The 239,461-nt window shown below is 41.4% G+C and overlaps 2 protein-coding genes across 8 annotated transcripts; one reads left to right on the top strand and one right to left on the bottom strand.

Moving 5' to 3' along the window:
• The first annotated feature begins 25,563 nt into the window (after positions 1 to 25,563).
• DZIP1 (DAZ interacting zinc finger protein 1) lies at positions 25,564 to 92,769 on the top strand. Of its 6 annotated transcripts, XR_012092605.1 has the most exons (24): positions 25,564 to 25,837; positions 26,520 to 26,617; positions 26,982 to 27,196; positions 28,002 to 28,948; positions 37,199 to 37,286; positions 40,357 to 40,481; positions 45,521 to 45,682; positions 47,981 to 48,118; positions 50,647 to 50,709; positions 57,957 to 58,097; positions 58,642 to 58,690; positions 60,640 to 60,696; positions 64,080 to 64,136; positions 70,742 to 70,801; positions 76,093 to 76,235; positions 79,731 to 79,893; positions 80,236 to 80,365; positions 80,956 to 81,009; positions 82,442 to 82,632; positions 84,038 to 84,168; positions 85,288 to 85,462; positions 87,895 to 88,617; positions 90,375 to 90,416; positions 92,346 to 92,769. XR_012092605.1 is itself a non-coding variant. In XM_007960703.3 (23 exons), the coding sequence occupies exons 4-23, from the start codon at positions 28,217 to 28,219 to the stop codon at positions 87,972 to 87,974; spliced, it is 2,601 nt and encodes an 866-aa protein (XP_007958894.2). In that variant the 5' UTR covers positions 25,564 to 25,837; positions 26,520 to 26,617; positions 26,982 to 27,196; positions 28,002 to 28,216; the 3' UTR covers positions 87,975 to 89,091. The 6 variants fall into 6 exon arrangements, 5 of the variants coding, with proteins under 5 accessions (XP_007958894.2, XP_037863745.2, XP_072870541.1 ...); XM_007960703.3 differs by lacking the exons at positions 90,375 to 90,416; positions 92,346 to 92,769 and having other exon boundaries at positions 28,002 to 28,252; positions 28,391 to 28,948; positions 87,895 to 89,091; XM_038007817.2 differs by lacking the exons at positions 90,375 to 90,416; positions 92,346 to 92,769 and having other exon boundaries at positions 87,895 to 89,091.
• On the bottom strand, positions 91,894 to 232,202 carry CLDN10 (claudin 10). 2 transcript variants are annotated; one of them, XM_007960700.3, is made up of 5 exons: positions 231,881 to 232,202; positions 109,905 to 110,066; positions 109,735 to 109,816; positions 92,793 to 92,900; positions 91,894 to 92,226 (listed from the first exon to the last, which is right to left on the bottom strand). In XM_007960700.3, the coding sequence occupies exons 1-5, from the start codon at positions 232,092 to 232,094 to the stop codon at positions 92,112 to 92,114; spliced, it is 681 nt and encodes a 226-aa protein (XP_007958891.1). In that variant the 5' UTR covers positions 232,095 to 232,202; the 3' UTR covers positions 91,894 to 92,111. The 2 variants fall into 2 exon arrangements, with proteins under 2 accessions (XP_007958891.1, XP_007958890.1); XM_007960699.3 differs by lacking the exon at positions 231,881 to 232,202 and adding an exon at positions 117,265 to 117,572.
• Positions 232,203 to 239,461: the final 7,259 nt, after the last annotated feature.

The raw sequence follows: 239,461 nt of genomic DNA, 5'->3' as shown, positions 1-239,461 counted from the left end.
ACATTACAATTCTGGACTACAAAGTATAAAAATTGTATTTTAAAAGGTTCATGTACTGTTTCTGATAAATAGACGAACCTTTGATCACTGGAATGTGTTAATACTAATTTAAAGGCAGCTATATATTTTCTGATTTTATAAGAAATTAACCAAGTACAATATTATATTTTATATACAATGGGTAAACTCTTCAAAATTTAAGATTTCTTAATTTCTAAATTAAGTGACATAATGACATGTCTTTAGGTTTGATCTTATAAAATTTTTGTAATAACACAAATATAAGGACTTATTATTTTCCAGATTCTCACGTCTAAATCCAAACATATAAACACAATTGTATTAAATATAAATGTTATAAACACAATAATTAAACAACAGATAATCAAAATGGATTTTGAAAATAACATGAGGAAGACAGAGCAAGATAGCCAAATAGAAGCCTCCACCAATCTTCATCCCCACAGGAACACCAACTTTGACAACTATTTACACAAAAAAAGCACCTTCATAAGAACCAAAAGTCAGGCCAGCAATCACAGTACCTGGTTTTAACTGCATATTGCTGACAGAGGCGTTGAAGAGAGTAGTAGAGGCAGTCTTGAATTACCAACATCACCCCTCCCCTATCCCCTGGCAGTGACTGTGTGGCACTGAGAGAGAATTTGTACATTTGTGCAAGAGGAAAGGACAGTAATTATGGGCCTTTGCATTGGAATTTAGTGCTGGGAGCATTTAGATCAACTTTAGCCAGAAGGGAATCATCCATTCCAGCAGTCAGAACTTGAGTTTTGGCAAACCTCACCACCGTGGGCTAAAGAGCTCTAAGGTTTAAAATAAACTTGAAAGAACCTAGGCCACAAGCACTGCAACTCCTAGGCAAGTCCTCATGCTGTGCTGGGCTTAGAGCCAATGGACTTGGGGGCCATGTGACCTAGTGAGACACTAGCCAGGGTGGCCAAGGCAGTGTGCTTGTATCACCCCTCCCCCAACTTCAGTCAGTACAGCTAGCAGCTCCAGAATAGACATCACCACACGCACCTTCCACTTGAGGAAAGGAGAGGGAAGAGAAAAGACTCGTTTTGCAACTTGGATACCAGCTCAGCCACAATAGGATAGGGCACTGGGCAGGGTGGTGAGGCCCCCATTCCAGGCCCTAGCTGCCAGACAACAACATATCTAGACATACCCTGGGCCAGAGGGGAACCCACTATCTTGAAGAGAAGTACCCAGTCCTGGAAGGATTCATCACCTGCTGATTAAAGGGCCCTTGGGTCCTGAATAATCAGCAGCAGTAACCAGCTAATATGTGCTGTGGGCCTTGGGTGAGACTCTGAGGTATACTGGCTACAGGCATGATGCAGCATATTCACAGCTATGGGTGGCTATGAGGAAAGACTCCATCTGTTTGAGAAAAGGAGAGGAAAGAATAAAGAAGACTTTCGTATAGCTGAGGTGCCAGCTCAGCTACAGTAGGGAAGTGAATCAAGTGGGCTCTTGGATGGCATTTCTGGCCCTGGGCCAAAGGGGAGTCCACTGCCCTGAAAGGTGAGTTCCAGCCATGGCAGCATGGCCCACAAGCTGACTACAAAGCCCTTAGGTCTTAAGTGAACATCAGCAGAATCATGGCAATACTCCCAGTGGCTTGTGGTGTTGATGGACATGGGGAGAGACTCCTCTGCATGGTGAAAGGGGAGGGAAGACTAGAAACGACTTCGTCTTATGGTTTCAATGCTAGCTTACCCTCAGTAGACTAGAGCACCAGGTAGATTTCTAAGGTTTCTGACTTCAGGTTCTGAAGTTACAGCTCCTGACTCCCAAACAGCATCTCTGAACCCACCCAGGGCTCTGGGGAACTTGCCATCCTGAAGAGAAAGACAGAAAACTAGCTGGCTTCACTGCCTGCTAATTGTAGAGCCCTAGGACCTTCAGCTAACATAGGTAGTAGTGGGTAGTGGTTACAGTGGGCCTTTGGCATAACCCATAGCTGTGCTGGCTTTAGGTCTAACCATCCACAGTCCCAGTGATGGTGGCCACAGGGGTATTTGTGTCACCCTTCCCCCAGCTACAGGTAGTGTTGCAGGAAGTCAGGGACCCCGAATGGAGGGACCAGCTGGCGCTGCGGCAGAGGAACATAAATTGTGAAGATTTCATGGACATTTATCAGTTCCCAAATAATACTTTTATAATTTCTTATGCCTGTCTTTAATCTCTTAATCCTGTTAACTTCATAAACTGAGGATGTACATCACCTCAGGACCACTGTGATAATTGTGTTAACTGTACAAATTGATTGTAAAACATGTGTTTGAACAATATGAAATTAGTGCACCTTGAAAAAGAACAGAATAACAGCGATTTTTAGGGAACAAGGGAAGACAACCGTAAGGTCGGACTGCCTGCAGGGTCGGGCAAAAACAGCCATATTTTTCTTCTTGCAGAGAGCCTATAAATGGATGTGCAGGTAGGAGAGATGTCACTAAATTCTTTTCTTAGGAAGGAATATTACTATTAATACCCTGAGAAAGGAATGCATTCCTGGGGGGAGGTCTATAAATGGCCACTCTGGGAATGTCTGTCCTATATAATTGAGATAAGGACTGAGATATGCCCTGGTCTCCTGCAGTACCCTCAGGCTTACTAGGATGGGGAAAACCCCAGCCCTGGTAAAGTTGTGGTCAGACTGGTTCTCTGCTCTCGAACCCTGTTTTCTGTTGTTTAAGATGTTTATCAAGACAATACATGCACCGCTGAACATAGACCCTTATCAGTAGTTCTCCTTTTTGCCTTTTGAAGCATGTGATCTACTCCCTGTTCTTACACCCCCTCCCCTTTTAAAACCCTTAATAAGAAAACTTGCTGCTTTGAGGCTCAGGGAGGCATCACGGTCCTACCGATATGTGATGTCACCCCCAGTGGCCCAGCTGTAAAATTCCTCTCTTTATACTCTTTCTCTTTATTTCTCAGCTGGCTGACACTTACGGAAAATAGAAAGAACCTACATTGAAATATTGGGGGCAGGTTCCCCCGATAAGGTAGCTCAACAGAGAGAGAGAGAGAGAGAGAGACAGGCTGATTCTGTTTGGGTGAAAATAAGGAAAAAGAACAAGAGTCTTTGCCTCATAATCCAGAGAATTCTTTCAGGTATTATCCAAGATCACCAAAGCAGTACCTCTATGTGTGTGCAAGAACTACAATGTTACTGCATTTAGGGGCCCACTAGTGCAGATATGACTGCAGTGACCAAAAACTTAGATCACAACATCCAAGTCCATTTAAATACCTGGAATGTCTTCCCAAGAAGGATGAATACAAACAAGCCCCACTGTGAAGACTACAATAAATACCTAACTCTTCAATGCCCAGACACCAACAAACATCCACAAGCACCAATATCATCCAGGAAAACATGACCTCAGCAAACAAACTAAACAAGGTATCAGGGGCAAATCCCAGAGAAAAAGAGATATGTTACCTTTCAGACAGATAATTGAAAATAGCTGTTTGGAGGAAACTCAAAGAAATTCAAGATAATGGAGAGAAGGAACTTAACATCCTATCACATACATTTAACAACAAAATTGAAATAAGTAAAAAGAAGCAGAAATTCTGGAGTTGAAAAATGCAATCGACATACTGAAGGCATCAGCCTCTTAATAACAGAATTGATCAAGCAGAAGAAAATAATAGGTTGAAGACAGGCTGTTTGAAAATACACACTCAGAAGAGACAAAAGAAAAAAGAATAAAAAAGAATGAAGCACACCTACAGGATCTAGATAATAGTTTCAAGGGGGGAATCTAAGAGTTATTGGCCCTAAAGAGATGGTGGCGGGGGTGGGTAGAAAGTTTGTTCTGAGGGATAAAAACAGAGAACTTCCCAAAACCTCCCAAACCTAGACAAAAATATCAATACTGAGGTACAAAAAGATTATAGATCACCAAGCAGATTTAACCCAAAGAAGACTACCTCAAAGCATTTAACAGTGAAACTCCCAATGGTCAAGGATAAACAAAGGATCCCAAAAACAGCAAGGGAAAATAAACAAATAACATACAATTGAGCTTTAATATGTCTACCAGCAGACTTCTCAGTGGAAACCTTACAGGAAAGGAGAGAGTGACATGACACATTTAAAGTGCTAAAGGAAAAAAAAAATTACCCTAGAATAATATATCCAGTGAAAATATCCTTCAACCATAAGGAGAAATAAAGACTTTCCTGGACAAACAAAATCCAAGGGATTTCATGAACACCATACCAGTCCTACATGAAATGCCAAAGGAAGTACTTTAATCAGAAAGAAAAGGATGTTGATGAGCAAAATAAATCATCTGAAGGTACAAAACTCACTGGTAAGAGTAAGTACACAGAAAAACACAGACTGTTATAATACTGTAACTGGCAAGTGTAAACTGCTGTTCAGTCAAAAGATTAAATGGTGAAGCAATAAAACTAATGACTACGACAACTTTTCAAGACATAGTACAGTAAGATACAAATAGAAACAAAAAGTTTAAAAGCTGGGGGATGAAGTTAAGGTGTAGAGTTCTTATTTGTTTTTGCTTAAATGTTTGTTTATGTAAACAGTGTTATTATTAGCTTAAAATAATGGGTTAAAGATAGTAGTTACAAGCCTCATAGTAACCTCAAATGAAAAAACATATAACAGAGATACAAAAAGTAAAAAGCAAGAAATTAAATCATACCACCAGAGGAAATTACCTTCACTGAAAGAAAGACAGGAAGAAAGAAAGGAGGAAGAAAAGACCACAAAACAACCAGGAAACATAAAATGGCAGGAGTAAGTTCTTGCATATCAGTAATAACATTGAATGTGAATGGACTAAACTCTTCAATCAAAACATATTGAGTGACTGAATGGATTAAAAAAGAAAAAAGACACAATGATCTGTTGCCTACAAGAAAAACACTTCACCTGTAAAGTCACACATAGACTGAAAATAAAGGGATGGAAAAAGATATTTCATGCAAATAAAAACCAAAAAAGAGCAGGAATTGCATTACTTATATCAGACAAAATAGATCTCAAGACAAAAGCCATAAGAGACAAAGAAAGTCACTATATAATGATAAAGGAGTCAATTCAACAAGAAGATATAACAATTATAAATATACATGCACCTCACACTGGAAGACCCAGATATATAAAGCAAATATTATTAGAGCTAACGAGAGAGACAGACCCCAATACAATAATAGCTGGAGACTTAAACACCTCACTTTCAGCACTGGATAGATCTTCCAGACAGAAAATCAACAAAGATATGTCAGACTTAATCTGCATCATAGACCAAATAAATGGTCCTAATAGGTATTTACAGAACATGTCATCCAATGGCTGCAGAATACACATTCTATTCCTCAGCACATGGATCGTTCCCAAGGATAGACCTAAATTTGGTATAAAACAAGTCTTAAAACATTCAAAAAATTGAAATAATATCAAGCATTTTCTCTGACCACAATGGAATAAAATTGGAAATCAATAACAAGAGGAATTTTGGAAACTATACAAACACATGGAAATTAAACAATATGCTCCCAAATGACAAGTGGGTCAATGAAGAGATTAAGAAGAACATTGAAAATTTTCTTGAAACAAACAATAATGAAAACACGACATATCAAAACCTATGGGGTACAGTGATACTAAGAAGGAAGCATATAGCTATAAGTGCCTATATCAAAAAAGAAGAAAAACTTCAAATAAACCAACCTAACAATGCATCTTCAAGAACTGGAGAAGCAAGAGCAAACTGAACCCAAAGTTAGTAGAAGAAATGTAAATATTAGAGCAGAAATAAATGAAATTGAAATGAAGAAAGCAACACAAAATATCAACAAAACGAAAAGTTAGTTTTTTTGAAAAGATAAAATTGACAAACCTTTAGCCAGACTAGGAAAAAAGGAGCAAAGACCCAAATAAATAAAACCAGAGATGAAAAATGAGATGTTATAACCAATACTGGGGAAATTCAAAGGATCATTAGAGGGTACCATGAGCAACTATGTGCCAACAAATTAGAAAACGTAAAAGAAATGAAGAAATTTCTACATACATACAACCTACCAAGATTGAACCATGAAGAAAGCTAAAACCTGAACAGACCAATAATAAGTTACAAGATTAAAGCCACAAGAAAAAGCCTCCCAGCAAAGAAAAGCCTGGGGCCTGATGACTTGACTGCTGAATTCTATCAAACATGAAAAGAAGAACTAATACCAATCCTAGTCAAACTGTTCCAAAAAATAGAACAGGAGGGAATATTTTCAAACTTATTCTGCAAGGATAGTATTACCCTGATACCAAAGCCAGACAAAAACACATTAAAAGAAGAAAACTACAGGCCAATATCTCTGATTAGTTTCAATGCAAAAATCCTCCACAAAATACTGGAAAACTGAATTCAACAATACATTATAAAGATCATCATGACCAAGTGGCATTTATCCCAGGGATGCAAGGATGGTTCAACATATGCAAATCAATGGGTGTGATACAGCATATCAACAGAATAAAGGACAAAAACTGTATGATCATTTCAATTGATGCTGAAAAAGTATTTTATAAAGTTTGACATCCCTTCATGATAAAAACCCTCAAAATACTAAGTATAGAAGGAACATAGCTCAAAATAATAAAAGTCATATATGACAGACCCAAACTAGTATCATCCTGAATGTGGAAATACTGAAAGCCTTTCCTCTAAGATCTGGAACACAAGGATGCCCACTGTTGTTCAACATACTACTGAAAATTCTAGCTACAGTAATCAGACAAGAGAAAGAAATAAAGGGCATCCAAATTGGAAAAGAAGTGAAATTATCCTTGTTTTCAGATGATATCCTATATTTTAAAAAACCTAAGGACTCCACAAAAAAACTATTAGAACTGATAAATTCAGTAAAGTAGCAGAATAAAAAATCAACATTCAAAAATAAGTAACATTTCTAAATGCCAATAGCAAACTGAAAAAGAAAATTTAAAAAATCTTATTTACAATAGCCACAAATAAATACCTAGGAATTTGAAGTCAAAGATCTCTACAATAAAAACTATAAAACACTGATGAAATAAATTGAAGAGGAGACACAAAAAATGAAAAGATATTTCATGTTCATGGATTGGAAAAATCAATATTATAAAAATGTCCATACTACCCAAAGCAGTCTGCAGATTCAATGCAATCCCTATCAAATTACCAATGACATCCTTCACATAAATAGAAGAAAAAAATCTAAAATTTATATGGAATCACAAAATATCAGAATAGCCAAAGCTATCCTAAGCAAAAACAATGACACTGGAGGAATCACATTACCTGACTTCAAATTATACTACAGAGCTATAGGAACCAGCATGGCATTGGCATAAAAACAGACACCTAGACCAATGGAACAGAATAGAGAGGCCAGAAACAAATCCATGCATGTATAGTGAACTCGTTTTTGACAAAAGTGCCAAGAACATACACTGGGGAAAAGACAGTCTCTTCAATAAATGATGCTGAGAAAACCGGATATCCTTATGCAGAAGAATGAAACTTGACTATTATCACTTGCCTTATACAAAAATCAAATCAAAATGGATTAAAGACTTAAATGTAAGACCTTAAACTGTGAAACTACTATAAGAAAACACAGGGGAAACTCTTCAGGACACTGATCTGGGCAAAATTTATTGAGTAATACCCCACAAGCACAGGCAACCAAAGCAACAATGGACAAATTGGATCATATCAGGTTTAAAAAACTTATACAGAGGAAACAATTAACAAAGTGAAGATACAACCACAGAATGGAAGAAAATATTTACAAACTATTCATCTGACAAGGAATTAAAAAGCAGAATATATAAGGAACTCAAACTACTCAATAGGGAAAAATCTAATAATCCAATATAAAAATGGGCAAAAGATTTGAATAGACATTTCTGAAAAGAAGACATACAAATGGCAAGCAGGCATATGAAAATGTGCTCAACAGCACTGAATATCAGAGAAATGCAAATCAAAACTACAATGATATATCATCTCATCCCAGTTAAAATGGCTTTTACCCAAAAGTCAGGCAATAATAAATACTGGCAAGGATGTAAAGAAAAGGGAACCCTCATACACTGTTGGTGGGAATGTAAATTAGTGCAATCACTACTGACAACAGTGCATATGATGGATCTAGGTTGTACACTCCTTATGAGAATCTAATTAATGCTTGATAATCTGAGGTGGAACAGTTTCATCCCCAAACCATGCCCTCCCCTTGGAAAAATTGTCTTCCACGATACTGATTCCTGGTGCCAAAAAGTTTGGGGACCCAAATCACAAATGCAAAGTTTTTGAAATAGAAACAAACTTAAATGTTTTTTAGGAATAGAGTATTACAGTGTAATCTGGGGGACAGTTGTGTAACATGATGTCAGGAGGTAGGCAGCAACTAGATCGCGTAGTGCCTCTAAAGCTGTTAAAAGGGGGTTTTAATCTTATTCTGTTGAAAACGGGAATCCACCAGAGAGTTTTAAGCAAAGGGCTAACAGATTTAGGGTTTTTTATTTTCAATTTTTCCTAACAAAGAAAACTGCAGACCCAGTTTATTGCAACGGAAAATTCTAACATTTTTATTTAGGAAGAATTAATACAAATCCAACATAAACTTTTAAGGAAGAATGGATACAAATCCTACATAAACTTTTCCAGAAGCAGAAGATAAATTGTTTGCCAACTTATTTTATGAGTTCAGCATTACCTTGATACTAAAACCAGTCAAGGACATTACAAGAAAACTACAGATCACTATACCTCATGAACCTATATTCAAAAATCCTTAACAAATATTATCAAATCAAACCCAGCAATACATTAAAATGATAACACCTCATGATCAAGTGGGGTTTATCATAGGAATATAAGGCCAGGTTTTTTTATTTTTAAATTTTTGGGTATATCAGATTTAGTTTTAAAGGCATCATTCTGGCTGCTTTGTGAAAAATGGATGGTAGAAGGATAAGCAGTGTGCCCAGATAGGAGTTAGAGTGCTATTGCAGTAGTCCCGATAAAAGATGATGATGTCTCAAATTGTGTGGGGTAACAGCAGAGATGGAAGTGGAGAGAAGCAAGCAGATTTGACAGGTATTATGGTGGTAATAAATGGGATAGATGGGGATGGGAACAAGTGAGGAATCAGAAATAATTCCTAGATTTGGTTCAAGTAACTAACTGGTGTCATTTCCTGACATGAGGAGGTGTAAAGAAGGACAGAGGAGCTATTTCGGAGAATGAAAATCAAGTTCCTTTTTAGTCATGTTATACTTGAAATGCCTCTTGGATATCAAAGCAGATATGTCAAAAAGACAACTGGATTTTTTTGTTTCCTTCCTTCCTTCCTTCCTTCCTTCCTTCCTTCCCTTCTCTCTCTTTCTTTTTCTTTCTTTCTTTCCTTCTCCTCTTTCTCTTTCTTTCTTTCTCTTTCTTTCTTTCTTTCTTTCTTTCTTTCTTTCTTTCTTTCTTTCTTTCTTTCTTTCTCTTTCTTTCTCTCTTTCTCTTTCTTTCTTCTTTTTTTTTTTTTTGTAATGGAGACGAGTCTTGCTCTGTTGCCCAGGCTGGAGTGCAGGGGTGCAATCTCAGCTCACTGCAACCTCCTCCAGGGCTAAAGCAATACTCCTACCTCAGCCTCCTGAGTAGCTGGGATTACAGGTGCATGCCACCACACCCAGCTAATTTTTTTGTATTTTAGTAAAGACAGGATTTCACTATGTTGCCCAGGTTGGTGTCAAACTTCTGAGTTCAGGCAATCCACCCACCTCGGCCTCCCAAAGTGCTAGGATTATTGGTGTGAGACACCTCACCCAGCTGACAACTGCATTTTTGAGTGTGGATTTCAGAGAACAGAATGGGCTGGAACTCAATGAAGTTGGGAGTCATGTGATTGGATGAGATTACTGGAAGAGAATGTGTGAAGAATGCCCAGGACAGAGCCCTGAGACATCACACATTTGAAAGTATACTGAGGGAGGAGGAGACTGCAGACTTGGCCAAAATGTAGCAGGGAAACCAGGAGAGTGCAGTACCATAGAATGTAAGAAGAAAGCAGTTCAAGAAGGAGAAGTGAATGAGTGAGTGTATTAGTCCATTCTTGCATAGCTATAAAGAAATACCTGAGACTGGCTAATTTATGTACAAAACAGGTTTAATTGACTCATGCTGTATTAGTCCATTTTCACGCTGCTGATAAAGACATACTCGAGACTGGGTAATTTACACAAAAGAAGACTTACAGTTCCACGTGGCTGGGGAGGCCTCACAATCATGGCAGAAAGTGAAAGGCAAGGAGGAGCAAGTCACATCTCATGTGGATGGTGGCAGGCAAGAAGAGAGCTTGTGCTGAGAAACTCCCATTTTTAAAACCATCAGATCTCGTGAGACCCATTCACTATCACAAGAATAGCACCAAAAAGACCTGCCTCCATGATTTAGTCATCTCCCACTGGGTCCCTCCCACAACATGTGGGAATTATGGGAGCTATAAGATGAGATTTGGTTGGGGTACAGAGCCAAACCATATCACATGGCTTCCCAGGCTGTACGGGAAGCATGATGCTGGCATCTTCTCGGCTTCCGGGGAGGTCTCAGGAAACTTGCAATCATGGTGGAAGGCAAAGGGGGAGCCAGCACTTCACATGGTCAGAGCAGGAGGAATAGGGAGAGGGGGAAAGTGCTACACACTTTTAAACAACCAGATCTTGTGAGAACTCTATCATGAGAACAGCGCTAGGAGGATGGTGCTAAACTACCTCCTATGGGAGAAACCCACTCCCATGATCCAATCACCTCCCAACAGGCCCCACTTCCAACACTGGGGATTACAATTCGGCATGAGATTTGGGTGGGGACACAGATCCAAAGCATATCACTGAGTAAGATGAGAATTAAGCATTGACCTCTGGGTCGGTGACCTTGATAGAGCAGTTTTAGGGGAGGACTGAGAGGAAAAGTCAAATAAGAGTTGATGGAAGGCTAAATGAGAGGTGATAAAGTACACACAGCAAATACAGACAACCCAAGAAGTATTTTTAACAACTGTACATTCAAAATTGGTTAGGATAGTAAATTTTTTGTATTTTTATCATAAATTTTTTAAAATTATAGTACAAATAGCAAAATAGTGATAACTGTGTGTTGGAAAATTTTCATAATAAAGTAATAAAGTTGTATTGTTGTTGTTGTTTGTTGTTTGTTGTTTAAAAGAGTATTGCCTAAAAGGCAGCAAGGGAATGGGGCTCTACTCAGGGAAGGGTGAGGGTCAAGAAAAGGTGGTTTTTAAAAAAATCTTTTAATGGTAAGAGATTAGATAGTCTATTTGACAATGGCAATGATCTAATAGGGAACCTTAGTGTTGCAAGATGAAGACAGCAACTTTGAGAGACAGTTCTTGAGAAGTGGAGATGCAATATAATCCAGAGAATATTGGAACTCACTTTTAAGGGTTATCCATCTAGTCCCAGCCAGAGCAATGACTCCAGACCTTTTGTTCAAGCTATTTCTACAGCTATAGCACAGACGGAAAAAAAAAAAAAAAAAAAAAAAAAACATTGAAAATGCAAAATGCATACCTATAACCACCAGGGGTCACTGAAGGCTAATTCTGCTTTTGGATTAGGCGAAACCTAAACAGTTTTAAAAATAGGAACGTTTAATTTCATGAAATTACTGAATCATGTAATTCAAATGCTATAGATTTTGTTTCCTTGTTCTTAAAATAATAATGCCATAATGAAATGTATAGTTTTGAGAACATAGAAAATATATAAAAATAAATTTTAATAGAAAAAAACCACTTTGTTGTAAATTGCTAAACAGCTAAAAGCTAATCTAGACATCGTCAAACAAAGTTTATTTCACTACCATACCACTAAACCGAACTCTAGCATGTAAGTTTTCTTTTAAATTGGTGACTCCGTTTCTTCATGTTTTAAGTATAACAAACCATACTGAAAACAGATACTAAAACTAGAGGAAAATATAATTAAAGTTTTATATTCTGTTATGGAAAAAAAGAAAGAAAGGATACTGATATATCAGATTTCTCCAGGGATTATGCTACTTTTCCTAGTGGAATAAATAATGCTTTATTTTATCAGATTATCTTCAGTTAATTATAAAAGTGTAGCCTAAAATGTTTTTGATAGCTATTTAGGCTCTGAAAGGATCAACTGGCAAGAGGGCACAAAAGGTTCACTTGTTGGACCTCTGTTACAAATTCATAGCAATATGTAAAGTAAAATGAAAAAAACAAACAAAAGGACCTAGCTAGAGTCTAAGCCAAGATAAATATTTCTATAGGCTAGAAACAGAAACAAACAAACAAACAACAAACAAACAAAAAAACACACTAGTCATGTGCAAGCAGAAGCCACGGGAAAGCTGGTGTATGACTTGGATCCAGAAAAGCACCAAAAGTAATCATGTTCTCCTTTCTGCTTGACACCTTCACCAGCACAGCCCTATTATGGCTGCTTGTTTACTTGGAATTGTAGAAACCTAGGAAGGGGGAATCAACCTGCTCTTGACTGGTTCTTCAGTATCAGCCTGGAAGCACCATTATAAGATAGGAGAGAGTGAGTATAGAGAGAAAGAAAAGTGGGAAAACAAAAATGAAAATAAACAGAAACATACCTTTCAACTCAAAATGATACTGCAAAATAACATTTCAAAACATATCAAGAACTCTAATGCTAGGAAAGACAAGCAGCAAACCAATTGAACCTGAACTAAGATGAAATTAATTATATAGACTAAGGATGCTGACAGATATAGATAAAGAAATGATATCTGTAAATACAAGAAAGAAGTATGGAACAAAGCCTATATAAACACAGTAAGAACAAGTAGATGTAAAAAATAATTAACATCCTAGGGCTGCCATAGTAAATTACCACAAACAGAGTTTAAATACATTTATTGTCTCATAGTTCTGGAAACTAGAAGTCCAAAATCAAGATACTGATAGGCTCTGGAAAAAAAACCCTTCATTGTCTCTTCCTAGTTTCAGGTGGTTCCTGACAATCCTTGGCGTTCTTTAGCTTGTAGCTGCATCACTCTAATCTCTTCTTCCATCTTTGCATGATGTTCTTCCTAATGTGTCTGTCTGTGTGTCCTCTCTTTTTCTGATAAGAACACCAGTCATTAGATTTAGGGGCTACCTAACACAGTATGATCTCCTCACAGTCCTTAACTAAGTACATCTACAAAGGTCCTATTTCCAAATAAAGTCACACACTGATGTTCTCTGATGTTCTGGGTGGACATGAATGAGAGAAGGGGAAAATACTATTCTACCCACCGCAATAATTAATAAATAATCTTGGAAATTTAAAAAGTTAGTACCTAAATTTCAGAAAAATTATTTAAAAGAACCTAATAGTTGGGATAAATGCTAAAACACAAAGTGAGAGAAGTAATAATTGGAAGAAAAAAATTTGTTTTTAACATATCACTATTAAAAACTCTTTAGACCAAATTCATACAAAAATTTTAGTAAGAATTAGAATATCCTTAGAGAGTCCTGGAAAATTTGAACCCAAATTTAATAAGCTTTCTCTAATGCTTTATCCAACAGTTATATGTGTAGATAAGGAAAGAGAGATGATAATCATCTGCCTAGGAAATAGGAAACATTTTTTTTCCAGTACTTATGGAACACTTACAAAATCTACCAAATACTAGTTCACAGAGGATTTTTACAAAATTCTAAGAATGGTTATTATATGTTCTATGTTCTTTGACCATAACACATAAATTGGAAGTCAACAATAATCAAATTCTTCCAATACAAGGTATGGAAAGTAATAATGTATTTCTGGCCGGGTATGGGGGCTCAAGCCTGATCCCAGTGCTTTGGGAGGCTGAGGCGGGTGGATCACCTGAGGTCAGGAGTTTGAGACCAGCCTGGTCAAGATGATGAAATCCCGTCTCTACTAAAAATACAAAAATTAGCTGGGCATGGTGGCACATGCCCATAATTCCAGCTACTCGGGAGACTGAGGCAGGAGAATCACTTGAACCTGGGAGGCGGAGGTTGTGGTGAGCCAATATCACGCCATTGCACTCCAGCCTGGGTGACAGAGTGAGACTCTGTCTCAAATAAATAATGTATTTCTAAATTACTCATAACAAAGACTTAATCCTCCCAAAAATCCTAAATTATGCAAAACTAGATGATAATGAAGATGCTGCATTATCATAATTTGTAGAATGCATCTAAAGCAGTACTTAGGGGAAAACTCAGAGCCTTAAATGCTTTCATTTAAAAACCAAAATAAGGAAGAAGGAGGAAAACAAACAAATTATGAATTTATCTCAAGATGCTAGAAACACTACAGAGCAAGAGTAAAAAAGAAGTGAATAAATAATAAAAAATGAGCAGAAATTACTGATTGGGGGTAGGAAGATATGAAGCATCTAAGCCATGAAAGCTAGATATGAAGCAACTAAACGAAAAAGCTAGTTACTGGTAGAAATTATAACATAGACAAAAATGGCCAGGTGCAGCGATTCACACCTGTAAACCCAGCACTTTGGGAGGCCGAAGCAGGCAGATCACCCGAGGCCAGGAGTTCTAGACCAGCCTGGCCAACGTGGTGAGACCCCGTCTTTACTAAAAACAAAAAAAATTAGCAGGGTGTGATGGCACACGCTTGTAGTCCCAGCTACTTGGGAGACTGAGGCAGGAGAATCCCTTGAACCCGGGAGGTGGACGTTGCAGTGAGCCGAGATATTGCCACTGCACTCCAGCCTGGACGGCAGAACAAGACTATTGCCACTGCACTCCAACCTGGATGACAGAACGAGACTCTGTCTCAAAAAAATAAAATAAAATAGACAAAAATGTAGCCAGCTTAAAAAAGAGTAAAGGCATATATTAGAATTTTAAAGAGGTATACAACTACAAATATGGTAGAGATGTTTTTATGTATAAGACATTCAATGTTTTCATGCCAATAATTTTTTTTTTTTTTTTTTTTTTGAGACGGAGTCTTGCTCTGTCGCCCGGGCTGGAGTGCAGTGGCCGGATCTCAGCTCACTGCAAGCTCCGCCTCCCGGGTTTATGCCATTCTCCTGCCTCAGCCTCCCGAGTAGCGGGGACTACAGGCGCCCGCCACTTCGCCCGGCTAGTTTTTTGTGTTTTTAGTAGAGACGGGGTTTCACCGTGTTAGCCAGGATGGTCTCGATCTCCTGACCTCGTGATCCGCCCATCTCGGCCTCCCAAAGTGCTGGGATTACAGGCTTGAGCCACCGCGCCCGGCCGCCAATAAATTTTTAAATGGAGAGGAAAAGAAAAACAGAGTGCCTGGATAAGCCAATAGCTATTAAAAAAAATAAATGAGTAATTATACAAATTCTTTAAAAAACCACTTGACCCAGATGGATTTGTCAGCCCTGTATTATATAATGTATTTCAGAGAATTTTTAAAAAGAAGAAAATCTCTCCAACTCATGTTAGAAAGTTTGATGCTACAACTGAAACGAAAGAAAAATTTTCACCAAATCATGTGAATAAAGTAACCTTAAATAGAATATTTCCAAATCAAACTCAGCAGTGAAAAAGAAGATGAAGATAACAAAGAAGACGTTATCCAGGAATACAAGGATAGATTGATATCAAAACACCTTTTAATTAACCATATCAAATTAACAAGTAGATAAAAAAATCATCATTCCAACAGATTCGATACAGCCTTAGATCAAATACAGCACTCATTCATGTTTAAAAGAAAGAAATCTCAGCAAAAGATGGAAGGAAACTACTTTAACTTGGTAAGTGATATTTATCCAATTTCTATTTTGAGGATGGCAGTATCAAGTTGTCACTGACCACAGGTTCATAAACTGTCATTTAATAGAAACTAGCATGAGGCTGAGAAAGTTTCCCTGAAAAGGCTTTATTGGGGTTTATACTCCAGCACAAGAGATACAGTACAGGAAGAAGAAATTATCCGGGGGGCTCCCCGAGGGCGGGTCTTTTTGGTACTTTAAGAAGGGTGACGTGAATAAGCATGAGGTATGTGAACATCATTGCATATGCAGGGTTGAGCATGCAGGGTGTGCAGGTGCAGTGAGAAATCATGTTAGTACATACATTGCATGATCAAAAAAATGGTGGATAAGCCCCACCTTGGGCAGAGATTTTAGCATTATAATGAGGTGAGGGGTCAGGATCAGTCATTTTTCTGGTCTTGTGTGCATGCCACGGATAGGGTTAAGTGTCTTGAGTAAGATTTGTTGTGGAATGCTGCTTCTCTTAGTTTCTTCAACATCTCCCAGTCAGAGGATATAATGCCAGTGGAGGTAGTGGTGCAAAGTCTGGTAGTCAGCAGACATGGAAAAAAAATGTGTTCGTGGGGATAGGGGCTGGGTCTCATCCTATTCTGTCTCAAAGTCAGCATTTCTTGTTTTCTTTCTTGGAAATTACCCAAAGCAACAATATAATGCAAAGGGGGAAAGCAAATTACAAAATATAGGAAACTGTTGAAACTCAAATCCCAAAGTAAGTGGGAGGGATGACAAACAGTACAGGAATCAGAAAAGAATGCCTGCTAGTGCACACCTCAAAAAAAATGTGGCAAGATACTCCTCCAAGATTAGAGACATAGCCTGTGGCATAAAACCCAAATACCACGTTTGCAGCAAGAACAATGAGATGTGCTGGTTGGTGACAGAAGCTACTCACTTTGGTTCCAAGAGGCAAAAGATATGGGCCTGTGATAAAGTTTGGCTGTGTCCCCACCCAAATCTCACCTCGAATTGTAATCCCCATAATCAAGGGAGGGACCTGGTGAGAGGTGATTGGATCATGTGTCCAGTTTCCCCTGTGATGTTCTCATGATAGTGAGTGAATGAATTCTCAAGAGATCTGGCTGTTTGATGAGTGTGGGGCTCTTCCGCCTTCTTGCACTCCTTCTCTCTCCTGCCGCCTTGGGAAAAAGATCCTTGCTTCCTCTTTGCCTTCCACCATGATTGTAAGTTTCCTGAGGCCTCCCCAGCCATATGGAACTGTGAGTCAACTAAACCTCTTTCCTGTATAAATTACCCAGTCTCATGGAAGTTCTTAATAACAGTGTGAGAGCGGACTAATACAGCCTGAAAGGCAATACATTTATTATTTCCAGGAAGCAATTTATCCCTTTGGCAGAGGGAAGATAAACTTTACATGGGGAGCAGTCTTACAGCTACTTGTCCCCTTTTGTACAGAAGAAATAAAAACAAAAGAATTAATTAAAAAATACGGGCCGTAAGAAAAGTTATAGCTAGTGCGGAACACAGGAACACAGCCCCAATCTCTTCCACTATACTGTTAAAATCATTAACTGGGGCTGGGCTTGGTGGCTCACGCCTGTAATCCCAGGACTTTCAGAGGCCAAGGCGGGTGGATCATTTGAGGTCAGGAGTTCAACGCCAGCTTGGCCAACATGGTGAGACCCTGTCTCTACTAAAAATACAAAAATTAGCCGGGCATGGTGGCGCGCATCTGTAATCCCAGATGCTTGAAAGGCTGAGGTAGGAGAATTGCTTGAACCTGGGAGGCAGGAGGCAGAGGTTGCAGTTAGCCAAGATCGTGCCACTGAACAAAGTAAGACTCTGTCTCAAAAAAAAAAAAAAAAAAAATCATTAATTGGAAGGCCATTAGAAGGAGGAGACTCCAGCACTACCTACAGAAACTGAAACCCAACTCAGTGGAAGCAGTAAAATGAAGTAAGTTTAACCAATCAGAAACCACCAACTAACCTCTAATTTGGGACTTCCTGCTGGAATGATCCAAATAAGGCTACTACTCCCTTTAAACCAACTGAATATTTTCTTTGCCTTACTTCTACTTTCCCCTTATAAAATCCTTCTCCACCTACCCTTCTTTGGAGCACCCCCAAACTACTTGCCTCTGGAGCTCCCCAATTCATGAATCACTATTCAAATAAACACTTTAAAATTATAATTTGCCTATTTTTATCTTTAAACAATGCAAACTTCCTGCAAAAGCCCTGCTTATGTTGCATTGTACAAATTTTGATAAGTTGTATTTTCATTTAGTTCAAAATGTTTGTAAAGTCTTTCTGAGATTTCTTCTTTGATCTATGTATTATATAGAATTATATTGTTTAATCTCCAAATATTTGGGGATTTACCACTTTTCTGCTATTAATTTCTAGTTTAATTCCATTGTAGTCTGACAACCTACTTTGTATGAGTTCTATTATTTTACCTTTGTTAAGGTGTGTTCGAAGGCTCATAATATCTATCATGGTGAACATTCCATGTGAACTTGCAAAGAATATGTGATCTGCTGTTATTAGATGGAATATCCTATAAAATCAATTAGATCAAGTTGGTCGATAGTGCCTTTCAGGTCAATTATGACATTACTGATTTTCTTCCTGCTTGATTTATCAGTTGTTAAAAGGAAGGTGTTGAAGTCTCCAACTATAATAGTGATTTTTGTCTATTTCTCTTGCAATTCTATCCATCCTCAGGTATTTGACATTCTGTTCTCATGTACATAGATGTTAAGATTGTTATGTCTTTTGCAAATATTGATCCCTTTATTATTATGTGGTACCCCTCTTTATCCCTGATAATTTTTCTTGTTCTGAAGTCTGCTTTCTCTGAAATTAATATATCCACTCCAGATTTCTTTTGATTAGTGTTAGCACAGTATATCTGTTTCCATCCCTTAGCTTTTAATCTATCTGAGTCTTCATATATAAAGTGGATTTCTTATACATAACATCTTGTTGGATCTTGTATTTTAATCCACTCTTAAAATCTGTCTTTTAATTGGTTTATTTATGTATTGAACCATTCATATTTAAAGTGATTATTGATATAGCTGTGTTAATATTTTCCATATTTGTAACTGTTTCTTAATCCTCAAATTGGATTAAACAATAAAGTAGTGTATTATCTCACTTAACTGGAAGTCCAAATGTAGGACAGACTTCAGACACAATATGATCTTCTACTCAATGTCATTAATCACCTAGGTTCTTTCCATTTTTCTTCTCTGTCATTGTTGTCCATTTCATAATTTAATATACATCCATGAGGAATACCATCCCCTTAGATGTGGTGATTTTATGCAATGCATTATCTGAATATATGCAGGACCCTCTTCTATGGCCATCTGAATTACTGCAACTACCTTGATTTCTTAATGGGCCATGAAATGTAAAAAATTTTTTTTCCATCTTTTCCTTTTTCCTTTTCTGTTGTTTGTAGGGTGTGTTAATGTGGCTAAATTTACCACTGAGGCTATAGATTTAAGAAACAAGACATAATTAAAAAGGAACTAGAGGTAATCCAGACATAATCCAGAAATTGCCATTTCACGAGTCTTCCTGGCATTGTGTCATTGTGTCATGATAGTGGGAGGTGCTGTTGGGTAACCTCTCAGTGTGGCATAGGGCAAGTCTGCATAAGGTATTTACTTTTTACTAACAGGATATTTTTTGAATTGTTACTATGATTTGAATATGCTACCTCCAAAATTCAGGTGTTACCATTGTAATAGTATTAAGAGATGGGGCCTGTAAGAGGTGATTTGGCCATAAGGGTTCCTCCTTTTATGGATGGGATTAAGGCCCTTATAAAGAGGCTTCACAAAGCATTTGGTTCTCTTGTCCTTCCAGCTTTTCTACCATGGGAAGATGCAGTGTTTTTCCCCTCCACGGATTCCGCCTCAAGGCTTCACCTTGGAAGCAGAGATTAGACCTTCACCAGAAAATGGAACATGCCAGCACCTTGATCTTGAACTTCCCAGCCTCCAGAACTGAGAGAAAATAAATTTTACATCATAGCAGCAGAAACAAACTAAGACAGCCTCCTTCAGCAGCTTCACAGAACCTTGGATGCCTCCTGGCCCAGGAGCCAGTGGGGACACCTGGCCATTCCTGGGATGGGGAGAAAGGATGCATGGAGGAAGAGGAGGCAGCCACCTGGCTCAGAGAACACTAAGCAGCAAAATATTGAAAGAGTTGTAGCGCTTCTCTTAACTGCTTCTATTAAAATGCAAGAGGAGAGAAATGATTTCAAGACAAAATTTGTGATTTAAAGATAAAATTTATAATTAAAAGTGAAGCAGAACGTGAAGATTTGGAAAATTCACAGCCTGAGCATATAAAGATTTGAAAAATGTGTAGGAGAGAAAACCAAGAGAATGGCCAAGTGACTGTTGATAGGGAGATTAGTATGGATACAAGGAAGCCAGGTGCTTTTCATCAAGACAATGGGAGAGTGACCCCAAAGGCAATTCAGAGATCTTTGAGGCTGTCATGCCCATCTCAGGCCTAGAGTGCCAGGGCTTTGAGAGAAGAATAGTTTTGTAGGGCTCAGGGGTTCATGGAAACTTGGGGCTCACTGCCCAGGGCTGCCTTGGGTCTCTGCACTCTGCATTCTGGGGCAGCACTCCTCAGCTTTCCCAGCTGTGGCTCAGGCAGGCCCAGGTGTGGCTCAGGCCACCATCTTGGAAGGCATAGCCATATACACCTTGGCTGCATCCAGGTGGTGCTAATTCTGCAGACTTGCAGAGTGCAAGAGCTGTGGAAGCATTAGTGGCCTCCACCTAGAATTCAAAGGATAACCGTTGGGGCCCAGGCAGAGACTTGCTCTAGGGGCAGGGACACTGCAGAGAATCCCCACTAGAGCAGGCCTTAGTGAAGCCATGGGGACAGGGTCTCTGCCTCAGAGACCCCAGACCTATAGAAATGCCAGCATGCAATGCCAACCTGTGAGAGCCACAGGTACCCAACATCAACCTGTGACAACTGCTCCATGGGCTGTGCCCAGCAAAGCTGTAGGGGTGGGGTACCTTGGGGTCTTGGGGACCTTAACCTCTGCCCCGCTGTGTTCAGAAGGCAGGACATGAAGTAAGGGAAGGTTGTTCTTAGGCCTCAAGATTTGGTGGTGTTTGCCTTGTCGAGTTTTGGAGTCGCTTGGAATCTGTTACTCCTTTCTGCTTCCCTATTTCTCTCTTTTGAAATGGGAATGTTCATCCCATGCCTAAATACACCATTGTACTTTGAAAGCCCTTAGCTTGTTTGATTTCATAGATTCACAGCTGGAGGGAATTTGTCTCAGGATGAATCATACCCTGACTCTTACCCACATCTGATTTAAAAGAGACTCTGGATTTTAGACTGTTGAGCTGATGCTGGAATAAGTTAAGACTTTTGGGGCTACTGGGAGAGAAGACATGTATTTTGTATGTGAGAAGGATATGAAATTTGGGGGCCACAGCAGAATGCTATGGTTCAAATGTGTCCCTTCCAAAATTCAGGTGTTGGCAATGTGATGGTATTAAGAGGCAGGGCCTTTAAGAGGTAATTAGGCCATCAAGATGCCTCCCTCATTAATGGGATTAGGCCCTTATAAAAGAGGCTTCACAAAGCATTCCGCTCACTTGCTCTTTCACTCTCTCTTGCCCTTCAGCTTTCTGCCATGTGAGGACACTACAAGAAGGCCCTCATCAGTAACTCAAACCTGCGAGAGCCTTGATCTCGGACTTCCCAGCCCCCAGAAGTATGAGAAAATAAATTTCTATTCTTATAAATTACCCAGTCTCAAGTATTTTGTTGTAGTGGCACAAAACAGACTAAGACATATCAACGGAAAGAAGAATATGAGGGTGTGTAGGTGCTAAGCAGCCAAGGAAGTGGATTTAATGGACATTGCATTTGTCTTGTTTTCATATTTCTCTATATAGGTGCCTTCCTTTGAGGATTGCTACAGTGTTTTTCATGTAATTATGGTGGAGTTGTAATTTACACCCTGCCTTTAGCCAAACCACTTGGTTGGGCATGTGACTAAGTCAACTAGAATCTTTCTCACAGGAATTTATTTACTTACCTATTTATTTTTGAGATGGAGTCTCACTCTGTCACCCAGGCTGGAATGCAGTGATGTAATCTTGGTTCACTGCAGTCTCTGTCTCCTGGGTCCAAGTGATTGTCCTCCCTCAGCCTCCTGAGTAGCTGTGACTACAGGCATGGGACACTATGCCTGGCTAATTTTTGTGTTTCTAGTACAGACGAGGTTTTGCCATGTTGACCAGGCTGGTCTCGAACTCCAGACCTCAGGTGATCCACCTATCTCGACCTCCCAAAGTGCTGGAATTACAGGCATGAATCACTGTGCCTGACATTCTCAGGAATTTAATTGTTAGAGTGGCAATGGACGCAACTGAAGTTGAATTATCACAAGAACAGTGTCCTGTAATCCACAGAACAATCATGAGATGTGGGAGGTTCTAATGGCAGTTAAAATTTGATTTTTCTGCATAAAACAGAACATTCAGATAAATGTCTTGAAAAGGTTTCTCACCTGGAAGAGATGTCTAGATGCAGGCAGTTCAAGACTGATATGACCCCTTTACAACATCATTCTGCCTTCCCATCCTTAGCATGTGAGTCTGACTTTCTGGTTCCAAGCGTGAAATAAAATAAAATCTTGGGACCCCAAACTCACTATGCCAAAGGAGAGTTGAGCTTGACAACTGAGTTGGGGCAATACTGCCTACCATTTTGTTTCCAAACAGATGTTGTAATTTCACAATTCCATGCCAGAGCCTTATACATAAGTCAGGTTCCCACAATAATAGAAGGCCATACACCTTCCCAGATGGCTTCCCTCACAAATTACAAAGAAATTCCCTGCAAGCCCCTAGATCTTTCAGGATACATTTCTCCCTACAAACCAGCCCTAAAATCTGTTAAATCTCACAGTGACTGGTGTGAGATGGTATCTCATTGTTTTGATTTGCATTTCTTTGATGATTTGTGATATTGAGCATTTTTTCACATATATGTTGGCCACTTCTCTGTGTTCCTTTGAGAAGTGTCTGTTCCTGTCCTTTTCCATGAGTCAGAATGGCAATTATTAAAAAGTCAAAAAACAACAGATGTTGGCGAGGCTTCAGAGAAACGGGAACGCTCATACACTGTTGGTGGAAATACAAACTAGTTCAGCCACTGTGGAAAGCAGTTTGGAGAGTTCTCAAAGAACTTAAAATAGAACTACCATTCAACCCAGCATTCCCACTACCTGGTATATACCGAAATGAAAATAATTCATTCTATCAAATAGACACATATACCCGTATGTTCATCACAGCACTATTCACTATGGCAAAGGCATGGAATCAAACAAAGTGGATTGAATTTTAAAAATGTGGTATAGGCTGTTCTGCCTATGGAGTAGCCTTTTTTTAAATTCCTTCACCTTCTTAATAAACTTGGTTCCTTTCTTTTTTCTTTTTTCTTTTTTTTGGAGACAGAGTCTCTCTCTCTTATCCAAGCTGGAGTATAGTGGTATGCTCTCAGCTCACTGCAGCCTCCGCCTCCCAGGTTCAAGTGATTAACCTGCCTCAGCCTCCTAAGTAGCTGTAATTACAGGTGTGCACCACCATGCCTGGCTAATTTTTGTATTTTTAGTAGAGACGGGGTTTCACCACGTTGCCCAGGCTGGTCTCAAACTGTTGATCTAAGGTGATCCGCCCACCTTGGCCTCCCAAAGTGCTGGGATTACAGGTTTGAGCCACCGCGCCTGGCCTATTATTCTTTAAACCATATATATAATACCAAGGTTAGGTATCTGAACTGGGAATATGAGGCAAAATAATATGTATTGAATCAGACAACACATGTGATTTCTGCCCTTCTTCATTTATCACCTTCATACTAAAGGACATTAGCCAGGTAATATCAATAACTATTTTCAAATGAGAGAAACAGAAACAACCATTTGAAATAAATTCAGTTACAATGCTTTTGTTTACTTACTGTACAAAATGATTAATGCTCACCAATATTATTATTTCATTCTTTAGGATCATTTCTGCCTTCAAAAAGCAAATATTTATTTGAGGACTTACTAAATGCTCAAAATACTGGAATACTTGAGGCTTTTATAGTCTGATGGACGAGATAGATACCTTAATTATTAAAAAACATGTTTGATGTGACAATTGGTGTAAGTGGTTTGTGCATAGATCAAGAACGCATCATGGCTGCTAAGTCATGCCAAAGTCAGTTAGTTCTTCTTATTCCAGTTCTACACCTGTAGGGTAATATACTGATAGTGGGGATGAGTTACATGTAACTCAAATGCTATATCAACAAATAATATTAATTAAGCAATCATCACACACACACACACACACACACACACACAGCTACGGAGTTTACAAAAACCAGATTTTTCAGAGCAATATCCCTATCTGCCTCATATTGTCTGAAATTTCCTTTCTTTTCTTTTCTTTTTCTGGAGTGCAGTGGTGCGATCCTGGCTCAGTGTTGCGATCCTGGCTCACTGCAAGCTCCGCCTCCCGGGTTAACGCCATTCTCCTGCCTCAGCCTCCCGAGTAGCCCGGACTACAGGCGCCCGCCACCACCCCCTGCTAATGTTTTGTATTTTTAATAGAAACGGGGTTTCACCGTGTTAGTCAGGATGGTCTCCATCTCCTGACCTCGTGATCCACCCGCCTTGGCTTCCCAAAGTGCGGGGATTACAGGCGTGAGCCACCGCGCCCGGCCTATTGTCTGAAATTTCTATCTAGAAATCTTTCCCCATAGTACTTAGAGGATTTTTATAGAGATCTTGAATTTTCTATCAAAATAGTTATGGCTTCAAATAAAACTAAAGCAAGGAATTCAACATAAATACATATTTAGCTGTTGCTATGTTTGAAGCCTTGTATGGTTCAAACTTGATTCTGTCAGGGAGAAGCACAAGGAAAAGCACTTTTACAACGGCATGTTGGTCCAGTAAAAGTTCTGCAACTACTCCTAATTTAAATATATATATATATATAAAATATATATATATCTGCAGTAGACACTCAGGTTTTGCTAAAGGGGCCCTCATATTTCTCCAGATGGTATATACATACCTTCTGGGTTGCTTGTTTCTTAAAAATACTGACTTTTGTCCCACGTGTTCCAATTTTAGGTTAAATAAATAAGCACACTACTCCGGACCCACATCTCCTGTAATTTGCAGTGCCTGACTTTCTACCAACAAAGATCTGTGCCTTTCATCCTGAAATGGGCATAACGGAAAGAGACGCAGAAATCTACGTGGATTTAAATCCTAGAGTGCTTTGGAGAAAAGTCCCTAATCTCAGTTTTCCACGTCACTCAAATGCAGGGCCACACTAGATGGCCTTTGCAAGGTCTTTTGCATCTGCAGACTTCCGCGGTTAAAACGCATCTCTTCTTGGAAGATAATTCACCTGAAGCTCCTCCGGGAAATTAGCTTGCTGAGGGCCAGGCGAACCACGGGGTAGGAGCGAATCTGGTTTCTCTTTGAAAAGCCTTCCTAGGGTGAGCATCCAGCGCCAGCAACAGGGCGCGCCCCCGCACCACGTGTCTGCGCCAGCTGCCGGATTGGCTGAGCGCATTTTAGCGCTGCAGTCTAGACGCGCGCAGTCCCGCCCAGCTGCCAGAAGAGCCGGGACACCGAGGGAAGAGGCCGGAGGGAGATAGCGGAGGGGAGGGGGCGGGAGGGGGGTGGGGGATCCCGAGTCGTCAGTGGTCTCGAGTCTGGAAGGCCCTGGAGCAGCGCCAGGCGACCCGCCTCGCCACAACTTGCCCAGACGAGACACGTTTCATCCTGCGCCCTGCAAGAAGGAGCGGGCCCGTCTCTCTCCGCTCTGCTGTTCCTCGGCCTCCGCGGGCCCTGCCCGCGTCAGCAGCGACCCTGGGGTCTGGGTCCCCTGTGTCGCCCCCGCCTGCCTGCAGCGCCCGGCACCCGCCCTGGAGCGCGCAGCTGGGGTGAGCCGAGACCGGGGATGCTCCAGACGCACGCAGGAGCCGGTGGCGGACGGGGTATCCCGATAACCGCGAAGCCGGCCCTCCTGCCTCTCCCGGCTGCGAACCGAGCTGCTGCAGATCCAGCTGGCGTAGCCGCCGCAGCCCCCACTGCCTGTTTGCCTTCCAAGGAAGGGCGCCGAGGTCCCCCCCGGAACCCGCGTCTCTCGGCCTTTGCCTACCCGTTCGGCTGCCCGGCGGTGCCATGCGCCTGGGACCTGAGGCGCCGCGCGAGGCTGGGGGCCCTGCCCGGGATGGGGGAGGGAGGGAACGGGAAAGCGTGCCCCCTTCTTTCCTGTTCCGGCCATCTTGTGACCGAGATCCACGCAAGGGGGAAGGGGTGGCCAACCGCACGGCTCCCCACGATGGAATGTGGCGGCCAACGGAGGTAGGCGCCTCGGGCCCGCGGATCTCTGCGCCCAGATCTCATCCGGGGTGCGTGGGCCACCCCCACGTTCATCTCCGAAGCCCTTGGCCCAAATCATGGGTTAATCCTTCTAACAGGCCAGGGGCAGCAAAAATAAAAGGGATAAGGGGCCAGGAGCTGATGTTTCCTTAACTAAGTGCCCAAGTCATTCGATCGTTCTTCATTCGCGTGTCCATTCAGCAAATTCTGAATGCCTTCTCCGTGCCTGTCCTCTGCTAGGTGCTAGGGATATATACTTGAGCAAGAGAGACCACAGCTCTTGTTCCCGCTGATCCTGCAGCCCAGTGAATGGAGCCTAGAGTCTACAGATCTGCCAGGTCGGTGTCTTGATGCTCTTAAACAGATGGGGGCAGCTGAGTCTTAGGGCTGACGATTTGTTCTAGATCAGGCAGCAAGTAAATGACGGAATCAAACTTTGAAACTAATTATGTCTTTAGCACTTTTTATGCCTCGTTGCAGGAAATCGTTCTTTTTTTTCTAAAGGCCAATTAAAAAATACTTGGACGTATGGTTTATTTGAAACCATATGAAGTTCGTGTTTTATTTTCTGGATGTTTTTGCATGGGTTTATTTCTAGTTAACAATATCTTGAAAGTGCTAAATATATTTGGTATTACAACTTTGCTTCCAGTTACTCAGAATTGTATTTTCCTTTCTTCTGTTCACATATTTGGATGTTAGGAAAGAAAAAAAATTTCCTGATGTCTGGTCCAAGCAGGAATTCCCCGGTGGATTGGGGAATGTCTGGCTTTTCCTCAGCTTATTGATCTCTGTGGTAACCACTGGAGGCCCCCAGAAGACCTGCACAAATGAGAGGCCTGAAGTCTACAAGTTGCTGCTAGAAATATTTTAGCCTCTCCAAAACCCAGAATGCAGCCCCGATCCAAGTTTGTCAGGTAAATACAACGGCCCTGTAAAACTTGTTGGTAAAGCCGAGGGCTAAAATCCCCCTCCATCTGTTTCTACCTTCAGCATTTTGAGAATGTATCCTTTTGGAAAGGCGGGTGTATTACATATTTTGGGGAGTTCTTTGGTATGTACTTTTTATCAGAATGTTATATTTAGGCTGCTGACCTACAAAGAAAGAAAGATTCCGTTTAAAAAGCAACTTGGGTGTCAGAAATCTAGAATGCCTGCCATCAAATATGATTAACTACAAATTTCATTTAAAAAACAACTTTACTGAGATATAATAAAAACCCACCCTTAATTTTAAGGATACAATTCGGTGAATTTGGTCAAGTGTATATTGCTGGGTAATCAACACCTCAATCAAAATGAAAAACATTTCTGTTATGCCAGAAGCTTCCTCATGCCCTTTTGCAACGAGTGCCTCCTCTATCACGTTTAATTATATATATTTTTATTGCTTAGTGTTTTCTAAATCGTGTGTAAAAGATGAAGATGAATAGATACTTCTTTTTTTTTTTTTTTCCCCCTATTAATGATGGAATGATTAGGTATGTCTAATATCAAAGCCTAAGGCCAGGGCTACAGTAAATAAATAACCAGGGGATGGCAGTTAAGACCAAAGGTTCCCAGGGATGTGGTTCCCCACGCCTGCCTTAGGGACATGGAGTGTCCAGCCCCAAAGGCCAGGGAGGGTGGCGCCCTGGGGAGCCGGCACCCAGGAGGTACCCTCTTCGGGTGAACGGCTGTGTCCACTTGGGCTCGTCCAAGAGGTCTTCTCTGGTCCGGCAGGGTTCTGGGTGCACGCTGAGCGCGCGCGGGCGGACGCGCCCTTTGCTCCAGGTCCGGACCTGGGGGCTGCCATAGCAACGTCCTGGACACCCGGACCTTAGGCCGCCGCCGCCGCCGCCAAAGCAAGGAACCCGGCCTTCTCCCGCTCCTGAGGGCTGTGGCGGCGGCGGCCGGGGAGGCGGCGCAGGCTGGGTAGAGACCGCCCAGCTCCTCCTATGCAAGCTGAGGCAGCGGATTGGCTTTCAAGTATGGTAAGAGGCGGGAGGCCGGGGCTCCCCCGACGGGAACACGGGGCTGGGGAGGACCGGAGCTTCCCCGGACCCCCAGCTCCCCAGCCTGCCCGCCCCCCATCCCCGCCTCCCGCCGCGCTCTCTTTGTGCCCCACGCAGCCCTTCCAGAAGCATGTCTACTACCCGCTCACCAGCGGCCCAGAGGGGCCTGACGTCGCTGTGGCCGCCGCCGCGGGTGCGGCCTCCATGGCCTGTGCGCCCCCCAGCGCGGCTTCGGGGCCCCAGCCCTTCTTCCAGTTCAGGCCGCGGCTGGAGAGTGTGGACTGGCGGCGCCTGAGCGCCATCGACGTGGACAAGGTGGCAGGGGCCGTGGACGTGCTGACCCTGCAGGAGAACATCATGAACATCACCTTCTGCAAGCTGGAGGACGAGAAGTGCCCACACTGTCAGTCGGGGGTGGACCCGGTGCTGCTGAAGCTCATCCGTCTGGCGCAGTTCACCATCGAGTACTTGCTGCACTCACAAGAGTTCCTCACCTCGCAGCTGCACACCCTGGAGGAGCGGCTGCGCCTGAGCCACTGCGACGGCGAGCAGAGCAAGAAGCTGCTCACCAAGCAGGCGGGGGAGATCAAGATGCTCAAGGAAGAGTGCAAACGCAGGAAGAAGATGATCTCCACCCAGCAGCTGATGATCGAGGCCAAAGCCAACTATTACCAGGTGGGCAGCTGTGTGTGAGCACAGTTCATAATCCGGTAAACAACTCAGTTCCCATTTGATAGGCCTGTCCTGTATCATCACTCTTTCTTCTTAAAGATTTATATTGTATATCAGAAGACACAGTCTGTTTAAGCAAAAACAGTAATTTTAACCAGCAAATGTCATGGTTCGTTACCTTCTGCAGACGACCAGAGGATTAATCATTAAACAACAAATGTCGTCTGTGGTGCTTTATGGAAGTTATCTAAATGCTGGTGGTTAAAACACTTTACGGCCGGGCGCGGTGGCTCAAGCCTGTAATCCCAGCACTTTGGGAGGCCGAGACGGGCGGATCACGAGGTCAGGAGATCGAGACCATCCTGGCGAACACGGTGAAACCCCGCCTCTACTAAAAATACAAAAAACTAGCCGGGCGAGGTGGCGGGCGCCTGTAGTCCCAGCTACTCCGGAGGCTGAGGCAGGAGAATGGCGTAAACCCGGGAGGCGGGGCTTGTAGTGAGCTGAGATCTGGCCACTGCACTCCAGCCTGGGCGACAGAGCCAGACTCCGTCTCAAAACAAAACAAAACAAAACAAAAAAAAACCAAAAAAAAAACACTTTCCTCCTCTGAATCAATCTAATCATGAAAAAACAATATACAAATTGCTGTTGAAGTCAGTCCCCAAACAATGCAGAATGTTTAAATTTGTAGGGTCTTTTTCTCATTTTTATAAATTTTAAAATGTTTTCAAACTGACAGAAAAGTTGCCAGGAGACTGTAAAGAATTTTCATATATATGCCCTTCACCCAGATTCCCCCATTATTAACATTTGCCACAGTTCCTCTATTTCTGTATACGTATTGATATTACTTTTGAACCATTTCACAGTGAGTTGCAGATCCTAAATATTTTGATGTGTATATTGTCTAAGAACAAGGACATTCACTTACATAACATTATTTAAAGAATAAAGTATTTTTATCTTCTGGTCTTAATCTTCTACTGTTTTGGGTTAGACATTGAGTCCAAGATAAATATTGCAATTTTTGAGTATAACATAAGCTAATGTATTTTTTTTATTGACTAGTTGGAGGAAGTGCAGAAGGTATAAACAATGATTGAGAAAGATATCAAAGTAAGCAACAGATTAACAAGATTGATGTCATGCCTTTACTTTCTAGTCCTTTTGGCTAACTATGGCTTAAAAGGCCTCATTGGATTTAGTAATAGTGGAGCCAATGCATGAATGCTGGAGAGAACTGGGTGTAGGGCAGAGAAAATGGTGCAGTTAGTATTGCTCAGAACTGACCCAGCAGGAGCGTTGAGTGTTCTTAAGATAGGGGAACAGTGGCGGGGTGTGGTGGCTCAGGCCTGTAATCCCAGCACTTTGGGAGGCTGAGGCGGGCGGATCATGAGGTCAGGAGATTGAGACCCGAGACCATCCTGGCCAACGTGGTGAAACCCCATGTCTACTAAAAATACAAAAATTAGCTGGGCGTGGTGGTGCGTGCCTGTAGTCCCAGCTACTTGGGTGGCTGAGGCAGGAGAATCGCTTAAACCCAGGAGGTGGAGGTTGCAGTGAGCTGAGATTGTGCCACTGCACTCCAGCCTGGCAACAGATTGAGACTCCATATCAAACAAACAAACAAACAAAAGGGAACAGTTAATATTATTAGAAGGACTTAGTGCTTGGTCTTGGGTAGACAACCCTGAGGTATAATCTTCGAATGACACTGGGCGTTGCTAATTGCTTATTTCATAAATGCTGCTTAAAAAGTAAATATTTTCAAATAGTGCTAAGATGATCTTTTTCTTGTGCAACAGATGGAATGGATTATATTTAAACATTTTTTAAAGGTTTATTATACTCCAGCTTTAGCAGCTATCTAGTGAAATCTTAAAACCTCTAACATACAGAAATTGTATGTTTATAAACTTTTTTTTCTTTTTAGGGGGTTACTATAGAAATAGCTGTTATAAGAGAAGATTTTCTTTCTTTCTCTCTTTTGAGATGGAGTCTCACTCTGTCGCCCAGGCTGGAGTGCAGGGGCGCGATCTCGGTTCACTGCAGCCTCTGTCTCCCAGGTTCAAACGATTCTCCTACCTCAGCTTCCCAAGTAGCTGGGGCTATAGGTGTGCACCACCACGCCTGGCTGATTTTTGTATTTTTCGTAGAGACAAGGTTTCACCGTGTTGGCCAGGCTGGTCTCAAACTCCTGACCTCAAGTGATCCACCCACCTCAGCCTCCCAAAGTGCTGGGATTACAGACCTGAGCCACCACACCCAGCCTAAGAGAAGATTTTCAAATGTGAATGATAAGTAACAATTAAAAGGTAATGACTCAATTTATCAAATGAGTGACACCTACTACTTTTTCAGCTACCAGACCTTGGCAAGTTGCTCAACCTCCCTGTGCCTCAGTTTCTACTCTGTGAAATGGGAATATTAATTGTACCTACCATATAGCAGTTGTTAATGGGGGTTGAATGACTTAGTGCATGGACTGTGCTTAGAGCAGTGCTTGGCATGTAGTTACTGTTTTAGCTAATACCTGGTAATGAGGGAAAAATGTTTTATGACATGACAAATACCAAAGCTGACTTATTATAAAATGTGAACAATCATATGACTGCTATCATGTGAGTTTTTCTTTCTTCCCTTATACAGAAAATCCAAAGGCTGGACTCCTTGTTCTGACACAATGATTGGGTCCACTGCATTATCAGTTTTACCTTTGAGAAATTGTGGTCTCATTCTCATTCTCATACCACTTCGCTTTGTCTCCATTCCCTTTGCTTTAAGAAATCGTAAGAACTGAGTAGCTGAGACAAAAAAAATTAAAGATGCCTGTTCTTGGACACTTGAACACACAGACACACAGACAGACAAACACACATGCATGCACCCTAATGGGTTTTTTCCCCCATGGGGTGTGTGTGTGTGTGTGTGTGTGTTGTGTATAAGTGGGGTAGTGATGGCAATGTGTAAGGTCTTTTTCCTCAAAATTTTATTTTAAAAAATCAAAACACGGAAAAATTAAAATGACAATATAGTGAATACCCATATATGGGAGATTTTAAAAGAAAAACCTCATCGATTTTCAAATAAAAATTAGTATTGAAATATTATAAACATACAAAAAGTGCATAGACTAATGTAAGACACACCATATACCCACCTCTTAGATTTAACTCAGGTTAGGCCAGGTGCAGTGGCTCACGCCTGTAATCCCAGCACTTTGGGACAAATACCGGGCAGATCACCTGAGGTCAGGAGTTTGAGACAAGCCTGGCCAACATGGTGAAACTCTGTCTCTACTAAAAATACAAAAATTAGCCAGGCGTGGTGGTGTGCACCTGTAATCCCAGCTACTTGGGAGACTGAAGCTGGAGAATCACTTAAACCTGGGAGGTGGAGGTTGCAGTGAGCTGGGATCGCGCCATTGCACTCCAGCCTGGTGACAAAAGCGAAACTCCATCTCAAAAAAAAAAAAGAGATTTAACTCAAGTTAGCATTTTGCTATATTTCCAAGATAGCAAACGTTTAAAGAGTTTTAAACATCTTAGAAATAAATAATTTTCCCTTCCTCCGTTCCCAGAGGAAATCTTTGTTTGACTATATCCTTCCTATTTATGTTTATGAATGTGTAAAATATTTTTATGAACATAGGTTTTCATAAGACAGTGTTTTTAAGTTTGAAAATTTTCTATAAATGATATTATACTTATAGATCTGTACTAATCTGCCAAGGCTGCCATAAAAATCACACAGGTTAGATGGTTTAAACAACAGAAATGTATATTTTCCCACAGTTCTGGAGGCTGGAAGTCGAAGATCAAGGTGTCAACAGGGATGGTTCCTGGTGAGGCCTCTCTTCCTGGCTTGTAAACAGCCACCTTCTTGCTATGTCCTCATCACATGGCCTTTTCTGTGTTTGGAGAGAGAGAGAGAGATAGTTGACGTCTCTCTCTCTTTTTCTTTTTTTAACGTGAAGGGGTCTTGCTATGTGCCCAGGCTGGCCTTGAACTCCTAGGCTCAACTGTTCCCTCCGCCTCAGCCTTGCGAGTAGCTGGGACTACAGGTGTGAGCCACTGTGCTGTATTTACCCTAAAAAGATTTGCCCCTTCTCCACCTCAAGCCCCCCCACAATCCCGCCTTATGACCTCACGTAACCTTAACCTTAATTATCTCATTAAAGGCCGCATCTCCAAACACAGTCACAGTGAGAATCAGGGCTTCTCTCCCGTTTCTAGAGTTACACTATCCAGGTTGGTAACATTCACATTCTCTTACTCAACCATAATATCTTAACTTGTTTTTTTTCATTGGTTTTGTATTTATGTGCTCATTCAAAGTCCTTTCACCCCAACATTTCCATTCTTGAGTTTCTCATTTTGAATTGTTTCTTAATTCATAAGATTGTCAAAATGATTTTTCTTACCCAGAAAGCCGAAGAGTGCTGCATTTCTTCAACTCTGTCAACTTTGAAAGACATATTGGATGAAGAATATTCTTAGTTACACTTTCCCTCTGAACTTTTTAGATGTGATTCCTTTGTCTTCTGGCAGTCAATGTTGCTGTGAGAAGTATGAGGGTGGCTTACAGCTTTTCTTCTTGTGAGTGACTTGCTTTTTCTGCCTGCATGACTGAAGAGTCCTTTCTTTCTGCTTGAAGCCTAGTAGCTTTCTAGGGTATGTCTTGGTGTTGAGTGTTCTGTATCAGTTTTCCCTACAACCTGGTGAACTCTTAATCTGCAGATTCAGCTTTCACTGCACTTCAGGGAAACTCTCTTGTATTCAGTCTTTAAATTTTTTTTCATTTTTGGCTTCTCTACTTCTAGGAAACCAGTTACCTGTATGTAGTATTGGTTTTGTCCATCAGTGCTCCATACCATTTGGTTTCTTTCTCATTGCTTTAATCCTTTCCTTCTAATCTGCATTCACTATGGTAAATTATCTCAGCCTTTCTTTTAGTGAGCAATTCAGTTTTCAACAGTGTCTCTTTTATTCCTTGCTTTTTCTTTTTCTTTTCTTTTTTTTTTTTTTTTTTTTTTTGAGTCAAGGTCTCATTTTGTCACCCTGGCCCGAGTGCAGTGGCGCAATCTTGTCTTACTGCAACTTCTGCCTCCCAGGTTCAAGCAATTCTCTGGCCTCAGTCTCCCGAGTGGCTGGGATCACAGGCGTGTGCTACCATGCCTGGCTAATTTCTGTATTTTTAGTAGAGACAGGGTTTCGCCATGTTGGCCAGGCTGGTCTCGAACTCCTGACCTCAGGTGATCCACCCGCCTTGGCCTCCCAAAGTGCTGGCATTACAGGCGTGAGCCACTGCACCTGGCCCTATTCCTTGCTTTTTCTTATTTATTTGTTCTGCAATGATGTTTCAACTCTTTTTTTGTTTTGTTTTGTATTTTATCTTTCTTTTTCAACTCATTCTGGTTTTTTAAAAAATCATATCATTTTTATAGAATGTATGTTACTCTTATGTTCTGTGGTGTGAATAGATTGTGAAGAGCATCTTTAGATTCCTTCCTTAATTTATAGATCCCCACAGTAAGCTTTATCTTTGCATGCCATGTTTTTCCCTCCATCCCTCCCTCCCTCCCTCCCTCCCTCCCTCCTTTTTTCCCCTCCTCCCTTTGACACGGTGGTGTGTTTGCATCCTCTCCATCATCACTGTGCATTTCTCTCATCTTACACTTACATGGGCAGCCCTGCTGAAGCATTCTACTTGTCCGGATAGAATGGCCGTATTGCAGTTTGAAGGCTGGATGGTCTCTGTCTCTGTTAGGAACAGGATCGTTAGAACACCTTCTGGCAATATGTGAACACTGGGGTGGGGTGGGGTGGGGAGAGAGGGAGGCATGGCTTCCTGTTCCTTTCCTTTCTCCAGTGCTGTACACAGTCCGAGAGCCTATATGACTTACATCAGAGCCGATGTGAGGGGTCCCTAAAGTCCTATAGGTGAACCAAAGCTGTCATGAGCCCAGGAGTTTGAAGAGATGTTTTAGGGGTTCTCTGAGATGCAATACCAAGAAATATACCAGAATATGACTGGGCACCGTGGCTCACGCTTGTAATTCCAGCACTTTGGGAGGCCAAGGTGGGTGGATCATTTGAGGTTGAGAGTTCGTGACCAGCCTGGCCAACATGGTGAAACTCCATCTCTACTAAAAATACAAAGATTAGCTGGGAGTGGTGACAGGCACCTGTAATCTCAGCTACTCAGGAGGCTGTGGCAGGAGAATCTTTTGAACTTGGGAAGTTAAAGCTGCAGTGAGCCATGATTGTGCCACTGCACTCCAGCCTGGGTGACAGAGGGAGACACTTAAAAAAAAAAAGAAAAGGAAATATACAGAATGTTAGTTTTAGAAACCAAAGCCTGAAGTCTGGATGCAGTTACACTGATTAAGAGTAAGGCAGCATGGTGAACAAAAGAACATGTTCAGTGACGCAACGGGCATGAAAACAGCAAAATCCAAATGGAGAGAAACTCTGCAGGACAAGCTTCAGCCTCTTCAGCAAAAGGATAGCAAGGAAAAAAAGAGGTAGAGGAGAAACCTATAGACTAAGAGAGTGTTAAGAGACATAACCATCAGTTACAGGATAGGGATAGGGCCTTATTTGGATCCAGTTGTTAATAATTATTCCAAAACAAACCGAGTATTTTTTCTATGACACTATGTGAAGTATTAGTATTAATACTAATAAGTATTAATGAAAATTAAAAATTATCCAAATAGTTGAATATTTGTTTTTTTTAAAGGATTTAATGTTTATACTTTATAAGGTGGAATAATGGCGTTATGATTTGTGTTAAAGTCCTATCTTCCTTTTAGAGATACATTCTGAAATATTTACAAATGAAATATATAATGTCCAGGATTTACTTCAGAGTAATCCAGGAGTGAGGATATAGATGAAATAAATGGGCTTAAAATTTGAATCAGTGTTAAAGTAGAAAAACAGAGGTATATAAGGAATTGACTTCTTTTTTCTCAGAAAATTTATTTTAATAGGTTATACTTCCAAGCTTTTGTTCGTTCATGTATTAAGGCTGTGCTCTGGGGATAAAGCTATAGATAAATTAGAGGCTCTGCCCTCAGAAGGCTACATTCTAGAACCTAGAGGGACTGAGCTGGAGACAATAAACAAGTGAAGTATATAAACACGAAAATATTAGCCAGTGAGATGTATGAGGATGAAAATAAGAGTATGTGATGTGACAGAGACTGTGACAGGCAGGAGGATCTTGAAGGAGGACCTTGTTGAGGATATGCCATCATCCCCAGCGTGGAAGATGCTTGGTGAATGACATCTTGAATGTCAGGAGAAGGTGCCAGCCATGGAAGGAGGGTCTGGATAAGATCAGGCAGGGGCAACAGTGAATGCAAAGGCTCTGAGATTGGCGTGCCTGCAGGACAGAAAGAAGGCTGGTGTGGCTGGAGTGGCAGGGGTAGGTTGTTGTTGATAGAGTAGATGCTGTCAGTCTAACAAGAGCGGCATCAGAGGCTCCAGAAAGCAGCAGCAGGACTCCTTTAACTGTCAAGAGGTGGTTTTCACTGTCTTCTGTTCAGTTTGGGATGAATGCCCTGGTTTTGTGTTCAGTTTAGGAGGAATGCCCTGGTTTTATTTTTATTTATTTACTTATATTTTTACTTTTCATAGAGATGGGCTCTTGCCATGTTGCCCAGGCTGATCTTGAACTCCTGGCTCAAGTGACCCCCCCAACTGCCTTCAGTCTCCTAAGTGCTGGGATTATATGCATGAGCCACTGCACCCAGCCTGGTTTCATTTCTCTCTTTTTAGTCATGCTTTCAGTATCTCTTGCCAGGATGGTATCTTTCAGCAAGAAAGCGCCCAAGAGGTAGTGCTTCAGGTACCTGAATTTTTTTTTTTTTTTTTTTTTTTTTTTTGAGATGGAGTCTCACTCTGTTGCCCAGGCTGGAGTGCAGTGGTGCAATCTCAGCTCACTGCAGCCTCTGCCTCTCGGGTTCAAGTGATTCTCTTCCCTCAGTCTCTCTAGTAGCTGGGACTACAGGCACACGCCACTATACCTAATCTTGTATTTTTTTGTGGAGATGGGGTTTCACCATGTTAGCCAGCTGGTCTCAAACTCCTAACCTCAGGTGATCTGCCTGCCTTGGCCTCCCAAAGTGCTGGGGTTACAGGTGTAAGCCACCGCGCCTGGCCAGGTACCTGAATTTTAATTACAATTAAGTGGGACGACAGTCGTTACAGACACTTGGATTTGTTGCTCTCTTCTTTTCAGTGTCATTTTTGTGACAAGGCCTTTATGAACCAAGCTTTTCTACAAAGTCACATTCAACGCCGCCACACTGAAGAAAATTCTCGTTTTGGTGAGTAATGAGTTCTGTTTCAAAGCTCTTTTCTTCCTGCTCCCTTTTTCTTTTGGCAATGAGACTTGGTCCAGTGCATTTCCCATCATAGTCCCTGTCAGTTCAGTAAGTAAATATGAAGCCCTCAGGAGGTGCATACAGTGCACTAGGTGCTGGAGATACAGCCACAAGCTGAGCGGAAAAGCCCCACTCTCTCTCGAGTTTTACATTCTAAAGGGGGTTGAGGAGACACATTTAAACAGATAAATGAGTAATTCTCCAATGGTGGCAAAAGATCATAGCGCAGTACAGTGGGGTAGAGAGTGACTCCAGGCGGGGTGAAAGTCTGGGAAAAGTGTTCACAGGCCAAGGGAACACTGACTGTAAGGGCATGAGGTGTGCCGGGATGATGTGTTTAAGGAACAGAAGGGCTGGTGGAGTGGAGTAGAATAGGTGAGGAGATGGTGTGTGGTGAGGCTGGAGTGCTGGGGGCCTGATCACAGGAGGCTGTGAAGGTGTGGGCTGGAATGTGGAGTTTTTATATGCACAAGGCAGAACCACTGGAGGATTTTATGCAGGGGAGGGGCATGATCTAATTAATGTGTACCTTAGTATGACCCTTCTAGCTGTCGATAGAGACTAGACTCTTGGGGCGACAGTGGAAGCAGTGGATGAGTGAGGGGAGGAGGCTGCAATCACAGCCCAGGTGAGAGAGACGGGGGCCTGGACCAGCTTTGTTCCCAGGCAGGTGGGCAGGTGAAGATGTAACAGATGAGCTGTGGACCCAGAAGCCACCGAGGACCCTGGGTTTCTGTCCTCCATGTTTGGGTGAATGGTGGTGATGTTCCCTGTGATGGAGGGCCAGGGCCGGGAGGTAGTTTCAAGGAGGAAGAGGGATGAGACTTTGTACTTGCCATGGGTGCATTTACATCACATGTGCAACAGACATGCAGGTGGGGGTGCTGGAGGGCTACAGCTTGAGGTGGAGTCCCAGGCTGGAGATTTAAATCTGGAAATCCCTGGAGTAGAGCTGGTCTGGCTGAGGTCACCTAGATAGAGAAGAGAAGGCGGTGAGGCCAGCCCCAAGGTCTTCCCAATGCTAGGAGCTCAGAAAGAGCATCAACAGAGAGTGAGGAATAGTCTCTATCAAAGCTGGAGGGAAACCTGGGGAGTGTGTTGCCATGGAAACCAAGGGAAAAATATTTCACAGAGGAGGCAGCGGTCAGTCCTATCAAGCGCTCCTGAGGTGCAGAGTAAGATGAAGACTGACAATGGACTGCTGTTGTCAAGACGGTTGTCGGTGACCCTGGCACAGCAGCTTCAGTAGACAGGTGGGGACAAAAGTCTGATTCCCCTGAGCTGAGCTGAGAATCGTGAGGGAGTGGTCCTACTGTATCCAGACATTGGTTTCAATAACACATACTGGGAAGGAAAGCAGAGACATGAGGCTTCATCTGGACAGAAATGTGAGACCCAGGGACAATTTTTGGTTCATTTGATGTGGGAGATACTAAGATGGGTTTGGACGTGTACCACCGACAATATAGATGGTACGAAAAATGAAGACGCAAGAGAGGGGAGGGGACTCTGGGGCTTACCAAGGAGCCAGGTTTTCTACCGCTGAAGTATTCTCAAAAGCAAAGAATGTAAGGGCTCTTTCTCCATGGGCAGATCAAAGCTTCCTGCGGATTGCCACAGTAACCCACAGACATTCTTATTTTGATCTGTTTTTTGTTTTTGTTCTTTTTTTTTTAAGATGTAATCTCCCCCTGTTGCCCAGGCTGGAGTGCAGTGGTGCCATCTTGGTTTACTGCAACTTCTTCCTCTTGGGTTCAAGTGACTCTCTTGCCTCAGCCTCCCAAGTAGCTGGGACTACAGGCACCCACCACCACGCCTGGCTAGTTTTTGTATTTTTTTTTTTTTTCTTAGTAGAGATGGGGTTTTGCTATGTTGCCCAGGCTGGTCTCGAACTCCTGGCCTCAAGTAATCTATCCCCCTTGGCCTACCAAAGGGCTGGGATTATAGCGTGAGCCACCGTGCCCGACCTCATTCTGATCTTAAATGTTCTCAGTATCTAGACATCGGTACTGGCTTACATACTCAATAGCTGCCTTTCTCTCCATTGTGGGCCAGGCTATTTCCATTCCTGCCCATTTCAGTTAAATAGATTACTTAGGAAATAGCTAAGCTTTGTAGAAACAAAAATAACAGCATAATACTCTCATTAATAAGTCCTGAATCACTGATAAAATTTAGCAATATTTTGGAAAGACGAAATATTTTAATTTACCATTCTTCAGTGTGAAACTGACCTTCTTTCTCTTCTGTTTCAGTATCTTATTCTAACTCATACTCGTTTCAGAGAGGGTTTCAGACTCTGAAACGAGTATTATTTCTTCAGGTCATCTTTGAGATTCTGACTTTCTACTTTGGTTTCCATACCTTTCATGTCTACACTCACAGACACATGTACATCCATTCAGTCATGTGTACATCTGCATGTAAGTACATGTACATAAGTATTCTTCCTTTCACTTGTTGCTTCCTTTTACAACTTTTCAGTACCTCACTTCTACCCCAGTTGATAGGCTATGGCCCAAGTTTGCATTTTGAATATCTCCCTAGTCCTCTGCTTGTATTAGCACTGATGGGGTCCTCAGAAGAGTTGGTGGATGGTGACCACAGAGATTTCAGTATGGTGGTGCCTGCAGAGGAAGCTGTTGCTTGCCTTCTGTGATTGAGACAGGCACCTCTAAGAAAAGCCCAGAGTGCCACTGGGTCAAAGCACCCTGTATTATTCCTTGTTACCATTATTGCTCCCTGAACAGGGCTCTCACGTGTCTCTGTAGGATAATCCAACCTCAACACAGTGGCTGAAAGAATCTGCTAAAAAATAATTCAATGCCCCAAAATACACTGGGCTTCAAATAAACTCTAAAGAGCAAAAATTGGCTCATGTGGCATGAAACAAATAATCATATCCCAAATAAGGGAACAGTTTCCTTTGTGTTATCAACAGGACTGTACCCCATAAGTTTCCAGGTACATTTGGTAGGAGATGGTGTTTTAACACAATTTTCTGTTGCAACAGAGTATCAGAAAAATGCACAGATTGAGAAGCTCCGGAGTGAGATCGTCGTATTGAAGGAAGAGCTACAGCTCACCAGGTCTGAGCTAGAGGCTGCACACCATGCCAGTGCGGTCAGATTCTCCAAGGTACCAGGCAGAATTCTGTGGTATTTTAATTACAATTAACTGTATGTAATTCAATTATTCCATAGACTCTAATAAACAGAGGACACTTAAGAGTTTGTAGAACTTGACAAGATGATTGCATTTTTTATTGCCCTAGTAGTATCTTACTACAAAGCACATCACTGGAAATATATTTCTTTATTTTTCAAAAGCCTTTTAGAAAATTGAGGTGGAATTCATATAACACACAATTAACTTTCTAAAATTTTGCTTAAAACAGAAGTCTGACACTTCTCATATCTCACTGGGCTAAAGTCAAGGTGTCAGGAGGACCATGTGCCTTGGTAGAAGCTGTAGAACAGAATATTTCTTGCTTATTTGGTTGCTGGCAGAGTTCGGTTCCTGGCAGGTGTAGGCCAGAGGTCTACACTTTCTTCCAGGCTGTCCACTGAGGGAGGGCTGCTCTTAATTTCCTTGTGAGGCTACCCATACTTCTGGGCTCCTGACCCTCTTCCTTCATACTCAAGGCCACCAACAGAGGGTTGAGTCTTCCTCATGCTTCTGATCTGTTTCCTTTTCTCTTTTTTCTCATCTGTGTTACCCATGTGTCAGGCCGTTTGGTGCTTGGAATTACTTGTTCAGAGATACTTGGGTTGATGAAGGGCCCAAGAGGAAAGAGGCCCATGATTCATTGAGTTCTGACTTCTGTGGGTCACTGTGGGTACACCGTGGGTACCACGCATGCCATTATTGATCCAACAGAGGGTTGACCTTGATGTACCTAATGGAGAGAGTAAGGCCATCAAAGAGCGTTTACTTCCTTGTCACTGTTGGAGTGACAGTGTACTCAGTTCTTCCTTGTTTCCCCCATGGGGACAGGAAGTGTGACTTTCTAGAGAAAACAGCAGTCATTTCACAGAATCATTGACAGAGCCCTCTGTCTTCCACATGGGCTCACTCTTTTTAAACTGTAATATACCTGTAATGTAAAATTTATCATTTTAACTATTTTTTAAGTGTACAGTTCAGTAGTGTTGAGTGTATTCACATTGTTATGGCCAATCTCCAGAACTGTTTTATACTGAAAAACTGAAACTACCCATTAAACAACAGTGCTCCCCTCCCACCTCCTTCCAGCTACTTTCCCTCTCTGTGATTTTGCCTGCTCTAGATACCTCATATGAATAGAAGTGTAGAGTATTTGTCTTTTTGTCATCATGGGCTTATTTTACTGATAATATCCTCAAGGTTTATCTATGTTGCAGTGTGTGTCAGCATTTCCTTCCTTTTTCAGGCTGAATAATAGTTGATGGTATATGTCTATATACCGCATTTTGCTTATTTGTTCATCTGTTGTCGGACACTTGGGTTGCTTCCACTTCTTATCTATTATGACTGATGCTGCTATGAACAAGGGGGTACCAACATCTCTTTTAGGCAATCATTTTACAGTGTACAATCCAGTAGCATTTAGTGTATTCACAATATTGTGCAACCACCATTTCTCTAGTTTCAAAACTCTCAATACCCCAGAAAAATAACCCATACCCATTAAATAATCACTCGTACTACCCTCATCCCCTGGTAACCACGAATCTTTTTATGTCTATGAATTTTCCTATTCAGTACATATCTTTTAAAAAAATCTGTAGACCAGGTATAGTGGCTCACCACTGTAATCCCAGTATTTTGGGAGGCCAAGACGGGAGGATTGCTCGAGTCCAAGAGTTCAAGATCAGTCTGTGCAACATGGTGAGACCCTGTCTCTACAAAAAATTAAAAAATTAGTTGAGTATGGTGGCATGTGCTTGTTGTCCCAGCTACTCAGGAGGCTGAGGAGGGAGGAAGATGGCTTGAGTCCAGGAAGTCAAGGCTGCAGTGAGCTGTGTTCACACCACTGCACCCCATTTGGCTACAGAATGAGACCCTATCTGGAAAAAAAATAAGTAATGTGTGACCTTTTGTGTCTGGCTTTTTGCAGTTAGCATAATGTTTTAAGGTTCATCTAAGTTGTAACATGTATCAGTACTTTTTGTCTTGCTGACTAGTATTCCATTGTATGTATGTATGTATACGTAATTTGTTTATCCAGTCATCCATTGGAGGACATTTGGTTCATTTTCACCTTTTGGCTCCAATGAATAATGCTACTATAAACATTCATGTGGCAGTTTCTATGTGGGCATATGTTTTCATTTTTCTTGATTATATACTTAGGAGTGGAATTGCTGAGTCATATAGTAGTTTTATGTTTAACTTTCTCAGGAACCACCAAACTGTCTTCCATAGTAGCTGTACCATTTTACATTTTCACCAGTAATGTTCATATTTCTCCACATCCTCACTAATACTTGTTATACTTTTCTGTTTTCTTAATTAAAGCCATCCTATTGGGTGGGTGGGAAGTGGTATCTCATCAGGTTTTGATTTGTATTTCCTTAACAACCATTATATTGAACATCTCTTCATGTTTATTGTCCATTTGTATATATCTTATTTGGAGAAATGTCTATTCAAGTCCTTTGCCCATTTGTTTAAATTGAATTGTTTGCCTTTTTTGTTGAGCTGTATGAGTTCTTTATATACTCTAATAGTTTCATCACTTTAGCTCTTATATTTAGGTCATTGATCCATTTTGAGTTAATTTTTGCATATAGATTGAGAGAGGGGCCCAACTTTATACTTTTGCATGTGATTTATCCAGTTGTCCCAGTGCCAATTATTCAGGAGACTATTCTTTTTTCATTGAATGTTCTTAACACCCTTGTTGAAAATCAGTTGACCCTAGATGTTTGGGTTTATCTCTGGATTCTCAATTCCATTCCACTAGTCTATATATCTGTCTTTATGCCAATATCACACAACTTTGATTACTGTAGCTTTGTAGTAGACTTTGAAATTGATAAGTGTGCATCTTCCAACTTTGTTTTTCTTTTTCAATATTGTTTTGGTTATTTGTGGCCTCTTACAGTTTCATGTGAAATTGAGGATTGGCTTTTCCATTTCTGCAAATAAGGTTATTGAAATGGGATTACACTGAATCTCTTGATTGCTTAGGAGAGTATTGCCATTTTAACCATATTAAATCTACCTATCCATGAACATGGGATGTCTTTCCATTTATTTAGGTGTTCTTCAATTTTTACCACAAACTTTGACAATTTTCGGTGTGCAAGTCTTTCACTTTTTAGGTTACATTTATTTCTAGGTATTTTATTCTTTGGGATGCTATTATAAATGGAATTGTTTTCTTAATTTCTTTCTTGGATTGTTCATTGCTGGTATGTAGAAATATAACTGCTTTCTGCATGTCGACCTTGTACTCTGCAACTTTGCTGAATTTGTTTATTACTTTAGTAGTTTCTTGTGTATTCTATTTTCTTTAAATAGCTGGTAGAATTCACCAGTAAAACCATCTGGTCCTGGACGTTTCCTTTTTAGGAGGTTGTTGATTACTAACTCTATCTGTTTATTTATTGAAAGTCTATTGAAATTTCCTTTGTCTTGGGTCAGTCTGGTAATTTATGTAGGAATTTGTCCATTTCACCTAGATTATCCAATTTATTGGTGTACAACTGTTCATTATATTCTCTTACAATCCTTTTAATTTCTCTAAGATTGGTAGTCATGTCCTCACTTTCATTTCTTAGTCAGGGTAGCTAAAAATTTGTCAGTTTTGTTGATCTTTGCAAAGAACCAAATTTTGGCTTCATCTATTCTCTCTATTACTTTCCTGTTCTTTGCTTTATCTTTGCTCTCATTTTCATAATTTTTTTCTTTCTGTTGCCTTTGAGTTTGGTTTGCTCATCTTTTTCTAGCTAGGTTATTTATTTAATATTTTTCTTCTTCTTCTATATTTGTTTTTTGGAGATAGAATCTCTCTGTTGCCCAGGCTGGAGTACAGTGGCACAATCACAGCTCAATGCAGCCTTGACCTCCCCATTCCAAGTGTCCTCCTACCTCAGCTTCCTAAGTAGCTGGGGTTACAGGCACATACCACCGTACCTGGCTAATTTTTTTTTTTTTTAATTTTTGGTAGAGATGAGGTCTCACAATGTTTCCCAGGATGGTCTCAAACTCTTGAGATCAAGTGATCCTCCCACCATGGCCTCCCAAAGTGTTGGGATTACGGGCGTAGTCATCACACCTGGCCCTTTCTTCTTTTTAAATGTAGGCTCTTACAGCTATAAATTTCTTTCTGAGCACTGATTTGGCTGCATCTCATGAATTTTGGTATGTTATGTTTTCATTTTCATTAACCTCACAGTATCTTCCAATTTCCCTAGTGAGTTTTTCTTTAACCCATTGGTTGTTTAAGAGCGTGTTTTTTAATTTCCACATATTTTCTAATTTTCCAGTTCCCTTCTGTTACTGATCTCTGGCTTCTATTGTGATCAGAGAAGATTCTTTACATGATTTTGATCTTTTTAAATCTGAGAAGCACTTTATGGACTAAAAAAAGGTCTTCCTGGTGAATATTCCATGTGCACTGAAGAAGAATGCATATTCTGCTGTCGTTGGGTACAGAGTTCTATATATGTGTGTTGGGGCTAGTTGGCATATAGTGTTGTTCAAGTTCTCAATTTAGATTTGAAAAACCCTGAAGGTCATTGAGAAATCAAGTGCTAACCTTGAATCTAGCTCCTATAAATCTGAATTTGTATTTTCTGGTGGTGGGATGGAGTTATGCTACCCAAATTGTTATGGTGTCAAGAAATGTTCTTTTATTGCTCAATATATGTTTTCTTTAAAGTATATTTACATTTTATAGATTATGGTATGACTTTTATACAAGTTCACAGAACACAAAAAGCTGGAGGCCTCGGGCCTCTCTATTGTTATTTTAAGGGATGTAAGGACAAGAGGATTCTGTGTGCTGCCTTTAGTTTAGAAAAATCTTTGTGCACAGACCTGCCATGATAGGAAATGTTATTACAAGCCCAACTGAAATAAGCAATACTAGCTAACATTTTTGAAGTGATGCTATGAACTTTTATTTTAAATATTGCTTATTTTCTTCAGACCAGAACTTTTAAAGCTGTGTATTAAAATAATTTCAGGAATATGAAATGCAAAAAACAAAAGAGGAAGACTTTTTGAAGTTATTTGATAGGTGGAAAGAAGAAGAAAAGGAGAAACTAGTTGATGAAATGGAAAAAGTCAAGGAAATGTTTATGAAGGAATTTAAAGAATTAACTTCAAAGAATTCAGCATTAGAATATGTAAGTATTAAACCTAGAAGTTCTTATGGTATTGATTGCCCTGAGAGGTGGTGTTAGGATGGCATTAAGGCCAGGGGATCCAGCAGTTACTTTATGGTACCCTGGTGCAGACATTCTTCTCCCCAAGAGTCTCGAGGGAGGCAAAGAGGTGACAGAGTGAGTCAGAGGTGTTTTGCTGAGAATGGGAGCTTTGGCCTTAAACTCCAGTGCAGAACACTCGTGGTGAGATATAGAAGACCCTCTTCTATGAAAGTCCCTCTTTTCTTATCTGGTTAGGTTAGCCTTGAACTGTAAACTCCTCCCTGAGTTTTGGAACTTTCCACTGTCCAGTGGGAATGGAAGAAAGCAGACCCAGAAAGACTAAGAACCCTTGCCAGGCCCCCTCCTCAACCCAGGCCCGGATAGGATCTCTAAAGCAAGCAAGTTATGGCTAAATGAGCCCCTCTCCCTTATGGGAACAACCCTGGTCCATACAGCCCTGGCCTCATGTATAGATGATACCTGAGGTGCTTCTTTAGAAAGAAGCAGCCAATCCATCAGTGTCCTCCTGCTAAGAATTCTAAGCTCCCTGGTTAGATTTGACGTGACTCTTCTTTGGGGAAAAGGTAGAAAGGAAGGGAGCTGAGCAAAGGTCTTTGAGCTCCCTCTAGGGGCCAACAAGTTTTATAAACAAAAATAGATTTTTGGAATTCACCTGAGGGCTTTCCTAAAACTCTTTAAACTCTAGCATGAGGTTTGGTGAACAATGGCCCATGAACCAAGGCCAGCATACCACCTGATTTTGAATGGCCTGTGACATAGGAATAGTTTTTACATTTTTACTTTTTATTTTTTTCGAGACAGAGTCTCTGTCACCCAGTCTGGAGGGTAGCGGCACAATCTTGGCTCACTGCAACCTCTGCCTCCTGGGTTCAAGTGAGTCTCGTGCCTCAGCCTCCTGAGTAGCTGGGGTTACAGGCACATGCCACCACACCCAGCTAATTTTTGTATTTTTGGTAGAGACGATTTCACCATGTTGGCCAGGATGGTCTCAAACTCCTGGCCTCAAGTGATCCTCCCACTTGGGCCTCCCAAAGTGCTGGGATTACATGTATGAGCCACTGTGCCCAGCCAGTTTTTACATTTTTAAAATGTTGGAAAAAAAAAAAAGACTATTTTGTGACACAGGAAAATTTCATTAAAGTTCACATTTCAGTGTCATGAGTGAAGTTTTATTGAAACACAGCCATGTTTGGTAATTTACGTGCTGTCGGTGGCATTTTTGTGCAGGAGCGGTATAGTTGAATGTTTTGTCTGAGACCTTGTGTTATGAATCTACATGATTTATAACTGTTGCTATTGAGCTTGGCTACCTGGCTGAGGTAGTGTGTGTCAGGTTTGTCCACCAAAGAATTCCTCTTTTTTCCTCCTTTCCCTGCTGTCCTTTCTGAAATGAAGTCACTATGAGCAGCCTACACTGAGGAGAGGAGAAGTGCGCTCCCCTATCCTTTTGTTTTTGAAGTTAACATGTTACCTTCTGTGGTTTTCTGAGGGTTTTTGCCATGAGTAACATTAGGAACAACATCAAAAGAAAAGGGTAAAATTAAAACGTTATGTCCCTAATGGATTTACTGATGTGGTCCCTGGACAGTGTTGGCCTCTCACTAAACTAGCTTAAGAACCAGGTGTATTCAGTTCTTCTGTTTCTGGCGCCTATTAAGTGCCCATAAAAAATTTTAGGCCTCAGCTGGGCCTGATGGCTCACACCTGTAATCCCAGCACCTTGGGAGGCTGAGGTAGGCAGATTGTTTTGTGAGCCCAGGAGTTTGAGATCAGCCTGGGCAACATGGCAAAACCCCGTCTCTACAAAAAAATACAAAAACTAGCCAGGTGTGATGGTGTACGCCTGTAGTCCCAGCTACCTGCGGGGGGCTGAGGTGGAAGGATTGCTTGAACCCAGGGGTTGAGGCTGCAGTGAGCCATGATCAATCACTGCACTCTAGCCTGGGCAACAGAATGAGACCCTGTCTCAAAAAAAAAAAAAAAAAAAAAAAAAATAGACTCATTTAAGATTAGAAAGTTAGATTTTCCTTCCCCTTTTTTCACCCTGTACATATTCTGATAGGAAGACCAGCAAGCGGTAGACACAAACCAGTAAAACCACAGGGAAGCAGAAGTGGGAGAAGCTTCCAAGAGCATCCAGGAGCATCCAAGAGGGCAGTCAGATTTAAAACACAGCTACGTGCTTCCTGATTTTATTCTCCGTTTCAGTCTTATAAAAGTCTAACTGTAGTACTGAGCTTGAATTTTATCTTATAGCAACTGTCAGAAATCCAGAAGTCCAATATGCAGATCAAGTCCAACATAGGCACATTAAAAGATGCACACGAGTTTAAAGAAGACCGTTCTCCATATCCCCAGGATTTCCATAATGTCATGCAGCTTCTTGATAGTCAGGTACGTGCAAGTGGGTGACAGCTGCAGTGGATGCCTTTCTTTTTCTTAGCGAAGTAATTTACAGTGAGTGTCATCTGCAGAAAAAGTGTATGTCTTTTTCAGTAACCATGAAAGTGACTAGCTCTTATTTTTCTCCTGCAACATGCCTAAGTCATAAGAGGTGTTTGTTACACGCTTGCTGTTGACAAATAGCATACACAACAGTTGGCAAAACTGTTTTGTTTCTTCTCTCCATAAAATCAATTTGAATTGGTTAGTATAACCTAGCTATTCATTTTTCATCTTTCAGATGTAGCTCTCAATTTCAAAAGGCGTAGAAGGTCATATTGAAGCATCTGATTTAGTTTTAGAGCTTAAATATACTGCTAATTGTATTTTTAGTAGAAATGGAGTTTCACCATATTGGCCAGGCTGGTTTCCTGACCTCAGGTGATCCACCACCTTGGCTTAATTAGCTGGACGTGGTGGCAGATGCCTGTAATCCCAGCTACTTGGAGGGCTGAGGCAGGAGAATTGCTTGAACCCAGGAGGCAGAGGTTGCAGTGAGCTGAGATCACAGCATTGCACTCCAGCCTGGGCAACAAGAGTGACACTCAGTCTCAAACAAAATATATATATATGTGTGTGTGTGTGTGTACGTATATGTGTGTGTGTATATATATACGTGTGTATATATATACACATGCACACACACGTATATATACATACACATGTATAAATACACACACATATATATGTATACACACACACACACACACACACACAGCTAACTGGCCAACTGATGATCTCTTACATTTATGAGACAATCACTTTTATTTGGAAGTGAACTTCTGTAATCAGCACAATCTTCATCATGGCTATTTTGGTCACAGCGGTTTAGGGGAACAATTTTTTTTAAACTAGGAAGAAAATAGAGATGAGAGTTTATGAATTCAGGATTTTTTTTAAAAGGCCTGGGTCATTCTAAAAAAGGTAAGTGGACTTTGGAAGTTGGGATCACTGCTTCTTGCTTCAGTGCTCACGTCTTTCCTCCCCTACCCAAATCTACCTGCTCCACTGCAGTCAGGCTGACCATGTCCCTGTCCTGTCTGAAGTCCTTCACTGACCCTTATTCTGGACTTTCCACCAGCACGCAGGGTCCTTTGGGTTCTGGTCCCTGGGACATCTTTCTCTGTTCTTTGCTTTCCTGGCACTCCAGCGGCCCAGCAGCCCATGCCTCTGAGAACATGGCCCTCTGTCTTCTTCCTCGGTTCTGGCTGCCTTCCTGCCTGTCTTGCAGCAACTAGTTTTCGGGACCTGTCTTTTACTCATTCTTTAGTATTCAGCCAGGGGGGCAGGTACCACTTTCAGAAAGTTCTCCTGAGCCTCTAGGCTATAGCATTTCTGTAGTCCCTAAGTGGGACCTGATCACATACACATTGTATGTGGATTCTCCATGGCTGTGTCTACTCACCTCCCATGCAGGGCAGGGCCTGTCTCTTAATCTTCTTTTAGCCTGCCAGTGGCCATCCAGCGAGGTGCCTGGTATATGGTAGGAAACCAGGAGCTGTGTCCTGAACCGAACTGTTGAATCTGCTTCCAGCAGGCTGGAAACTACAGCTGGTCACTCATGAACTGAAGGACATGGTTCTAAAATCCTAAGGTCCCACCTAAATTTCTTCTATTTCTGTCCTGTGAGTTGTGTTGTCAGTTCAGAACCCATGGCCTCAGAAACCTTGGTGTTTCCTTTTGGCCTCTTAGGTTGGCAAACTAGCACCTACTTTTGTAAATAAAGTGTTACTGGCTATGTCCCAGTAACATTTTATGAGTGCTAGTTCATTTACATCTTATCCATGGCTGTTGTCCCAATACAGTTGTGGGATGACACAGCTGTATTGTGTTGTGTTGTGACCAAGTTGTTTGGCCCCCAGAGCCTATGATATTTACTATTAGCTCCTTACTCAAAAATTTTTGCTGACCCCTGTCTTATGATATAAGATTAAAACCAGATGCAAATGTATTTAAGCATTTTTGACTGTGTATATTCTAAAAAATACCAGCTGTATTAGTCTGTTCTCACACTGCTACAAAGAACCACCTAAGACTGGGTAATTTATAAAGAAAAGAGGTTTAATTGACTCACAGTTCCATAGGCTGTACAGGAGGCATGGCTGGGGAGGCCTTAGGAAACTTACAATCATGGCAGAAGGACAAAGGGGAAGCAAGCATGTCTTAAGATGGTAGAGCCAGGAGAGAGAGAGCGAAGAGGGAAGTGCTACACACTTTTAAACAACCAGATCTTGTGAGAACTCACTCACTATCATGAGAACAGCAAGGGGGACATCCACCCCCATGATTCAGTCATCTCCCACCAGGCCCCTCCTCCAACACATGAGATTTGAGTGGGGACAGAGAGCCAAACTATTTCACTAGCTAAAATTTTACCAGATAGATAGTTGGGTTTCATAGGTATTCACTAAAAAGGAAGCTTCCATATTGCATAGATCTCATTGTTACAGTTGTACATAAATTATTCTTTTATTTTGTAGGAAAGCAAATGGACAGCTCGAGTTCAAGCTATTCATCAAGAACACAAGAAAGAGAAGGGTCGGGTAAGGTTAAGAAACCAATGGCTTAAAGTGGGCCATGTTTTAAAGGAATATTTGCTTTTCTTTTTCATAAACATAATATATGTCCACTTAATAACATTTGAGGAGAAATGTGTAGCAAAATTAAAATTACCTATAATCCTAACACGAACGATAACCACTGCTACTACTTTCTTATAATTTGTTTCAGTTTTATGCATTTCTGTAAGTGTAGAACCTCATATATACATAGCTTTACAACATTCGAATTATGTTTTATAGGTTTGTACACTTTTCACTTTATATATCATAGACCTTTCCTAAGTTTTAAAGTATTCTTCAAAATCATGACTTTTAATGATGTCATGATGATCTTATTGGATGTATCATAAGTTACGTAATCATTTCTTCATTGTCAAATACATATTTCTGATTTTTTTGCATCACAGAACTGCAATGTAAGTAATTTTTTAAAAAGGCAAGAACTGTTTACATTAAAATCACTTTAATGAAAACAAGCTTTTAATTATGACACTGATTCTCTTTCACCTGAGTACATCAGAAATTTAAGTGTTAAAATGTGTTTACACTAGAGCAAAACATCTAAAGTAGATGTATTTGAGAAGATCTTAAAATAGGAAAACCTCTGTTTATTTTTTCACTTGAAATTATATTTTGTACCTTAGTATTTCTTGTAGATCTTTTCTGAATGGAAAAAATGTTTCCTCTTTTGCACATTTTCTAATATTACCTTTCTTAGTAGAATATTAAACAACAAAAGATCATATAATATATATGTGTGTAATTGCTAGGATGAAGTGTGTTCAGATGATCAAAAAATTTATCAGCTTATATTTCTCCAAAGTGGAACAAATACTGAGGAAGATGGGGGTAAAAAAGAAACTGTGAACAGTACTAGAGCCAAACTAAAGCAAAGCAAACAAAAACTAAAAATATTTCACAAAACATCTGCAGTTCTTGAGGAACTTCGATGGGAAAGTTAGACACTAATCTACCTTTAAGATTGTATCATTTCCAGAAAATGAAATAGGAACCACTATTTTTCCTCTATTCCATTTATAATATTGTTTCATCATGCAAATTTATAGTGATAATACACAGACATACAACCAATATACATATCTATATACATACACATATACAGTATATTGAAAATTGTATCACTGATGTGGCAGTTCGATTTATGAGATATTTACTGAGCATCTGCTATGTACTACACTTTATAAGGCTAAAAAGAGGTGTGGAACAATGCCTGCCCTCAGACTGCTTACAGTACAAAAGGAGAGTAGGAGTGAGGGTACAGATACGGGAATCAGGATGGGATAAATGCAGAGTACCCTAGGGACTGAACGGAGAGAGTTTCTTGAAGTGAGGTTAGGGCTGTGTGTGGATCATGCCTATGTTTACTGCTTCAGCCTAAACAACTCTTCTGAGTTCCAGATTAGGTAGCCAGCTTTGTACTTGACATCTCCATGGGCTTCTCAAGTGCAACATGCCTAAGATGAAGTTCTTGGTTTGTTCCCCAGACGTGGCAAATGGCACCCTCGTTCCTCCAGATGCTCATCTTGATTCCACCTTTCTCTCTCCCCGCGTCCAGGCTGTCTGCAGGGCTCGCTGTATGGAACCAGTTCTTCTGTTTCCTGTTGCCTCTACCACTAACTAAGCCTCCATTTCTGAGTGGGCCCCAGGGTGGGTCTTCTCAATTCCAGCCTTCCCCTTCCTTAGTTTGCTCTCCATAGAGCCAGAAAAGTAACCTGGCTGCTGGCCACCATTCTAGCCTCAGCCTGACCACCCTCCCCCGTCCCAGAACCTCCTCTTTCCAGCTATGATTCTAATTCTTATTCTGCTAATTTCTAGAACATTCTGGCCTTTTCCTTTTTTATACCTGGTTGTCATTGTTTGGAAGCCCTTCCGCTTTCTCTTCACATGGCTACCTCCTTGCCCTCGGTATGAGTTTTCTATTCTGTGTAGCAAATGACCACAAATTGAGTGGGTGAAAATGGCCTGTATTTCTCTTCTCAATGTCTAGGAGTCCAGGCAGGGCTTGGCCGGGCTCAGGGACTCACAGGCTGCATTGAGAGTGTTAGCTGGGCTGTGTTCTTGTCTGGGGTTCCTTGTGGTTATTTGAAGGACTGAGACTATTAGGTCCCAGAGGCTACTCCTTCTCCATAGCAGTACACAGCACGACGACTTCAAGGCCAGTGAGAGTGTGTCTCTCTTGCTTACATTCTCCCCCTTCAGGAAGGGCCTGGGACTTCTTACTTTTTGTTTTTTTTTTCTTTTTGGTGGCACAGAGTCTTACTCTGTTGCCCAGGCTGGAGTGCAGTGATGCCATTCTGGCTCACTGTAACATCCGCTTCCCAGGTTCAAGTGATTCTCCTGCCTCAGCCTCCTGAATAGCTGGGATTACGCACCACCATGCCGAGCTAATTTTTGTATTTTTAGTAGAGACAGGGTTTCATCTTGTTGGCTTGGCTGGTCTCGAGCTTCTGACCTCAGGTGATCCACCTGCCTTGGCCTCCCAAAGTATAGGGATTATAGGCGTGAGCCACCATGCCCGGCCTGGAACTTCTTTTAGGGGGCTCACCTGAATAAGACAGGCCAACACAGGATAATCTTCGTTTTCATAACCTCAAAGTCTGCAGATTTGGGACTGCAATTGCATCTCCAAAGTCCCTTCACCTTCGCCATATTCTGTGGTTGAGAAGCACAATGTTCTCTTCAGACCAAGGGACAGCATCACACAGGGGTATACACCAGGAGTGCAACCTTGAGAGCCCCCTGAGAACCCTGCCTACCCCACTGCCTCTGGCCTCTGGGCCCTGGTCACCTGATGTCACTCTATCCAAGTAGGTAGTCCCTTTTTTTATTATTCCCATCACATCTCAAGCAGAGCTCTGAGCACTATTTTAAATAGTTTACTTGCTTATTTGTTTCCTTGTTTATGATCTGTCTCTCCAATCATATCCTTGGCCCTCTGAGTAAAGGGCTCTATCTGTTTCACTCTCCATTGTCTTCCCAGCATCCACTCATGTGCCTGAAATGTGGTTGGCACTCGCTACACACTTGCAGAGTGAAAGTGGAAGGTAGCTAGACGTCTAGCCAGGGCATCATTCAGCCTCGTTTTCATAGTTGGAGAAAGGCTGATTGTAGGGTTCAGAAGAGCAGGGTTACCAGAGTTGTCTGGAGGTCTAAGCACCATCTTCTGTAGGGAGGACACTAGTCCAGGTTTCCACCCTGCACCTAGGGAGCTGCCCCTGTGGCAATGACTGTGTAGTTAGGACGATGGCGTTCACCTCCCAGCATATTTTATCTACGGCAGCTAAGATGCAGGATCCCAGGAGCAGTGGACGGTAGTTTCTCCGCACCACAAGTGGCTCCACTATGCAAGGAGTGTTCTCCTTTGTCCCCCTGCATTACACGGAAGCAAAAGTGGCCCGTTCTTTCCGTTCATGTCCTAGTGTCCTGGTGCTGACTCATACTGGCTCTCAGCTGTGCACATTTCTCCTCATCAGGGTGTTTTGTTTTGTTTTGAAAGCTGATTAACCAGCATACCATTGGTTTCATGGGAACATTTAGAAATAAATGGATATTTGTAGTTGCCATATACTTAATCCTTCTAAGAGTTCTATGAGGTAGGTGCTGTCACCCATTTTACAGGTGAGGAAACAGGGGCTTAGACAGATGCTGTCTTGCTCACAGTCGCTGGTATTTGAATGCAGGCCCTGTATACTCCAGGGCCTACTACACTGGCTGGCCTGTCTAGCTCCAGGCACTCACCTGTGAAGCTCCCAGCTGGGAAGGAAAACAGGCAGTGACAGCTTCGAGTGGTTGCTTTTCTGTAAGAACGCAGGATCTTTTCTTTGTTTGCTCTAACATGGTAATCCCTAACCAGGGATGCACTTCGGAATTATCTGAGACTGTTTTCCAAAGTACACGTGACCAGCTCCACTCCCTGAGATCTTGATTTAGTAGGTAAGTCTGGGACACATGGATTTTGGAAATGAACAAACCAAAAACCACCCAGGCTATTCTGTTTTGGATCTATGGTTTGAACCACTGCTCTTAGATCATTAAAATCCCTACTCTTATTCTTCAAGCCATCTTTCTAGCATTGGTATTTAGGGACAGAATTCAGGTTTCTTTCTTAATCGGTGGGCCGAGGTTGGGGGCGGAGCTTTTAAATCCTGGCCCCTTTAAAGCCATCTGTATTTGAAGCAGTTGTGGGAATTTCAGTGGCCTCTGGCTGGAATAGAAAGCGAGTTACAGTTTTTACACTTTGTCATTGTGAGTCGTGATAGAGAGAAAGACTGACAGTTGTCACCGAGGAAGAAGATGAGGCCTTTCCTGGTTTTGAGTGGGGCGCACATCTCATGTACTGGGTATGTGAGGGGGATTTGTGCCACCGCTAGGCTGCACTCCTTCCTTGTCTGTTGGTTTGGCTTGTTTAGAAGCTGCTTACCTCTCCCTTCTTTTCTCTTAAACCCTAACAGAGGGGTGAATTCAATCAGGTTTAGTAATCTCTGCCTGAGACCTAACTATTAATTATTCCACATGATTGGTGCCTGCTATTCCCACAATGCACATATTGTATTTTTCTGTTTAGGGGAAGTTGCATTTGCCAACTTTCTATTGATTTACCTAGATTCTTGGCAATTTTTTTTTGTTTTAAATAACATTGGTAAGAGTTCAGAGGCAGTCACAGATAAGCAATGGCATGCCCTTTTTACCCAACAGAAGACCCTTGAGAGCTTGGGAGGTTGTCAAATGGTCACATAATGAAGGAAGGGAGGATGGGGTGATGTGGACCGGTAGGGAAAAATGCGTAGTGCTTGAAATGGGATAATAGAAAATGGGCTCATGAGCTGCAAACTTCAAAATAATTTCTGGCTATGTTTGCCTAGACCCTCTCCATTCCTCTCTCCATGAACTTAGATTTTCCCACATCTCCTTTCTTCCTGGGGCCTGGAGCAACTCCCCATGTAGTTGATCAAGGCCAAGATCCTAAACCTCCATCCGGCAGCCTGGACATTTTTACTGGCTTTTCCTTCTATTTTCCAGCTCAGCGTTCCCCAGACTGCTTTGGAGGCCACTTTTCCAGGGGACTGTAAGGATGAAAGCTCTTGGCAATGCCCTCCTTGGGGGAGGTTCTTAGTATCCACTAGGATAGGAAAGATTCTTTTTAGGTTTCACTCGGAAAATCTTTCTAGATTTGTTCCACCCAGTGTTTGTCCAGCCTCATAGGATCACGGAGATTTCAGAGGCAAAGCCATGCAGGATGCTAAGACACTGCTTTTTTTTTTTTTTTTGAGACAGGGTCTTACTCTCTCGCCCAGGCTGGAGTGCAGTGGCATGAGCATAGCTCACTGCAGCCCCAACCTCCTGGGGTCAAGCAACCCTTCCACGTCAGCCTCCCGAGGAACTAGAACTACAGGCTCACCCCACCACACCTAGCTTAAGTTTTAAAACTTTTTGTAGAGACAGGTCTTACTGTGTTGCCCACGCTGATCTCCAACTCCTGGACTCCAGCGATTCTCCCTCCATAGCCTCCCAAAAAAGCACCGACCTTGAAACGTGCATGTGAAAGTTTAAGTCTGGGCTCTGCCCCCCTCAGCTGTTTCAATTAGGGCCAGTGACTTTACCTTTCTAGACTTGAGTTTTCCTATCTGTACAATGGGGCCAAAACATGTGTCCGTAAAATTGTGGCATGGACTTAACAAAATGAAGTGCATCTAGTACACAGTGAGTGTTAATTTTCTAAAAGCAAGCAAATGAGGAAATGCTGGTCTAGGTGCCCTTATATGCTTATCTCAGGCATGGATACTTCCTGCTCCTTTATTTGATCAGCATCCCCTGTCACCACTTCCAGGCCATAGACTTGGAATGTCCTTCACCCCAATTATCAAGGCTTTTTTTTTAAAATTTTTTATTTTTTTGAGATAGAATCTCACTCTGTCGCCCAGGCTGGAGTGCAATGACATGATCTCAGCTCACTGCAGCCTCTGCATCCTGGATTCAAAAATTCTCCTGCCTCAGCCTCCCGAGTAGCTGGGATTACAGGCGCCCGCCACCACACCTGGCTGATTTTTGTATTTTTATTAGAGATGGGGTTTTGCCATTTTGGTCAGGCTGATCTCAAACTCCTGACCTCAAGTGATCTGCCTGCCTCGGCCTCCCAAAATGTTGGAATTACAGGCATGAGCCATGGTGCCTGACCTCAAGCGCCCCCCACCCTTTTTTTTTTTAAACCTTCTCTGTTTAAACAACTACTGAAATTGCTTTAAGCACCTTTCCTTCAATTATTGAAAACAAATTCTTCTTGAATTCTTTTGTCCAGTCTATGATCTTCCATGACATTATCTCTAAAGATGAATATATCTGCGTGTCTCTGTCCTCTGCTTCTCTCCCTTACTTTCCCTCCCTCCCTCTTTCCCTCTAATCTCCATTGTCCCCACTCTTTTTCTCAGTAAACATTTATCAGTAAACATTTCTCAGAGAACCTGCTAAGGGCCAGGGATTGGGCTAGTTTCTGGGAATATAAAATAATTAAGATGTGGCTGGGCATGGTGGCTCACACCTATAATCCCAACACTTTGGGAGGCCAAGGCGGGTGGATCGCCTGAGGTCAGGAGTTCGAGACCAGCCTGGTTAACATGGTGAAACCCCGTCTCTACTAAAAATACAACATTTAGCCAGGTGTGGTTGTGTGGGCCTGTAATCCCAGCTGCTCAGGAGGCTGAGGCAGGAAAATTGCTTGATCCCAGGAGGCAGAGGCAGCAGTGAGCCAAGATTGCTCCACTGCACTCCAGCCTGGGTGACAGAGCGAGACTCCATGTCAAAAAAAAAAAAAAAAAATTAAGATGTGCTCTCTGGCCTAGGATGGGCCAGGTGGCATGTGAAGGACAGGACTGCAGGAAAAATTTAGTACTGTGGGTTAGAGCCACTCTGCAGGAGAAGCCTCAATCCTTTATCATTGTTCATCATGTGTTATTTCATGTTATGTGCTCTAGTTGGCTTAGCTGCTCCCAGTATCAGCATTGTCTGGGGTCATGAGCTCCCTTGGGAACACAGATGAAGCACCTAGAGCAGCCAGGGTCAGGATCTACCATGATCAAAGATTTATTCAATGACTTGATGTGCATGGATAGCATCAGGCCAGCAAAACAGGCAGGGCACGTACCTGAAATCTGGAGAATGAAGACATTTGACATGCAGCTTACAGACAGATGCCTTTCTTAACTTTTTTTCAGCTCCTGTCACATATAGAGAAACTTCGAACCTCAATGATAGATGATCTAAATGCAAGCAATGTTTTCTACAAGAAAAGGATAGAAGAGCTAGGGCAGAGACTTCAGGAGCAGAACGAGCTGATTATAACTCAGAGACAGCAGGTATGTCTGGCGACAGTGTGGCACCGTGCTTCTTTAAGCAACGCAGTCTATCTAAGAACATGTGTTTTTTACTTTAGAGCATTTGTAAGTGGTATAAGGTGAGGAAGATGGAATATTTTTCCCCTTGTGATTGCTTGTAAAAGCTAGTGCAATAAAATACATTTTTAAAAGGTATTTAAAAGTAATATGTTGAAGATTTATACAGTTAAAGTTCAAAATTAATTTGATTTGAAGGTAAATAAGAATTTCATTCAGTAATTACCCTGAGAAGCAGCCAAATCCAAATGCAACTTAAAAAACTTTTTTTGTTATTTTATTTTAGACTCAAGGTGTACATGGACAGGTTTTTTACATGAATATATTGTGTAATGGTGAGGTTTGGGTAATAACTTTTGCCTCTATGCTTTTAAAGTCCACATGCCCTGTGTCCCCGGATGATTTAGTGAAAAGGTTAATTTACTAACAACAGTATCTGTCCATTATCCCATGTGTGTGTCCCTGTCTAACTTCAGACATATCACTAGAAGACTGTATTTCTTTGCAGATTAAAGACTTTACCTGTAATCCAGTAAACAGTATCAGTGAACCCAAAGGTAAGTGGATGGGATCCCAGTGCTGGCGGTGAGGGGACCTCCCCAGCTGCGCTGGGCTTCAGAAGAATGTGGGCCCAACTTGTTTATGTGTGCTAAGATGGCATTCTTCTTGTTGTATTAATTTGGTAGGTTTGTCCTCTATTATTCTAATTTGAGAGATTTGTTACCACAACCCAGAAAGGTGAAGAATTTAAAAAATCTAAACTATCACGTAGTTGTTTCATTTTTTTAATCAGAGTACTATTAGGCACATAATACCTACTTGGGAACCATTTACCTCTTAACTTATACACTGTAGAACAGAGTTATGTGTATAAAAGCACAGGGTCTGTTGACAGATTGGGTTCACCTGCCATCTCTAGCACTTCATAGCTTTGTGAATCTCTGCCTCAGTTTCCTCAGCTTTATAGTAGGAATATGAATAGTGTTTCAGTCTGTTTTCTCGCTCTAATAGCATACCACAGACTGGTATTTATAAAGAAACAAAGTTTCTGGAGGCTGGGAAATCCAAGAGCATGGTGCTGACATCTGGTGAGGGTCAACCTATGGTGCAAGGCATCACCTGGCCAACTAATGCGTGGACAGAGAAAGGAAATTGGGGCAAACTCATCTTTTAAAATCAGGAGCCCACTCTCAATAACCAACCCATTCCTGCCACTACTGCCATGTAACATTGTTGCAATGGCAGTTAAATTTCAACTTGCATTTTTGAGGGGACATTCAAGTCATAGCAAATAGTAACTACATCATAGGCTTGTTATGAGGATTAAATGGGATAATATACCTATTAAGCCCTCATTAAGTTAGCCATTATTATTGATATTAAGCTCTTGGTAGGCCAGGCACAGTAGCTCCTGTTTGTATGGAGGCCAAGGCAGGAAGATCACTTGAGGCCAGGAGTTCGAGACTAGCCTGGACAACATAGCGAGTCCCCCTTCTCTAAAAACAAAAAAATAAAAAATGAGCTGTGCATGGTGGCAGGTACCTGTAGTCAACAGCTACTCAGGAGGCTGGGGTGGAAGAATCACTCGAGCCCAGAAATTCAAGGCTGCAGTGAGTTGTGATTCCACCACTGCACTCAAGCCTGGGTGACGGTTTGAGACACACATCTCTAAAAAAACAAAAACCAAAGAACTCTTAATTATTCTAAAGTGCTATAAAGACTTGCTGCGTTTTTCTCAACTGTGGCTGTTTTGGGGTTATAGGTTTGTTCTATGCTTAGCGGGAATATGCACAACCTACTGACTGCACCAGTGATAGCCTGCCTACCTCCGTATCATTCAAGAACGAACTCTCTCTTTCTCTCTCTCTCCCCCTCCCTTCCTCCCTCCCCCTCTCTCCCTCCCTCTCCCTCCCTCTCTCTCTCTCTCTCTCTCCTTCTCTCTCTGTCACACATACACACACTAAACCAGTCAAGACTAGGGCAACAGCTGACTTTGCAAAAGAAAAAAAAATAAAAAAGAGACCAGAAGGGAGACTGGAAGCCACAAGTTCAGGGTCTCACTTCTGCCTAGTTTTCTTCCCGGTGATTCCAGTCCTGGTTCCTGCAAGTCTCAGGTTGTTGAGGCATCTTTGTCTATTTGAGGGATGCCACCTGGGGGTGGTGCTGGGGTGTATGAGCTGGGTTTCCTCCCTCTTGTTTTGAGATAGAGTTGAGGAAAGAGGGTTGTAGTTCCCTTTAACTCCTTTCAAAATAACAAGAGCTCAGGTAGGGAGGAATACTTGCAAAATTAACTAGATATCATAAATATTTGACTGAAAAATAATTCTGGGAAAAATTTAGCTTCAGAAAGATTTATATTACACATATTTATTCTCCTGGTGATGTGCTATATATTGGTACATTTCATTTATTGTTTTTCATGGGGGCACAAATTAGGATAAGGGCTACAAAAATGTAATCCATAGCTTGTGATTTTTTTTGTTCATTTATTTTTCTGTCATTTCAGGAAATCCTTTAGCCTGGCAGGCTTTTGAATCTCAGCCAGCTGCTCCAGCTGTGCCTAGTAAGTTCCTATAATAGATGCAGGGCTCCAAGGGTATCTTTAAAATGCTAAACCAAAACATAACTTTTACTTACTATTTTTCGAGACTTTTCTTTGAAAACCAGTGTATTTAGAGATTGCATAATGATTTATTTTGATTCGTGGTTTTGACCTCATTCTAAAACTCAAGACTATGAATATCCACGTGATGTTGTGGTGATTTTGATTAGCCATAGCTATTATTTCACAATTTGTCTAAAAAGGGATGACTAAAAATTCCTTGGCATCACTTTAGTTCGTACTTGTAGACTTCTCAAAGTGACACACTGGGTGACTGGGTGACTGTGTGTGGTGTCACCACACTTTGAAACTGCTGACACTCTTACTGCTGCAGGCTTTGACAGGTGTCCTGTCTGTCCCCACTTGTGGTCAGCCTGGCCATCTGCTCTATCTCCCGGAGCTGTCAAGATTCTGCAGTAAACCAAAAGGACATAATCTTTACAGTTTAGAAACTGACAGGTCGTTGTTTAAAAATATTAGCTAAATAGTTGAGATAGTTTTGCTTCCATTCAGGAAGGAGTAAGGGCAGATAGCAGTGCCATGTGCACAGCGATATAACCACAAGAGGAGTATGGGCTGAGGCTGAGCGCAGGGAGATGGCACCACACACATGGGCCCAGGGATCGCAAGAGCACTGTGTAGTGACCAAAGGACATTCTTGACCATGTTTTGGAATTCGGCACTATTGGCCAGAAAATGCTGATGGTTTTAACCTCTCAGTCTTCTCGGAGGCTTCTTGAAGCCTCTCGTTGCTTCTTGGAGCTGAAGAAGTTAAGTGGTAGTCAAGGAGAGGAGCAGAGTTTAAGTGCCAAGAGCAGGGCTGAGAGAGGAAGAGATGCTGAACTTACAGCTTATGAAATGAAGGAAAAAACACATTTCAGAGAAGGATGGAAAGGTCAAATACTAAATTATTCAAACGAACCATCTTCGGCAGCTGACCAAACTCAAATATATATGCAGAAAAAAAAAAAAAACAAACCTAAGGCTATATTTAGTTAGAGTGGTTTTCTCCAAATGGAGTATGCAAAATTATCTATTGGAATGTGGGAAAAAATTATTAGAGATTATTTTTATGTATTAATAAATCTCATCCTTTTACTTTTTTCAAATTTTTTTGTTTTAAAATGTACATATTTGTATTATAGTACATATAATATTCATTTAAATAAATATGTGTATTTCTGGGGGAACTTTTACTGATTGGGGAATGTTGTCAAAAACTACGGATGCCACTGGCTCTAGAAAATTCCAAAAATAATTTAAAAAAATAGGCCCATAGCCCCATAGGTAGGGGTCCCTTCCAAGTGAGGCCCTGGCTCATCCCATTCCTCTTCCCAGCATACAAAAAGATCTAAAAGCCAAGGTTCTAATGATGGCAGGGAAGTTTTCATCACTTAAAAGAAAACATACACTCTAAGATCAGAAAATCTAAATCACAAAGTGAAAGTCAGCTTAGGAGATATGCAATAAATAAATCAGACCTATACCCAGTAAAATGAAGATTTGTAATGTCTAATATAAGGCAGATATGGTCAAACCTGTTGATTCTACCTGTCTATACCCTTGGTGATTTAGACACTAGTCGGTCATTTACTGATTTTCTACCCTTTCATAATAAGGGAATGAATTCTGTAGTTTAGAGAAAAGACCAAATTGTGATCAATTTTAACAGCATCAGATCTTTTGATTCTGTAAGCTGGAATAATATCTAGATCAGGAATAGTTAGTATTCTGTATTTTTTTTTTTTCCTGTGAAAGGCCAGATAGTGATTTACATTAGGCATCACAGGCTAGATGGTCTGTTTTGCAACTACTCAGCTCTGCCATTGTAGTGCAAAATCAGCCATAGACAATACTTAAGTGAAGGAGCTGTGTTCCAATAAAAACAGGCAGTGGACTGGGTATGTCTCATGGGCTATAGTTTGCCAGAACTTGATCTAGATTATGCAAGTTGCAAATGGGTACAAAGGCAGTATTTCCAGAGTTTGTTAGCAATTTACAAATAGGAATTGAACACTTTCACTAGAAGCCATTGTGAAGATAAAAAGTGTATACCCACAGAAGTAGCTGATGGCCGGGCATGGTGGCTCATGCCTGTAATCCTAGCACTTTGGGAGGCCGAGGCAGGTGGATCACTTGAGGTCACCAGTTTGAGACCAGCCTAGCCAACATGGTGAAACCCCGTCTCTACTAAAAATACAAAAATTAGCTGGGCATGGTGCTGCATGCCTGTAGTCCCAGTTACTCAGGAGGCTGAGGCAGGAGAGTCGCTTGAGTCCAGGAGGCGAAGGTTGTAGTGAGCCGAGATCATGCCACTGCACTCCAGCCTGGGCAATGGGAGTGAAACTCTGTTTCAAAAAAAGTAGCTGAGGTTTGTGGCCAGTACTTTTTAGGGTAAGATTAGAATTAAAATTCTGTGTTGATAAAATAAAGAAGCAGTAAACTAATAGACCAATACCGTTTAGTGAAAACAAACTGGACAAATAAATAGTCCAGAGAGGACTCTCAGATAAGAATTGTCAAATATTTGAAGAAGGCAGTGGAATCTAATTTTCTGGAGAAATTTAAATTGGAGAGCATTTAGTCTTAGTTAAGTTGGGCAAACCTCTTTCCACAGGCAGTGACTAAATTAATACCGTCACATAATGTCTTCCAGCCCAGTGATTAGAGTACTTTTCAAAACTGGTTTATTGTGCATGAATGTTCATTGCAGTGTTATTCATAATAGCTAAACAGTGGAAACAACTTATATGTCCATCAACTAATGAAAAGGTAAATAAAATGTGGTCAGTTTATAAAACAGAACATTATTTGCCCATAAAAATCCATACTGATATTTATACGCATGCTACAGCATGGATGAACTTTGATAACATTGTGTTAAGTGAGCAAATCCAGATGCAAAGGACCACATATTGTATGGCTTCATTTACTATATGAAATGTCAATCATAGGCAAATTCATAGAGATGGATAGTAGATTAATTGTTGCCTGGGGATGGGGAAGGGGCAAAAATGAGGTGTGATGGGTATTGCGCATGGGTATTTTGAGGGAGGTGATGAACAAAATGTTCTAAAAGTGGACAGTGGTTGTGGTTGCACAGCCCTGTGAATATGCTAAAAAACCACTGAATTGTATATTTTTAAAAGGTGAACATATCTCCATAAAGCTGTTATAAATATAAGTTTATGTTAGTTGTGTCATATCTTTGTCACTTGAAATATTTGTCCCTTATGGTCTGTATGTATCTTGACCAATTTGAGGCAAATTTGGCTATCATCATGTTCGGATGCTTATGCTTTAATTATGGAACCTCTGAGTTTTTCCTTTTTATGCTGTTTCAGTGAATGCCCCAGCCCTGCACACTGCAGAAACTAAATCTAGTCTGCCAATGGCACAAGGTAAGTTTCAGTAATAGTCTCAGCGTTTTATGTGCAGTTGCCACCCGGAGTTAGATAACTTATTAACCAAAAGTGATTCTGTGGAGGTAATTTATAATAAAACAGGAAACATTTTAGTGATTGCAAAAACAGTTATTAAAACTGCAGTCTTCGTGTGTAATACTGTTGTAAACTGGACATATCCTCCAAAGTCTGAAAGTATAAAAGGTGTAGATAGGTATAAAAGGTTGCCAGACTCACAAGTAGAGATTTTAACTTGAGTAGTGTCTTGATTATTTATGATTTTTGTGGAAAGTAGTAGGTGTTGGGTAAGAATGGTCTGCTACCAGACCAGCCAACCAGCACATGCCACAGGGCGTATGTGGCTGTTTTTATAACTTTCAATGTGGCAGCAAGTCACCTTTTCTAAACAAACGGTTTGAATGACTGGTTGGGAAAATCTAGAAAAGACATGTAATGGAAACTAAAGGAAACAGGTAGGAACCACTGGGTGAAATCATTGCCAGGGTTCAGTTCTTGGACCAGATCAAAAGGGTGATAATTGTTATTCACATGATCCAATAGACGGGCTGAATATTTGTAGCTGTATTTCACTTTTTATACAGTTAAAGTGATTACAGTTTTTATAGTATGTACTTTCACATGATGTTTTCCTGTGGTCTGTTGGATATTACAAATGCATTAAGATGGGAGAAGGGCCATCTTTTTCCTGTCTCACATACAGTTGCTGTGGAATCCAATGATTATTTCAGTCTTCTTTCATTTTTGGTCTTTTAAAAAGGTTACACTTAAATGCATGATCTAACTGGTCAGTATGGTGGCACTTTTTGTCTTCATAAATATTGTGGTCTGTATACCATGAACTTTAGTAATAATCCTTTTTACTCATGACTGACTCATGAAGTGTTTATTGCACCTTATTTTTTTTCCCGAAGATCATTTCAGGTGGATCAGTTGTCTTGAGTGTGTGATCACAATATGTGATGTATAAATTCTCCACATATTGATCTTCTTATTTACAAGTGTTTAGAGCATGCAGTTTTTTCCTTTAGACCAGTAACAGATAAAAGCATATTAAAAGCACATTGGACATAAATAAATTTGCTTTAATATTGAATGTATAAGAAAAGTATCTAGCAATCATTCAGTATTCATATTATTTTATGTCAGGTCTAAAATCTCTCTGTTGCATCCTTTTGTAAAGCACTACTGGCCACTTCTCTTTTGTACTTCAACAGTGTATTTTAGTTTCTTTTACCTCCCCGCCCCTCTACTTTGTTACTGTTAGCTTTCTGTATGACATTACACAAGGTCCCAGTTTCTTTGTCATATATTTTTGTTGCTAACTAAAGGACACCCCGGTAGGTACATTAAGCTGTCTGGGGTTAATTCAAGGGTTTGGACAAATCGATCATTTCTAAAGCATGTGTTCTTGGAGACCCTACCCTCACTGGCCCAGAGCTGCATGAATCAGTCATGCCCCCTTCCTGGCATCTGCTGGGATTGAAATGCTAGTTTTAAATGCCAACCAGACCTGGCACAGGGCCTACAGCCCTTGGATGGGGATCAAAGCTGATTTGTGAGCATCTCAGTGGGCAGGAACTAGGAAGAGACTTGGCCAGGGCCCGCCAACGTCCTCCACCCCATCAGGCCAGCTTCCCCAGGGCGGCAGGGGCAGGGCAGGTTAGTCATGGATTGCATAATGTTTATTCGCCCGTTCACTCTCTGTCCTTTGTTCCATCTCAAAGCTTGATGAGGTTCTTTACCATGAAAAATCTCACGATTCCTTACCATTGTGGGTTGGGTCCCCTGGGAAATAGACTGATACAGAAGTTTACAGGTGGGACGGGGGTGCCCTCGGACAGCACCTGTGAGAGAAGCAGTGTTGGGCGAAGGGGACGTTAAACCCAGGTGCAGCTGCAGTGGAGGCCTCAGCCAGCCCTGCTTCAGAGCTGCAGAGCTGGGATGAGTGCTCCGGCTTGTCCTCCACTGAGGCAGGGGTGGGGGCCATTGCCCCTTGCATTGATTTGTCATCTGATGGGGGCTGCCCCCAGGAGAGAGTGAGCTAAAGCAGCCTGGAAGGAATTCCACTGTTAGCTGCTAGGAGCCAGCCTTGCCAGTGCTTCTGTCCTGATAGGATCTAGGTAAAGTGGGAACCCTGATGGCTCCCTGCTTTCAACTCTGCTACACAAGCTGAACAGTACAGGCAGTAGGTTCTGATTCAAAGGCAGTTGATAGGATGAAACATGGGTTCTGGAGTAGATAAACAATCAGGTTCTGATTCGAAGGCAGTTGATAGGATGAAACACGGGTTCCGGAGAAGATAAACAATCATGCTTGATTCCCATCCCCTAGTATGTGTTTTTACTGGACAAACCTCAAATAACTTTTTGTAGTATTTTCACCACTGGAGACCACTTTGCTCTTTGCTCATGGGGTTGTGACTAAATGGTGGTATTAGGATGCCCAGAAAATAAAGTAGACTTTGTTGCTGTTAAACTGACCCATACACCAATTGCTTAGGTTGCCTGACCTGATAATATGGCCCACTTTTAGAGCGACGAGTGCAGTGAGGATGCAAAATAACCACTTTCCCCAAAGTCTATGGGCACCTGCTAGGTTCCACCTACATGTGAAGCCTTCCTTTAATTTGGCCTATAAATTGTGAGGGGCTTGTGTATACATGATTTTAATTGTATATAGCTACAATGATGACCACAAAAACTGGAAACTTTTTTTTTTTTTTTTTTTTTTTTTTGAGACTGGGCATTTCTCTCTTGCCCAGGCTGGAATGTGCTGGTATGATCATAGCTCACTGCAACCTCAACCTTCCGGGCTCAAGTGATCCTCCCACATAGTTCAGACTGCAGGGGTGCACCACCATACCTGACTAATTTTTAAATTTATTGTGTAGACAGCATCTCATTATGTTGCCGAGGCTGGTTTCAAACACCTGGACTCAAGTGATCCTCCCACCTCAGCCTTCCAAAGTGCTAGGACCACAGGTGTGAGCCACTGCACCCAACTTAGAAACATTTTTATTAGACTTTACAATTATTATGTTTTGCTCTCACAGCAAGTATTCTACATCTTGAAATACTGAAACTTAACACAAGCAATAGTTGATTGTCCAATACATGACAGGTGGTGTGCTCCAGACTTCTGGCGTATTGTGTCTCTTGATGGAAAGAAAGATGGCTTCCCCCGCCCCGGACACCACTGGCCCAAACAGTGTTACAGAAGTGGGATGGAGACTGTTGAAAGGAAGTCTCAGTTCAGTGGAATTCCACCCTCTAAAGGAGAATGGGCCTGTTCCCTGTCAGGTGACCATGCTTACGTGCAGTCACAAGGGGAAATGTTTGGATATGCCAGTAGGATCTCCTAGACATATATCCTGGAAAAGCTCAGAAGAGTCTTCAGTGAACATGTCTTTGATAGGAGTTAACATGCCACGTGTAGTTATGTTTCTCTAGTGGTGTTCCGCCACTCCTGCTTTCCTTCCTTCACCGACCATTGGGTAATGACAACTGTGGGCCACTCCTGAGGGTAACGCCAAGGCGGGCATGACAGAGATACAGAAATGAATCAGAAGGTAACTTCTCAATCAAATGTAACTTCCCCAAGGAACTTATAGCTTATAAAGGAGACCACATGTTTATAATTGTGGTGCAAGGTGAGAGCCACTGAGAAATGAAATGGGTATCCAGGCAGGGGAGAGATTTTCTCCATTTGGGAGACTCTGGGAAGACTTCCTGGCGTAGCTGATATTTGGCCATTTGAGCCGAGTAGGAGGTGACTATGTTGGGATGGCATCCTAGGCAAAGCCAACAGTAAGAAGGAAAAGGTGGCAGGAAAGCACTAGATGTGTATTAGCAGTGCAGAGTAATTACTTGGCCACGCATAGAGAAGAGGAGGAGATGCGAGGGAAGTGAGGTTGGTTGAGGGCGTTCATGGCAGCTGTTGAGTGCCAGGCGGCAGCTGTCCAGGGTCGTTCTTGGGGCAGTGTGTAGCCGCTGAGTGTTCTTGAGGCTGGGCATGCAGAATTAGAGAGCTGGGTTATGGGAGGCTTGGCCTGACCAGAGCGTCTCCAAAGAATCTGAGCTGGGGAGACCAGTTGTGGGTGTGGGTGATCCTGCATTTGAGATTCCTCCCCAGGAGTCTGGGTTGTGGTGACGAGAGTGGAGAAGGAGTGGACAGACCAGCGATTTGGTGGAGTTGGCAGAAAGGCTGAGCACCTGATTGGGGACCAGGGCCAAGGCCAAGGAAGGTCAGAGCACAGTGAACTCTGATAACGGGTAGACAGCGGTGGCATTTGAAGAAGTCAGGAAGACAAGCCTAGTGAGCGCCAGTGGGCAGGCATCATTGCTTTGTGGCCAAGTGCCCAGACTTTGGAAGCAGGCAATCCAGATTCACAGCCCAGCCCTAAGCTGTGGGATTAGGGACTTTTCCTACCAAGTGCAGAGAGCAGCCATGGCTACCGTAGTGGCCATTGTGATGGGCCAGCAAGGCACAAGCCACTGAGTAAGCTCTGGCCAGTGTTAGCTTCTAAGGTGGGCACAATGAAGTCCCGCTGATGTCAGCCAGGGACAAAAGGGCAGGGCTAGTTAGAGGACCAAGATCCTTTCTTCTGGAGACAATGGCAGGAAACTGACAAGGATTTTTTTGAAAGCTTTTGGCAAGTTCACGGGAGACTCAGACCTCTGAGTGTTTTGACTCTCACCCTGGATCTCAGCTCAGGACAGGTTCTGGGACGTTTGAAGGCTAGACTGGTGGCTTACAAAGCACGAGCAGGGCAGGTCCTTCCCTCCTGATATAGGACATCAGCCTGCTTGTTTTGGGAGCTGGGATTTGGCCAGTCTCACTTTCCCAAGCCCTTGTGATGGGATCCTGTTCGGGAATCTCCCCTTCTAACAGAACTCTTCCTCTCTACACAGAGGGAAACACGTCAGAACCTGGCAGTTATCCTGACTCTAGAGAAATAAGTTATAGGAGTATCCCTGCAATGAAATGATAAATATGTGTGAGATGATTTCATGAAAATTTTAGTAAAAGTTTCCTTGTGACCTTGTTTTGATCACAAGTACAATAAAATACAAATGGTGTGACTTTTTAAAATCTGAAATTAGTTATCCTCCTTAAATCTCTGTTTTCAACTGTTCAAACTAGTAATATAACCTATTTTGTATAATTTTGCAAAATCTTAATTCTCTATAACAAATTTGAAAAGCACATTTTTGGTGGTCACCAGTTGTGGTACCTGGTGGACTTAAACGCTTCTTCATGGCTATGTCCACACTTCAGCATTAAGGTGGTCTTAGTCATAGGCTGCATTCCAGAAGTTCACTTGAAAGTAGTTTCAGATGCATTTCTCCCATACAGCCAATGTTATATACATTGACTAGGTTGCTGGCTAAGCTGTAAGAACCTATTTATATATACCTAAATCTGTCTGTCTGTCTCTCTTTCTGTCTATCATCTCTCTATCATTTATCTATCTGAAATAGAGTTCTAGAAATACCCTTTAATGAATAAAAAACAGACCCTTTAAAGTGGGAAGCATTAAATTTGAGATACCACACATGTGGATCCCTGCCCGGCCACCTGATGAGCACTCAGTAACTGTTGGCCGTTTTTACGCTGGCTCGTCACCCACTGCCAGGTCTGGTGGTAGAATGCAATGACCTGCCACTTGGAGGTAAAAGTGGAGAGCTGGTGGGGGGAAGTGCACTGTATCAGTCTCCAAGCTGAAGGTGAGTGAACCATGCACCAACTTTGCTAGTTGCATTTCATTCCATGTCTAATGCCTGACCACCATCATTAAACCTTCACCCAAAACCTGACCTTCCCCATGAAGGAAATTACCTTCAGTTGATGGGGTAGGGTTTGGTTTTATGCCTGCTGCTGGCAGGTTTCCTTGTGTATACATATAACATTTCTCTGGGAATAGTCATCCTCATCTCCCCTGAGTGCAGTTGACGTTCTGGGGTGAGACTGTGAAGAGTCCTTCCTTATCTGCCCAGCTGTGGGGCCAGGGCATTCTCCAGCCCCGGAACTAGGTCTTGAAATGTATCCATGCAGGTGTCGAAGAATGACTCTCAGTCTTGCTGCTGACTTCTCTCTTGTCATTCCTCTTTTATCTTGTTGGTTTTACCACTTGAGAACCATGGGGTTAGCACCGGGAACAAGTGGGAATCCCAGGGCCTTGGGAATTATTTATTTTTTTGTAGTTGAAATATTTTCATTAATTTTCTGTTTAGCCACTTGATCGAAATACTTTATAAGTAATGAAGATCTTTTGCAGTTGTGCCCTTGTGTTGTAAAAGGCTATTGCGTACTAGGTTGATGAATAAGAAACTCTAACTTAATTATTTAAAACTATACTTTCTGTAGAGTTTAGTTAATGGAAAGTACATAGAAATTGAAGATACCATGAAAAGGTGACCATCTTTGACTGATTGCCTCAACATTTTTTCCTCAGTAAATATTTGCTATTTAGGCATGATTAAAATACCATGGAATTATATCTTTCTAAATCATTTGAAAGGAAACTAATGTTACTTTGCTGTTGTCCTGTTTGTACTGTTCTTATTTTTCCTTGTTAATAGAACAGGCATTCTCGTCGCACATACTGGAACCAATAGAAGAACTTTCAGAGGAAGAAAAAGGTAACAAAGGGCTTAATCAGGTTTACCTGCACATATTATATTTATATACCAAAACCCAGGCCTGGAAAATATGAGCCGGTGGTTTTTATTCCACTACATCAAAATTAGGAAAGACATTTAGATTTGGATTTTACTTCCAACCCACATGGAGTATTCTGTTATCCTATTCCCCTAATATTCTGTTCTGCTTTCCCCTGCTTCACACTATTCTTGCGCAAGCAGATAAGAAATTTTCTGTGTCAGGGAACTTGAAAAAATATTTAAGTCTTTATTTTAATGCAGATTTTTCTGATGAGATGACATGTTGACACATACATGTATACCAGATGATCTGAAAAGATTTGTGTCATAGTGGTGATTTATCATACCGTTAATCTGAAATGAATTGGTGAAATGCTTATTTCCAAATTATTTTTAATAGCAAGAAAAGCATAATGTCTAAGTTCTGGATGTGGAATATTTATATGCAAAACAATATCTTTATGGTGGAATTTGGGAGCTGTTACGGGTGTTGGGAGATAATTATTACTGCTTACTCATTTTATTTGATAGTCCTAAAAATTATTTTCTGGTGATGAGTTTTTAAAATTTATGAAGAAAGCTTTAATTATGAGGAACATTTTCTAATGCTAGATTTGTAGATTTTGAAAACAATTATATTTGAATCAATTTATCGTAACTTTTTCTTATTAATTATAATAATGCACCATATATCACTTCTTTAGGAGAATTGTCATACATCACCATATATCACTTCTTTAGGAGAATTTAAGCAAATTGTCAATACTTATATGGATTCTGGTTTTGTCAGTTTTGTCAGGAAGAGAAGTCAAATGATATGTATTCTAATATGTAAATTCAATATTATAACTCTTCCCTTGTTCTCTAGACATTTACCAGTTTTTTTTTTTTTATTTTTATAAGGCTACAAATTGAGAATTCACTAGATCAAGCATATTCATAATACCTACATGAGGTCTACTTTCAAGTCTAATCTTGTTATGCTAGTGATCAGTCACTTGTTGATGTTTTTATGGGGTTTGTTTCTTTTGCTTCCATGTATCTTTGTAATTTGTCTTGACTTTGTATATCTTAGACAGACCATTTAGCTTAGGATTGCATATCTTCCTGTCCCAATAGTTGTTCATGTTTGGCACTGATTTTGAAGAGTTTGGTTTTAGTTGCTTCATTTCCTGCTTATTTCTTTGTAATTGCTGTTCCAATGTTTAGAAACTTGCTTCTTTCAGAAACAAGAGTGACTATAGGTGCATTAAAGTACAAAAAGCCATAAAAACTTGTTGAGGGAAATTTTGGGGTACTGTGATGAGCATAACTTTAAAAGATATTGTCACCTTCTCATGGGGTCCTCAGCCTTGTTCCATTGTTAAGCAAATAAATTGGGGTGGGTCATTCCCAGATACTTCCAGCACCTTAAAGATGGCCACAACCCAGGCATCAAACAAGATCCTGCAGGCTAAATCAATTCCACAGACGCTGATTTATTCAAGCTGCACTGTTGGCAAATGTTTTACGATCGGTTGCCAATATTTAATTGTAGTGCAATCTACACAATTTAATTATCTATCACTACGTGATAAAGTCCCTTCCAACTCAGAAATTCTGGTGGTTGTTGTTTTTTTTAAAATTATTGGCTTCATGCCGCAATACAATGCCTTGGAAACCCGGGGTCATGGTCTACTGAGCAACATTTAGCAGGGCTGAGCCGCCATTGCCGGCTGTGGAAGCAACCTCCGGTTTGCCATAATCCCCCTCAACTCTTTTGCCCCATGTTGCCTTCTTTGCTTTATGTAGGCATTTGAGCTTCTGAGCCCTATAAAGTTGAAGAGAAACAGTGCTTTAAAAATACTGTCTTCAAGTGATTTTTCGGTTTCCCAGAAACGGGATGAACAAATCTTACCCTATTTGAGTTTTGAATAATGACACATCATTTTGCTTGCAAGTAACATGCTTCCTCTCTCCTACATACATATCGTTTACTGATGTCCAAGACATAAAATCCTGTATTCTTTGAAGAATCTGTGAAACATGTCAGGAGGTTCATAGAAAAGGTCTCGTAATTTCAAAACTGGAACTTCAGGTCATGTAGTTCACACTCATTTAAAAAATGACTAGTGAGGGTTCCTATAGGAATCATGATTGTCCACCATCACCCAGAGTGGTCTTCTAACTTCCAGTTCCAGGTTTCAGTCACTGCATCCCTCTGCCTGTGCTTTTAGAGTTCTTCCAGTCAATGTAAGACGGTAGCTTGGAATCACTGACAGCAAACACCACCATCGGTTGCTGCCACATTTAGGGGGCTGGAATGGAAAAGAAAATAACCCTTGCCATGCTCCATGTGTACAGCTCTGGCAGTAGATGGGAGAGTGCTGGGGACCATGGAAAATACCTCAGGGTCCACGTGCACCGCTGCAGAAACCAGTGACTGCCTCCTTCTAGCACCTCTGTGGAGTTAACATGCTGACAGCAGATTAACTGCCATCAATAAATTCCTCAGCTTGTGCTAACATTTTGCAGATAAGTGCTTGTGAAGCTCAATTTTGGCAGTGGTTTGCAAAAACACCATGGCCTTTACTAAAAAGTAACTCACACACGCATATTTCTGTGTACCTGCTTTTTGAGCAGAGGCATATTTGATCTTGCTGTTTTATAGATGCTAGAATGTGAGGGCCAGAAGGGATCTTAGAGGCCATTTTATTTTCCAGAAAGAAAACATAGGGGGGTTAAGAGCCTGCTTCAGGTTGTTGAGTTTAATTAGTGACAACATCCAGGTTTTCCACTGTCCATAGTTTACTGCAGAGAGCAAATGGAGAAAGGGAAGCTGATGTGGCCTCTACAGGACCATCTGGATGGCCTTTGGGGAAGTTACTGTACTGCTGTTTCTAGTATCCTCATGTGAAAAATCTGTCATTACTAGGTGGTAGATAAAGTCCTTTCCAACTCAGAAATTCAAGGATTTTAAAAAATCATTTGCTTCGTGCTACAATTATTTGTTTACCATAAATGGGATGTTGTATGTCTGATAAAACTGATCCCATGTATGGACTGTTGTGCATTAGCCTGGCCATCTGCTTGCTTGTGTTCGAAAATTTGTATTTGAAGGAAATGCTAGTCTTTAGAAAGTTTTGCCTTGGTCTTGGTGAGCAATATGTGCTTTAACTAAAATCTTCAGCTGTGGTTGATTTTCAAGTGATGAATTCCACTTCTACTTAAAAACTTTATTTTTCCCTGCCTACTCTACGTTCTTTCTCTTGCTTCCATTGGCCAGTCCCAGCCTCGTAAGAATCTTTACCAAGGGTGCTGTAATTATTCATAAATGATTTCCCAAAGCAAGCACCAGTATATAAGGTGAATTTGAGGATAGAGGGAAATGCTTAATCTGCAGTAGTTTGGGGAAACTCAGTCATCAACATGAACCTGTCATCAGAGTTGAGGGTGATCAGAGACACATCGGCAAATGAATTCAACAACTAACAGCAAAGGCTTTACAGCTCTTCTAACTGCGGCCAAGTCATTCCAGGCATTGCTTGCCCCTGTATGTGGCCCCAAGTCCCAGAGGAAACAGGGCCCAGAGCCTCTTTTTAGGCGATGCTTCTGTGTATGTACGTCCTTCATTATCTGAGATATTGGCCAAAAGATTCTTTGCATAATTGGGGTAGGGGGTATGTCTATTTCAATGGTGGCACCAAGACTTCCAGGCTCTCTCTTGGTGCCTCTTTTTATTTTTGGCCCTAGACAGTTGCACACTTGATGGCCACCTAAAAGCTAAAGCCAGCGACATAGTGGCTACAGCTATGATTTTGTAGAAGTGCTTTTTTTGGTGGTTTCAGAATATTTGTAAACATTGGTGGTTAAACAGCAGCATGATTGCTGAGACTATACAATTTAAGATTAGTTCTGACTTTAATATATAATTATATGCAGTTTTATCACTTCAGCTTAGCAAGCTGCAGTAGCAAAACATAGAATAGTATTTTTGTGCAGGGTTTTTTTCTTCTATTTAATGTACAAAAAAGCAATCTAATTTTGCTTTCAGTAAAACCATCTATTTATGTAATAGAAATATTTGTTAATGTGGGAATTGAACTGGTGTTTAGAAAACATCTTAAACAAAAAGACATTTTGTTCAAGATCTCCTGCAAATCCAAGTACTATGGGTATTAAGAATCCCGTCTGCTGAGATGGGTGAGGCAGCAGTGAAGGGAGAGTCTCAGGCGGCCTGGAGCCCTACACCTAGGAAATGGCATTTGATGCCATCCTTTGGTGGGCAAAATGCCCCTGCTAGGAGATTAGGCTCCAAAATGGTAGTATAGTTGTCACATTTCTCCCAGATCAGGCTTTGGACAGTCAGTAAGGGTCTGAACTGCCAAACATCGCATCTCTTTAATCAAGTCTTTAGTTCCTTTGTACATAAGGACTCAGATTTTTAAAGGTCATGCCATCATTCTTCTCCAAACTCTTTTGAACTTGACATTTGTTTTTAGTGGGGAATAAAAAAGGGGTAGGGATGGAAGTGAGGAGAGTATGTCCTGTTGGTTTTGGTTTCTTTGTTTTTAATTACAGGTTGTTTTAAACAAAATACATTTTTGCTAATACTTTTGTTATCCTTTTTCATTTTGGTAAATATTTTGAGGGGGATAATGATTTTCACATCTTGAAGTTTTATATGTACTTAGCTTCTAGTAAACTAAAAAACTTTGAAAAAGTGTTTTTTTTTTTAATTTAAAATAAATTGAAATGGGGCCTCACTATGTTGCTCAGGCTAATCTCAAACTCCTGGGTCCAAGTGAGCCACTCACTTTAGCCTCCGAAAGTGCTGGGATTACAGGTGTGAGCCACTGAGATGGCCAAAAATTTTTAATTATTTAAAGTAAATTGGGCTTTTTCTTCATAAGATGATACGTAAATTCTAACAGAGTGAGCTTAGAGATGAATTTTTCAGGAGATAGTGATATAATTCTAGTGATAAAACATTAAACTCCTAAATAATTTTTTTCATCATGCTTCTGTAGATACATATATATCTATAGTTGTCATCTGATTAAGTGATCCAGAGTCTTTAAAAATATTGAAGTTTTAAAGTAGACATAAAATAGTTTTAAAAGTTACGTAACTTAAGCATTCTGTATTGTGCTGAGTGACTAAAATATCCAAAAGTTTTAAAACATCACAAATACTTGCTGCTTAAAAGCTGTACTTTGTCATTTTCTGCTTAGAGATTTGATGTATTTGCTTAATTCATTTTTTAACACATTTTTAAAACCTTATTTCAGGAAGAGAAAATGAACAGAAATTAAATAACAACAAAATGCATTTAAGGAAAGCTTTGAAGAGTAACTCCTCCCTCACTAAGGGACTAAGAACAATGGTGGAGCAGAACTTGATGGAGAAACTGGAAACCTTGGGGATTAATGCAGTATGTTCATTCATTTCTGGAATATTTGTTAGTTTTGCTATATTTTGTTTTCTAAATTAGAAATGATCAGAGAAGAGAAGAAAGCACATCAATTCTGTCCGTGTTTGGAGACCAGAGGCTGATGTGACCTACCTTATTTATCAAACACTTGAATAGCATTCACTGTGTGCCTGGCACACTTCTAAGAACTTAACAAATATCAACTCATTTAAACATAGAAACAAATCTCTGAAATAAATGACATTAGTATCTTGACATTTTACAGAAAAGGTAAGTAACTTGATTAACGTCATACAGCTAGTAATGAAGGAGCCAGGGTTTGTATCTAGGCAGTCACAGTACTGCTTACATTCTGATATTAACCTCAAATCATTGCCTATTACAAAACCAGCACTTCATTAATACATGTTGAATGAATGGATGAATGGATACGGTTTCATATTGTTGCCAGATTGAATAATTTTGGTATATCCTATCATATAGATTCTTCTTGCTTTTTCTATTTTTATTGACATACATAAAAGACACAAACCTTAATTGAACTTCATTAGTTTATATGTATATAAAAAAGTGCATCTAAATATGCATATATACATACATATGCAAAGCTTCTGAGCACATATGCATGCATGGGCACACACGTGGATGTGTATAGTGTGTATGTGTGTATGTAGATATGTATATATACATGTATGTATCCGTGTATATGCAGATATTTGTGTATGTGTATACACATTTGTGTATATTATATGTGTATATACATTTGTGTATATGTATGTATATAGATGATTATGTTTTCATATGTATGTGTATGTGGCTATATTTGTGGATATACATGTTTGTATACTTTTATGTATATAGGCGGATTTGTATTTACATGGATGTGTGTGTACGATCTATAACCAGCACCCAAATGATGAGATCGAACATTTCCAACACTCTGGAAGACTCTCTTTACCTTCTCCTGTCAATATCATCCCCTACTTCCCAGTTGGAGAGAAAGGGTATTCTGACTTAGTTTTGCTTATTCTTGAACCTCATAAAAGTGGAGTCATACACTGTGTAATATTTTATATCTTCTTTTGCTTATGATTTTATGTATATGATTCATACCTGTTCTTTCATGTAGTAGTAGTTTGTTCTTTATTTATTATTGCCTTATAGCATTCTATTGTGTGACTATACTGCAGTTTATCTCTTCCCTGCTGATGGACATTTGTGTTTTTATTTTGGGGCTCTTCTTGGCTGTTAATTCTTGTACGTGTCTTTTGGTGAACATGGGCATTTGTTTTTCTTGAATATATATCTAGGGATGAAATTGCTGGGTCAAAGGGTAGGCATATGTTTAGTATAGTAGGTGTTGTCAAATAGTTTTCCAAAGTCTTTGTACCAACTCACACTGCCCCTAACAGTGTTTGAGAGTTTAGTTGCTCCACATCTTTCATCAACTCAGTCTTTTTAAATCTGCACATAGACCCTTTTTAGGTGGGTTTTGACCACCCTTTGGGCAGTGGAAATCAAAGACATTCATCCTACACAGATTGTTTCTTGAAACTGTAGTTTTCCATATTGATTGTTTGCAAGTGGCTTTTTGGGTTTTAATTTTAATTGGGACATTTTCTTTTATCCTAAGATTATTAAAACTTTCTTTTTTTTTCCTAGTGCTTGGAGAGGTTTTCCTAGTTTTTTGTTTGTTTTGTTTTGCCTTATTTTGTTTTTGTCTATCTGGGCTTTAAGAATTGGGTTTTGAAACAGTGATTTGGAAAAGCTAACTTAATTTCCAGTTGGATCAGGTGCCCCAATATCATTTGTTGTATAATCCCTTGTTTCTCCATTTATTTAAAAGGACACTTTTGTCATATAGGAAATCCCTATATATATTTGGATTTGTTTTTGGACTTTCAACTGTTTTACCTTGGTTTTTGTGTGTTCCTTTGCCCACACCATACTAATTTAGTTGTAGTGGCTTTGTCCTGTGTTTTAGTATCTTTTATAGGCCATGCCTTCTTCAGTAGTCTTCTTATTTCAAAAATTTACTGGTAGTTCTTCCATGTTTTGTTTTCCAGTGAACTTTAGGAATAACTTTTCAACTCCCAGAATAATGCTTGTTGGGATTCTGATTGAAATGGTTTCCAGTTTTGTATATTAAGTGGGAAGGATTGACATTTGTACAGTATTAGGCCTTATCCTCCAGCTACATGGTATAGGAAGATAGGCATAAAACAAATGATTGTCCAGACAAATGGGAGATCTCTAATTTAGATTATATGAAGTGAAATAAAGGAAAAGTAGAGGAGGGGGTTGATTGAATAACTGAGGTCAGAGAAAACTTCTTCTTGGAGGTGGTACTTAATCTGATGATGCAGATTTCTGTCCTGGGCAACTGGGTGGGTGGTAGGGCCAGTACCTGGGACTGGGAAGGCTGAGGGAAGCAAGGGGTATGGGGACAAAGATGATAGGTAGCTGTGTGTGTGTGAGACACTGTTATTCAACAAATATCCCTTTAACTAGTTTTCTTCTGTCTAGATTCTCATCAAATCCAGATGACTTTTCTCATATTGTCTCTTTAATTATGCTATTTGCATAGTTAAAAGTCACCTCTAGCCAGGTGCGGTGGCTCACGCCTGTAATCCCAGCACTTTGGGAGGCCAAGGCAGGTGGATCACAAGGTCTGGAGTTTGAGACCAGCCTGGCCAACACGGTGAAACCCCATCTCTACTAAAAATACAAAAATTAGCTGAGTGTGGTGGTGGGTGACTGTAATCCCAGCTACTAGGGAGGCTGAGGCAGGAGAATCATTTGAATCCGGGAGGCGGAGGTTGCAATGAGCCAAGATCGTGCCGTTGCACTCCAGCCTGGGTGATAGGGCCAGACTCTGTCTCAAAAAAAAAAAAAAAAAAAAGAGAAAGTAAGTCACCTCTGATGCTCTGATGACCTATTGTTCCTTGTAGAATAACCTTTCAGCCTTTTGGGTTGGCATTTAGTCTCTTCTGCTGGTTTCATCACCCAGGTCTTTGTAAGCATTAACCTGTGGGATGTGCCTTGCCTGTTTCTGCCTCAACACCTTCCTTTCTCACAGGTGTCCGTACCCCATGCCTACCCATCTGGAAATTTCTCCTTGTTTTTACTTGTTTGACTCCACCTGTCTTTCAGGCCACAGCTCAGCCTTCCCTTTCAGGCTTCTCTGGCCACTGGGGCCTTCAATGGCCTCTCTCCCTGGAATTCTTCTAGCCTTTGTAGACTCATTGGGTTCTTATGACACATAGCCTCGTTGGTCAGCCAGTCATAAACATATGCATGCCTTATGTGCCCAACTGAACTCATGGCCTCTTTGGGGCCAGGACAGTGTGTTACTTGTTGGGGCACCCTCACCCTCTACACACAGCTGGAGTCCTGTAAGGATGGACTGAAATGTTGGCATAGTTAATGCTGATATATCCCCATGAAATGAAACCTCCCAGGATAATTGGCCAACTTAACATCTTATTCTTTCAGGATGTACATGGCATTTCAAGTGATCAATTGCATAAAGTACTAAAAAGTGTAGAATCAGAAAGACATAAACAAGAAAGAGAAATACCTAACTTTCATCAAATTCGAGAATTCCTTGAACATCAAGTCAGCTGTAAAATTGAGGAGAAAGCACTACTATCTTCAGGTAAGCTTGTTACCTACTGCAAATGGGAGCTTAATTTAACAACTTTTTCTTTTTTCTTCTTTTTTTCACCACAAGATATCATTAAATTATTATAATTTTAAATGGTTAACAAACTTTGCCACTTCATTGACAACTCTCTTACTGTTTGTACTATTAAATGCTGGGTCTTGGGTTTTGCTTTTACAGTAAAAACAAAACAACAACCCTAGACTCTGGCTTTAAACCCTAGAGATGGGACTGTTCATTTCCACAGCAGCATAGGGTGTATTACACTGTTTACCTTTGCTTTTCACTTACTGACCATAAAGGCAATGGAGACTCATGAATGACACTATATTCCAGATAAGTACAGTGTTTCTCAAATGGATACCCTTTCAACTGGAGAAGTACCCAAAATGATACAACTTCCTCCCAAAAACAGACAACTGATTAGACAAAAAGCTGTTTCTACTGATAGGACATCTGTTTCAAAGTGAGTATTTCAGCCTTCAGATTTATTTTATCAATGTTTGTCTTAGCTCAGGCTGCTTTAACAAAATACCATAGAGTGGGTGGCTTCACAGAAATGTCTTATATTCCCATTTTGGAGGCTGAAAGTCCAAGATCAGGATACCAGTATAGTCAGGTTCTGGTGAAGGCTCTCTGCCTTGCAGATGACTGCCTTCTTGCCATGCCTTCAGATGGTGGAGATACAGCAAGCTTTGGCCTCACTTCCTCTTACAAGGCACCAATCCCATCATGGGGGCCCCCATCTTCAATGACCTCATCTAAACTTAATCACCTCCCAAAGGCCCACCAGATACCATCATACTGTGGGTTAGGTCTTCAACATATGTATTTGGGGCAGGGGGGACACAGACATTGAGTCCATAACAGTGTTTGGTCCAACAGAGAATCACACTTGTAATTCCTACCAGTCTCTTGTTGACAGTTGGTGACTTTTGTTGCTGCTCTTCCTCGTTAGTATATGTCAAAAGCAAAACTCACCAGTTCCATAGAAATGTATCTGAAATCATATTATTAACTTCTGCAATTTAAAAATATTTTTCTGTTGTTTTTTAGAATTAAGAAAAATATCATGGAAGATCATTTTCCCAGAAAGTCTTCAAGTATTACGTGAGTACTGATGGGGATGGGAGGGTCATTTTAAAAATTATTTTCACTGAACATTCCTTTCATTTTAAAGTAGTATGCTCATTATGGTTGAATGAAGCCATAATTATTTACTATCATAATTTGTCCCTTTGTGATATGTTATTTGTGACATGTCTTTGTGTCTTTATCAGTTAGTACATAAGTCAATAGCCCTTAACCACATTGTGGACTCCATTAAGAAGAGAGACACCTGAGTCATTCTTATATCCACCCCCTGACAATGTTGAGTAATTTCTCAATAAGTACATTTAAATTAAATGGCTGATGTTGAGTTTTTATGCCTAGACCTGTGACAGTATAAGTTTGTTTTAAATGTAATTTCGTGTTCCAGTTTTTTGTGGAAGTTAATAATGACCCTAGTAGCTCTTCCTCTCTTAGATTCTCTTAGGATACTAAAAACCCTAGCTCAGTTGCTCATCACCTGTGTGCTACTGATTTAGTTGATTACTGTTTTAAGCTTGTTTTCTTATCTGTAATATGGGATGTTTTAAGTCCCAATTTCTTTATCTGCAATATGGAATAATACTGCCTTTTTCACAAGAGAGTTCTACAAATTAAATGGGAGTGTATGAAGAGGGCTTGGCTCAGTGCTTGGCACTTGTGGGTACTCAATAAATTGTAGGTATATTGTTACTAATTATGAGTAAGACTAATTTGATCATGAATAATTTAATCATCATTGCCTTATTCTGGAGATATTGATGACATAAATCTCTCTTCATTGAGGCACTGTGTATTAGAGACAATAAACAATGATTCACCCTTCAAAAGCACTTTTCTTATACATAATCTCATGGGAATAGCATTATTTCTTGGGATGTGGTGTGAATGAATCAACATGTACAAGACTGACACATTGTCTGGAAGTTAGGTGCCCAATAAATATTATTTAAATGAACGAACACTGCTTTGAACTTCTATTTCACTTTAAAATGGGGGTAATAATTCATGTGATGATACAAATGAGATTGTGTATGTAAAAGCTCTTTGCAATAAAGTGCAGTATAAAGAAACTGTAAGTAATGATACAATTTTAAAAGATGAGTGGTTATACTGAGGAAATGTTTTTCTCTGAGAAATGTTTTTCTTAGGTGTATGAAAACCAAAATTATTAAGAATATGCACATTTGAGTTTAGAGGAGACAGGCCCCAGCTTCAGCCCATTTTGATAAACATGCCCTGTGGCTGGCAGAGATCTGGGCGTGGGAGGATGCTTCAGTCACGGGTATAACCTCTGGCCTTGCCGCCATCTTGGTCATAGCCCCAAAGGCACTTGTGCCCACTGGGAATTACCTGAGAAAGGTGCCACCACTTTAAGAAGCATATCTTTTAATATCATAAATCCTGAAGCGTTACGAAAACAGCGCCCCTGTCTCGGTGTTGATTTGTGTAGGACCCCTCCCTTTAGTTCAGAGGAGGAGCAGGAGGACGACGACCTCATCCGGGCATACACATCCCCAGGCCCACTTCCTGTGCCGCCATCACAAAACAAAGGCAGCTTCGGGAAGAACGCAGTGAAAAGTGACGCGGACGGGACCGAGGGAAGCGAGATCGAGAACACTGATGATTCTCCCAAGCCCACAGGTGAGCTGTTACCTTGGAAAACTCTCTGGAAACTTTATTTAGGACGGTGGCCCTCACCCAGGTGTACCGACCATTGGGAGTCTGAACTCTGGGAGGGTGCGCAAGAAACGGATGCAGCGGATCCCAAAGGTGCCCACGGAAAATGGGGAGGGCTTAGCACTTTCCAGTTGAAGGAGAGGAAGGAGTTGGGAATGATACCTGGTATATTAGTTTGCTAGGGCTGCTATAACAGTAGCATAAACTGGGTGGCTTAAGGAACACAACCTTATTGCCTCACAGTTCTGGAGGCTGGAAGTACAACCGCAAGGTGTAGGCACTGTTGGTTCCTGTGAGGGCTGCCAGGGAGGGTCTGTTCCGCGTCTCTGTCCTTGACTTGTCTTCTCCCTGTGCATCCTCACATCATCTTCCCTCTGTGTGCATCTCTGTCCAGATGTCTCGTTTGTATAAGGACATTGGATTAGGGCCCATCCTAATGACCTCACTTTACCTTGATTTCCTTTGCAAAGACACTGCCTCCAAATAAGGTCATGTTCTAAGGAATGGGGGCTAGAAATTCAACATGTGAATTTAGAGGGACACAATTCAACTGAGGACACTGGGTGACTATGAGAATGGCTGTTCTAATACACTGTGCTGCCTCTTGGAGCTGGAGTAATACTAAAGGAAGAAAGATCTTAGCCTGTCACTGCAAATATTTGCTGAAGAGAAGTAGAGCTGATGGGTCATTATTTTTTTAAAAAATTCTACTTAATGCAATTTTAAAATTATATATTTTAAACATATCAGATGTAATTTATTATATTTAATATATTGTATGTAATTTGTTATATTTAACATATTTTGGATGTAATTTGTATTGTATATAATGTGTATATACCATGTATTTGTGTAATGAGATAAAATATAATGAATTCTTTTAAAAATTCATATTGTTTTTGTAAATACCCTTATGAATATTCCATTCATGCAGGTTATCTCACTGAAATTAATTTCTGACCACACACTTGAATGAGATCCATCTTTCTTTGATTTAAAATGAAAACTTTAGGCCAGGCACAGTCACTATCACCTGTAATCCCAGCACTTTGGGAGGTCGAGGCAGGAGGATTCCTTGAACCCGGGAGTTCAAGACCAGCCTAGGCAACATAGCAAGACCTCGTCTCTATTTTTTTTAATTAATTAAATAAAATGAAAACTTTATAGCTCATAGTCTCAAGGATTATGATTATTTTAAGGATTATGTGTTTAATTTTTTAACCCCAAAGTACATCAACTGACTTGGAAGTAATACATAATTATTTCCAAAGCTTAGACTCTTTCAAAGTTTCCTGTAAGGTTATTTTGGAATTGAAGATAGGTGAAATTTTTAAATACTTCACTTGCCTAATTTTTATTGATCTTATAGGAGCCACCATTAAAACACCTACTGAAAAAGTTGAAAAGATGTTTTCACATCGCAAAAATGTGAATAAACCAGTTGGTGGAACTAATGTTCCTGAGATGTTTATCAAAAAAGAAGAATTACAAGAACTAAAGGTGAAATCACTTTTACTTTCTAGATATACATTTATTTGTCTTTTGACAACACCTTAATGGTCACACTTTTTGTAGTGAAATATAAAACAGATAGTTAGCTGGTATAGTAGAGGTTGAGATTTTCACCTTTCTTGTTCTCAGTATTGCATTTCTTTCCATTCCATAGACAGTCAAAGATATTGGTGTGATAACTGCAACAATACATAATAAGCATCACACTTTACAGGTTTTCAAAATCCTGTCACATGTATTATTTGATACTTGCAGATATCAAATGATTTGTACAAAGAAATTTGTGACTGACCAGAATCAGGGCCCTTCAGATCTTCTCCACTACCCTCACATGAGATCTTAGGGACTTTTAAGGGTTTAGCCCCACTTGGGAGCTGAAGTGAGGGTGGAGCTCAAGCTCCTCTGTCTGCATTAGAGAAGAAGCCCAAACATTTTCCCAGCGGTTCTAACAGCCAAGATGCCAGAAGTGTTTCTGTGGATGGAGCTCTTCCATTGTATTTCTGGGCACAGCAATGCATCATCTGTGTTAACTGGTCTTCCAGTCCAGGGCATTTTGTCAGATTACTTTTATTAGTTAATTCTATTTGTGTTACACAAGCCAAAAATGACAGAAAGTCCTGTGTCATTCAAGAGAGTGCAAAAGCATCTTTCTTTAGGAAGGACATGCTAGAACTGTGTGCACCTTCCGGTTGGGGGCTATTTGTCCAGGCCTTGGTGTGATGTGCCCGTAGTTAGATGTCATTATTATCACAGAGGTAAGATGCGAGAGCAGACCTCACTCCTACTCGAGAGCACCCTGCCTTTTAGAGTTTCATACCCCTACAGTGTAGTATTTCTGGAATTTTCTACATTCATGATTGGTAGAGTAGGAAACATATATTTCCATGGCAGAAATGAAAAATAGATGATTTAGATTTCAGAATACCAACTTCCAAATCCACTTCATTGCCCTGCAGAAACGACTAGATTTGGAAGTATTAATAGTTCCCCACTTCTTTCCTTATGGTTCAATGTTAGATGCTCAGTCTAACCAATAAAATGATTGAGGGGCACCGGTTTTTGGTTTTTTTAAAGAAACATTAATTATTCTCCATTCCTTTCTTTTAGTGTGCAGATGTGGAGGATGAAGACTGGGACATATCATCCCTAGAGGAGGAGATATCTTTGGGAAAAAAATCTGGAAAAGAACAGAAGGAACCTCCACCTGTGAAAAATGAGCCACATTTTGCTCATGTGCTAAATGCCTGGGGCGCATTTAATCCTAAGGGGCCAAAGGGAGAAGGTTCGCTGCTTTCCCCTCTAATACCAGCTCAGTCCATTTTCTTATTAGTTGTGTTTCATCTTTATAAATATCTAATTAACTTATGCTAGTATATCATCAGACAAGAAAGAAAGCTGTCAGTGCTTTATGTTATTTAAATAAGGAGTGGATATGTATAACTTACTGATTCATATATATTGTTATTTTTATTTAATTATAGGACTAATCTTTAGTCTTTAAATTTTTAAATTTATTTTTATTTTTATTTTTTGAAACAGGGTGTTACTGTCACCCAGGCTGGAGTACAATGGTGCTGTCATGGCTTACTGCAGCCTTAACCTTCTAGGCTCAAGCAGCCCTCCCTCCTCAGCCTCCCTAGTAACTGAGGCAGTCCTCCCACTTCGGCCTCCCAGAGTGCTGGGATTACAGGCATGGGCCACCACTCGTAGCCCCCAAATTGTTTGTATTCTTTACATTTTTTGTTTGTTTGTTTGGGTGCAGTGGCTCACGCCTGTAATCCCAGCACTTTGGGAGGCCGAGGCGGGCAGATCACGAGGTCAAGAGATCGAGACCATCCTGGCCAACATGGTGAAACCCCGTCTCTACAAAAATTACAAAAATTAGTTGGGCGTGGTGGTGGGCACCTGTAGTCCCAGCTACTCGGGAGGCTGAGGCAGGTGAATCACTTGAACCTGGGAAGCGGAGGTTGCAGTGAGCTGAGATCACGCCACTGCACTGCAACCTAGCAAAAGAGTGGGACTCAGTCTCAAAAAAAAATTTTTTTTTTTTTTTTTTTAGGCTATGGGGTCTCAGTATGTTGCCTAGGCTGGATTCAAACTCCTGGGCTCAAGCAATCCTCCTGCCTCAGCCTCCTGAGTAGCTGTGACTACAGATGTTCTCCACAATGCCTGGCTTTTATATTATTTTTGAAAATGTCTATACCCATATTCTTTTCATGAAGATGCCTTTTAGGAATTAAAATTTCTGACCATATACCTGAATGAGACCACTTTTCTGGCAATCTTTCTATATTAATCTGTTTCCCTATTAAATATTTTTCTTCATTTTCTCCCAAGGGAGGTTTCTCTTGTAGCATTGTAGTCAGTGGGATGAAATACTATGAGATAATTACTTGAAATGATTTTCACATCCCCCAATCTAGAGCCTAGATAAGCCTAATAACTCAGTAAATTTTTTTAAATTAGAAAATTTTAATTTTTTTGTCAAAGTAATTCTTGCACATGTTGAAAGCTGAGTAGTTCAGAAGGCTTCTCTATGCCATCACACCACCTTCATTAGTGGTACCTCTGTGCCTGTCAGTAACGGCCTTAAACCACTCTGTTGATTCATCGACTTTAGATATTAACTATTGATGTCCTGCAAAGACAGATGGGGGCTTGGCTCATTTTCACCACCCACTGTACCTCTCATGCCTTCTTCACTGTTTTTGTACTCCTACTTATAATTTTATTACTTTTTTTGTTTTTAATTAGAGATGGGGTCTCACCAGGTTGCCCAGGCTGGTCTCAAACTCCTGGGCTCAAATGATCCTCCCGCTCCAGCCTCCCAAACTGTTGGGATTACAGATGTGAGCCACTGCACCCAGTCTGTAATTTTAAATTAATACCTGCACATCTCCACCCTTGCTCTTTTCATTTTCAGCAGCCTCTCGCCCCTTTGTAAGATAAGCTGTTGCTGCCTCTGTCCTTCACACTACCTTTTCTGTCACATTGTCCGGTTATAACATAGCTGTTGCATAACTGGCATCAGTTATCTGTGCTAAGCGTCAACTCTAATTATTGAAAACCAGGAGACCCTGTTTGCATTACAGTGACTCTTTACACAGCCAAGAGGATGCCCTAAGGAAATCTCCTGTCTCTTTACTCCAACATCATAAACCTGTGCCCCTGGAGGAACACATTTCTACAGTCAAACTTGAGTGGAATTCTCTGCACTCTATTTCAGTGGCTCAAAATCATGGCATTTTAAAATTGACTTCATTGTTAAGCCTATCTACCCTAGAAAATCTCTTTTCTAACACTTAATCCCTACTTGGCTTGCTAATTTCATCCTTCTTTCTTTACCATCTATTCACTCAGAGTCAGTAACTACAGCACAAATGTACTGAGCACCTTCAACATCCAGGTGCTGAGCTGAATGCTGGGGAAAGAGTGGGAAGCAGGATGTGGCCCCTGCTGTTTGTAGGCTGCAGGGTGGAAGCTTGCATCCAAGGGTCCTGTGAGTGTATCCTAGAGATGCGACCAATTCATGGTTGGATTTTAAAGTGGCATCCTATACATAGCTCATGGGGGTTGGGAGATGAGGATTCATGAACACATTTAGACACTGAGTGATTAATGACAATATGAAATTATGGATTTTTATAGACTTGACAATGTGCTTGTTTAACCATTGAGGCCTTCTCTTCTCCTGCCTTTCCCCACCACTTACAGGACTTCAAGAAAATGAATCAAGCACATTAAAAAGCAGCTTAGTAACTGTGACTGATTGGAGCGATTCTTCAGATGTCTAATTCCACATGTCAGAAGATTCTTCCAGAAGCCAGCAGTATTTCAGTATCACAGTGTTTCAGTAACTTGCCTCCATGATTCCAGTGCTTCTGCCTTACTGTGTTTCCAACAGCAACACAGAGACTGATTCAAAGAACAATGGTCTCTTTAATGGCACCTATTACAGTATTGAAAATCAGATCATCAACAGTATTTCGAAGCATATAAAGGTGTTTAAGACTTCTGCTGCTGCTTAAAAATAACATGTCATTGAAGTCATAAAAAGTTTTTTCTTCAGAACAGTACTGTAGTGTTAAGTGTATTTTTTCCCAACTAATTTTTAAGTGAATTTTTTTTTTTTTAACATACAGCAGGTTTTGGTTTGAATTACTAAAACTTTAAAAAATATTTTTCTTACGTATGCTGTAACATCATAGGTGTTTATAAAATTCTCTTAGTAGTCTTAAAATTGAATTGGTGGAACCACTAGTCCCTAAAAGTTAGTCTGGTTATTTTTCATATAGAAGTAAGTTTAATCCGAGTGTGGTGTTGTTCACCTTTAATCCCAGCTACTTGGGAGGCTGAGGTGGGCGGATCGCTTGAGCCCAGGAGTTCAAGACCAGCGTGGGCAATATAGAAGACTCCACCCCTCCACACCCCAAAAAAGTAAGTTTAGAATTAGAATATAGCTAAGTCCAATGTTAAATACATTTTCCTGAAGTACGTTTGTCACATTCAGCTTTGAGAAACTGTAAGCATGTTACTATTAAATGGTTATTTTATATAGTATATTCTTTATCTTGGATATTTTATGAATAAAGTGTAGTTATTTTAATTGCCAATTTATCAGACTAAATAGAAAATATTTGAGTCATTACGGAATTCATGTATGTATTTTTTTTTTACTTTTTAAATACCCAACATGTATTATGAAATACCTCAAAAGTAATTTAGTTACATTCTTAAACAATGACATTGTCGAAAGTCAGAAAGTTCATATAAACTGTTTTTTGCATTTTTATAACTTGGTGGTACTATATTCTGTTTCCAAGAAAAAGTAACCTTTTAACTAAAAGATTTGTTGGGTTTTAGATCTCTTTTCATTTGTCAACCTTTTCAGTAAAGCACTCCGTTATGTCATTGTGACTGTGGCTGTGTTATTAGAGATGAATTCTGAGTTAAATTTATACTTATTAGAGGTCTTACAGAGGGAGAATCTGGCCTTGACAGCTATGCCATATCACATCCTGTCCTAATGGTTAGAACAAATCTTTATCTGTTTCCACCCACCCTGGGATCCTTTTTACTTGTAAGCCATACTTGCCCTCTAAAAAAATTTTTCCAACTTCCTAAAGGGGCTATTTCATGCAGATATACTCACTTTATATGTATGTTTCTAAAAGCTTTAGTGAAGGCTGAATCCAGGTTTCATGTAGCAGGACAGAGAATGGCAATCTACAAAAACACACCATCCCGAAGATGACCCATGTGTCACTTTGTTCACTCAGTTATTTGTTCAACAGATATTTATAGAACCACTTGGTCTGGTTTGGTTTTGAACATGCACTAATTCATTTAGTGACAACTTTATGATGTCGTTATTGTTATAATCCTCATCCTAAAGGTGTGAGAAACTGAGAGTGATGAAGTAACTTGCCAGAAGCCATGCAGGTGCAAAGTGTCAAGGGGAGCCTGTAAGCCAGGCCTCTGTTCCGTGTTTGTGTCTGCCATGTTTTCATTCCTGAGCGGAAGGGCTTGGGGAAATCAACTTTTGCTAAGTAAACCCAGTATTTAAATAAAGTCACTACATCTGTGTCTTAAAAGCCCCTCTTTTAACTTACCTGGTGAGTTGTATCTTTTTTTTTTTTTTTTTTTTTTTTTTGAGACAGAGTCTCACTCTGTTGCCCAGGCTTGAGTGCAGTGGTGCCATCTCAGCTCACTACAACCTCCGCCTCCCAGATTCAAGTGCTTCTCGTGCCTCAGCCTCCCGAGTAGCTGGGATTACAGGTGCCCACCACCATGCCTGGTTCAATTTTTTTGTATTTTTAGTAGAGACGGGGTTTCACCATGTTGGCCAGGCTGGTCTTGAACTCCCAACCTCAAATGATCCACCCACCTTATCCTCCCAAAGTGCTGGGATTCTAGGCGTGAGCCACCGCGCCCGGCTGCATCTCATTTTTTGTATAAAATTTGGTTTGTTCGTTTTTGAGGGGAACCATTCCTTTATGTTGCCCCTTACTGATGCCCAACTAATGTGTTTCTGGTTTCTAACGGACCTTCATCCCCCACCCTCCCTAAATTCTTCAGTATAATCTAAGCGTTATCTTCACCAGTTTTGAATAACAAATTTGTTTGAAATGCAAACCCATACAACCCTGTCCCACACTGGCCTGTAGGACCTAATCTACCTTTATGTCTTTCAGTTAATTTGTATTTCTGCAAAAGATATTTCAAGGATTATCAAGGTATGGAATTTTTTATTTTTATTTTTAACAAACTTGTTCATTTCCTTTTCTTTCCATTGAGCACCTCGGAACAATGTGATTTTTCTTTTAAGTCTTTCACACTTCAGGAAAATACTACATTCATCCATGTTGTGATTCATATCAGACAGTTTCTAACTCAAAGATAACACAGATACCAATTCTTATTCATATTTTGAAACTATATTTTACCCTAGACTGTCTTGGTTCAAAGGCCTAGTTTTGACATCACTGTGGCAAATTACTTAAGCTCTCTGCTTTCATTTCTGTTTCTGTAAATGCAGGATGAAAACAGTATGTATCTCCTAGGATGGCTGTGAGGAGTGAGTGAGACAGGACATGAAAGGCATGTATTAACTGTGATAAATGTTGCCCTTGTGGGCATGTTATATAGGGTTGGCTCTAGGAGGAAGGCTGTGTCTTTGTTCAGAAATCCCTGGAATGACAAGTGTCTCAGTTATCCAGTTAGTTAGTTCCATAAACAGGTTCTGGAAGACACACTAGATAGAACTCAGCCCGTCAGTTCTGAGTGAGGCACATACCACGTGGGCTTGGGATGTCCTTAACCCATTTATGCCTAAGGTTGCAATTTTTTGAATTTTTCCAATCAGACCTTGGCGATGACCTTGAGCAGTAGGATATAAATAACTCCCACATGCTTAGCGTTCCAATAATGGAACACTAGGCATAAACAGGTTTTAATTGGCTCCACAGTCAACCACGACCAATATCTCTATCTCAGCTTCTGCTGATGCCCTAGTTCAGGGCTCTGCATTCTGTGCCAGGGACGCTCAGCCCCTTCACATGGATGTGCCACATGACAGGCAATAATATATTGGCCCCATTAGCCCTTCCTGGAGCAGTCATAATGAATTACAGTCATGACAGACACATGTAAGAAACTAACATTTGCTAAATATGTACATGAGTCTTCATCACAGCATCATGTATGAAAACAACTAAACATTCACGAATGGTGCCAGTGGAATAATCAGAGAATATCCCCTGCTGCGTAACTCTCTACATACATCAAAGAGAATGGTGTGGCTTTGCTTTTTCAACAATCTACTGAGCGGCCATGGGCATGTGGATATGGCCATGAATGAGCAAGATTCTCTGATCCTGTAGAAGTTAAGTTATGCCAGATAACTTGCTGCTTCCACAAAAATATTTAGCTTTTTAAATACATGTTGTAGAATACTAAAAACAACAACAACAAAAACCTAGAATTTGCCTGTATGCAGCCAGTAACATGTCTATTTAACCTGGACACCTTTTGAGGAATATTCTCAGATTGCCGCCATGCTGTTTATAAGACATTATTCCTTATATACCTGTTTATGAATGAAAAGAAACATAAGGAGTGGGTACGAAGACTTGTATCTATGAATGATGAAAAAGGCTAGAGTACGAATACGTCCTGAACTTTTGGTAGTAAATGTAGAAAACATTTTACAAATCCTGTAAATAACCTGTTTATTTTTTATAGAAAGCCACAACAGAAAATGATTAGTATATAACTGTGTAAGAACACTTACATCCATTGCAATCAACAAATGCTTCAAATGCCTATTTTAAAAATAGTTTTGAGTGTTAATTATGGGAGGGCCTTGGGATCATTTTGTGAACAGTTCGCTTTTATAACAAACTCAAGATGCAGCTTGCCAGTGAGCTCTTTTAGACATAAGCATTTTTATCAAACTGTTTTGAAGGGTTTGTTGTTTTAAAATCTTCTCCACCATGATACTTTGTCCGAGAAGACATGACAGATGTGGCCCCGTTGTATGCGTATCTGAAAGGTAAAACATAGTTTGGTAGGTTCTATTCTACGCATAGGGCAAACAAAAATGGGAAGAAACTGTTTCAGCCCGTCTTTGCCAATATCTAAATGTAAGTCTTCCTCTTTCTTAGATCGCTTTCTTCTCTCTTGCCCCAAGAAGTATTTTCAGTGTCATTTCTGAATAACTGGTGGGATGGAGAATCTCTGCAGAAGAAACTCATGACTTGGTCATTTGTTCAGTTATCCTCTCACAAAACCATGTTTTAAAACTCGTCTTCCTGGAACCTAGGAGACTTAGTGGAGGCCATCAACATCCCTGCCTACCTACAGGAAAATTATGATGAGGCCCAAGTGAAGAACATGTCCTCATATTCAGACCCTTATTTCTACTTACAGAATTTTCTTTGGAATATAATAATGGTAAAACTGTAAAAAATTAACTGTACTCCTAACCTTTTCCAATTCTGGATTTTGGAAGTTTCTAAGACTCATATGAACTATCTGTAATTTGTCCCACATGTCACGATTTAGAATAGCATTCTACTTTTTAACAGATCATTTTTGTCTCTTTTTCCTACCTGGGTGTTTTGTTGTTGTCAGATATTGAAAAGCAAAATACGACACCACCAATTATGCACAGAGAGGCTCCTGCCCATCCAATAAACAGAGCGGCTCCTAATTCATACCTGTGAGAAAGCATCACACAAGCATTACAGCTCACTGATTCGGGGAGTAAACAGTATTTAACACTGAGAGTCAACATTTACTAAATGCTCATTATGTTTTTTTGCTATTGAAAATTGTAAAGGAAATAATAACGCCTTGTGGCTGTAAAATGCTGTAAACTCTTCCCAAAGTGTTTTTATAGCCATTAGACCATCCCAACCTCCTGAAAGGAAATGAGGGCATCCACGGGGGCAAGGTCAAAGCAAAAGTAGTCACGGCCAGGGTCTCCTGACTCAGCCAGCACCTTTCCTCTGCACTCTGCCTTAACCTTGCCAAGCTTTCCATCTATTTATTCTGTTCTGCAGCGCAAAGCATGTAGGCAGACTGTAGTTAGAAAACGAAAGGTTGCTTTTGCTGTCATGTTAGTTCAATTTAGTAAATGTTTACTAAGCACCTGCTATGTGCAAATCGTCATTAATCACTGCAGTCTAGTGGGGAAATGAATCAATAGCTATCATTTAGTGATAAATTACTATTAAGCATCTCCCAGATGGCAGGTCATAGTGCTCTGCCGATGACCACAGCAGGAGCAGATGCAAAGATAAACGACAGTCCTTCCCCGGGAAGGCCATGAAACAAATGTATGAACAGTGCTCCTGAGGACAAAAAACATCACTTGTAGTAGCGGACTAGAGGAAATCCTTTCAGTTCACCCAGAGAACAAGGAATGAGAAAAGTACACCAAAATCTCAGCGACTGTGTGTGTGCTCGTGTTTGTTTACCTTTCTCTAGAAGAATAGGTTGATTTTAGGTTTTTGTTAGTAACTCTCATTTGGGGCCCATAAACTTCCATTGCAAGACAAAAGAAATCTCGGTGCTTTTCAGTGTAAAATAAAGCCAGGGTCGGAGGGTCTGTTTTGATAGCACAGAAGCCATAGGGGAAATGGGGCAAGAGAGTAAGAGGTCCAGGGGAAGGCAACACAGGGCCCAAGGTTAGTTCCATCCCCAGGGCGCAGGGGAGCCAAGTTCAAGAGCCAAGGCCAGGCTTCAGTATCAGATGGAGGCCACCCAGTGCTGCCTGGGGTTTTCCTGAGCCCTCCTACTTGAAGCGTCACTATGTCTGAACTCTGGCTCTGCACATGGGCAGGCTTTCTGGTGTGGTCTGAATCGCAGGCAGAGTGGTGTAATAGGATGGGCCCATCACTAGCCAGGGGAGCAGGAAGCAGGGTGTGCTTTTAATCAAGCATGCATGGTACCTGGCACTGGCATCCTATTTTAGTGAACCTCAGTATTTTAAGACACATATCACATTGATCAGGGACACGGGGCCCACTTGTGCATTTGCAGTTGGGATGGAGTTATGTGCACAATAAATGCTGCTCTGTGAGCCTTTCTTTACTCACTCTTGTGTTGCCTTTCCTGGGACAGCAGGGTGATCGATGGGGCAAGGAACCGCTGCCACAGAACAACTAGGGGGAAGCCCCTCCTGCTCTGGAGCACTAACTGTGCTCTGGCATCTGAGAAACTTAAGCGGGCTCCGTTAAGGGGCAATGGCAGAGACAGAGGGTTTGTATAAGTGGGGATACAAACACTTCGGTCTGCACACACACCCTCTGCCTTAACCTCGCCAAGCTTTCCATGTGTTTATTCTGTTCTGCAGTGCAAATCATGTAGGCAGACCGTAGTTAGAAAACGAAAGGTTGCTTTTGCTTTCATGTTAGTTCACACACAGACACACACACACACACACACACACACACGAGGACTGAGCAGGAAGTCCACAAGTGAAAAAAGAGTTGGCCAGATCAGGAATGCTGAACTGGGAGTTTCAGAAAAGATACTTTCATTAAATATTGTGTTACACATCCGAAAAAGATGCCCTGGATTTCTGCAGCCAGCCCTGCTTTTATGTTATTTTAATGAGATTATGCATAGACAACAAGCAGCATGCCTGCCAAACTGGAGGTGCATGTCATTTGGCCCCTGAAACACCTGGAAATCCTAGAAGATGGCATCAGATCTGTCCGTTGGCACCCTTTTTACTGCAGACAACTAAAGGAGTGAGCATAACTGAAAAGTTCTGCATGAAGTGTATTATTATAGGATGACTATAATTGTATAACACTTGCTATTTTTCTCTTTTTTTCCCAGTACAGGTTAGGCTATCTTCTCTCCTGAAACTATACCTTAATATTACTCTTAGTGTAAATATGCCCTGAAAACATGGTCTGAGATTTTTCTGAAAATATTGAACTTCACTAAAATAGAATGCCAGTGCCAGATACCATGGTTGATTACAAATAAATAAATAAATATCGAATTATTAAGAGTGGCCAGTTGGGGGATGAAGATGATTGAAATCATAAGCATAGCTTGGCACAATGAGTTCACTGAAAGAAGCATTACAAACACAGATACAGTATTACTACAAATTACAGGATAAATTACCCAGGCGGATGAGGAAGTGGGTCTGCATTAATTTAACCCATATTGAAACTTTCTGGAGGAATTTAGGAATCATGAGTTTGGCTTATATTAATATTTAATATCTTTTAAAATATATCCTTTTTATGTATCTTTTTCTTTTTTGAGATGGAGTCTCACTGTGTCGCCCAGGCTGGAGTGCAGTGGTGCAACCTTAGCTCACTGCAACCTCTACCTCCCGGGTTCAAGCAATTCTCCTGCCTCAGCCTCCCGAGTAGTTGGGATTACAGGTGTGTGCCACCATGCCCAACTAATTTTTGTATTTTTAGTAGAGATGGGGTTTGCCAATGTTGGCGAAGCTGGTCTCGAACTCCTGACCTCAGGTGATCCACCCACCTCAGCCTCCTAAAGGGCTGAGATTACAGGTGTGAGCCACCACACATGGCCTTTTTTGAAAAATATCTTAAGTCACTACATATTGACTCTATTCCAAGGAAAAAATCATTTCCATTTGAATTTCAGTGTGAATTATGTTGGAGACAAACATTTAATAGACAGTATCCATTTACAGATGATTTCAGAAACCATACGTCTACCCCAGAATTTTTTTTTAATTTAGTGGCATGTTCTTTCAGAGACTTTTCCTTCTTTCTGTTGAAAGATATATCACAGACTCACTCAACAGTGACTTTCATTCACACCTCTCTGTGTGTATCTGGCAAAAACTGACATGTGTTCGTATGTTTATTGCAGCACTATTCAAAATAGCAAAGACTTGGAACCAACCCAAATGTCTATCAGTGATAGACTGGATTAAGAAAATGTGGCACATATACACCATGGAATACTATACAGCCATAAAAAAGGATGAGTTCATGTCCTTGGCAGGGACATGGATGAAGCTGGAAACCATCATTCTCAGTAAACTATCACAAGGACAGAAAACCAAACACAACATGTTCTCACTCACAGGTGGGAATTGAATAATGAGACTTGTTCACAGGGTGGGGGCTAGTGGGAAGGATAGCATTAGGAGAAATACCTAATGTAAATGATGAGTTGATGGGTGCAGCACACCAACATGGCACATGTAAACCTATGTATCAAACCTGCACGTTGTGCACATGTACCCTAGAACTTAAAGTACAATAAAAAAAAACACACACACACACACACACAAATAAAAAATTTAAAAACACAAATAGGCCGGGCGCGGTGGCTCAAGCCTGTAATCCCAGCACTTTGGGAGGCCGAGACGGGTGGATCACGAGGTCAGGAGATTGAGACCATCCTGCCTAACACGGTGAAACTCCGTCTCTACTAAAATATACAAAAAACTAGCCGGGCGATGTGGCGGACGCCTGTAGTCCCAGCTACTCGGGAGGCTGAGGCAGGAGAATGGCGTGAACCCGGGAGGCGGAGCTTGCAGTGAGCTGAGATCCAGCCACTGCACTCCAGTCCGGGCTACAGAGCAAGACTCCGTCTCAAACAAACAAACAAACAAACAAAAAACTGACGTGTGTTATTGAAAGACAGGACTGAGAAAGAGGTGAACATAATATCCACTCCAGTTTGTTCCCAGGCACATATTCTTTCACATTGATTAGGAGACTTATTTAGTCTCTGTCTGGAAATCTTTCTTCCTTTTTGGTAACACTAAGAAGCTGATTTCAACACGTTGGTAAGATTATCCAAATTTCAGATTCTCTGTTGCAGGTCTTTTGTGAACAATATCCTCCTGGCCCTTGGCCAGCCTTCCTGCTCAGAGTGTGCCCTCTTTATGACTAACACCAAAGTTTCTTCATTATTCTGAAAGGTTACAAATCTACATGACACTGGACCAATCCATATCCATGACTTTCAGGTTGAGGACAGAACTTCATTTATGGAGGAAAACATTGTTTTTAGAGGATCTCGGTTGATGGACTAATCAAAAGCTGCACATATAACTTCAATATACATTAATAACGTCACTAAGTGACTTTAGAAATGGAATGGGGAACAAGTTTACTTCTAACAGAAATTAAAACACAGATAACGACTTATAATTTTCTCAAAGAAGAAACCATAAAGATCTAAGGTGAAGTCACTCTCCACCCAGCTGTATGTGGTGCTGTAGGCTGTTGCACATGGCTCTCATTTCATGTTGAGCTGGCCAGAGCTACACCAACCTAGAGACCTTGATTCTGATGCATTTCATACTTCAACTCATATTTGAGCCATTTAGAGTAATCTTAAGGAAACGGAATGCCGAACAACTTATTTTCACCTCCTACTTTTGTCTTCCTGGCACCCAAATCCCTATTCTGATTTAGGTTTGCCATCTCTGGGGAGCTGGTATAACCTCCTCTGGTTACCTCTACAGAAATGACATGCCAGGTATTGTGCTAATCAGGTGTTCAGGGCAGATAAGAGGGACATGGCCCTGGCTCACAGATCCAGATTGTGTAGTCTACTGGGGATAGTCAGACATTAAACCAATAATTACAGTAAAGTGTGATGAAACAATAAGAAGAGCATGTTTTTGCAAAGTAAACATTACCACAGTTCTCCCAAACACACTCAGATGTGGTTCAAGTCAATGTCCATGCTAACAACAGCTACTATTACTGCCAGCTCATTGTACCAGGACTTTTCTGTGTGTGCTAAGATTTTTTTTTACAAACATTATGATATTCAATCTTCATCACAAGCCTGGGAGATACGTATTACTATCCTCATTTTACAAATGAGGAAACTAAAGCTCTGGGAGATTAAATTACTTGTTCTTTCATGTCTCAGCCAAATAAATGGTAGACCCATGATTTAAAACCCATAACTGTGATTCCAAACCGAAGCTCTTAACTGTCACGCCATCATCCTTTTATGTACACTTTAAGTAAAAGATGTTATAAATATAAAAAACCCAATTAATGCAACATATTTTTAGTTGTCATTTCAGAAAGATGGGAGTTTTCTCTCTCCCTGGCTCGTTAAGTTCTCAGTGGTTCAAGAGCTTCAGGCCACAGGACTTTTTTTATGAATGCCCTCGGGCTGCCTTTTCTTCCCGCATAAAAACAGGTGAGGATACCAATTAGAATCAGGGCATGTTGGAGCTGAAAAAGGAAAGAGCAGCCCCTCCCAAAACAAAGCAAGATCGGTTTTAACAAACGAAAGCACCTCATCCTTTTAAGATCCCCAGAGAAGTGAAGTGACCTTGCTGAAGGTCACAGAGCTAGAAGCCAGGTCTTCTGCCATCCTTCAATATTGTGTGTTTTTCAAACATAGTATCCTGCTCCTCATTTTAATCAAGAGTAGTAACAGCCAAAACACATTTTCCAATTACCTTAAAATAACTACGTAAGTTTTTTTCTTTTTTACAAAGTTTAAAATCCAGAAAGTACACTCACATATTATCAAATATAACATTTCAAAATTGAATTCTATTGGTCTAACATAAAACTTTTTATTCAATGCATTGTCTTATATTAAATACAATCCAAGATCTATATAACTGCATGAATTGATTTTATTTTTATATAAGTAAGTATTCTACAGCAATTATCTGCATTTCCCCAAAATAGACCTCATTCTTTTGGGGCCCCAGTTATGTGGGGTGCCCGCTCATCCTGTGTATCTCTGAGGCTGCCACAGTCCAGTCTCTCTTATGAGACGCTCAGCCTCCCCCTCTGCTGGGTTCTCTCCCACTGCCTGGCAGATGCCACAGTACTTCCTACCCGAGACATCCAACAAGACTTGCAAAATAGTGGCAGGTGCCTCCCAAATGGTGGCGAAAGTAGGACGGAATAATTTAAATTGTAAGTGTCTACTCATATATGGAAACTTCATAGAGAATTCTTCCATTTAGGAAACCCAAAATAAAGACATTTGGGAGGGGGTACCTAAACAAAAAAACTGCTTTTCTGTGACTAGATTATAATAGACATACGCCCATTATCCTTCCATGTGCTGTGATTTTCATTAGGGTAGTTCAGAATTCTATAAGTTGCAATATATTAATAACAGGTAACATTGATTGATTACCTACATGTGTCACTGTGGTGGATGCTTTATAGACGTTTTCTTTTTTATTTTCTAAAATGAACATGTTTCAAGGATTTTATTTAGCTCATTACCTAATTAGGGAAGCAGAAATATTAGGTCTGTGCAAAAGTAATTGCAGTTTTTGCTATTAAAAGTAACGACAAACACTGCAATTACTTTTGCACCAACCTAATATGTTACACATTGTCCATAGGTAACTTCAGGAAACGTATTTAGGCAATCAGGAATGCTGAAATGAATTTATAAATAGATATAAAACTGGTCTCTATATATACATTTTTAATTATGTATATATTTTATTCCTCCTATCTAACTGAAATTTCACATCTTTGGGCCAATATTTCCCCAATATTTTATCTTCTCTCATCCTCTTAACATTCAGAACAGGAAATACTACCTCTGTTATCCAGTCAAAGCAACTGCACTCTACCTAATATAACAGAAGAGGAGGACGAGGACTCAGCCAGGATCGGAGCTGAGTCAAACTCCAAAACCTCACCCTTCTCCTCTCCGCCACCTGCCTCTCTAATAGTGTGTAAAGTGATCAGTGAGTGTCTACATAGGACTACTAATTCTTGAAAATTATTCACAGAAATTTAAAAACCATCCAAGTAGGACTAAATCTAATGTTGGCTAATCTTTGTTAGCCAAAGTAAACTGTAATGTAAAAGGAACATCTCACGGTCCCAAAGTCACATAGTTCAATTCAAAACCAAATCTGTTGCTTAGCACCATCCATGCCACATCTCCATTCGTGTGTGGCTAATTGGGGAGTTTGCTTGGCCGTAAGTGAGAAATGAGGCTCTGAGTCATAATACTTAAATTAGGCACAATAACAGGTTTACATGCAGACTTTTAAGTCTGAATAAACTGACATCACAGAGAAGGCTGTGCTTCAAGATGGGAAATTCCTAAAATAACAAATACTGTCCTGAGATGCCTTAGGGCATGGCGAGTATTGCTAAGCTTGGGTCAAGAATCCGTGTGTGGATGTGGGTGTACATGGCTTTGTGTTGAGGTAAAAATATACAGATGGACTTGCAGCAAAAGAAGCTTGGGTCAATCAAAAGTGTATCTGACATTTTATTCAGTCTTCAAGTAACCTACCTGAACATATTTTACAATTGAACCAAGAGTATCCAGTTGACAACTTTAAATTATTACTTATCTCTAACTCAATGCTATGACAGAGGTGACCAACAATTTTTAAATTACACAAGCCTTATTTATTTTATTTTATATATATTTATTTATTTTTTGAGGCCGAGTCTCACTCCCTCTGTTGCCCAGGCTGGAGTGCTGTGGTGCAATCTTGGCTCACTGCAACCTCCAACCCCTGGGTTCAAGTGATTCTCCTGCCTCAGCCTCTTGAGTAGCTGGAACTATGAGCACCCGCCACCATGCCCAGCTCATTTTTGTATTTTTAGTAGAGTCAGGGTTTCACCTTGTTGGCCAATCTGGCCTCGAAATCCTGACCTCAAATGATCCACCCACGTTGGCCTCCCAAAGTACTAGGATTATAGGCATGAGCCACTGCACCCAGCCAAGCCTTATGGTTTCGTGTTAGGTCCCCTTCAAATGTGCCTTCTACTTGAAAGCCAAGTGTCTTAAAATGATTATCTCTTCTACTAGGTCTCCAACATTTCAACATACATTTCTCTGTGGCTAACCTTAATAGACTACATAAGGTAATATACTATACATTAGTATACTCTGCATTAGGGTCAGTATCCCTAAAAATAGTAGCTAGCATTGAGTAAGTGTTTACTATGAACTACCATGATTCTAAACAGTTGAAGTATACTATCTCATTTAATCCTGACAACAGCCTCCTAGTATGTATTATCCTCATTCTACTGATGAGCGGCACTGGGCACAGAAAGGATAAGTAACTTCTTCAAGGTTACACAGCTAGAAAGTGACAGAGCGAAGGTTTACTCTCAGGCAGCCTGGATCCACAGTCCTTATTCTTGAACAGTGTGCCATGCTGCCTCTCCCTGTTCCTTTAGGCGATCACCACAAGCATGCTCCGTCTTACCATTCTAGGAGAGACGCAGACAGGCAGACAGCCCTATACCACTGCGGATTTACCGTCCTTGCTGTAAGGGTCATGGAACCTGGGTCCTCTACAAGAGACTCCAAAGTGAGCAACACATCGTTTCGACTTCTAGATGTTTGTGGTCTTGTTAAGGAGACCAGCCAATAAATGAGCAGGTGCAAACCACCCAGTAGGGTTAGGATGGAAGCATGAGGTGGAAAGGGAACACCCAAAACAGGGACACCCCACCAAGAATGCAGGTTCTGAAGGTTGATCAGAGGTTAGCCAGGATGTGAAAAGGAGAGGAGCAATGGAGGTAAGAGCTGAATTACCAGAAAGCAGGGCACACTGGCAGAAATCATGATGTCACACACTAGTCAGTAAAAGCAAAAGACAGCGCCAAATATTTAGTTCCCAAGCAGATTTTTACATCATGCTAGCATAACAAAAAGCATCAAAGTAATTCTGGTGATCTGAGGTGGCCTACACTACTTCTGAACAAACTGAAACCACTGAATAACACTTTCTTAATATTTAACAGTTGAACTCTGTTTTGTTCTTACCACTTGGCACTTATCTAGAATCTCCTATCTGAGAATATGTGAGATTGTTACCAACATTAGTTCATCCTCCAAATAACCTCATGAATGGAGTAAACTTAAATAAACAAACATCCATAGTGTATTAAATGATAATAAGTATAGAAGAGAGAAATATCTTGACAAGGTCACCTGATGAGGTCAATATTCTTTTCATCCTCACCCAGGAAAATCTGTATAATCTAGACATTTACTTCTTACGTTGTCTAGTGTCCATTCAACTTGACAAGAATGAGATAATTTATCTGAAAATAGGTAGTTGTTCATACACAAATCAATAAACGTAATCCGTCACATAAACATAGCCAATGACAAAAACCACATGATTATCTCAATAGATGCAAAAAAGGCCTTTGACAAAATTCAACAGCTCTTCATGCTAAAAACTCTCAATAAACTAGGCATTGATGGAACATATCTCAAAATAATAAGAGCTATTTATGACAAACCCACAGCCAATATCACACTGAATGGGCAAAAACTGGAAGCATTCCCTTCGAAAACCGGCACAAGACAAGGATGCCCTCTCTCACCACTCCTATTCAACATAGTGTTGGAAGTTCTAGCCAGGGCAATCAGGCAAGAGAAAGAAATGAAGGGTATTCAATTAGGAAAAGAGGAAGTCAAATTGTCCCTCTTTGCAGATGACATGATTGTATATTCAGAAAACCCCATCGTCTCAGTCCAAAATCTCCTTAAGCTGATAAACAACTTCAGCAAAGTCTCAGGATACAAAATCAATGTGCAGAAATCACAAGCATTCCTATACACTGATAACAGACAAACAGAGAGCCAAATCATGAGTAAACTCCCATTCACAATTGCTTCAAATAGAATAAAATACCTAGGAATCCAACTTACAAGGGATGTGAAGGACCACTTCAAGGAGAGCTACAAACCACTGCTCAACAAAATAAAAGAGGACACAAACAAATGGAAGAACATTCCATACTCATGGATAAGAAGAATTGATATCATGAAAATGGCATACTGCTGACAGTAATTTATAGATTCAGTGCCATCCCCATCAAGCTACCAATAACTTTCTTCACAGAATTGGAAAAAACTACTCTAAAGTTCATATGAAACCAAAAAAGAGCCCGCATAGCCAAGACAATCTTAACCAAAAGAACAAAGCTGGAGGCATCACGCTACCTGACTTCAAACTATACTACAGGGCTACAGTAACCAAAACAGCATGGTATTGGTACCAGAACAGATATATAGACCAATGGAACAGAATAGAGGCCTCAGAAATAACACCACACATGTACAACCATCTGATCTTTGACAAACCTGACAAAAACAAGAAATGGGGAAAGAATTCCCTATTTAATAAATGGTGCTGGGAAAACTGGCTAGCCATATGTAAAAGCTGAAATTGGATCCCTTCCTTACACCTTATACAAAAATTAACTCAAGATGGATTAAAGACTTAAATGTAAGACCTAAAACCATAAAAACCCTAGAAGAAAACCTAGGCAATACCATTCAGGACATAGGCATGGGCAAAGACTTCATGACTAAAACACCAAAAGCAATGGCAACAAAAGCCAAAATAGACAAATAGGATCTAATTAAACTAAAGAGCTTCTGCACAGCAAAAGAAACTATCATCAGAGTGAATAGGCAACCTACAGAATAGGAGAAGATTTTTGCAATCTACCCATCTGACAAAGGGCTAACATCCAGAATCTACAAAGAACTTAAACAAATTTACAAGAAAAAAACAACCCCATCAAAAAGTGGGCAAAGGATATGAGCAGACACTTCTCAAAAGAAGACATGTATGCAGCCAACAGACACATGAAAAAAATGTTCATCATCACTGGTCATCAGAGAAATGCATCAAAACCACAATGAGATACCATCTCACGCCAGTTAGAATGGCAATCATTAAAGTCAGGAAACAACAGATGCTGGAGAGGATGTGGAGAAATAGGAATGCTTTTACACTGTTGGTGGGAGTGTAAATTGGTTCAAACATTGTGGAAGACAGTGTGGCAATTCCTCAAGGATCTAGAACTAGAAATACCATTTGACCCAGCCATCCTATTACTGGGTATATACCCAAAGGATTATAAATCATGCTACTATAAAGACACATGCACATGTATGTATTGCAGCACTATTCACAATGGCAAAGAGTTGGAACCAATCCAAATGTCCATCAATGATAGACTGGATTAAGAAAATGTGGCACACATACACCATGGAATACTATACAGCCATAAAAAAGGATGAGTTCATGTCCTTGGCAGGAACATGGATGAAGCTGGAAACCATCATTCTCAGCAAACTATCACAAGGAGAGAAAACCAAACACCACATGTTCTCACTCATAAGTGGTAACTGAACGATGAGAATACATAGACACAGGGCGGGGAACATCACACACTGGGGCCTGTCAGCGGGTGGGGGGCTTGGGGTGGGATAGCATTAGGAGAAATACCTAATGTAAATGACGAGTTGATGGGTACAGCACACCAACATGGCACATGTATAGCTATGTAACAAACCTGCATGTTGTGCACATGTACCCTAGAACTTAAATAATAATAAAAAAAGCAAGCAGGTAGTTGTTTATTTCTAACTACTAAATAGCCACAATGGTGAAAAGATTTTATCTATATAAAGCTTAAATCCTAAAGTAGAAACCAAATACATGCCAGGAATGAGAAGTATGACATGATTTTGAAAAGTCTGGAAATAAAAAAGCCTAGAGGATGATAAGAACCCAACACAAGAATATCTGGGCCAAAATATTAACAGTAAATCTCATATACCAAAAAAAAAGAATAAGTCTAAGATAACAATTCTGTTCTACTTCCTCAGCCAGAGCAATTGTTTAAGTCATATAACTTTGCATGATTTGAAAAGAAGTTTCTTAATGTTGATCAATTCTTACTTGCAATAGTTTATCTAAGAAAACAAAGCAGGACATTCAGAAAGTTAGTGGTTTGGACATTAAAACAATGGTGGGAATAACATAATTAAATTTCAACATCCTGGTATAGTGAATCATGCTAAGGAGTACCTATTACTACAAGCTTGTAGGAGATTTTTTTTTTCCCCAGATTTGTTAGGTTTTGTTTTAATAACAAGGAGGAAGTTAGTTTGACACAGCCTAAAAGGAAGAGTTGAAAAACAGTTTTCAAGGCTCCACAAGAGCTCATGCTGGAGTCATGGAACATAGTCATAGCTCAAATGAAAGAAAGCAAAACAAAAGGGAAAAACGGGGAAATAGCAGAACACGATGAAACTCTTTACAGATTGCAGTTCTGCCAAATGATGGTAGGTTGGAAGAAAAATCTTCCTAAATATGTGGTGGAAAAGGAAGGGCTTTTAGAGGAACTAGCCACTGAACATAAAGTGCAATACTGCCTGTTGTGTGCCTGCTGCAATCTTTACCCCAATGCCATGCAAGAAGCCACTCATTTTTTTCTCATCAACGAAGCTTCCAGCTGAGTTCCTTGCATATAGCAGGAATGTAGCGGGAACTTGGTTCATGAGCTTAGTTGTGTTTTCCTAACTTGGGCAAGCAAGATGTGCCTTATATAGAGTTGTCCTGGAAATCTACAAAGAACATCCAATTAACGTAGCATACAAATTCGAAGGAAAAACAGCAGCAGCAGCAAAGCAAGAACAACAAAACTGTGCTCTGAGATCTAAACTGTTTTCCAAAGTGTTAGGGTTTGGGTATTGGAGAGCAAGTATTTCCTCACCAGAAATGTAAACTAGAACACGTGGCAAGTAGCTGTCTCTCACTGCGCTTCCTACGGGTCCAAACACACATGCTCCTGCAGGGAGAGATGCTATTTAGTGGCAGCTAGTTTTTGTAAGATTCATGTAAGATAATAATGGGAAGAAGAGAACTTTCTTGCTCCATCCTCTGGAAGGCTCCCTCTATCCACTGAGACAACAATTATCTCTGCTAATTTTGAAAGGACTAGGTCTACAGACAAGAATTTCACTTCTAGGTACTGTGCTAGGCAAAGAAGATAGAGCTTTATAGACGTTTTCTGACCTCAAGGACCTTAATTCTCATGCCAGCTGATTAAGACACCAAAGACATAGTCAGAACATTCCTATAGTGGCATTCCCCACATCCCAGCCCATCTAGGGCTGGCCCTGCCACAAGCTTTGATTCTACAACGTGTTCCTCTCTAAGTTCACATACAAACAAAACCAGAAGCATCAATTATCAAATTCCAGCAAATGCTAGCCAAAGAAGTGCTATCCCTAGAATAAGCCAAAATAAAATATTGATTTAACGATGACATTTCAGACCTAGGAAATCAGTTCGTTTTGTGCTGGTAGCCAATTTATAGTTTATTCATCTTCCCAGTTTTTATCCCCACTACTAGAAGGTATTGATAAAGGGAAACCAAATGAAGTCATGTCAGTTAATTTATTAGTTTTTATACAAGTGTGTTTTGTTTAAATGAGGTCTGAGTTCTTGTGGGTGTCGTGTCATTTTTATGCCTCTTTTCTATCATTGTGGGTAATTAGAATCTGATGGTATCTACAATTCTCAGGTCTTGATAATTCCTTGATCTAGCTGGATTTTGTTGAAATCATGGAGGACCTTTCTTTGTGAAAGTAACTACAGGGAAAACAGAGATGAAGGAGAGAAAGCCCCAATCTCAAGGAGTCAACTCATTCTCAATATCAGGTTTTTTATAGTCTATATTTTCTATAGACCTTGATGCAAAGGGCCTGTTATTTGTAAATATTACCAATGGATAAGCAGTACTGTTTTTCATGACCCCTGGTTCTTGTGCTTTTAATTACATTAGGTAAATTGGTGAATTGTAGGTGTGATATATTTAAGCCACCTCAGAAAAGAGCTAATAAAGGCATCTATAAAGATAAGCCACATCTTACATACTATACAGAATTAAAAAACAATCTTCATAATAGTTAATATAACACAATAAAAGCTAATACAAGGTGTTTGCTCTGTGCCAATCATATATATATCTCCTAACACAGCAATTCCGTGAGAGGGGTACTATTATTATCTTTGTTTTACAGATGAGAATACAAAAAGAGAGAGAGAGAGAGAGGAGAGAGAGAGGGAGAGAGAGAGGGAGAGGGGGAGAGAGGGAGAGAGAGGGAGGGGGAGAGAGGGAGAGAGAGAGAGAGAGAGAGAGAGAGAGAGAGAGAGAGAGAGAGAGAGAGAGAGATTGCACTAAGAGGTTGGAAAAGAGGAAAACCTCTCACAGCACCTCATTACTGAACTGAGTTTAATCAAAATCTGAGAAGAGAATAAGAAATTCCAATGACACTACACTGAATTAGGTGACTGGGCTATAGCAAGCACAGAAAACAGTCACACAAAGATAGGTTTAAGTTATTGTTTGTACACAAATTAGCCTTGACTATTTGAGGAAAGATTCCAATGAGTGTTAAGATTTAGACAAAGATATCCTTAATAATTGTCAGGAAAATAAAACCAGTAATATAGGAAAGATAATGTAGAAGAGTGAGCAATGTGTTTAATAAAATAAACCATGAGAAACACAGTTGCATATTTATGATATCAAACCCTAAAATAAAAATGTATCATTTAAATACAATTATTTCATTTAAATATTAAAATATTTCTAAGCTTCAGAAATACAGCCTCGGTTTTCATTTCAACGTTTGCAGCCATGTACATCTGTGCAAATCTCATTTGAAAGATAAGTCTGGAGAAAACTAATAAATCAGGACATGTTTTTGTATCATAGGCAAGGGATAAAAAAGTTATATTGGGGTCTAAAACATATGTTTTTGTTTCCCATTTAATAAAATTTCTGAATAAAAACGATTTTTAAATGTCTAGAAAAGACTGGGCATAGTTGTTCATGCCTGTAATCCCAGTACTTTGGGAGGCTGAGGCAGGAGGATCATTGAAGATCGAGAGCTGGAGACAACCCTGTGCAACATAGCAAGACCTGTCTCCATTAAAACATGGAAAAATTATCTGGGGCCGGGCACAGTGCCTCAATGCCTATAATCCCAGCATACTGGGAGGCCAAGGCGGGCAGATCACCTGAGGTCAAGAGTTCGAGACCAGCCTGGCCAACATGGCGAAGCCCTGTCCCTACTAAAAATACAAAAAAATTAGCTGGGTGTGGTGGTGTGTGCCTGTAATCTCAGCTACTGAGGAGGCTGAGGCAAGAAAATCGCTTGACCCAGGAAGATGGAGGTTGCAGTGAGCCGAGATCGCACCACTGCACTCCAGCTTGGGCAACAAGAGCAATAACTCCATCTCAAAAAAAAAAATAAGTTTCCAGTTGTGGTGGCACATACATGTCCCAGCTACTCAGGAGGCTGAGGCAGGAGGATCACTTGAGCACAGGAGCACAAGGCTGCAGTGAACTATGATCACACCACCACACTCCAGCCTGAGTGACAGAAAGAGGCCCTATCTCTTTAAAAAAAAAAAAAAAAAGAATGAAAGTTGATGAACAGTATATATAGAATATTGTCACAAAAATTACAAAATAGTGGAATATTATAAATCATGCATTTTAGGAGCCAGTGTTCTGAAGTTCAACTGCCTGGTTTGAATCACAGTTCAATCAGCCTACTAGTTTGGTCCAAGTTCCCTTGAACACATTACTTGGCCTCTTTCCTCAATTTAAAGAAAGAGTACCAAGAGCACCTACTTAATAAGGTTATAAGGTTGTTTTAAGAATAAAATAAAATAACATAATAAAATAATATTTGCAGTGCTCTGCTTGGCTCCTGGTGGGGACTCAACAGGCACTAGCTATTATTTTCATTATATTTCATGATATAAGCATTTACTATTTATGCATAAGGTACACTTAAGACAGAACTAGAAAATCAATTTCCTGAAAATTCCTAAAACCACTAGAAAAAAAGTAAAGCCCAGCTGACCAGCTATTTCAGTAACATACTCCTTAAAAATTCTATAAAATTTGACCTGAAGTCTAAAATAAAATTACCAGCCTCATTGATAGCAATACACACATATATATATATATGTAAGGCTTCCTAAAGAGGGATGTAGATATATTCTTAGGCAAGACAAAATATTTAATATATTAACTCTGATTTGGTATCCCTGGGGTTTTCCCAATCCAAAGAAATAAGCCTAGGGAAACTATAAAAAGCAACAGCCCATAGTTTAAAAACAACACCAACAAGCAAACTGATCTGTTAATTCCAAAGCATTCATCTGCAAGACCGACCAACCACATTTGGGTAAAGGTGCTGTGCTCCTACAACATTTTTCAAAAACCTTGCATCATGTACAGTTTCTTTATAAAGGCTTATTAGGTGGAGCTTGTTAAGACAGTAGTTAATACAGCAAATTTAAAAGACCCAGAAACTATCTTCTGGCAAATATCATTTTGAGTGGGCAGCAATCAAGACAAGCTTTTAATTTTATATTCGCACGCCGCATCATTCTTTCCTCCCCATCTGACACCTTTCACTTTTCCTCTACTTGACCTCAGTTTCATGATGTACAGCCGACGATGAAGTCTATAGTTCTAAATTTGATGCCTTGAACTGTTTAGAGACAAGACACTGCAACACTAGCAAAGTAATTAAAAGTATGTTTTGCATATGTGGCATATAACACATTTAATCTTGAATGATGTCATCGGTTACCATTTATCAGTATGTCTTACTTTCAAAAGTCATATAGGAAATTCATGTCTCTTGGTTGAGAATATTAATTTATATACATTTCCTGTGAGCTGGAAACAGACGGAGAGGAGTACTTACTTTTGCTCAACAAAGAGAGGATCAAAGAATTCCGTCGTGATTTTGTTTGCATATAGGGAACAGCCGGTCATGGAGCACAGCCCTAACAAGTATCAGAGGGAAAGCACTATGGTTAGTGTGATTTCATTCACATCATCAATTACCTTGCTTGGAAGAAAGTTGCTATTTACCTGACAGTATGAAGACAATCCCAGCCAAACAAGCAATTTTAGCTTTGGCTTTATCGGAGCCTCCGACTTTGGTACACTTCATGCCAAAGAGGGCAAATATGGAACCAAAGAAGCCCAGGCTGACAGCGGCGATCATAAGTCCTCTGCATGCCTGGATATAACCTGCAATTAGAGTAGGTCATTTACGTTACATAAAGCATGTGGCTGTCCAGGGAGAAATCCTCATTTTACATTGTCATTCTGGATGTTTGTTTTCCAAAAAGGTAACTGTAATGGTGAAAACATGTGGTAAGACAAGCAAGAAAGGAAAGCGAGTTAATCTACAGGGAGTGCCTGTTCTAGGTCACACACTGTGAAGCGCGGTTTATGTGGAATCCTCAGGACAGATCTCTGAGTGTTATTTCCATATGCACTGATGAGGAAACTGAGGCACACAAAGGTTATGTGACTTACCAGAGGTGAGTCAGAAAGTAGCAGACATGGATTCCATCCCACATCAGACTACAAGTTCCATGTAACATTGCCTTGTACTGTGAAAAAACATCATCTGCCACCATCGCAACTCTGTAGCTCCTCCGCTCATTGGACCTTAAAAATGTGTTTTCATGGTTCTGACATTATCAAATGCTAAGATTTATAACTGGGCAGCAGAAAGAGCTCCAAAGGGTCAAACCTTCCAATATTAGTGGAAGGTTATTAATAGGAGACTGACTGGAATATCATCATGAACCATGGGGGGGTCTAAGGGAATATTTTAGTGAACTACTATTATTTTCAGGACATATATAATAAAACTGGGTTTTTAAAAGCACTATTTTGTAGAAGAGTCATTTATAGTGATTAAGTCAACTGTTCTCCTATAAATGAATGCCTTTAAAGTACCCTAAAAAGTATGTTCTGTGAGTTCGTCTGTTCATCCTTCCTGTGTTATTCTTTTTCTTAGTCACGTATTTTTATTTGCACAGCCAGGGTACAGGGTAAACTTCAGTGTGGCTTTTGTCCAGGTTTTCACATTAACAGGGTTTAAACTAATAAGCTTTTACCACATAAGTCATTTTCATTTCAGCCTGAAACAATGCCATATTTCAATCTAAAATAGTGATAGTAGCACATACTGGGTGTAAGTAAATATTTGCTAAGCAAATGAACATATATACCTACATCAGATTTACATTTGGAATTAAACTTTTTAACTGGAAAAAACCTCTCATGTGCCAATATATGACGAGTCATTTATAAGTGGTGTTCAAGCAAAGCCACAATAAATAATAATTCCAAAATCATGATAATCATGAATTTAGGGAGTACATACTAGTGGCCTCCAGTTCAATTTCTTCTTTTTCTTTTCTTTTTTTTTTTTTAAGACAAGATCTCACTTTTGTTACCCAGGCTGGAGTGCAGTGGCATCATCATAGCTCACTGCAGCCTCCAATTCCTGGGTTCAAGAGATCCTCCTGCCTTAGCCTTCTGAGTAGCTGAAACCATAGGCGCTTGCCACCACCTGTGGCTAATTTTTAAATTTTTTCTAGAGACAGGGTCTCGCTATAATGCCCAAATTAGTCTCAAATTCCTGGCTTCAAGTGATCCTTTTGCCTCAGCCTCCCAAAATGCTGGGATTAGAGGCATGAGCCACCACACCTGGCCCCAGTCTGTGTTTCTTTGGGAAAGAATGAAATTGAAGTTTTAATCCTATTCCTTGGACCCGTTTTTTAAGAGAAAACGGGAGCTGCTCTACTTAGTGTAAACACTTTAGACTCCCACAGATGCAGACTGCAAGGACAGCCACCTTCTACTGTGTAGTGTGAACTATTTCCATACAAAAACCAATTTCACTAACACCGTGGCTATCAAAAACAGCAAAACAAACTGATTTTTAGGAAAACAGGATAATGAAGGCTTCTTTCATCGCAAACATTGTGCTGCAGGGCTATCTGGGTCTCCACTGCCAAATGCTGAACCAGCTCTATTTTAAACTTCAGTCCTCAAGTTCCCCAGCCAGAGCCCAGACAGCAAGTAGAGGCAAGACAGAGAGGGGAAGCCTGTCAGTCCCTTACAAGATTCAAGAGAGCCTGCGAGGACAACCCAGACTGGTTCATCACTTACCACCAGGGCTACTCGGACAGTGTGGTTTCACTCTTTTTGTGAAATTCATTTTAATCTCTGATTTTGAGGTTTTATAACGGACTCTGACTGCAGTCATTAAATAAACAAAAAATGGGGGACTCATCTATTTATATATACTCCCAGGAAACATTAGCATGTACCCTAATTTGCATTTCCGTTAGTTATCTTCCATGCTTTGTAAACAGAAAGTGCAAGTTGTCAGGAATTTACCAAAGGTTAAATTCGACAATCTGGTCATTGAGAACGCGGAATGCATTTCCCAGATGATAAACAGTGGGTAGAATCCCAGGCCAACCAATTTGATTCTTAATACAACAGGGAAAATAACAGTAGTCTTTAAACTTTATGTAATCACCACTCATAACATTTGTCCCAAGTTTCTCACTCTGAGATGCCCTGTCTCAGCCCTGGTATTGGCAGCAAGACCCGCTTTGGTCTCTTGACACAAGCATGAGAGGAGAAGTGGGCAGGGCAGATTCTGATCTGGTCAGGTCCTTCTTTTGTGCCAACCAGAACCCGGATTTGGAAAGTGAGGTACCTTTCTCCAGCCTGAAGAGTAGCAATAACTTGCTAATTTTGCGCATGCACAAAGAAGGCAATTTACAAGGACAATCATTGGCCAGATTTTCTGAAATGGAGAGCAAAGAGCTGGGGATAAACTCCCCTGCTAACCATAAATGTAATGGAGTTGCTCGTAAGCCTGAGATTTGTAAATTCTCCGTGTTCTAAGGCTACCAGTCCTTATAGCACCCACAGATCAGAGCCAAGATGATTCCAACAAACCCTTTCAGAGTTCTTCTTTTGCAAAGCAGACCTCTACAGCCTTGCTTTTTAACAGTTCCTGAGGGCAAAACTTACAAGTAACACCAGCAGGAGAAGTGGTAGTAAAAACCTAGTCAAGGAGGCCATTATTTTTGACAGGTCTAATTTACTGACACTGTTAATAGCTAATTAACACATTAAGGTGCTGAGGCATGAACATATTTATTTAGAAGTTCTCTGAAGTATAATTTATAGTTAGTTCTCCGGGGAGAAATAGCAAGCATTCCCACTAGCAAAAATAGATGGCATACACTAAAAACAAACTGGCTGAAAATTATTCTCAGCTGAAGTTCAAGTGGTACTCTGAAAGGAGTATGGGTTAACAATAAACAGAAATCACAAGCTCATTCAACTGTGAAATTTTCAAATAGTAAAATACAGCGACTTTAAATTAATGAACTCTGTTGGAGGAAACCTTCAAGGTGTTCCTTAAAAGTTAAGTGTTTTCCAAATTATGTGTACTTTATTTTCAATTGCAAATCAGCAAAAAACGAAAACATCCACTTGGTGGAGACAATTTGCTAATAGCACCTGTGCTAGTTGATTTTTTTTTTTTTTTTTTTTAGGAGGGAAAGAAAAGAATGTACTTTTATTTTCCTGGTAGCTTTGTGTACTTCTGCAAATCCTTTGAGAGAACAGTGGTATGAGGAGGGCAGGAACTCGAAAGTTTCACCTCTGGTGCTTCTATTTACCCAAGGTATGCCCTTGGTTATAGGACCTAATCTGTCTGAGGCTCAGTTCTCTCATCTGTAAAACAGGGATAGCAGCACCTCCTTCGCAGGATGAATAATATGGGTGTCTGCTGAGTAGTACGAAAGTCATCAAAGCATCCCTTCATATTATAATACTACAATGGAGTCTAAGCAGAAATTAGAGCTGGGTTCTTAACATGGCATAACATTAAATCTAGACATATAGCTTTGCTAGGCCTCATTTTCCTTATAAGGAAAACAAGTGGCAATGATACCCCTAGGGGAGGGGAATCAGAGAATTCTTTATATAAGAAATACAGGGCTGGGCGTGTGGCTCACGCCTGTAATCCCAGCATTTTGAGAGGCAGAGTCGGGCAGATCACTTGAGGTCAGGAGTTCAAGACCAGCCTGGCCAACATGGTGAAACCCCGTCTCTACTAAAAATACAAAAATCAACCAGGTGTGGCAGTGGGTGCCCGTAATCCCAGCTACTCAGGAGGCTGAGGCAGGAGAATCACTTGAACCCAGGAGGTGGAGGTTGCAGTGAGCAGAGAACATGCCCTAGCACTCTGTCTTAGGGGACAGAGTGAAACTTTGTCTCAAAAAAAAAAAAAAAAAAAAGGTAATTCAGAATAATGACCTCATCGTTTGACTCCAAGAGTTCTTCCACCTAACACAAGATAGGCAAGAGTCACGAGCCTTCTCTCTCCCTTCCTGGATTGTCTTCCCTATCTAGAGCTCATGCCTGGGTTTAAGGGCAGGGCTGTTCTACTCAGGTCACCATGGCAACTTTCTCCAAAGGCAATGTCAGGACCAGCACCCACCAGATACGGCTGCCCTGGGAATGCAAGGTAGAGAGGACAAACAGAGGGGCCCTACCCTGGAAGCGTCCACGTGCAGGTGGGGGAATCAACTCCCCTCCACAGGAAAACATAGTTGCACGATTTAACCCTCCAAAATGTTATTCTGAGAGATGCAGAAAAGTAAGTTTGTTTTGCGGTAAGAAATGCCCTCTTAAGCCACAGATGGCAAAGTCATCAAAAAACAGGCTGATAAATATGATTCTATTACAAATTTCAAAGTCCTGTATGAGAAAAGGCACCACAAATTTAAAAGACAAACAATGGTGTGAAATTGCAACCTGCATCACAAATCAAGGACTGAACAAATCATCAAAACCACAAAGAAACAACAGAACCATGGGCCTAAGATATGGACGCCAATTCACAAAAGAGAAGAAAACAAATGATCAGTAAATATATAATAAGACGGGTTTTGACCATTTTTATAACCCGTGATTTTGACCATGGCAATAAGGGAAATTCCAACTAAAGTGATAACAAGATGGCCAGGCATGGTGGCACACACCTGTAATCCCAGCACTTTGCGAGGCCGAGAAGGGTGGATGACCTGAGGTCAGGAGTTCGCGACCAGCCTGACTAACATGGTGAAACCCTGTCTCTACTAAATACAAAAAAAATTAGCCGGGCATGGTGGCACATGCCAGTAATCCCAGCTAGTTGGGAGGCTGAGACAGGAGAATTACTTGTACCTGGGAGGTGGAGGCTGCAGTCAGCTGAGATTGTGCCATTGCACTCCAGCCTAGGCAACAAGAGCAAAACTCCATCTCAAACAAACAAACAACAACAACAAAAACCAACAACAAAAACTGGATTAACAGAGTGGTGAGAATGTGGAGAAGCAGGTACTTTCATACACTGTCAGTGGAAAGTAATTTGACAGTACGAACTGAATATTAAAATGCACGTGTATTCTACTGTTCTTCCAAAACCATTTCTCAGTGGAATGGAGTCTACAGAAATAAACACACATACAAAGAGGTGAATATAAAGATTTTCAGTAAAGCACCACCAACAAAGAAAAGTTGGAAAATGTCCAATGCCTACAATGGATCCGTGGTTAACTAAGCCATTTTATGCAGTCTAATGAATATACCATGCATCAGTTATACGGAGTCACTTCTATTAACTACTGACTTGGAAAAATATATTAATTTTAAAGTGTTGTACAACGGTAGGTAGTGTCATGCCATTTATGTTTTTAAAAGTCATTTTTTAGTCACATGAGCACACAGGAAGACCATTTTGCAAGTTGGATGACATATAAATGTCACTCCTCTCTGCTCTCCTCCCAGCTAACCAGGACAACTATTCCTACTTCCTCTTCACTCCCTGATCTGCCCCCAGACAGGTCTGGTACCACCTCCACTCTCACTGCAGACACGTAAGAGAAAACTTTATTATTCTGCACTTAATAATATTCATAGAGCATTTATTTCCTTCTCTCCTTTGTCCCCCAGCTGTCCTACAGAAGGAAGCATACCTGTCTGGCACTATCTCAGGGAACAATAGAAGAGTGTTACAACAGAAGAGTGTTCAGAGGACAGTAACATATTGCTGACTATAAACCACAGAAACAAGAGAATGCCTGTTCATCTACCTGGATGCGTGCTCTACAAACCACAGAAAACTCACCGGTAATGCTGGCGGAATAAACACTGTTCTGGCTGCTTATTTTACCCAACAGGACACGGACCCGGGCGCCACCCTTAAAACTAGATGCGTATTCCTTATACGGAGGTTCCATCAAATACCACGTTGAGCAACAGTTTGCTTTTCGTGGCAAACCCCATCTTAGAGGAATCAATTCTTTTCTTTCATTTACACAGCTATGTAAACAAAAACTGCAAGTGCGGTAATAAAAGAAAAAGAAACACCTGAAATCTAGAAATACGTAATGTAAATAACTCCTCTTAAGTTTCTGCCGGGATCCGTTTGCTGTAAAATCCTGGAAGCAAAGAGCCTAGAACTTGGGCAATCACTGGGACCGGGCTGACATCAGCTGTTGTCTTGAAACTCAACAGAGCCAGAGTTCTGTGTGAATATCCACCAGCTGCTACCAGCATAAGGCCTAACCGGAGCGACGCAGGTGAACCTCTACAAAGGAATAACCCAGGACAGCAGCAGGCACAGGGGACTCGGATGCAGAACTGGTCAGCTCCCGGGCGCCACGCTCGCACGGCCCAAGATTCCCTACCCTCTGCCGACTCATCGTGGCACCGCAAGGGCTATTATTTTCCTAAAACTCGGAGGAAGTGTTTGCAGTGTTGCCTCGGCGGACAAGTTTGTAGAAGCTCTTTAAAGGGAAACAACAACAAACCCTGCGATATGTTTTCCCCCTTCCAACCTCGCACCCCCACCCCCGCCTACTTTTAAAAGAACCAACGAAATGGCTCAAGGGAGGGCAGGACAAGCGGATTTGGCTTGCAATGACACCGTTTTCATCAGAACCCAGCCTTCGGGGAACGTAGGGGAGGTGGAGGAGACAAGTCCCCGCAGCATGAACTGTGGGTCCCAGCAGTCCCCAAGATATGGGGGGTGGAGGGGCAGCCGCGTCCTCGACTCTCAGGACGGCAAAGCTCCCCCATCCCCCGACGCCCGGGAGTCACCAACCCCGGCCTGTCTGCGTGTCCCCCCTCCCGGGGTCCCGGGCTCGAACAGGCGCCCCGCGAGACAGCCGTCAGGAGAGGACAGGCACCAGGGACCGTCCCCGGCTCCCTGAGGCCCTGTGGAGAGAGACTGGTCGGGCCTCAGAGGAGTCCAGTCCGGGGGTCCTGCTGGGAGTATTGGGGACCAGAGGGCGCCCAGCGGGCTGGCCATCGAGGAGGGAGGGCCGAGGGCGGGGGCCGCGGGGATGCAGACCGTCCAGCGCCAGCATGGAAGGGAAGTCCTTGCAGTTGGAGACGCCCGTGGAGTCGGTAACGCACGCCTTCCACAGGTTGGCCCAATAGGTGGCGGTGGTGATGACCGTGCCGTCAATGGTAGACACCTTCCAGTAGTCGGTGGGCAACGTGGAGGACACCAGTACCCAGCCCGAGATGGAGACCATGAAGGCGATGATCTCCGAAGCCGTGCTAGCCATGCCGCCCGCTGCAGCCCTGCTCGCTCTCGCGCTCCCACTCTGCGCCGCGACCCCCGCACTCCCAACCCCGCGGCTCTGCCTCTCGCCTCCGCCTCCGTCCACTGTCCCCGCCCACCGCCCCGCCCACCGGACCCGGCGCCAGGGGGCGCGCGCGATCCGGCACACCCATGCCCCGGCCCGTGAGGGGCTCAGAAGGCTGGCGGTCGCTCCCCGTATTCTCCACCTGCAGCTGGCCAGCGCCCGCGTGCGGGAGGAAGGCCGGCCTGCGCTCCCCTGCGCCGAAGGGCCGCAGAGAAGAGCTCGCTTGTTGGAGCGGCTCAGGTTCAGACTGGCACCGGGTGTGGACAGCCTGCTGCGCCCCCACCTCACCACCCCGACCCAGCCCTACCCAAGGCAAATAGCTTGGCTTCCTGACTACCTTGTAGAAGCGGAGCAGGAAAAGCCTTTTGCGTGCCCTGAAAGGACACGGTTTGGCAACTCAGTCCTCGGTTTGCTGAACTCTAAAGGTTTGCGTGCCACGCTTGTTTGGGTGACTCTGTTTGACTTGTCAAGGAGGGATCACTGTGCAGATTCTGGGCTGGAAACCGGCCTTGCCCTCAAAACTCTGCAGTTCTTTTTGGCCTGGTGGTATGCGGAAAGTCATGGCAAAAAGGTGCGTGGCACAGGCCTAAAGTCAAGATAGCAGCAGATGGGGCATCCTGACAATCTTGATCTTGCTGGTGTACTCATACCAATGCACTATACAGAGGGCATTTGTTTAACACATTTTCCCTGTAGGTCCATTCCAGCTCCCAGGTCTATGAAAGGATGCTGCTATCCCAGTCAAAACTGCCATCTTGACTTTTTTTTTGTTTTTAAACCACCTCCACCTCTCACGCCTAATTAAAATATAAACTGATTCATTCCTTCATCCCTTCATTGCTGTCTAAAAGTAAACATAACGATCAGGGTGTACTTCTGGCTCCTGAAGCCACAAATCTGGGCATAAATGAGAGAACAAGGACACTGGGGTTATTATTTGTCCACTTAAAAGTTCTTGCAGTTCTTGGTATGAGCTTCCAGGGTTCACTTGTTGCCAAAAGTAACGAAAGGTCTAAAACCAATCAGTCTGCTGTGATAAATCTCGTATTAACCCTCTGTGTCACTATCTTTAGGTAGAGACACTCTGGTTCAATGTGAAGAATTTCTTAATTTCCCTTTGTCACTTTTTTTTTTTAAACCAAATGGGTGCCCAGTGAAATTAGAGGTGACAGGGTGACTGGAGAAGAGAGGAAGCTGGACATAGAATCATCAAAACTTAGATTGGAAGAACCACTGGAGACCAGCAGGACACACTCCACACTCAAAACAATTATCCTGTCTATTTCTAGAGATAATGTTTAGCCCATGCTCCACCCTTCAGGACCTGCAGTTCAGCGCATGGCAAAATATCTACTGTGTTTTTTCGTGTTTTGACAGCCCTTTTAAGAAAGCTTTTCTTCCTATTGAGCCCAAATCTGTCTGTCTTCAATGTCTATCCAAATGCTGTAATCTGTGCTCTGAGAACACAAAGTCAGTCCTACTCTTGCAGCCGTGCAGCAGCGCAGGTGGTGAGCTTCTATGTGCTTAACAGTCCACGGCTTTCGTGAATGGGTACAAGGGTGACGATGCAGACACAGTTACCCTACTGTTCTTCTCTGAACCCCAACTTGTCCTGATGTATCATGTTAGGTTCACTGGTAAGCTAAACTTAAAAACCAAGTTTGAGAAGTATCTTCCTAACCTCTTCCTTCTCATCCTCCTTGCTATGCAAATCAGTCACCTTTGAGCAATGACTACAAAGCATCCTCTATTCTTTTGTATGGCTTGCCTTTTAAAAGTGTTTTATCATCTGTTTTTTTGCCCTCCAGCATATTTCCACTATTATTTCTATGCCATATTCCTTTCTGAATAATCTGCCTATTTATGATCCAATTACTATTTGAAAAACACAAAAACCCATTAACCATAACATTTCTTACTGATTTTTCCAAAATTACAAATTACACAAATTTAATTCTTTATTTCCTGGCCTTGTTTGATAGTCCCTTTGTTTACTGTGACTTGCCCATGGTAGGTACTCACTAAATTGATTATTTCTTTGTTTTTACTAGACAAAACCCTGACTTATTTTTGACACAAAACAAGTGTAGTGCTGTGACCTTTAAGACTCCAGCACTTCCTAATTTATCACCTAGTTGGCTATAAATTCCACTGTGTTTGGATCCAAAGGCATATTGTTTGTTTTAAAGAAAGAACTTTGAAGAATGGTTTGGTGTTTTAAACCAGTCTTCAAAGTTTATTTAACATATAATGTAGTTCTACCTATCATACTTTAAAAATCCATAAACCCAGATTACCGTTGCAACATAGCATCCAGAGGAAACAAATTCTGAATTCCAACTTGGAACACTCTTCTCTCTCTGCTGCATCGCCACACCAGTGAAGCCAGAATCTCTGGGGGTGGCCGTGGTAGCAGTATTTCCAAAACTTCTAAGGTGTACTCAGGCTGAGAACCACAGCTCTGACTGGTTGAGCTTTGTGTATATGTGTATAAGCAGTTAATTTAGCATAACACATGGTGGTATGCATCACAGGAAGAAAGAATATTAATCTCGTTGTTGAAAACTTTGAAAAAAGAAATATTCTATTACTGTAGAGATTGCAACACACAATTTCAACTTAAAAGGGATTGGAAACACCACAAACAATCCATAAATTAAGACTTAAGTGGCAGCACTATTAGTTCCTTTGCCAGCTAAAACAGACTAGGGTCGTCATGCCTGTGGACTTTTTAAATTTTTCTTTCTCCTTTCTATGAGGCTGGACAACCCTAAACTCTTTTCTTTTTCTTCCCTAGAATGTACTACATAGTTACTGTGGAAAGCTGTGTATTAGAGACCATGAAGTGCCTGACCAAAGAATGAAAAATGTTAACTTTCTTCAATACCTAGATAATATTATGTAATGAATCAAACACTTTTATTTTAGAATGTCTTATATCTTATGCTTCTCAAGCTAGTTTAGTCAGGAGAATTCTAAAGATACTATGGAGTAGCATATAATCTAAAAAAAGAATGTCCAGAAATAAAAATGGACCAAATAGAGATTTTTGAGAAGTAGTAATGGATAAATAGCTTGTTTTGCTTTAAGATTATACAGTTCCCAAATAACCTTTGCAGTTAATCTGCAAACCGATTTATAGAATACTTTTGACTGATAAATGCTTCCTTATTTTCTTTAGGATTCAGTTCACTGAAATTTCATAACAGACTCTTCTTAATTTAAATATAAAAGTGAATACATCAAAAAAGGTTGCCTCCTCTAAATTATTCAAAGTAACATCTTAGTTAACAATAGTTTAGTCTTTACAAAAAGCTGTGGATCTTTTCCAATATGAGAACTACTAACTGATCTATAAATTAATAAATTTGACCCAAAGACATATAATGCCCTGAAACATATGCTGTACCTTTCCACTTTTGAGGTCTAAGTCACTGGAATTAGCATTGAAAATTATTTCTTTGGCTTATTATGGTTATTAAGGAGAAACAGAGGATCCCCCCACCCTGGGGTTGTTCAGTAGGAGTGAAAACCAGTTTAGCCAACTAAACAGGAGATTTGCAGAAATTCCTTAATTGAGATTCGGTACACCTACCAAGCAACACAGGTGTGCCTTTCAATAGCTCAAGGATTTTCTAAGCATCACATTTGGTTTCAGTATACATTAGCTCCTTCCTAGATTCCAGTGAGGTGGCGTGCTGCTAATCAGGTGGGAAGAAACTGAATTCCTGATGATACTTGGCTCCTGGGCAGTTGTTTTTTTTAACTAAAAACACACACACACACACACACAAAACTGCCCAGGAGCCAAGTATTGTTACAATGTGTTAAATAAGACATTAATGCTGGTACCAAGATATTAAGAGAGCATATCTGTGTTCTTTTTCCTTCCATTTTCCCTAACATTTCATTTATCTTAATGCTTTATGCAAATCCAGTGATATTTGTAATCTACTTAGCATGAAAGCTACAGAGTGCTAGAACAGTTACAGAATGAACACTTATTCTCACCATTGCATCACCATCATTTATATAGTATATATATATAATGTTTTTTGCAAATTATAACTATACGAACAGTTGCCTTATTTTGTCATTTGGCAACCTGTGAAGTCGTACTCCATCAGAATGTTTCTATGGGCCTATTACAAGTCAGTGCCATATACCTTGTGGATTTGTTTTTCATGCATTCATTTGAAACACACTCATTCCCAATTCTAAATTATCTTAGGATCATCTAGACTCCTCTTGAGCCCCTTGAGTGGAGGGGTACGGTTTGGGTCCCAACAGGAATACCCTTCAAGCCTGCAATGACTCTCACTCTGGGATGCTAGAACCTTCCAGGGCTTGTAGACAGGTTGGGTACATTGTGTTTGTCCATAAGCACTTGATGAATATCAATTTAACCTCCCACCCAGGTCGGGGCAGTATGTTAATCTATATGTTTTGGGCAAGTGATTTTATGTCTCTGAGTTATAGCTCCCTCCTTTGTAAAACAGAGGAGTTATTTTGGATAGCTTCCGAGACCACTTTCAACTCCAAAAACCCCTGAGTCTAGGATTCCTAACGAACTCAGTCATTCACAGATAACATCAAGGAGAGAGAAGCAGTTTTCCTTTGGTGTGTTTACTGTTTTATTCCCACTCACTTTCTGCCTCCCTCCTTTGCTAAATTTAAAGGTGGCGTCCGTATAGATGTGTATGTGGGAGGCAGTGCATGGAGAAAATCTAAAATCTCTACATGTAGACTTATTGTCACTTTTTCCTTCTGTTTAGGAGAAACATGTGATAAAGTATGGTAGTTTCATTCACTTAAGAATCCGGGAGATATAGCGGACAGAGGGTAGATGATGTAACCAGAAAGATGTGAGATAAAATTCTACCTCTGAATGCCCTTGGGCAGGTCCCCTAATCTCACTCAGCATGACTTCTTCAAGTATAAAGCGGGACTAAATGACAGCTTCTTTCAAAGGCGTTGTGAGGATTAGAGAGAATGTATATGAAGGACAGGAATGTAGTAGATGCTTAGTAAATAATGAATATTATTTAGTTCACTCATGCCTCTCATTTCCTTGTGTCTCTTTAAAGAGATAAAATTACATTTTTCATAAAAGTAGTATTAATCAGTCAGACTGACAGCAGTAAGTAAGGATGAAGTGTATTGTAAATCTCAAAGTAGGAAAGCAGAAAGTGTGGAGTCAAATGCCAACACGGAAGGGGCTGGTGCCCAGAGTGAGGGCAGAGGGAGGGAAACCAGGAAGTCAGAGCAGAGGTTAGTCCAGGGTAGCAAAGGTGGTGGGGGGTGAGAAATAAAACCGGAGGGCAGTTAAAATTTAAAAGGGTGAACAGCTGGGTGCTGTAATCTCTCTCAGCGCCCCCAGAGGCTGAGGCAGTGAGATCACTTGAGCCCAGGAGTTCCAGATCAGCCTGAGTAACACAGGGAAAGCCCCCATCGCTTTAAAAAAAAAAAAAAAAAGCCAGCCACCTGTAGTCCCAGTTCTTCAGGAGCATGAGCCAGGAGTTCAAGACCAGCCTGCCTGTCTCTAAAAAAAGTAAAAATAAATGAAAGAAGTGACCAGTTATAAGGCAGAGAGAGTAAGGGGAACAAAAATTGCAAAGAGAAAAGCAAGGGGCAAGAAATAAAGATAAAGGAGAGAAGAAGCGGGAAATCAGAGGGAGACAGCACTGGGACGAGAAGCTGAGCAGAGGACACTGAGGACAGAGTGAATGATTTCCATATCCCTTGGTTTTCTCAATGACTAGGTGTAAGGAGTGGGAAGCAATACAGTCTAGTGTCTGTTACCAAATGGAGATACTTGCTCCTGTCCCCGGTCCTCACGATAGAGCAGGTGCAAAGTTTATTCCAAGTTACCATGTGGCTCATATTGATAGTCAATATCTACAGTGTGTGAACGAACATGCACAAAATGCATTAAGACAATTCTGGATAACTTGATTTAACTTTATTTTCAGGAAAATTGTGTTTATAATCGAGGTATTTGAACAGGGTACCTAGTTTCCTTACTTCATTTCAGTATATGTCTAGATCTTGCAGTAGGTGAATTGAAGTTCAATAATATGCTGTTTAATGGTGTCCTGAGCAAGGGTCATTCATTATGTTAGTTTGGGCCTGGAACATTTTTCTTTGAGTTCACACACACAGTAAGAAGAGTTCATTAGAGAATTCTTAAATCTGTCTTGTGCATGCTTTGAGCTCTGGCCCGTGCTCTCAGCCAAACGGAGCTGGCCCAGTGACTTGAATGGGAATGTTCTGCCAGTGAGCGCCCACCCTTCTTCCCTGCCATCCTGAGTTGGGGATGTTCTGCAGTGGGCATCATTTACTGTGCTGTGGACTCTCCTTCTCATGTTCATTTTGTTTTCTGGTGAAAACATTTAAAAACCAATGGTTTTTAAATAGCCATAAAAATATTGTTATTTTAAAGGACATCAAACTAAGGTATACATTTTTATTTCTAGAATGCTGAAGTTAAAAAGGACCTTAAAAAAGTTACCTAATTCGATCGAGACCATCCTGGCTAACACGGTGCACGGTGAAACCCCGTCTCTACTAAAAAATATACAAAAAACTAGCCGGGCGAGGTGGCGGGCGCCTGTAGTCCCAGCTACTCGGGAGGCTGAGGTAGGAGAATGGCGTGAACCCAGGAGGCGGAGCTTGCAGTGAGCTGAGATCCGGCCACTGCACTCCAGCCTGGGCGACAGAGCGAGACTCCGTCTCAAAAAAAAAAAAAAAAAAAAGTTACCTAATTCAATATTTTCAAATGAGGAAACTGGGACCCAGAAGTGACTTCTTTTTTACTTTTATTTTTTGAGACGGAGTTTCTCTCTCGTTGCCCAGCCTGGAGTGCAAAGGCGCGATCTTGGCTCACCGCAACCTCCGCCTCCTGGGTTCAAGTGATTCTCCTGCCTCCCGAATAGCTGGGATAACAGGCATGTGCCACCATGCCTGGGTAATTTTGTATTTTTAGTAGAGACAGGGTTTTTCCATGTTGGTCAGGCTGGTCTCAAACTCCCCACCTCAGGTGATCCGCCTGCCGTGGCCTCCCAAACTGCTGGGATTACAGGTGTGAGCCACTGTGCCTGGACTCAAAAATGACTTCTTAATGCGCATTAGGTCATAAAGCATATGTTGAAGTAGTATATCAATTGGAATAACATTTTGCATGTTATTAATATTTTTCAAAAATGTATACATCTGAAAAATTATCTGAGTTTGGTGCTGAAGAAAAATCTGAATTAGAAGCAAGATTTGAATAATATTTAAAAGTTGAGCCAGGCACAGTGGCTCACACCTGCAATCCCAGCACTTTGGGAGGCTGAGGCAGGTGGATCACCTGAGGTCAGGAGTTTGAGACCAGCTTGGCCAAAAGGTGAAACCTTGTCTCTACTAAAAATACAAAAACTAGCTGGGTGTGGTGGCGCACGCCTGTAATCCCAGCTATTTGGGAGACTGAGGCAGGAGAATTACTTGAACCTGGGAGTTGGAGGTTGCAGTGAGCTGAGATCACACCACTGCACTCCAGCTTGGGCAGCAGAGTGAGACTCTATCTACAAAAAAATGTTGAAAACTACCCTATTTCATCTAGGTTCTCCTCAAAGATATATTTATGTCCCCCAATAAAATATTTACAAGTGTATTACTAGGAGGCTTTGTGATTCAGGTTCATGCAGTCGTCTCTATACATGACTTCTGAATAGTAACATAAAAAGAAAGGAAATCACAATGGAATTGTATGCTGATAACACGGCAGACTGATAATAGACACACCTCTCTTTGTGGTTCAGAGCAATAGCTGTTTCTATGTTTGATTTAGGGTTTGTGAAGAATAAGAAAAAGATCTAAAGAACAAAGTTGATGTCATGTTTTTCCTGTATTATCATAACTGCCACACCTCTAGAATTTCTGGCATAAATCTTTCTGACAACCACCATGCCCTATGTCAGCTGCCTCCCACCATACAATTCATCCATATATGTAATCCTGTAGAGTTAAGCAATGTTTTATTTCCAATCAAAACACCATATGAAAGATTATATTGTAATTTTTTGACACGCTAAATAAAGCAGCCAATGAAATTTGGTTAAGCAACCTGAATGATACTCTGTTTATTCTTGAGTTTCTAGAGTTCATATACTGTAGAGGAGAAAAGCAAATAATAAAATTTTATTATTTCATATTAATTTCCAGATGTGATTGAGAGGATTCAACAAATTAAAGAATAGATATTATAGAACTGGGTATACTATAGGCATTTGCTAAATGTTGTTGAATTTAATTTTATTAGTCAAAAAAGGATATATGCTTAATATTGGTAGAATGTTAAGCATGAACTCTCGAAAACAAACTGTAAATGTCTAATTTTTATTTGCTCTTTTGAATATAATCTTCTAACATGAAGAAGGAATGTCATATCCTTTCAAATTAAAATCTTATGAATATAAGGCTTTGTCAGTTCATACTTTAAACAATTAAATTAATCTTCAAATAATTGCTTTTTTCGTCTTTTACAATGGATTGCATATATGCATATAAATGTTTATCACTAAATAATTTTTCTACAGATAGTTTGGAATCACACAATATTAATATGAAATGAATAGAAAAACATGAGCTAATAGAAAATATGAACAGAAAAACATGCTGCATTTTCCTAAATATGAATTTTAGGAATGAAATTTATGAATTTTCCTAATTCATAAACAAACTAATAGAAAAACATACTGCATTTTCCTAAATTCTTAAATTTTATGAATTTGGGAAATTTTATGAATTTTAGAAAATGCAGTATTTTTTCTTTTAGTCTGTTTTGCTACCTGGAATAGGTGTATGGTAACTTCACTCACAGATTAGACTCACCAGTTTCTTATACTCTTTTTCCTAACAGCCAATTACTTTTGACTTTCAAGACTCTTGTATTTCATTGGCTTAGGGAAAGTCAAGCTAAGCTCTAAGTGTTATGTACCTCCACACTTCCACCTATTGTAAATGGCACCATTCTTTGTTACTTAGCACCTGAAAAGCTCTGGTTGACTCTCACTCTCAGGGCAGAAGACTTCTCAAAAGGGTGGATTTTATTTATTTATTTTATTTTTTGAGACAGAGTCTCGCTCTGTCACCCATGCTGAAGTTCAAGGGCGCGTTTCAACTCACTGTTACCTCTGCCTCCCAGGTTCAAGCAATTCTAATGCCTCAACCTCCTGAGTAGCTGGGGTTACAGGCATGCAATACCACCCTTGGCTAATTTTTATATTTTTAGTAGAGACAGGGTTTCAACACATTGGCCAGGCTGGTCTCAAACTCCTGACCTCAGGTGATCCATGTGCCTTGGCCTCCCGAAGTGTTGAGATTACAGGCATAAGCCGTCATGCCCAGCCTAAAGGGCAGATTTTAAATTTCCATATATACTGGTGTTTGCTTTACCTCTCACTGGACAAATGTGAATGTGGGCTTGTACTATGATTTTTTTTTTTTTTTTTTTGCTATGGTCATAACTTGTATTTGTTGTTTATAATATAATAATACATGTATTTATTATTATTATTTATTTTAGACAGAGTCTAGCGCTGTTGCCCAGGCTAGAGTGCAGTGGCACCATCTCAGCTCACTGCAACCTCTGCCTCCTGGGTTCAAGAGATTCTCCTGCCTCAGCCCCCCTAGTAGCTGTGATTACAGGCGTGTGCTACTATGCCCAGCTAATTTTTGTAGTTTTAGTACAGATGGGGTTTCACCATGTTGGCCAGGCTGGTCTTGAACTCATGACTTCAAGTGATTCACCCGCCTTGGCCTCTATGTTCATAACTATGATTATGACCTTTAACTCTCATTTTTAAATTATTTAGTGAATGTAGCATACATATTTCCAGTGCAGTATTTTATTTCTGGCCAAACTGGGCCAAAGATGAACCACACTTGTGGATATATTTCAAAATCACATTGAATTTCAAAGTATGCACATTCATACTCTACATCACATAATTCCATGTAGATGAAATAATGGTGTTTAAATGCTGTCACATTCTCCACCTGCCCTAACTCCTGTGGTTGCTGATATGGTTTGGATCTGTCTGCACCAAATCTCATGTAGAATTGTAATTCCCAGTATTGGAGGTAGGGCCTGATGGGAGGTGATTGGATCATGGAGGCAGATTTCTCATGAATGGTTTAGCACCATCCCCTTGGTGCTATTCTTGTGATAGTGAATGAGTTCTCATCAGATCTGGTCACTTAAAAGTGTGGAGCACCTCCCACCTCACTCTCTTGCTCTTGCTCTGGCCATGTGCCCATGTGACATGCAAGCTTCCACTTCATCTTCCACAATTACTGTGAGTTTCCTGAGGCCTGCCCAGAAGCCAAGTAGATGCCAGCATCATGTTCCTGTACAGCCTGCAAAACCTAGCAATTAAACCTCTTATCTTTATACATTACCCAGACTCAGATATTTATAGCTATGTGAAAATGGACTAACACAGTTGTGAAGTAACAAACATAGAATACATTTTTACATATGAAAAATATAAGGTCAATTCAGCCTTGGGAGTGTTATTGTTTGTTCTTAATCATTAAACTTGGGTGCAATGTATGGAAATAGCACTGAACTGGCATTTAAAGGACCTGCCATCTGTTCTAGCTGTCACTACCTTGCTGTTCATATTTACATGTGATTGGGCCCATTTTTCCCGTCTAAAAAGTGAGTGTGGTTAAAAAGTGAGTGTCGAAAGAAGTCTCAAAAGCTCTGCCTAGCTCTAGTGATAGAGGAAGGAAATAAAAAATGCAATGGGAGAATATTGTTTCCTCCTCCCCTTCAGACAGTGCAAACAAAGGAAAAACAAGGAATGGGAGAGACAAGGAAATAAACTAGAAAGAGAGGAAGGCTCAGACGCAGAGTGTGATGGGGTCATTGTACACATATGCAACTAGCAAGAGACAGAACCACGGAGAAATCTCTTTCTCAGCACTCCAGAGATTTGCCCTTTAGTTCTCAAAGTTGGCTTAAGTTTTGCCCATACTTGCCCCAGCTGCCCCAGTTTCTCCTAATTATGCTCACTTGCGTATAGTTGCCTCTTAATTAGAAGCAAAGAACAGGAACCTACAGCCTGGTCATTCTGAATTCCTCCCTGCCTCCAACAAGTGTTACAAAGGAAAGGCAGACGAGTTCTATTTATTTTCTGCACAAGGTCTGCTTTCCTTTACAACTATTCTCAGGCATTGGTGCCTATGTTTACTTTCATGGTTGGAATTAAGCATTTGTAGAAGGTTCCTCGGCAGGTTAATGACGGAGCCAGATTTAGCACGCACAGCTGCTGAATTCTCAGTGTGGGCCCTGGGCCACTGGGCCACTGGGCCACGTGGTCATTCCACCCGGTGTTCCAGTCAGATACTTGTTAACTGCAAGCCACTTCCTACGCCAGTAGTTGTGAACAAGCTTTATTAAACATGACACATCCACAAGAGCCGAACACCCAAACCTCAAAACTTGAAAAACACTACTTATCTCTTCCAGTTCTAAGCAAAAAGTATCACATAGTAGTAAACTGGTATCGTCAGTGTCAGTGGAAAAAAACAATGTCTTCCCCCAACCCCCAATAAAACTACCCTCCCTATGTCAATTACTCAAGCTATTAAGTTAGACTAACAAGCTTGATCATATTTTACAGGTGACAAACGTAGCCAACGTTAAGAATTAACATTACTTCTCATTTCCCAGTCAGAGCCACTAGCTAGCATGCAATTTTTGTTTAGTTTTTTGTCTGATATTTTCAAAGAATGCATATATGCCAAGTATTTGCTATTTAACGCATATTAACCACTAAAAAGTGGTCTTTTGTAACTAATGTAAGCAGTTCTTAAAAGTAAACTTTTTTTTTTTTTTTGAGACAGAGTCTGTCTCTGCTCTGCTGTCCAGGCTGGTGTACAGTGGTGCTATATTGGCTCACTGCAACTTCCACATCCCAGCTTGAGCGATTCTCCTGCCTCAGTCCCCATCAAGTAGCTGAGATTACAGGTGCATGCCAGCCCACCAGGCTAATTTTTATATTTTTGACAGAGAAGGGGCTTCACCATGTTGCTCAGGCTGGTCTTGAACTCCTGACTTCAGGTGATCCTCCCACCTCGGCCTCCCAAAGTGCTGGTATTACAGGCGTGAGCCACCTTGCCCAGCCAAAAGTAAACATGTGTTAAAGGGTCAAGATGATCTTTTGAAAGCTGAATAAAATACTGTACTCTATGGGATGCTGCAAATTTCTATGGAAATGAGAATTATAACTATGGGAGCTGAAAATAATGAGTGCCTTCTTTATTCAACAGTTTTTCTAAAAAAAACGAATATGTAAGTGTTCTCAGGACAATATACTGGAAAGGTAGAAAATACAGTTTCAATAAGAAATAAAGCCATCTTGTAGTTAGCTTTTTATTACTAACTTACCTTTATATATTATTCAAGCCCTTAAATAATGCAATAACTTTCTTCTAGCTGCACTTTTCTAATTGACTCCTTTAAAATTTTTATTATAAAATCAGATTCATCTTCTAAGCAAATTAATTCAGAACGTGAATTTTACTCCAATGAATACAGCAAACCTTTTAGTCATGTACTAACTAAAAAGTGATCATTTGAGAGAAGGCATATTGAAACGATATTGTATTTCCACATGTCTCAGTATAAATATTAAAGGTGAAAACAGGTTCAAAATTCAGTTGTAATGCCAGCATCCTCACGTTTTCTTCTGTGTTATTTTAAGAGTCCAGTGACTTAAGTTCCTTTCTACCCTCTACTTTGACATTGCTGTCCTCAAACATTTGATCTGGTTTCTATTCTTGGAGAGCTATAAAATGTTTTAGAGATGTAACAAAGTTCAGCCGGGCACGGTGGCTCATGCCTGTAATCCCAGCACTTTGAGGTGGGTGGATTACCTGAGGTCAGGACTTCAAGACCAGCCTGGCGAACATGGTGAAACCCCATCTCTACAAAAATACAAAAATTAGCCGGGCATGATGGCGGGTGCCTGTAATCCCAGCTACTCAGGAGGTTGAGGCCGGAGAATCACTTGAACCCAGGAAGTGGAAGTTGCAGTGAGCCGAGATTGTGCCATTGCACTGCAGCCTGAGCAACAGAGGGAGACTCCATCTCAAAAAAAAAAAAAAAAAAAAAGAAATGTTACGAAGTTCAGCATTGTCAAACAACTTGGGTACTTAAAAATCGCCTTCTCTGTGGAGTCTACAGGAATGGAATCTAAGGTGTTAGGATTGTTGCCATAAGGTGGTACAGCAGAACAATGGTGTTGACTATAGAAGCAGGCAGAGGAAGAGGAGGAGTCGTGGCCTCAGAAATCCAGAAAACAAAATGTGATCCAGACTCTACCCTATAGAAGAAGAGATCAGATCTTATAGTCAGGAAAGGAGGAAGCTGGCCAAGATGCAGTGTGAGGATTTCAGAGCGAACACACACATTGACCTTGCAGTCGCATGGGGTGCACGATGAGGGTAGGTTTGGCCACTGACAAGTGGAAACCAATATGATGAATCAATTGATATCACTCTATCATCATATATGGAGAGGAGGTATGAATGCTCGTTGGTAATTCATAGAAACAGTTTGTTGGCTGCGTGTGGTGGCTCACGCCTGTAATCCCAGCACTTTGGGAGGCTAAGGTGGGTGGATCATGAGGTCAGGAGTTCGAGACCAGCGTGGCCAATATAGTGAAACTAAAAATACAAAAAAAACTAGCTGGGCGTGGTGGTGGGCACCTGTAGTGCCAGCTACTCTGGAGGCTGAGGCAGGAGAATCGCCTGAACCCAGAAGGCGGAGGTTGCAGTGAGACAAGATTCTGCTACTGCACTCCAGCCTGGGCAATAGAGAGAGACTCGCCTCAAAAAAAAAAAGTCAATGGGTCACAGATTTGTAATCAAATGAAAGCTGGAAATAATGCTTGGCTCTTGTTGTCATGTTGGTTCTCTATCAAAAATTTCTGCAGATCTACTTGGCAATGTCGTTTTAGACTGGTACATAAAAAGGGACTATGAATTTAGCTCTGCATTTGCCCTCATTTAGTGCTGTTTGTATGTTGCCACTGGAGAATGTAGTTTTGGGTTCTAGTTGATAGCCACCAGTGCTAATCAATTGGCAGATAAAGTTTCAGGGATTCTCTACTTATAATTGGTTTCACTTTTAGGGTCTGGAAGCCAATCCGAATTACAGGTGAGTGAGTGTTACTCACGAGTAGTTCATGGCTACCGCACCCCAGCAAATTACCAGGCAGGTAGGTGTGATGAAAACCCTGGAATTTGGAATCCAAGCCAGTTACAGAAGCAAGAATAAGCACAGGACTTCAGATTTGGAAATGCCGTTCTGTGGAGTGAAGTTGTGCCCTAATCTATATATTTCAAGTGCAGAATTTGGTTAAATGAATTTCTGTTCAGTAACGGAGACTTGTGGTACATTACTACCATTCAAAAATGGTTTCCTCTTTGCACTTCCTTCTATTTGCACAGTTCATATTTATGACACCCAATTCTACTTCAGCACCTCTTTGGCATATGGTCCCCATCAGAAAACGTACACAAATTATGGTGGGACTCAAGCTAAAGGAATAGCTGAGACCGGAATCCACTTGATTCCCTCTTTTCGCAATTCATACTGCCTCCTGTACGCAAGAAGAGCTGTGCATACTGGGCATTCATTGAATTATGAATGTTTCCAGCTCTGGCAACAAAACAAAAAACCAATAACCCCCCTGCCGAAACTGATTAGCTATTAACCAACCCCACACAAAGACTGAATTATATTAACTTCATTAGGCATTCTTTAATCTGTGGTAGAATGGAAATACATCCTAAAATTAGAAGGTTGTAAACAGAGTGGTTTTTTTTTCCCCACCCACTTAATGTTTAATTTTAAAATATTCTATCTTAATTTGATTTGGCTACCCAGAATAGAAAAATGTTAGCTTCAACTTACTTCTTAACTTCAGCAAGGCTTAGCTCTTCTCTGAAACTCCTCTGAAGAAGCAAAAGGCTCTTAATTAGCACACACACAACAGAACAGAATTCACATGCACATGCTGCAGGATTAGTGTTTCTGCATTAAATTACCACAGCTGTGAAATTTAAATACCACTAGCAGCAAAGCCATGTTGTAAAATACTGCACTATATTTCATAAGAAATTTGCGCCCTCTTTCGGATAACGATTGTTAAGACATTTCAATGTGAACTTTTTAAAAAAAGGCATGTAGTTGTTTAAAAATAAACAGTTTTATTGTAAGGACCGTGGGAAAGGACGAGAAAGGACAGATGTGAGGACATTGCAAAGCCAACATTAACAGACCTAGAAGGTGAAGATTTTGCAACTGTGACGCAAAGATGGCACTATGAAGGGCCTCAAATTAGGAATCTATCATTTTCTTTTAATCAAGATATGTTGGGAAACTGTGCCAATCATTACAAAGTAATGATTTTTAGGACCAATTTTCTCTAGAAAACAGTGGTCCAAGCTCATTTTCCTCTTGAGGCTGTAAGTTTTGTATGGGTAAGGATAAATTGTCCCATGGGTGATTTTTCTTTTTTCTTTTTTTGAGACAGAGTCTTGCTCTGTCGCCTGGGCTGGAGTGCAGTGGCGTGATCTCAGCTTACTGCAACCTCCACCTCCTGGGTTCAAGCGATTCTCCTGCCTCAGCCTCCCGAGTAGCTGGGATTACAGGTGTGTGTCACCGTGCCCAGCTAATTTTTGTATTTTTAGTAGAGACAGAGTTTCACCATGTGGCTAGGTTGGTCTTGAACTCCTGACCTCAGGTGATCTTTCTGCTTGGATGAAGCAGATATTAAGGACTGTTTTGTTTTTTTTCCAAATTAGGAAAATGCACAAATGTATTTAAAGATATCATGGGGGACATTTTAAACATATTCTTCATTTTTTCTTTTTTAACTGACCATCTCAATAGACTTGTCTATTACGGTATCACAGTCTCTCTGTCCACCATCCATCTACTTCTCCATCCACTGCCATCTTTGCTATCTTTCCCTTTCCACTGAAACATCATAGGCAAAAGAGACAAGTGGTTTTGTGCTACCTGATTTAGTGAACAGACCCCATGCTTTATCTTGTTTTCTCTGTACCTTTTACACAGTTGCTCAGTTCCTTCTTTGTGCAATATTTTCTTCTTTTGACTTCCATAGCCCCATTCTTGCCTAGATTTCTCTGCCTCTTCCACAATTCGTCTCCATGTTTCCTCATGGGCTGGTATCCCCAGCATTCTATACGTGGCACTAATCCCTTTTCACATCACGCTCTTTCCCTGAACCAACTGGTGGCTCCATAATGGGATTCTCTGACGCAGAATCAGTTCTTCTGATTTCCAGGACCTGCCTATGGGACATCTTCTCCTTTCTCCGGGTGGCTTACAGGTATAGAGACCTCAATTAGGTCTACAACTAAACCTCTCACCCCCACCTCCCCCACAGCTCCCTTCTGTATTTTCTCCACTGAACCATGAACCATATTTGTTTGTCTACCCACTCAGTCTGCCAAGCAAGTTATGAGTCTTCCTGAGTCATCTTGGATGGCTCTCTTCCCTCTGTACTCTTCATCACTCAATCTTGTTGACATTCTTTCTGAACTGCCATGAGTCATTCTCACCTCTCTAGGCCCACACTACTCTTGCCAGTTCAGACCCTCATCACCTCTTCTGTCCACTAGCCTGACTAGTCTTCCTGCCCCAGGGCTCACTCCTTCTAATATGACTCCCCAGCTGATTTTCCTAAAAGATAAGCCTGATTGTTTCTCTACCACTTTAAAACCCTTCACGGGCTCCTCACTACCTGCAGCATTAAATCCGCATATTTTATCATGACACGAAAGGTATCCCAGGATCTTCAGCCCATCTCCTGCCATGCCCCACCTTGGAATACTCTGCTGGATCACAGCAAGCACGCATGGCAGTGTTCTTCCACCCAGGATGTCTTTTTTGCTTAATTAGCCTGGAGAATTCCTTTTAATTACTCTTTAAACAAAACTCTTTCCTCCCCCAGTAGACCAGGCCTGAGAGTCACTCTCTCATTCTTGGTGGCATGCTTCCATTGCTGCATTTACTGCGCAGAATCGGAATTTCTATCCACGTCCCTGCTGAGCTGTGAGCGCTTTGAGAATAAACACAGATTCTTATTCATCCTCACTGCTGTTGTTACATTATAACCATGATTGGCTACCGTTTATTGAATGCCAGGAGAAAAACCCTGAAGTTTGGAGATATTAGGCAAATTGCTCAAAGATGTATTGCCATTTAGAGGCAGAGTTATAATTTAATCCCCCCCTTTTTTTTTTAAATGATCCAAAACCCAAGTTCCTATCAAAATAATGCACTACAACTTAGAGGTTTCCTGGTAATACTCCTACTAATAGTAGTTATTATAACTATCACTGTGAATCATACATTATACTAAATGCTTTATATAATAATCAGTTTCTGAAGATGAAGAATTGATTTGGTTTTTCAAATTTTTAACAGTTTGATATAAAAAGTTATTTTTAAAAATGTAAAATAATTAAAGATATCTACTGAAGATATTCATAAATTTGACAGGAGTACAGTTAAGCTTAGGTGGACCAGAGGACCCACAATATCCCTTCCCAATTATAAGATTTTATAATTCTACAAATATTTTTCCTCTTTTGATTTTAACAAACCTTTTCTTAAATTTATTTTATTAACATACTGTCCTGGCAGTAGCTTCATATGGTTATAACCATGTTTTCTTCTTTGTTTTCTTTCCTATTTAAAGGAAAAAAAAAACACCCAATGCTTTCTGTGTGTTTTCATATATAACCTTCTACATAGCAGATGCTGCTAAATTGCTGAGGATGTAATGAGAATTAAAAAGGAAACACAGTTCTTTTTCTCATGGAGCTGAAAATCTAGTAGGGGAGACACACATTACCCAAACGATCCCTCAGTGACCATGTAATTATAAACTGAATCAAACGCTGTCTAATAAAGCACTACTGTACTCTGAAACGGTATAACAAAGAAGGTGATCTCTGCTCTGGGTCAGGGAGCATGTCCCTGAGGAAACGGGTGAGGGCCGAGGCTTAGTGAACGAGGCAGAATACTCAAGCCTGGTGCCAGGGAGGAGAGTCTGGCAGACAGAGCCAGAAGTCTGGGTAGAAGGACCTGTGGTGGGAGCAAGAGTGAAGATCAGAGTGGAGGGGAGAAGCAGGGTTGGGGCCTTGAAGGTGCTGCTGAGCATGTGGGTCCTCATCCTTACCCTGCATTGCCCGCAGGCCTGACCTTTGCTTCATTCTTCATGGCTGCCCAGTGAGACTGTGGCCCCTGCAGGTGAGATCTAACTAAGTCTTGGATGTCTCTGTATCCCACAGAGTAGGCAGATAGTAAAAGCTCAATGAATACTTCCTAATTTATTTGACCTACAGGTTTTCCCCTCCACCTTCTTATACCCATAGATTTACTAGAAGAGACTCAAGATACCAGCGTGATTTATTTTTTTAATGGATTGAACAAATTAGTAATTTATTATCAAATAGTCCCATTGGAAAATAATTCTGTCAAATGTATTATGGGAGTGTTATATCTAAAGATTATTGAAAACTGGTTCTTTCTTCTAAAAATCTACTTTCGTTTTCCCCAACATTTTCTCGTAAAACTTTATAAATATATAGCAATGTTGAATTTTACAGTAAACACCCCGTATATCATACCCAACCCCTACATTCTACCATAAACATTTTATTTGCTTTGCTCTCTCGCTCTCTCTGTCTCTCTTCTTCCCCCCTCCCTCCCTCTATCCCTCGTTTTTTGCTTTTTTTTTTTTTTTTTTTGGAATATTTTAAAATAAATTGCAGGCCTCAGCACAATTTCTCCTAAATCCTTCAGCAAGCATATCACTAGCTAGATATTTAATTTTTCTTTTGATGTAAAAATTACATAAAATGAAATGTATAAATCTTAAGTGTATATTCACTGACTTTTGACAAATGCATACATCTGTGTAAATGAAACACTTATTATCTTTCTAGAAAGTTCTCTCATACTCCTTACCAGTCGAACCCACTCCCCTCATTGTTCTTATGTTTTCCACAGTAGACTAGTTTTATCTATTCTAGAACTTTATCTAGATAGAATCAAATAGCATGTACTCTTTCGTATAAGGCTTCTTTCATTCAGTATATTTTAAGACTCATCTATGTTGATGCATATAAAAGTAGTTCATGTCTTCCTTTTTTTTTTTTTTCTGAGTTGAGTTCCAGTATCTGAAGATATCACAGTTTGTTTATTCATTTTTCTGCAGATTAACATGTGAGCTATTCCCAGTTTTGGGTTTTGGGCAAATAAAGCTGCTATGAACATTCTTGTACAAGTTTTTTTATGAACATGTCATCATGGGTAAATATCTAGGATCAGAATTACCGGGTGGGAGGGTAAGTGTATGTTTAGTTTTATAAGAAATAACCTGACCATTTTTCAAAGTGTACTATTTTACATTCCCACTAACCATGTGTGAAACTTTCAGGTACTGTACATTCTTGCCAAGGTTTGATGTTATCAGTCTCTTATTTTAGCCATTCTTGTAGGTATTCAATGATATCTTATTGTGATTTTAATTTTCATTTCCCTGATAACTTCATGATGTTGAGCACTTTTTCGTGTGCTTATTGCCCATTCAAATACCTTCTTTTGTGAAGTGCCTGTCCAAATTCTTTGCTCCTTTTCTATTGAGTTGCTTCTTTGTTATTGTAGGAGCTCTTTCTATACCAGGCCTTTATCAGATATATTCTTAGTGAATGCGTTCTCTCAGTGTGTGGCTTGCCTATTTTCTCAAAGGCATCTTTTGATGAGCAGAAGTTTTAAATGTTGATGAAGTCTAATATATAAAAAATTTTTTCTCTTATGGTTATTGCTTTTTTGTGACTTTTTTTTTTTTTTTTTTTTTTTTGAGATGGAGTCTCGCTCTGTTCCCCAGGCTGGAGTGCAGTGGCGTGATCTCGGCTCACTGCAAGCTCCGCCTCCTGGGTTCAAGCAATTCTCCTGCCTCAGCCTCCCAAGTAGCTGGGACTACAGGTGCCCGCCACCATGCCTGGCTAATTTTTCGTATTTTTAATAGAGACGGGGTTTCACTGTGTTGGCCAGGCTGGTCTTGATCTCCTGACCTTGTGATCCGCCCGTCTTGGCCTCCCAAAGTGCTGGGATTACAGGCGTGAGCCACCGTGCCTGGCCTTTTATGACCTATCTTATGAAACCTTTGCCTACCCCCAAGTCATGATGATATTCTCCTGTATTTTCATTTAAAACCCTTTGATTTTAGCTGTTTTTTATGTGGCCTGTGATCCATCTCTAACTATTGTTTGTTTGGTATGAATCAGGGGTTAGATTCATTTTTCCATATGGCTCTCTGGCTACTTTAGCACCATTTGTTTAAATTCCTGTTGGAATGTTTTGGTGCCTTTGTGGAAAATCAAATGCATGTGTAAGCGCAGATCTATTCCTCTATCTTTTTACAAATGTAAATATTAGCTGGGCACGGTGGCTCATGCCTGTAATCCCAGCACTTTGGGAGGCTGAGATGGGTGGATCACGAGGTCAGGAGTTCGAGAGCAGCCTGGCCAACACAGTGAAATCCCGTCTCTAGTAAAAATACAAAAATACAAAAAAAAAAAAAAAAAAAAAATTAGCCAGGCATGGTGGTCGGTGCCTGTAGTCTCAGTTACTTGAGAGGCTGAGGCAGGAGAATTGCTTGAACCCAGGAGATGGACGTTGCAGTGAGCCAAGATCGCGCCACTGCACTCCAGCCTGGGTGACAGAGTGAGACTCCGTCTCAAAAAAAAAAAAAAAGAAAAAAGGAAATACTGAGCAATCAACATCCAAAAGTTTCCTTCTTTTAACTTAAATTTTACATCCTGTCATCCTGTGATCTGGAGAAGAATTTAATAATGAGGATATAATGACTTTTGACTGCCTACTAGAAAAATTGATGCCCTATGACTTCTTTAAAATATGAATCAATTTCCTTCTTTCAGCGATATAACTTTCATCTCGCTAATCAAATGCATTGGAATCCTTACTTGAAAATTAAGTTGGCCTTAAAAATGCAAAATAAAAAATTATGTTACTGCCATTATATCCTAATTTAAAGTCTACCATATTTTGTTATTTAAGAAAGATGATCAGCTGGGTGTGGTGGCTCACACCTGTAATCTTAGCACTTTGGGAGGCTGAGGTGGGCAGATCATGAAGTCAGGAGATTGAGACCATCCTGGCTAACATGGTGAAACCCCATCTTTACTAAAAATACAAAAAATAAGCCGGATGTGGTAGCACATGCCTGTAGTCCCAGCTACTCGGGAGACTGAGGCAGGAGAATCGCTTGAACCCAGGAGGCTGAGCCGAGATTGCACCACTGCACTCCAGCTTGGGTGACAGAGTGAGACTCCGTTTCAAAAAAAAAAAGATCAGTTTCTTCTCATTGGAGTCTAATACGATTGAAGGGCTAGAGATGTTTCTAGGAAGGAACTCAGTATATAAACTTAGGCAAGTTAATTTCATCTTTTATTTTTTAATTGTAAAGAAAGAAAATAATTCTTAGACTGTTCCTATTATAATAAGGTATTGTAATGATCAGTGAATTTCAGGGCCATACTTTGGGAAAACATATGGATAAAATAAAAAATATAAGCACAGGGTAGTTGATAAACACAAGATGTTTTCCTTGAATGTCTATGTAGCAGGCATTTTTCTTTGTGTAAAAGCTTGTAACCATAGCATTAGCATTCTCCTTTATGAAATTTGGGATTTGAGCTCTTTGCCCTAATGAAGATAGACACACAGGGTCCTTTCGATGAGTATACTCAGGCAGGGAAGGGCAAAGACTGGTTCTAAGTCCTTCTTGGCAGCCTTCCCTGGGCTTGCCAACCCAGATGGATTTGCCTGCTCTTGAGTCCAGTAATTCAATAGCCTGTTTCCTTCCGGCAGGGATTGCCCAACCACTTACAACCTGCCATGAGTCTTTGTCTCATGCCACTCATAAATGTTGTGGTTTAAACACAAAGAATTTTAACATCTCTACATCCCAAAGTAAACAGCAGTTCTGGAAATGTCGCAGGGCTTTCAGTGCACGGGAAATGGATTCTGTGAGATGGATTTAAATATCTCATGGTGCACTGTGGAAACTTTTTGAAGCTGCTCCCTCTCCCCATTTCCCCGCTGTCAAAGTGGTTAGGTGAATCAAGAGGAAACAAATACAGGTGCATGAAAATGGGAACCTAATCACACACTTTCTGGTTGGTGTTTATGGGCACTAAAAAACTTTATATGCATGTGGCTTGAGGTTTTAATATGTGACATTTATTCACCTTTAATATCTTTTTTGATTTAAATATAATCAACTCAATGTTTTAAGTAGTAAAAGTGACCTTCTATAATAATTAGATCACATTTGACTCTAGGATAATTTACAATGTTTTCCTCACCAGAATTGTTAAAAAGCAGTACCAACTGTTCACATCTAATAAGCTAGTTTCAAGGGAGAGCTATCTCCTGGTAACCCAAGAAATAACAATGTTAAACCCTAAATTACTTGGGGAAAAAAGCAAATTGTAATATCAACTGTAACCTACTTATTTGTATTAAAATCCTGGATATGACCAGAGATTTTTGCACACTTCATGCAGAGGAGTAGGGAAAGAAAAGAGATTATCAGTGTCCTACAAAAGACTTTTAGGGAGTGGAAAAGGACCACTTCTGCATGAATACTACCTCATGAAGCCAAAAATAATAAGAGTTACAGGAAAGTCAGGTGACTAAATTATTCCAGTCTAGAGGCAGGCTTACCTAGAAGCTAAGAATTCTACTGCAAAGGACTGAAGTTCCCAATGCCCTTGACAGCACCAAAAAAATAACATATTAATAAGGCTAATGGTTCTTAACAATTCCTTTCAAGCCCTGTTTTCTATGTAACGCAGTACATTCTTTTGAAAGAAACGTGTTTATTCACTTTAATTAGTTAGAAATCTTACTCCTAAGTAGAAGTATTCCAGAAGATCTGATGAAACACTGCCAAAGGAAAAGAAAGCACCACTAACTTACTGACTGAAGAAATACATTGATCAACAGAGCAAAAAGAGATCTCAATAGTATCTGTTGAATTTGCTTCTGATTATTTTGAGGATTTCTTTTACATTTAGAAATTTATGGGTAAATTTATAGGTAACAGCATACCTCCATATGATATTAAGACAAAAATCTTAGAAAAAAATACTAGACGTGGGCAGCAATATCTTACTGACCCAACCAGTTCTACATTAAAAACAACAACAACAAGAGCAGCAACAACAACAACGAAAACGTTGTTCCCAGCTTTGTTTCAGAAAGAAACAAAACACCCTCGATTGACCATCACTCAGTTATGTGTCTTGGCACCTTTTCTAACTCTCTGTAGACAGCCAATTCATACTGTGTTCAAGCTCTAAATATTAGTGACTGTGGTGTCTTAATGACCTACTTAACTTCTCTCTTTAACTTGGTGTTGCCAGCTTATTGAATAAACTTTTTTTTTTCTTGCTTACTACCCATTTAATAAAATGGCTCATTAATGCAGTCAGATCTCCTTCAGTGGCTTTGCCGTGGTGTCTGTACTTGTTTCTGCTGCCATGAGCTCCATACATGACATTCTCCCTTTCCTTAGCTTTACTCAGTATGGCTATCAGTCTTTCAGGAGAAGGAATCATCTGGTTTATTTCTGTTTGATCTTACTTGTTACTGATACCTTATTTGAATTTATCTTTTGGCAGATGGTTGGATCATCCATCCAGTTCTTTGCTTCCTCTAGCTGACGTCCTTCTTTGCTATACTATATGGGAAAAGCAAGAAATATCTGACACTAAAATGTATGATTCACTTGTGTATTAGTCCGTTTTCACACTGCTGATAAAGACATACCCGAGACTGGGTAATTTATAAAGAAAAAGAGGTTTAATGGATTCTCGGTTCCACATGGCTGGGGAGGCCTCACATTCATGGTGGAAGGCAAAAGGCACATCATCCATGGTGGTAGGCAAGACAGAATGAGAACCAAGTGAAAGGGGAAACCCCTTATAAAACCATCAAATCTCATGAGACTTATTCACTACCACAAGAACAGTATGGGGGAAACCACCCTATGATTCAATTATCTCCTACAGGGTCCCTCTCACAACACATGGGAATTATGGGAGCTACAATTCAAGAAGAGAATTGGGTGAAGACACAGCCAAACCATATCAACTTGCATATGGTGGCATTATAGAGACAGATACAGTCAGTCACACAGGGAAAGGAAAAAGAGTTGAACAAAGCATGGAAACAACGACTTGAGGTAGCCAGAAAACATGCTGTCAGATCACAGCACAGATCCTAGAATCAGGAAGTCTCCAGCTTGCCACCAATCTTAGAGGTCAATGGTTCAGCATACATCCAATTCCATGATAGCAGTCAAATAGCAAAACACTTTCCCCTACAAATGTCACACTCCTGTTAGAATGAATGGCTATAGCTGACACACTCTGCCTTTGGATGCATAGAATGATATTTCACCATAAGATGATATATACTGGCCACAGACTTTTTTTAATTTTATTTATTTTTATTTTATTTTTGTTGTTGTTGTTGTTTTCGAGACAGAGTCTCGCTCTGTTGCTTAGGCTGGAGTGCAATGGTGTGATCTCAGCTCACTGCAACCTCCGGCTCCCAGGTTCAAGTGATTCTCCTGCCTCAGTCTCCTGAGTAGCTGGGATTACAGGCACTCACCATTATGCCTGGTTAATTTTTGTACTTTTTTGTAGACATGAAGTTCACCATGTTTCCCAGGCTGGTCTTGAACTCCTGACCTCAGGTGATCCACTCGCCTCAGTCTCCCAAAGTGCTGGGATTACAGGCGTGAGCCACTGTTCCTGGCCTGTTTTTCCTTTTTCTATATCAGACTTTTAAAAAGAGAAGAAGGTGGACTTCTGGTTAAGGGTAGGAGACACACACATTTGTATTTGTTTCCTCATGAAATTTTATTAAAAAGACAGTAAATGGATTTCTTAAAAATTATTGCTTAAAACCATCAAGAATAAAAAGGAGGCAAACAAGAACATAACGTTTCTTTTATGAAAGGTGAAAATAACATTCATGGATGGTAAGCTGCCTAACAGAACTGAGAGGTCTGACCCTAAATTGGCAATAAGGAAAACCAAGAAACAACCCAAATTTTATTGCAGAACTGCCACAATTAGCAGACCCCTGGAAGCTTTAGAAGAAGGTGGCAAAAATGGGTCTAAAACAGGAGGATTTGTTGAAAGTCCATTTAGAAGAAGTTTGACACTCATATTTCCTACTCAGCTCTGCTCGATGGGAGCAAATCCTCCCTCCTCACCTGAACAGAAAGCTGGAAGTATACTCTCTGGGGTGGATGAAATTTTGGTTGTTGAACTGGGGAACACCTGTTCCAAATGAAGAAGGGAGTTTCATTATTAAAACAGTGTGATTAACTGAAAATTTTACACTAAATGCTAAAGACAGCTCTCCTTTCCTTCTCAACATTTTTATTTATTTGAGATGGAATTTCACTCTTGTTGCCCAGACTGGAGGGCAATGACACAATATTGGTTCACTGCAATTTTCCGCCTCCCAGTTCAAGTGATTCTGCTGCCTCAGCCTCCCGAGTAGCTGGGATTCCAGGTGCCTACCATCAAGCCTGGGTAATTTTTGTATTTTTAGTAGAGATGGAGTTTCACCATGTTGTCCAGGCTGGTCCCTTCTTGCCATTTTTCTACATTTGGTTCTCAAAACACAAAACATTGGCAGCCTGGCCTAAACTCTGTATACAAGAGACTGACTGAAAGATCCATCTCTAGAAAATGGACAGGTTCATAAGGAACAATTTAAAGGTACTGACTTTGGAGTTTCCCTAGTAAAATGGCTCACTACAGACATCCACTGTGAGCCTCAGTGGACAAGTCCATCTACAATCTCAGAGCTTCTAATGAATTCTTCAATGCCCATGCTGAAGAACTGACTGGCAGACAGTTGAAGAAATCTCCAACAGGGAAGTCAAATGAATGAACAAAGTAACTTGTAACAACTAACGTGGAGAAAACGGGGAGAAAAAAAAATCTAATAATTATAATTAATATTTTCACAGAAATAAAAGAAAATATTGTGTCTATGAGATAAGAACAGCTAAAGAACATTCAGAGGAGGCACACAAACACTCTCTTGGAAATTAAAAAAATCATAGTAGAAATAAAAACACAATGGAAGGTTTGGAAGACAAAGTTAACAATATCTTCCAGAAAGAAGTGCGAAAACATTGAGACTTAGAAAATAGAAGAGAAAGACAAGGAATATAAAGGAATGATCCAGGAGATCCAACATCCTAATAGGAGGATTTATAGACCCAGAATCAGTGAGAAGAAATCCTCACCGCATGGGAAAGTGCAGGTGCACAAAGCTAGATGCAAGTTGTTCAGTCAATTTTAATAAGGTTATTCTGTAATCAATAACAGCCCGAGAATCTCAGTGGCTTCCAACAGTCAGAGTTGGGATGGGCATGGTGGCTCATCCCTGTAATCCCAGCACTCTGAGAGGATGAGGTGGGCGGATCACTTGAGGCCAGGAGTTCAAGGCCAGCTTGGCCAATATGGTGAAACCTGGTCTCTTCTAAAAATACAAAAAGTAACTGGGTGCGGCGGGGCATGCCTGTAATCCCAGCTACTCTGGAGGCTAAGGCATGAGAATGGCTTGAACCAGGAGGTGGAGGTTGCAGTGAGCTGAGATTACACCACTGTACTCCAGCCTGGGCGATAGAGAAAGACTCTGTCTCACAAAAACAAAAACAAAAAACAATGAAGATTTATTTGTTGCTCACTTACATCTCATTTGGGGTTAGTAGACAACCTACAGAATGGGAAAAAGATATTTGCAAATATGATAAGGATCCAGTGTCCAGAATATATCAGAACCCTTTCACCTCAATAATAAAAAACCAAATAACCCAATTTAGTAATGGAAAAAGGACTTGAATAGACATTTCTCCAAAGAAGATACATAAATAGCCAAAACACATATGAAAAGATGTTCAACGTCATTAGTCATTAGGAAAAGGCAAATCAAAATAATAATGAGTTACCATTTCAAACACACTAAGATGGCTTTAATTTAAAAGAGTACAAAATAGGCCAGGAGTGGTGGCTCATGCCTGTAATCCCAGCACTTTGGGAGGCCAAGGCAGGCGATCACCTGAGGTCAGGAGTTCAAGACCAGCCTGACCAACATGGAGAAATCCCATCGCTACTAAAAATACAAAATTAGCAGGGCATTGTGGCCCATGCCTGTAATCCCAGCTACTCAGGAGGCTGAGGCAGGAGAATTGCTTAAACCCGGGAGGTGGAGATTGCGTTGAACCGAGATCTCGCCATTGCACTCCAGCCTGGGCAACAAGAGTGAAACTCTGTCTCAAATAAATAAACAAATAAATAAAATAAAAAATAAAAGACTACAAAATAGCAAATGTTCAGGAGAATGTGGAGAAATTAGAACCCTCATACATTGCTGGTGAAAATGTAAAATGATGCAGCCACTGCGGAAAAGAGTCTGGCAGGTTCTCAAAAAGTTAAACCTAGAATTACTATGTGACTCGGCAATTATCTTATTGGTATATATGCAAGGTAATTGAAAATGCATGTTCACACAAAAACTTGTATATGAATGTTCTTAGCAGCATTATTCACAATAGTCCAAAGGTGGAAATAACCTCAATTTCTATAAACTGATAAATGGATAAACGAAATGTGGTATTTCCATACAACGGAATATAATTTAACCAAAAAGGGAATGAAATTACATGCTACAACATGAATGAATTTTGAAAGCATTATATTAATTGAAAGAACCCGGACACAAAGACCACATATTACACAATTCCATGATGTTGGTTGCACAACATAGGAATATACTAAAAGCCACTGACTAATACACTTTAAAGTGGTAAATTTTATGTGACGTAGATCTCAAAATAATTAAATAGAAAAACAGAGTTAATGACTGCTTTTCAAAACTTATGAAAGGCCTCATTCATAAACTCAAGAAGCTCAACAAATTCCAAACCAAATAAAGAAAAATTGACAACTATAGCCATCATTGTGACAAAACAGAATATCAAAGTCAAAGATAAAAATGTTAAAAGCCAATCAAAGCAGAGCAAGACTCCATCTCAAAAAAAAAAAAAAAAAAAAAAAGGCCAGTCAAAGTACCTAAGACCAAAAGTTGGACATAAAGTGAAAGCCAGAGGACAATGAAATTATATCTTAAACATGTTAAATGAAATTAGAATTCTATATTCGGTAGACCAGTTGTTCCCAACCAAGGTAATTTTGTTCCCCAGGAGATATTGTTAGTTGACACAACTGAGAAGGGAAGTGATACTGTCATCTCACATGTAGAGGTCAAGGAGACTGCTAAATGTCCTACAATGCACAAGACAGCCCCAACAACAGTTATCTGGCCAAAAAAATAAAGTGCGCCAAAGTCGAGAAATCATGCAATAACATATCTTTCAAAAATGTAAATAAACCGGGCATTGGTGGCTTACTCCTATAATCTCAGCTACTCAGGAGGCTGAGGCAGGAGAATCACTTAAGGCCATGAGGCTGAAAACAGTCTGGGTCACATAGTGAGACCCTATCTCTAAAAAAGAAGAATGTATATAAAATAAAAAATATTTGCAGACAAATGAACGTTGAGATAATTGGCTATCAGTAGATCCACATCAAAGGAAATAAATGGCAAATATTTACCTGATCTTTTCAGGTAAAAGAAAATAATCCCACAAGTAAAGTTGAAGATGCAGGAAGGACAATGAAAATAGCAAATGTGTGAGTAAACTTAAACGGACAATAATAACATTAAACAGTAACAATTCCTTATGTGATTTAAAATACATATAGAATTAACATTTACAAGAATTACATGTAGGTCAAGCTGAGAGTAAATGAAATCAAAGTATTCTGAGATTTATTTTGGTTCACCGTGAGAGTGATAGTACCATTTAGCATTAGAATCAATAAGTCAGTTGTACTCAAGGGGAACAACTAAGAGACTAGTAAAAGAGTATAAATTCTAAATTAACAACAAAAAAAGATAGACTAATAAGCAAATGAATACAAAAGAAGGAAAGAAAGGAGTGAAAAAGGAGTATAAAATGTATGGGACAAAAAGAGGGCAAAAACATAGTAAACTTAAATACAAATTATTGTCATAAATATATTAGATGTCAATGAACTAAATGTTCCTAAGGGCAAAGAACTAAAGTCGAAGATTTTCAGGCTGGATAAAAAATAAAAAACAAAACCCAGGAGATAAAACAAAAACATGAAGATACAGAAAAGTTGATAGATAAAAAATGAAAAAGATGTATAATGTGAATGCTACCTAAAATAAGACTGATGTCTATTAATATTAGACAAACTACTTAGGGCAAAAAACATCATCACACAGTTAAAGAGAGTCATTTATAATGATTTTTAAAAACCCAGTTCATTAGTAATATATAAAAATTCTAAATTAGTATAGACTTAACAAAATTGCCTCAAAAAAATAAGGTGAAATTGACCTAAGTACTAGAGGAGATAGAAAAATCTACAACCATAATGGGGGACTTTAGTGTACAATCTAAAAACTCAGTAAGGATATATAAGGCTTGAGAAACACTACCAGCAAACTTTACCTTCCGGATGGCTATACTTCACCCAAGAATCACAGTTTTAATTAAGCACCCATGGAACATTTACTTTGTATGCTAGGTCACAAAAACAAATCTCAATAAATTTCAATGAGTTAGAATCAGAGTATGTTTTCTGACTGCAATAAAATCAAGCTAGACATTTATGAGAAAAATGTAATAGAAAAATCTTACCTATTTGAAAATAGTTATAAAAATCAGTTGTCAAAAAAGAAATTATAAAATTTAGAATAAATTTTATGCTGCATGATAATAAAAATACAAGACATTAAAACTCGTGGAATGCAAGTGAAGCAGTATTTAGAGGAAATTTATAACCATAAAAAATGTATATTTTAAAAGAGAAGAATAAGAATTCATCACCCAAGCATGATCTCAAACAAACAGAAAAAGAATAGCAAATTAAAACCAAAGAAATAGTAAAGCAAGCCTTCATGAAACAGGAAACAGAGAACATCAAGAAAGCTAAAAGTTGTCTCTTTGAAGACATTGACTGATAAACTTCTGGTGAGACTGAGTAAAAAAAGAAAAAGGAAAGAAGCAGCACAAACAAATGGTATCATGAAAGAAAAAGGAGGTATCAGTATAGATCCTGCAGTCATTAAAGAAAGAAACAAGATTCATGAATTACTTAAGGACAATAAATTAAAAAATTTAGAAAAAAATGGACAAATTTCTTCCCCAATTTACAATATACCAACACAAACACAAGAAGAAATAGAAAAATGAAAGTCCTCTAACAATTCATAACTGAGAGAGGCAATTTAAATCTTTTCCATTAAAACAAAACAAAACAAAACCTCTAGGTCCAGATGGGTTTACTGGTAAGAACTACCAAATATTTAAAGACGAAATAACGTCAGTCTTTTTTTTTGTTGTTTTGAGGCAGAGTCTTGTTCTGTCGCCCAGGCTGGAGTACAGTGGCGATCTCGGCTCACTGCGATATCAGGCTGGGTTTAGTTGACATTGCAAAGTTTAGTTTAATATTAGAAAATCAACCCATGAATTCATCACAGTAACAGATTAAAAGAGAGAAATAATATGACTATCCCAATAGATGACAAAAAAGCATTGAATAAAATTTGACTCCCACTCATGATTTATAAAAATCTTATTAAAGAAGGAATAGGGAGGAACTCTATGAATCTGATGAAAGATAGATACACATCCCCAAAGCAAACCTTATACTTATTGATAAAACATTGAAATTTTTCGTTTGAAATCAGGAACAAAACAAGGATGCCTACTATTGTCACTTCTTTTCAAATTGTACTGTGGCCTAGCCAGTGTTGTGGGCAAGAAAAAGAAACAGATGGTATAAGAATTGGGAAGGAAGAAATGAAATTATTGAAACTCACAAATTATATATGATTGTAGGTATAGAAAATCCAAGAGAATCTACTGATAAATTATTAGTATTAATATTAGAGTTTAGCAAGTTTGCTAGATCCAAAGTCAACACATAAAAATTCATTGAATTTCAATGTAGATGCATCCAACCATTTTTTTTTTTTTTTTGAGACGGAGTCTCGCTCTGTCACCCAGGCTGGAGTACAGTGGTGCCATCTCAGCTCACTGCAATCTCCACCTCCCAGGTTTAAACGATTCTCCTGCCTCAGCCTCCTAAGTAGCTGGGACTACAGGCGCGTGCCACTACGCCCAGCTAATTTTAGTATTTTTAGTAGAGACGGGGTTCACTATGTTGGCGAGGATGGTCTTGGTCTCCTGACCTCGTAATGCGCCCGCCTCAGCCTATCAATGTGCTGGGATTACAGGTGCGAGCCACCACGCCCTGCCGCATCCAAACAATTTAAAACATGAACTTGGCCGGGCGCTGTAGCTCACGCTGGTAATCCCAGCACTTGGGGAAGCTGAGGTAGGTGAATCACCTGAGGGTCAGGAGTTTGAGACCAGTCTGACCAACATGGTGAAATCTCATCTCTACTAAAAATACAAAATTAGCAGGGCGCGGAAGCGGGTGCCTGTAATCCCAGCTACTTGGGAGGCTGAGGCAGGAGGATCACTTGAACCCTGGAGGCAGAGGTTGCAGTGTGCCAAGATTGCGCCATTGCACTCCAGCCTGGGCAACAAGGGTGAAACTCCATCTCTAAATAAATAAATAAATAAACGGGAACTTGTTTCCATCTAAAAATAGTGAATAACTAGAAATAAATTTTAAAATAAATATTTGAGATCTCTATGCAGAATATCTTAAATCATATCAAATGTATACGTACATGAAAAAGAAACCTATTTTAATATGGAAATTTTGCATAAAATCAATCTACGTAGACCGAGAGGCTTTATTAATAACCCAGAAAGATTAATCTGCTTTTAGTTCTGATTAGGTTTAGGGTTGGGGTTAATATGGTGGGGTCTATTATCATGCATGTGAATGCACTCACTAGAGCACATGCATACACATGTTCATCTGAGCGAACACAAACATGCACACGTGCGCATGGGCACATGCACACACACACGCGCGTGCACACACACACACTATATTACCTAAACATTGTAAAGAAAAACAGAAAGTTGTGATTGTATGAGCAACTCTTTCTTTGCACTTCGGATTTTCATACACTTTTCATAGATGATTTCCATGGATGATTTTCATGTCTGAATCTCATTTACTTCTTATGTTGTTAAACTTTCCTCTCCCTTTCCTCTTTATCTAGGCCCTGAGATGCTCCTAGTATGTTAGAGCACATTATTTAAATTTAGATTTAGTGATATTGACTTCCATTAACCTTTTTATTTGTTGTCTTAAAACTCATCCTTGAGCCTCCAACAAAGACTTGCCCCGTGGCAGCTTGGTGTGCTGTTAAGAGTTAGGAACTAACAGCTTGAACAAGGACTAAGTTACAAATTTGTGTCTGCCACTTACTGACTACTTGTATGGCATTGTGAAAATTTCTTCACCTCTCTGGCCTCAGTTTCCACATCTGTAAAATAGAAAGAGTACCTCCCATTTCTACCTCCAGGGCTACTATGAAGATCTAGGTTGATCAACTGCTATGTAACTTCTAGCTAATTGTAGCAAACACTCCCATATCAATTCTGTCCAATTTTCTTTTAAAATGAACAGATCTCAGATTTGTATGTTCCTGCCTAAAGCAGGAATCATGGATGCAATGGTGGCAGCAGCCCTTTTGTGACCAGACATGAAAGAAAGGCCCGGAGAGTCACAGAGACCTTGCATCCATCTGCTTCTTTAGGTCTCCAGACCAGCTCAGGGTCACCAACCTTCGTACTTCTTGTTTGGTGACAGAAAAAGCCCGGATATTTAAGTCACTGTTACCTGTGTTTTCTATATCTGCAAGTAAATTCAATTCTGAACGAATACACTAAGCTCTAATGAACTTGTATGAGGTGCCTGACACTACACTAAGGACCTGATGTGTGTTGTGCTCTTTGATACCCCAGGACAGCTCTCCTACAGGACACTGAGGTGCAGAGAGATTAAGCAATTTACTCAAGGTCACATGGCTCTACCGATGCCTGTCACGTACTCAGAGAGGCCTCAACAATTGCTTCAGTTATTTAATTATAGTCAGAAAGATGACACAAGATCACACTCTAAACCAAAATAATTTTGTGACCAACATCAGCCAATATTCTATAGCTCTGATCACATCATTGAGTTACCTAGGGTCCATGTTGCAGCCACTCTGTCTTAGAGTAGTCATCAGGAAGTTGAGTTTTCTAAAATTAGACTTTTTTTTTTTTTTTTTTTTTTTGAGACAGTCTCACTCTGTCACTCAGGCTGGAGTGCAGTGGTTCAATCTTGGCTCACTACAACCTCCATTTCCCGGGTTCAAGCCATTTTTGTGTCTCAACCTCCCGAATAGCTGGAATTACAGGCATCTGCCACCACCATGCCCCCCCAAAATTTTTTTTTGTATTTTTAGTAGAGATGGGGTTTCACCATGTTGGCCAGGCTCCTCTCAAACTCCTGACCTCAAGCAAGCCACCTTCCTCCGTCTCCCAAAGTGCTGGGATTACAGGTATGAACCACCACACCCAGCCTAAAATTAGACATTTTTATGTATAGATTTTTTTTCTTAATGATTGCAATTGGTAAATCCAGGTTTTGCAAATGTTCTCATGTAAATAATTGTGGATATGATCTATAACAGAACTTTGCGACTTAGATCATCAATTTTTCCAGGTTTCGTGAAGTGGACCCAAAACTGTTTGAGTAACATCTTGGCCCTGCCTATAAAGATTCTCTGTGAGGACATGATAATAAAAAAGAATGGCGACTAAATACTGAGTAGTAACTATGTGCTAGGCATAGTTCTAACCACTTAACACGCATTCGCTCATTCTATCCTCACAATGCTGTGGCAGGTAATGTAATTATCGCCATTTTTCAGGTGAAAAAATCAAAGCCAAGAAATGTTAAGTTGCTTGCCCCAGACTTCTTAATCACTATAAAATGGAAGAAAAAGAATTCAAACCCTGAAAGGCTAGCTTTAGGAATATGTCCTAACTTTTAAAATGAACTATTCCTTGATTATCAAACATATTCTCATATGCTCAATTTCCTTTTTTTTTTTTTTTTGAGGCAGAGTTTTGCTTTTGTTGCCCAGGCTGGAGCGGAATGGTGCGATCTCAGCTCACTGCAACCTCTGCCTCCCCGGTTCAAGTGATTCTCCTGGCTAGCCTCCTGAGCGGCTGGGATTATCCCACCACCATGCTTGGCTAATTTTTGCATTTTTAGTAGATGGGGTTTCACCATATTGGCCAGGCTGGCCTCAAACTCCTGACCTCAGGTGATCCACCCGCCTTGGCCTTCCAAAGTGCTGGGATTACAGACATGAGCCACTATGCCCCTCAGTCTCTCAATTGGTAACACAGAGTATCTACGCTTCAGAGTCTTGTCAGAAAATTCTCCCTGCATGTTATAAAGTGTGATGTCAAGATACAATCATCACTGAGAATTTTCTGAAGAATATGAAGTGTATCCATATCCTTGACTCAAGACAGCTTCATCATTTGGGACTACAGTGTCTTAGTTCCCTTTGGAATTGACTTTACCCTGCTTTGGCATTTTGCAATCACAATTGACCTGCTTTGAGGGATGGCACAAGAGAATTCTACAAAACTTGCTTTTGTGTCTACTGTAATGATCTCATTGAGAGTATTTTCTGCTCCATCACACAATGTCATTATATGAGTGAAGGACCAAAAAAACCCAACACCAACTGGTGAAAGCAAAATCAGAAGTGGTTGGCTCATGGAATTGAAAAGTCTGGGTAAGTTTCAAGGACTACTTGATCCATGCTCAAATGATAGCAGTGGGATTTAGATGTCCTCACTCCTTCTCTCTTTGTCTTCACCCCATTCTCAGGTAAGCCTTGCTCTTAAGGTCTCTAAATAGCAGCAGCAGCTCTAGGATTCAGGTTCACCAGGTTCTCCCCTGTGCAAGTTCAGAATCTCTTTTACAGAGGTCCAAGTGGTCTGAGAGGTCTCTAAATAGCAGCAGCAGCTCTAGGATTCAGGTTCACCAGGTTCTCCCCTGTGCAAGTTCAGAATCTCTTTTACAGAGGTCCAAGTGGTCTGATTAGCTCTGGTTCTCTCACGTGCGCATCTCTGAACCAACCTCTGTGGACCAGGGGAATGCAATGCCTTGAATGGTCCTGTCTGAGTCACATACTCAACCCTTGGTGTGGGAGTAGAGCTAAATCCACACTACAAACAGAGATTGTGAGTGAGGAGAGGATGACTTCAGAGCAAAAGTGTTTTGTAATCAGCGTAGAGTAGATGAACACTGGGCAGCAAAACAGCATACTCCACTATAGTCCATTTTGGAATATCTGTGGGAGAAATTGTGGCCAGATTTTATTTTATGGATACCATGACTCTGTCCCACATGGTGTGAAGGAGGCTTGAGCCATATCTGCTCGCCACCTCCCTTAACTGTGAATGACCTATGGCATGCAGTCAGGAAGCTTTATTTCATTTTCTTAATATGATTTTCTTTTTATATTTCTGTTCTCATCTATTCATGTTTCCTTTTATATTACTTATATTTTTATAAGTTGCTTTACCTTTTTGGAAACAGAAAGTAAGGAAAGCCTTAAAAATGCTGTTTTTAATATTTGATGTGTTCATATGATGTAAATGCTCAAGCTAAAGATTCTAATGGCCATTCTCTTCCTGGAAGAGATAAGCACAACTATTAATATCATTCCTATTTATAATTCAACCAGAAAAAAATAGGACATATTTTAGCCTCTGCCTAGACCAATCATTCTCTTCTTGTCTCACTGACAATTTTCTGTTTAGCTTTTTTTTTTTTTTTTTTTTTGAGATGGAGTCTTGCTCTATCGCATAGGCTGGAGTACAGTGATGTGATCTCATCTCACTGCAACCTCTGCCTCCTGGGTTCAAGCAATTCTTCTGCTTCAGCCTCCCAAGCTGGGATTATAGGCACCCATCACACACGGCTAATTTTTGTATCTTTGGTAAAGACGGGGTTTCACTATGTTGACCAGGCTGGTCTCAAACTCAGGGCTCAGATGATCCACCTGCCTTGGCCTCCCAAAGTACTAGAGTTACAGGCATGAACCACTGTGCCCAGCTTGTTTAGCTTTTAATATTCAATTCAAACATCAACTTTTCTTCCTGGATTGCACCCTTCTCCCACTACCGGATCCCTAGATTATGTGGGTGTCTACCCCAACACACTCCCATTTTTTGTCTGTAGGAAGAGCTCCCCAAGGGCAATGGCTGTGACTCATTTGTCTGTATGGCCAGCTCCTAAGCAAGGGCTCAGTAAATGGCCATGGAAGTCAGGAAGAAGGAAGAAAGGAGAGAGGGAAGTAAGTTAGGAAAGAGAAAAATTTAAGAATGAAAAAACAGAAAGAGATGGAAAGAAGGGAGGAGAGAAAGGGAGAGAAAGGAAGAGAAAGGAAGAGAGGGAGGGAGGGAGGAGGACAGGGTAGGAAAGAGAATGAGAAAGGGAGAGAGAGAAAAAAGGGAGAGAGGGAGGGAGGGAGGAAGGGAGGGAGGGAGAGAGAAAGGAAGGAAGGAAGGAAGGAAGGAAGGAAGGAAGGAAGGAAGGAAGGAAGGAAGGAAGGAAGGAAGGAAGGAAGGAGATAATCTATTAACTTAGAGAATGGCTTCATCACAATGGTCTGTATGGGTAAATATTGCCCATGGTTATCAGATCATCTCGTATGTCTGGCTGTAGGAGACACTATCCCCTCCCGCATAAATTCTGATTAAAGTTTTGGTTTATAGAGCAAAGAATCCACAAACTTATATTAAGGATGAAGATCTTAAGAAGATGAGATTCCCCTCCGTGTCCTTCTGTGCACACACAGAGATCCAAAGCCTTTTCCATAGCTGCCTGACAGGTTTCACTGCTGCCCTGAAGAAGTCCTTGAGACTGGCAGCAGGAGCAGGATCTCTGTATAATCTTTGTTTGCCTAATAATAGGGCTTTAAGGGTTTTTAAAAGCTGGTTTTCTTTGGGGATCATTTAAATTTCCCATTTCCTGGTAAATATTTTTGGTAAAAACATTATCCTCTTGGATTTCAGAGGAAGTTAAAATAGAAAAAGCTTGAAAGCATTCACAAAGCAATGTGCTCTCAAAACACAGCCATTCATTTGAAGTTCTCTTTTAGTCTGAATCCAAATCATGCAGTCAATACAAACCTTAATCTGCTGCTTGGTGTCTGTGAATCCATTCTGCCTGAAGCTATGAGCTTCAAAATTCTCAAAGAGTTGGACTTAAATGCTGTTTCTGATATTTTATAATACTGTTTAATCTGCCTGAAGGTGTAGGATGTAATGTCATGATACTATATAAACATCTAGGCTACTGGACTCTCAATACAGATGAGAAATATTCTATTACTGTGAAGCTGGAGTTCTTTCCCACTATTTCATTGGTATGCATTTGTATTCATAGCAATTATTTATTTAAATATTTTAGCACATATAATTTTGAAATTATAAAGGAGATCTTTTGTTTTTCTTTTTTTCTTGGAGACAGAGTCTTGCTCAGTCACCCAGGCTGGAGTGCAGTGGTGTAAGCTCAGCTCACTGCAACCTCTGCCTCCCGGGTTCAATCGATTCTCCTGCCTCAGCCTCCCGAGTAGCTGGGATTACAGGCACCCTCCATCACACCGGGCTCATTTTTGTATTTTTAGTAGAGATGGGGTTTCATCATGTTGGCCAGGCTGGTCTCAGACTGCTGACCTCACGTGATCCACCTGCCTGTCAGTTTGGAGCCAAGTAGGCAAAAGGGCAGCAGAGCAGACCAGAAAGAAACTCTCTGTTCCCAAGCCAGTCAAGGTCCTTCCTCTGGGCTCATGTTCTACAAGCCATCATCAAGCAAACCAAGCTGGAACTATGTCAGCCACCTCCCCCAAGGATCTAATCAAGAGGTAGCTAGCTGTGTGACGGGACAGAGAGAAGGTGAACTCTGAGATGAATCCGAGACTTTTCAGTGACCACAGTTTCTCTTGGTTAGGGCCCCTGACTCAGAGCCTCACTTCACACAGTGGAGAAGGACCTGTAGGAAAGACTCACATTCATGCCACAAAAGACAGTCCGTTCTGTTCTTGAGTGTAAAATCTTTCTGTCTTAAAAATAATAGTAATTAAGGCCAACGCAGGCAGATCATTTGAGGTCAGGAGTTCAAGACCAACCTGGCCAACATGGCAAAACCCCGTCTCTACTAAAAATACAAAAAATTAGCCAGGCATGGTGGTGCACACCTGTAATTTCAGCTGATCAGGAGCCTGAGGCATGAGAATCGCTTGAACCCAGGAGGTGCAGGTTGCAGTGAGCTGAGATTGTACCACGGCACTCCAGCATGGGTGAGAATGAGACTCTGTCTCAAAAAACAAAACAAAACAAAACAAAAAGTAATTAGCCAGGTGCAGCGGGTGAGTGCCTCCAGTCCCAGCTCCTCAGGAAGCTAAGATAGGAGGATTGCTTGAGCCCAGGAGTTCAAGGCTATAGTACGCTATGATCATGTCTGTGAATAGTCACTGTACTCCAGGTTGGTCAATGTAGCAAGACCTCATCTCATAATGATTGCAAGTTGCAGCCAAGTCTCCTGCAAGTTCACCTTCCATAGTATATCTCAAATCTGTCTCCTCTTTACCAGCTTCAGCGCCATCTCCATGCAAGTCTGTGGTACATCCTCTCACAACTGAGATACTGCAATGGCTTCCATGCTTGCCCTTGTCACCTTAAAATTCATCTCCTACTCGGTAACCAGAGTGAGCCTCTTAACTTATGAAGCAAATCATGTCGCACACACCCTTATCTGCTTCAACCCCTTAAAGGGCTTTCCATTTCTCTTAACTAAACACCTAAATGCATGACCTTGACCTACAAAAAGCCCCATGTTCCCTGATCCAGACCTCATCTGGCTTTCATCCCCATCACCAGCTACTCTCACCTGCTGACAAGTGCTAGAAGACCCTGAGGCTACCTGCCTTAATGCCTTTGCACTCAGGGATCCTTTGGTCTGAAATGCTTTTACTTCTGTCTTCTCAAACCTTGGGGTCTGTTTAAATATTCTCTCCAGAGACAGGGTGTCACCCACCCTCTACATAAAACGTAGCCAATTCCTCCACCTCCCCATTATTGGTTGTGTGCTGGTAAACATTTAGCAACTGGCTTTTGCAGGTGGGGTGGGTGGAGTAGGTGGAGGAATCCCTGATTGTTAGTGCTTGCTTATTTCTGTGGTGCAAATTCTCCTACCACAGCTAATTTCTAGCTATCAGTCTGAAGTCAATAGGCTGGAAGATTTTTTCTTTCTTTTTTTTCTTTTTTGAGACAGGGTCTCACTCTGTCACCCAGGTTGGAGTGCAGTGGTGTCATCACAGATCATTGTAACCTCCACCTCCTGGGCTCCAGCCATCCTCCTGCCTCAGCCTCCAAAAGTAGCTGGGATTACAGACATGCACCACCATGCCGGGCTAATTTTTTAATTTTTTGTAAAGATGAGGTTTCTCTGTGTTGCTCAGGCAGGTCTCGAATTCCTGAGCTTAAGCTATCCTTCTGCCTTGGCCTCCTAAATTGCTGGGATTATAGGCATGAGCCACCGTGCCTGGTAATAGGCTGGAAGGGTTCTGAAGCATAACAATCAGTTCTTGAGAGCTGATGCAAGCTGGCTCCAGTTCTTCACTGCATGATTCTCTATCACACAGCGCTGCTTATTTCCTTTAAGGCACCCATGAAAAACTATCAGATTATATACTTGTTTCTACACTTGTTTTTGTGTTTATCTCTAAAGCTTATAGACAGAGATCACCATGTAAATTCCATGAAAAAAGGTCTATCTCAACCCTAGTCCAGTGCTTGTCAATGTAGTATATATCCAATATGTACTTATGAATGAATGATAAGAGCTCATTCTGTACACATGAGTCTTCCCTTTTACAGCCTTTTCATTTTCTTAGTTTTCCTAAGTTTTAAAAAAATAATTTTTTATTTCAGGGAAAAAGCTCTATTTTACTGCTTTTAACACCCAGAAGCCAAGAGGGAGAGAGGATGTTGAGTAAGAAGGGTGTGAAAGAAGAAAGCGCTGGAAGGGTTTGTTAGAGGGGTGTCATACAATATGACATGGAAGGAATTTATAGTTTGAAACCCTCTAGTGAAATGATTTTTAGTCGTTATGTTAATTGGAAAACAAGTTTATTTTCAGCATAGAACACATTCTGCCCCTTGTTACCTAAACTGTAAAATTTCTTCTTCATCACAGTGCCTCCTGCCCAGCACAGTGCCTGCCAGAGGGATATGTAAATAATAAGTAATAAATAATGCTCTTGACTATGGATCCTAAGGGTCGTTCTACGATGGTAGGAAAGTTCCAAATTCAAGCTAATAAAACATTTATTGGACTGGGCATGGTGGCTCATGCCTGTAATCCTAGCACTTTGGGAGGCAGAATGGGAGAATTGCTTAAGACCAGGAGTTCAAGACCAACCTGGGCAGCAATATAGTGAGATTCTGTGCTCTACAAAAAACTTAAAAATTAGCTGGGCGTGGTGACATGCTCCTGTGGTCCCAGCTCCTCAGGAGGCTGAGGTGGGAGAATCACTTGTGCCCAGGAGGTTGAGGCTGCAGTGAGTCAAGATTGTGCCACTGGACTCCAGCCTGGGCAACAGAGTGAGACCGTGTCTCCAAATAAATAAATAAAGATAAAATAAAACTCTTACTGTGTACCAGGTATTGGTGAAAACAAAAATCAAAACGCCTGGCACTTTCTGTGGGTGAAAAGCTGATGTTTCTGCAATCAGGTTCAGTCTATTTTCCTAAGGAAGCCTATAGGGCCCTAAGCCCAGACACACAAGTGCAGTGCTCTAACCTGCTTGAAAGCACGGCCAGCGTGGTGGAGGTGGCAGAGAGGAGACAGTACCAGGTGACTGGGGGATGTGGCACAGGGCTGCAGCTGATACTGCTCTAGGCCCCTGGGAAATTCCCAGGATATCATCCTGTGTGGCACAAACTAAGATACAGTCCTTGGGTGAAATCATCTTCCTCAAGAGAAGTTAAAACCCTCGCTATCCCCCTATTCTCCCATCTCTCCCTTCCTAGACTTGTTGGCCAAACACATTGCTCACATTTACATCGAAAACAGATACACAAACCTAAAACAAACAAAAAACAACAAAAAAGGAGAGGGAATCTTTATCTAAGATGACTTTTCCTAGTTATATCATTGGTCCTAGCCTTGTTGGTCAAACACATTGCTCATATTAACATCAAAAACAGACATACAAACAGAAAACAAACAAACAAAACACAAAACAGGAAAAAAAAAAAAGGAAAGAGAATCTTTGTCTAAGATGACTTTTTCTACTTGTATCATTGGCCTGGGTCTGAAACACCAAAGGAGAAGCTTCCTCCCCTCTTCTTTCTCTCACCTCTGCCTACTGCAGAAAACTCTTTCACAAAGAAACACTTTTGTGTGAAACCAGTTTCCTTCACATCACTCAAGTTCTCAACACTTGTTCTGTTAATAAACAAACATAGGTTTGGAAGTCTTCCTTGTTTTAGGACTTCTAAACCTATATTTGTTTATTAACAGAACAAGGATTTAGGATTTTTTTTCTTTTTCCTTTTTTTTGTTCTCTGCCATTCTATCACAGGTTTTGCTTTTTCACCTAAAGAAAATCCCACAATGGCTTGGATAAAATGATACTAATCTGTATTTACAGTATCTCACTTTACTTCTTGCTATTTTGAGTTCTTACAGCTGACTGACTTTCAGATGTATGAAAAAATTGGACCAAGTTCTTGAAAAACTGGTTGTCAAATCCTAATTCTGTAGATGTTCCAATAATTCTTGAGCTTTAAAAAATGATTCCTGTCATGAAATAGTTTATTTTCTAGAAAATTCTTATGCCTGACAAATACATCATATTCATAGAGTACTTTTCTGTTAGACTTCAGGTGCTTTACATTTTTTTGGCTGACAGAGTATTTCCAACACCCTGAAAACTTTCTTAGTACCTTTGTTTTATACTTGGAGGACTGAGGCCTGAATAACTTGTCTCACATAGCAAGGTAGTCAGTAATGGAGTAAGTTTCCAACTTGTTTATTGGAGATTTACTCGTTCATTGGAGACTTACTCCAACAAATTTTCACTTAATTTCCTAGCAATGTAATTTATGAATTATCAATATTAAAAGATACCTTTATTGTGCAAAGACATTTTATGTGCTTACAAGAATAGTTTTCACAGTGTATGAAAGAGAATATACATATTTTATATAATTACATATACATATTTTATACACACACACACACACACACACACACACACACACACACTTAAGCCATAAAAACAATTCAAACGAGGATATAGTAAAGATTATGGTAAGACAAATGAGCAAAGGTTTAATAAATAAATGTTCAAAAATCAATTCTATGTAAAGATAAGATCTTTACCCTTGAAACATTTACCATTAACCTGGGAAAACAGAAAACAAACAGTCTCTAATTTGACCCTAGCACAAAGAACTAGAGTCCTTGTGCAAAATACAACGATCTTCTGGAACTGTCCAAGGAAGGAATGAATTCATAAACATTAAAGTGTGCTCAGAGGGGTCACGACAAGCACAGGTTTCTCAAAGGAGGTGAGTGCTCTTTAGGTGGGAAGATGGTGACCATGTGGCAAGAGGGAGAAGTGTAAGATTGGCCTAAGCAAAACTCAAAGGCAGAAATGTCTAGATTTTCTCCCTCATCAAATGTTCTTCACTGGAAGCCAGACTCTCCATATCATTCCAGCATTTCCCTCTGGGGAAGGGGAAGGAACACCACCACATTAAATGTGACTCATCTCAGTCTCAGAAGCGGTGGTGTACTGGAACCTGCTTGCAAAAGCTCAAGAGAGCTTTCCCGTTGCCAGTTTGGGGAAGTGAATGACAACACGTTGGTAGTTTTGGTAGCTTAGAATCAGCCAAGGTGGGAGTATTTACACCACAGAAAACGACAAATGCTACAAATCAGCCCCCATGCCCATCCTACCCACCAGCACATCTGGAAGCTGTGCATTTTAGTCAGGGAGCTATGGTGGCAGCTGTGTGAGAGGAAGAGAAAGGAGATCTCTGGGAGTGGGCCAGAAGAAACAAGTAAGGAGTTGGAGGTAGAGACAAAGCTGGTGGTGGCAGGAAATCACCAATGACCATCAAGAAGAGCGAGTGAGTCACCCATGAATTCATGGGAAAGAGATGAGTCCAGAAGGGACTGGAATCGTCGGGAAAAGCAGAGTTGCTTAGTGCTCTTACTATATGAGTGCTGACTTAAGATGTTAAAAGTCTGCTTATATTTAGTCCCAACACCTAACATCTTTATGAAGCTAAAATTATTGTTGCTTTGCTATGTCACCAGTCATTTGTTTCTCTGTTCATTGGAGCAGATCCAAAACAATTATTTAATGAATTTTGGCACTGCTGTAGGTACTGCTGCCACTCACCTCTGAATTAAGGAACCTCAGGGGTGATCTCATTCTGCTCAATTTTCCTCGATGTCAGACCTGACCCCCAGCCAATTTCCTGTTAAAGTGCATAGGTCCGGCCGGGCACAGTGGCTCACGCCTGTAATCCCAGCACTTTGGGAGGCCGAGGCGGGGGTATCACAAGGTCAGGAGTTTGACATCAGCCTGGCCAACATGGTGAAACCCCATCTCTACTAAAAATACAAAAATTAGCTGGGCGTGGTGGCAGGCACCTGTAATCCCAGCTACTCGGGAGGCTGAGGCAAGAAAATCACTTGAACCTGAGAGGCAGAGGTTGCGGTGAGCCGAGACTGCACCATTGCACCCCAGCCTGGACGACAGAGCAAGACTCCATCTCAAAAAAGAAAAAGAAAGAAGGGAAAGGGTCTGGCACAAGCCAAATTACAAATGTGTCTATTTTATGTTTATTCAAGCATTAGTCCTCACTTTGTAAACATCTGTTTTGCCCACTGTCTCCTTAGTTCATTTTACCTGTTATGGCAGTGATCTGACAGCAATGAGAGCTTTGAGTTGTATTTGCTTCACTGTCTGCCAACAACCACCTTGGAGCCAAAAATACCCTTCAGATGAGCCACAAAGGGACTTGGCCTGGGCTGAAACCAAAATCAACTTCCAAAGACCATAGTAGTTATATGAATGAGAGCTCACAGCTGCGCACTAAAGAACGTGAGTCAGCCAACAACCTTAAGTCCCCGCGTGCCCATTGTAAGGCATCCCTGGAATGTGGCTCTCTGCATTTGAGCAATGGGAAAACCATGGGGCTACAACAATACCTGCCTTTAAAAATGAGTGGGTTCTGCTAAATTTCCAGAGAGAGAACCAGAAGATCTGATTTTATATTTTTAGTTAGGAAATTCCTTGTTTTCTCCCTGTGGACCCTGAGAACCCGATACCATCCTATCACATGGGCTTGCAGTCTCAACATAGTGTTAGAATTATCCCGAGGAACACACCTTTTCATGGATATTAAGAGTGAATACAGAAACATGTATTTGCCTTTGAAAATACCCAAGTTTCTCTACTGGCAAAAAATATTCCTTTGATCCATTTGTGAATTTTGGCTATTACCCTAATTTCCTGCTACCTTCAACAGATAAATGTTCTTGAGTTGGGGGAAGAGTAGGGTTAAAACTCAAGGTAAATGTCACCACCTTTAATCTGACGTCTCCTTCTACTTCTTCAAATGAGTGAGAATTTTCAATGTAATAATCAACAGTGATTTTATGCAGATAACCAAAATGGATGCTTTTAAAAAAATATGCAAAACTGGCCAGTGTGGTGGCTCACGCCATAATCCCAGCACTTTGGGAGGCTGAGGTGGGAGGCTCACTTGAGCTCAGGAGTTTGAGACCATCCTGGGCAACACAGTGAGATCTTATCCCTATAGAAAGGAAAAATAAAAATTTTTAAAAATATTTAAAAATTGCCGGGCGTGGTGGCTCATGCCTGTAATCCCAGCACTTTGGGAGGCCAAGGCAGGCAGATCACCTGAGGTCAGGAGTTCTAGACCAGCCTGACCAACATGGTGAAACCCCATCTCTACTAAAAATACGAAAGTTAGCTGGGCATGGTGGCATGCGCCTGTAATCCCAGCTACTCAGGAGGCTGAGGCAGGAGAATCACGTGAACCCGGGAGGCGGAGGTTGTAGTGAGCTGAGATCGGGTCACTGCACTCCAGCCTGGGCGACAGAGTGAGATTCTATCTCAGAATAAATAAATAAAAAAAATAAAAAAATAAGAATATGTAAATGTCATCTCATATTTTAGTAAATGTGATTGTTTCTTGCAGAGGACTTCATGTTTCTTGCAGAAGTAAAAAATGTAGGCAGACAGAAGAGAATATTCCTGTTTTCCTGTCCCTAGATATGCCCATACATGGTCTTCCATAACTTACATCATTCACCTCACTGTAGTCCTCTTTCTGATTTAATTGTCATACTTCTTCAGTAATGATATTTGCTTGCTTGGCTGGCTTTATTGACAATCTCTACTTCAAACTCTTTTCAATGTTCAAATCCAAGAAATATTTTAAGGTGTGCATTTTCCTGTAATTCTATGTAGTACCCATGACTACTCGTTTTTCTGTCAATATTTAAAGTTCTGATAAAACACGTGTAACATAAAATTTACTATTTTAACAATGTTTAAGTGTACAGTTCAGTAGTGTTAAGTATATTCACATTGTTGTGCAACCAGTCTCCAGAACTCTTTTCAACTTGCAAAACTGAAACTCTGCACCGTTAACAACAGCCCACCATTTCTGCCTCCCTCTTTTCCCTAGCAACCACCATTTTACTTTGTGTCACTATAATTTTGACTAAGTACCTTATATTAGAATTATACAGCATTTTGTTTTGTGATCGGCTTATTTCATTTAGCATCATGCCCTTAAGATTCATGTATGTTGTAGCTTGAGTCAGAACTTTCATCCTTTATAAGGCTGAGTAATATTCCACCGTAAGTATATACCACATTTTGCTTATCCATTCATCCATCCATGGACACTCGGGTTTCTTCCATGCTTCAGGTTTTGTAAACAGTGCTGCTATAAACATGGGTGTACAAATATCTCTTTGAGACCTTGCTTTCCATTCTTTTGAGTATTTAACCAGAAGTGGAATTTCTAGATCATATGGTAGTTCTATTTTTAATTTTTTGAGGAACCTATGGACAGCCCTTGATACAACATCCTTCCCTTTGGTTTTATTCAAAAATGCATTCTTTTGAATATTGTACCTGTATTTTTTTCAATACTTCTTAATCCTCAATATTAGCCACTTTCCATGGTTTAGCATTTGACCCTCTAATGTTTTTTTCTTTACATTTTCTCCTTTGGTAAACACATTCACTCTTGTGACTTTTATGAATATTATCAGCTCTATGAAAATCTACATATTCACCTCTGGCTTCTGTCCTGAGATCAAAATATTTATCTATACATTAAATATCTCCAATGGGCAAATATCCAAAATATAGGCCCAAGACAGACTCCATCTGTGAATCCATTTCTCTTCACCCTATACAGGAAGCATTTGAGCAAATTTAACCCTCCCACAAGATAGAGCGAACCAATAGTTAGAGGATGGTATGCTTGAGTGGGCACTGGGAACCTGCTGAGACTTTGAGTTTTACTCCCATCCCTTTCATTCATCCATACAAATATGTCCATCAGAAGAGACAGATGCTCCAGAAACAGGACATCTTTGCTGAAGACCTCTTTTACTGAGTGAGCATAATGCATCGAGAGACTGCACATCCCTCTCACTTAGAACATGCTCCCAGTTGGGCAAAGTGGCTCATGCCTGTAGTCCCAGCACTTTGGGAGGCCGAGGCAGGTGGATCTCTTGAGGTCAGGCATTCAAGACCAGCCTGGCCAACATGGTGAAACTCCATCTCTACTAAAACATACAAGAATTAACTGGGTGTGGTGGCAGGCACCTGCTACTGCACTCTAGCTTGGCTGACAGAGTGAGACTCTGTCTCAAAAAACAAACAAAACAAAACAAAACACAACAACAACAAAAAACATGCTCCCAAGCTGCTCCTCACCATAAACCTCCTGGCAACAGTTGAAGCGGGGAAAACTTTCTAGAGAAGGAGTGACTAGGCTGATTCAGTTTTGTATAGCCACTCCCTAGGGCTTCTCAGACATTTGAGAGGTGAGAAATCACAAGTAAAGCCAGACTTCCTGTAATTAAGCAGGTGGGAAGACAAAAAAATCAAGATTTGAGGTATTACTGTAATTATGATCTCATTTGTACTCCCAGACAGGTGATTTCTTTTCTAGATGAATTGAGGACTATATGCCCAAGTCAGGAACCTGGGAGTTGAGCTAAACTTCTTTTTTCTCACCTTTAAAATCTAACAAGTTTCCAAGTGAATCTGTCCTTTTTAACATGTGCAGAAGTAAAATACTATAGCTTAAAGGATTGGATTGGGGGAGACAGTGGTGGTGGTTATAAATGAAACATAACTATTGTAAAATTCTTATATTAGATTATATGAATTCAAAGTAGACCCTGATAAGTTAAGGGTATACATTGTAATCCCTAGAACAACTATTTTAAAATGCCAAGAAGTATAGCTAAAAGATCAATAAAGGAGATAGAATGAAATATTAACAATTATTCAATTAACAGAGAAGATAGAAAAGAAGAACAAAAAGCAGCTGGAACAAATAGAAATCCTCCACCAGCAGGATGCAGACTTGAACCCAACCATATCAGTGATTACATAAAATGTAAATGGACCACCAAACATTTCAAATAAAGGCAGAGATTATTAAACTAGATTATTTTAAAAGATAAAAATAGGCAAGACCCAATTATATGCTGTTTATAAAAAATGCACTTTCAATATAAAGAAACAGACAAGTTAAAAGTAGAAATGTGGAAAAAGATATCCATGCAAACACTAATCACAAGAAGTCTGGAGTAGCTGTATTGACTTCAGACAATGAAGACATCAAGACAAAAAGAATTACGAAAAATGATTAGAGTCATTTCATAATGATAAAAAGGTCAGTTTACAATAAGACCAATAAAAACTGGGCATGGTGGCACACACCTGTAGTCCCAGCTAGAGGCTGAGGCAGAAAGGTCACTTGCGCCCAGGAGGTCAAAGCTGCAGTGAGCTACGAATGCACCACTGCAGTCCATCCTGAAACAGTGAGATCCCTATCTCTAAAAACAAAAAAATGGGCTGGATGTGGTGGCTCACACCTGTAATCCCAGCACTTTGGGAGGCCAAGGCGGGTGGATCAGTTGAGGTCAGAAGTTTGAGATCAGCCTGACCCACATGGTGAACTGCAGAGGCTGAGATCATGCCACTGCACTCCAGCCTGGGTGACAGAGTGAGACTCTGTAAAGAAAAAGAAAGAAAGAAAGAAAGAAAAACTAAGAATTAAAAAAAAAAATTTTAAAGACCAAAATAATCTGCCTTCAGTGGTATCCCTTACATGCCACGTCCTCTCTGCTTCTTCCACTCCTTTTGCTCAGTTCAATTTTCTTGGTTTCCCAGGAGAATGGTGTCACTCTTCCATTCAAATCCATCCCAGCAACAAGTTTATTTTTAAAATGAAAATGAGGTCACTTCTCTAATTAAAAACCTTTAATGGTTTCTGGTGGTTAGCTGGATAAAGTTTAAATCCCTTCCTTAGCTTCTTATTGGTGCCTCAAAGGCTTGCCAGAACCCACCTCTCCAGCTTTGTCATTCACTGATCATCACTCCTGCCAGACCCGACTCGCAGCAATTGCTGCTTGTTCCTCAGCAAGCAGTGCTTCTTTCTGTGCATCCTTCCTCCGCTTGCCAGAGACCTCCTCCCTTACCTTCCTCCACACATTCCTGAAACATCCTTCTGTACTCAGTTACAAGCTGTGTATAAACTGGCCTCTCCCATCCTCCCACTCCACCCTTACTCTACTCCAACACTGGCCTCAAATGTAGCAAGCTGGCTCCCATTTGAGGCTCACTCTTGGCATTTGCTATTCCCTCTGCCAGGCGCACTCTCCATCCTGGATCATTGCATGGCGACTAACCCCTTTGAGCCATTGAGGTCTCGGGCCAAATAGGTACTTCACAGAGATGCTTTCCCTAACTTCCCATTCTTATGCAGACCCCGCCTCACTCACGTGCATCATGCTGTTTTACTGACCTCACATCTCTCAGCCTTATTTATCTGTTTAGTGTCCACATTATCTGTTTAGTGTCTACATTATCTGTTAGTCTACATTACATTGAATGTAGACTCTAGGAGAATGGGGAGCTTTGGGGCTTTATTCAAGGATATATTATCAAATTTTAGAACAGTGCCTGGCACGTGGCAGGCAGTCAGTAAGTATTTGTGGACTACATGAATGGTAGGTGGGTGGGAACATTTCGTATAGAGCAAGCTTGTCCAGCCCTTGGCCTACAGGCTGCCTGCGGGCCAAGGATGGCTTTGAATGAGGCGCAACACAAATTCGTAAACTTTCTTAAAACATTATGAAATTTTCTTGCGTTTTTTTTTTTCTTTGTGCTCATCAGTTATCATTAGTGTTAGTGTATTTTATGTGTGGCCCAAGACAATTCTTCCAATGTGGACCAGAGAAGCCAAAAGATCAGACACCCTTGACATAAAGGAACTTTTTTCTAGTGCTAAATCCCTTCCCAATGTGTCAAACTTGCTTTGTCAGTGCCTGGGTCAGTGTTGGGGCTCCTGCTGCTGATTCCATTTATTACCCCCTTAGGCAGTTTCCCTCCCAGACTCTCAGGCCTTCCTGGGAACCCTCCACCTCCACTGGCAACAGGGCTGGTCAGGTCCGGATCATTCAGTCTACCCCAGCGCCTGTCTATCTGCCTGTCAGCATGCAGATCCAAATTACTTAGTCCTGTCTATTTTCTTTTCTTTTTTTGGAGATGGAGTTTCATTCTTGTCACCCAGGCTGGCATTCAGTGGCATGATCTCGGCTCACTGCAACCTCTATCTCCTGGGTTCAAGTGATTCTCTGGCTTCAGCCTCCCAAGTAGCTGCAATTACAGGTGCTTGCCACCACACCCAGCTAATTTTTGTATTTTTAGTAGAGACAGGGTTTCACCAGGTTGGCCAGGGTGGTCTAGAACTCCTGACCTCAGGTGATTCACCTGCCTCAGTCTTTCAAAGTGCTGGGATTACAGATGTGAGCCACCGCGTCTGGCCAGTTCTGTCTATTTTCAATGCTGGCTAATCGGAGAAGGGTGTTTAATAATTGCTGCCAATCATGATTTATAAAACCCTTTTAAACACAACTCCATGCATTTTCGTGGACTTCTTAAAATGTATTCCTGGCATGGACAGATTAATGGATAAACAAGATGTGGTCTATCCATACAATAGAGTGTTACTCAGCCTTAAAAAGCAAGGAAGTTCTGACTCATGCTACAACATGGATGAAACTTGAAGACATTATGCCAAGTGAAAAGCCAGTCACAAAAGGACAATTTCTGTACGATTCCACTTATATGAGGTATCAAGAGTCATCAAATTCATAGAGACAGAAAATAGAACGATGGTTTCCCAGGAGTGGCAGAGGCAGAAATGAGTTCTTTAATGGGTTGAGAGTTTCAGTTTTGCAAGATAAAAAAGTTCTGGAAATTGCTTGTGCAACAGTGTAAACGTACTTAACACTATTGAGCTGTACACTCAAAAGTGGTCAACATGGTAAAGTTTGTGTTGTGCATATTTTAATTTTATCACAATTTAAAATTATAAAGGAGAAGAATAGGTCGGGCATCATGGCTCATGCTTGTAATCCCAGCATTTTCAGAGGCTGAGATGGGTGGATCACTTGAGGCCAGGAGTTTGAGACCAGCCTGGCCAACATGGCGAAACCCCATCTCTACTAAAAATACAAAAATCAGCGAGGTGTGGTGGCATGTGCCTGTAGTCCCAGCTACTCGGGAGGCTGAGGTGGGAGGATTACTTGAGCCCAGGAGGTCGAGGCTGTACTGAGCCGTGATGGCACCACTGTACTCCAGCCTGGGCAACAGAGCAATCCCTGTCTCAAAAAAAGGAAAAAGAAAAAGAGTATATCGCCCGTAGAATATTTTGCCCATAGACATACTGTGTATGTAGTTGCACTGGAAACTGAAATTCTCTTTGGAATGTTTCCTACTGTGATGCTGCTGGAGGGTGATCTAAAGGAATGAGGATCTGGGGTTCTGCGTTGTAGATCCCAGGAGGATTCAATGAAACAGTAGTGAGAAGGCAGGATAGTCATGCTGGGAGATGAGGGCTGCCAGGGAGCTCAAGAAGGTGCATTGACCTTCAGATTGCCTCTCAGGAAAAGCCTGATACGTAACTCTGAAAACTCCTAGGATCTGTTAGCCAAGAATCTGTGTTTTAATTTTATTACATCTAGAAATTAATAGACTATAAACATTTTCCCTTGGTTTGCTTTTTAAAATCATCTTGGATTGTTTCTCTTTTTGTTGTATTTTTATTTTAAAGAAAAATGTTCATTTAAGTGTATCATCTCAATGCCCTAAACCTTTAAATTCAACATCATTTTACTTTTCCCAAGATGTCCCTTCTCTTCTCTTCTTTGATTTTTTTTTTTTTTTCCGGAATTCTCCTTTCTAGTATTCAGTGGCCTGTTTTCTTTTGAGAGAAAAATGTTTGGCAACTTACTGTTTGGCTGCAAAAGTGCTGAACAGGTTTTAAACACTTGGATTTCCCAGCTGGCCCTAATCCTTTGCCTGTTACATAAAGGGACCCCTTAAGCCCCTGAAATTGCAGGGGACATTTGTGTTGAAGTTCACTATTCTAGGATTATTTGGTGAGGTAGATATGGATGTGAAATTGCAATGCACATTCAAAGATGACACTACCACGAGTTCAAATCTATCTGCACAAAGCCGGGGTAACAGGCAGGCCTACCTCCCTCCTTGTGCGGCTGGTCTGTCCTTTGCAGAATCACAACTCTGCTTCCTGTCAGGGCTGTGACGGTTGGCACAGAGTCCTGGCACTGAGCTCACTGGCCCTTTCTCCCTTAAGCCCAGCCACACTGTTTCTGATTCCTGGCTCACGCTTGCCATGGCTTCTCTTGTGATTTTCTTTCAATGCTACATTGCCCTCTAAGAGCCTAAAATAGAGGCTTGACTATGATCCTTTCATAGAATTCAATATTCAGCCTCAATAGAAATTAAATATTGTCAGATAATAAGTATTATTCACTGTTAATATGTTTATTAATAACCAATACAATAGATTGTTTAATTATAGTTAATTATTGATACTAACATTTCATGATTATAGCTGACTTTTTTTTTTTTTTTTTTGTGCTTCCTTTGTGTGTGGCCCCATATTGCCCTGTATAGAAGCATTTCATCTTCACAACAACTCTGTGAGGTAGGTACTATTATCCTGGTTTTCCAGCTGGAAAACAGGCCTGGGGAGATTGGGAAACTTACCCAAGTCCCACAGCCAGGAAGTGGTGGAGCTAGGAATGAGTTCAGGTTGTCTGTTTTTAGACCCAGAGCCTGCACTGGAGCTTGTGTGTCCCTAGGTGCATTCCACAGAACCCAGTAGCAGATGGTGCAATGAGGAAAACAAAAGGAGTGTCATGTACAGGAGGCTTGGGTACCACTCAGATATGTTGAAGCTGTAACCCTCAATGTGATGGCATTTGGAGGTGGAGTCTTCAGGAAATAATTAGGTTTACCTGAGGTCATGAGGGTGGGGCCCCCGTGGTGGGATTAGTGCCCTTATAAGAAGAGGAAGAGACAAGAGTTGGGTCACCCTCCAGAACATGAGCACACAGTGAGATGGCAGCCGTCTGCAGGCCAGGAGGAGGGCCCTCTCCAGGAACTCAATCTGCCAGCGCTTAACTGTGGACTTCCCAGCCTCCAGAGCCATGAGAAGTAAATATCTGTTATTTGAGCCACCCAGTCTATGGTATTTTGTAATCGCAGCCTGAGCACAGTAAGACAAGGGGTAGTGCTTTTTAATCAAATCAATTTTGAAAATGTCCCATACAGTACTATCTTCCTATCTTAAAGGACCAATGATGCCTATTGAAATCAAAGACTCAGGAAAGTCCTGCAATAAAGAAAGCTATTTAAATTTGTTTAAACAATTGCTTCTCAAACTTTTTGACTATGGAACATCTCCCCACTTATGAACATCTCAAAGAACACACTGGAAAGGTACTACTGGAAGTGAAGCATATGCCTCAGACATGAATGTGTGCTTATTTTCCAGGTGGGATGAACTGCCCAATGAAGCCATAAAGTGGTACAGGCGAGAGTTTGGTAGTTGAAAAGAGGAGAGAAGAATGCAGATAGAGCCTGAGAAAGGGCAGGGGGCCGCATCCAACAGGTGGGAAGTGCCATTGCAGGGAAAAGAGCCCAGACATTCCGGAACATCTGGGGAAGATAAAAGGAAGTTCTTCTTGGGATAAATCTGGTGAGAACTTATTTTCAAGGCAGAGTTTAGGGCCTGTCCTGGTTGGAGGAGCTGATTTTAAGAACAGAAAGAACAGTCCAATATTAAGTGTTAATTTGAATATAGGAGAATAGGATAAAAAATGACTTACAGAATTATTATGTCATCTGGGCTGGAAAGTGTCATATTTACTTCCCATTAGAAATTCCTTACAGGCTGATTTCCTAAAGTCAGCTTCATTTCTTTCTAGGAAATTACAAGATATGAACTCAAATAAAAGGCTCACTTGACCAAGGGAACAAGATCTTGCTTAGCCCTGGTAATACCCAATAAATGTTTGCTAAATATATTCAAAGGGGACGGGCACGGTGGCTCACGCCTGTAATCCCAGCACTCTGGGAAGCCAAGACAGATGGATCACTTGAGGTCAGGAGTTCGAGACCAGCCTGACCAACATGATGAAACCCCGTCACTACAAAAAAATACAAAAACTAGCCAGAGGTGGTGGCGTGTGCCTGTAGTCCCAGCTACTCAGGAGGTTGAGGCAGAAGAATCGCTTGAACTCAGGAGGTGGAGGTTGCAGTGAGCTGAGATTGTGCCATTGCACTCCAGTCTAGGCAACAGAGAAAACTCCATCTCAAAAAAAAAAAAAAAAAGAAAAAATTAAATAAATAAATATATATATATACACACACACACATATATATATATATATTGAAAGGACAAGAAAGGGAGGATTAATTGCACAATTTGGGTTTTGCATCCTTAAAATGAAATATTAATTTTACTAAGCAGTTTTTTGTTTTTTTGTTTTTTGTTTTTTGTTTTTGAGATGGAGTCTTGCTCTATCGCTCAGGCTGGAGTGCGGTGGCGCAATCTCGGCTCACCAAGCAGTTAGTTTTTTAGGGTAGGGGTGGAGGGGAGAAGGTGAGATTGCTGGCAGAAAGATAGCAAATTACACAAAAAGCCATCAAGTTGTTGTGTGATCTTATGATGAGGTTTCATGTCCGTTCATCTGTTAGATGATGGGGCCAGGCCAGATGGTCTTAAAGACCCTATCCATATCTACCATCCTAAGATTCTCTGTTCTTCAGGACATGTTAGAGGAAGTTTGGGAAAGCAACTGTTTTATTCAGAGATAAGTACAGTTAATACAATTTAGACAATACATTTGTAATGGGCATTTGACATAGCAATCAATTGTACAAGTAGATTCTATTTGCTTTTTCTTTTATTAAGCGGAAGAATAAATAAATATAAGTGGCCTCAATTATTTAATACCAAAAATGTTGACATGGTAGAAATAAACGTCAACACCAACAAATATGTTTTCCATGTTCTCCTTAAAACAAATAGAAAGTTTGTCTGATACCAATAATTATCCCTTAGAATTGGGATGCATTCAGGTTTTATGCATGTTACACAGAGCAAACAGGCTATTTTCAATTTCTGTGTTTGTATATTTACCTATAATTGCCAACTTTCTACAAGTGATGTTTCCTCTTGTGTAAATGTCAATTGGATTTAGCAAAGGTCATGATTATTTGTGCCATCTATTGGTGAAATGTAGTATGACAGCATCTTCTGTGTGCAAGACAGCTGCTATGGGGAGAGGAGGGTTGTTAGGACAAATTAAACAGGAATTCTGTACTCAAGAACAGTGGAGAATCTATCTTTTATGAGGCAATTCAAAATTTGAACACTGGAAGGGTATTTGATGGTAGTAAGGAATTACTGTTTATTTTTAGGGGTGACATTGGTATTGTGGTTATGTTAAAACGTCTTTATCTTTTAGAGACACATAGTAAGATATTTCTGAATGAGCGCAAGTGATATGTGTAACTTGCTTTAAAATAGAATTAGCAATTTTGATACATGCACAATGTGGATGAACCTTGAAAATGTGCTAAGTGAAATAAGTCAGACACAAAAGGACAAATATGGCCGGGCACGGTGGCTCACACGTGTAGTCCCAGCACTTTGGGAGGCTGAGGCAGGCTGATCACTTGAGGCCAGAAGTTTGAGACCAGCCTGGCCAACGTGGTGAAACCCCATCTCTACTAAAAATACAAAAATTAGCTGGGCGTGGTGACATGTGCCTGTAATTCCAGCTACTTAGGAGACTGAGACAGGAGAATTGCTTGAACCTGGGAGGTGGAGGTTGCAGTGGAGCTAAGATTGTGCCACTGCACTCCAGCCTAGGTGACAGAGTGAGACTCTGTCTCAAAAAAAAAAAAAAAAAAAAGAGAGTGGGAGTAGGCAAATATATAGGGTATCTAGAGTAGTCACATTCACAGAGTAAAATGTAGAATGATGATTACCAGAGACTGGGGGAGGGGAAGTGGGGAGTTACCATCTAATGGGTCCAGAGTTTTAGTTTTGTAAGAACTCTTTTCTGGAGATGGATGGTGGTGACGGTTGCACAACAATGCAGATGTCTTTAATACCACTGAACTGTACACTTAAACATGATTAAAATGGGAAATTATAACATGTATTTTTTAGCACAATAAAAAAAAATTAGGGCCAGGTGGGTGCACCCGGGCCGGTGAGGAAGGGGCACCTGTCTGGGTGGGTGGGGCAGGGAGGGTACCTGAGGTCACTGGCTCCGTGGTAGAGGCAGGGGCGGCAGAGGTGGAACTGTAGAGCTGCAGGGTCCACTGACCCTTACCCTCAGCTGGAGAAGTAACCCTCCAGATCAACTGCAAGAACAAAGCAGCAATCCTGAGAGGAGCCGCAGACCCGCTGAAGGAAGCAGACTGCCCCTGCAGGACCCAGGAGACACCCCAAATACTGTGAGTGCCCCAACTGCAGAAGCGGGAAAGGGAGACCCTCTTCTTCCGAACACACACCTCCACTGGGGAAGCTGAAGGTCTGTTTTCGGGAGAAGTTTCCGACTTTACCTCAAGCGGAGTCAAGTTAGAGAGCTGAGCTGAGCAAAATACAAGGGTAGAGGAAGCAGCAGAAAGGTACTGGGAGCTCGCTGGGTCCCCAGGCAGCCCATTCCGGCCTGACACCACAGGGATCTAGCAGGAGGGTGGCCATAGGAGCAGGGGGTAAAACTCCACAGGGAGAAGGCATTCTCTATCTGAACTTTATAACAATTTGAAAGGGGCAAGAAGCCTCCTGGCCAGAACCTGGCGGAGAGCATGAATCTGGTGTGCTGACTTCACATACAGGGGGAAGAAATGAAGCCCTTTTCTTTCACAGCTGGGAGGCGAAAAGCCTTGGGCAAGTTTTCAAGCCCATCTTACCCTCCACCCGGAAACAGACTTGAGGCTGTTGGGGGAGGCATGGTGGGATTGAGGCCGGTCCTTCTGTTTGTGTTGGAGCTGGGTGAGGCCTGTGACTGCTGGTTTTCCCCAACTTCCCTGATAACCTGCATTACTCAGCAAAGGCAGCCATAATCCTCCTAGGTACGCAACTCCAGTGACCTGGGAATCCCACCCTCATCCCCCACAGCAGCTGAAGCAAGACCTGCCCAAGGAGTCTGAGCTCAGATACACCTAGCCCGGTCCCCACCCTATGGTCCTTCCCTACCCACCCCGGTAGGGAAAGACAAAAGGGCATTCAATCTTGGGAGTTCTAGGGCCCCACACACCACTGGTCCCTTTCCACACTACTACAGCTGATGCTTTCCAGAAAGCGCCACCTCCTGGCAGGAGGCCAACCAGCACAAAAATAGAGCATTAAACCACCAAAGTTAAGGACCCTTGTGGAGTCCATTGCACCCTCCTCCACCTCCACTGGAACAGGTGCTGGTATCCATGGCTGAGAGACCCATAGACATTTCACATCACAGGACTCTGTGCAGACAACACCCACTACCAGCCCGGAGCTGGCTAGACTCACTGGGTGGCTAGACCCAGAAAAGAGACAATAATCACTGCAGTTTGGCTCACAGGAATCCACATCCACAGGAAAAAGAGGGGAGTACTACATCAAGGGAACACCCCATGGGACAAAAGAATCTGAACAACAGCCTTCTGCCTCAGACCTTCCCTCTGACAGAGACTACCCAAATGAGAAGGAGCCAGAAAATCAACCCTGGTAATATGACAAAATAAGGCTGTTCAACACTGCCTCAAAAAATCACACTAGTTCACCAGCAATGGATCCAAACCAAGAAGAAATCCTGGATTTACCTGAAAAAGAATTCAGGAGGTTAGTTATTAATCTAATCAGGGAGGGACCAGAGAAAGGAGAAGCCCAATGCAAAAGTATCCAAAAAATGATACAAGAAGTGAGGGGAGAAATATTCAAAGAAATAGATAGCTTACAGAAAAAATAATCTAAAAATTCAGGAAATTTTGGACACACTTTTAGAAATGTGAAGTGCTCTGGAAAGTCTCAGCAATAGAATTGAACAAGCAGAAGAAAGAAATTCAGAGCTTGAAGATAAGGTCTTCAAATTAACACAATCCAACAAAGACAAAGAAAAAAGAATAAGAAAATATGAACAAAGCCTCCAAGAAGTCTGGGATTATGTTAAATGACCAAACCTAAGAATAATCAATGTTCCTGAGGAAGAAGACAATTCTAAAACTTGGAAAACATATTTGGGGGAATAATTGAAGAAAATTTCCCCAGCCTTGCTACAGACCTAGACATCCAAATACAAGAAGCACAAAGAATACCTAAGAAATTAATCACAAAAAAGTCTTCACCTAGGCACATTGTCATCAGGTTATCCAAAGTTAAGACAAAGGAAAGACTCTTAAGAGCTATGAGACAGAAGCACCAGGTAACCTATAAAAGAAAACCTCTCAGATTAACTGCAGATTTCTCAGCAGAAACCCTACAAACTAGAAGGGATTGGAGCCCTATCTTCAGCCTCTTCAAACAAAACAATTATCAGCCAAGAATTTTGTATCCAGTGAAAAAAAGCATCGTATATGGAGGAAAGATTTAGTCATTTTCAGACAAACAAATGCTGAGAGAATTCGCGATTACCAAGCCACCACCACAAGAACTGCTAAAAGCAGCTCTAAATCTTGAAACAAATCTTGGAAACACATCAAAACATAACCTCTTTAAAGCATAAATCACACAGGACCTATAAAACAAAAATATAAGTTAAAAAGCAAAAAGGAAAAACAAGATAAAACAAAAAAAGCAAAGTACACAGGCAACAAAGAGCATGATGAATGCAACAGTACCTCACATTTCAATATAATATTGAATATAAATGACCTAAATGCTCCATTTAAAAGAAGAACTGCAGAATGGATAAGAACTCACCAACCAACTATCTGCTGCCTTCAGGAGACTCACCTAACACATAAGGATTCACATAAACTTAAAGTAAAGGGAATGGAAAAAGGCATTTCATGCAAATTGACACCAAAAGCAAGCAGGGGTAAGCTATTCTTATATTAGACAAAACAAATTTTAAAGCAACAGCAGTTAAAAGAGACAAAGAGGGACATTAATGGTAAAAGACCTTGTCCAACAGAAAGCTATCACAATCCTAAACATATATGCACTTAACACTGGAGCTCCCAGATTTATAAAACAAGTACTATTAGACCTAAGAAATGAGATAGACAGCAACATAATAACAGTGGGGGCTTCAATACACCTCTAACAACACTAGACGGCTCATCAAGACAGAAAGTCAATAAAGAAACAATGGATTTAAACTATACCTTGGAACAAATGGACTTAACAGATATATACAGAACATTTCATCCAACAACCACATTCTATTCAATAGAGCATAGAACTTTCTCCAAGATAGACCATGTGATAGGCCACAAAATGAGCCTCAATAAGTTTAAGAAAATTGAAATTATATCAATCACTCTGTCAGGCCATAGTGGAATAAAACTGGAATTCAACTCCAAAAGGAACCTTCAAAACTATGCAAATACATGAAAATTAAATAATCTGCTCCTAAATGAGCATTGGGTCAAAAACGAAATCAAGATGGAAATTTAAAAATTCTTTGAACTGAATGACAATAATGACACAACCTATCAAAACCCCAGGGATACAGTTAAGGCGGTGCTAAGAGAAAAATCCATAGCCCTAAATGTCTACATCAAAAAGTCTGAAAGAGCACAAACAGACAATCTTAGGTCACACCTCAAGGAATTAGAGAAAGAAAAACAAACCAAATCCAAATCCAGCAGAAGAAAGGAAATAACCAAGATCAGAGCAGAAATACATAAAATTGAAACAAACAAAATACAAAAGATAAATGAAACAAAAAGTTGGTTCTTTGAAGAGATAAATAAAATTGATAGACCATTAGCAAGATTAACAAAGAAAAGAAGGCAGAAAATCCACATAACCTCACTAGAAAACAAAACAGGAGATATTACAACCGACACTATTGAAATACAAAAGACCATTCAGGGCTACTATGAACACCTTTACTCACATAAACTAGAAAATCTAGAAGAGATGGATAAATTCCTAGAAAAATACAAACCTCCTGGTTTAAATCAGGAAGAATTAGATACCCTGAACAGACCAATAACAAGCAGTGAGATTGAAATAGTAATTTAAAAATTACCAACAAAAAAAAGTCCAGGTCCAGATGGATTCACAGCAGAATTCTACCAGACATTCAAAGAAGAATTGGTACCAAACCTTTTGACACTATCCACAAGATAAAGAAGGAACCCTCCCTAATTCATTCTATGAAGCCAGCTTCACCCTAGTACCATAACCAAGAAAGGACACAACCAAAAAAGAAAACTACAGACTGGTATTCTTGCTGAACATAGATGCTAAAATCCTTAACAAAATACTAGCTAACTGAATCCAACAAACATATCAAAAAGATAATCCACCGTGATCAAGTGGGTTTCATACCAGGGATGCAAGAATGGTTTAACACACACAAATCAATAAATGTGATGTACCACATAAACAGAATTAAAAACAAAAAATCACATGATCATCTCAATAGATGCAGAAAAAGCATTCGACAAAATCCAGCATCACTTTATGATTGAAACTCTCAGCAAAATCAGCATACAGGAGACATACCTTAATGTAATAAAAGCCATCAAAACTAACTCACAGCCAACATAATACTGAATGGGTAAAAGTTGAAAGCATTCCCTCTGAGAACAGGAACAAGACAAGGATACCCACTCTCACCACTCCTCTTCAACATAGTACTGGAAGTCCTAGTCAGGCCACTTAGACAAGAGAAAGAAATAAAGGGCATCCAGATTGGTAATGAGGAAGCCAAACTGTCACTGTTTGCTAACAATATGATAGTTTACCTTGAAACGCTAAGGACACCTCCAGAAAGCTCCTAGAACTGATAAAAGAATTCAGCAAAGTTTCCGGATACAAGATTAATATACATAAATAAGTAGCTCTTCTATACACCAACAGCGATCAAACGGAGAATCAAATCAAGAACTCAACCGCTTTTATAACAGCTGCAAAAAAACTAAAGTACTTAGGAATATACCTAACAAAGGAGTTGAAAGCCCTCTTCAAGGAAAACTACAAAACACTGCTGAAAGAAGTCACAGATGACACAAACAAATGGAAACACATCCCATGTTCATGGATGGGTAGAATTAATATTGTGAAAATGACCATACTGCCAAAAGCAATCTACAAATTCAATGCAATCCCCATAAAAATACCACCATCATTCTTCACAGAGTTAGCAAAAACACTTCTAAAATTCATGTGGAACCAAAAAAGAGCCCACGTAGCCAAACCAGGACTAAGCAAAAAGAACAAATCCAGAGGCATCACATTACCTGATTTCAAATTATACTATAAGGCCATAGTCACCAAAACAGCATGGTACTGGTATAAAAATAGGCACATAGATCAATGCAACAGAATAGAGAACCTAGAAATAAACCCAAATACTTGCAACCAACTGATCTTCAACAAAGCAAACAAAATCATAAAGTGGGAGAAAGGACACTGTTTTCAATAAATGGTGCTGGGATAATTGGCTAGCCACATGTAGGAAAATGAAACTGGATCCTCATCTCTCACCTTATACAAAAATCAACTAAAGATAGATTAAGGACTTAAACCTAAGACCTGAAACTATAAATATTGTAGAAGATAACATTGGAAAAACCCTTCTAGACATTGACTTAGGCAAGGATTTCATGACCAAGAACCCAAAAACAAATGCAATAAAAACAAAGATAAATAGCTAGGACCTAATTAAACTAAAGAACTTTTGCACAGCAAAAGCAACAGCACAGTAAGCAGACAATCCACAGAGTGGGAGAAAATGTTCACAATCTATACATCTGACAAACGACTAATATCCAGAATCTACAACGAACTCAAATGAGTAAGAAGAAAAAATCCCATCAAAAAGTGGTCCAAGGACATGAACAGACAACTCTCAAAAGAAGATATATAAATGGCCAACAAACACATGAAAGAATGCTCAACATCACTAAGGATCAGGGAAATGCAAATCAAAACCACAATGCGTATGATACCACCTCACTTCTGCAAGAACGGCCATAATCAAAAAATTAAACAAACAGTAGATGTTGGCGTGGATGCAGCGAACAGAGAATACTTCTACACTGCTGGTGGGAATGTAAACTAGCCACGATGGAAAACAGTGTAAACAGCCACTATGGAAAACAGTGTGGAGAGTCCTTAAAGAACTAAAAGTAGGGTCAGGAGTGGTGACTTATGCCTATAATCCCAGCACTTTGGGAGGCCGAGGCAGGTGGATCACCTGTGGTCAGGAGTTCGAGACCAGCCTGGCCAACATGGTGAAATCCCATTTCTATGAAAAAGTAAAACTAGCCTGGCGTGGTGGTGAGTGCCTGAATCCCAGCTTCTCAGGAGGCTGAGGCAAGAGAATTACTTGAACCCAGCAGCCAGAGGTTGTAGTGAGCAGAGATCATGCCATTGCACTCTTGCCTGGGTGATAAGAGAGAAACTCCATTTCAAAAAAAAGAAAAAGAAAGAAAGAAGGAAGGAAGGAAGGAAGGAAGGAAGGAGGGAGGGAGGGAGGGAGGGAGGGAGGGAGGGAGGGAGGGAAGGAAGGAAGGAGGGAAGGAAGGAAGGAAGGAAGGAAGGAAGGAAGGAAGGAAGGAAGGAAGGAAGGAAGGAAAGAAAAGAAAAGAAAAGAAAGAAAAGAAAAGTAGAACTACCACTTGATCCAGCAATCCCACTACTGGGTATCTACTGAGAGGAAAAGAAGTCATTACACCAAAAAGATACTTGCACATGCATGTTTACAGCAGCACAATTTACAATTGCAAAATCCTGGAACCAACAGAAATGCCCATCAATCAACAAGTGGATAAAGAGACTGTAGTGTATGTATATGTGTGTGTATATATATATGTGTGTGTGTGTGTGTGTGTATATGATGGAGTACTACGCAGCCATAAAAAGAAATGAATTAACAGCATTTGCAGTGACCTGGATGAGACTGGAGACTATTATTCTAAGTGAAGTAACTCAGGAATGGAAAACCCAACATCGTATGTTCTCGCCGCTATGTGGGAGCTGAGCTATGAGGATGCAAAGGCATAAGAATGATACAGTGGACTTTGGGGGCTTGGGGGGGAGAGTGGGAAGAGGCAAGGGATAAAAGACTACAAATTATGATGCAGTGTATCTTGCTTGGGTGATGGGTGCACCAAAATCTCACAAATCACCACTAAAGAATTTACTCATATAACCAAATACCACCTGTACCCCAATAACTTATGAAAAAAAATTGAGGCCAGGCATGGTGTTTCACGCCTGTAATTCCAACACGTTGGGAGGCTGAGGTGGGTGGATCACAAGGTCAGGAGTTTGAGACCAGCCTGGCCAAGATGGTGAAAGCCCGTCTCTACTAAAAATAAAAAAAATTAGCCGGGCATGGTGGCAGGTGCTAGTAATCCCAGCTCCTCGGGAAGCTGAGGTAGAGAACTGCTTGAACCCAGGAGGTGGAGGTTGCAGTGAGTTGATACCATACCACTGCACTCCAGCCTGGGTGACAGAGCAAGACTCCATCTCAAAAACAAACAAACAAAAAAGAATTAGGCCAGGCGCTGTGGTTCACACCTGTAATCCCAGCACTTTGGAAGGCTGAGGCAGAAGGATCACTTGAGCCCAGGGGTTCAAGACCAGCTTGGGCAACACAGTGAGACCCTGTCTCAAGAAAAAAAATAAAAATAAATTAGCCAGGCATGGTAGTGTGCACCTGTAGTCCTAGCTACTCAGGAAGCTGAGATGGAAGAGTCACTTGAACCTGGGAGGTCAAGGCTGCAGTGAACCGTGATCACACCACTGCACTCCAGCCTGGGCGACAGAGTGAGATCTCATCTCAACAATTAAAAAATTAGAAAAAATTAGAACCATAGAGAATTGGATTACAGATGTGACAAGATTGTCCATGAGTTTATGAAGTATGTGAGAGTTTATACTCTTCTCTGTTATTTTTGTATGTGTTTCAAATCCTCTATAATGAAAAATTTCTTTTTTTCCTAACAAAACTCCTGGTCTAGGAGGGAGGATAAAATGTGAACATGAATAACTTCTACATGACAGAAAGAGATAAACTAAGAGAAATGCGGAGGAAATTTCAAGAATTACTATGCTTCCACAGATGAACCCAAATGCAAAGCTTGGAGCAGTAATAACATAGTCTTTAGCCAGTCTTCAGCATTATTTGTCCTGAATATTCAAAAATGATTTTGTGATGACTTTATATCTGTAAAGTTCTCTTCATAGGTAACCCTCTAAGGGAAACAGAAAAGTAAATCCTGCAAACAGGAGATAATCTTCCTGAGAAACTTCGTTTTGAGCAAGAGGATGCTAGGATAGCAAGAGTGTTTTCCTACAAATGACATCATAGGTTGCCAGAACAAATTGCCCGTGAGAATAGCATGTGCTTAATCAGGAGACAGATGCAGAGAACACCCATAGGTGTAGGTTAGAATAACGCTAAAGAGAAAAAGCTGGACATGGACAGTTCAAATCCATGTGAAACGCAACACAAAGACAATAGCATCAGCGACAACAGCAAAATCTCCACCTCATTTTGGCCATGACTTTCAACTTCTTTTGTCCACCAAAAACCTTATTTCTTTAAGTTTTCCATGTGCAACTCATTCATTGAGCACCCAAGTATCAGGCACCATATTAAGCACGGAGGCTGTAAAGGGAGAGTGTAGTTCTGCCTCCCCAAAGAGCTCACAGTGCGGCAGAGTGGAGGCACGTGCACAACTGAGAGGCTAAAATGTGGCTACTGAATCATATGGCCAGGATGGAAAAAGAAAAAGCTTCAGGATGAAAAGCAAGGCACCTTTCATCCTGTTTGAGATGCCTGTGAGGCAGGTTCACCGTACTCTGGTTACCAATTCCAGGGGATATCCCACTACATGGAGGATCGCAAAGATCATCACTATGCCAGCCACCAGGACGGGAAGTCCAGATACTTCCACCAATTGCGTTTTTTTTTTCTTTCTTTTTTTTTTTTTGAGATGGAGTCTCACTCTGTTGCCCAGGCTGGAGTGCAGTGGCGTGATCTTGGCTCACTGTAACCTCCGCCTCCTGGGTTCAAGTGATTCTCTTGCCTCAGCCTGCAGAGTAACTGGGACTACAGGTGCACGCCACCATGCCTGGCTAATTTTTGTGTTGTTAGTGGAGACTTTTGGAGTTTTGCCATGTTGGCCACGCTGGTCTCAAACTCCTGACCTCAAGTGATCCTCCCACATCGGCCTCCTAAAGTGCACCTATTGCATCTTGGGCTGCAGTTTCTACCACTTGCAGGAGTTGAGTGAGACAGAACACTCACAGAACAAGTTGAGCAAAGCAACTTTATTCATCACAGATAGGCAGCAAGGCACAACAGAAGCCTGGCATCCTTTGTGAGCTGATTCCGCAAGGCTCAGGAAACTGCTCAGAATGGATGGAGTCTTGTCTGCACATGCCCCACATTGCACCGCAGCCGAGGCACCCTGAAATCCCTCCACTCTGGGTTTTATACTCTGGGGGCAGATTGGGATCACTGGACCACAACACTGCAGGACATCCTGTTCTCAGAGGAACAGAAACAGAATCTGGCATGTTCTGGACAACTTTTCCTTATCTCTGAATGTTGTTTCTGGCACGTTCTACAGTTATTGTGAGAACTACAATTGAAAAATGGGGGAAGAGCTGGGTTATCAAGGCCATTGAGGCACTTGTCCTGCAATGTCCAGGAAGGTCACCCCAGAGAAGGTTGCATCTGAGTTGGCCTCAAAGGATGACTAGAATTTCTAGTCCTTATCTAGAGGAAATAGAATGAGTAAAAACATACAGCCATGTATGCCAAAAACACAATTTGTCCAGTGAATGTGAGTAAACTCAGGCTGAAATTTAGCAGGCATGATGAGAAAGGAGATATGGATTAGGCCTGATTATGAATACCCTGATGTGCCACTCTAGGGAATCTGGAGTAGGCCTGGGCTTGAAAACCAGTAATGAATGATAGAATTGTTTGGCTAGATCAGATTTGAAAATAATTTTGAATGCCTTTGGATAGGAAATTCAGCTCCAATGACTCACAGACCTGTGGTGTAAGACCTGAAATTAAGATTCAAAACTAAGTACTGCCTTGACCATGAAGGTTGGTAAAATCAGGGTACAGAGGCTCAAATGGATTAACTGCAAGTTCTCCTCCCACTCTGCTCCTGGTAGATAAGGTCCTCTAGCCAAGCAACCCTCCTTGTCAAAGGGACCAGGTGCAGTGCTAGGCTTCAGGTCCCTGCCAGCCTGCTGAATTATCCAAGCAAGCCAACACATCCTCCCACAGGAACCAGGGGCACCTTGCCCTCTTGTTACTACAAAGCCTGCTTCCCACAGCTCCTGATGGCTCACTCTGTTCCCGACTGCAACCTCCACGTGGCTCTGTGTGGGGCAGGGTTGTTCTCCGCTGGGCTGTGAGCCTCTGAATTACCTGCTGCCCATCTCATCTGTCTAGGGTTGGATGTTGTACATTCAACCATCCTCTCAACCCTAGGGTGGGAATCCCTCTCACACCAGTGGGGTGAAGTGGAGGCAAACTAAATAAGACCCCATCATACCATGTAGTATTGCACCATGTTTCTTTTCTTTCTTTCTTTCTTTCTTTTTTTTGACACAGGGTCTCACTTTGTTACCCAGGCTGGAGTGTAGTGGCACAATCTTGGCTCACTGCAACCTCCACCTCCTGGGTCCAAGCGATTCTTGTGCCTCAGCCTCCTGAGTAGCTGGGACTACAGATGCTTGCCATCACACCCAGCTAATTTTTGTGGGTTATTTTTTTGTATTTTTAGTAGTGACAGCGTTTCACCATGTTGGCCAGGCTGGTCTTGAACTCTTGACCTCAAGTGATTTGCCCCCCTTGGCCTCCCAATATGCTGGGATTACAGGCATGAGCCACTACACCTGGCCACACACCTGCTTTTTCACACACTTACATTTCCTGTGTAACTGAAAAAACTTGATCTTGTGACACCTCTTTTCAGGAGAATGACATATAAAATTATTCATAATGATGTATTATGAAAAATTTTACCAATATTTTCTTTTAAGAAAGATTAGGGAGGTAGTGTTTAGGATAGATTCTACATGGAACAAATTAGAAGTAGAAAGATCAGTCAAGAAGTATCTGAACAGAATGATAGCCGAGTGGTGTGCAGTGGATACTGTGACACGCTGCCCAGAAAGGACAGTGAAGGACATCAGGCGCCAGCTGCTGGAAGTGCTACCACACTCAGCCTGTAGCTCTTAGCCCTCTCAGAAAGTGCCTGACTGCAGAAAGCTGCCTCACCTAAGGACGTGCCCTGTCTTGTCCTTTTGCGTTGCTATCCTACCAGAGACTAAGTAGTTCAAAAACAACAGAAATATATTTCTCACAATTCTGGAGGCTGTGAAGTCAAGGCACCAGGAGATTTGATGTCTGGTGAGGGCTGGCTTCCTAACTGATAGACAATGTCTTCTTACTGTATCCTCATGTGGTGGAAGGGGCAAGGGAGGGACCTCTCTGGGGTGTCTTCTATAAGGGCACTAATCCCATCCCGAGGGCTCCATCCTTGTGACCTAATCACCTCCCAAAGGCCCCACATCCCAATACCATCACCTTGGGGGTTAGGATTTTAACATATGAGTTTTGGAGGGACACAGATGTTTAGACCATAGCACACCTCTGCCTGGGGAAGCTCATATCGAGTGACCAATAGATGGTGGAGCATAAGGGCTTGGCCAGCGCAGCCATGCTTGGGATGTTTCTGAAAGTCCATCTAGCTCCAGAGCTCTTGGTGAGGTTTGCAGAGACTGTCGGCCTTGGGTTGTAGCTCAGCGTCACTGTTCTGCCCATTCCTGCTTCTGTCCCCTACCTTCCACAGGTGTGGTCCCTCCACAGGCACCCCTTCATGAAATGCCTCTTTAGAGTCTGGTTTCTGGGGATACAAGCTGTGACACTGAAAAAATGAAGAGGCCACGCACAGTAGGTCATGCCTATAATCCTAGCACTTTGGGAGACCAAGGCAGGAGGATTGCTTGAGCTCCGTAGTTGAAGACCAGCCTGGGCAACATAGTGAGACCACGTCTCTACAAAAAAATTTCATAAAAAAGAAAGAAAAACAAATAGAGATGGAAATGAGGGGAGGAGAGGGAAATTGAGAAATGAGCAGCTTAGATGATTTTCACCCTAAGGTTAAATCCCCCAAATAATGTTTCCCCATCTTCTCAGAGAGCCCACAGTCGGAATGAGGAGAAAGCTGTTCAATGAAAAATCAACAAATAGTCAGGTGAACGCTCCAGAAATCTGCACAGAGTGGCAGTGCTCACGCCTTTTACATAAACCAACCTCCTCACTCTCCCCTCCTCGGCAGCTCCCAGGCCTGAGGACGGGCAGAGTCACCTCCCAAGAACAATCGAGAATCACTTCTCACTAGTAAGAATGTTGGCCTCACATTAAATTTGTGGATGTTTAACGGGCTTATTTATTTATTTATTTATTTATTTTTGAGATGGAGTTTTGCTCTTGTTGCCCAGGCTGGAGTACAGTGGCGCAATCTTGGCTCGTTGCAACCTCTGCCTCCTGGGTTCAAGAGATTCTCCTGTCTTAGCCTCCAGAGTAGCTGGGATTACGGGCACACACCACCAAGCCCGGCTAATTTTTTGTATTTTTAGTAGAGATGGGGGCTTCACCATGTTGGCCAGGCTGGTCTCAAACTTCTGACCTCAGGTGATCCACCCACCTCAGCCTCCCGAAGTGCTGGGATTACAGGCGTGAGCCACCGTGCCCAGTCGGCTTATTCATTTATACTTCCATCAGGATTAAGTTCATCATGAAAGTAAAACAATCCAGATGGTTCTGAGACTGAATATGAGCTCCTGCATAACACAGCAGGGTGGATCTGGACTAGACTTCCTGCCCTGGACCAGCAAGCTTGGTCTCATAGGTGTGTACTGGAGGCAGCCTGAGAAGGTGTGATTTGATGGGCACCTAGAAGACCCATTTACCCACAAAAGACATGACTCAGTGAGGCTCTAGACCCTTTCTGCCACAGCAGCTTCACGTGAGCTCTGTAGATCGGCACAGCTTTTAGACCCAGCCATGCACGGCTCCTGACTTGGGCCATATAAAGGGGTCAACAACCTACAGACTTTGGGCCAAATCTAACCTCCCCATCCAGACCTGTTTCTGTACAGCCCATGTAAAAAATGTCTTTTACATTTTAAAAATCGTTGGTAAAGTTTTAAATTTGTAACTGTTGTGGGTACATAGTAGGTGTATATGTTTATGGGGTACAAGGAATGTTTTGATACAGGCCTGCAATGCGAAATAAGCACCTCATGTAACATGGGGTATCCATCCCCTCAAGTATTTATCCTTAGTGTTACAAACAATCCAATTATACTCTTTTATTTGTAAATGTACAACTAAGTTACGTTATGATTGAGTTTTTACTTTTTTTGAGACAGAGTCTCGCTCTGTCGCCCAGGCTGGAGTGCAGTGGCACGATCTTCGCTCATGGCAACCTCCGCCTCCTGGGTTCAAGTGATTCTCCTGCCTCAGCCTCCCAAGTAAGTGGGATTACAGACATGCACCACCACACCCAGCTAATTTTGTATTTTTAGTAGAGACCAGGTTTTGCCATGTTGGTCAGGCTGGTCTCCAACTCCTGATCTCAGGTGATCCACTCACTTCGGCATTCCAAAGTGCTGGGATTACAGGCGTGAGCCACTGTGCCTGATCGAGTTTTTACATTTTTAAATAATTGAAAGAGCCCCAAAGAAGAATATTTTGCAACATGGGAAGATTATCTGAAATTCAAATTTCAGTGTTCACAAGTGAAGTTTTCCTGGAACACAGCCATGCTCATTCTCTTAAATATCATCTGTGGCTGCTCTCAGGCCCAACAGCAGAGTCGAATAATTGCCACAGAAACCACATGGCCCTCAGAGACTAAAAGTTTACTACCTCGTACTGACCCCTGCTTTACAGCTTTGCTGCTTCCCTCTGTGGTCTGAAGACCAGCCTCACCAGCTTTCCTGGGAGGCCGTTAGAAACACAGAATCTTGGTCCCTGCCCTAGACCTACTGATTCAGATCCCAAGAAATTTCTCTTCCCGTGAATGTTAGAGAAATGCCAGCTTAGAGGGCTCTGCCCTGGCCATCCTCTGCTGCCCCTCCCCTCAGTGCAGGCAGTTCACAAGGTCAAGGGCATGCATCCTCCTGGAACCTCTTCCCCATCTAGACCATGCTCTGAGTACCTGGGAATTTTCTGCCTCAGGGTCAATGCCAGCCTCCTCTCTGGGGTCCATCCTAGCCCAACAGGTGGTCAAGATGCAGCTGTTACAGGGCGAGAGGAGAGTGCCTGTGCTTGAATTTATGGATGGTGTGTCCTCTCGCTCAAGCAGCAAGTTCCTCATGGCATAAAGTGGGAAGACAAAGGGGAAGGATGGGGGCTGGGGATTAGCTCTTGCTGTCCCATTACCTTCTGGCTTGGGCTCTAGAGCCCAGGAATTCTAGCCTGCCATGTAGTTATGTATATATATTTGACACTTTATTCACTTGATACGTAACTTCTAAATATTTCAGCATAGCTTATGGGCCTTGATTGGTACTCTTGAATATGAATAGTGCGTCTATTGAACGTTTCTCAACGTGTGTTCTGAGGACCCTGTGCAGAATTCACATGGGTTGTTTGCTTAGAATGCAAATTCCTGGCTCCCACTTTTGATGATCCTGAATCAGGATTTTTGAGGGTGGAGCCAAGGGATCTGCCTTCTGACAAGTTTCCCAGTGGTTCTGGTTCACACCAGAGTTTCAGGAACTCTTGTAATGGGGTAGGGTGGACAGCAGCTGGCTTCCAGGGGAAAAGAAAAGGAACCAGCCAGGTCAGGGGACCACACTGGCTGCTAGCTTCAAACGCTTCCTGTTTCTCTCATTATCTCTCTCCTCATCTGGCCTGAACCCAGTCCTGGGCATGAGCTGCAGAGAGAAGTTTTCTGCCAGGACTGGACAAGGGTATTATCTCTCCCTAATACGGGGCCTTCAGAGACTGCTCTACCTAAGAAAGTGTCTGAGTCAATGTGAAACTGGAAAGAAGAGACATATGGCGTGGCTGTGTCCCCACTCAAATCTCGCTTTGAATTATAGCTCCTACCATTCCCATGTGTCATGGGAGGGACCCGGTGGGAGGTAATTGAATCATGGGGGGCGGGTTATTCCCATGCTGTTTTTGTGATCGCGAGTCTCACAAGATCCAATGGTTCTATAAGAAGGAGTTCCCCTGCACAAGTTCTCTCTTCCCTGCCACCATGTAGAATGTGATGCTCCTCCTTGCCTTCTGCCATGATTGTGAGGCCTCCCCAGCCATGTGGAACTGTGAGTCCATTAAACCTCTTTCCTTTATAAATCCCCCAGTCTCGGGTATGTCTTTATCAGCAGTGTGAAGATGGACTAATACAAAGAGGAACTAGGGAAGCTTGGAGGAACCACAGAGACTCAATCAGGGATTCAGGTGAAGTCTCTGTTGCAAACCCTTGAGCAGGTGAGAACCCCCGGACTCTTGCAGGGGACATGGGAGGAGCTGTACATACAGACAGTGCTGTCCCACCAATGTGGGTTCAAACCCCGCATCTGTCACTGGCTATGGACCTTGATCAAGTTTCTTAAGGTCTCCAGGTTTGTTTCTTATCTGTAAGATGAGAATCCTCTTCCGCAAACCATGTCTGTTTAAAATACATGCTTGTTTTGAAAGTGATGCAGCAACATTTTCTCTAGTTAATGTTCTTTCTCACTCATAATTTTAAAACATTTATTCATGACTAACTATAATATTAAATCTGTGACTTTATTTTTGCTAAATGTCCATGTCAGAGAAGAACATGACTTTATATGTGTTTTTTAAAAATAAGCCTTAGCAATGCATATTTGCAATAAAAATATCTGACAATCCTAATACCTTCTAGGCTTGTCACTGGAATGAAATGTGATAATTAAGTAAAACCCATTCTTGCCACAAAGATCTAAGTGGTGGCCACCTTTTTTTTTTTTTTTCCAAGGTGGAGTCTTGCTCTGTCACCCAAACTGGAGTATAGTGGCGTGATCTCGGTTCACTGCAACCTCTGCCTCCCAGGTTCAAGCAATTCTCCTGCCTCAGCCTCCCAAGTAGCTGGGATTACAGGCGCCTGCCACCACACCCTGCTAATTTTTATATTTTTTAGTAGAGATGAGGTTTCACCATGTTGGTCAGGCTGGTCTTGAACTCCTGACCTTGTGATCCGCCTACCTTGGCCTCTCAAAGTGCTGGGATTACAGGGATGAGCCACTGTGGCTGACCAGTAGACACTGTTTATTAGGAAGCTTGTTATCTTCTACCACTGCACCTTCTGATGATTGCTCTCACTCACAGGCACTTAACCACTGGCTAATAAAATGACTTTCCTTAAACCTCATGCACAGGAGGCCAGTTAGGCTCCAGTTGCAGCCCTGTGCCCGGGCAGTGCTTGGCCAGTGACCTCTAACTCCCTGAGGCTTCTTGTGAGGAAGCAACTCCTGAAGTCACACGGCCAAGATACTCACAGGACATGATTCTTACGATGATCCCACCTGACCACAGCCTGGGACTCACTGTCACGGGTTAGTGATGAACGCCGAACCTTAATGAAACCGCCAGCGACACCTGTGCCATACTGCAAGTCACCACTAGGGGGAAGCAGAATACAAGCATCCAGGTGAGAACCAAGGAAGCACTGAGGAATGCGGCCCAGGAAGCCAAATGGGGATGGGAGGGGAGAAGGATCCTAGGTGCACCCTCCCTGTTCACCCCACCCACCGGGCAGACATGCACACTCCTGGTCTTGCTCTCAAACCATCTGATTCCTCTGTTACTCTGTTCTCTGGTCTTGGTACAGCACATTATATCTTCCGTATGGCAAAGACCAGTGGTTCTCTAACTTGGCTGCATGTTTAAATCACCTGGAGAGTTCTGTAAACTCTCTACATCCTGGCCTTATCTCAATTAAATCTGAATCTCCATTGCTTGAAAACAGGAATCAGTGCTTTTTATATTTATTTACTTGCTTATTTATTTTTGAGACAGAGTCTCACTCTGTTGTCCAGGCTGGAGTACAGTGGTGCAATCTCAGCTCACTGCAACCTCAGCTCCCTGGGCTCAAGTGATTCTCATGTCTCAGCCTCCCAAGTAGCTGGGACTACAGGCATGCACCACCATGTCCAGCTATTTTTATTTTTTTCTTTTTTTTTTTTTTTTTTTTTTTTTTTTGAGACGGAGTCTTTGCTCTGTCGCCCAGGCTGGAGTGCAGTGGCACGAACTCGGCTCACTGCAAGCTCCGCCTCCCGGGTTTACGCCATTCTCCTGCCTCAGCCTCCCGAGTAGCTGGGACTACAGGCGCCCGCCACCTCACCCGGCTAGTTTTTTGTATTTTTTAGTAGAGACGGGGTTTCACCGGGTTAGCCAGGATGGTCTCGATCTCCGGACCTCGTGATCCGCCCGTCTCGGCCTCCCAAAGTGCTGGGATTACAAGCTTGAGCCACCGCGCCCGGCCTATTTTTTTCTATTTTAATTGATATGGGGTTTTGCCATGTTGGCCAGGCTAGTCTTGAACTCCTGACTCAAGTGATCTGCCAGCCTCAGCCTCCCAAAGTGCTGGGATTACAGATGTGAGCCACGGCATCCGGCCTCCAGAGCTTTTTAAAACACAACAGGTGATTCCAATTTGCAGTTAATTTTGAAAACCACCGTTTTAGGCAAAAGATCTCATTTCTTTTCAAATAGAAGCTGGCTTTCATTGCTAGAGGACTCCTCCAAGAAGCCTCCCTAATGAACCACACGTTTTCCTCCTCCATCTGTCCATGGGCCTGTCTGCAGCTGATACCAGTACTTATCATGGCGTAAGATACGCACGGGTTACCTGGGGGGTGTTGTTAATATGCAGATTCAGATTCATTAGGTCTGAGGTGGGGTTGAGATGCTGCATCTCTAAGTCCCAGGTGCTGCTGGTCCACAGACCATCCACACCTGGGTTGGCAGGACATCATCCTGTTTCCGCATGTGCACCTTTGCAGTTGTTCTCTAGCTGTTTTGCATTCCTTTTCTGCTTCTGTATTAACCATGTTTCTCCTTTCTGTAAACTTGATGCTTTAACATCTGCCCATGTGCATCTGCAGGACACACCTTGCTCTGGGCAACCCAATAATATGTCTCCCTCACTGTCCTCCTGGGGGGTGTGCTTTTCAAATAAAAACCAACCCAGCGTCTGCATCCCAACCAATTCCCCTATCTGGAAGGAAGCAATCTGGGCAATGTGGGGGAAAATTAGATGGCAGAGATTTGTGACAAGCATAGAAGACCACCCAGCTTGCTCAGGGGGCAGCATCAATCATAAGTCACATCACAGCAGAGCCATGGTTCTCAAGTCCCAACAGGCAGAGCGAGGCGGTGGAAAGAGGGAGAGGGAGGGGAGTTGGGAGAGGGAGGGAGGGGGGGAGGGAGAGGGAGGGAGGGGGGGAGGGGGAGGGAGGGGGAGGGAGAGGGAGGGGGAGGGAGGGGGAGGGAGAGAGGGGGGAGGGAGAGGGAGGGGGAGGGAGAGAGGGGGGAGGGAGAGAGGGGGGAAGGGAGAGGGAGGGGGGAGAGGGAGGGGGGGGAGAGAGAGGGAGGGAAAGAGAGGGAGAGAGAGAAGCGGGGAGCTCTGACCCACGCAGGTGGACTTGGGATCATGGGAGCCCATGAAGATAGACCCCAGGCTGGCTTCACTGAGACACCACCCAGAGAAAGGAGCTGGAGGACACGAGGTGGGAATGGAGCTGTTGCCACCTTCCTGGAGCTCCAAGCCAGTCACCCTCACCAGGGCCCCAGAGGCCACTGGGGCAAAGAGCACTGAAGCTCTTTCAAACCCTGCTGGCTACTTCCCTCCCTAGAGGAGCAGCAGAGAAGCCCACAGGTGGCCAGTGCTCAGTCAGCACAGCTGAGGTGGGCTGGCAAAGCTCTTGGCACTCTCCAAGAATTGGCTGGGGCATCGGATGGTGGCTGCGGAGCCTCATCTCCCCTCTCCTAAGCTTAGCGGAGATCAGGCTCAGCAGATCTGCCCAGGTTCCCAGGAGGTCAGGCTGGTTGCAGTTGCTCCCCTTTTGAACCAAGGTCATTTCTCTCAACCAAGGAACTTCCATAATCACAGGGATGTCCCCTGACCCCATCCCTACAAATATGCAGAGTGCAAGGGAGCACGGGGCAGGGGTTGGCTCTTAATCCCTGGCAGGGAGCTGCTGCCGTCTGACCCGAGCTGTGGGACAGCACTGGGTGTGTGCTCCTACTTCCCGGCTTATAGGTTTCCTCCTCTGTGTGGCACCAGCATGTGTGTTCTTGACCCCTTAGCAGAGAGGAGCCCATTCACTCTGTCTGTGAAGCCAAAACACAAGGGACCTGCAAGTTATGAACCCTCCTCTCCACCAAGATGTGAGATGTATACTGCTAGATCTCTGAGATCCCATTAGGCTCAGCCCCTCCACCCACCTGCCTCTGCTGGGCTCAAGCCTCCCTCTGGCACCTGCAGTGCAGAACAGCCTCCTCCAGCCTGGCTCCACGCCCGCCCCGCCCCCATCTTCCTCCTCCCTACTCCCTGGAGTGAGCTTCCAAAAAGGCAGATCTTACCAGGTCTCACCCCTCCTCGAACACTTATCAATCCCCGCTTGCCTTTTCCATTCTCTTCTCCCCGGTCCCTTTCTACATATGGGTTTCCTCCCCACAGGTTTCACTGAGACAGGGCCATTGCCCTTGCAGGCCTCCCTGCTGTTTCTGAGTACACAGTTGCTTCTTGGATTTGTTCTCTTACTCTCTTCCCTGCTAGAAGCCACGGCTCACCTGTTCTTACTTTCCCTGACTGAGGTGGGCCCATTCCTCCGCTCTGTGCTCATAGCAGCCTCCTCTAACCTCCATTTGAGGCTTCGTTTTATTGCAGGGGTCCCCAACCCCTGGTCCATGGGCTGATACCAGTCTGTGGCCTGTTAGGAACAAGGCCTCACTGCAGGAGGTGAGTGGCAGGCGGGCGAGCGAAGCTTCATCTGTATCTGCAGCTGCTCCCCATGGCTCACATCACCGCCTGAGCTCCGCCTCCTGTCAGCTCAGCCGGGCATTAGATTCTCATAGGAGCATGAACCCTATTGCAAACTGCACACTCGAGGGATCTGGGTTGCCTGCTCCTCATCAGAATCTAATGTCTGATGATCTGTCACTCCTGATGATCTATCGCTGTCTCCCAGCACCCCCAGATGGGACCGCCTAGTTGCAGGAAAACAAGCTCAGGGCTCCCACTGATTCTACATGATGGTGAGTTGTGTAACTTTTTCATTATATATTACAATGTAATCATAATACAAATAACATGCACAGTAAATATAATGCATTTGAATCATCCTGAAACTACCCTGCGACCCTCGTCAGTGGAAAAATTGTCTTCCACGAAATCGGTCCCTGGTGCCAAAAAGGCTGGGAACCGCTGTTCTATTGCATTACATTCTAATACTTTATTATTTATTTCTGTTTCCTCCACTGTGGGCGAGCCCCTTGAGGGCAGGGGTTTGTTCCCTCCGAAGCTTAACAGCCTGGCGGCAGAGCTAGCCTTTGAAGGTTTTCGGTGAAATGAGTTCACCAGTGATTCTCCAGGTGTGGTCCCTGAACTAGCAGCATATCAGGGCCCAGGAACCTGTGAGAAATGCAATTCTCAGTCCCGCCCTGACCTGCCGAGTCAGAGCTCTGGGGATGGCACCCGGCCCTCTGTTCCTGCAGCCCTTCTGGGTGATTCTCATGCACGCTTTCATGAGAGGTCAGCTGAATGAGGCACGTGAGAACCTAATGAAATATCATGTGAATGGAATTTGCTATTATTACTCAGCTTAGACTGAAGGATCCCGGGGTGGTGAGCGGCCCCGGGCACAGCTGTTCCCGGGGCCCCCATCCTCATCACTTGGCATGCAGGCTGCCTGGGGCACCCGAGGCCCGTCTCTTCCTCAGCCCTTGTTAGATTTTGTTGCTATTTCTTTTTTAATTTTAATTTTTAGTTCTGGGGTACATGTGCAGGATGTGTAGGTTTGTTATATATACACACACACACATATATCCACAAGTCAGAGCTGAAGTTCTGGTGAGCACTTCTTGAGAATTCTGACAAGCCCCTCTACCATCTAACTCCTGCCTTCCTCGCTTGAGTCATCTCGAGACAATCGCTGCAACACGCCTTACTCTTTCAGTTCCTCGAATTCCCTGAACTTCCATTTTTCTGGACCTTTGGATCTGTCTTTCCCCTGCCTGGAAATTCTCCTCCCCTCTTCCTTCAGGTCACAGTGAAATCACTTGGCTCAGAGCGGCTTCTAATCCTCTGTGAGGCTAGGACTTTACCCTTTTCCGTGCTCATGCTCACGGGCTTTCCTGTAACCTCTCCTTTCTCATCTCTTTCCCTCGTCTAGCCTGGAAGAGCAGGAACTGTCTCCCTCACTTTCCCCAGCACCTATCTCAGAGCTGGGCCTGCAGCAGAGGCTCATGCATTTGTTGGCTGACGTTCACGTGAACTAGCACACAGGCTAAATAACTTTCCAGGTCCCAAAATGATCCACTTGCTTCTCTTTCACTCTCGGGCTGAGAACATCGCTACTAATAAACCTGGAGTGGGAAGGGGTATCAGTAACAGAGACAAGTGGGTGATTGAAATGGAAGACAGCTGGAGAGAGGAGAATGCAATGGGCAAGACATGCACGGCCAGCAGGAAGTTGCTGTGATTCTCACAAAGCATGTCTTTTCATTTGTGAAGAGGGGTCCTAAGATGACAGTTCCATGGAGACTTTCCCTAAGGGCTCACTATGCCTTATTCTCTGGTACGTTGAATCTTTAGGGGTTGGCTATAAATAGAGACTGAACTTGGACTTAGAAGAAAAAGGGGAGAGAAGAACATGTTGTGTCTCTTTGTATAAACGGTTACTACTCTCTCCCCAAACAAGCTACTTTAATAGGGGCATCACACAAGTTATAGAATACAGGTCTGTCATCTAGCCAGCCATCATGGTGTGCACCTATGGTTCCAGCGGCTTGAGAGGCTGAGGTGGGAGGTCCTTTGAGCCCAGGAGTTCAAGGTTCAAGTCCAGCCTTGTTAACATGTCAAGACTGTGTCTAAAATAAAACAGCAAAACAAAAACAATCTAATCTTAGGATTAGAAAGGACAAGGACACCAGATGTCATCAAGTCCCATCCTTTGACCTCTGCAGGAATTCCCTGTGCAGATTTCTGATAAGAATTCACTAATCCACTAGCTGTCAGTTCTCCACTTCACTAACTTATGGGACAGCCTAGTTCCATATTTGCAGGGTTCTAGTTGTTGAAAAAGTCTGTGTAGCCCAGTATCTTGTATGTAGTGGTGGTTTATTGAATGAAATACATGAACACAGACAACATTTATAATCAAGACTTTAGAAATTATTTTCAAGTACTGTTGTATTGTTTTAAAAACAAAATATGGTGAGAAGATTGTCTTAAATGTTTGAAATTGTGTCTCCAGCTTTCAGATCATACCAGATACTTATTCAATTTATTACCTGGGCAAGAAAAAAATTAAAAAGACAATAAAGGCTGTCTTGCTATATACTTAGAGCCAATTACTGAATATTTACCAAATAGCTCACCAAATGTCTCATAAGCATTTTTTTGAGTGTGTTCAGTCTTGAGATTGAACTTTCAGAATGGGCCTCCCTTGCTCATCCTGGGCTCATCATGATCCCCTTTAGCATTTACACAAGGAGAGCGAGGGAACAGCACAGATCAATGGAAAGGAGACAACAGATCAGTTTCCAGTTCTATCCCTGCTACTAACTAGTGGTGAGCTCTTAGGCAAGTTGCTAGACATTGCTGGATCTTAGTTTCCTCCTCTGTAGACTATGGTGATTAAACCAGGTGGCCTTTAAGATTCAGTACCACTGCAACCCTTTGTGGCTCTAAAACTTTGTGCTTTCCTCCTAAAGCCAAAGCTTCATGAGTGAATTTAACTCTCATCCCGTTGAATAACTAATCAGTAGCAACAATGTGCTCCTACTAAATATAGATGGTGAAGTTAAATATGAACTATAGCTGTCCACATCCCCTGAATTCGCAGAAACTCGGGTTAATAAATAGTTGGCTACATCACTCAGATCATAACCTCTCCATGGCACATCATTTCTGCCTTCATAGTTGGCTAAAATGCCTGGGTGTCAGCTGAATCTAGACTTTTTTAAGATTCTATTTTTAAACTACAGTCATGAGACCACATAATCCTAGTGGAGTAAATGCCAAAGGAGAAAAAAAAGGAAACAGAAAACAAAACCAAAAAACTGTAAAGAAATCTGAAGTGGTCTTCAGTAATTCTCTTTTTAGAATAATTTTTTCTCTCATATGATATTTCTTGATAGTAAGGTATGATTATCATGAAATCAAAATATATTTAGTAGAAAAATAAATTATATTATTTCATTAGGAACTAAGGTTTTCAGTGCAAGAAAAAAGAAATATAAATATCAAATCAAAGAAGTTAAATAAAAACCTCTATCCTAAGTTTGAACTGGAAATACTAATGAGAATACATGATGTATTTTATGTTAAAATACATTATTCCTAACTCTGTCTGTTGAAAAGGCCTAGATACCTTGGCTAACAGTAGCAAAGAGTGTCCTTAGCACCCAGGCCGCTTTCTTTCTTCCTTTTCTTTTGAGACAGGGTCTCTCTCTGTTACCCAGGGTGGAGTGCAGTGGCATGATCTTGGCTCACTGAAACCTCCACCTCTGGGGTTCAAATGATCCTCCCACCTCAACCTCTCAAGTAGCTGGGATTACAAGTGTACGCCACCACACCTAGCTAATTTTTGTATTTTTAGTAGAGATGGGGTTTCACCATGTTGGCCAGGCTGGCCTCAAACTCCTGACCTCAAGCAATCTTCCCACCTCAGCCTCCCAAAGTATTGGGATTATAGGCATGAGCCACTGTATCTGGCCTGGCCTCATGTGCTCTAAATACCATTTCTGGCTAAAGGGAACAGGGTTCTTTGGAGAAATGGTCGATTCAACATCAGGGATAAGTTTGGAACATCTTGTCATATCATCCAGCAAGGAAACTATCAAGGACCACAAGAGTGTTCCAAAAGACTCAGGAACCAGGTTGAAGAGGGTATTGGCCAGAGGTAAGACAATTACCAAAAACAAACAAACAAACAAACAAAAAAACCCCCAAAAAACAGGAAACCAGAATCTAATCAGAATCTAACTACTAACTACAAACTTATAGGAAATACACTCTAGGATAGTGAATTTTATGTGTCAACTTGACTGGACCATGGTGTGCCCAGATATTTGGTCAGATATTATTCTGGATGTTTCTGTGAGGGTGTTTTTAGACGAGATTAATATTTAAATTGGTAGACTACGTAAAGCAGATTCCTCCCTGTATGGATCATTGTAGACCTCATCCTACAGTTGAAGGCCTGAATAGAACAAAAAGGTTGACCCACCCTAACTAAGAGAGAATTCTTCACATCTGACGGCCTTCCAAAGGGAGCATCAACATTTTTCCTGTCTTTGAACCGAACTGAAACATCAGCTTTTCCTGAGTTTTAAGCCTGTGCCTGTGGACTGAACCACACCATCAGTTCTGCTGTTTCTCAGTTTTTCAGGTTACACTCTCTGGGGGCTCCAGGTGGTTGACTGCAGATCTTGGGACCTGTTAGCCTCCATAATTCTGTGACCCAATTCTTTTTTTTTTTTTTTTTTTTTTTTTTTTTTTTTTTTTTTGTTTGAGACGGAGTCTCACTCTGTCGCCCAGGCTGGAGTGCAGTGGCCGATCTCCACTCACTGCAAGCTCCGCCTCCCGGGTTCACGCCATTCTCCTGCCTCAGCCTCCCGTATAGCTGGGACTACAGGCGCCCGCCACCTCGCCCGGCTAATTTTTGTATTTTTAGTAGAGACAGGGTTACACCGTGTTAGCCAGGATGGTCTCGATCACCTGACTTCGTGACCCGCGCGTCTCGGCCTCCCAAAGTGCTGGGATTACAGGCATGAACCACCGCGCCCGGCCAACCCAATTCTTTATACTAAATCCCTCTCCTCTCTCTCTCTACTATTGGTTCTGTTTCTCTGGAGAAACTTGGCTAAGCCACACCTCCACAGGGATAAAATCAACAAAAAGCAAAGTATAGGACATTTTACAGGCCAACTGAAATTATTACTTATCAACAAATAAATTGCCCCCCCCCCAAAAAAAAATAGAAGGGGTAACTTACAGATTAAAAGAGATTTAAAAGGCATATTCACCAAATGCAATGGAGGAGCCTTAGTTTGGATTCCTATTTGAACAAACCAAGTTTTTAAAAAACTATGAGACAATCAGGGATATTTGGAACATTGCTTGGATACTTGATGTTATGGAAATATTGTTGATTTTTTTTGGATGCAATGACATTTACAGGGCTATGCTTTAAAAAGTCCTTAAATTTTAGAGATATATACTGAAATGCTTATGAATAAAATAATTTCAGTACCTGGAATATGCTTCAAAACAATTCATCAACAGTAGGAGGATGGGTTAAAAATAGAGGGGTTGGCCGGGTACGGTGGCTCATGCCTGTAATCCTAGCACTTTGGGAGGTCAAGGCAGGCGGATCACGAGGTCAGGAGATCAAAACCATCCTGGCTAACATGGTGAAACCCCATCTCTACTAAAAATACAAAAAAAAAAAAAAAAAAATACAAAAAAAAAAAGACATTAGCTGGACGTGGTGACGGGCACCTGTAGTCCCAGCCACTTGGGAGGCTGAGGCAGGAGAATGGTGTGAACCCAGGAGGAGGAGCTTGCAGTGAGCCAAAATCACACCACTGCACTTCAGCCTGGGTGACAGAGCGAGACTCTGTCTCAAAAAAAAAAAAAAAAAAAAAAGTAGAGGGGATATAGAGGAAACAAAACTGGTCAAGTGTTGATAATTGTTGAAGAATACAAGATCAGAATATGGGGGATTATTATACTATTTTCTCTACTTTTATACATTATTTCTATACTAAAATTTTTACAAGTAAATGCTTTAGTTTTTTTGCCTACCTCAACATTAAACTTGTATTTTTAAGGCATTGATGACAACTTATTCCTTTCTTGTCTATTACAAATATGTTTCCACTTGCCTCCTAAACTGTATGATTTTTTTTTCATTAGCTTCCTCAAATATATGATTTCGGCTCTCCTTTATCTCATGAGAAGGGTTCCCATTTACTTTGTCATACATATTTACATGTAGTGATTTGTTAAATTATTTCAAAATTATTACTGAAATGCACATTCTCTGGTTCAAGCTCCAGTGGGTTCTCACTGCCTTGTTATAAAGCCAGGCAGCCTGACTTTAACAGTCAAAGCTTATCATAATCAAGCTTTACCCAACACATCAGACAGGCTCTTCCAAAGAATAGAAGAGAGGAAACACTTCTCAATCCATTTTATGACACCAATATTACCCCAATATCAAAACCGGACATCAAAAAAAAAAGATATAAAAAGAAAACTACAGACTAATATCCACATTGTAATGAATAGTAAAATCCTCAATAAAGTACTTAGCAAACTGAATCCAGACACATATAAAAAGAATTATACACTTGAAAATGGTTCAAATGGCAAATTTTATGTTATATATATTTTAACACTATTTTTAATAGTAAAATAAATAAATAGTGGTAAAATATATGTGACATAAAAATATTTTTTTAAATAGTAGAATAAATAAATAAACATAAACATACATCATGACTAAATGGAATTTATCTCAGGGATTCCAGGTTGGTTTAATATTAGAAAATCAATTAATGGAATACATTATATTGATAGAATAAAAAGAAAATCATACAATCATCTCAGTAGATGCAGAAATGCATTTGACAAAATCCAAGTTCATAACTCACAGATTAAGAGCACCTGTTTTGGAGGATCTCTAAACATAAGGAGATGACAGTAGTGAAGAAAGAGTCTGAGTATCAAAAGTGAATGGATCTCAGAGACTGCCACAGGAAAAAATATCTTTCTGAATCTAGTGGAGAAAGTCTTTGTAAATCTGCTTTGATCATAAACAATGCCAGCATGAATGACTTACCCAAGATCTAAGAGAGCGTAGAATGAAAACTCTTAAACGATAGGAAATGTGTGTATTCCTCCTTTGCCACTGGCATAGTTATTCACCTGCCAGGTGGCCAGTGAGTATTTTTGTAGTGAATGGCTTGGAGGTTTAGGGCAAGCACTCTAGACTTAAACTTAACTTTCCTGGCTGTGTCATTGTAAGCAAATTACTTAACCTTAAAGTCTCAGCATTTTGCTTATTGTTTCATCTCTGAAGTTAGGATAATAATTCTACTACCATAAGGTGGGGTTTTAAGACACAGTATCAGCTAGGCATAGTACACCTGTGATATGGTTTGGCTCTGTGTCCCCACCCAAATCTCATGTTGAATTGTACTCCCATAATTCCCCCGTGTTGTGGGAGGGACCGGTGGGAGATAACTGAATCACAGGGGCAGTTTTCCCTATACTGTTTCCATGGTGGTGAATAGGCCTCACAAGATCTGCTGGTTTAATAAGGGGTTTCTGCTTTCACATCTGCCTCATTCTGTCTTTCTGCTACCAAAAGGCAGAAGTGCCTTTTGCTTTCTGCCATGATTGTGAGGCCTCCCCAGTCATATGGAACTGCGAGTCCATTAAACCTATTTTCTTCCCAGTCTCGGGTATGTCTTTATGAGCAGTGTGAAAATGGACTAATACAACCTGTTACCCTAGCACTTTGGGAGGCCAAAGTAGGCGGATGACTTGAAGTCAGGAGTTCGAGACCAGCCTGGGCAACATAGTGAAACATCATCTCTACAAAAAATACAAAAATTAGCCATGTGTGGTGCTGCACACCTGTAGTCCCAGCTACTTGGGAGGCTGAGACAAAGAGGATCACTTGAGCCTAGGAGGCAGAGGTTGCACTGAGCCAAGATCACACCACTGCACTCTAGCCTAGGTGACAGAGTGAGACCCTGTCTCAAAAAACAAAAACAAAAACACAGTATCTTTGAAATGTGCAGCATGGCATCTGGGACACGGACACCCTTGTCATCATGAACAACATCCAAGACCATAAAAATCACGGGTCTCTCTTGGGACTATTAGGTTTGCCAGTTGTATACATAAATGTTAGATTAGACAGCTTCATAATACCAAGTTAAGAATGACTAATGTCCTTGTGTAATGAATAACCTTGCTCCAATAACCTTGAAAATGAAACAAAAGTTTGATCACAGAGTGAAATTTAATTCAGACAACTGCAGGAGTTGTGTATTTCAGATAAACCCATAAGTGGCACAAACAAATGATAGCCCTAGCTGAGTTGTCAAAAAAAAAAGGGTTTTGCAGGGCAAGTCCTTAGCCTGTGTATTGGGTCACTGCCAGGGAATGATGTTGTCCATATGGAGGCAGAGTGTGAACTTCCTTCAGTTCTCACTGACTGCTATAAATAGTGTCACATGGCTAAAGCTGTGTAAGTAGTTTCAAAACCTGCTTTAAAGTATAGTTAAGGCCAGGCTCAGTGGCTCATGCCTGTAATTCTAGCACTTTGGGAGCCTGAAACTGGAGTATTGCTTGATTCCAGGAGTTTGAGAGCAGCCTGAGCAGCATGGCGAAACCCCATCTCTACAAAAAATACAAAAATTAGCCAGGCGTGGTGGCACATGCCTGTAGACCCAGCCATTCGGAAGGCTCAGGTGGGAGGATCACCTGAGCCCAGGAAGCCAAAGCTGCAGTGAGCCATGATCACGCTAATTAACTCCAACCTGGGTAATGGAGGGAGATGCTGCCTCAAAAAAAGACAAATATATATATATGTCATATATATGTAAATATATAAAGAGTTTGTACTTTTGACTCAACTATATATACACACAAATATGTATACATATATGTATGTGGATAGATAGATAGATGATAGATAGGTAGATACTTAGATATTAATAGTTAAGAGTCAGACTCAAATGCTCTCATGGGCAAAACAATGGAGAAAACCTTAAGGACTTTACTATAGAGAGATGTGGGCCCCTGGTTAGGGGGCTTGCCCTATCGACAAGGATTTATATGAGAAACATTTCAGAAGCATCAACATAGCCAAACACAAAGGCTCTGAAGGCCTCAGTCCTTGGCAAGCAGCTTACAGCCACTGATGAGGGAACAAGGCATAAATGAGGCATTACTCTTTTACATCCCTGAGCCCATAGATTGTTTTTCTTCTTCCAATCAGGTAAGAACCTTGCAGAAACTGGACGTTAGAAGCGGAATTATAGCATCACAGTATCTTTTGAGTTGTTTATATTTCCCCATTTCTGGTTGCTTCCAGTTCCCTTTATACATTCTTCCTTTCCTTTTTCTATCTAAAACTCAGCTGTTGTTTAGAATGAGGTGGAACTTGGCTACCATTTCTGTTTTTTGTCTTCTTCTCCAAATACTTAATGCCTCAAACAGATTTGTGTGTTCTGGCCTAGAAACTAACTCCTCTGCCAAGTGGTCCCCAGGCCCTGACTCCTTTTTCCTCACTTCCAGCTTCTAAGAGACTCCCAACCACCTTTGTAAAGGGAACCATGTAACAGGGCCGTGCCCACCCTAGGTCCTGCCCACATGTTTATTCTGGGCCTCTTGGCTTACTTTGATATCCAAGTCTTTGTCTTTATGAAAGTTATTTACTTCTGAAAAGTGTTTAGAGAATGATGACATGAAATCAATATTAGTTTTAATAAATTTAAATACCTTTCATTACAGGCAGAATGAACCAAATAAGTAAAAGCGGCTATAAAGATTATAATCTGAATGTGATTTAGCAATGTAGTATTGAAAGGCAATTTTTAAAAAGGTAAAACCATAACTCTCATATAAACACAAATGACCATCACTAACTCATGAGTTATTTATTATTAGTTATGATTAATTAATGCAGGACTCTGTGAGGTATTACGACTGGATTTTACAGGCTTTACCCCACAAAATTCTTCAATAGAGTTTATGTACTACTGCATGTAAAGTGTTTATTTTTATTTTTGAGACAGGGTCTTACTGTTACCCAGGCTGGAGTGCAATGGCACTGTCACAGCTCACTGCAGCTTTCACGTCCTGGGCTCAAGTGATCTTCCCACCTCAGCCTCCTGAGGAGCTGGAACTACAAGTGGCACCACTGTGCTTGGCTAATTTTTTTTTTTTTTTAACTTTTTGTAGAGATGGGATCTTGCTATGTTTCCCAGGTTGGTCTTGAACTCCTAGCCTCAAGTGATCTTCCTGCACTGGCCTCCCAAAGTATTGGGATTACAGGCATGAGTCATCGTGCGTGGTCAAGTGTTTTATTAAGAACAAGTTCTGCTGTTCTGTGTCTCATAGAAGGGCACAGTTAAAGCATTTGCACTTGTGAGATCAAATGGTAGCTTTGATTTATAAAGCAGAACTGTCATCAGGAATTTGGTTGAGGAAGCTGAAGTTGTTTTATCTCAAAGTTTTTTTCCTGGAATAATTCAGTTCTCCAAGGGAACTATGGGATTCACAAATCATAACCAGGTCAGGAAAACAGTCATGCTAATGATAATGGGGCATGGTAGGGGACAGAGGAAAGACCACTAACTTCTTTTTCTAAAGTAGGATGCTGGAGACACCACCATAGAACTAAAAAAGCCAAATAACTTGAGGACAAGAGTGAATAGGAATCAAAGGCAAAGGAAAAAGGTAAAGTTACTTTTAGCATAAATAAAGGCCTCAAGAAGTATCTCTTCTTCCCTCTCCTGAATGACTCCATTATGAGGGATAGAAATCAAAGAGCAATAGAATGAGGTGGAGAAGTACTGGAGTGTTTTAGCTGAACTTCACTCAAGGTCACACTATTATTTAAGAATACAGAATGCAAGGCTGGGCATGGTGGCTCACACCTGTAAACTCAGCCCTTTGGGAGGCTGAGGTGGGAGGATAGCTTTGGAGTTTGAGACCAGCCTGGACAACATAGGGAGACTGTGTCTCTAAAAAAATAGTTTTTTTTTTTTCTTTTGAGCAGAGTCTTGCTGTGTCACCCAGGCTGGAGTGCAGTGGGCTGATCTCAGCTCACTGCAACCTCCACCTCCATGGTTCAAGCAATTCCCTTCCTCAGCCTCTGGAGTAGCTGGGATTACAGGCATGCACCACCACACCCAGCTAACTTTTTTGTATTTTTAGTAGAAACGAGGTTTCACCATGTTGGCCAGACTGGTTTAAAACTCCTGACCTCAGGCAATCCGCCTGTCTCAGCCTCCCAAAGTGCTGGGATTACAGGCGTGAGCCACCACGCCAAGCTAAAAAAGAAAAGTTTAGCTGAGTGCGGTGTTATGTGCCTGTAATCCCAGCTACTCCAGAGGAGAGAGACTGAGGTGGAAGGATTGCTTGCACCCAGGAGGTTGAGGCTGCAGTGAGCCATTGATATGGTTTGGCTGTGTCCACACCCATTATGAATTGGAATCCCCACAATCCCCATAAAACCTTTACATGTCAAGGCAAAGACCAGGTGGAGGTAATTGAATCATGGAAGTGGTTTTCCCCATGCTATTCTCATGGCATTGAGTGAGTCTTCATGAGATCTAATGGTTTTATAAGGGGCTCTTCCCTTTTTGCCATGTGAAGAAGGTGCCTTCTTCCCCTTTGCCGTCTACCGTGATTGTAAATTTCCTGAGGCCTTCCCAGCCACAAGAAACCATGAGTCAATTAAACCTCTTCCCTTTAAAAATTGCTCAGTCTCAGGTATTTCCTTATAGCAATGTGAGAGTGGACTAATACAGTAAATTGGTACCACAGAGAGTAGGTTGCAGCTATAAAGATACCCATAAATGTGGAAGCACCTTTGGAACTGGGTAACAAGCAGAGGTTGGAAGAGTTTGGAGGGCTCAGAAGAAGACAGGAAGATGTAAGAAAGTTTGAAACTTTCTAGAGACTTGTTGAATGACTGTGACCAAAATGCTGATAGTGATATTGACAATGAAGTCCAGGCTGAGGTGGTCTCAGATAGAGATGAGGATCTTGTTGGGAACTGGAATAAAGGTGACTCTTGCTATGCTTTAGCAAAGAGACTGGAAGCACTTTGCCCCGCCCTAGAGATCTGTGAAAGTTTGAACTTGAGAGAGATCATTTAGGGTATCTGGTGGAAGAAATTTCTAAGAAGCAGAGTGTTCAAGAGGTGACTTGGGTGCTCTTAAAAGCATTCAGTTGTGTGCATTCACAAAGAGATGATTTGGAATTGGAACTTATATTTAAAAGGGAAGCAGAGCATAAAGTTTAGAAAATTTGCAGCCTGACAATGCAACATAAAAGAAAACCCCATTTTCTGGGGAGAAATTCAAGCAGGCTGCAAAAATTTGCATAAGTAATAAGGAGCCAAATGTTAATCACCAAGACAATGGAGAAGATGTCTCCAGGGCATGTCAGAGGTCTTCATGGCTGCCCCTTCCATCACAGGCCTGGAGGCCTAGGAGGAAAACTGGTTTCATGAGCCAGATCCAGGGTCTTGCTACTTTGTCCAGTCTCAGGACTTGGTGCCCTGCATCCTAGCCATGGCTAAAATGGGCCAATGTACAGCTCAGACCATTGTTTCAGAGGGTGCAAGTCCCAAGCCTTGGCAGTTTACACATTGTGTTGGGCCTGCAGGTGCACAGAAGTTAATAACTGAGGTTTGAGAACCTCTGCCTAGATTTCAGAGGATGTACAGAAATGCCTGGATGTCCAGGCAGAAGTTTGTGGCGGGGTGGAGCCCTCATGAAGAACCTCTGCTAGGGTAGTGTGGAAGGGAAAAGTGGGGTCACAGCCCCCACACAGAGTCCCCACTAGGGCATAGAGTAGTGGAGCTATGAGAAGAGGGCCACTGTCCTCCAGACCCCATAATGGTAGATCTACTGACGGCTTGCACCATGCACCTGGAAAAGTTGTAGACACTCAATGCCAGCCTGTGAAAGCAGCTGGGAGTGGGGTTGTACCCTGCAATGCCACAGGGGTGGAGCTGCCCAAGGTCATGGGAGACCACCTCTGGCATCAGTGTGACCTGGATGTAAGACATAGAGCCAAGGAGATAATTTTGGAGTTCTAAGATTTAATGACTGCCCTGCCAAATCTGGACTTGCATGGGGCCTGTAGCCCGTTTGTTTTGGCCAATTCTCCCATTTGGAACAGGTGCTCTGTTTTACTCAGTGCTCTTCCCCCATTGCATCTCAGAAGTAACTAACTTGCTTTTGATTTTACTGGCTTATAGGCAGTAAAATCTGCCTTGTCTCAGATGAGACTTTGGACTTGGACTTTTTGGTTAATACTAGAATGAGTTAAGACTTTGGGGGACCATTGGAAAGGCATGATTATGTTTTGAAATGTGAGGACATGATATTTGGGAGGGGCCGGGGGAGAATGATGTGGTTTGGCTGTGTCCCCACCCAAAATCTCATCTTGAATTGTGATCCCTATAATCTCCATAATCCCCACGTGTCAAGGGAGAGACTAGGTGGAGGTAACTAAATCATGGGGGCAGTTTCCCCCATGCTGTTCTCATAAGAGTGAGTGAATTTTCACAAGACCTGATAGTTTTATAAGAGGCTCTTCCCCCTTCACTCAGCACTTCTTCCAGCTGCCTGTGAAGAAGGTGCCTTGCTTCCCCTTCACCTTCCACCATGATTGTAAGTTTCCTGAGGACTTTTCAGTCATGCAGAACCATGACTTGATTAAACCTCTTTCCTTTATAAATTACCCAGTCTCAAGTATTTCCTTACAGCAATGTGAGAATGAACTAATACAGCTATGATCACCACTGCACTCCAGTCTGGGTCATACAGCAAAACTTTGTCTCAAAAAACAAAACAACAAGAACAACAAAAACACGGAGGTTATTTCTCTACCTCTTCACTCTGTGTTTGGTTATATGACTTGCTTTGACCAATGGGATGTCACAGACATGATACAATCAGAGGTCTATACAACCACTCATGTGATTGGACTTGTTCTGCTGTACTTTTGCCATGAACAGAATATGCTCAGGCTAGCCTACTGGTCCTAGGAGGTAGACAGAGCAGAACCAAGTCACCCCAGCCAACCTCATCTAACATCAGCAAACCCCCATTAGACCCCAAGTGCATGAGTTGAGTCCAGTTGAGATCAGCAAAGCCCAGCCTAGATTAGCTGAACCTCACAGGTGCAAAAAATGAATGTTCATTATTGTTGTTGACCATGAGGCTCTGTGGTTGTCGGTTACATAGCAATTTTCTGACAATAGCTAACTCACATGTCGACTTATTTTCAACATACCCTTATGAGATGACAGAGATTGCTGCAGATATGCCCAGTTCAGTTTTGGCTTCCTTGAGGGTCTTGAAGGAGTACACCCAAGGAAAAGGGCAGAAACCATAACTATATACCCAGGCTGCCTCTTCTGTTTGGAGAGATCCTTATTTGGAAACCATTCATATGATGCTAGGCTAGTGGGAACCCCAGGGGAACTGAGGGTCAGAAAATAATATCTGATAACTGGGAAGAACTAAGATCATTTCTAGCTGCAGAGTATCTGAAACTCGAGTAGGAAACTAGAGAATGGAACAAACAGTGGTAGCAACAGGGAATCCCCCTATATCAGTATGTGACTTGCCAAATACAAGGTCAAACAGATAACCACAACTCCCCTGTCAGTTCCCAAGACTGCACAGAACACAGAGCCCCCGGCACCTTGTTTTGGTCCTCCTTGAGTTTCTACACACCCAGCTTCTCAAAGAAAGAGGATCCATTTGCATACGAAACAAACTCTGCAATGTAGAAGTTGGCTGTTTCATCTGAAGCAGATTTTGTAAGCTTGTGCAATGGTACGAATGTAATTTAACTCAACAAACTTTTTTAGTACGCAATAATCCTGAAAACTGGAATAATCTCCAGAGATGTGGATGGACTAGGAATTGGATCTGCCTCCATATGCCAGGGTTAAGACACAGTCCTGCTAAAGAAGCAAGCAAATGCATACACAGCAACAGAGGTGACCAAAAGATGGGTGCAATAAAATGCTTCTGGATCACAGGAACACTTGCGGGACTAGGACACAACAGGAAGGCTGTGGGAGGAAGTGCTTTTGCAGAGGAACATGATGAGTTTGGTTTGGGACCTATGCTATTTACAGCCTGGCAGGGACACTGCCTATCTTACATATTTGTACATATCAGCTCCATCTTTTTCCTATTTCCCATTCTGCTTCAATCCTGCCTGCAAATTTAAATCTCCCTTGGAGAAAAGATAAAGAACTTGTTTTTCTGTGATCTGTCCTTACAAACCAAGCAAAATGCCTTATGCATAGAAGACACCTAATGAATGTTTTCTTTTTTTTTTTTTTTTTTTTTTGGTTTGTTTCATTTTGTTTCGTTTAGTGCAAGGTCTCCCTCTGTAGCACAAGCTGGAGTGTAGTTGCATGATGATAGTTCACTGCAGCCTTGAATTCCTAGGCTCAAACAATCCTCCCATCTCAACCTCTTAAGTAACTGAGACTACAGCTGTGCTCCATCATGTTTTTTCAAAAAGTTTTTGTGGAGACAGGGGTCTTATTATGTTGCCCAAGCTAGTCTCGACCTCCTGGCCTTAAGCAAACCTCCTGCCTCAGCCTCTCAAAGTGCTGAGATTACAAGAGTGAGCCACCATGGGGCTCAGCTGATTTTTGTTGCATGAAGGAATAAATACATATTTGAATATTCTTGGACAGGGGTTTTACCTCTGCTTCCTGGAGTTCCTTAGAGAAAAGTGGGGTGGAATAGGAGAGTAGATATGGGAAAGGGGTTGGGAGATTTGTGGAGACAAGGAACAGACAAGGAATAGGTAAGAAAGCAGTGTTGGCAGAACCCAGGATTAAGATTTTTGGGAAAGTAAAGACAGGGAGTAAAGATGGGAGATGATCTACTTGGATGTGCAGATAGCAAGTGTAGTTTATACCTACAGGATATGAAATTAAAAGTTTCACCCCAAATGACACACAATTTTATTGTCTCTGGCATCACAATAAATAAAAGCTTCTTTCAGCTTTTTTGTACCTGCCTCTGGCCTGATGCAGTCATTTTTATTGCACTGGATGGTATCTGTATTTATTATCAAACCAGGGAATTTCTGCTAAGTCACACTGAAGTCTAACTTAGCTTGCACAACATGCTGTTTCATAATTAAATTAAAATTGCAGGATATTTTGGATTAGAAGAATCTTCCTTCAGCCAGGCCTGAGTTTAGTAAGGGAGTGTGACCTGTATGAAATAGAATTCCCTCATCCAAAACATCCGGAACATTTCACTGGATTAATTTGTAACTCACTGGGAGATTTTTAGTTCAATTTGCTAAAGATTTTCTGTTTCCATTTCTCTTTTCAATTCAGGTCAATATACAGTTATTCAACTCTCTTATTGAAAATGATATGAAAAGTGTTACTGAGTCCAAAGAATAAAGAAAATGAAAGGTAAAATGCAAGCAAAGGAAGAAATGTAATGAGTGAATAAATAAGTTCATTCATGAATAAAGAATTTATTCATGAATAAATAAATCCATTCATCCAACAAATGAACTTACAGAACCCTTATTTTTACCATGCACGAAGCTAGGTAAGTACTGTGCAGTGGCGGCAGAACTATAAGCCATAGTTTCTGTTCTCTAGAAATTCAGAATTTTGTTTATTTATTATAGAAAATTTGCTCTTAGACAGTTGAAGTCCAATTTATATTAGTGTTTTAATTCAATCAAAAACTTCACAAAGAAATAAACCATGAACAATTCCCTTATACCTTTAAGAAGACATTACATGCTCTCTGTGGGAAACGCCTAACAAAATCACTTTTTTGTACTTTGCACCACTGGACAGGATATGTGTGTATTGGCTAGACAGAATCCTGTGGCCACTGGCCAATAGGCTGCAGGAAGAGAAGTTTAAAATAGTTTTTTTTTTTTTTTCCCCCATTAGAGGCTATAGAAAATAATCCTTGACTGGGCCCGGTGGCTCGCCTGTAATCCCAATGGTGTGATCAAGGCTTACTGCAGCCTCTAACCCCCGGGCTCAAGCAGTCCTCCCACCTCAGTCTCCCAAGTAACTGGGATTACAGGTGTACTCCACCACACCCAGCTAGTTTTAAGATTTTTTTGTAGAGACAAGGTCTCACTATGTTGCCCAGGCCAGTCTCCAACTTGTAGCCTCAAGTGATCCTCCTTCCTTGGCCTCCCAAAGTGCTAGGATTACAGGCATGAGCCACCATGCCTAGCCAAAGATATTGTTTTGACTGGACTTGCAAGCTTGTGACTCAAACTTGACTGTGAAGGGGTGGAAGTAGGCGCTACATCTCCCCCAAAAGATTCATTTGCATTTAAAAACCAGAAGCTGCCTATAAAGTTGGACAGCATCTTTGCCCTTAGTATATCCTCAGATTCATGAATTTTCATAGGAGTCAAGAAGTTTTCTGAAAGGGTTCAGGACCCTGACAAGGCTCCCTCACCCCTCCCTTCATCCTTCCACACTCACACCTCATCCCCTCTACTGCCTCTCCACTAATCTTCTGTGACAAGGCTGGAGTATACAAAAACAACACTTTCCTTGGGTGGGGAGAGGGGAGGGGAGCCTGCACCAGAGATTCTGACTCAGCATCAGGCTTGCTTTCCCTCCCTCCCTCTTTCGTTCATTCGTTTTTGAGACAGAGTCTTGCTCTGTCACCCAGGCTGGAGTGCAGTGGTGCAATCTCACTGCAACCTCCACCTCCCGGGTTCAAGAGATTCTCCTGCCTCAGCCTCCCAAGTAGCTGAAATTACAGGCATGCACCACCACACCTGGCTAATCTTTGTATTTTTAGTAGAGATGGGATTTCACCATATTGGCTAGGCTAGTCTTGAACTCCTGACCTGAGGTGATCCACCCGCCTCGGCCTCCCAAAGTGCTGGGATTACAGGTGTGAGCCACCTCGCCTAGCCTGGCCTTCTTTCAATGACTGGGGAGAAGTGCAGGCCTGGCCCAGGGGACACCTGTACTCAAATTATCCTGACTTGGTCAACCTGGTTGTGGGTAGATCTTCTGGCAAACACTTGTCCAAAGATAAATTGAAATTGTTACTACGCTTGGGACCCTTGGAGAGTGAGAAAAAGAGAAGGTAGATTTAGGGCTGTCAGAAGCCAGCATGGGGGAATGAGATTGAGGGGCAATGTTGGCAGTAAAATCTCAAACTCCCAACCTCAGGTGATCCACCTGCCTCAGCCTCCCAGAGTGCTGGGATTACAGGCGTGAGCCACCATGCCCAGCGAGGCACTAGAATCTCAAGTGGGAAGAGCTCATATGCAGAGATGGTACTGGGACAGTCATGCCTATGGACCTTTTCTAGAAGCAGTGTTAGCATAAAACATATAATTTTTAGTCACCGTGTGTGTTTTTTTCTCTTTTTGGGATGGATCTCACTCTGCTGCCCAGGCTGGAGTGCAGTGGTACAATCTTAGCTCACTGCAATCTCCACCTCCTGGGTTCAAGCGAGTCTCCTGCCTGAGCCTCCCTAGTGGCTGGGATTACAGGCGTGTGCCACCACAACCTGCTAAATTTTTGTATGTTTAGTAGAGATGGGGTTTCACCATGTTGGCCAGGCTGGTCTGGAACTCCTGACCCCAGGTGATCTGCCTGTCTCAGTCTCCCAAAGTGCTGGGATTACAGGCTTGAGCCACCAGCCCGGCCTCTGTGCTTGTTTATTTAGAGGTAAGGCTCATGGAATTTGAGGCTGGTGGGTGAGGATGTTGGTGGAATGATAGCCCAGCCCACTCCTGCTGACAAGAGAGTGGGTTCTCCCGACAGACAAGAGCAGGTAGGAGAAGAGGAGATAATTACAAATATTGCTAGGGAAGAGATGTTTAGGGAGGGGACTCCTGGAAAAGTCTGGAGTTCCTGCCTAGATTTCATGTGAATTGGGGCATAAATGTAAAGATAATAGCATTTTTTCCCATAGGCTGGTATATTACAGAGAATAACTTTTACAAAAATAAAATTAAAAGTATGAGATATAAGAGAGGTTAAAAAGTAAAAAACAAAAACAAAAACGAAACCCATTACATGCTGATTAAGGGAAGAATCAAGGTTTATAAATAGGAAGGCAAGACCTGTACACTGAAGTTAATAATAAAAGGTAATTACAAATATTTTAAGAAACACACTATTTGCAATATTTGAGTTGGGGAGTGTGAGTGTGGTTGGAGACAGAGGAAGTAACAGAAAGTCCTGACAGGAAAACAAGTTCAGATAGGAAATAATTTATTGTTAGAAAATTATTTCCACTTCTCATCTTAACCATTTGAGTCAAAGGAAAATAGAGTAAGACACATGAAAGAACAACTATTTCCAGACCAATCATCCTCAGACACGTTTTATAAAAGAGATAACCCAAATGGTACCAGGCTATCTCGAGAAGGTTATGGCTCGTAATTTAGTCTGCTCTCAGTGAATGGTACTTTATGTTTACCTTGCACTTTTACTAAGTTGCTCGTAACATTCAGAGACTGGAGCCCTCATAGAAATGTCCACACGACCCAGTCACTTTTCTGAATCTAGCAGCTGAAGAGCTGGAAAGTTCTTTTTCTGCTGACTGTGGTCATGCATGACTGGATAATTTATGGGCAAGACCAGCAACCACATCCATATCTCAAATTCATTAATGACCAAGAGAGGGACTTAACCCAGAATCACTCAGAGGATGAAAGTCCTCAGGGAAGGAATCTGTTCAAATAATCAGAGGCTTTTTAAAAATAAAAAAAATAATAAATTATGATTTTTCTCAGCAGCACCTTTCAAATACAGGGAGGGCTGTTTCTTACTGCCCAAAGACAACATTTTGAAGGGTGCCTGGGATTTTTCATGTTAATATCTATATGAAAGGACCAGATGTGATCATACAATGAAGGAAAACGTGAGCAGGGAGAAAATTAGGGGTTAAGAAAATGTCCCAAATTTCAAAAGGGTACATTTTGGAAATTGCCATTGATAACAATTGGTAGCTTTGATAATAGCATTGTTAGCTTGGTAGCAAACGATAGGAAAATTTGAAAATAGATCATTAAAGAGATGGTGTTTGAACCTTAGGATAAAAGGGGCTCCTGTTGAGAACCAGGGTGAGCCTCTAAGAGCAAGAGATGTGTATTAAATGCTTTCTCTTTTGAAAAGTTTGCTAGGATGCTTTGAAACATCTATCACACTGTGCTTTGGACAAGAAGGTTGAAGTTGGGCTGATAACCATTCCGATAGACTTGGTAACGACACCAAGGAAGGTGAAACTGGAAAGTCTCTTCTTTCCAGGTTCTTTCTCTGCCCTGTGGTCTGCTTCTTGCTCTCACTCATTCAACTCAACAAATGGTTCTGCACTAACTCAACATACATGGATACAGCCTAGATTTTATGCAGGGTGCTCTTTCAGGCAAGGGATAGAAAGAAGTTGTTGGATCCCTGTCTTCACAGGGCTTATAATGTAGTGGTGGCAAAGGACAAGTGCACAAGTAACCACAATGCAAGGCAGAGTAGCAAAGCCACAAGAAAAGAAGTACCAGCTGTGCACAGAGGCTTGCGCCTCTAGTCCCAGCTACTAGGGAGGCCAAGGCAGGAGGATAGCTTGAGCCCAGGAGTTGGAGGCTGCAGTGAGATATGATTGTGCCACTGCACCCTAGCCTGGGTGACAGAGCGAGACCATGTCTCTAAAAACAAAAGAGAAGTACCAAGTGCCGGGGGGGCCTTGAAGACAAAGGTCCCTTCTAGCTAGAAGATTAAAAAGGCTTTGCATAAAAGATGTCATTGGTGGTGCAGCTTGAAGGAAGAGAGAGATGTGAAGCGATAAGCAGGTGTTTGCCCCAAATGGCATGAGCAGAGGCACAGAGAAGGGAGAAGCTAATCTCGAAGTCCAGTCTGAGAAGCAGGAGGACTGAAAAGGACAGTCAGGGCTGTTGTGATGCATTCTTCCTGCCAGGAATTGGACATTTCTGGGCATCCTTGATGGGTGATAGGACTTTGGGACTCAATAATTACACAGTCTCACATTTGAATCCTGCCACGGCCACCACCTTAGCCATGACACTGAGAAAATTATGGCCCTTCTCCAAGCTCTATGAAGTGACCTCACCTGCAAAACGGGCATGGGTAAAGCTCCTAGTACAAAAGCTCACTCTGGGAACCAAGCGAGGTTATAGTTACAGTGGTGCACGCACAGAGGAAATGCTCTCAATGGAGCTCAACAAAGCCCAGGTTTAAACTGGAGGAAGCTCTGCCTTTGGGGGTCTCATCTGTAGCCTTGATTCGAGCAAGTAGAACGGCAAATAGATTTCTTTTTACCATTTGACCACAATCTAAACTTAGCAGGGAGAGCCTTGATGCTGAGCCCAGGTAGACAATAACCTGAGCTAGAGACAGAGCGAAGCTCCCTCCAGGGAGAATGGGAGGAGTGTCATCAGATTTGACAGGACTTGGCATTGGCCGGGCGTGCAGTCTGAAGCAGCAGCAGGTGGGCCTTACGTGCTGCAGGTGTCTAACCTGGGTGACCAGCTGAATGGAGAAGCACGAAAGTCAAAGGGGACTGTGAGGAAGACACATGGCAAAGAACATGGAATTCGAAAGGAGGGAGCTTGGCGAGAGCCTGGGATCAGCGCTCTGGGAAAAGAGAGGAGAAGAGAAATGTGCTGCCACCCTCCTGGATTCAGACATCTCAGAGCAACATGAGAAAAATGGGGGAGGGCTCTTAATCCCTGCAGGGTTCCCACAGAGACCAGAGGGAATGTGCAGAAGGGTTTTAGGTGATGCCAAACTGGGAGATCAGCTAACAGAAACACAACAAAGTCTGGTTTCAGAGCAGTCTTGAAAAGCTAGAATTGTCAGAGCAAACAACAAAACCTAACTCATATATTAACTTTCACATAAGGCAGATTCTGCTATTATCTTCATTTTACAGATAAGAAAACTGACACACAAGGCCAGGTGCAGTAGCTCATGCCCAGCACTTTGGAAGGCCAAGGTGGGAGAACTGCTTCAGGCCAGGAGTTCAAGACCTACCTGGGCAACATAGGGAGAACCCTGTCTCTACAAAAAAAATTTAAAAATTAGCCAGCATGGTGGTGTGTACCTATAGTCCCAGCTACTCAGAGGCTAATAAGGCAGGAGGATCCCTTGAGCCCAGGAGTTCAATGTTACAATGAGCTATGATCATACCACTGCACCCCAGCCTAGATGCCAGAGCAAGACCCTGTCTCTAAAAATAAAACAATAAAAAAAGAAAACTGAGTGGCCAGGTGCAGTGGCTCACGCCTGTAATCCCAGCACTTTGGGAGGCAGAGGCGGGCGAATCATTTGAGGTCAGGAGTTCAAGACCATTCTGGCCAATATGGTGAAACCCTGTCTCTACGAAAAATACAAACATTAGTTGGGTGTGGTGGTGCATGCCTGTAATCCCAGCTACTCGGGAGGCGGAGGCAGAAGAATCGCTTGAACCTGGGAAATAAAGTTTGCAGTGAGCTGAGGTCATGCCACTGCACTCCAGCCTGGGCAACAGAGCGAGATTAAAATAAATAAATAAATAAATGAAAAAAAAAAAAAAAAAACCCGAAACACAGAGAGAGGTTAAGTCACTAGGTTGGTAGTACAGCTAGTAGCAGCAGACCTGGGATTTCAACAGGATGTCAGGCTTCGAGGTCTGTGGTCTGGAAGGAATGAAGGAGGGAAATGGATCATTATGGAGTATTTATAATTTGTCAGACTCCAAATTTCTCCCAAGGGAGTCCTTAGGAAGCTGGGAGACTCGGAAGGAGGTAAGATGATTTAAAGCATGGCTTAGTGGGACAGGGCATGGTAGCCTGTAATCTCAGCACGTTGGGAAGCCCAGGCAGGCGGATTACTTGAGGTCAGGAGTTTGGGACCAGCCTGGCCAGCATGGTGAAACCCTCATCTGTAGTAAAAATACAAAAATTAGCTGGGCATGGTGGCGTGTGCCTATAATCCCAGCTACTCAAGAGGCTGAGGACCGAGAATCGCTTGAACCCGGAAGGTGGAGGCTGCAGTGAGCCGAGATCACACCACTGAACTCCAGACTGGGCGACAGAAAGAGACTCCGCCTCAACATTAATATAATATAATATAATATAATATAATATAATATAATATAATATAATATAATATGGCTTAGTGGACAAAGATGATGATGTGATGGAAGGTCACTTCTAGGCACCCCATAGGCCTGTGAGAGGCATCTGGGGAGGCAGGAGCTAACTTTTCTGTGCTGACCCCTGCCCCGATATGAATGACTTCTGAGCATAGTGTGGATAAGCAGCCATCCCCAGCTGTTTTTGTTCAAGGGGGTCACATTCCTCACCATCTGTGAAAATCTTGGTCCCTAAGTCTTTCTTTCCCTCTCAAGACTATGCGTGTGATATGTATGAGGTGTCTGCAAGGTGCACGGTGTATGTATATGTATGTAGTTAGGTGTGGAGCTTGCATTGTTGTATTTGGGTCAATGGGTGTGTGTGTGTGGTGCCTGCCTGTATGGTGAATGCACATCTGTGTGTATGATTGTATGGCAAATGGCTGTGTGTGTTGTCCACATGTATGTGTGATGTGTATGTGCTGACTGGTGAGTGTGTATTTTTCTGTGTGTGTATGTGTAGTATGTAGAGGTGTCTGCATGGTAAGAGATTGTGTGTATGAGTAGTTAGCTGTAGAACCTGCCTGGTATATGCGTGTGCATGCGTGTGCCTGTGTGGTGTGGGCAGTCTAGTGTACGTTTATTTCATAATACTAGATGGAATTGGAGCAAAAGCTGGATAGCTTAGCACCTGTGCAAAGGAAGATCACCCCACCTCTCCCAAGAGGGCTCACCGAAGGCACAGGAAGCAGAGGCAGAAAGAGCCTGGCAAGGGAGAGGCTGCACGGCTGCACCCCCGCAGGGACCCCCGCAGGGCAGCTTTGAGGCTGCAGGTGGGATGGGAAGACTCCTGGGGAGGACTTTCTCGGGCTCCACACCTGCTGTCACGGACACTCCTGACTTGAAGCTGGAATAGAGGGAGCCACTAGGATAACATGCGTATTTTTCCAGGTGAAAAAACGGATACACACACACACACACACACACACACACACACACGCACACACGTGCCCTCCCCCTTCTCATTTTCCCCGAAATTCTCATAGCTAGGAGCCATGTTTTGACAGTTCTTCCCAAGGTGTGGGGTGAGAGAAAGCAAGTCCTGGTGGAGCTGAAGCAGGGAGGCAAAGGAGAGGCACTGGGGATCAGGCAGATCAATGATGTCCAGAGCATAATGTTCAGGACAGGCACTGGGTCAGAACTGAGCCACCAGGCTTGCTGGAGTTGGGGGATGGGACCGTCGTAAGACAGATCTACCACCTGGAACCAGACATCAGCCGCCAGGAAAATAGTGAGAGGTCTGCGGTTCAGGTTTAAACAGGAGAGTGGGCAGCAGCTGACCTCCAGGAGCTGGAAGGCTGAGCAAAGTGGCACAAACACAGAGCCAAGGCATAGCGTCAAGGAAGGACCTCGGCCACTGGAGCAGAGTCAGTTTAGTGGGGATGTTTGTAGGAGTCCTCCAGTGCAGGCTGAAATCCCCTGATATGACTGGCTCAAGGTTTGCTGGTGGAAATAAAGGAGAACATCTGGCGGTAGTAAGATAAGAAGAAAATTGTCTTCCATTTTCCCCTGCCCACCTCACAAATGTCCATATTCTGTGTTCTGGAGAAAATCAGCCTCCCAGTAGGATGGCGGGTCCGTTTTTATGCATGGACTATATTTGGTGAGTATAAACTAAAAATATCAACCCAAGGAAATTTAGTTAAAGGCAGGACTTGTTCTCTTGTATCCCCCCGCCCCCACCATCACTCTGTCCCTAGATTTAGAAGTAGTCATCCCATCTCCCAGAAAAGGTTAGATGGCACACACTATGGGCTTCTTAGCACCCTTCCAGATATCAATTAGAGATGGAGAGCTATATATTTCTTATATTAATTATATTAACCTTTTTTTTTTTTTTTTGAGACAGAGTCTTGCTCTCTTGCCCAGGCTGGAGTGCAGGGGCATGATCTTGGTTCACTGCAACCTCTGCCTCCCAGGTTCAAGCGATTCTCCTGCCTCAGCCTCCTGAATAGCTGGGATTACAGGTGCCTGCCACCATGCCAGGCTAATTTTTGTATTTTTTTTTTTTTTTTTTGAGACAGAGTCTCGCTCTGTTGCCCAGGCTGGAGTACAGTGGCCAGATCTCAGCTCACTGCAAGCTCCGCCTCCCGGGTTTATGCCATTCTCCTGCCTCAGCCTCCCGAGTAGCTGGGACTACAGGCGCCCGCCACCTCTCCTGGCTAGTTTTATTTGTATTTTTAGTAGAGACGGGGTTTCACTGTGTTAGCCAGGATGGTCTCGATCTCCTGACCTCGTGATCCGCCCATCTCGGCCTCCCAAAGTGCTGGGATTACAGGCTTGAGCCACCGTGCCCGGCCTAATTTTTGTATTTTCAGAAGAGGCGGAGTTTCACCATGTTGGCCAGGCTGGTCTCAGACACCTGACCTCAGGTGATCCTCCTGCCTTGGCCTCCCAAAGTGCTGGGATTACAGGCATGAGCCACTGCATCCAGACTTCTTATATTAATTCTAACATTGATTAACATATAGGTTTAAATAGAATGGTATTAACATAACATATATAACATTTACTGCTTCAATTCATGGTCCCTTCTAGGCTGTGAACATCTAAGGGCAGAGATGAGGTATTTTTATTGCTGTATTCCAAGTTACCTAGCACAGAGCTTGGCAGTTGTTCAAAACTACTGAAGTCAATATGCAAATCAAAGACATAGATTTTTAAATATTTGTGTTTATTTGTACACGTGCACAGAATCTCAGACCTCTCACACTGGAAATTGCTTGAGAGATTACCTCGTCTACCTTCCCAGCCAGTGCAGGAAGGGGTTCTACAGCCTCTTAGCAGACTACCATCAACCTCCTCTGGGAACTTCTAGCCAGGTCTCTGTGAGACAGCCTGTCCCCTTGCAGGGCAACTCTGATAGAAATGACTTCTTCAAAGTGATCCTAAGCCGGACTCTCTAGAAACATCTACTCAATATCTTCTCCCACTCTGTGCCCTATATATTTGTTTCCGTTTCTTCCAGGTGAAACAAATGGCCATGTGAAGTGATTTCAAAATCTCTGATCCTCCTAGTCACCCTCCTCTAGAATCAGTGAATTGGTTTATGTTCATGTCCCTTAAAATATATGGTGTGTAAGACGAGAACTATGCAATTTAACTACAGAGTAGTTGGGGACTATTACCCGTCTCACTTTGTTATTCCTGTGCTATTAGTGTCACCTACAATTGCATTAATCTTTGTAGCTATCACATTTTCCTCTTGATTTGTATTAGACATCTAAAGAGCACAGTTTAAAAAAAAAAAAAAAAAAAACAACTCAGTCAAGCTAATCTGTCTCACTGTCTACAATTGGTTTTTCAAGGCCAAACCCCATTAAGTTAAGAAACTGACTGATTGAGATCTTGGTACTTATTGGAAAACACCGCAGGAGAAGGAACTAGAGGTTACGTTGGGACCAGCTTTCTCTATCCCACTGCCCATCAAGTTTCCTGGCAGGAATCCTTGGAGACATCCTTGACCCCTCTCATTCCTTACAAGTCACCAAGACTCAACAATTCTGCCTCCAAATATCTTCCTTTGTATTCCTGCTGCTATGCCCTTTGCTCAGATTCTAACACGTTAAGTGCAAATCCCAAGGGTTTCAATGGTTCAATAGCTTTCGGCTTCTTCCAGACAAAGTCTGGATCCCTTTGGAGGGCTTAAAGGTCTCTTTGGGCGCTTTTGTTATCGACATCTGCAGCCAGATGCTCTCCCTCCCTCTGTGCACATCTCAGGTATCAGCCATTCCAGTTATGTGCTTCCTGTTCCTGCATGCACTTGCCTTCCTCCCGCTTTTAGGTCTTTGCTTGTATGTCCCAGGCATTGCTCTAGATGCTGTATGCAAATTCACACATTCAGTCCTCACCATCATCCTCTGAAGTAGATAATATTCCCATTTAACAGACGGGAGTGCTCAGGCCAGACATGGTGGCTCCTGTCTGTAATCCCAGCACTTTGGGAGGCCGAGGCAGGCGGATCACCTGAGGTCAGGAGTTCGAGACCAGCCTGGTCAACAAGATGAAACACTGTCTCTACTAAAAACAGAAAAATTAGCCAGGAATGGTGGTGCACATCTGTGCTGAGGCACGAGAATCGCTTGAATCCGGGAGGAGCAGGTGGCAGTGAGCTGAGATAGCACCACTGCCCTCCTGTCTGTGTGACAGAGACTCTGTAAAAAAAAAAAAAAAAAAAAAAAAAAAAGAAAGAAAGAAAAAAGAAAACTAAACTAAAAAAATAGATGAGGGAGCTCAAATGTTAAGCATTCTTCCCAGAAACATGCAGTTAATGATTTTTGCAACTGGATGAGTCCCTCAGCCTAAAATGCCCTCCTTTCCTCAGCAAACTTCTTGTCAAACTTCTGCCCATCTTTCAAGACAGTACAAGCCTCAGCTCTTTGGGAAGACTGCCTCCCTCTGAACGTAACCGTCCAATAACATTTAGCATTCGGGGCTAATTGCTAAATGGTTGCTTTACTCCCAACAGTATATATCTGAAGACCTGCCCCTGTCCTGTTCCTCCCTGAGTCCTCAGAGCCTATATTCTGCACTAGGAATCCGCTGAATGATTTGCCAAATTATCATCCTTTGGTAATCAATTTTTCCTGCAATGCACATAAAAATCTGTCAAAAGTTTAACTGTAGACCTGCTGGCTTCTGAAAATCAAGTCAATTATCCCAAGTTCATTTAGGAGCAGTGGCGCTTCCTATAATGTACATTACCTACACATGCACAGGGGCAGGAAGGTTTTAAATGACTAAGCCCAGCACACCATTTGCTCAGAAGATGTTCCTCAAGTACATCTCTTTTAGGATACCATTTAGTCTATGAGGCGCGAGGAAAGCTGTGCAGTGGAGACAACCAGATGGGCAATGAGCAGGGAGCGCAGCTATGAACCTTGTGAAAGATAAACCTAAACCTTTTCTATGTTACATGTTCACCAGGAGAAAATCAGATAAGTATGAAGTCTTAAAGGAGTGGTACAGCAAAATCCATGCCTTGCTGTCCTACAGTCCAAGCACCACCAAGGGCTCTGGCATCTACGCTGTATTAACTCTGTTTTCTTGTTTTCTGTATTCTCCATGCTCTGGCACCTGGGGCCTCGCTGACTTGGGGGAAACTGCTCCTCCAACCCAAGGGCTAGCCAGTTATTACAGATAGTAAATGACTCCCTACAAGCACCTCTTTCATAAGCAAACCAACCATCCCAAAGACCACACCCCCAACTACCTCCTTTCCCAAGTGTTTACCCATTAAGCAGGTATTTCCTTGCCCTAATCACCCCAGGGTGGCAACCAGACAACCTGGGACTCCTACAACTTGGGACTCCTACACTCCAGAGCCTGCTGAAAGTATTAAAACGAGCCAATCCTAAACCTGCTTAGTTTTCCCAGCCTGGCTTATTCCTTCCCACAAAAGTCACAACAAGGATTCATGAACATGAGTTTCCCACCCAGCTCCTGAATGACCCTGGTTCTTCCCTGCGTGGCCCTGCACGCCATGCCGTGTCTCCCGCTTGTTGGGATCGATGAGTATAAAACTTCTTTCCTGACAGTCATTTCCATGTCTGTGCATCTTACCATACCCGATTAAAACAAATCCCCAGTTCATTTTAAACACAGGTTAGTCTACGTCATAGAATAAGATTCTTTTCCTTAACCTTCCCCACAAGATTTTGAAGCGTGTAACTAGACATCATCATTGTCAATAACATCATCATCATCGTTATACTACAGCTAAGAAAGGGAAACAAGGGCAAATACCAGGGATTCACCGAAGGTCCACAAAACATGGCCAAGCTGGGACTTACACACAAATTTGGGGGCTGGTACCAGATGCTGGCCATTTCCCCAAAAAGATTTGAAGAAGCCCATAGGAAGTTAGAAATATGGTCCCCAGTGAACCTCAGTTGCTTCGTATATAAAATGGAGACTACTGAGTATAAGTCTTCTGGAGAACTATGACAATGTATGTGAAAGCACTTTGTAAAAGACACTGTATACATGCATTTAAAAACCAGTGACTTTATGTTACATGATTAAAGTCATCAATGAATAACATGACGGCTAACTTATGATCGTGACAGCTGCTCATGATGTAAAGTATTTTACATTATCATTTCATTTAACCCTGACAACAACCCTATGAGTTGATTTAATAATCATTAATTAATAGTATTATTACCTCCATTTGCAAATGAGAAGATTGAGTCTATGAGAAGTTAAGGAATGTGCTCCAGTTTGCATTGTTAGCTCCGTGTGGAGCTATGATTCAAACCCATATATTAAACTGTCTGTCCCAAAGTGTTTCCCTGCCCTCAGAACTAAGAATACTCAAGTAAACATTTGCTCTTTTTGGCTGCCCGGCATACCAAACACACCCTAAGCTTGGAGGAGCTCTGCCTTCCCCTGTGGAGCCCAAAGGGAGACTTTTCTCCCCATTCTGAGCTATTACAATGTGTGATTGACACAAGGAATAGATCCATGTCTTTAGTGAGAAGTTGACATCAAAATGCAAGGTGGTCTTGCCTCATACAAAATAGCAAATCTTAAGGGCAAACTATAGTCCAATATCCTTCACATCATGAGCACAATATCCTTCACATCATGAAAAATATGACATAGGACACGCGGCAAAGGAGCAAAGGCATGCTTCTATCAGGGTTTGCATTCCAAGAGGCAGCTACTGCAGTCCTGGTTGGAAACAAATGGATACAGCAGAGTAATAGCCACCTTCCTACAGCTGAGATGTGACCTTTCAAGGCATTGAAAGAGATATTCATGGACATAATCGCCACTGTTTATGGAGAGCCTTATTTGTGTCTGGTACTACATAAGACACTTTACCTGTGTTATTTGTTGGTTGTTTTTTGCTTTTTTGAGACAGGGTCTCACTCTGTCACCCAAGCTAGAGTGAAGAGGCTCAATCACAGCTCACTGCAGCCTTGACCTCCCTGGCTCAGGTGATCCTCCCACCTCAGCCGCCTGAGTAGCTGGGACCATAGGTGCCCACCATCACGGCCGCCTAATTTTTGTATTTTTTTGTAGAGACAGGGTTTCACCATGTTGCCCAGGCTGGTCTCAAACTTCTGCACTCAAGCGATCTGCCTGGCTTCGCCTCCCAAAGTGCTAGGATTACAGGCATGAGCCACCATGCCTGGCCATATGTGTCTTATTTAACCACCATTTAACAGGAAAGAACACTGAAGCTCAGAGGGATTAAGACCTGTTAGTAAATGTTACGTCCATCAGATTCCTAAGACCAAACTCCAAGCAAAGATTTCTCAAACATTTAATGTGCATGGAAGACACCTGGCGATCTTATAAAATTGCAGATTCTGATTCAATAGGTCTGTAGTGGGGCCTGAGATTCTGCATTTCAAACAAGCTCCCAGGAGATATAGATGCTGCTGGCTGGTGGACCACATTTCAAGAAGCAATACTCTAAATGTTTGTGCTTCTTAGATACCATCATAAAAAATATTCATGGCAGGCCAGGTGTGGTGGCTCAAGCTTGTAATCCCAGCACTTTGGGAGGCTGAGACAGGAGGACTGCTTGAAGCCAGGAGTTTGAGATAAACTTGGGCAACACAGTGAGATTCCCGTCTCCACAAATATGTGAAAGTTAGCTGGAGGGTTGGCATGTACCTGTAGTTCCAGCTACTCAGGAGGATGAGATGGAAGGATTGCTTAAACCCAGGAAGTTGAGCTGTGATCACGCCACTGCACCCCAGCCTGGGAGACACAGCAAGACCCTGTCTCAAAAAGGAAAGAAAAGACCACAAAAACAAATCCATGGCTCTTTTACTTGTTCTAAGCACTTCCCTAGGACTCTCTCCCTTTTCTAGAGCTTGGTGACATGAGGAGAGATTCCCTCTGCAATATAAATGTCAGAATTTAACTCAATGAACAATTTCTCCTTCCATTTATTCAATCCACACACCTTTGTTGAGTGCCTTCTAAGCCAGACATAGCGTAGGTATGGGGGAGACCAGGATAAATGAGATAAGGTCCTGGCCTCTAAGACAGGAGCTATGGGTGGAGACAAGATATCTTAAAAAGTGTCTGATGCTTCCATGAAAGAACAGCCCGCAGCACACTGCCTTAGGATCCCCAGTCCAATCGTCCACTGCTATGGCAGCTGAGGTCATTCTCACCACTCCAGCACCATCTTCACCACTGTAAGGTTAGGGCACCTTTCAGCATTGTGCCTTCTAACCATATTGATACAGAGACAATTTTACAGTGGCTCAATCTGTCCAGATTCTACTGCAAAAGTCCAATTCACCTACCTTGGGTTATGACTGTGTCAGTACACATATAATATTATGCCCCTGTTTGTTGGAACAGAAACATGTTGAATGTTTCTTGGACTTCACCCAGGCTGGAATGCAGCAGTGCAATATCAGCTCACTGCAGTCCCAACTTCCCCAGTTCAAGCAATCCTCTCACCTCAGCCTCCCAAGTAGTTGGAACTACAGACATGTGCTGCCATGCTTGGCTATTTTAAATTTTTTTTTTTTTTTTTGTAGGGACAGGGTCTCCCTCTGTTGCCCAGGCTGGTCTTGAACTCTTTGGCTCAAGTGACCCTCCTGCCTCAGTCTCCCAAAGTGCTGGGATTATAAGCATGAGCCACCACACCCAGCTTCTATATACTTTTAAATAATTTTATATGCATTTGGGACATAGCATAAAAACTAATCTGAAATTAAATTTAAGTTTATGTAATGAAACTTAGTTTCAGAAAGCAGCATCAGGATCTTAGAGAATGGAAAGGTAAGTGTTATCCAAGGGTGCAGTTATCTATTAAAAGTATTAATATTGGCCAGGCTCAGCGGCTCACGCCTGTAATCCCAGCACTTTGGGAGGCCGAGGTGGGTGGATCACAAGGTCAGGAGTTTGAGACCAGCCTGGCCAAGATAGTGAAATCCCATCTCTACTAAAAATACAAAAATTAGTGGGCATGGTGGCACGAGCCTGTAGTCCCAGCTCCTTGGGAGGCTGAGGCAGGAGAATCACTTGAACCCGGGAGGCAGAGGTTGTGGTGAGTTGAGATCATGCCACTGCACTCCAGCCTGGGTAACAGAGCGAGACTCTCTCTCAAAAAAAAAAAGAAAAGTGTTAATATTTTGGAGGCATCTAACTTATTAATTTTCCCTCACTGACATAGTAATTCATTTTCATTTATTCATTATTATTGTTTGATATTTACTATTATTATTTAATCATGGACTAAGGCACTGCTATGTTGTGACTCTTTGTGTACCCCCAAATTTATATGTGGAAATCCTAACCCCCAAAATGATGGTATTCGTAGGTGAAGCCCTTTGGGAGGTGATTAGGTCAGGAAGGCACAGCCCTCATGAATAGGATTAGTGCTGTTATAAAAGAGGCCCCAGAGGCCGGGCACGGTGGCTCATGCCTGTAATCCCAGCATTTTGGGAGGCTGAGGCAGATCTCTTGAGGACAGGATTTTGAGACCAACCTGGCAAAACTCTGTCTCTATTAAAAATACAAAAATTAGCTGGGTGTGGTGGTGGACGCCTGTACTCCCTGCTACTTGGGAGGCGGAAGCAGGAGAATCACTTAACCTGGGAGGCAGAGGTTGAGATTGCACTACTGTACTCCAACCTGGGCAATACAGCAAGACTCAGTCTCAAAATAGTAATAAAAATAATAAAATAAAATAAAAAAGAGGTCTCAGAGAGCTGCCGTGCCCCTTGCACCACGTGAGGATGCAGTGAGTAGGTGCCATCTATGGGCCCTCGCCATGCACTGAATCTGCCAGTGTCTCGATTTAGGACTTCACAGCCTCCAGAACTATAAGAAATAAGTTTCTGGTGTTAATGAATTACCCAGTTTATGGTGTTTTGTTATTCCAGCCTGAGTGGACTAACACAGGCATACATTCTAACTAGCAAGAAGTCTAAAGTGATGACATCAGATGGCTCCCAGCTGTTCCCTAGATGTGACTAAACCCCCAGAAAACCCTCTTTCTCTAGCAAGTACCATTCCTTGCGATGGAGTCTTGCTCTGTCACCCAGGCTGGAGTGTAGCTCGATCTTGGCTCACTGCAACCTCTGCCTCCTGAGTTCAAGTGATTCTCCTGCCTCAGCCTCCCAAATAGCTAGGACTACAGGTACCCGCCACCACGCCTGGCTAATGTTTGTATTTTTAGTAGAGACAGGGTTTCACCAAGTTGGTCAGGCTGGTCTTGAACTCCTGACCTCAGGTGATCCACCTGCCTCAGCCTTCCAAAGTGCTGGGATTACAGGCATGAGCCACCATGCCTGGCCTCTTTACCCCCATTTTTATGGCATGGCCGAATAAGGGAGTGGGGAGAGAGGTGAAGCAGCTGGAAAGTGAGGAGAGAAGGCTCACACTCCTGTAGACAGCTAGCATCATTTGACTACAGCTTCCAGATGACTGTTTGGTTTCATTCCACTGAAATCCTGGCACTTTTACTTGGGTCTTGTGGTCATTTAAGGTCATTTAAACCTATCTCAACCCAGATGCAGAGAAGACTGTAATACAGTCAGGAACAGAGGAAGCTAGTCAAGATAATAGATAAGGCAGGTGGCAGGGAAGGCCTTGGCAGGGTACGGTGGCTCATGTCTGTAATCCCAGCACTCTGGGAGGCCTAGGCTGGAGGATCGCTGGAACCCAGGAGTTTGAGACCACCCCGGGCAACATCGCAAGACCCTGTCTTTACCATGTCCAGCAAATTTTGTTTATAAATACAATTATAAACATAATTACTTATAAGTAAAATTAGCCAGGCATGGTGGCACGTGCCTGTAGTCCCAGCTCCTCAGGAGGCTGCGATGGGAGGATCACTTGGGCTCAGGAAGTCAAGGCTGAAGTGAGCTATGATCACGCCACTGCACTCCAGCCTGGGTGACAGAGTGAGACACTGTCTTAAAAAACAAAAATTAAAAACAGAAGGAAAGACCTTAATCCCACGAGCAACTATAACCATTATAATAGAGGACAGTTTTATGGCTATAATTCTTTGGGAAACTTCTACTGCCAGGTGGCCAAGCACTGTGAAGTTCTCGAATTGAACTTCAGGTTGAAAGATATCTGAAGGAACTCTTGGAGACCCGTTCTCTTAATTTAAGGATGAGGCACAGAAGGTGTCATTGCTGAAGTCAAAGTCTCACAGCAAGTCATAAAGGAGGCAGAATGCGAGGCTCAGTCTGCTGAGTCATAATCCAGTGACCTTCCTTCGGGTTGCCTGCACGCATTTCCTCACTCGCTCCTCAATTCAGCACAGTCCAGCCTTCCTCCAGGAATACAATTTTGCCCTCATCGTGAACCATCTGTAGTCTCACTCATTATTTGGCTTATTCAGTCATTTTGCAGCTATATATCTGGAACCCAGCATGTGCCAGGGGCACGACAGGAACATGACAGATCCAGCCCTTGTCCCAAGGTGATCACGATTTGCTTCAATTCCTCACTGCAGCCACGCTTCGGGGATTCAGTCTTCCCCCTCAGAAAGAACTGCTTCTCTCCCTACTATGAGAGATGCTTTACTTTCACAGTGAAAGCATTCCTATTAATGTTGCTATGAGAGAAAAACAAAACACAGCAAAACAGGAGACCTAGTTTACGGTAGACTTAGTGTCTAAAGATAGTGAATTGGCTTTGGATTTTAATCAAGCTTTCAGGCTGTAATAAGAATTGAATTGCAGGTGTCCCTATGGTTTATTTCACAGAATGACAGTTGAAGGTGGCCTCCGTATTTTTTTTACAATAGCTATAAATGCTGCTCCCCCAAAAAGCTGTTTGCTAACATCAACTTTTTAAGGGATGTAGTCACTATTAATCCAAATGAAGCCCTAAAAAGCTGTGGCTACACTGGAGCGTTCAAGAGGGTTAGCTATGAGAAGGTATGACTCCAGCAATGAAGTTATATAATCAGCAAGAAAAAAAAAAAATACAACCCCGACAGCTTAGAAAGATTTTCTGCTGTTCTTTCTTAGAGGAGTTTTAATCTAGCCTAAGTCTAAGAAGATTTGTCTCAAATTGACAATGCAGGCTTAAATAGTTTATTATTTTAAAAGGTGATATAACCATTTTCATTCTTCATTGACTTCTGAGTTCTTTTCTCAATTTGTAATTATTGCGACGTTGGAGAGATTATTGGCATAGATAGCTTTTCCAATTCCCTTATTGTTATGTTTTCAAATAGGAATAAAAGAAAAGCAACCAGCAATGACTCCATGGGAAAGGAAATCCAAATGTGTGAATCCCTATTTCCTTTGGAAATAAGAATCAGTGTTTCTGACATTGAAAATAGATTTCTGCAGCAAAGTGTATCATTTACAAAGATTGTGACTCAGGATGAAGAAGGTAGAGAGATTATATTAATTTAATTGTACTTGTTCTTGGGGAAGCATTGTCAGTGGGTGAGATTTTCAAATCACCTACGCGCAGGGTATACAGGAAATACAGAATAAATTATTTTTACAATCAATAAGCAAAGTTAACTTCAAAAATAAAGTTTTGGCCAGGGTGGTGGCTCATGCTTATAATCCCAGCACATTAGACAGACAAGGCAGTAAGATTGCTTGAACCCAGGAGTTCAAGACCAGCCTAGGCAACATAGTGAGACTTCATCTCTACAAAAACCTTTAAAAATTAGCCAAGTGTGGTGGCATGTGCCTGTACTCGCAGCTACTTGGGAGGCTGAGGTGGGAGGATCACTTGAACCTGGGAGGTGGAGGTGGTAGTGAGCTGAGATTGCACCACTGCGCTCCAACCAGGGCAACAAAGCAAGGTTCTGTCTCAAAAACAATAAATACAAAATAAGGAAGTTTTAAGGGTGAGAGATATCTGGACCATCATAAATGCTAGTAATAAAATTCCTAACTCTGTGATGATGTGTTTGGGGAAGTAGCGAGTTGAAGTCATGTAAAATGTACCACGGTTCTTTAACCCACTTTGAAGCTAAAGTTGAACACATATTTCCAATAACTGGGTTTCATTAAGAAATACAGAATGAAACATATTAAGGCAATTTTCTTTCTTTCTTTTTTGGCCTGAGGAAGTACAGGAATTTAGGATCAAGTATGGTTTACCAATGATGAGGCCGGGCACGGTGGCTCAGGCCTACAATCTCAGCATTTTGGGAGTCAGAGATAGGTGAATCTCTTGAGCTCAGGAGTTCGAGACCACCCTTGGCAACACAGGGAGACCCCATCTGTCTCTCTATATATAATAATTGAACAAATAAAAGATGAACCCAATTAAAAACAGACTTACCACATGCCATCTCTTCTACCTGATTCCTAAGGTGAAAAAAGGGCCAAGAGGGGCCCCTGGAGAAAGAACGACTATAAGACGTGCAGAGTGACAACAGGGTCTCCACACACACTCTTCTTTCCCTTTAAAAATTCCCCCCTTTCTAGGCAGTGTTCTATAGCAGAAGGAACAGTGTTGAAATACCCCAAAATAAGTTTAGAAGTTGAGTCTGAAGAGAGACACAGCATGGATTCCTCAAATGGGTACCTCGGAAAGTCCATGTTATTTCAGGGCCTAACTGAGGCATCCATGCTTGAATATTTCTTTTGATTGTCATTAGAAATCTCCTGGATTTAGTTAAGTATTCTCTCTTTATCCCCTGGCACTCACTGTAGACTAATGATGTGCATACTTGACACAAAATCTCCTAACACATTTTGCTTTAGTAACTTTCTAGTTAAAATTTTATTTCATTTTCTTTACTGGGGCCAAGGTACAGTTTTACTATTTGACTGTGAAAAGTCTATATTTTACCAAAAAACAAGGAGCAATTTTTAAGGTAATAAACCCACAACTTGTGGCAGATTTGTAAATGTATCAAATTTGCAGAAAGCAGAGGCAGATAGTAATTCTCATAATGACATGAAAGCAAATGACAATTGTTTCCCTGAAGGCATCCTGGAGTATGAAAATGTCCTTAAAAAATATATGTTCCCTCTTTGAGATATGTACACTTGTAATAGAATTTCTAATATGCACAACGATGAAAGCTTGCCCCATGTATTTGTAAAACAAATAAATAAAACCAAGTAACCAAAGGGGAAAGTAAACAGCATTTTCTTTCACTTAACTACTTTCAAACTTTTCTTGCTGTTATTTTATCATTCAATATGGTTTTTTGTTTTGTTTTGTTTTATATCTAGGCTGTGACAAACATTTTAAAAAAATATGGAAACCCCTCTGAAAATAGAATTCCTTCCTTTGTTATCAGGAATCTAGGTTAAAGTAGATGTAAGGAGACATACGGATTACCTTACAGGCCTTTTGGAATACCCAGTGTGACTCCAAAGGAAAGAGTGGAAGTGGCTGCATTGTTTTAAAAGCCAGTTTCAATTTGCCATCATTTGCCAGTTCCAATCTATCAATGGCATATTCCATATGTATGTGTGTTATATATGTGTGTGCATGTATATGTGTATATACATTCATATAGATAGCTGTGTGTTATATATGTGTATGTATAGATACACATGTGTGCATATATATACACATATAGATACCTCTGTGTGTGTGTGTGTGTATATATATAGAGAGAGAGAGAGAGAGGAAGAGAGACAAGTTTAAATCAACGAGAATGTTTCCTACATAGAGGTGATGACCCCTCAAGATTCCTCCATGACTCAAGGCAAATTCAAACTGACTTTTAAAACAATCCAGTCACTTCCACTCTTCCCTCTGGAGTCACACTGGGTATTCCAACAGCCCCGTAAGGTTATTCTTACATCTCCTTTGTCAAATAAAATAAATAATGTCATTCTTTCAGCCAATACTCATACACCCCATCCTTCCTAGGCAAATCGTGGCACTGTGATTAAGCACTCAGTCTTCAGAGAGTTTAACAACCAGCCATAGACAGCGACTTCAGCACAGTCGGGGGGGAAAGTACATTTTACCTCCCCCGCCAAACAAAGCCATTATATTTACCTGCTACTTTGAAGATAGTAAAATGCGGTCGGCAATGGAAAGAACCCAACGCGTTACCTGCGCAGTTCATCCATAGACCCTGGTAAACCCAAGTGGCTGTTATCACCGAGGAGGCTCGCGTGGTCACTTTCCACTCATTGGACGTGGTAGCAGCAACGAGAGCTCCAAACCCTCCGACACCAGACACCAGAGCCCAGATCTGCGCCCTGGACATGTCGCGCCGCCTTCGCCAGTGACACTGTCGGGACAGAACGCTTTGGTGGTCTAGGCATGCAGCCGATAGAGAACACTTTGACAAGCGTCACAGCCAGCGGATGTGGGTAGGTGACAGCGTTTCATGCTCGGATGGCCTGAGGAAGTACAGGAATTTAGGATCAAGTATGGTTTACCAATGACATTTTAAAGATGGCCTGAAAGAGTAGTTCTGATTTTCTACACGGATATTTATTAAAATTTCGTAGATGAATTTTAAGGGTTTTGATTTCGCAGATTTTTTTTTAACTTGCCACCATAGTTAATGCTTAATTTTCTGTTAGCCTGAAGCTTAACGAACCGTGCAACTACCAGATATTACAAAGTACAAATTATACAGTAACAGTTAAGGCTTATTTGATCAATTGCTTTAGTCTCACCTGCTTTTGAATCTTTACATAATTGAATCATATTGTAGAAATTCTCCTATAACCTATTTTTTTTTTCACATAACACTGTATTTGAGGGATTTATCCATGCTCAGGAATGTAGTTGTCATTCATTAACTCTTACAGCTGAATATCGTATTTCATTAAATGCAATTTAAGGAACACGATTTATTCATGTTCCTGGAGCTGAACATTCGTGCTGTTCCCTTTTCTCCCTAATAACCATTGGCGCAGCTATAAACATTCTTGGGCATTTCTTCTTGTGCATGTGAGCGAGAGTTTCTCTAGGGCATATCCTAGAATCAGAATTTTGCTAGGATGTAGGAAACACTCATCTTTAACTTTATAGACAATGCTAAATTGTTTGACTAAGTAGTTACAGCAATTTAGAGTCCCACTAGCAGTGGGTAGGTCCTCCGTGTTCCGCTTCATAACACGGTACCTGTGGGGTTGTTGAGACTGTTATTTTTTTCTTTTGGCCAGTCTGATGGGTATAAAGGTGTCACATTATGATTACTAATTTATATTTTCTGATTACTAAGGAGGTTGAGCATCTTTTTGTGTGTTTATTGGCGATGTTTTTGTCTACAATGAAATATGCAACTTTTGCTCACTTATCTATTGAGTTGTTTGACTTTTTATAATTTATTTTTAGTTATCTATATACTCAAGATAGTAATCTTTTGTGGATTATTTATGTTGCGGGTATCTTCCCCCAGTTGGTGGTTTCTCTTTATGTGGCCATTTGAGAAACAGTCTTGGTTTTAATATAGCTAAATTTATCAAGTTTCACCAAGTGATTTGTGGTTTGAGATCTTGATTAAGAAATCCCTATCTTGGGCCTGGCATGGTGGCTCCCAGCTGTAATCCCAGCACTTTGGGAGGCCGAGGTGGGAGGATCACTTGAGGCCAGGGGTTTGAGACTAGACTGGGCAACATATTGAGACACTGTCTCTATAGAAAATACAAAAATTAGCTGGGTGTTGTGGTGCAGGCCTGTGGTCCCAGCTACTTGGGAGGCTGAGGTGGGAGGAGGATGGCTTGAATCTGTGAGGTCAAGGCTTCAGTGAGCCATGATTGCACCACACACTCCAGCCTGGGTGACAGAGCTGAGACCTCGTCCCAGAAAAGAAAAGAAAAGAAAAGAAAAGAAAAGAAAAGAAAAGAAAAGAAAAGAAAAGAAATGAAATGAAAAAAAATGAAAAAAGAAAAGAAAAGGAAAAAGGGAAAAAAAGAAAAAGAAAAAGAAATCTCTATCTAAAAGAAAATAACTTTTTTCCTCTTCACTTCAAAAAATTTCAAACTTTTAACTTACATATTTAAGTGTTTAAATAATCCAGATTGATTTTTTTGTGTCATGTGATTTGGGACCTATTTTATTTTGCAATGTGGAAACCCACTTTTCCAATTTTCTTGTGTAGTCCCTTGTTTCTCTATTGATCTGCAATGTTACCTCTCTCATACATATTGGGCATCAATATTCACATGATCTGGTTTTGGATTCTTTACTCTGTTCCATTTATCTGCTTGACTGTTCCTAGGCCAGTACAATACTTTCTTAACTACCCTAATTTTATAAATATATCTCAAAATCTTGTTGGTGAGTGTTTTACCTTGCTTACCTTGCTCTTCTTTTTCAAGCATGTTTGGATTTTTTTTAGCTCTTTGCTATTTCTTATATATTTTTATTTATTTATTTATTTAGAGACATAGTCTCACTCTGTTGCCCAGGCTGGAGTGCAAAGGCGCAATCTTGGCTGACTGCAACCTCTGCCTCCCGGGTTCAAGTGATTCTCGTGCCTCAGCCTCCCGAGTAGCTAGGACTACAGGTGCCCATCACCACACCTGGCTAATTTTTGTATTTTAGTAGAGACGGGGTTTCACCATGTTGGCCAGACTGGTCTCAAACTCCTGACCTTAGGTGATCCACCTGCCTGGGCCTCCCAAAGTGCTAGGATTACAGGCATGAGTCACTGTGCCTGGCCCTTATATATTTTAGAATCAGTTTATCAAATTAGACACATACACATACATAATAGATTGGGAGGTTTGTTGGAATTGTTTTGCACCTATTATTCAGTTTGAGGAAAATGGATAGCTTTATAAAATCAAGTCTTCCTGTTCATGAACATCATATATCTCTTCATTTATTTAACCCATCTTTAATGCTTTTAGTGAAGTTATATACTTTAATCTCTAAAAACAGTTACTTTTTTGTTATATTTATTCTTAAAGTTAGGACTCATTCTAACATCTATTTTGTACTTACAGTTTGTTCAGTTTTTTTCTTGAGTACACATATAGTTTTTCTCCTTTCTTGAGTTGTTTTGAAATTGGGACCTTTTTTCACATTTCAATTTTTCTCTCCATTAAATCGGAAATTACACTTTATTTGCATTGTTTAATGATTACTAATAGAAGCTTTAATGTATATTTAGCTTAATATATAAAAGTAACTGGCCAGGTACGGTGGCTTACGCCTGTAATCCCAGCACTTTGGGAGGCCAAGGCAGGTAGATCAGCTGAGGTCAGGAGTTCGAGACCAGCCTGGCCAACATGGCGAAACCCCCTCTCTACAAAAGTACAAAAATTAGCTGGGCATGATAGCAGGTGCCTGTAATCCCAGCTGCTCAGGAGGCTGAGGTGCAAAAATCACTTGAACCTGGGAGGCAGAGGTTGCAGTGAGCTGACATCATGCCATTGCACTCCAGCCTGGGTGAGAGAGCGAGACTCTATCTCAAAAAGAAAAAAAATATCATCATCTCAATAGAGGGAGAAAAGACCTTTGATAAAATTCAATACCCCTTCATGCTAAAAACTCTCAATAAACTAGGTACTGATGAAACGTATCTCAAAATAATGAGACCTATTTATGACAAACCCACAGCCAATATCATACTGAATGGCCAAAAGCTGGACGCATTCCCTTTGAAAACCAGCACACAACAAGGATGCCCTCTCTCACCACTCCTACTCAACGTAGTATAGGAAGTTCTGCCCAGGGCAATCAGGCAAGAGAAAGAAATAAAGGGTACTCAAATAGGAAGAGAGAAATTCAAATTGTCTCTGTTTGCGGAAGACATGACATGATTTTATATTTAGAAAACCCCATCATCTCAGCCCAAAATCTCCTTAAGCTGATAAGCAACTTCAGAAAAGTCTCAGGATACAAAATCAATATGCAAAAATCACAAGCATTCCTATACACCAATAACAGACAGAGAGCCAAATCATGAGTGAACTCCCATTCACAATTGCTACAAATGGAATAAAATACCTAGGAATACAACTTACAAGGGATGTGAAGAACCTCTTCAAGGAGAACTACAAACCACTGCTCAAGGAAATAAGAGAGGACATAAACAAATAGAAAAACATTCCATGTTCATGGATAGGAAGAATCAGTATCATGAAAATGGCCATACTCCCCAAAGTAATTTATAGATTCAATGCTATCTCCATCAAGCTACCATTGACTTTCTTCACAGAATTAGAAAAAGCTACTTTAAATTTTATATGGAACCAAAAAAGAGCCTGTAGTGCCAAGACAATCCTAAGTGAAAAGAACAAAGCTGGAGGCATCATGCTACCTGACTTCAAACTATACTACAAGGCTACAGTAACCAAAACAGCTTGACACTGGTACCAAAACAGATATATAGACCAGTGCAACAGAACAGAGGCCTCAGAAATAATGCCACACATCTACAACCATCTGATCTTTGACAAACCTGACAAAAACAAGCAATGGGGAAAGGATTCCCTATTTAATAAATGGTGTTGGGAAAACTGGCTAGCCATATGCAGAAAACTGAAACTGGACCCCTTCCTTATACCTTATACAAAAATTAACTAAAGATGGATTAAAGACTTAAACATAAGACCTAAAACCATAAACACCCTAGAAGAAAACCTAGGGAATACCATTCAGGACACAGGCATGGACAAAGACTTCATGACTAAAACACCAAAAGCAATGGCAACAAAAACCAAAATTGACAAATGGGATCTAATTAAACTAAAGAGCTTCTCTACAGCAAAAGAAATTATCATCAGAGTGAACAGGCAACCTATAGAATGGGAGAAAACTTTTGCAATCTATCCATCGGACAAAGGGCTAATATCCAGAATCTACAAGGAACTTAAACAAATTTACAAGAAAAAAAAAAAAACCATCAAAAAGTGGGTGAAGGATATGAACAGATACTTCTCAAAAGAAGACATTTATGTGGCCAAAAGACATGAAAAAATGGACATCACCACTGATCATTAGAGAAATGCAAATCAAAACCACGAGATACCATCTTATGCCAGTTAGAATGGTGATCATTAAAAAGTCAGGAAACAACAAATGCAGGAGAAGATGTGGAGAAACAGGAACGCTTATACACTGTTGATGGGAGTGTAAATTAGTTCAATGATTGTGGAAGACAGTGTGGCAATTACTCAAGGATCTACAACCAGAAATACCATTTCACCCAGCAATCCCATTACTGGGTATATACCCAAAGGATTATAAATCATTCTACTATAAAGACACATGCATACGTACGTTTATTACAGCACTATTCAGAAAATCACAATTGCAAAGGCTTAGAACCAACCCAAATGCCCATCAATGATAAACTGGTTAAAGAAAATGTGACACATATACACCATGGAATACTATGCAGTCATAAAAAAGGATGAGTTCATGTCGTTTGCAGGGATATGAATGAAGCTGGAAACCATCACTCTCAGCAAATTAACACAGGAACAGAAAACCAAACACCACATGTTCTCACTCGTAAGTGGGAGTTGAACAGTGAGAATACATGGACACAGGGAGGGGAACATCACACACCAGGGCCTGTCAGAGGGTGAGGAGCTAGGGGAGGGAGAGCATTAGGAGAAATGCCTAATGTAGATGATGGGTTGATGGGTGCGGCACGTGTACACCTATGGCACATGTATACCTATGTAACAAACCTGCATGTTCTGCACAGGTGTTCCAGAACTTGAAGTATAATTAAAAAAAAAAAAAAGTAATCAGTGTCTTTATTCTCCTCCTGAATGGTCTTAAGAACCTTAAGATGTTTCAACATGAACTACTCCTCTTCTGATTTCTGTTATTACTTTACTTCTATCTTGTTTGATGTTTAGACCCAGAAACTGGATTTTTAGTCACACAAATGTTAGCCCCACAAACATTATTACAATTATATACTGTCATTGTTTATCTTCTTTTTTTTTTTTTGCTTGCGATTCTATTTTGTATCTTAAACCTTCCCTGTCAGTTTATTTTTCTTCTTCGTAAAGGCTATTCTTGAGAAGTTTCTTTAGTGAGCAACTCGTTTGTCAGATAATATCTTTACTCAGGCCAGGCACTGTGACTTCTGCCTCTAATCCCAACATTTTGGGAGGCCGAGGTAGGCAGATCTCTTAAGCTCAGAAGATTGAGACCAGCCTGGGCAACATAGTGAGACCTCATCACTACAAAAAATATAAAAATTAGCCAAGTGTAGTGATGCATGTCTGTAGTATCAGCTACTCGGGAGGCTGAGGCAGGAAGATCACTTGAGCCCTGGAGGCAGACGTTGCAGTGAGCTGACATCACACCACTGTACTCCAGCCTGTGTGACAGAGTGAGACCCTATCTCAAATATCTATATATACATATATAGCGATAAATATATGTATATAGAGAGAGATAGATATCTATTAGATATCTATATGTATGTATATATGTGTGTATGTATAGATATATATCTATACCTATAGATATAAATCTTTATTCAGGGCTTATTTTTGTTAGGTAATTTTGCTAGTTATTAACAAAGATTCTTTTTAACAAAACTTTATTCAGGGTGCCCTGAGGTCTTTTTCAAGTAGGCCTTGACTTTTAGACTTGTTTGTCTCTGGATTGTCTAATTTTGGCAAGAATTCTGCTAAGTCAGTTTAGCTAGAATCTCTCATCTTTGATCACCCTCTGTATCAGATTGGGTTCCTCATGCTCCACCATCCCAAAGGCGGTCTCTCATCACCCCAGCCTGCCTGCAGTAAGAATCTTGTCACAATGGCTTAGCCAGCATCCCCACTTCCCCTGATGTTTCCTCTTAGTCATTTCGTATCTACTAGCCCCTACCCTCTCCTTGACTATAAATTCTCACTTGCCCATGCTGTATTCAGAGTTGGGTCCAATCTCTCTCTCCTCTACTGCAAAATCCCATTGCAGTGGTGTCTATACCTATTGCAATAGTCCCCCTTTTCCTTGAATAAAGTCTGCCTTACCATATTTAACAAGTGTCATTGAATAATGTTTTCCCTTTAACAGTATAAAGTCAAAAGTAGACAATTATGTTCTGAATGGTATTACCTAGGTTTTCTTCTAGGGTTTTCATGGTTTTAGGTCTAAAATTTAAGTCTCTAATCCATCTTGAATTAACTTTTGTATAAGGAGTAAGGAAAGGATCCAGTTTCAGCTTTTTACTTATGGCTAGCCAATTTTCCCAGCACCATTTATTAAATAGGGAATCCTTTACCCATTTCTTGTTTTTGCCAGGTTTGTCAAAGATCAGATGGTTGTAGATGTGTGGTATTATTTCTGAGGGCTCTGTTCTGTTCCATTGGTCTAGATCTCTGTTTTGGTACCAGTACCATGCTGTTTTGGTTACCATAGCCTTGTAGTATGGTTTGAAGTCAGGTAGCATGATGCCTCCAGCTTTGTTCTTTTGGCTTAGGATTGTCTTGGCAATGCGGGGTCTTTTTTGGTTCCATATAAACTTTAAAGCAGTTTTTTCCAATTCTGTGAAGAAAGTCATTGGTAGCTTAATGGGGATGGCATTGAATCTATAAATTACCTTGGGCAGTATGGCCATTTTCACAATATTGATTCTTACTATCCATGAGCATGGTATGTTCTTCCATTTGTTTGTGTCCACTTTTATTTCACTGAGCAGTG

The sequence above is a fragment of the Chlorocebus sabaeus genome, chromosome 3 (genome assembly GCF_047675955.1).
Source record: "Chlorocebus sabaeus isolate Y175 chromosome 3, mChlSab1.0.hap1, whole genome shotgun sequence".
NCBI classification, from domain to species: Eukaryota; Metazoa; Chordata; class Mammalia; order Primates; family Cercopithecidae; genus Chlorocebus; species Chlorocebus sabaeus.
The sequence above is the reverse complement of the archived record's forward strand: the minus strand, read 5'-3'. Positions and strand labels throughout refer to the sequence as shown.

Bases quoted from the DNA above. Each gene is read 5' to 3' on its own strand.
- DZIP1 (XM_038007817.2), top strand. From the start codon at position 28,217: ATGCAAGCTGAGGCAGCGGATTGGCTTTCAAGTATGGTAAGAGGCGGG. The intron at 48,119-50,646 runs GTACGTGCAAGT...TTTATTTTGTAG, and splicing joins TGCAGCTTCTTGATAGTCAG to GAAAGCAAATGGACAGCTCG. The intron at 80,366-80,955 runs GTGAGTATTTCA...GTTGTTTTTTAG, and splicing joins GATAGGACATCTGTTTCAAA to AATTAAGAAAAATATCATGG.
- CLDN10 (XM_007960699.3), bottom strand. From the start codon at position 117,484: ATGGCTAGCACGGCTTCGGAGATCATCGCCTTCATGGTCTCCATCTCG. The intron at 110,067-117,264 runs GTCTGCATCCCC...CTCTAATTGCAG, and splicing joins TTCCATGCTGGCGCTGGACG to GTTATATCCAGGCATGCAGA. The intron at 92,227-92,792 runs GTAGGAAAAAGA...TTTACCTTTCAG, and splicing joins GACAACAACAAAACACCCAG to ATACGCATACAACGGGGCCA.